The 266,539-nt window shown below is 43.5% G+C and overlaps 2 protein-coding genes and 1 non-coding gene across 4 annotated transcripts; 1 reads left to right on the top strand and 2 right to left on the bottom strand.

The window, feature by feature from the left end:
* The first annotated feature begins 23,242 nt into the window (after positions 1 to 23,242).
* LOC144499144 (excitatory amino acid transporter 2-like) lies at positions 23,243 to 171,933 on the top strand. The gene is made up of 11 exons (XM_078221224.1): positions 23,243 to 23,435; positions 117,343 to 117,485; positions 129,528 to 129,680; positions 133,936 to 134,186; positions 135,554 to 135,722; positions 142,577 to 142,703; positions 151,855 to 152,088; positions 158,705 to 158,899; positions 160,849 to 160,983; positions 166,331 to 166,562; positions 171,809 to 171,933. Exons 1-11 carry the CDS (start codon positions 23,368 to 23,370, stop codon positions 171,881 to 171,883), a joined length of 1,782 nt encoding a protein of 593 aa, XP_078077350.1. The 5' UTR covers positions 23,243 to 23,367; the 3' UTR covers positions 171,884 to 171,933.
* Positions 171,934 to 183,170: 11,237 nt separating this feature from the next.
* On the bottom strand, positions 183,171 to 248,922 carry LOC144498758 (uncharacterized). 2 transcript variants are annotated; one of them, XM_078220385.1, is made up of 8 exons: positions 248,777 to 248,922; positions 238,089 to 238,254; positions 236,471 to 236,610; positions 234,499 to 234,627; positions 210,984 to 212,573; positions 199,643 to 199,753; positions 193,871 to 193,949; positions 183,171 to 187,984 (listed from the first exon to the last, which is right to left on the bottom strand). In XM_078220385.1, exons 1-8 carry the CDS (start codon positions 248,841 to 248,843, stop codon positions 187,708 to 187,710), a joined length of 2,559 nt encoding a protein of 852 aa, XP_078076511.1. In that variant the 5' UTR covers positions 248,844 to 248,922; the 3' UTR covers positions 183,171 to 187,707. The 2 variants fall into 2 exon arrangements, with proteins under 2 accessions (XP_078076511.1, XP_078076512.1); XM_078220386.1 differs by lacking the exons at positions 234,499 to 234,627; positions 236,471 to 236,610; positions 238,089 to 238,254.
* Positions 201,597 to 201,788, bottom strand: LOC144499371 (U2 spliceosomal RNA). The gene has a single exon (XR_013498839.1). It is a non-coding gene; the product is annotated as a U2 spliceosomal RNA (small nuclear RNA).
* Positions 248,923 to 266,539: the final 17,617 nt, after the last annotated feature.

Below are 266,539 nucleotides of genomic sequence, written 5' to 3'. Positions count from 1 at the left end.
AGACACAGTAAGAAGTTTAACAACACCAGGTTAAAGTCCAACAGGTTTATTTGGTAGCAAATGCCACACAAGCTTTCGGAGCCGGCTTAAGGCTCCGAAAGCTTGTGTGGCTTTTGCTACCAAATAAACCTGTTGGACTTTAACCTGGCGTTGTTAAACTTCTTACTGTGTTTACCCCAGTCCAACGCCGGCATCTCCACATCATGATCTCCAGACGCCCAGCTCACAATGATTTTGATTTGATTTATTATTGTCACATTAACATACAGTGAAAAGTATTGTTTCTTGCGCGCTATACAGACGAAACACACCGTTCGTAGAGAAGGAAACGAGAGTGTGCAGAATGTAGTGTTACAGTCATAGCTAGGGTGTAGAGAACGATTAACTTAATGCAAGGTAAGCCCATTCAAAAGCCTGACAGCAGCAAGAAAGAAGCTGTTCTTGAGTCGGTTGGTACGTGACCTCAGACTTTTGTATCTTTTTCCCAAAGGAAGAAGGTGGAAGAGAGATTATGCGGGGTACGTGGGGTCCTTAATTATGCTGGCTGCTTTGCTGAGGCAGCGGGAAGTGTAGACAGAGTCAATGGATGGGAGGCGGGTTTACATGATGGATTGGGCTACATTCACAACCTTTTGTAGTTCCTTGCGGTCTTGGGCAGAGCAGGAGCCATACCAAGCTGTGATACAACCAGAAAGAATGCTTTCTATGGTGCATCTGTAAAAGTTGGTGAGAGTCGTAGCTGACATGCCACATTTCCTTCGTCTTCTTAGAAAGTAGAGGTGTTGGTGGGCTTTCTTAACTATAGTGTCAGCATGGGGGGGGGGGCGAGGACAGGTTGTTGGTGATCTGGACACCTAAAAACCTGAAGCTCTCGACCTTTTCTACTTCATCCCCATTGATGTAGACAGGGGCATGTTCTCCTTTACGCTTCCTGAAGTCGATGACAATCTCCTTTATTTTGTTGACATTGAAGGAGACATTGTTGCCGCACCAGTTCACCAGATTCTCTATCTCACTCCTTGTACTCTGCCGTGTCATTGTTTGAGATCCGACCCACTACGGTGGTGTCGTCAGCAAACTTGAAAATCAAATTGGAGGGGAATTTGGCCGCACAGTCATATGTGTATAAGGAGTATAGCAGGGGGCTGAGAACACAGCCTTGTGGGGCACCGGTGTTGAGGATGATCGTAGAGGAAATGTTGTTGCCTATCCTTACTGAAGGAGAAAAGAATGTCAGGCGGGAGAATCTGGAGCTGTGATCTTATGGCCTCGTCCTGGCATCGATTGGTGTGGCGAGGTGGTAAGATTGTGTGCGAAGTAGAAAATTGGGAAACACAGCCCGTTTCACACTGGTTCTGATCCTATCAGCCACTTTTTCCAGGTGTGAACAGTTTCATGCCCAAAATGGGTGAGACACACATTATCATACATTTGAATGGATTTCAATTTCATTAGTGAGTGCGGCAAAATCGTTCCCCCTCATGTACATTTACCAACTCGTTGGTGAGAAGTCAGGCCAACGAGAGTTACAACTGCTCTATATAAATGTGTTTCAGGAGCAGTAATGACGAAGGCGAACGAGGAGGTGAGTACCAATGAGCACCAACCTCCGCAGTGCGGCGGGGGGGGGGGGGGAGCGGGGGGGTGGTGGGTGGTGGGGAGGGTCTCAGCCAAGGTGCAGGGTGGGGTGGGTGGCTTGCATGGGTGCAGGAGTTTGAGAGGCTCGCGCTGGTCTGGGGGTCCTGCGGTCAGGGTGTGACATTACTGTGCCTTTAAGAAATGTATTTTAATCATGGTTCCCTGCAGTTTTTTCAAGCAGGCCTGGTATTTTTGATTTTTGATGTCATGCTGTCTGTACCGTTATCTTTTCTGTTGCTGCAGCCATATAATGGGCCTTTTGTTTATTTTTAATTTGGACGAATGCAGTGTGCTGGAGTTTTATGATCCTCTTTGAATTGTTGGGGAAAAATGATTGACAGGTCGCATGGTATCTTGGGACATTTTTTTTCACAAGGAAAATTTAAGGGTTAGTTTCAGTTTGTTAGCAGGTGTTTGGACTGCAGACTGGAAGCAGTCTTTCTTGCCTATCTCTCTCTCGAGTGAAAATTCTGCTGTCGGTGGTTTGCTCGCTAGCAGTTAGAGGTAAGCAGTGGCTCTCTCTCTAGCTCGAGGTGTGCTGAAAGCTCCAGGACTGGGAAGTCAGAGGTTTCAATTCTCCATCCAAAGGACTAATTCACAGCAGGTGATGCAAAGCTGCAAAATTCAGCATCACATGAGCATACTTACTTTCTGTGCTAAGCCTAGTGTGTTTGTTGGGTTTTTTGGTTGGAACAGTATATTTAGCTGTTAAGGTTTATAGAATATCATTGGTTTTTTTTTGCTTGTTTGTAATTGGTAAACGTTATTGCTAATTGTCTTGCATGTTAACTGTGTTCTTAAATGTGCAACTGTCACTTGAATCTCACCTGGAGTGAAACATCTTGGGTGGGACGCCCTTCAAAAGATTCTAAGCATTGAATTCACATAAAAACTGGAGTAAATCCCGCTGGATTTTTCAGTGGGATTTTTAAAATGAATCTCCATCCTGCCTGGCCATCTTGATCATCTTGATCTCCCCGGCTGCCCCCCCCCCCCCCCCCCCCCCGTACCCTCTCCTACACCTCCGCCCCTGCCGCACCGGCAGCCCCCACCCCGTACCCCTTCCCTCATCAGCAGCCCCTCCCCCCCGTACCCTCTCCTACCACACCGCCCCATCCGCACTGGCAGTCCCCACCCCGTATCCCTCTCCCACCAGCAGCCTCTCCCACCCCATTGGCAGCCCTGACCCTGTACCCCGATCCCCACCAGTGGGATTTAAAAAATGAATCTCCACCCTGCCTGGCCATCTTGATCCCCCCACCAACCCGGGCTGGCCAACCACCCCCCCACCACCACTGCCATAGCAAGCCCCAAAAGCTGGCCTCCCACCCTCTGTCATCGCCAATGCAGAGTGGTGGCAGGACACCCACCCATCTCACCCCCAGATGTCCTGCCCCCTATAGTGCCCCCTTGGCACTACCTGATGTCCCATGGACATTGCCACTTTCCCCTTAGGCAGTGCCAGTGCCACATTGGCACTGCCATGCTGGCAATGCCCAGGGACACCCCCATTACCCCAGACCGAGGCCCCTTCATTCCAGTGGGATGCCAGCCCCCCGCAAGTAGAGAGCTATTGTAAACCCCGCTGGAGTGAAACACTCCTGGCCGGGGGGTGGGGTGGGGGGGGAAGGAGAGATGCTAGTGGGTCCAGAGACTTCAGCCCTGGGCCTGCGAATGAAATTTAAGTCATCATTATAATAATTTATGCAGCTCCGCGCCGATTTCTAGCACGGAGCTGACGGCACCGAAAATCCAGCAGCCGGAGACTCGCAGAGGCTGTGGTGCTCAGCGGGAAGCCCACTACATGGCCTTGGCTTGAGTCTCCGGGCCACTGCACTGTTGGGAGAATCGCCCTCTTTATGCTTACCCGTGCCAAATTCAAAGTACAAAACGTATGGTCTCGGCTGACTTCATAAAACACCTTGGAGTTTCTAACCTGGCTCATAACAACTGGGGGCTCTTTTGCCTGATCAAAATGTATATTTCTTGATTGCTTTGGGATCATTGGACTCAAAGATAGTAAATGATCACCAGTGGTCATGCCACCCTGGGGAGCGTGCATGATAGCCTCATTTTTCAGAGCTGTGACATACCCGGGGTCTTCGAAGACCAACGCAGGCTGCCAAGGTGGCTTGTGGGGGACAAAGATTAGCCACTAAGGGCTGATGATGCCAATGCAAAGTGGAGACCCATGCTGCCATCTTGTCCATCATTGAGCAGTGCATTGGGCTGCTGAAGATGTGGTTCTGCTACCTGGGCCACTCTGGCCCTGCAGTACAGCCCCTGAGACTGCCCTGCATCATCGTGGTCTGGTGCTGAACAATCTGGCAGAGCAGCAGAGAGACTTCCTGGAGGAGGAGGAGGTTGGCAAACAGGTGGATGCCCCTGAAGCGGAGGGGGCCCAAAGGGATGTGAAGGAAGAGGCCATGGAGGAGCTGGAGGAGAGAAGACAGGTGACGGCAAGGGTCCGGCTGGGCTGGGGGGGTGAGAGAAGCCTCATCGTCACAAGGTTCTCCAGTAAGTGGGTGTGTAGACCATCACCCCATCCCTCCCCTGGGAGCCAGCAAACCCCCCATCCTCAAACTTATCCAAACCCCTGCCATGGGTTCCATTGACCTCACACCAGCATGATGGACCTGGGTTGGCTGTGTTAGCGAGTTACTGGTTCAGGCAGGACAGTAATGATGACTTGCTACGCAGCACACTGTGATATTGCTCTGGTGTCACACAAGTCTAACTCCTACCTGTTCTCTCACCTCAAACTGGCACCGGATCCATGTCTGAGTGAGGGTTGGGGGCACCACCATGCAGTCCAATGCCCCAGGGGTGAAGGTGGTTGGTTGTTTGGGGTGGGGGGGAGGGAGGGCAGTCCTAGGGTTTGGTGGGTGCTGGGAATGCTGCACTAGGCTATGTGACACTGTGAGCCTACAGGGCACCCACCACTGGGACTGCTTATCATGAGTGGTCTGGCACAGGTGCTGGGAAATGGGAATTGCATACTCAGGAGCCAAAGGGCCTTTCCCACGCAGAACGATGCTCTGAGCCCCTCTGGGTACGGTCGGTGTCTGGTCATCCCTGTGGGAGGCGAAACACAGGCAGATTAGTCACAGCTATGGGGTGCAATATCATTTATTCATGACATTTAACAGTGCATATAACCCTCTCCTTAACTAACTTGCAGTCCTTCACTCATGCTGTCTTGGTGATCCGACAACCTCTTAATCTTTTGTGGCCTACCGCTACATCTAGGCATCCCCAGGGTACATAACGGAGGTGGTGGCGGTCCGTGCCCCTTTGATGCCCTTAGCAGGTGTCCCCTGGAGGGCTGAGACCTGAAGGGCCCGGGCCTACTTTCTGGTGTCACAGACGTATCAATGCAATCCTGTTTATCCCGCTGCCCATGAGATGCACTGATGTCAGGAAGGGGGGAAATCAGAAAGCCTACTGATGGCCGGAGACTCCAGGTGGAAAGCCTCGGCACAGATTTCAGCCATTCCACCTCTATTTGGGTGTCCATAGGCCCCTGGGCCACTCCATGGGATGATAGGACATCTAGAGTGAGCTCCAGAAGCCCCTACATCATCTGGCCCTGCCAGTATTGGAGGACCAACTGTGTTCACCCCACGGTGTGCGAGGCCTTGGCGATGGCCCTCTGAGTCTGAGCCAAGCTTTCGAAGCCCGCTGCAAGTGCCCTCTGAGACTCAGCCAATCTCTGCAGCTGCTCAGCGATGGCCCATTGTGACTGGACTATGCTCCCGAACCCCCAAGCCATGGCCCACTGTGACTCGGACATGTCTTGGACCCTACCACCCTTGGCGACCATTTCCTGACCCAGTCTTTCCACAGCGGGAGTCACCCTTGCAGTGTTGGCCTGGGTGCCACGCAATGCTGGCAACATCTCCTGCATCTGAAGGCAGTGGGACTCCTCCCACAGTTGCTGCAGTGTTGCTGACACCCCCCTCTTACATTCCTCGGTTCTGCTGCTGTATCTCCAGCAGCTTAAAGCGAACTAATCGCAGGAGCCCAACACTTGGCCAGGGACCAGCTGATTCCTTGGCTCTGGAAGACCTGTGCCTGCTTGAGCCCTTAGATATTCCCATCTCATCAAAGGCTGTGTTGTGCGCACCAGATTGTGACCCAGAAGCCTCACCACTAGCTTGCTCGACTGAGGTGATTGCATCTGCGGTGGTGGATTGTGTGGTGGAAGCCTTTGTCAAATGGATTGTGCTGGCCTTGGAAGATTACTCGGGACTTTCTCCAAGGTGTCCTCCATACTGTAATGGGGCATTTCAGTAGGAACTGCAGGGTGGGCAGTGACACCAGACAGTCTGAGTGCATCGGGGTCATCTCCTGCAATAAAAGACACATTGTTCATTGCAAGAGATGGACAAGTATCTGGGCAGCATGCCACTTACTTGAGAGCTGTCATATGAATGAAGGACTGGAGGATGCTCACTTCCTGGTCACAGGCTGACCTGGCTGTCAATCACAGTCCTGTCCTCCTCTCCAGCCGGATTAACTGCTCTTTCCTCAAAGGGAGCAAGAGGGAGTGAGGATACGCAGCTCGAGGACCACACCTCCTGTCTTCTCCTGCTCCTGGAGATCATGGGCCATCTTCTGCTGTAGGGACAGAAGGGGGGATTGAAAGCCTGATGGCTGGAAGGGTACAGGGTGTTAGGGGTGGTGTCGGTTGGGTGGGGTCTGTCGAGGCTGTGCCTCGGCAGGCAGGGGTTGTGACATGCAGTGGCAGAGGGGTTGGAGGCAGGCGCTGGGGCCGGGTGCTGGAAGACCACGGGTTGTCAGAGCGTGGATGGACATTACAGGCACGACAAACAGGACTGATGCCAGGATGGAATGAACACTTACTCTTGCTGCCTGAAGGAGGTCATTCATTTCCTTCTGGCACTGGTGGCCGGTATTCCATGCCAGTGCACAGGCACTGATTCTCACCACCATCGCCTCCCAGGCCTCGTTGCTGACCCAACCCCTGGGTCATTGCCCATCCTGGGGGAAGAGACCTTCTCCTCTACTGTGGCCAGCAGACGGCCCAGCTCTCCTTTGGTAAATCACAGGGCTACTCTATAAGGTGCCATCTTCCTGGCGTGAATGCCTGCATGTCCATTGTTAGCACTTATATGCAGCTCTCCCTTGTCAACGCTGTTCAACTGCGGCCACTTTGAGCGGGTCATGTGCCCAGAGAGTCCATGGTGGCGAGAATCATATTGAGGCTCTTTCATTGCACTAAGTCTCATTGTGATTCGTGGCTCGCCAAAAATAACTCCTGTTTTCCTATCCATTTGGCACTTAGAAGTTTTTTTGTAAGATCGCGCCCAGGGAGTGGGACAGTTGGCGAGAGCAAGGATTGATAAGAGGGGGAATCAAAGTCAAAGAGAGAGTCGGCAGCAAGAGGTTGGGTTAGGGAGCAGAAAATGAAATTTTTGCCACTGGGAAATAATACAAGCCCTATTAACTGACTGACGTTAAAGTGAAATACAATACAATGGGGCAACATTAAATGGGGACTTACTGTGTGAATATAAGTCTGCATATATGTACGCATGCATGTATATTCTAATGAAAGATCACAAAGCCTTTGGGCTGAATATTGCACCACCCGACCACCCCTATTGGGGATGATGTCCTGCGTCTGAGAGTTGCTCGTCAATCAAATGATTGGCAGCTCTCTGGTTCAGCAGTCCAATTGGGAATAGCCTTGACTGGGACTGCAGGCAGACCACAAAGTAAAGAAGCCTGCATGAAGGTCTCGCTGGTTTGCCTGCCTGCCAACTGCCCCTTGGGGATACAAAATTTTGACCATGAACTTCGTTTCTCGCACCATTGATGCTGCCAGATTTGCCAAATATTTCCAGCATTTTCTGTTTTTTTAATTTGAGATTTCCAGCATCGTTGTGTTTTGCTTTTTTATACAACTGTATATGTAAGTGTGTGGGATGTGTGTAATTATGTATGCATATATGTAATTATGGATGAAAGTATACATGTACATTCATATCTAAGACCACATCTGGAGTATTGTGTAAAGTTTTGTCACTTGTTTATGAAAGGATATCATTGCATTAGAAGCAGTGCCGAGAAGATTCACTTGGCTGATTTCTAGGATGAAGGGCTTATGAGGAAAGATTAGACAGGTTGGATCTGGATCCATTGGAGTTTATGAGATTGAGAGGTGATCTCATTGAAACTAATAAAATCCTTATGGGACTTGGCAGGGTGGATGTTTCTTGTGGAAGAGGCTGGAACTGTGGGATACTGTTTAAAAATAAGGGATATTGCTTGAGATGAGAATTATTTTCTCTCAGAAAGTGTTGAAATTTTCTTCCCCAGAAAGCAGTAGAGACTGGGTCAATCAATTTATTCAAGGCTGAACTGGACATATTCTTGACTGATAAGGGAGTCAATGATGTAGGGGGTAGACAGGAAAGTAGAGGTCAGAATCAGACTAGACATGATCTTATCAAATGGTGGAGCAGCCACAGGGCCGAATGGCACACTCCTGCTCCGAATTCCTATGTTCGTAAGTAATAACTACAAACACACTTATTGTGCGATATAAAGTTCTGAAGCTTAAATTAAATATTCTTACTTTGCCTTTCTGTCTCTTTTTCCTGCCCATGATTTTCTCTCTTTTTCTGATTTGTACCTTGTTCAGGCTAGTGTTGTATTTATTCTTTCTCAATCCTGAAACCTCACCGGTTTTGCAAAATCCGGTCAGCGCCTACTTGTAGCAACTTGCTGGGCCATTTTCTGCAGAGGGCTAAACTATCTAAGAGTAACAAGGTGTCCTCTCTTCAGCATCTTTGAATTCTGCACCTTTTAAAATGGATTGTGTTTTCAAATTGCGCTCACTTTCGCGATCCACCAGATATTAAACAGGAGTTCACTCCATCTATCTATCCAGTATAAACAGATAGCTCGATAGAGATCAAGATTGTGGAAGAGAATTTGAGTGCTGCCTGATCATGTAAAGAAAGTAAGAAGTCTCACAACACCAGGTTAAAGCCCAACAAGTTTATTTGGTAGCACAAGCTTTCGAAGTGTCACTCCTTCTTCAGGTGAGTGAAGAGTTGTGTTCACAAACAGGGCAAATATAGACACAAACTCAATTTACAAGATAATGGTTGTAAAGACTCACATTCCAACCATTATCTTGTAAATTGAGTTTGTGTCTATATATACTCTGTTTGTGAACACAACTCTTCACTCACCTGAAGGAGTGACACTCCGAAAGCTTGTGCTACCAAATAAACCTGTTGGACTTTAACTTGGTGTTGTGAGACTTCTTGCTGTGCTTACCCCACTCCAACGCCGGCATCTCCACATCATGTGAAGAAACACAGATTTGAGCATCTGGCTGCTAGCGCGGACGAGTGTTTGTAAAACTCGGACGAAGAAACGTGTGAACATAATCAAACATCGGGAAAGAAGGGAAATATATTAAAGCCGGTCAGTAATACAACGGAATAAATAATAAAGTGGGATTCTTAAAGGGTAGAGAGAGGTCGAGGGGAACTCTCAATGCCAAGAACGAGTTTGGCTCCAAACACTGAGCCATTCAGGCAGATGATGAGAGCAGCCTATCCGTCTCGCTGTCTTTCAGAGAGGGATTTACAGAGGAACCAACGATGTGTGTGTGATGTCAAAGAGAGAGTTGTGGCTGTGTAAAGTCCAGCCAGCTCAGACAGGCTTCAACAGTGCCATCCCACCATTCAGCAAGCGCAAAGCCACTCCGAGCCAGGCGGTAGCAGCACACAGTTGATCAGAGCCATCACACTGAGACTCTCAAACACACGGGCAGGGGCGGCAGCAGTGTCTCCACAGGACACCTTTCACTGACGGCAGCCACAGGAATCGGTGCGAGGAGATCCTGAGGCTTTTGTGCCTGTAGGATTATATCCCACTCTATCCGCGCCACACACACAAAGAAAATCTAATCCCAAAGGAGCAGGGATCTGGTGATTTAATCTCAGAAAATTGTTTCAGTTGACACGGAGAAAAAAAGAGAATTGTAAGAAGAGTAAAAGGTGAGTTTTAAAACCATTCTACATTTATCGAATAACAATGTTTTGATGTGTAGTTATATTATAGCTGGAAATGCAAACCAGTTTTATTGCAGACGGGTCTCACTGGTGTACTAATTGATACGAATTCCTTTGAAGTTTGCTCCCGAGCCCGGACGGGCAAGAGCGATGTATTCTTCACCATGGAGCGGAGAGAGATCTCAGTCAATCTTCAGAGGTAGAATCAGAGCAGGGGAGATTGAAAGGGCGCGATTTCTCTCGCTACAGGGGTACCTTACCAGTCCTTTCCTGTCCATTTGTTTCACATTCTGAATCCACACCTCAGCCCCACCGAGCCCAGTGATTTTTTGAAAAAATGCTGCATGTTGCCTTATTATTTCATTGTGTCACGGTAGCAGATATGCCAGGACTGTACTGCTGACATAGCCTAACTGATTGATCCCTGTCCGCCCTGTGTTCAATGGTGGCGAATGGTTTACATGGCTCCGGTTTGCGAACGAAACCTTGCTACTGTTTTCTGGATCTCTTTGCTAAATCAACACATCGTCTCCAATGCTTTGGAAATTCCCTCCTTCTTCATTCACCTCAATTTCACTCCGTTTCTTTACTCCAGGCTGTCCAATACTGACCAGGGTTAGTTTCCTGCTAGATGTCTTTGAGAGCCTGCTCGCCTAGCCTTGCTTTTGTGATGAATCCCCCTCTGCTCACCCCAAGGTGCAAAGACACAGACAAATCTTGAAATCCTCCTTCCCACCCCCAATCCAATGTACATTAATCTCAGCCGGGAATTAGTTTGCGTTCGCTGTGCGCTCCCAAGTAATGTTCAGCTAACACTCGGGGAAAGAGGGTCTTTTTTTAAACTAAAAAATATAATTCTGTCGAGTAAACGTGCGAAGAATGAAAAGCATGCGGCGGGTAAAACTGGGTAGGATAGAAAGATATAGGAAACAGAGTTTTGGGGGAAAGAGACACAGGGAGGCAAGGCAGTCAGCATGGGAGAGGAGAATGTGTACTGAACCTATATGTGAATGCAAGCGTTCACAACCTCGTGGTGACTGTCGGGCTAGCCAGGAGATTGGGATCTGATGTGAGGACTGGACTGGGAAGCAATGTACACCAGTTAGATTCAGCAGATTAATGCCACAAGCTGTCATATTAGCTATTCAGTCCCTCTCCCCATTGTCCCCCGACTGTACTGGTAATGAGGGGGTTAGACAGCTTCATCAGCAGTAGCACTGCCACCTCTCAATGTATTCTTCACTATTTGGGATTTAAAAGAAGAATACTTCTGTTTTTATGCATTCACCACATTAGGGGCACTGTCTCTCCAAAGGTTAGGTATTATCATGGCCTCTGGGTAACACCTTTCATTAAACAATGGGAAAAGGGCATGTAAAAACAATTTAATTGATCACCATAGATCAATGGAAGTATATTTTACTGAATCAGTGTTTGTTTGTATATATGAGAGACAGTAACAAACCTTCACTCTCACACAGGCCAGTTTGCCTAAGATCAGTGGTGCAGAAACTTTTAAAGACAGTTCAGGACAAAATGAATAGGTATATGTGGAGAAGTACGAGCTAATCACAGATTTAAAGGTAAATTGACCAGCTTGATTGGATTCTTGTAAGTACTGGAAAGTGTTGATGAGGGTAGTGTGGTAGATGTTGGGTATATAGACTTTCAAAAGATGATTGCAAAGTACCAAATGATAGACTCGTTAGCAAAATTGAATTCTATGGGATTAAAAGAATAGCAGAGACAAAAGTGACTAAGGGACAGATTGTAGAGGCCAGTGGTGATCAGTTGTTTTTCAGAGATAGCTGTTGGAAGTATTGCTCTCTTTTAATATATGTTAATGAACTAGACTGAACTATGCAGGGCATAATTACAAAATTAACAGACGGCAAGGAACTTAGAGATATAGTTAACATTTAAGAATTAGTATGCACTGTGCAAGAAATGTGGATTTCAGAGAGCTTAAGATTTGAGGAGGACAAAGAAATGTGGCACCTGTGAGGTGAAACATTTTGCTAAGAAGAATGAGGAGATACAGTGTAAATGGAATGGTACAATTTTAAAGAGTGTGTAGGAACAGAGAAGCCAAGGTTGGATGTACAGAAATCTTAGAAAGTGGCAGGGCAAATTGTTAAAAGGCATATGGAATCTTTGGTGGTGTTACTAGAGGCATAAAATGCAAAATCAAGAAACTTATGCAAAACCTTTATATATCACACATTAGGCTACAAATGGATTACTTTGTCCAATTCAGGACACGACAATTTAAGAGAGGTGCAAATGAGATTTACCACAGTGACACCAGGGATGAGTGACTTTAGTTGTATTAAGGACCAGATCAGAAACTCCAAGGTATATTACAAAGTTAGCCTAGACCCCAACTTCTTTTAATTTTGACATTAGGGTGAGTAGAAAGTGTTTTGCTCCAGGTATGATTTGATTGATTCACTAAGAAGCTTTTGTTAAAACAAAATTTATTTATTTAACCACACAGTTAAAACATAACAAAAAGAATTAGCATAACCTTTACCAATTGAAATATTTAAATATGACAAGGTATAATTCTTAACAGTGTAGACACAGACAAAGCCTGAAATCCTCCCACCCTCTCCAATCCAATACACAGATCTCAGCTGGGAACTAGTTTGCATTCACTTGTGCGCTCCCAAGTAATGTTCAGCTAACACTCGGGAAAAGGGGGTCTTTTTTAAATCAGAAAATATAATTCTATTGAGTTGATGTCCAAAGAATGAAAAGCATGCGGCAGGTAAAACTGTGTAGGGCAGAGAGATATAGGAAACTGAGAATATTGGGGGAGAGACAGACATAGAGAGGCTAGGCAGTCAGCAGGGGAGAAGAGAGTGTGTATTGAACCTTTATGTGAATGCAAGCATTCACAGACTCGTGGTGACTGTTGGCTAGCCAGGAGATTGGGATTTGATGAGAGGACTGGACTGGGAAGTGAATATACACTAGTTAGATTCAACAGATTAGAAACTCCAAGATATATTACAAAGTTAGCCTAGACCTCAACTTCTTTTGATTTTGGCATTAAGGTGAGCATTAGGTATTTTGTGCCCGGTATGATTCAATTGACCCACTAGGAAGCTTTTGATAAAACAAAATTTATTGAACAACAGTTAAAATATAACAAGAATTAGCATAACTTTCATGAATTGAAATATTTAATCATGACAAGGTTTAATTCTCAACAGCTAACTATCTCTATAGTTTTAATTTAAGTAATATCCCCACAGCCATAAATCCCCCTTCAGAACAAGTTAGCACAAAACAGATATGCTCACATGGGTGCTATGTTTCCAGCCTTCCAACCGCTTTGAACAGATCCAGAAATGTACCTGTCTTCTGACCGTCATTCAGCAGCCTCCAGAGAAAAACACTTATTTCCTGGCAGATCCCCGTCTCCAGAGAGAAAGTGACACAGAGAGACCTACCCCTCCATAAAGATCCCAAGCAGCAACTGAGCTTATTTTCCGGTGTAAGCTGTGTCCCACCCAGTCATGGGATTTTTTTCATGTCAATCTACCTAATCAAGCCCTACTTTGAAAAACTCCAGGAGAAAACACTAAAAATAACAACTGCATTAGTCCAGATTAAAACAAACATAGCGATTAAGACCAATTATGCTGCTGCAGTATCGACGGGCTGCCGGTCACAGACAAAGCGGCACCGGTAAATAGAACTGACAGCTAAAACAAATCTTGCACAAGAAACATGACATAAGTACATTTCTGAAAGGCACAATATCATTGCTGTTCTCTGGAGCAATTGAAGAAGCTGCGGTGATTCTCCATAGACCAGCGAAGGTTAGGAAGAGATTCAATAGATGTTTTTAAAATCATGAACAGCTTTGATAGAGTATATAAGAAGAAATTGTTTTGCAGGGGCAGAAGAATTGGTGACAAGAGGATAGATGTATAGTGATTGTCAAAAACACTTTTTTTTACACAGTGAGTTGTTGTGATCTGGAAAGTACTGCCTGAAAGGGTACATATGAACATATAAATTAGGAGCAGGAGTAGGCCCCTCAGCCCCTCGAGGCTGCTCCGCCATTCAATAAGTTCACAGTTGATCTGATTGTAACTTCAAACCCACATTCCTGACTACCCTTGAAACCTTTCACTCCCTTGTTAATTAAGAATCTATCAACCTCTGTCTTAAAAATATTCAAAGACTCTGCTTCCTTTTGTTTTGAATTAGAGAGTTCCGGAGACTCACAACCCTCTGAGAGAAAACATTTCTCTTCACCTCCGTCTTAAACAAGTGACCTCTTATTTTTAGATTCTCCAACAAGAGGAAACATCCTCTCCACATCCACCCTGTCAAGACCCCTCAGGATCTTAAAGGTTTCAATCAAGTCGCCTCTTCCTGATGGAAGTAAATCGAACTAGATTCAATATAACATTTAAAAGGGAATTGGATAAATACATAAAGACAAAAAAAAGAGGACAGGGAATTGAGATTAATTGGATATGTGTACTTTGGGGAATTGGGACAGTGAGGAGCACTAAGGGAGTAGTTCCAAGAATTTAAATCAAAGCAAAGCAGCAGCATACTCTGGGAGAGTGAGGAACAACTCCGGAGAGGTCCCAAGGAATTAAACAGGGTGACAACCGATCAGAGAGCAATGAACCAGAGGGGAGAAAAAAAGGCTAAATGATACCACAGCACAAGAAAGGACAGCAGGGCTATGTTTACAGGGAAACATTTATTTTAAAGTAATTCATTTTTTTCCTAAATCTAACAAAAATAAGGTGAGTTAATTAAATACATAAAGTTTAATTAATTTTTTGACCAGATCAGGGCAAGTTTAAATTTATTCCTGGTAAGTTTAAACAGTAGCCTAATAAATAAAGATACGGCAGGGCACCTCAGTCCTATTGAATACAGAGCCTGATGTACATGAGTCGATCTTACTTTCTAACCAGTATTCAGTTCAAAATACTGATGAGGGCATGGTTCCTCTGGGGAGTACAGCCATACTCAAGTTCAAGGTAATATGCATGACTCAACTATACAATGGGGATGAGGGAGGGTGGGGCAGAGGAAGACTTCAGAAGCAATAATGATAGGGGATTTAATAGTTGGGGTACAGACAGGCACTACTGCAGCCAGTGGTGTGATTCCAGGATGCTATGTTACCTCACTGGTGCCATGACTAAGGATCTATAGAGGGGCTGCTGATCTTTCTGGCGGGGGTAGAAAAATGAATCAGAGGTCATGGTTCATATTGTTACCAATGAAAAAGGTGGAAAGAGGGATGAGGTTCTGCAGGCAGACCTTTAGTGAGCTAGGAAATAAATAAATAAGCAGGAATTTGAATGTAGTAATGTCCAGATTACTCCCAGTGCCATGCACTACCAAATACGTAACCAATAAGATAAAGCAGTTAAATGTGTGGCTGGAGAGATTGTATTACAGGGTGAGCTTTAGTTGGCCAAGACATTAGGACTTGTTCTGGAGAAGGTGGGATCTGTATAAACCAAAAGCGTTGAACTTCAATGGGATCAATGTCTTCTGGGGAGGTTTGCTTATCCTATTGGGGGGTTTGGCAGAGAGATGGGAAGAAAATCTTGAAATGAAAGACAACAACTTAGTAAGGCAGAGAAAACAAATACTAGAAAATAGATAACAAGGGAGCTGTAATATACTTCAATGCAAAACGTCTGGTAAATAAGGCAGAGAAGCTGAGGGGACAGATGGGTACTTGGAAGTGTGATATCATTGTATTACTGAAACCAGGTTTTAAGATGGACAGGAATGACAGTTCAACGTTCTTGGTTACCAGGTTTTCAGATGAGATAGAGAGGAGGATAAAAGAAGAAGGGGTTTACACTATTGACTAAATAAATAATTATAGCTGTGAAGAAGAATCATGTGCTAGAAGGATCATCAATGAAACCTTATGGGTTTACGTGAAAAACAAAAATTGGGCAATCACATTTCTGGGAGTGTACTATAAACCCCCAAGTGTAAGAGAGAGATAAAAACACAAATATGTAGGCAGATTTTTGAGATGTGCAAAAACTAAAGGGAAGTAATAGGACTAAATTTCAATAACCTGAATATTAGCTGGAATAGAATCAATATAAACATTACAGAGACTGCAGAATTCTAAAAAAAATTAGCAAGTATGTAGCAAGTCCAACAAGAGAAGGGGCAGTTTTGGATTTAATTTTAGGGAATTAATCTGTGCAGGTGAAAGGACTATCAGTGAGCAAGCAGTTTGGCAGTCGTGATCGTAATTCAGTTCGATTTAGTGTAGTTATGGAAAGGTTCTCAATTGGAGAAAAGCCATTTGTATCAAGCTAAGATGTGATTTAACGAAGGTGGACTGGAATCAGTGCTATTGGAGACATTTAAGGAGACAGTAAGTATTCAGCACAAATATTTTCCCACATGAAATAAATGTTAGATTCTCAAATCTAGAGCACCCTGGATGTCAAAGAGCATAGAGAGCAGAATAATACCAAAAAAAGGAAGATTACACTTGATACCATGAGTTCAATACTGTAAAAAACCTGGAGGAGTATATAAAGTGCAAGGATGAAATTAAACATGGAATTAGGGAAGCAAGCATGGAGCATAAAACATTTGGCAAATAAAATCAAGGAAACTCATGTTTTATAAGTACATAAAGAGCAAGTGGAGAATTTAAGGTAGAGCAAGGTCTATTACAGACCAATTGGTAACCTTTGTGTGGAAGGAGAAGACAAGGGCACAGTTCTAAATGAAGACTTTGCATCTATTTTCACAGAAAAGAGATACAATACAGACATTCAGCAGGAGGAGGAATGTGAAATATTAGATTTAATAAACATAGAGAGGAAATATTAAAGGATTTAGCATCTTTGGAGGTAGATAAATTGCTTCGACTGGTCCAGATGAAAAGTATCCTAGTCTGTTTAGAGAAGTAAAGGAAGAAATAGCAGAGACTCTGACCATCATTTTCCAATCCTCTTTGGTTACAGCTGAGGATTGATGGACTACTAGCATTTAGCTTTTGTTCAAAAAGGGAGAAAGGATTGATCTTGCAATTAAAGACCAGTCTGCCTCACCTCAGTGGAGGTTATTTGAAAAAAAATCTGCAGGTTTGCATTAATTGTCATTTAGAAGGCATGGATTTATTAAGGGAAGGCCCTGTCTGACTAACTTGATTGATTATTTTGAAGAGATAACAATGAGGGTCAATGAGGTTAGCGCGTTTGATGTAGTTTACATGGTTTTCAGCAAGGCTTTTGACCAGGTCCCACATGGCAGACTGGCTTGAAAAGTAAAAGCCCATAAGATCCAAGGGAAAGTGGCAAGTTGGATCCAAAACTGACTCAGAGGCAGCCACAAAGGGTAATGGGCAACAGATGTTTTTGTGACCGGAAGGTTGTACTAGCTCTCTAGCTTTCTGTGGTGTACATCAATGATTTAGACTAAAATATAGAGGACATGATTAAGACGCTTGCAGATGATACAAAAAAAGCTGTCTGTCTGTGAAGTTGATGTGAGTAAAATAGCTGTTGAATGCAGGAAGATATCAATAGATTAGTCAGGTGGGCAGAGAAGTGCCAAATGCAATTCAGTCTGGAGAAGTGTGATATTTATTTGGGAGGGGAAGGAAAATGCAAATAAGAAATATACAATACATGGTAGAATTCTTAACTTCAGAGGAACAAAATGAGCTCTAATTATATACCACAAATACCTGAAGACAGAAGGACTGGCAGATAAGGGGCCCAATTTTACCATCGCGTTGCACCCGTTTTCGGATGTGAAAATTGGGTAAAGTTGGGCATGAGACGAGTAGCACAATCCGCGCCTGCGTCCGCGCCGATTCCTGTTTACCAAGGCCCGAAAATGGCCACGATCGGGACCGCGCCTGAAATGGACATGACGGCCATTTAAATGTATTTACATGTATGTAAATTGACTTAATGGGTTGCATGCCCAACTTTACCGGCACTTCCCCCTTTACCACCGCGTTCGCCCCTTCCAGAATTGGCGCAAATGGACATTCTCTATAGAAGTCCAATTCGTGTGCTCCAGTTAGTGAGGAGGTAAGCGCCAAGCATCCAATGGCTCTCTGCTTGAGATCGGTGGGGGGGGGGCGGATCCGCTGCCACTCTGCCTGAGATCAGTGGGAGGGAAGGAGGGTCCGCTGCCATTCTGCCTGTGATCAATGAGGGGGAAGGGGGGTCCGCTGCCACTCTGCCTGAGATCAGTGGGGGGAAAGGGGGTCCACTGCCACTCTGCCTGAGATCAGTGGAGGGAAGGGGAGGAGGGGTCTGTGATTGGTCTGGGTGGGGAAGGGGTGGGGGGATAAGGGAGTCAGTAATTTGGGGGGGGGGTGGGACAATGTCTGTGGGGGCCAGGGGAGGCATTATCCAGCCCGGGAAAGATGTGGCAAGGGAGCAGCATTCTATCTTTTTATTCTGCGCATGTGCAGTTGGAGGCGCTGATCGGAGCTGCAGGGTTTCGGGTGCATTAAGCCCCGCCCACAGGTTTCAGCAGCATGATTCGGAATCGCTGATATTTTTTCAGGCAGTGTGTTTATGGGGGTGCCTGAGAACGGGTCTAAAAGTCGGACCTGAAATACTCCCAGTTTCAAGTCCGCCCAGCACTTAGAATCAAAATGGTAAAATAGGGCCCATGGTGTTTAAGAAGGCATTGGGATAGCTTATTAGATGGAATAAAAGAGCAGGGAAGTTATCCTAGAACTGTATAAACACATGTTAGGCCACAGCTGGAGTCCTGCACACAGTTCTCATCACCTCATAACAAGAAGGATGTAATTTCACTAGGCGGAGTACAGAGGAGAATTACGAGCATGTTGCTAGCAATGGAGAATTTTAGTTACAAGGAAAGATTGGATAGGCTGAACAAGGGAGACTGACAGAAGATTTAATTGAAATATGTAAAATTATGAGCGGTTTAAATAGAGTGGATAGGAAGGCCTGGCTGTCCTCATCTGTGAAATAGTTGATGAATTCATTAACATGATGGAAGAGAGCATTGGTCACCTCTTTTATTCACCTATATGTGGCAACCTGTTTTATGCCACGTGTGGAGCCCTAGAAAGCGCAGTTGGTGAAAACCACTGCATTCACCTTGAGGGCCTCTAGCATGGGCTTCCCACCAAATCCAGGTGTCCAGCATATTTCAGTGACCACCTCTTGGGACAGCCTCATTCATCTCTGGCATTACCTCTCCAACATCTGCAGGTAGTTAGTTCTTGTTCTAAATATTCAGTGACGTGTCAGTGTCCTTCTACGATGCCTCCTTTGGATGGTTGCATCCTGATCAGACTTCTAGTGCTGTCTATTACTGGCATTGTGACCTCTGTTGTTGGTCGGCAAGAGTCCACCCTTTGTTGCATCCTCTCCTCCTGCTCCTGAGGTTGCAGCAATACTGTGTGTATGAGACCAATAGGTATTCCAGCAATTGAACTGTGAAGAAGGCAAACAGTGAGAACATGTGTGTTCATGGATTTTACTCAGAACTGATAAGTGATTAGAATTTCAACTCCTTTCATTGTTCACAACCACACTCCATCCACCACACAGTGGGCTCCCTCCACTTTGATCTCCAAGGGGACATGTTGACATAGTGCTAATATCACTGGACTGGTAATCTAGAGGCCCAGGCTAATGGCTTTGGGGACATGGGTTCAAATCACTACAGCAGCTGGTGGAATTTAAATTCAATTAATAAATCTGGATTATAAAATTAGTCTCAGTAATGATAGCTGTCATCGATTGACTGGTTCACCAATGTCCTTTACAGAAGAAAATCTGCCATCCTTATCTGGCCTGACCTCCATATGGCTCCAGACTCCCAACAATATGGTTAACTCTTAACTCCCGCCTGCCATAGCTGAGCAAGCCACTCAGTTCAATTAGGTAATTAGGAATGGGCAATAGGGCCTGGCCTTACCAGTAACGCCCAACTCCGATTCAGCGATCCAGCCTCTACTAAAGATTAATGATCTTATAAGAGAAGAAATTTCTCCTCATCATCTTAAATGGGAGACCCCTATTTGAAACTGTGTAACCTAGGTCTACATTTCACCAATCCCAGCATTTACTCTATCAAGCCCCTTAGAATCTTTCATGTTTCAATAATATCACCTCTCATTCTTCTAAACTCGCTCAACCTTTCCTCATAAGTCACTGCATCATCCCAGGATTCAGCTAGTGAACTTGTTCAGCTAGTTCAGCTTGTTTTTTTTAATCCATTCAATCAAATCAAGCCCAATTCAGAGTCTCATCAAGTGAGACATTCCCGATCCAAGCTGACAATACAGGGCTTGATCTACATGGTCCAAGTAGGCATTGCACCTCCTCCAAGGCTTGATCTCATTTGCATCTTAGCCAAAAGGCCGAGATGCCGCTTTTAAAAATTGCTTCAAATGAAGCTAAAATGCAACCTAATGACTTCAACCAAGTACAGCATGTCGATACCACACTTGATCTTAGCCAAAAGGCCGAGAAGCCAGCTTGTTTGAGCAGCCTCCAATGCAAGTATATCCTACCTTAACTGTACACAAATTTCTCGGTGCGGTCTCACCAATTCCCTCCACAGTTCTGGCAAGACTTGCCTACTTTTATATTCCATCCCCTTGCAATAAAGACTAACATTCCATTTGCCTTCCTAATTACTTTATGTACCTGCATGCTAACTTTCTGTGATTCATACACAAGGACACCCAGATTCCATGTACCACAGCATTCTACAGTCTATCTCGATTTGAATAATATTCAATCATATAATAAAAAAAAGAACAATAATGTGGTTGCTCAAGACCCTGGAATTAGAGCAGTGCAGATATGTCACAGGCTTGTGGAGCTGGAGGAGGTTACAGAAGTAGGGAGGGAATAACCATATTGAGATTTAATCACAAGAAATGAGAATTTTAAAATCAAGATATTGCTTAACCAGAAGCCAGAATAGGTCAATATGTGAAAGGGACTTAGTTGAATTAAGGCACAGGCAGCTGAGTTTTGGATGACTTCGAGTTTATGGAGAGTAGAATGTGGAAATCCCAGCCAAGAGTCTGTTGGCATAATCAATTCACGCGGTAACAAAGATACAAATCAAAGTTTCAGCAGCAGATGGGCTGAGACAGAGGTAAAATCAGACAATGTTATGGAGTTCGTAGTGATGGCTTAGTGATGAATGTGATGTTGGATGCTTATTTCAGGATCAAATATGATACCATACTTATGAACAGATGACTTAATCTCAGACTATTGTCAGGGAAAGGGATGGAGTTGATAGATAGGGACAAGGACCAAATACAATGGCTTCAATCTTCCCAATATTTAATTGGTGGAAATTTCTGTTCATCCAGTGCTGAATTTGCATCATGAAAATGAGGAAGAGGCTGGAGAAAGTCACTCCTAGAATAAGGGACACTGTGAAGTGTCCATGGAAACCACTGTTATATTATATTAAGCAAGATGGGAAATGAAGAGTGGAAGAACTGATCATGTTTATTTGGTTGAAGAATGAATGGTACAGCAGTGACTAAAACTGCTAAAATTAATCAAAATCTACAGCAATGCTTTTAACCTCTTGATCGGGAGAATACATGTTACTCAACGTGATATTGTAGAACATCTGAGGATAATATCTTGGTAAAAATATACTGAAGTCTTTAGGCAAAAGACAGTACATTTTCTAACAGGCCATGACAATGCTAGAGTTAGAAATAATAGAGACGTCTCACAGTGAATGGTCAAACCCTATTTAGCTATGATGCCAAATTTCGATGGGTCATGAAGGTTCCGATTTAACAAAAGTAAATGATGCATCCAAGTTTGATGCTTATCTTATGCCCAAGGTTCATAGGCTATTGATAGCTAGGAAATGCCAACTTCTGGGCCTTAACAAAGGGCAGATTTTGTTAACAAATTCTAACAAATATTAAAACCGCATGACCCATACCAGTACCAAGTGATGCCTTCCACCTAATGGGTTAGATTTTGAGTCTTCAAACTAAGTACCCCACTGCATTATCCAAATTATGTTATAATCTACAGTAGCGACCAGGGGTTCCATCAACAGTTGCAGTGCTGGATATTGAAGAAAGACAGGTTTGATGGTCAACCAGGGAAATGCCATTTTGGTTTGTTGGAGTTATATGGGAGTGGTTTAGTTAAGTTCCAAAGTGATAAAGTAGAGGTTATTAATGAAGTGGTCCAGACACTTGGGAAAATGTAAGTAAGAATTGGGTCTCATCAGATATATCAACAATTCATCCCATACTTCATCCCTTTGACAGACCAAATCAAATCTCTGGAGTCAAATATAGCCCAATGGAACTTTCCCAGAAGGGGAAAGCAGCATTTGGGGATGGCTTGTGTTCAGATCATACTGAATTGTTTCTGGGCATTCACCCTTCAGCTGGATGTGTCTGATATTGAGTAGCGGTCAGTATCATTCCAGGATATTGGAGGGACAGAGCATTCCATCATGTGCCTGAATAGAAAGTTGTTTCCTCAGGAATGGAAATATGCTATATTTGAGAAGGAGCGAATCATGATCAAATAGACTGTGGAGCTACTAAATTACTATTTATTCAGGAGAACCACACAGCTGGCAATATATCCAGATGAGCACTTGCTCCTAAGTCTGCTTCAGCCTGCTACAGCAGGCAGGATTATACCCAGACACAGACTGAATTTATATGGAGCCTCTCTGTACTGGGCTGATTGTTTGACTGTAGTGTAGGTCTTTGACAGAAGCTCTGTAGGGAGGTGTAATTTTTCGACAGAGACTCTGTTGGATTGTATTTCTTTGACAGAGACCCTGTGCTGTGGTATGACTGATCTATGGCTGTTTATTTCATGAAACCCTATCACCATCCCTTATTCCCTTCCCCCTTAGTTGTTAATTGAGCTTCCCCTTCAATGCATCTATACGATTCACTTGATCTAGTCCCTGAGGCAGTAAGTTATACATTCTAATTACTCTCTTGGTAAAGATGTTACTCCTGCATTCCTTACTGGATTTATTGGTGATTGTCTTTTATTGATTAAAGCTAGTTTTGGTCCCCCTACAAGTGGAAACATTTTCTCTAGAGAAAAGAAACCTTGACTTTCCTGATAGTTTAACCCAGTGGTTCCCAAACTTTTCACTGGGCCGCACTTTCGGAATAAAAATTTGCTTGCGCCTCACCAAATTTTTTATTGAATAAGAAATACATTCAAAAACAAAAAAAAAACAACTCCTAGCAGTGCTTGATTCATAACATAGAACACAACTACTTTACAATATGATCATGGGACATCCAGAAAGTATAAAACAATGCATCACTTGATGCTCTTGCTCTCACTTTTGGAAAAATATCTATCCATATTTAAATGTTTCTTTGATTGTCCTTGAATCTTCCCGCCACACTTGCCATCCTCTCTCGCCGCACCAGTGTGGCGCGCCGCACCCTTTGGGAACCACTGGTTTAACCCCTCAGTTCTAGTTTCAATTCTGGTATCAGCTTTGTAAATCTTTTTTTCACCATTTTTTTTCTTCAGTGCATCGATACGCCCATTCTTCAAGTTTTTAAAGTCTTGCATTTTGTCGCAATCTTCTTCGATTCGGTGTCCTACGAATATTTAGAATTTTAATTCCAATTCCTGAGTCCAAGTCGTGGATGTAAATGATGAGCAGCAGTGGTCCGAGCATCGATCCCTGTGGAATATCGCTTCACACCTTCGACCAGACTGGGTAAATATATTTTGCCTCTATTTTAACTTTTCTGTGTTGTAGCTAGCTTATTTTCCATTCTGGCTTGTTCTTTCTCTCTATATGCTCCCACCTTAGTCATGAGTCAGCTAGATGGTACCTTATCAAGGGCTTTTGGGAAATTCAAATTTATTACATCTACTTTTTGTGCTACTTCAGATAATCAAATAGGTTTGATCATGCAGTGGTAACTCTTTTGAAACCCATGCTAGCCATACTTTATTGTATCTTTGTCCTTTAGACAGTCTTCTATTGAATATATAAGAAACAATTTCCCAACACCAACATTAAGTCAACTGATATAAAGTTACTTGGATTTGTTTCATCTTTTAAATATAGGAATAGGATTAGCTATCAGCCTGTCCTCTGGCAGTATTCTCCTTTCTGATATTGTTTTGTAAATATATAATAGTGCCTCTACTCTTAATCCCCTTCCTTTAAGCATGCACTGATGCAATCCATTTGAACCAGGTGTTTTATCTTACCTAAGTTTGACTTTTCATCACTTTCTATCTGAAAAGTTTTATATCTTTTAAATTTGCTTCTTCCAATGATGTGTCCACGCTGTTAAGCATCCCAGGCAAATGATAGCACAGTGGTTAGCACTGCTGCCGAACAGCGCCAGGTTTCAATTCCCGCCTTGGGTCACTATCTGTGAGGAGTTTGCACACACTTTCTGCCATTTTGCGATCATTACCTCTGGGTTTACCTTGTGCTTCATTTAGTGAGTCTACTCCAATTCTGATTTTATTAATAATGTGTATAATACTTTACTATTTATTTCTAACTTCCTGGTTAATTTAGTTTTGTTGCTCTCCTTTGCCTTCCTGATTATTTGTCGACTTCTTTCTTGACCTCTTTGTATTCCTTTTTGTCATTCTTTCCTTTATTGTTTGTACAATTGGGATCAGAGGTGAGCTGGCAAGGTGGATACAAAACTGGCTCGGTCAAAGAAGACAGAGGGTAGCAGTGGAAGGGTGCATTTCTGAATGGAGGGCTGTGACAAGTGGTGTTCCTCAGAGATCAGTGCTGGGACCTTTGCTGTTTGTAATATATATAAATGATTTGGAGGAAAATGTAACTGGATTGATTAGTAAGTTTGCGGATGACACAAAGGTTGGTGGATTTGTGGATAGTGATGAGGACCATCAGAGGATACAGCAGGATATAGATCAGTTGGAGACTTGGGCGGAGAGATGGCAGATGGAGTTTAATCCGGACAAATGTGAGGTAATGCATTTTGGAAGGTCTAATACAGATAGGAAATATACAGTAAATGGCAGAACCCTTAGGAGTATTGATAGGCAAAGGGATCTGGGTGTACAGGTACACAGGTCACTGAAAGTGGCAATGCAGGTGGAGAAGGTAGTCAAGAAAGCATACGGCATGCTTGCCTTCATCGGCTGGGGTATTGAGTTTAAAAATTGGCAAAATGGGCAGCACGGTCGGTGCAGGCTTGGAGGGCAGAAGGGCCTGTTCCTGTGCTGTAATTTTCTTTGTTCTTTGTTCTTTGTACACTTAGTGTACAGATGCCTTTTTCTTTAGTTTCAGTTTTAGGATCACTTTATTTGTCCTTAGCGTTTGTTTCATGGCTAGTTTGTTCTTATTTTGTGATGGAATAAATGACTCCTGAACTCTTTTGATTCCTTTTTAAGTATTCCCCACTGCTGTTCAACCTCTCGGTCTGTCAACATTATTTGCCTTTTCCATCCCAACAAAATTAACTTTGTTCCAAATCTATTACTTTAGTCTTAGTTTTATTTATACCATTCATAGTCGTTATTTTAAACCTTATTGTGCTCTGATTGCTTTGTTCCCTTAAGTTTCCTTACACTTGCTTTTCTTATCTGTTCTGATTTATTTCCAATTGTTAGATTGAGCAATAATTCCTCTCTTGGGCTTCCGATGTATTAGCAAAAAATGAGTCCAGTGTACACTGTAAAAATTTCATTCCCTTTACCCTTTTCCTTCCCTCTTGCCAATTTATTTGAAACCTTCCATAATTGCTATTTAATTTCTTTTACTCATTTCATAAATTTGCTTGCATATTTCCACCTCATTTCCCTTCCACTATTAGCTGATACATAGAATATTAATATGATCAATCCATTTGAATCCTTTATCTCAATCTATACCGATTCTCTTTATATCTTAATAACAGTAGAAAACAAAAGGACATATTGTAATCTCTAATTGGTACAGTTAGTTCTCCCAACACTTATTCTTTCAAAATGTCATAAATTGCAATATTTAATTGCTCGTCCTCTTCATCTAGTAGTCATGTAATAGATGTTACTAGATCTAGTTTCCTGCCTCCAGTTCCCCATTTTGTACAAAATGCTGCGCACATTGCTGTACAGGCAATTTAATTTGTTTTTATTATTGTTTTTCTCACTTCAGTTTATTATGTCTACAGGAACGATAGGGAATGTGGTCGAGCGCAAGGAATGCCTCAGTGATTAAGGATTCAATTATTTTATTTAGTGATAAGAAAGAATGCAATAACAACAAAATGTTATCTTTATCCAATGTCTTTAAAATAAAAAAAATGTCCCAAGGCATTTAAAGAGGTAGCAGGAGATGGAGAATACATAGAATTAAGGAATATCAAATAATTTCAGACTGTGGTAAGAGCTGTTGGGCCGATACTTTGAAATGACAGATTGCACAAATGCAGAGATTAGACAAGCATGCAGCAAAGGCAAAATGATTGTATTGAAGAATTTTAACTGTCCAGACATTAGGGTAAGCAGACTAGCACATGTCAGAAGGGAAGCAAAATTCTTGACTGTGTTCAGGAAAGTTTTCCACAATAATATGCCCTCAAACCAGCAAAGGGGCAGGACAATGTTAGATTTAGTCATTGGCAATGAGCCAGATTTAGTTAACAGCCTAAAGGTGCATGAATATTTATCAAATAGTGATCATAAACGAACATTGTGCTTGAAAGGGGGAAACACAGAACGGGTATCAAGGGCAAGATTTTCTGGATGGTGGTGTTTCCCGCCTCACTATGCAATGCACTCCCACCAATCATAGCAGCCCTACAACCATTTAATGTTCCATAGAGTGATAATTGGTTGGTAAAATGGGACTTTCACCTCTCACCCCCACTGGCAGCTCTGTCGTTCCAGCAGCAGTAGTGGCAGCAGAGGCCAGGACTGAAAATACAAACAGTCCACAGATTCTAAATCCCAGAGTCCAGAACACACAGCAGGGAGGGGAGGTGAAGCTCAAGGGGAAGGGAGAGAGAGGTGGGGGGTATTGATGGAGAGGCCAGCAGGGAGTGAGTATCCTCGAGGGACAGACCTTCAGGGCACATCCATTGTGGAAAGAAGCACCTTAAGTAAGGCACGCTTCCCTTCTTGCCTGAGACCCAAGCGGGCTGACCTGCCAGACTTCTTCACTGACCAAGACCTCCTCCCACAAGTCAGGCCGGAAGCTGCCCTTAAGTGGCCAATAAGGGCACCAACTTAAGCGAGGTCAGGCTGCCATATGTCATGTCCACCCCATGGAAAATTGAGGACAGATTGGGGATGGGCAGGAGGCTGGTAGGTAGCACACCTGGGGAATTTTACAAGTCCTCCACCTGCAAACTTGTTGGCAGGGGACTGAAATTCTGCCCACAGTTTCTAGATTTAGGTAGAGTTGACTTTCAACAAGGTGAGACAGACTACCCACAATAAAGTGGAAAAATCTGTTAATCACCGCCACCCTTCCATTTACGTGAGATGATGGACATTTAATAATATTGTCAGTGGAATTTAAGGAAACGGCAGACACATTGAATGATTAATTTCTCTCAGTTTTTATAATGGAAGAAGTGATTAGCATGCCAGCCATTCCAATAACACTAATATTGAATCGAGACAGTGATTCAGCAAAAATAACAGAAACAAAGTAACAGTAATTTAAAAATGAATGGCACTAAAGAGCCCCCAGAACCAGATAGTTTCCTTCCCAAAGTTTTAAAGGAAGTAGATGAGAACATTGCAGATGCTCTAAGTCTAATCTTACAAAGTTCTCCTGATTCAGGGATCATTACTTATGATTAGAAAATTGTGCATGTTATTCTGCTATTTAAGAAAGATGAGAGAAGGAAACCAGGGAATCATAGACTAGTTGGCCTAATATTTGTCACTGGGGAGTTAATGGAATCTGTAATTAAGGATCTCTGAAATTTTTCAGCTAATCAAGAAGAGTCCGTACAGATTTGTTAAAGGCAGATTAAGCTTGACAAACCTGACTGAATATTTTCAAGAAGTGATAGAAGTAGTGGACAGTGGAACATCTATTTATATAGATTTTCAGAAGGTATTCCATAAAGTTGCTTAAAACAGACAGTTAGCCAAAGTTGAAGCTCATGGGATTGAAGGCAAACTATTGATCTGGGAAATTGGCTGAGTGGCAGGAGATAGAGTGTAGTGATAATGAACAAGTACACTAATTGACAGCTTGTGACTAGTCCCGCAAGGTTCTGTGTTGGGGCCTCAACTATTCATCATAGTTGCTAACTAGTTAAATGATGCGATAGAAAGCCACATATTCAAATTTGTCCATGACGCAAAGATTAATGACCACTGCATTTTATCAGTGTCAGTCAAAAAATTGCAGAGCGACTAATAGTTTAAGTGAATGAGGAAAACTGTGTCAGTTGGGTTTCAATGTAGGTATGTGTAAGTTCATCTACTTTGAAAAGGATTAATCAAAAGAGCAAAAAACTAGAAGCAATGGAGATCCAAAGAAGTTTGGGCACTCATCCTAGCAAGTGGAGAGTATTCCATCCCACTCTTGACTTATGCTTTTGTAGATGGTGTAAAGGCTGTTGGAGAGGGGCGGCACGGTAGCACAGTGGTTAGCACTGCTGCTTCACAGCTCCAGGGTCCCGGGTTCGATTCCCGGCTCGGGTCACTGTCTGTGTGGAGTTTGTACATTCTCCTCGTGTCTGCGTGGGTTTCCTCCGGGTGCTCTGGTTTCCTCCCACAGTCCAAAGATGTGTGGGTTAGGTTGATTGGCCAGGTTAAAAATTGCCCCTTAGAGTCCTGAGATGCGTGGATTAGTGGGTAAATATGTGGGGGTAGGGCCTGGGTGGGATTGTGGTCGGTGCCGACTCGATGGGCCAAATGGCCTCCTTCTGCACTGTAGGGTTTCTATGATTTCTATGAGAGTTAAAATGTGAGTTAATTGCCACAGAATTCCTGACCTGTTCTTGAGGTCACAGTATTTATGTGACTTGTCCAGTTAACTTTTGGTGAATGGTAACCCCCAGGATGTTGATGGTACGGGGAACTGGTTATATGCTCTCTTGTTGAATTGGTCATTGCTTTTTGAAATCATTGATTGGCTCTGCTTCCATTACCCTTGTAGGCAGGGAGTCCCAGGTCATTACCAATGGCTGTGTAAAAATACCTTACATCTCCCCAGTATGCTTTATCCAAAATCTTGCATGACGATTTTCCTAAAAAAGAATTTAAGTGCCCAACAGGCGGGAAAACAGGAGATTTTCCTGCCTGTTTTTGGGTGAACTTAGTTGATTGAATTTCTGGTACGCTGTGCTTCACAGAGTCCACGGGGGGATTTACGCTGGTAGTGGGGAGGCCTAATTCCACCTGAGAGGCTGGCATCAGTGTACTAAGCAGGCCACGGTGCATGCGCCGATCTCCCAATAGGGAGATAAGCGCATGCGCATTAGCCCCCCACATTGCCGGCCTCCTGGTCACTGGCCTTCCAATGACAGGGTACCTGGTGGGCAGTGCCAGGGTGCCTGGCGACAAGGGACACTGCCCCCTGTCCCCGACGTCCCAGAGTGGTCTCAATGGCCTCCGGCCCTACCAGCAAGGCCATCACACCTGGTCCCTGATACTGGGGACCAGTTTTAATCCCCGCTGGTGGGAACTTCCCCTGGTGGGGTTGGAAACATTAAGTTCATTTATTAGTGTCATAAGTGGGCTTACATTAACATTGCAATGAAGTTACTGTGAAAATCCCCTCGTCACCAAACTCTGGCTGCTCAGGTACACTGAGGGAGAATTTAGCAAGGCCAATGCACCTAACCAGCAGGTCTTTTGGACTGTGGGAGGAAACTGAAGCAGCTGAAGAAAACCCATGCAGACATGGGGAGAATGTGCAGACTCCAGACAGACAGTGACTCAAGCCAGGAATTGAACCTGGATCCCTGGTGCTGTGAGGCGGCAGTGCTAACCACTGTGGCAAGCCTGGACGATTCTGTCCCGGGCTTGCTAATGAGATTCAAATGTTGATCATAATATTGTAATCAGCCTTGCGCTGTTTTCCGATGTGAGGCTGATCACGCCATAAAAAATGGCCTGGGAAAGTCACAATCGGCTAGATGCCGGTCGCAATTCCCGTTTCAGCCCTTCCGCCGGTATTTCCCGGCCTGCTGAAGACTCTAGGAAGTTATGGCCCTTTCCCTGTCTCCAACCCGACTTCTACTTGGGATACAAGGCTCCAGATCACGGGATTAATCCATTCTAAGCATTTCCACTAGCCTTTCCACTAAATCTTTCCAATCAATTTTCAACCCATCCATTACTTATACTGATATTTTGTCTGCACCCTTTTCTTTAGTGAACACACTTATAAAGTGCTTTATACATATTCTGGCTTTGCCCAGCACCTCTAAGCATATGTCTCCTTCTCTGTCTCTAACAGGCCTCACCTCATCTCTTGCTACCCACTTCCTATTTACATGCTGGCAGAAGATGTTTGGGTTCCCTTTTATGTTAACTGCAATTCTATTCTCATACTCTCTAATTCACCTAACATCATATATTCTCTTTTTTGTGTCATCATATTTTCCAACTCACTCTTCACGCAAGACCTCCGAATTTGGTTCCTCTGCCTTTTCCTCTTGTTGGACTTTACTTGATATGTACCTGAAATGCCTTTTGCTTAAAAACTCATTAATTTTTCTGTTGTAGTTTTTTCTCCTCCAATTTATGAGTTCTACTTTATATTCTTCTTTGTTCTTCTCCATTACTAATTGAAACCTTATGATGTGATATCACTTTTACACAAGTGTCTTCCCACAGATACTTCATTTCACAGTACCTGATCCAGCACTACCTCTTTCTTGTTGGGCCAAGGACATAGTGGTCAAGGAAGTTCTCCTGAACACATTTCAAAACTTCCCCCACTACCTTGCTCTCTATTCTAACATTATCCCAACAGATATTTGGATAATTAAAGTGCCCCAATATCACCACACAATACTGCTTGCATCTCTGTGATTTCCCTGCAGATTTGCTCTGCAGACTATCTCTCTCTCTCACTCACTATTTGTTGGCTTATAGAGTATTCCCAGTAGTGTGACTATACCCTTTTTGCTTTTCAATTCGAACCAAATGGATTCTGTCTTTGTTGCCTCAAGGACATTCTTTTTTTCTAACACTGCAATCTTCTTCCCGAATTAGTACCGTCACACCAACTAACTATTTTCCTTCCCTACCTAACCTGAACACTTTGTTTCCCTGAATATTAAGTGCTCAGTGTTCACCATTTTAAGCCACATTTCCACTATCGCCACCACATCATATTTCCACACAGTTATTTGTATTTGTATCTCGCCAGCCTTATTCAATGCATGTTTTGTAACCACATTTTTATACACATGAATACTAAACCTGTCTTTGTACTCCTTGTTGTCCTTCTTAGGTTTTTTTCCCTTTCTGGTATGGTACTACTTCCTTCTTTGATAATATTTAACACACTCACCTTTTCACTTTTTCTATATTTATTTGTGGCCATTCATCCCCTGCCCAAATTTAGTTTAAACCCTTCACAACTACACTAATGAACATCCCATGAAGGACCTGTTGAGGTGCAATCTTGTGAATAGGTACTTCCTGCCCCAGATCTCAAAGCCCCAAGAACCTGAAGACCTCCTATTTGCACCATGCCTCAAGCCAAGCATTGATCTTCCCATTTTCACTCTTGCTAGCGTGTGGCATAGGAAGTAATCCAGAGGTTCACTTATTTTTTAACTTTTTATTCAGTTTCTGACAATCTGACTAAAGGACCTCAATGCCTAATTCAGGCATTGAGCTATTCACCTGATGTGTACCACAATTTCTGGCTCAGTCTCTTCCCCATGCACAAAGTTCTGCACCCTCTCCATGATATCCTTTACCCTTGCACCAAAGAGGCAATACACCATACATGACTCATGATGATTACAGAAATTCCTGACTATTCCTCTAACTACAGAATCTTCCATAATGACTGCATTTCCCCCTTCTACAGTTCCCTGCCCATGTGGTGGCCTGGACTGCACTCCTTCAGGGTATTGTCACTCCCAGCAGTCTCAAATGCTGAGAGTGGTACAGATCCCAAAGGCTCCTTCATTTCCTGTCTCTTCATACTCTTTTAGATGGACACCTACCTACTAACATGAAGCCTTTCTGCCTATGGAATGGCCACCTTCTGGAATGTAAGATCCAGGAAATTGTCATCCGCCCTGATATTGTCTGAAACCCCGAGCTAGGAGTCAAGCAACTAGAGATATATGTGACCACTGAAGACATGTGAAGCGTCCTGAAATTCCCACATAGCACAAGACATGGAAGCAGCAGATCTCAGCTGCCCATCAATGACCTAAATAAAAATCTCTATTATCTCTTTTGGAATATAGTTAGTACTCTGATTACTTTATTAATTTTAATGATTGGATCTAGACTGCTGCTCTTATGTCACCTGCTTCCTCTCTTGGACCTCTCCTTGTATTTTTAAAATACAAAACAGTACCTCCACCTCTTTGTTCATTGCACTGGATTCCCTATGTTTAGTACCCTGTAGAAGTAGTGCTCCATAGAGCTGAACACCATGCTATTTGCACCATTAGCATTTGCAAAAGCCTCCTCTGTTTATACTAGCAGAAATTCCAAAGACCTGTTACCAATAATTACTAGTTCTTACTATTCACCTAATTATAAACTGTGCAGCTAAGCTAAATTTTAAAATAAATCATTCCTTAAAACGCTTAAAATTCCCTCACTCATCAAATTTCCAAGTTTAGTTTTCCAGAGCAACAGGACTTGGTAGACATGATTTTCCAGCCGTGCTTGCCCCAAAGCCAGAAAATCCCGCCCGAGGTCAACGGACCTTTGCGTGGTCCATGTCCTGCCCGTTACGATTCCTGTGGCGGGTGGGTCAGGAAAATTCCACTGCCTTGAGGGTCACTGTATTGAGGTGATTAGATGGTGGATCTCTGCTAGAAAAAATTGTTTGCAATGTCGCTGTGAGGGGATAAATGTTTTGCAACCCCTCTATATACTGGGATGGATAATTTCAAGGTTGGCTTGGTTATTTAGTCTGTCCCTGTACGTGGGTGCATTATTTGGAGTATATTTACAGGGATGAAAGTTCATATACTGGGATGGAATATGTGGAGAATCCATACTGGGATTGATTATTTGGACTTTCTCTGTAATACGATGGATAATTTGAAAGTTCTATACTGGGGTGGGTTATATGGAGGGTCACTACACTGAAGTGATCATGTGGATGATCAGTGATTATGTGGAAGGTCACTTTACTAAGGTGGATTATGTGGAGGGTCAGTGTACTGAGGTGATTATGTGACGGGTCAGTGTACTAAGGTGGATTATCTGGAGGGTCACTGCACCATGTGCACCACCCCTTTATCTAAGGAAGATTGGAAGATTATGGCCACAATCCCCTCAATTTCCTCTCGTCTCTCAGCATCCTTGGATCCAGTTATGGTGATTTATTAACTTTAAATGCAGCCACCCTTTCTAATCCTACCTTTTGATGGACTGTTAGCCCATCCAGTTTCTCAAATAATGCCTCTTTCACTATGATTTCAGTCTGGAAAAGACGGATGCAAAATACTCATTTAATATCTCAGCCATGCTCTCTGCCTTCATCCATTGATACGCTTTTTGGTCCCTAAATGGTTCCACCTCTCATCTTACTACCCATTTGCTTTACTTGATTTAAAGAAGATGTTTGGATTCCCTTTTATGTTAGCTGCCATTTTCTCCTCATACTCCTCTCAGAACTTGCTGGGTCTGGATTTAAAGGCACATTTTCGCCAAAGAGTCAAGTAAAATATGATGGGTGGCTAGCCCACTGCCTTCCCATCCAGGATGACCTGCTCCTCTTCCTATGTTTCTGTGACAGTGCTTCCCCAGAGTGACTGATCACCTTTGAGGAATCCTCATCCTCCTCCTGCAAAGGCTACTAAGGACCTGTGGTGAGTTGAAAGGCATGGATTAGAGCTGTCAATGTCAGTGGTGCTTAGTCATCATTGTGCTCAAAATATCTAACAGTGACTGCTGACATCAAGCATGAGTGAGTGTTAGGTGCCAGGTGACTGTCTGATAATTAATTTGGTCGTCAGATAGCTGGGAGAACCCTATTTCTTGTTCTCTGATGGCCAGACATGCTGAGAATCGACCTCTCTCCAGTGCACTTTCCTCTGCAGCTGTTAATACGGGGGTAACTGGAAGGGGATCTCTAGTTCTCTGTCTCTAATTGGTATCCTGCACTTGCTTTTCCTGCAAGGGGGGAAAGAAGAGATCTATGAATGAGAGTAATGAAATGCGTTGGGACGGGCAACATTTGTCAAGACTCATTTTGAGGGATAGGTGGACGTTGTGTTAAGCTGAGGGTCAGCCTCAGTGTTGGATTGTCAGATGGGAATGTGAGGATGAATATGTGTGTCTGCAAGGTAAGATGCTAAGAAGAATGATGTGCAGGAGTAGGTATGGGAAAGCAGAGTGAGGAGTTTTAGAGTTGGACTCACATCAGTATATGTGCCAGGATACACATCTTTCTAGACCTCATCCGACAATGTTCATTAAATCTCTTCCAGCTCTGCATCCAGGAGTTGGGGCCACACTCTGCTGCTCACCACCTCAGGTGATTTCCAGCTGCACCTTCTTGTCCTTTGTGGTTTCTGTCCCCTGCCAATGGGGAAGAAAATTTCCCTGTGAACCCATATAGCTATATTGAGCAGGTGCCAGGAGGCTGTTTCCATTTATAGTGGGAGACTAGAACTCGGGGTCACAGTTTCAGAGTAAGAGGTCACCCTTTACAGAGAGAGGTGAGGAGATTTTTTTTTCTTTGAGGGTTGTTAGTCGGTAGAATTCTCTTCCCCAGAAAGCAGTGGAAGCTGTATCATTGAATTTATTGAAGGCAAAGATAGATTTTTGATAGACAATGAAGTTAAGGGCTATGGGAGCAGACAGGACAGTGCAGCTGAGACCACACCAGATCAACCTTGATCTTATTGAATGGTGGAACAGACTCGACGGGCCAAATGGCTTACTCCTGCTCCTATGTCCTATGCTCCAGTATCAGCCCTAGGGAGGCCTCAGTGAAATAAAGCGCTGTCTTGAAATGCTACAATCCATTGCTGTATCTTCTTCCTCTGCTGAAACATCTGGAAATCCTTCTAGTTTCATCCTTATAGGGTCCTTATCAATATTTAGCTGGAATCAACTTATATGGATTGTCAGTGCACTTGATTGCATTATAGTGGTTGTCTTAAAAAGACTTCACTGATAAGCACGCTTACACAGTCAACCACAGACGTTTACATCCCTACAGACAGGCATACACCAAAACCTAGATGGCAGAAAACACATGGAATCACTGCGAACTCCAAATTGTTCTCTAAATCACACCAGCCTGAAATGGTGAATATTTACCACATTTCCTTCATTGTCATTGGATTACTCTCCCTGGCACAGTGCTGGCACCAGGGACCCTAGTTCAATTTCCGGCTTGGGCCAGTGTGTGGAGTTTGCATGTTCTTCTCGTGTCTGCATGAGTTTCCCCCCAAGTGCTCCGGTTTCCTCCCACAACCCCACAGAAAAATGTGCTGGTTAGGTGCATTGCCTATGCTAAATTCTCCCTCCGTGTAACCGAACAGGCGCCAGAGTGTGGTGACTAGGGGATTTTCACCATAATTTAATTGCAGTGTTAATGTAAGCCTACTTATGACACTAATAAATAAACTTAAAAAACTTACCGAACAGCTTCTCCATATGGGCTGCACACGTTCAAGAAGATAGCTCACTACCACTAGCTGAAGGGCAACTAAGGATGGCCTTACCAGCAGTGCCCACATCCCAAGAATGATTTTTTTCAAAAATCAATTTTGCTTCATCTCACTCTATTTTCGATAGCTTCCTCAGACTCCTTTTTGACTAAAAAAGGTAAGACTTACATTTCTATAGAACCTGTCACCAAAGTGTTTTACAACCAATTAACAGTAACCACTTTGTAATGTAGGAAATACAACAACCAATTTATGCATAGCAAGTTCCACAAACAACAATGTGATCATGACCAAATGTCAGGGATGTTGGTTGAGGAATAAGTATTGGTCAGGATACCAGGCAGAACTGCTCACCTTTGAATCGTGGCAAAGAATTTTTTACATTTGCCTGAGAGGGCAGACAGGGTTTTGGCTTAATGTTTGATCTGAATATAGCATCTTCAACTATGCAACACTCTCAGTATTGCACTGGTCACCTTCCTAGCTTTTCTCCATTTTCATGTTCAAGTCTCCCTAGCCAGTGTGAAGTGTCTTGGGATATTTTATTACTCAGCAGGTTCATTGCAGGTTCATATTATTTTTATCTGTTGATAAAGGGCTTGGCAGTTTCCAATCCACCATTAAACCTAAAGTCCTGTGAATATCAGGCAAGCTCAATCTTCAGCCCAATTGGGATTAGCCTCTTCTTAACCTTAACAGTTTTGCTATAAATAGCAATATAAACAGCCTAGGAGTTAAGGTCAGCTGTCTGTCAGGAGTGAATCAGTGGAATTGATTTATTCCTGAATGATCAGTCTATGGATTTGATATATTGATAGTGTTTTAGGCAGCTTTTCATTTCCTATCATTTGTAGGTATGTGTAATACACCAGGAGAAAACAGCCTTATCGAGGTCTTGCATTGTTCCTGGGCAACATAGTGTCTCTGTGTTCATATTAACATGTTCCTTAGATGCAGCACACAACCTGATTACAGAGACAGGGATTGATTACCGCTGCTTCTTGACTCACAAATGAAAGTGAGTGATTGGCCAATAAAACTGTAGTTTAAAGGATTAACAACTGGGATATGCTAATGTTTGACGGAGATGATGATGTATCACTGATAATAGTCAGTTATGTGTTAGACTTTAGAGAAAGGTTGGAATCATACCTGCTTACCCTGTAATCTAGTCAGATGTATTATTAATAAACAAGTGTCAAGCAGATACCAAAGAATGTCCACAGTCTGTCTAAGAATCAAGTCCTATGTCTAGAGTTAAAAGCAGAGGGACCCAATCTCAGGACAAAAACTAGGCAGGTTCATTACCCTGTCAGTATTTGCCCTTTTCTGGCTGAAGCCCAGGCTATAAAGTACCCTGTTCCTCAAAGTTAAGTATTCAAATGCATTTTTCACTCATCCTGTGCCCGGTCCACACAAAACTCGCTGGAGGTTAGAATCATAGAATCCTACAGTGCAGAAGGAGACCATTTGGCCCATTGAGTTTGCATTGGCCACAATTTCACCCAGCCCCTATTCCCATAATCCCATGCATTTATCCTAGCTAATCCTCCTGACACTAAGGGGTAATTTAGCATAGCCAATCCACCTAACCTGCACATCTTTGGACTGGGGGAGGAAACCGGAGCACCCGGAGGAAACTCACACAGACACTGGGTAGAATGTGTAAACTCCACGCAGACAGTGACCCAAGCTGGGAATCGAACCCGGGTCCCCGGCACTGTGAGGCAGCAGTGCCACCGTGCCGCCCCATGAGTTAGGTTGGAGCCTACAGTCTTGTAATTTTAAAAGTTGTTTAATGACATGTGAACAATGTTGGCTAGGCCAACATTTATTGTCCATCCCTTATTGCCTTTGGGAAAATGGAGATGAGCCACCTTCTTGAACCATTGCAGTCTATGTGCTGTAGGTACTCACACAGTGCTGTTCCGAAAGGTGTGCCAGGATTTTCACCCAGCGACAGCGAAGGAACAATGATATAGGTCCAAATCAGGCTGATGTGTATCTTGGAGGGGAACTTGCAGGTGTTGGTGTTCCCATTCATCTGCTGTCCTTAATCCTGGAGGTGGAAGTGGTCAGGTGTTGGAAAGCATTGTCGTAGGAGCCTTAGTGAGTAGTTGCAGTACAAGGTATTCAAGGTATAGTACATAATGTGTTTCAGCAGTGGAGTGAATGACTGTTTTAGGTGGTAAATACGGTGCCAATCAAGTGAAGTGCTTTGACCTGGATAGTTTCAATCTTCTTGAGTGTCGTTGGAGTTGCCTTCATCCAGGCAAGTGGAGAGTATTCCATCAGACTTCTGACTTGTGCCTTGTACATGGTGGACAGGCTTAGGAGAGTCAGGAGATGAGTTACCTGTCGCAGAATTCCCAACGTTTGACCTGTTCCTCTGGCCACAGTATTCATATTGTTGGTCCAGTTCTGTTTCTATTCAGTGGTAACCACCCAGAATATTTATAGCGGGGACTTCAATGATAAGCTGAGATGGTTAAATTTTCTCTTGTCGGAGATGGTCATTTCCTGGCACTTGTGTCACATAAATATTAATTATCCCAAACCTGGATATTGTTTAATTCTTGTTGCATTTGGACATGGACTGCTTCAGTATCTGAGGAGTTGCAAATGGTGCTGAACGTTCTGCAGTCATCACCAAATATCCCCATTTCCGACCTTAGAATGGAGGGAAGGTTGTTAATGAAGCAGCTGAAGGTTTTAATGAGAACAGGAGCTGAGTGGCCTTGGCAGAATCCAAACTGTTGCTGCAAGTGCCACTTGGTAGCATTTTCAACGACCTCTTTCATCGCTCATTTTGCTGATGATCGAGAATATACTAATAGGCTGGTAATTGGCTGGGATAGACTTATCCTGCTTTTTTTTTTGACAAGACACACCTGGGCAATTTTCCACATTGCCGGGTAGATGCCATTGTAACTGTATTGGAATCGCTTGGCTAGGGTTGCAGCAAGCTCTGGAGCACAAGTCCTCAATACTATTGTTGGAATATTGTCAGGGCCCATAGTCTTTGCAGTACCCAGTGCCTTTAGCTGTTTCTTGACATCACTGAGAGTGAATCGAACTGTTTGATGACTGACATCTGTGATGTGGATGTGACAGGACTGCCTATCTTAGTTCTGATCCTCTGGCTGTGGGATTACTTAACTCTGTCAAATGCTGCTTCTGCTTTTTAACATGCAAGTATTCCTGTGTTGTAGCTTCGCCAGGTTGACACCTCATTTTTAGCGATGTCTGATGCTGCCCTTAGCATGCCCTCTTGTTTACTTCATTGAACAAGGTTTGATCCCTTGGCTTGGTGGTAATTGTAGAATGGGGTAAATGTTGGGCCATGAGGTGACAGATTGTGGTTGAGTACAATTCTGCTACTGCTGATGGCCCAAAGCGCCTCATGGATGCTCAGTTTTGAGTTCCTAGGTCTGTTCAAAACCTATCCATTTAGGATGTTGGTCGAATAATACAACACGATGGAGAGTATATTCAATGTGAAGACAGGATTTTGTCTCTATAAGGACTGTGCAGAGTCTTGAAACTGTTATGGACTGATGCATCTGCAACAGGTCAATTGGCAAGGATGAGGTCTCTTGGTGATTGCCTCACCAATTGCCGCAAACCAGTTAATTCATGACTTCTGTCAATCTCATGGGCTACCCTATACAGAAAGGTAGTCCAGATTCAGGGTCCTCCACCTTACAACATCTTAGTCTTAGTAATTAAGACATTCATCAAAACCTAGGTGCCAACAAGCAGCCCATAATGGGTGTGTTGACTGACATGACAACAAGTAGCGACATGGCATTTATTGGGAAATTCCGTGCCTAATGGGCAGGAAATTATGAGCTTTATGAGGAATTATGAGGCAATTATGAGGTTCTACAAGAATGCATAATTCAGGCTGACATTCCAATGCAATACTGAGGGAATGCTGCATTTATAATTATAGTACGATACAGAATAAGAAGAGGTCTTTTGTATCGTTGCATTAGAAAAATCTCCTGATTTTGCTATAGTTTTTCTTTTGTCAATCGTCTTAAAACTGTATCTCCTGTTTACCAACCCTCTGCCACAGGAAAGAGTGCCATATATAATCTATCTAAACCCTTGATTTTGAACACCTTTATTTAGGTCCAGAATTTCGCTCCTGTGTTGGGTGTGCAGTGTTGGGAGAATTCCCATCTTCGCAAACCTGACCTTTAAAAATATCTGCCGAAGCTTGCAACATTTGGTTGGCAATGAGGGGCAAGGGATGATGGTGGTGGGTCATCTCCATGGCTGTGTCTTGAGTATTTTAGTTCAGATTTAAAGTCAGGCCAGGAGACCCCCGAGTAAGAGAAGAGATGGAGGTGGGCCTGGTGTGGTTTGGGTGACTTGAGCCCCTTTTGAAAGGTCTGTTTGAGAAGTTGATCCTCAATGCCACACTTCTTGAGCCTTGGAGAAGATGTCTTTGTGTTTACAGCTGAATGTCAAAATTGTAAAAGTTGTCCAACTGTTAGCTGACCCAGGAATCGATGGCCTATCATGGGTTTTCCGTATGGCAGAATTATCATTTTTGCTGCCTAGTCAAAAAATGTACTGAACTAAAACACTTTGTGGAATCTCAAGACACAGCCATGGAGATGGCATTGACTTGCCAGCACTACCTGGTGCAGATAAGATGTAGTGATGTGGTTAGCTGGCTAGACTCAGTGGATAAATGATTAACATTTCCATGCTCATTACGCCATCCACTTGTCCTCTTGACACCCATCTAACAGGATACACCCACACTGTGGACCCCCGACCAGGTCACTGACATCTGCACACAGTCATGGCATAATAGTTTGACAAAGAGGGAGTAAGTCAGTAGGGCAGTCAGCAGTTGCTGATCACAACATGCCACTTTGGAGTCACAGGCACAACATATATGGCACCAAGAATATGTGTGGAACCATTCTCTCCATCATTAATAAAATGATTAAAATGGTCAGTGCACGTAAGCACACAAAAGTGAATAAGAGCAATGTGATCTGAGTTGCTCATGGCTCTTTACATTCTTATTAATAGAATGTCACACAGAGGAGCCATGGGGCAAACAGTGCCATATATAATCTATCTAAACCCTTGATTTTGAACACCTTTATTTAGGTCCAGAATTTCGCTCCTGTGTTGGGTGTGCAGTGTTGGAAGAATTCCCATCTTCGCAAACCTGACCTTTAAAAATATCTGCCGAAGCTTGCAACATTTGGTTGGCGATGGAGGTAGTGGGTCATCTCCATGGCTGTGTCTTGAGTATTTTAGTTCAGATTTAAAGTCAGGCCAGGAGACCCCCAAATAAGAGAAGAGATGGAGGTGGGCCTGGTGTGGTTTGGGTGACTTGAGCTACTTTTGAAAGGTCTGTTTGAGAAGTTGATCCTCAATGCCACACTTCCTGAGCCTTGGAGAAGACCTGCAGGTCTTAGTTGCACAGGTCCAGAGGGACAAACAGTTATAAACCTTGCTGAGCACTGGAATCCACCTGCCATAGCCCAGAAGGCCTGGGTAGAAATTGTCCCTGTGGTGAGTGTCGCAGCTAGGAGATCACCAGAAATTGTGGATTCAACAAAAGTTTCAGTGGCCTGCTGCATTCTGGAAATGTGAGTAGCTTGGCTCAAAGACACAGTTTCAAAGGAAGAGCCCAATAAGGTATGAGACATAGCTCTCCCTCAGCATTGAGGCTTGTATGTGTAAGCAGATAATGTAGTGCATACAAAACAGTGAATAGACACGCTCTTGCACAGACACAGTGAGGAACAATATCTCTGCAAACATTATATACAAAGTTAGCAGAAATTTTTGTTCTCATTGCAGAGCAAAAGGGCGAAGAATGCAACAGCAATGGCCTTGACTGTTGGGAACCAACCTATCTGAGGCCCATACACATGTGGAACAAATAGCCATGGAGATTAGCAGGGTGTCTGAAGAGCAGTATGTTGGTGATGGTGAATCTCTAGTAGCTGATGATAAAGGAGGCATTGAAATTACCTTAGCACATGGTGGTGATAGTGGAAGTCATGTTGTTGCTTTGCTGGGAAGTTGGAATGAGAGGGAGTTCAAGGATGGAATTGCATCATGAGGGAAACGTCAGCATGGTTAAGGCACAAGCGTGCATCAGACCATGCTTTCACTCGAGTAAGGGCTATAGCACCTTTTTTGCCTCACATGCTTTGCTCTCTGCCACCCTTGACCCCATCCAGGGCAGACCTCTGGGGCATCAAGAGGAGGGTGAGATGTCCAAGGATACAATCTCACATCAGACTAACCCACACTCAACCAACTCAGATACCAGCACATTGGAGGGATGTAGCATACCTTTAGAGTTGTGGCACAGGATATAGGGCACAGCACCAGAGTGCAGGAGGAGGTTGCTGAGTCAGAGGTATCTGTGCACAGTCCTTCTCAGAAGAAAGAGGAAAGTCATAATGATGTTCCAGCGAACAAGAACATGGAGCCTCAGGAATAACTTTTTGGGGAACAGTATTTGCCCAATCAGGAGCAGGGGTGCAGACATCTGGTGGAATTTCTTGAAGCAATGGAATTTTGTGAATGGAGGAGTCCATGAGCTCCATATTGTCCCGGGGTTGAACCCCAGGACAATGTGGAGCTCTGATCATGGAGCTCTGATCATGAGAGATTGGCCAATCACATGGAGAGACACAGGCAGCAACACTCAAAGAGGCTTCAAGAGCAGTGCCTCAGTGAGGATAATGTGCAGGCCTCGTTCAGTAGCCTGTATTAGTCTGCTCAGAGTGCAACATCCAAACGATACATGAGGAGCTGTGTACACTTAACAGGACAATTACTCTGTTTTCCCAACAGTTGCTGGAGTGGACAGGTGGTGAGTTCCAGCTGCCAACCCCAGCAGCTGCACCTGAAGGACATCTGGATATAAATTGTCCCATTGGGAAGACACAGCATGGGTTCATGAAGGGCAGGTCATGTTTGACTAATTTTGCGGAATTCTTTAAGAACATCATGTGCTAAGCCGGACAATGGGGAACCTATGGATGTGGTGTGTCTGGATTTGACAATGTGCCGCACCAAAAGCTGATGCTTAAGATAAAGGTGCACGGTGTTACGGGTAATGTATTAGCATGGTTAGAAGATTGGTTAACTAACAGAAAGCAAAGAATGGGGGTAAATGGGTGTTTTTCTGGTTGGCAATCAGTGACTAGTGGTGTGCCTCAGGGATCAGTGTTGGGACCGCAATTATTCACAATTTACATTGATGATTTGGAGATGGGGACCAAATATAGTGTGTCAAAATTCGCAGATGACACTAAGATGAGTGGCAGAGCAAGGTGTGCAGAGGATACTGAAAGCCTGCAAAGGGATATAGATAGTCTAAGGATCTGGAGTACAATGTTGGTAAATGTGAGGTCATCCATTTTGGTAGAAATAACAGCAAAATTGACTATTATTTAAATGGTAAAAAATTGCAGCATGCTGCTGCGCAGAGGGACCTGGGTGTCTTGTGCAGGAATCACAAAAAGTTGGTTTGCAGGTGCAGCAGATAATTAAGAAGGCAAATGAAATTTTGTCCTTCATTGTTAGAGGGATGGAGTTTAAAAACAGGGAGATTATGTTGCAGCTGTATAAGATGCTGGTGAGGCCACACCTGGAGTTTTGGTCTCCCTACTTGAGAAAAGATATACTAGCACTGGAGGGGGTGCAGAGGAGATTCACTAGGTTGATTCTGGAGTTGAGAGGGTTGGCTTATAAGGAGAGACTGAGTAGACTGAGACTATATTCATTGGAATTCAGAAGAATGAGGGGAGATCTTAGGGAAACATATAACGTTATGAAGGGAATAGATAAGATAGAAGCAGGGAGGTTGTTTCCAATGGCAGGTGAAACTAGAAATATGGGACATGACCTCAAAATAAGGGGGAGCAGGTTTAGGACTGAGTTGAGGAAGAATTTCTTCACCCAAAGGGTTGTGAATCTGTGGAATTCCCTGCCCAGTGAAGCAGTTGAGGCTACCTCATTGAATGTTTTGAAGGCAAGGATAGATAAATTTTTGAACAGTGAAGGAATTAAGGGTTATGCTGAGTGGGCGGGTAAGTGGAACTGAGTCCATGAAAAGATCAGCCATGATTGTATTGAATGCTGGAGCAGGCTTGAGGGGCCAGATGGCCTACTCCTGCTCCTATTTCTTATAATAGGACAATCTAGGGCTGTGGACGTATTTGAGGAGGGTGAAGATGTTGAAAATTTCTCAACACCCTACTCTTCTTCCACCTCCCTAGCCATTCTGCTCCATCTCTGCAAATGACTGAGATGCAGAGGCCACAATCTGAAGTAGGATCTGCACAACGAGGCCAGACACCACACTCCTCTTGCTGTATGGACTGAGAAATGAACAGCCTGGGGAATACATTGTAGGAGTGTGCAAGAGCGAAGGATGGTGTCTCACTAGCAGCACTAATGGTTCACTGTGAACTTGTCACATTGTATCTGTCACATTTGAGCATTTTAAAAGTACTTTTACTTCTACATGACCCAGTGTATGTTTGTACTCTAGGGAGCTCAAAAAGAATAATCAAAATATGAAGGCACATCTTATCAGCAATAATAAGGACACAAACTGATGTCTATCTTGATGTGCCGTCTGTCAACAGAAGCAAGAATTTTGGCTGACTGGTGAAGCCTAGGAGGGCTTCTTTTATCTCTGTTGGATTACATAGGACTCCAGAGGTCAAAGACGTACTGAGATGTTCCTTGCATCTTTCATTTTCCATCAAAGCGTGACATTAATGGAAGTTAATGATCGGACTCCATGACCAGATGCTGCAGTTTGCAGAAGTATATATGGAAGCTAGGAAAATGAATGCCCAGTTCTTAAACAGGACCATTGGCTGGAATAAGTGCTGTGGAAGTTCTTTCAAGTAGCTCCAATGACTCAGTTGTGTCATCATCATGTGCGAAATGCCATATGTGCCTGTATGATACAACATCCACTTGATGGATTTTGGTCTGGTTGCTAATGGACCATGCAACAGTTCAAGTGGACAAGGTTGTAAAGAAAGCATATGGAATGCTCTCCTTCATTGGCAGAGGTATAGAATATAAAAGTAAGGATATAATGTTGGAATTGCATAAAACATTGGCAAGGCCACAACTGGAGTATTGTGTGCAGTTCTGGTCACCATATTACAGGAAGGATGTAATTGCTGTGGAGAGAGTGCAGAGGAGGTTTACAAGAATATTGTCAGGGCTAGAAAAGTGTAGCTATGAGGAGAGATTGGATAGATTGGGGTTATTTTCCTTGGAACAAAGGCTGAGGGGTAACTTGATAGAGATGTACACAATTATGAAGGGAAGAGATAGAGTAGACATGATAAAATTGCTTCCTTGGTGGAGAATTCTGGAACCAGTGGACATAAATTCAAGATAAATGGCAGTAGGTATAGAGGAGACATGAGAAATAGCTTTTTTACATAGAGGGTGATGGGTGTCTGGAATTCGCTGCCTGACTTGATGGTGGAGGCAGAGACCCTAAACTCTTTTAAAAAAGTACCTGGATCTGCACTTTAAGTGCTGTAAACTGCAGGGCTATGGGCTGGGTGCAAGAAGGTGGGATTAGATAGGGTACCTGGGTGTCCTCAGGCTGGCATGGACAAGATGGACCATATGGCCTCCTTTGCTGTAACTTTTCTATGGTTCTATGGACTGATCATGGCACTGGTTTTCTGTCATGTTGAGGTACGATATCCTGAGTCTGTACACCTCCACACAGAGTAGAACCCTCTCCTCCCCCTTCTTCCTGCTGCTCATGCCACAGACTCTTTCTCCTTCACAGAAAGAACAGACCATATCACCATTCACAGAGGCATCCAATTAAATCATCAACTCTCTCCAGTCAACTTAGATTTAGCATTCCTGTGATGTGGAATTTGAGGTATACGGAGCAGGGTGCAAGTCAGAACACGGCAGATCACATCGCAGTTCACAGAGACAACTGGCCAATTAAATCATCAGCTGCCTCCAGTCAAGTTGGATTTGGCATCCCTGTGGTGTGGAACTTAGTATGTGCAGAGCAGGATGCAAGTCAGAACAGGGCAGACCACATCATAGTTCACAGAGACAACTGGCTAATTCAATCATCAACAGTCTCCAGTCAAATTTGATTTTGTATTCCTGTGGTGTGAAACTTGAGGTGTGTAGTTTCCTTGGATACCAGGGTATTCTTTTGAGGAGGTAAGGTACCCTTGTAGAGTTATCTCAAAAGGTGTATTTACGGCCCCAGACTTGTTGAAGAACTTAACTTCAACTGTCTTCTCATCACCCAAGGGAGTGAGAGGTTGGGCTGCAGCTCTCCTAGGGCAATCTTTTGTTGCCCCTATGCAAGGAATAAAGTGGTGCTTTTGAGGAATGTATTAAACTTTGTCTGAGGGAGCATAGAATATTGGCATGATACCCTCTCCCAGAGAGAGTGTTGGAACCAGTCAACATAAGCAACCAGAGCCCAGAGGGAGGGTCAAAAGTTAGGAGGAAAACTCTGTGCCCTCTGACTTCTCTGCAAAGGGAACCAGGTTCACCCTAACTACTCTATCTCGTACTTTCAATTTTGTGCATCTCCATTAAATCTCTCCTCAGTCACCTCTGTTCCAAAGAAAACAGTCACAACCTATCCAATCTTTCCCTTTAATGACCAGGGTGAGGTTAGGGCCGGCCAAGGACAGTAGTGGGAACTTGTGTATGGAGTCAGTAGAGATAGGCGAGATGATGAATGAATACTTTTCTTCAGTGTTCACCAAGGAGAGGGGCCATGTTTTTGAGGAAGAGAAGGTGTTACAGGCTAATAGGCTGGAGGAAATAGATGTTCGGAGGGAGGATGTCCTGGCAGTTTTGAATAAACTGAAGGTCGATAAGTCCCCTGGGCCTGATGAAATATATCCTAGGATTCTTTGGGAGGCAAGGGTTGAGATTGCAGAGCCTTTGGCTTTGATCTTTGGGTCCTCGCTGTCCACGGGGATGGTGCCAGAGGACTGGAGAATGGCGAATGTTGTTCCTCTGTTTAAGAAAGGGAATAGAAATGACCCTGGTAATTATAGACCGGTTAGTCTTACTTCGGTGGTTGGTAAATTGATGGAAAAGGTCCTTTGGGATGGGATTTACGACCATTTAGAAAGATGCGGATTAATCCGGGATAGTCAGCACGGATTCGTGAAGGGCAAGCCGTGCCTCACAAATTTGATTGAATTTTTTGAGGAGGTAACTAAGTGTGTTGATGAAGGTAGGGCAGATGATGTCATATACATGGATTTTAGTAAGGCGTTTGATAAGGTCCCCCATGGTCGGCTTATGATGAAAGTGAGGAGGTGTGGGATAGAGGGAAAGTTGGCCGATTGGATAGGTAACTGGCTGTCTGATCGAAGACAGAGGGTGATGGTGGATGGAAAATTTTCGGACTGGAGGCAGGTTGCTAGCGGAGTGCCGCAGGGATCAGTGCTTGGTCCTCTGCTCTTTGTGATTTTTATTAATGACTTAGAGGAGGGGGCTGAAGGGTGGATCAGTAAATTTGCTGATGACACCAAGATTGGTGGAGTAGTGGATGAGGTGGAGGGCTGTTGTAGGCTGCAAAGAGACATGTGGGCGGCTCGGTAGCACAGTGGTTAGCACTGCTGCTTCACAGCTCCAGGGACCTGGGTTCGATTCCCGGCTTGGGTCACTGTCTGTGTGGAGTTTGCACATTCTCCTCGTGTCTGCGTGGGTTTCCTCCGGGTGCTCCGGTTTCCTCCCACAGTCCAAAGATGTGCTGGTTAGGTTGATTGGCCATGCTAAAATTGCCCTTAGTGTCCTGAGATGCGTAGGTTAGAGGGATTAGTGGGTAAATATGTAGGGATATGGGGGTGGGGCCTGGGTGGGATTGTGGTCGGTGCAGACTCGATGGGCCGAATGGCCTCTTTCTGTGCTGTAGGGTTTCTATGATTCTATGATAGATAGGATGCAAAGCTGGGCTGAAAAATGGCAAATGGAGTTTAACCCTGATAAATGTGAGGTGATTCATTTTGGTAGGACTAATTTAAATATGGATTACAGGGTCAAAGGTAGGGTTCTGAAGACTGTGGAGGAACAGAGAGATCTTGGGGTCCATATCCACAGATCTCTAAATGTTGCCACTCAAGTGGATAGAGCTGTGAAGAAGGCCTATAGTGTGTTAGCTTTTATTAACAGGGGGTTGGAGTTTAAGAGCCGTGGGGTTATGCTGCAACTGTACAGGACCTTGGTGAGACCACATTTGGAATATTGTGTGCAGTTCTGGTCACCTCACTATAAGAAGGATGTGGAAGCGCGGGAAAGAGTGCAGAGGAGATTTACCAGGATGCTGCCTGGTTTGGAGGGTAGGTCTTATGAGGAAAGGTTGAGGGAGCTAGGGCTGTTCTCTCTGGAGCGGAGGAGGCTGAGGGGAGACTTAATAGAGGTTTATAAAATGATGAAGGGGATAGATAGAGTGAACATTCAAAGACTATTTCCTCGGGTGGATGGAGCTATTACAAGGGGGCATAACTATAGGGTTCATGGTGGGAGATATAGGAAGGATATCAGAAGTAGGTTCTTTACACAGAGAGTGGTTGGGGTGTGGAATGGACTGCCTGCAGTGATAGTGGAGTCAGACACTTTAGGAACATTTAAGCGGTTATTGGATAGGCACATGGAGCACACCAGGATGATAGGGATGGGATAGCTTGATCTTGGTTTCAGATAAAGCTTGGCACAACATCGTGGGCCGAAGGGCCTGTTCTGTGCTGTACTGTTCTATGTTCTATGTTCTATTAACTAAAATGTTCCAGCCTTGGCAACATCCTGGTAAATGTCGTCTGTAGGCTCTCCAGTGTGATCACATTCTTTTGGGATGTGCTGACCAGAACTGTATACATTGTCTAGCTTTGTCCCAGTGTTTTATGCAATTCTAGCATAACCTCCCGGCTTTTATATTCTGTGCTTCAGCCAATAAGGGAAGTTATTCCATATGCCTAACCACTTTATCTGTTTTGCTATCTTCGGGGATCTGTGGATATGTATGCCTAGGTTCTTTTCAGTATCCTACCATTTATTGTGTATTCCCTTGCATTTTTGCACTTCCTAAATGCATTACCTTGCACTTCTCCAGAATTAATCCATTTGCTACTTTTCGGCCCACTTAACCAGTCAATTGATAACTTACATTTCGTGGCTTTCTTCCTTGCCTTCAACCACACATCATTTGCAAACTTCTTAGTCATTACTATATATTTAAGTCTGATTCATTCAAAGTCACCAACACATTCTCAATTCCAATACAGCTTTCAAGAAACACACTTTCCAAAGGCTTGATAAATATTTTGTACATTATAAACTAGAACGATAGAAACTCAATGAATGACAACATTAATTAAGGACCCCATGCAACCCGGACATTCTCTCTTCCACCTTCTTCTGTCGGGAAAAAGATACAAAAGTCTGAGGTCATGTACCAACCGACTCAAGAACAGCTTCTTCCCTGCTGCAGTCAGACTTTTGAATGGACCTACCTTGCATTAAGTTGATCTTTCTCTCCACCCTAGCTATGACTGTAACACTACATTCTGCACTGTCTCATTTCCTTCTTTATGAACGGTATGCTCTGTCTGTATAGTGCGCAAGAAACAATACTTTTCACTGTATGCTAATACAAGTGACAATAATAAATCAAATCATTTCCCTACTCAATACTTTCAGAATAAAATTGTGGACTTTACACTTGAGTTAATATCGTCTCGTTCTGGAGAATAAGTAACACATTCTGGAAGATTTTTAGTTTATTTCAATGACATTAAAAGACAAATGATGATATTACTAATATACCACAAAATATAAGCAAGGGATCTTGTAATGGGCGCTGTGGAACTCCACTTGAAACAGCCTTCCATTAAGTATCATCTTTGGATCCAACCTGTCACTTTCCCTTGTGTCCATAGAACATAGAACAGTACAGCACAGAACAGGCCCTTCGGCCCACGATGTTGTGCCGAGCTTTATCTGAAACCAAGATCAAGCTATCCCACTCCCTATCATCCTGGTGTGCTCCATGTGCCTATCCAATAACCGCTTAAATGTTCCTAAAGTGTCTGACTCCACTATCACTGCAGGCAGTCCATTCCACACCCCAACCACTCTCTGCGTAAAGAACCTACCTCGGATATCCTTCCTATATCTCCCACCACGAACCCTATAGTTATGCCCCCTTGTAATAGCTCCATCCACCCGAGGAAATAGCCTTTGAACGTTCACTCTATCTATCCCCTTCATCATTTTATAAACCTCTATTAAGTCTCCCCTCAGCCTCCTCCGCTCCAGAGAGAACAGCCCTAGCTCCCTCAACCTTTCCTCATAAGACCTACCCTCCAAACCAGGCAGCATCCTGGTAAATCTCCTCTGCACTCTTTCCAGCGCTTCCACATCCTTCTTATAGTGAGGTGACCAGAACTGCACACAATATTCCAAATGTGGTCTCACCAAGGTCCTGTACAGTTGCAGCATAACCCCACGGCTCATAAACTCCAACCCCCTGTTAATAAAAGCTAACACACTATAGGCCTTCTTCACAGCTCTATCCACTTGAGTGGCAACCTTTAGAGATCTGTGGATATGGACCCCAAGATCTCTCTGTTCCTCCACAGTCTTCAGAACCCTACCTTTGACCCTGTAATCCACATTTAAATTAGTCCTACCAAAATGAATCACCTCATATTTATCAGGGTTAAACTCCATTTGCCTTTTTTCAGCCCAATGGGCTTTTACTCCCATGTGGACCTGGTCAAAAATCTTGCTAAAATCCATGCAGACTTCTTTGTTACCTCAATCAGTTAGTCAGACATGGGGGTTGGTTAGCTCAGTTGGCTGGGAGGTTTGTTTGTGATGCGGAGCAATGCCAACAGTGTGGGTTTAATTCCTGTACTGGCTGACATTATTCATGAAGTCCTGCCTTCTTAACCTTGCCCCTCGCCTGAGGTGTGGTGATCCTCAGGTTAAATCACCACCAGTCAGCTCTCTCCCTCATGGTCTTCTGGGATTATGGTTACTTTACCTTACCTTTTACCTTAGTTAGATATGACCTCCTCTTAAATCCATGTTCACTGTCTTTGATTAATCTATACCGTTGCCCATCAGTGAGGGCATGACTGGCATCTAATTTGCTTGGTCTATTCCTAATCCTCCTTTTGAACAATGCAGTCCTCTGGTGCCACCCCTGTTATGGTCAGAGCATCCGTTATTGCCTCCCTTGCTTTTTTCTAACTGCCTCAGATACATTTCATCTGGGCCTTGAGATTATTTACTTCCAAAGATGCGAAGCCCCTATATATTTTCCCTATCACTATATTTATCCCATCCAATATTTCATACCATAATGTCTGCTTCACCCCTCTCTTTTGTGAAGAGAGATGCAAATCTTTTGTGAAGAGAGACGCAAAGTAGTCATTCAAAACCATGCTCATGGCTTCCACCTCCATACACAAGATCATTTTACATGTTTGACCTGCAATAAACCTTGCTCTTTCTTTAGTTGTCCTCTTGCTCTTCCTGTACTTATAAAACATCTTTGGGTCCTACTTGATTTTACTTGCCAATGCTTTTTCATGCCCCCTCTTTGCTTTCCTAATTTCTGTCCCAATTTCATCTCAATTTCCGCAGTATTGAGTTATTGGCACCTGACATAAACTTTCCCTTTTTGCCCTTTCCTACCCAATATGTTCCTTGACTTCCAGAGTGTATGTGTATGTGCGTGTGTGCGATGGGGGTGGGGGGGGGGGGGATTTGGGGTCCACCTTTTTTCTTTGTGGAAACATATTTGTTCTAATCCCTCTCTATCTCATCCGTGAATTCCTTCCATTGCTCCACACTGGTTTACCTTCAAGTCACTGTTATCAGTCTATTTTCACTAAATCACATCTCTATTCAGTAAAATTGGATTTTCGCTAAATCAGAACTTTTACTCTTGGTCTATTATTGTGCTTCTCCATAACTTCACTCAATCTAACTGCATTATTGTAATAGATTGAGAGTGATTTGATGTGGCTTGAATTAACAAAGACTTTATTGCCAACAATAAATAATTATATATAACAAAAGATCAGACTGAAGTAACAACGCGACTGAACAACTGTCCTCCCTGGCTCCAACTCCAAGACCTCTTTGACCTGGGATATACGCCCTCGCTCCTAATTGACTCAGCTTCCGCTTTGACAATCCATAGACTCGAGCCTGATCACGTGGCTCTAGGGTAAGGATCCCTTTAGGGGCCACCATGCTCTTTCACTGATGGCCCTCTCATTTGCCTGGATTAATTCCCCAGAACTAAATTCAAAATTGCTCCTTTTCCTGTTTGAGTTTGTTTATTGTTTAAAAACGTTCTCCTGAATGCATGAACAAATTCTCCTTCTCCATACCTTTTAAACAGATTTCATTCCTGTTCATGTTAGATTAGTTGAAGTATCCCACTATTACTGCCTTATTGTTCTCAGAGAATTGCCTCCATATTTGTTCTTCTATCTCCCTTTGACTGTTTGGGATCTATGGTGCATTTCAAGCAGTGTGATCATCTCTTTTTTTGTTCTTGAGTTCAACCCATATGGCCTCATTTGATGCTCCTTCTAACATACCATTCTACCTCACAGCTGTGTTTGTTTGTATACTCGCTTCCTTTTCTGTTCTCAATTCCATTTGAAATTTATGTTTTGGCACAGCTTCCTTGTTTTTGCACTCTATGCCTATTATAAAGCCAAGGATCCCATATCCTTTTTTAATAGTCCTTCTCAACTTGTCAGCTTTGACCAATGCCAACCTTTCTAAAGTACCACCTCTTACAGTGTTTTAATCCTATTCAATTCCTCTACTACTTCCTCCTTTACTGTGACAATATGCCATGGCGCAATTTGAAATCATGTTCTGCAGCTCTCTATTATTAATCCAATATCATTGCCACTACACTATATACAGTGTCAGAAATTCCATCTTTCGGATAAGATACTGAACTGCAACCCTATCTCCCTTCTCAGGTGTCGCAACAAAACCTATGGCACTCATCAAAGAAGAACGGGGTTCTGTTTTCTACCCTGACCAATATAAACCCTTGAACAATATAACAAATACTGATTAGCTTATCAGTATTTTATTGCTGTGTGCAAGTTAGCTGTCGCTTTTCCCATAGGGACCAGTTTTCACATGTGTTTCATTGGCTGTAAAGCACCCTGGAATGTTTTGAACGTTGGAAAAGGTTTTGAATGAGTGAAAGTTCTTTCTTTACCACCAGAATTTAAGAAGCAGAAAGACTTGTGTCCTGCCATTATCCTCGCCAACATTTTTAGATGAACTTATTTCAATACATCCCAAATGAAGCTTGATGGCCTGAATTCGAGACTTTTATCTGCACCTCAACAACAATTTGCCTTTACTTATAGTGTATTTATTGTGATAAAACTCAGTCCACAGTGTCCTGTCCCAATGGCCTGACTTATGTAGATCAATCACGACTGGGAAATCACAACTTTATTAGCGTTTGTGACAGGAAGGGAACGGAAGTCTCACGCCCCGCCCCCTCGCCCAAAGAAAATCCCCTTGAATCCAGTCAAAAGGGAACTTGTCACTATGGTAATACATCCTAGGCACTTTCATCAGGGTAACCAGGGTTTTTCCACGAGAGTTTATAAGATTTTCTCTGACCTCTAAGCACTGTCATGTGCAGAGCCTTCCTGCACCAATTTGCATGAGGCTTGTAGCTCAGTCAGAGCACGGATTTATTCAGTTCCTGGGAAAGTCAGGGCCTCTACTTCCCCATCAGACCTGTCGTTACCATAACTCATTCAGCAAAGCGAGACCATTAATCGCCAGCCTCAGTGCCCATCTGAGCCAGTGCCAAGACAGAGCAACAATACTGGCTTTGAGTCGCATTCAACCATCAGAACAAAAAGGGGATGAGGCGACATTTCCACACAGCCTGTGACTGGCTTGGCTCCACTCACCATTTAGTTCCTGCTGGGCCATGAACAATAAAAGCTGTGTTTTCTCCTCTTCTCATGTTTACTGTTTGTAGCTGCAATTTATTTAAGAAAAGCAACTCACTTGTCCCCTTCGAGGTCCCTGAGGATCTTGTTTTTTTCTCCCCTTTCAATATGTTTTTCCTGTCTTCTCTCACACAGCAGCTATTAACTCCCTGCCGGAATGTGCTCCCTTGCGCACAAGATGGTTTCCTCTCTGCCTTGGCATTGTGGCCAATTGGCATGGTCAGGCCTGATCCAATATGGCAATGAGACATCAGGGTGAGAACTGTAACTGACCCCATCTTTAGCATTCTGTAGCTGGACCCAAGTTCAATAGACAACATGAGTGAAATCCTTGCTGAAGCATTGCAACAGGGCCTCTGACGTAGTTCCTTCAAAGCTACAATGGAAATCTGCCACAGCTTTGAAGAAAGTATGAATGTTAAAGTTTGGCCAGAAAGGAGAGGGAAGCAATTGCAATTGGGCAACTGTTCTTTATGGCCATTGTGATTGACATATAAAAAAATAGTTGAGTGATATACCCACTAGTAACAAGATGACAGAGCAATGCGTGATCTTTCCTGGCAGGTATTCAGGTTTGGAACTTGAAACATACTGCGCAGCGTTTAGCCTGAAGGTCCAAACAGTGAAAGAACAATCAAATGGGAGTTGCCACTGTAATAATGCTATGAGGAATGACAGCTTTTTGGAACACTGAGGGCCTGTACCTGTCTGAAGAGGTGCCATCCTGTGACATGCCAAATATGGGGGTTGTGCTGTTGGGCTGAGTTGAGTGAAATGACAGATTGATTGGTTGCTTCGATGGTGTTAACTGGGAGAGGCTCATTTATGAGCATACAGCAGAGATTCATTAGGATGATTACAGGGTTGGGAAAGGGATTTCAGACACTGGTAAGATTTCCAGTGGAAAAGAGAAACAATAAGAGGAGATTTTTTTTATTTATTCATTTTTACAGGATTGCCTATCCCTAACTGCCCTCCATTTCAGAGGGCAGTTGAGAGTCAACCACATTGCTGTGGCTCTGGAGTCACATGTAGATGAGACCATTAGTGAACGAATAGGTTTTTACGCCAATTGACAATAGTTTCATGGTCATCATTAGACTTTTAATTCCAGAGTTTAATTGAATTCAAATTTCACCATCTGCAGTGGTAGGATTCGAACGCAGATCCCCAAAGCATTACCCTGGATCTTTGGATTGCTAGTCCAGTGATAATTCCACTGTGCCACTGCCTCCTCACCCCCATTTAATAAAGTCTGTTAATGTTATGATAAAGTAAATAAGGAAAGACTATTTCCTCCAGTTGAAGTATCAGTGGAAGGGAAAGGGGGTTTCTTAATATGTCAGTCATGGATTACTGGTAGTATAGTAGCCTCTAAGTCGGACAGTTCTGGGTTCAAGTCTCATTCCAGAGGCTTGAGCTCATATTCAAGGCTGACACTTTAATGCAACACTGAGGGAGTACTGCACTGTTGGAGGTCCTTTGGGACATCTTGAGGTTGTGAAACTATAATAATCTTACCGGGGACAGACTTTCATCAGCATTCACCCTTTATTTATTGCAATATCCGAATGCTGTTCACTGACCACAGAGTGCAAATCGGTCCCCAGTCTATCGATTGCCGGCCTGAGTGGAGCCAACTGGTTTTAACCCCCACCCCCGCTACTTCTTCCCTATTGCATGAGCCTCCATTCGCCTAATAGGGGAGTTCATATTTAACGAGGCCCACAGGGAGATCTATTGATTATCTCTGTGGCCATCATAACATCCCTCCCCCCTCAAATCCACTTTTCCCCCTGCACCCTTGCCACGGCCGGGGTGGGGTGGGGGGGGGGGGGGGGGGGGGGGGTGGGGGGGGGGGTTATTTTTCATCACTTAGCTATTGGCCTGGTGTCAATGGGAGGCAGGATGGGATCTGGTGGTGTGAAGCGGATGGGCGATCTTTGCTTTCAAAGAGAGTGCCTCAAAGCCACGGACTCTGGATCTTCTTGAGGTCTCGCGTCAGTAGGTACACTGGTCTCTTCCGCTTCCATATCATAGTCCATATCTTCATCACCTAGAGGGACCTTCATGGTGTCAACCTCCATTTGTGGCCCGAGTGGCTATCCTCATGGCTAGTAATGAGGCCTGTGCTGGCCCGAACTCCCTATTTAAGAGATGGTCCAGGTATTTTCTGACAATCTTGCCCTGAACTTAGACTTTACATGACATGGGCCCCGTTTTCATAAAATCAGAGACTCCCTACGGTGCAGTAGGCCATTCGGCCCATTGAACCAGCATTGACTCTCTGACCGAGTAGCTTATCCAGGCCCTCTCCTCTGCCCGATCCCCATAACCCCACACACTTACCATGGCTAATTCATCTAACCTACGCAGCTTGGGACACTAAGGTCAATTTTTGTTTCACCATGGTCAGTCCACCTAACGTGTACATCTTTGGACTATGGGAGGAAACTAGAGTACCTGGAGGAAACCGATGTAGACATGGGGAGAATGTGCAAACTCCACACAGTGATCCAAGGCCAGAATTGAACCTGGGTCTGTGACGCCGTGAGGCAGCAGTGCAATTACTGTTTTCTCCAATATAATCCAACTGAGGCTGTCTTCAAAGTTCCTCACGTGGACTGGGTCTTTGGTTTTGAATGTTCTGTCTGTCCTTACAGAATCATGATTCTTCTTCTGGGTCTCTTGTGGAGACTCTGCCCTGCCTGCCAGGTTTGGCAGAAGTAAGCGTAATCTTGTCTAAAGTCTCTGTTCGCTTAACAATTCCACTTGGGCAATTCCTGTCATTGTGTGAGGGGTAGTCCTGTAGCCGAATAAAAATTGCGCCAGTTTTGTCTCTGTGCACATTGCAGATTGCTTCTTCATGCCAAGCTTAAAAGGCTGCATCACTTGTTCAGCCGGGTAATAGATTGCTGTCCTAATGTGCTTGACTCCATCGGAAAACATGAAGACCTGAAACTCATAGAAATCATAGAATAGAATCATAGAATCATAGAAACCCTACAGTGCAGAAAGAGGCCATTTGGCCCATCGAGTCTGCACCGACCACAATCCCACCCAGGCCCTACCCCCATATCCCTACATATTTACCCACTAATTCCTCTAATCTACGCATCTCAGGACACTAAGGGGCAATTTTAGCATGGCCAATCAACCTAACCCGCACATCTTTGGACTGTGGGAGGAAACTGGAGGAAACCCATGCAAACACGGGGAGAATGTGCAAACTCCACACAGACAGTGACCGAAGCCAGGAATCGAACCCAGGTCTCTGGAGCTGTGAAGCAGCAGTGCTAACCACTGTGCTACCGTGCCGCCCACCAATTAGTCCCAATGGTACTAACAGAATGGCAAATATTAGATGTTTGTACGATTTACCACATTTAATCACAAGTAGACTTACATTCACACTGCAATGAAGTTACTGTGAAAATCCCCTAGTTGCCACACTCTGGCACCTGTTTGGGTACACGGAGGGAGAATTTAGCATGGCCAATGCACTTAACCAGCACGTCTTTTGGACGTGTGGAAGGAAACCGGAGCATCTGGAGGAAGTCCACGCAGACATGGGGAGAACGTGCAAACTCTACACAGACAGTCACCCAAGCTGGGAATCAAACCCAGGTCCCTGGCACTGAGGTAACAGTGCTAACCACTGTGCCTCACTGGGTGGCTGTAGCTGGATGATGAACAGATAGAAACCACTCAAGCCTTCAAACTATTACCTAGGTTCACTACATACCTACTTTTGGACCAGAAAGTTCATGTCTTTCATGTGAATTGACCTGAAGCTTTAACCTAAAGGACACACTATTTATTAGAATTAAGTAATTTCAACACCCACTACCCCAATTTACTTCTGTCCCATGAAATGGAAGCATTACCCATTGAGATTAAACATTGTTAAATTTTCAAACTTGAGCCACAATCCCATCTCCTTTTCCGGTATTTGACTTGACAAAAGGCTGTCTGTAATGTAACTCTCCACTCAATGCGCCATTGTCAGAGACCAGAACTTCAGGTATCCCATGTGTGCAGAAACTTTGTCATAGTTTCTCAATGGTAGCATGGGAAGTGGTGGAGCTCATCTGGTGTGCCTCCGAACATTTGGAATGCGTGCCGACCATAATCAGGAGCATGGAGCCCAAAGAAAGACCTGATGAAGTCGACGTGCAATCACAGCTGGGGCCTACCAGGCCTCTCCCATGGGTGTAGGGACGCTGAGGTGGGGAGTTTTTAATTCTCTTGGCATGATTCATACTGTCGAATCAAGTCAGTAATGTCTGCCTCAAGGCTGGGCCATCATACTTAGCCCCTGGCTAGCATGTTCATCTTTGAAATCCTAGGGTGGGCGTGGAATAATTCTATAAATATTGGATGTCGCCCTGAGTGAAGGGCTATTGTATGGGAACCTTAGAGGATGATGCCATCTTCAACACTAAGCTCGTTTTTCTTTGTCTAGAAGTGTTTCATTTCATCTGAGGGCTGTCCTCTGAATCCCCCACACAGTATTATGTTTTTTAATTTAGACAAAACTGCGTCCTTTTGTGTTCAGTCTTTGATTTGCCTTGTAGATACCTGCAAGGTGTTTAAATAATTGAGGGTCATCACAACCTCTTCCACGGTGGTGGCGAAGCCAGACTGCCAGGCAGTGGCAGAAGACTCAGTGCATCAGTGTTAGCCATCTGGGTCCCGGCGTGGTGCTCTAGGAGGTATTCATAAGCTGCCAGTAACAAGGCCCAATGCTGTATCCAGGTGGAGGCAATGGGAGTATTGCCTTGTCTTCTTTAAAAACCTCCAGCAGTGGTTTATGATCACTCGCTATGAAAAAGTGTCTACTGCAGATGTACTGATGGAACATTTTAGCGCCAAAGACAACTGCTAATCCCCCTTTTTCAATCTGGGAGTATCTCCACTCAGGTTCAGCAATGTGCCAATACTGCCCCAACCCCATAGGAGGAGGCATCGCATGTCAAGATAAGGTCCTTTTTGGGGTCAAGACAGTAAGATAGAGGACAGAAGTTGCTGTTTTAGTCTGTTGAAAACCTCCAACTGTGGCACCCCCAAGACCACTTTTGATACTTCCGTCGTAGGTATGCAGGGCGACCAGCAAAAAGACTAAATTAGGAATAAATTTCCTATAATAATTCATCAACCTCAGGAAGGAATTCAATTCTGTTGGGTTCCGTGGAGTCGGTGCCTCCTTAATGGTCCTCACCTTGTCTTCCACTGGATGAAGGCTCTTGCCATCCATCCAATAACCCAAATAGGTCATGGCACTTGCTTGGAAGACACATGTTTCCCTTTTCAGGTGTACCCTGACCTCCAAAAATTGCAATAAGACCTCTTCCAGGTTCGCTAGGTGTTTGGGTTCTGAAGTTCCCTGTGACAAAGCCATCATCCAGGTACACTGCTACCTGAGGTAACACTTGGAGTATGTTCTCCATGAATCGTTGAAAAATGGCGCATGCAAATGAAACCCTAAAGGGTAGGCAAGTGTACTCGTATTGGCCTTTGTGCATAGTATATTTTTTACCTGTTGGACTTTAACCTGGTGTTGTGAGACTTCTTACTGTATTCAACTCCTGAACATAGAAAGCACAAAGGCTAGGCAGGCCACCTACATATACTTTCAGGAAGACTCGTCCAATTCACGTTGGAGATACACATGGCTCATGTCCAACTTTGAAAATGTTTGGCTCCCAGTTATCTTGGTGTACAGGTCTTTGATCTGGGGCATGGGGTATCCATCAAGTTTAGAAATTCTATTGACTGTAAGCTTATAGTCTCCACAAAGTCAGACCAACTTACCCAGTTTAAGGACAGGAACAATAGATGTGGCCCACTTTGCAAACCGTACGGCCAGCTTTTCCAGTTGTACCAGTTCTGACTCTACTTTTTCCAATAGGGCGTATGGAACTGGTCTCACTCTAAAATATTTAGGTGTAACATTGGGGTTGACTTAAATCTTAGCTTTGGCTCCCTTTATTTTCCCAAGCTCTTCTTGGAAGACGTCAGAGTACTTATTAATGATTTTGTACAGTCCTCCCACGCCTAGCCTAAAGATCTCGGTCTGATGCATTGGAGCCAATCTCTCCCCATAAGACTTGGTTCTTGTCCCTGTAAAATGATGAGTGGAAGTCGAGCCAAATGCTACCTGTAAATCACTAGGGTCACCATAGTGCCCTTTGTCAGCAATGGTTCCCCTATGTAGGTGGCCTGCCTGGCCTTTGTGCCTTCTATGTTCAGGAGTTGAATACAGTAAGAAGTCTCACAACACCAGGTTAAAGTCCAACAGGTTTATTTGGTAGCAAACGCCACTAGCTTTCGGAGCGATGCTCCTTTGTCAGGTGAGTGGGAGATCTGTTCACAAACAGGGCACATTAAGACACAAACTCAATTTACAGAATAATGATTGGAATGTGAGTCTTTACAGCTAATAAAGTCTTAAAGGTACAGACAATGTGAGTGGGGAGAGCATTAAGCACAGGTTAAAGAGATGTGTATTGTCTCCAGACAGGACAGTTAGTGAGATTTTGCAAGTCCAGGCAAGTCGTGGGGGTTACAGATAGTGTGACATGAACCCAAGATCCCGGTTGAGGCCGTCCTCATGTGTGCGTAACTAGGCTATCAGTCTCTGCTCAGTGACTCTGCGCTGTCATGTGTCGTGAAGGCCGCCTTGGAGAACGCTTACCCGAAGATCAGAGGCCGAATGCCCGTGACCGCTGAAGTGTTCCCCAACAGGAAGAGAATAGTCTTGCCTGGTGATTGTCGAGCGATGTTCATTCATCCATTGTCATAGCGTCTGCATGGTTTCCCCAATGTACCATGCCTCGGGACATCCTTTCCTGCAGCGTATCAGGTAGACAACGTTGGCCGAGTTACAAGAGTATGTACCGTGTACCTGGTGGATGGTGTTCTCACGTGAGATGATGGTATCCATGTCGATGATCCGGCATGTCTTGCAGAGGTTTCTGTGGCAGGGTTGTGTGGACACCAGCAACCTCTACAAAACATTGTCTACCTGATACGCTGCAGGAAAGGATGTCCCGAGGCATGGTACATTGGGGAAACCATGCAGACGCTATGACAATGGATGAATGAACATCGCTCGACAATCACCAGGCAAGACTGTTCTCTTCCTGTTGGGGAACACTTCAGCGGTCACGGGCATTCGGCCTCTGATCTTCGGGTAAGCGTTCTCCAAGGCGGCCTTCACGACACACGACAGCGCAGAGTCGCTGAGCAGAGACTGATAGCCTAGTTACGCACACATGAGGACGGCCTCAACCGGGATCTTGGGTTCATGTCACACTATCTGTAACCCCCACGACTTGCCTGGACTTGCAAAATCTCACTAACTGTCCTGTCTGGAGACAATACACATCTCTTTAACCTGTGCTTAATGGTCTCCCCACTCACATTGTCTGTACCTTTAAGACTTGATTAGCTGTTAAGACTCGCATTCCAATCATTATTCTGTAAATTGAGTTTGTGTCTTTATATGCCCTGTTTGTGAACAGATCTCCCACTCACCTGACAAAGGAGCAGCGCTCCAAAAGCTAGTGGCATTTGCTACCAAATAAACCTGTTAGACTTTAACCTGGTGTTGTGAGACTTCTTACTGTGTTTACCCCAGTCCAACGCCGGCATCTCCACATCAGGAATTGAATACCAGCCCGGAGGTGGTTGTAAGTCTGCTCCCTGATAACAGAGACCACAGCCCCCATATTGATTTCCTTTTTTAATGTGTGCCCATTTACTAACAGCTCCACCATTATGTGGACAACCTTTGTCGTGGAGATGCAATTTAATTGCATTGTTCCTGTTCCTGGTTGTGGGCATACCAGCAAGGTATAGTCGTCTTGGCCTTTTTTTAAAAGTAGCATGCGTTTTGACTGACCCTATCTCTTAGCCTTTATTATGGTCTTCTGCAGAACTTGCAATTGTCTGCCATCTGGCATCTACAACCTTCTGGAATATGCTTCCTAGGAGTCTGAAGGCTGTCGCTGACTTCCCTAGACTGCCTGGTGATGCGACCCGGGCTCCACCGCTGTAAGGGATTCGAGGATATTTTACTGATACCATTGTTCTCAGTTGAGGGATGGACATTGCTATCTGACTTTCCATGTAATTCCTGAGCTCCCTTCTCTGCATTCTCCAATGATAGAGCTATCTTAATGACCTACTTTAGATCCAAATTGGTTCTGTCAATAGTTTTTTATGGACTGTCACCTCGTTAATTCCATAGACCAGCCTGTGTTGCAACATATCGTTTAGGGGTAGCCTGAATTCACAGTGCTCTGCCAATTTTCGTAGCCTGGTCAGAAATTTGGTGATAGATATCTCAGGGGTTCATGCTGCTGTGTTAAAGTAGTATCACTGGAGTTTTATGGAAGGTTTTGGGTCATAATAGCCTTAAACCAAGTTTACCAATTCATTAAAGGTTTTGAAGTTGGGGACATCCGGATAGGTCAGGTTTTTTATTACACTGAAGGTCAGGACCCCGCATGCTACCAACAGGATCACTTTCTGTCTCTTGTCCCCCTCAATACTGTTTGCCCAAAAAAAAGTAACTCATGCACTCTGCATACTGGGCCCAGTCTTCTATTCTTGCATCGTAGGCTTCAAGTTTCATAAAAAGAGGTATGTTTCTTACCAGAGGATTACTTGTCTCAATGGTAAAGATGGTCTGGAAGGAAGAAAAAAAACTCGCTTTACTCCTCGTCGTCAATGTAATCATCTTACCGAGGCCAATCTTTGTCACCAATCACCCTTAATTTACAGTGAGATCTAAGCACCGTTCAATGGCTGCAGAGTTCAGATTGGTCCCGAGTCTGTCGACTGTCAGCCTGAGCGGAGCCAGCTGGTTTAATCCCGCCCCATCCCTGCTGTTCCTTCCCTATTGGGAAAGCCTCCATTTGCCCAATAGGGGAGCTCTTATTCAGTGAGGCCCACAGGAAGAATGATAATTCCCCGTGGCCATCATAACAGGAAGGCCCTATATAAATGGAAGTCTTTCTTTTTCATTAATTTAAATAAATTAGTACGAAAGTACGGAAATAGTTTGTCAAGGTGCCTTAGTTGGAATATGGAACCCCTTGCCACAAGAAAAAGATGTTACAAATAACATTGCATCCTTCAGTGGGAAGTTGGACAAAGAATTGAAAGAGAAGAAGACACTGGGCTAATGGGAGAGTGGGGTAGTGGGATTAGTTTTAGATTGTTGCAGCAAGGTATCAGATTAGACACAGTTGATAAATGGTGTTCAAGTGCATTCGTGAATGTACTGAACCCACTGAGGAGATCAGGTTCAGAATTCTCCCCAAACATTTGCTTGAAAACTGGACGAATTCACGCTGGTTTATTAAGTGGGAGTTCTGAGAAGAATCTCCCACACTCTGTGCACTGCAGAGGTCACTAGTATGTATATCATTAAAAATCAGTGGGCGGGGCCTATTCCTGCTGGAAAGGCCGGCAGCATAGTGCTGAGTGGGCCACTGTGCATGCACTGATCTGTCAGCACCGAGATCAGCACATGCGCAGTAACTCCGCTCTGCCGGCCTCCCGATTGCTGGCCAACTCGATTGTTGGCCAGCCCCGCGACCCCCGCATTGCTGGCACTCTGACTATTCCCAGGGTTAGCCCCAAGCCGCCCCTCACGCCCAACCCTGCAGTCCCAAACCCCCAAGCAGACTGACCCCAGCCCTCCCGAATCCCTAGCGTTCCTCCTTCCCCCAACGATCCTGTTTGCAGAGTGGCAGCGGGACTCCCCACCCCTGCTGATTGCCCTGCCCCCATTAAGCCCCACCCCCTTGGCACTGCCTGTTGGGCAAAGCCAGGGAGCCTAGGCTGGCACTACCAGGGGGCACCCCCACCTACTGCCCAACCTTCCGGGGTCCCAATTGCCCCCCTTTCACTCCAGCAGGGTCGGGCCGCTAGTTCCCTGTTAGTGGGGAGCTACTGTAATCCCCGCTGGAGTGAACCACTCTGACAAGAGGGGCGGGGAGCAGGAGATGCTAGCAGGCCCAGAAACTTCAGTCCCGGGCCCGCTAATGATATTTAAATGATATTAAAATGATCATTTAAATAGTCTTGGCGTCACCCCGCCGATTCCGGCACAGAGCTGATGCTGCTGGAAATCCAGTATTGGGAGACACCATTGGGACGGTTACGCATGCATGAATCCTGCGAATTGGCTGACGTGAGAATTTCCCGGTCCGCTGCACTAATCTTTTGCGCAGCGGGAGGGAGAACCGCTGCCCAGATGTGTCTGTTACATCCTGCCCCATTTAACTTTCTGCTGGAGTAAAACGTTCATACAGTCTGATCTCAGGCGAGCCCAATTGAAATCACCCCTCAGTTTTAAAATACCATTTGTAGGTTAACAGAGCTACTATCCAGTCAGTCGCTCTATAAAGAAATCAGCAACTTCATGTTGCATTCTCCAATTCACTCTCGGCCCTCCTCAAACTCCAAACATTTGATTTATAACACTCTTATTAGAGACCATGGGTTGATGTATTACCTTCAAGGTACTGCTTGAATAAATTAATGTTAATATGTATATGTTTCTCTAATTCTGGCCCCTTATGCATTCCCAATTATAATTGCTGCACCGTTGGTGGCTGTGCCTTCGGCTGCCTAGGCCCCGAGTTCTGGACTTCTCTCCCTAAATTTTCTGCCTCTCTATCTCTCTTTTCTCCTTTAAGACACTAAAACCTACCTTTTTAATCAAACTTTTGGTCATCTGACTTGACATCTCATTATGTGGCTCAGCTTCCTACTTTGTTTTATATTGCTCCTGTTGAAGTGCTTGAGATATTTCATTATATTAAAGATGCTATATAAATAAAAGTTGTTGTTGATTCTGATATATGAGCAGTATCCTCATGGGTCGGCTTCAGTGTATGCTCTGATTACCTGACTATCTAGAGCAGCTGGATTAGAATAATAAATGCCTTTGTGCAGCCTGCCAGAACAGAGGTGAGCTGGAGATATTAAAGGATAATCTATCTTCATAGTGATGGATAGTTGTCTATATTATTCTGTGGTTGAATTCTCATCAGTCAACATTACAATCACAGTTTCCCATGAGGATGGGCTTTTGGAATTTTGTTTTCCTGTCGATGAGGTTTGTTACATTCTTCTATACTAGTCTGGTGGTCTTCTTTTGGTGAAGCATTTCACTATTTCTTGACACTGTACACAACATGCAGGTAAATGGGAAATCCCAAATATCAACACCACTATATACTCTCCCAATGTACTTGAGGGTTTAGTGGGTAGCCTAATATTTGGTAAATCTGCAAGTGTACCTGACCCTTAATATACTGTGACACTAGGAAGAAGCCTAAGTAACTCCCTGCAGTGCATCTTGTAGATGGTACCCATGCTGCCACTGTGTGTCAGTGATGGAGGAATTAATGTTTAAGGTCGTGGTGCAGTTTTTAAAAATGGGCTGCTTCTTCCGAGATGGCATTGAATTCTTGGGTGTTGTTGTGATGATAAGTGATGCACTTATCCAGGCAAATTGAGAATAATCCATTGTAGATCCTTGTGGAAGGTGAAAAAGCTGGAGCGGGGGGCAGGTGGTCATTCAGTATATCTGAGAGTTCTAGAGTTGGAACAGTAATCTATATTTTTAGATAATACTATACTCTACCAGACGGAGCTTTAATCTCTGCTGTTATATCAGAGAATGTCACAAAGGGAGCTGTATTCTACACTGTTACATAAGAGAGTGTTACAGAGTGAGGTGTAATCTGTACTGTTATTATATCTGAGACTGTTACAAAGGGAGGTACAGTAAGTAGTCTCACAACACCAAGTTAAAGTCCAACAGGTTTATTTGGTAGCACGAGCTTTTGGAGTGTCGCTCCTTCATCAGGTGAGTCACCTGATGAAGGTGACTCACCTGATGAAGGGGCAAAGCTCCGAAAGCTCGTGCTACCAAATAAACCTGTTGGACTTTAACCTGGTGTTGTGAGACTACTTACTGTGCCGACCCCAGTCTAACGCTGGCAACTCCACATCACAAAGAGAGGTGTAATCTATATGTTATATCAGAAGGTGTTACAGAGTGAGGTGTAATCTTTACTTTTAAAGTTTATAAATTTAGCTATTAGTGTCACAAGTAGGCTTACACTAACACTGCAATGAAGTTACTGTGAAAATCCCCGAGTCGCCACACTCCGGCGCCTGTTCGGGTACACTGAGGGAGAATTTAGCATGGCCAAACTAGCATGTCTTTTGGATTGTGAGAGGAAACCGGAGCACCTGAGGAAGCCCACAGACACGGGGAGAACGTGCAAACACCACATAGTGACTCAAGCCAGGAATCAACCCTAGGTCCCTGGCACTATCAGGCAGCAGTGCTAACCACTGTGTCACCCCACAGTTGTTAAATCCAAGAGTGTTACAGAGTGAGGTGGAATCTATACTATTATATCAGAGAGTATTACAAAGGGAGCTGTATGCTATACTGTTATCTCAGTGCTTTTATTCATTCATGGGATGTGAGCGTTGCTGGCTGGGCCTTGTTTTCCATTCCTAATTGTTCTGAATTGAATGGCCCGATAGGACATTTAAGAGTCAACCATGAAATAACTCCTCAGAGGCTGGTGTGCTTTCACCAGATTCCCTTTAATTACATTCATAGGGTGCTCCTGGTACAACATCAGAATCTGGAGTTCTAGAAGGCCTGACACTCCCAGTTTTATATAAATGAGGCTCCCTGATTGGGCAGGCTGTTATGACCTCAATCAGGGACATCTTTTTTGTGATGGCCTCAATCACGGAATTCATACTCCAAGGGGCCAACCTCCAGTGTCTCGTTGAGGTCACTACACCCCTTCCCTCCCTAAGTCCAAGGAATCTCAGTGGTCCATGTGCCTCATGGGTCTCTTTCAACATTTCAGCGCTGGGTCTGGATCCCCATTCCTCCCACATCGGATGCCGATGTGAGAGAAATGTATCGAAAAGGCACCCGTCACTTATGATGCAAACGCCAGAATTCCAGTTCACCCTCTTCATCAGTCAGCAGAGGAGTAGCCGCAGCTTCATTTGCAGTGTCCATTTCAGACTCTGAGGCCCTAACTACGGGTGGAGAGATGGGGCTGGCGGTTGGGGAGGACTCTCCTCGGTTCTTGTCCCGCTGGGCAAGCTTAACCTGGTCAGAGTCGTGTACCCACGAGGAATTCTCCGGGTGCTATTTCTGTAGTGGCATGGGGTGGGGTGGCGGGTGGGAGTTGTTCTATAATTGCATAGCCAGCAGGAGAGTTTGGTGTGGATAGATGCTGCCGGCTGTTTTCTTAACTCAGCTTTTAAAGTCTGGACCGCACTCTCTGCAAGGCTGTTCAATGCTGCATGCTATGGTGCCATCCTGATATGTCGAATCCCATTCATCTTCATGAATCAGATGAACTCCTAGCTGGCAAAAGCTGGTCCATTGTCAGAGACTAGCACCTCTGGGATCCCACGTTTGCAAAAGAGGTGCAAAGTTTCCCCACTGTTATTGTTCTGGTCGCTGAATGCATCCTACGTGCGTCCATCCATTTTGAGTGGGTGTCTACTATGATCAAGCACATTGAGCCCATGAATGGGTTGCACAATCTATGTACAGCCAAATCCATGGTCTACTTGGCCATTCCCATGGGTATAGGGGAGCTGCTGGTGGCAATTTCTGTCCTTGCTGGCATTGCTGGCACAGACCCACAAGTGTCGCTCCAGCAAACATAGCTCCTGGCCAGCACCTTCATTTTGGAACTCATGGGTGGCTGTGATGTAGTTCAGCCAGCATAGCACAGCGGCCCTGACTCAGAACAACCACTTATGCCTCTCATAGCAATATTCTGTCTTCAACCGTGAGCTGCTCTCCTCTACTTCAGTAAGGCTGGAACTGGCCTTTCCGTTTCCCCCATCAGTACTAAGTGTTTAATTTTTGAGTGTACAGGGTCCTTTTGCATCCAAAGACGTATATTATGTGTGGCCACTGGGATTGAATCCAGAAAATTCATAGCCATTACTGTCTCTTCTACTTGGGATACCATCAGTGGGGTGTCTGCTAAAGGTTGCTTACTTAAGGTATCTACATTTGCCACTCACCCTCATGGCCGGTGCTCCAACTGATAATTGTAAGCAGCCAATAATAATGACCACCACTGGATCCGGGGCAATCCTTTCGATGGCACCGCCTTGTCCTCTCTTAGTAGTCCGAGTAACGGTTTGTGTTCTCCATTGTTCTCTGGAAAATCAAGCATGCTTGTGATATCCAAAAAGGTAACCTTGTATTGATAGAGACCCTTTAGAGTATTGATCGTGGAATATTTCTGCAAATCCTCATCCAGCTGCAACTGCAAATAAGCATGACTTATATCTAATTTCAAGAATAAGAGTTCCCTTGCCAACTTTGCATTTCAATCCTCAATCTGGGGAATTGGGTATTTGTTCAGCTATGAATAACGGTTTATTGTTTGTTTAAAGTCCCCACAATGATGGGCTGAACCACCTGACTTCAAATCAGGCACCACTGGTGCTGCCTCTTCCGCGAACTGGACAGGTTTGTAGTAACTCCACAGAGGCGGAGGTCCTGTCACCAAGTTACTTTATTTACACCATACATCTGTACACAGCCAGCTCTCCAGTTGCTCCCTGCTGAATGCAGGCTGGGAGTCTGACACACCTGCTTTAAATAGGGAGCATGAGACTTCCTGATTTAACCATCAATTAGGACTCATCAGATACTTCTTTTCAGGTCAGTGTACTTCTATTCAGGAGGACTCATCAGGTTGTTCATATTCTAGCAAGCCAACCTCATTAGCCTGGCTGAAGTCATCACATGTACCTTCTCAATACCTTCTCGTTCAAATCTTCTAATTTCTGTTTCCACTTTTTCCCTGAAAGCAAATGGTACCGAACGGGCCTTGTAAAATCGCAGGACTGCGTCCTGATCGACATTTAATGTCGCTTTGGCTCTTCTTATGGTTCCTAGCCCTTCTCAGAAAACTTCTGGGTATTTGAGCAGGACTTCACTTGAGCGACCATTTTCTAATTGGAAGATGTTTACCCAACCCAGATGGATTTCTCCAGTTCTGCCTCTTTAGGCTCGTGCTCGAGCCTTCCACTACCATTAATGGTAGCCTATCCAGTTGCCTTTCATAAGAGACAGGAATAAAGATTGTTCCACAGGACCAGGCTGAGGAGAAGGCAGTTGGTGTGTTCACTACATTTATTTATTTATTTTAAGTTAAATTTGTGTTAAAAAATCGGAGGTTTTTTTTCAAAAACAGGAAGTGGGCCCAGCAGGAGTCTGGGAAGGTTTTTGGAGGGTTTAAAAGTAGGCCGCACTTTTGAGCGGGCAGCGTCGTTAGCGGGCAGCAGAGTGAGCAGGAGGCAGAGTGAAAGCTGTAGGGCTTTGGCTCACAGGGCTTGAGTGAGCGGGGGTGAGTTAATTCATTTTTTGCTGTTTCTACCTGGTACTGGCAAGGTATCTAGAGAGGATGGGTGTGAAGGCAGTGCAATGTTCCTCTTGCACTATGTTCGAGGTGAGGGACGACGTCAGTGTCCCTGCTGATTATATCTGTGAGAAGTGCATCCATCTGCAGCTCCTCCAAAACCGTGTAAGGGAACTGGAGCTGGAGTTGGAGGAACTTAGGATCATTAAGGATGCAGAGATGGCCATAGACAGAAGCTTCAGGGATACAGTTACTCCGCGAAATGAAAATAGATGGGTGACGGTGAGAGGGGCTGGGAAGAAGCAGTCGGTGCAGGGATCCCCTGTGGTCGTTCCCCTTAGCAATAAGTATTCCGCTTTGGATACGGTTGAGGGGGACAACATACCAGTGGTGAGCCGCAGTGAGAGGATCTCCGGCACTGAGTCCGTCCCTGTGGCTCAGGAGGGTAAGGAGGAGAGCGGGAGGGCAATAGTTATTGGGGACTCGTTAGTTAGAGGGATAGATAGGAGGTTCTGTGGCAGCAAAAGAGACTCGAGGATGGTTTGTTGCCTACCGGATGCCAGGGTCCGTGACGTCTCGGACCGTGTTTTCCGGATTCTTAAGGGGGAGGGGAAACAGTCACAAGTCGTGGTACACATTGGTACCAACGACATAGGTAGGAGAGGGGACGGGGATTTAAAACAGGAATTTCGGGAGCTGGGCTGGAAGCTGAGAGCAAAGACAAAACATGTGGTCATCTCTGGTACGCTACCGGTGCCACGTGATAGCGAGTTGAGGAACAGGGAGAGAGTGCACTTAAACATGTGGTTGCAGGGATGGTGCAGGAGGGAGGGTTTCAGATACGTGGATAATTGGAACACGTTCTGGGGAAGGTGGGACCTCTACAAACAGGACGGGGTGCACCTGAACCAGAGGGGCACCAATATCCTGGGAGGGAAATTTGCTACGGCTCTTCAGGGGGATTTAAACTAATTTGTCAGGGGAGTGGGAAAAGGAGTTGTAGTCCGGAAGTCAGTGTTGAGGGTGGTGAGGTATTGGGGAAGGTATCAAGGTCAAGGGTGGGTACCGGTAGACAGGAAGGTGGGTTGAAGTGTGTCTACTTCAATGCAAGGAGCATCCGGAACAAGGTGGATGAACTTGGGGCATGGATTGCTACTTGGGACTACGATGTTGTGGCCATTTCGGAGACGTGGGTAGAACAAGGACAGGAATGGTTGTTGGACGTTCCGGGGTATAGATGTTTCAGTAAGTGTAGGGAAGCTGGTAAAAGAGGTGGAGGAGTAGCATTGTTAATCAAGGATAGTTTAACGGCTGCGGAAAAGCACTTTGAGGGGGATATGCACACTGAGGTAATATGGGCTGCAGTTAGAAACAGGAAAGGAGCGGTCACGTTGTTAGGAGTTTACTATAGGCCCCCAAATAGTAATAGAGATGTGGAGGAAGAAATTGCTAAGCAGATTATGGATACGTGTGGGGGTCACAGGGTAGTTGTCATGGGGGACTTTAACTTTCCAAATATTGATTGGAACCTTTGTAGGTCGAATAGTTTGGATGGGGCACTTTTTGTGCAGTGTGTGCAGGAGGGTTTCCTGACACAATATGTGGATAGGCCGACAAGGGGTGAGGCCACATTGGATTTGGTACTGGGAAATGAACCGGGCCAAGTGTTAGATTTGGTTGTGGGAGAGAACTTTGGAGATAGTGACCACAATTCTGTGTCTTTTGTTATTGCAATGGAGAGGGATAGGGCCGGACGGCAGGGCAAGGCTTACAATTGGGGGAGAGGTAATTATGATGCGATTAGGCAAGAATTAGGGGGCATAAGATGGGAACAGAAACTGTCAGGGAAAGGCACTGATGAAAAGTGGAACTTTTTCAAGGAACAAATACTGGGTGTCCTTGATAGGTATGTCCCTGTCAGGCAGGGAGGAAATGGCCGAGTGAGGGAACCGTGGTTCACAAAAGAGGTGGAATGTCTTGTGAAAAGGAAGAGGGAAGCTTATGTAGGGATGAGGAAACAAGGTTCAGATGGCTCGATTGAGGGTTACAAGTTAGCAAGGAATGAGCTGAAAAAGGGGCTGAGGAGAGCTAGGAGGGGACATGAGAAGTCCTTGGCGGGTCGGATCAAGGAAAACCCCAAGGCTTTTTACTCTTATGTGAGGAATAAAAGAATGACCAGGGTGAGGTTAGGGCCGGTCAAGGACAGTGGTGGGAACTTGTGTATGGAATCAGTAGAGATAGGCGAGGTGATGAATGAATACTTTTCTTCAGTGTTCACCAAGGAGAGGGGCCATGTTTTTCAGGAAGAGAAGGTGTTACAGGCTAATAGGCTGGAGGAAATAGATGTTCGGAGGGAGGATGTATTGGCAGTTTTGAATAAACTGAAGGTCGATAAGTCCCCTGGGCCTGATGAAATGTATCCTAGGATTCTTTGGGAGGCGAGGGATGAGATTGCAGAGCCTTTGGCTTTGATCTTTGGGTCCTCGCTGTCCACGGGGATGGTGCCAGAGGACTGGAGAGTGGCAAATGTTGTTCCTCTGTTTAAGAAAGGGAATAGAAATGACCCTGGTAATTATAGACCGGTTAGTCTTACTTCGGTGGTTGGTAAATTGATGGAAAAGATCCTTAGGGATGGGATTTACGACCATTTAGAAAGATGCGGATTAATCCGGGATAGTCAGCACGGATTTGTGAAGGGCAAATCGTGCCTCACAAATTTGATAGAATTTTTTGAGGAGGTAACTAGGTGTGTTGATGAAGGTCGGGCGGTTGATGTCATATACATGGATTTTAGTAAGGCGTTTGATAAGGTCCCCCATGGTCGGCTTATGATGAAAGTAAGGAGGTGTGGGATAGAGGGAAAGTTGGCCGATTGGATAGGTAACTGGCTATCTGATCGAAGACAGAGGGTGGTTTTGGATGGAAAATTTTCGGACTGGAGGCAGGTTGCTAGCGGAGTGCCGCAGGGATCGGTGCTTGGTCCTCTGCTCTTTGTGATTTTTATTAATGACTTAGAGGAGGGGGCTGAAGGGTGGATCAGTAAATTTGCTGATGACACCAAGATTGGTGGAGTAGTGGATGAGGTGGAGGGCTGTTGTAGGCTGCAAAGAGACATAGATAGGATGCAAAGCTGGGCTGAAAAATGGCAAATGGAGTTTAACCCTGATAAATGTGAGGTGATTCATTTTGGTCGGACTAATTTAAATGTGGATTACAGGGTCAAAGGTAGGGTTCTGAAGACTGTGGAGGAACAGAGAGATCTTGGGGTCCATATCCACAGATCTCTAAAGGTTGCCACTCAAGTGGATAGAGCTGTGAAGAAGGCATATAGTGTGTTAGCTTTTATTAACAGGGGGTTGGAGTTTAAGAGCCGTGGGGTTATGCTGCAACTGTACAGGACCTTGGTGAGACCGCATTTGGAATATTGCGTGCAGTTCTGGTCACCTCACTATAAGAAGGATGTGGAAGCGCTGGAGAGAGTGCAGAGGAGATTTACCAGGATGCTGCCTGGTTTGGAGTGTCGGTCTTATGAGGAAAGGTTGAGGGAGCTGGGGCTGTTCTCTCTGGAGCGGAGGAGATTGAGGGGAGACTTAATAGAGGTTTATAAAATGATGAAGGGGATAGATCGAGTGAACGTTCAAAGACTATTTCCTCGGGTGGATGGAGCTATTACAAGGGGGCATAACTATAGGGTTCATGGTGGGAGATATAGGAAGGATATCAGAGGTAGGTTCTTCACGCAGAGAGTGGTTGGGGTGTGGAATGGACTGCCTGCAGTGATAGTGGAGTCAGACACTTTAGGAACATTTAAGCGGTTATTGGATAGGCACATGGAGCACACCAGGATGGTAGGGAGTGGGATAGCTTGATCTTGGTTTCAGATGAAGGTCGGCACAACATCGTGGGCCGAAGGGCCTGTTCTGTGCTGTACTGTTCTATGTTCTATGTTCTATGTACCCACAATTCTCAGAGGTCCCCTGTATAAGTGCTCAGCCTTGCTGAAGTCTTGGTTAGGTTAAGGAGTGGAGTCCAGTATGAATTTTACTGAACATTGATTCTCCTACCACAGATAGGCTGCGCCTGTATCAACCTCTGTTAATACTGGATATCCATTTAATCTTACGTTTATTTTAATTGGTTTGGTCATTGCTATGCAATTTGGTCATTATTTGGTCATTGCTATGCAATTTAATTGTCAGTCGTGAGATGTAGGTAAACCTTCCAGGGTTTGCACTTTCCTAGACACTGGCCTAAGTGTCGTCTTCTTAAATCTACGTCTTGCAAACTTATTTTGCTGCTCCAACGCGGCAGACCGGCAGCAGTTACAATATCTTGCCGGGCAGGATTCTGAAGGGACTGTTGGCTGTCTTTCAAAGCTTGGCTTTGTTTTGCGGCTGTCCTACAGGCAGACCTGGGTTTTCTTGTATCCAGATCCTTCCTGAGGGTGGCTATATAATTGCCTGCACTCAAGTGGTGGTCCCCTAACTCAGTTCAACTGGCATGAGTGTCCTCTTTCATCAGGATACCTTGCAACTCATATGCCCCATTATCATCGCCTTTGACAACAATAGGTCCAGCTGTAGCACCTGTTTATAGTCCAATTGGGCTTCTGTCAACAGGGGTTTTTGGATAGTCACATTATTTATCCCATATACCAAATGGTCCCTTAGGGTTTCATTAAGCATCATCCCAAATTCACAAGCTTCTGCCAGCCGTCTCAGCCTTAAGAAACTCTTGACAGACTCCCCCGACTCCCAGATTGCCGAGTAAAACCGGTACCTTCTCAGGATCAGAGGTGGCATAGGGTCAAAATATTCTTTCATTGGGTCCGCCAATTTCTGGAAGGACCAACCCTGGCTTTGTCATCAACCCGCCAACAAGGGCGGTGCTATTGTTGTCTGGCATAAGGATCTCTACCTTGCAGGGGCTGAGCGCTAATTCTCGGATGCTTCCTCCTACCTCTCCCTGAACCATGACCCATTCTAGGAACATCAAGCCACAGTTTCCAGGACTGTCCACGACCTCATCTCCTCTGGAGATCTTCCCTCCACAGCCTCCAACCTCAGTTTCCTAACCCCGGACAGCCTGCTTCTACCTCCTTCCCAAAATCCACAAACAGGACTGCCCCGGTAGGCCCATCATGTAAGCCTGTTCCTGCCCCACTAAACTCATTTGCTCCTATCTTGACTCCATTCTCGTGCCTCTTGTCCAGTTCCTTCCCACCTACATCCACGATTCCTCCGATGTCCTACACCATGTCAACAACTTCCAGTCCCCCGGCCCAAACACACCACCCCGCTCTCCTGCCCACAGGTCTGTCCTTAGCCCATTGCAATGTTCTAGCGAACCCCAAGGCAAACTGGAGGAACGGCACCTCAGCTTCCGATTAGGCACTTTATAGCCTTCCAGGCTGAACATCGAGTTTCAACAACTTCAGAGCAAGAACTCTCCCCTCCATCCTATTTCCATTTATTTTATTTCATTCTCTATTTTATTGCTCTCTTTCTTTCCACCCTCCCTCCCCCAACCCCCCTTATTCATGCCAACTGCCACATTCCTCAGGCAGTCCTTTACCAAGCTGTACCTTTGTTTTGCCATTCATGCATTCTGATCACTTAATGGACACTTCCAACACTTTCTCAGCCTCCTGCATGCTCATTTACATTCCCTTTGTCCAATTCCACCACCCGTCCTTACCCTCATAATATAAATCTCTGCTGACTCTCTTTCTTCTCAGCTCTGACAAAGGGTCATCCTAACTCGAAACCTTGGCTCTATTCTCTCTCCACAGATGCTGTCAGACCTGCTGAGATTTTCCAGCATTTTTCTGTGTTTGTTTCAGATTCCAGCATCCGCAGTATTTTGCCTTTATCCTGGAAGGTTTTGGTATCTGGTGTCTCAGGGAAGGAAAAACTGTGAATAATGGCAAATGCCACGAGTCCACAAGCGGTCAGAAGAATGACCCATTGCTTTTCATCTGCCACAATGTCATTAGCCCTAAAAAAGTAACACATGCGTTCAACATATTGGGCCCGATCCTCCACAGCAGGGTCAAAAGAGTCCAGTTTCCCCAACAGAGGCATGATGCCTGAAAATGGCTTACCCCCAATGTGAAGCGAACTGTTAGTGAGCAAGTTCTTTGGATCATTCTTTTTCCTTGTCGCCAGTGAAATAACTCATCAGAGGTCAGTGTCCCTTCACTAGATTCCTTTATTTACAAACTCTATTTCATTCATAGAGTACTTCTGGTACAACATCAGAATCCGGAGTACCAGAAGACCTGACACTCACAGTTTTATATACACATGAGACTCTCTGATTGGGCAGGTAATTATGACCTCAGTCAGAGAGTTCATACTCTAAGAGGCCAACTTCATGTGCCTCACTGAAGTAATTACTAACCACATTGTTGTAGATCCGGAGTCATATGTAGGCCAGACCCTGAAGATCATTAGTAAACCCAATGGGTTTTTAGAACAATTCCAGATTTTTATTGAATTCAAATTTCAACAGCTGCCATGGCAGGATTTGAGTTGAGGTCCCCTGGGTCTCCTGATTACTGATCCAGTGACAATACCATTACGCCATTGCCTCCCCACAGTGTTACAGAGGAAGCTATAACCCATTTTGTTGGAAGAGCATTACAAAGGGAGTTGTAATCCCCATTGTAACAGAACAGTGTGACAGAAGAAGGTGTAATCCACACTGTGATATCAGAGAGTGTTACAGAGCGAGCTGTAATCTATACTGTTACATCAGAGATCGTCACAGATGGAGCTGTAATTTATACTGCTGTTTCAGAGAGTGTTCCAGAGGGAGGTGTAAACTGTACTGTTATATCAGAGAGTCTTATAAGAGGGAGGTGTAATCTCTCGTTCTGTGGAACAAAGGGACCTTGGTGTGCTAGTCCATAAAACTCTGAAGGCAGAGAGGCATGTTAGTAGGGTGGTGAATAAGGCATATGGGACACTTGTCTTTATCAATCGGGGGGTAAATTATAAAAGCAGGGGAATCATATTGGAGTTGTGTAGAACTTTGGTGAGACCACAGCTACAGTACTGTGTGCAATTCTGGTCGCCACATTATAGGAAGGGTGTGATTGCACTGGAGGGAGTGCAGAGGAGATTCACCAGGATGCTGCCTGGGTTGGAACATTTAAGTTATGAAGAGAGGTTGGGTAAGCTTGGGTTATTTTCATTGGAGCAGAGAAGACTGAGGGGGTGACCTGATCAACATGTACAAGATTATAAGGGGCATGGACAGAGTGGATATGGAGCAGCTGTTCCCTTTAGTTGAAGGGTTAGTCACGAGGGGACATAGGTTCAAAGTAAGGGGCAGCAGATTTAGGGGGGGTGTGAGGAAAAACATTTTTACCGAGAGGGTGGTGACAGTCTGGAATGTGGTAGAGGCGAGTTGCCTCACATCCTTTAAAAAGTATCTGGATAAGCACCTGGCACGTCATATAACATTCAAGGCTATGGGCAAAATGATGGTAAATGGGATTAGGTGGGGTTCAGTTGTTTCTCATGTGTCAGTGCAGACTTGATGGGCCAAAGGGCCTCTTCTACACTGTATGATTCTATGATACAGTTATATTGAAGAGTGTTCCAGCGGGAGCTGTAATTTATACTGTTATAGCAGAGAGTGTTACCTTGGCAGCTGTAATCTGTACAGTTATATCAGAGATTGTTATAGAGGGGGGTGTAATCTACATTTATATCTGACAGTGATAATGACAGAAGTGTAATCTATGCTGTTATATCAGGCAGTGATATTGACAGAGGTGTAATGTACAATGTCATCTCAGAGTGTTGTACAGAGAGGTGTAATCTATAGTGTTATATCAGAATGTTAGAGAAGGAGTTGTAATCTATATTGCTATAACTGAGATTGTCACAGAGGGACCTATAATCTGTGCTGCTATATCAGAGTGTTACGGAGGGAACTAATCAGTATTGTTTTATCAGATAGTGTTACAGAGGCAGGCAAACTCTATACTGTTAAATCAAAGTATTTCAGAGGAGGTTGTAATCTATGCTGTTATATCTGAGAGTGTTAGAGAGGGTGTTGTAATCTATACTGTTATATCAAAGATTGTCACAGTGGGAGCTATAATCTAAGCTGTTACATCAGGGAGTGTTACAGGGGCAGGTGGAATCAAGAATGTGACATAACAGTATAGATTACACCTCCCTCTAACAATCTCTGATATAACAGCATAGGTTATACCTCCCTCAGTAAGACACTCTGATTCAGATTGATACAGAGGGAATTGTAATCTATACTGTTATATCTGAGAATGTTAGAGAGGGAAGTATAATTGATACTATTTTATCAGAGATTGTCACAGCTATAGTGGGAGCTATAATCTATGCTGTTATATCAGATATTGTTACAGACATGTGTAATTATAGTATTACATCAGAGAGTGTTACAGAGACAGGTGTAATCTATAATGTTATATCAGGTTCTATTACTGGGGGAGGTATAATCCATACTGTTATATCAAAGAGTGTTACAGAAAGTGGTGTAATCTATAATGTTATATCAGAGTCTTACCCAGGGAGGTACAACCTATACTGTTATAGCACAGCTTGTTACAGAGGGAGGTGTTATCTATACTGTCATGTCAGAGTGTTACAGAGGGAGTCACAATCTTTACTGTTATATTAGAGAATGTTAGAGAGGGAGGTATTATTTATAGTTATATCTGTGATTGTCACAGAGGGAGCAATAATCTATGCTGTTATATCAAAATTCATTCAAGAGGGAGGTGTAATCATTAACATTTTATATCATGTTACAGGTGGAAGTGTAATGTATATTGTTATGTCAGGGAGTGTTACAGAGGGAGTGTTACAATCTATACTGTATATCATAAATTTTTACAGACGTAGTTGTAATCTATGCTGTAATATCAGAGAGTGTTACAGAGTGAGATGTAATCTATGCTGTTATATCAGAGAGTGTTACAGAGGGAGTAATCTACCCTGTTATATCTGACAGTGTTAACAAGGTGTAATTTATACTATTATATCAGAGTGTGTTACAGAGAGAGGTATAATCTATACCGTTATATCAGAGGGTGTTACAGAGGAAGGTGTAATCTATACTGTTGTTACCTTTGTAATTGAGCTGCTGCTACATAGTATTCACGTGTCTGGCCCTAAGATGGATATCAAAGGCCTATGGTCTGTCAGAAGTACATCATGCCTCCATATAGGAAGTGACAAAACTTGATGCCAAAGACGATGTCCAAGCCTCCTTTTTCCACTTGAGCATAAGTTTCCTCAACCTTTATCAATGATCTTGAAGTGAATGCGATGGGTCTTTCCTCCCTGTTTGTCATAATATGGAACAGGACAGCCGCACCCCTTAGGGCGAGGCGTCACATACCAGCTGCAGTAGTAAGTTTGGGTTGAAGTGAACGATCTCTTCGAAGCCTGTTTTACTACCAGGTCGGTCTCCTCATATTCTTCGGTCCACATCTATGGCTGACCTTTTCTCAGCAACGAATGCATTGGTTTCAACACTGTCACCAGTAGTGATTAATAGTCCCAAAAATGACATCAATTGGGACACTTTCTGGTCTTGCGGCCTTAATGATGGCCTCCATCTTCTTAGACACCTCGTGTAACTCATCGCCGTCGGTTACATGGCCCAGGTACTCAACTGAGTCCTTAAAGAACGCGCATTTCTCTCCCTTGACTTCTAGGCCATGCTCCTGCAACTGCTTTAAGGTGTTCTCCAGGTTCTTTGAATGCTCCTCCTCTGTTGGACTTGTGACCAAAATATTGTCCACTGGACTCCTGGCAACCCATTCAAGATTTGGTCTGTGGCCCTGTGGAAAAGAGCCATGTCATCAATGTCATCTTCACAGCTTTCAGCTGAGTATTCATATTGACATCCACACCTGTGATAGTTCTGTGTACCTGCATTCCATTTTTCAGGTCAATAGTCACATGGCTCAACTTCATCAAGAATTGGACCAGCTTCATGATGGTGGCAGAGGTGGCATGCCAAAAGGAAGCCACTTATAGTGGAAAAGGTCCCTGTGTCTGACTATCGTTATGTGGAGATGCCGGCGTTGGACTGGGGTAAACACAGTAAGAAGTTTAACAACACCAGGTTAAAGTCCAACAGGTTTATTTGGTAGCAAAAGCCACACAAGCTTTCGGAGCTCCAAGCCCCTTCTTCAGCTATCGTTAGCAGTGGCTATGAATCCTTCACTACCCCCACCGGCAAATAGACCTGCGATAGGTCCATTTTGGAGGATTTCCTTCCCCCTGCCTGGCCACTGAATAGATCCACAATGGGAGGAAGCGGGTATTGGTCTGCACGTAGGGCTGGGTTTACTTTCACTTTAAAATCCCCACAAATTCTCACTGACTTTTCTGATTTCAATGTAACAATTGGGGTAGCCCATTCTCTGATGGTCGCTGGTTCCAACACACCCAGATCCACCAATTGATCCAATTCAGCCTGCACCTTAAGCCTAACAGCGTAACCCCAATAGCGTACGGTACCGGACATGCCTTTAAAGATCTTGGACAAGCATCCCGCCTTAAGCCGTAATTTAACCTTGACACCCTTCATTTCTCCAAGTCTTTAAATTTTTCCAAAATGTTTTGTAACCTCGTGTTCGAGTCCGCCAGCCTATTAACCATGCCCGAGTTCAATTTCAACTTCTGTAACCAGGGAGCATCCATATAATGCAGAGTGTCGCCTCTTACCACACATGGTGGGTAATTCTGCACTTTGATTTGATTTATCATTATCACATGTACTGGGATACAGTGAAAAGTATTGTTTCTTGCGCACTATACAGACAAAGCACACTGTTCTTAGAGTACATAGGAGAGAAGGAAAGGATAGGGTGCAGAATATAAAGTTGGAGTTACAGGTAGGGTGAAGAGAAAGATCAGCTTAATATATGATAGGTCCATTGAAAAGCATATTGACAGCAGGAAGAAGTTGTTCTTGAGTCGGTTGATATGTGGTTTCAGACTTCTGTATCTTTTTCCCGATGGAAGAGAGTGGAAGAGAGTATGTCCGGGGTGCGTGGGGTCCTTGATTATGCTGGCTGCTTTCCCGAAGCAGTGGGAAGGGTAGACGGAGTTAGTGGATGGGAGGCTGGTTTGCACGATGGATCAGGCTATGTTCATAACCCTTTGCAGTTTCTTGCGGTCTTGGTCAGAGCAGGAGCCATACCAAGGTGTGATACATCTGGAAAGGATGCTTCCTGTGGTGCATCTGTAAAAATTGGTGAGAGTCGTGGGCTTTCTTAACCATAATGTGAAGGGACCAGAACAGGTTGTTGGTGATCTGGACACCTAGAAACCTGAAGCTCTTGACCATCTCCACTTCATCATCGTTGATGTAGACAGGAGCATGTCCTCCATTATGTTTCCTGAAGTCGATGACTAGCTCCTTCATTTTACTGACATTGAGGGAGAGTTTATTGTCATTGCACCATTTCAGTAGGTTCTCTATCTCTTTCCTGTACTCCATCTTGTCATTGCTGTAGTAATTAATAAGTCCTAAAAACGACCTCAATTAGGACATATTCTGGTCTTGGGGCCTTAAATTCTGGAGTTGAGAGGGTTGGCTTATGAGGAGAGACTGAGTAGAATGGGGCTATACTGATTGGAATTCAGAAGAATGAGGGGAGATCTTATAGAAACATATAAGATTATGAAGGGAATAGATAAGATAGAAACAGGGAAGTTGTTTCCACTGGTGGGTGAAACTAGAACTAGGGGGCATGGCCCCAAAGTAAGGGGGAGCAGATTTAGGACTGAGTTGAGGAGGAATTTCTTCACACAAAGGGTTATGAATCTGTGGAATTCCCTGCCCAGTGAAGCAGTTGAGGCAAACTCATTGAATGTTTTTAAGGCAAAGATAGATAAATTTTTGAACAGCAAAGGAATTAAGGGTTATGGTGAGCGGACGTTAAGTCCACAAAAGTGGAGTTAAGTCCACAAAAAGATCAGCCATGATCATATTGAATGGCAGAGCAGGCACGAGGGGCCATATGGCCTACTCCTGCTCCTAGTTCTTATGTTCTTAATGATGGCCTCTATCTTCTTAGACACTTGTGTAACCCATCACCATTAATTACATGGCCCAGGTACTCAATTAAGTCTTTAAAGAATGTGCATTTCTCTCTTTTGACTTAGGAACATAGGAATTAGGAGCAGAAGTAGGCAACCCCTTCATCCCTGGAATAAATCTGGTGAACATCCTCGGAATTGCCTCCAATGCCACCACATCCTTCCTCAAAAAAGGACACAATACTCCAGATGTGGTCTCACCAACACCCTATACAATTGCAACAACACTTCTCCTTTTCCAATAAATTCCATTTGCCTTTTTATTGCTTGCTGCACCTGCATACTGACTTTGTGCGATTCATGAACATACACACCCACATCCCTCTGCATTTTGAATCTGCTTTCCATTTAGGTAATTTGTCTTTCTACTTTTTCTGCCAAAATGGATAACCTCACACTTGTAGACCGTGCTCCTGCAACCTGTTTAAGGGTTCTCCAGGTTCTTTAAATGCTCCTCCTTAGTCAAACCCATGACCAAAATATTGTTCAGGTAACACTGGACTCCTGGCAAGCCACTCAACTGTACCTTCACCAGTACATAACCTTTGAGGGGTATACTTGATCTGCACATGTTCACAATGTGATCTTGGCAGGCTTTAATGGCAGGGTTTTTAACTTCTCCTTGTATATTGATTTGGCTAACAAGGACACCGTCGCCCCGTATCAACTTCCATTTTCACGGTTTTCCTTCCAGTTGAGTTCCTTCCAGAAACGATCGGCTTCACCCTGTACCAACAGAATGTTCAGCCTTAACTCTTGTTTCTCTGGACTGTTTGCTTCCCCTGCACACCTGGCTGACTCCCTATCCTCTCCATGGCTGGCAACCTGGACCTTTTGTTTTGCCCTTCTAAAAGTTCCCTTTTAATTTCCCCTCTCTGCGCTACATGCACCCGGCAGTTCTGGGTAATGTGACCAACTTGCTTGCACGTGAGACATTGGGCCTCTTGTGTCTAGAAATTCGACTCCCTGTGGGATGTCCTGCCTCATTGGCGGCATTCCGCTGGCAGCACCAAACTCTGCGGAGCTTCTGTTACTTTGTGCACCTGGGTGCTGACACCCAACTGCTCTGCTTCTCTGGCGGCTAACTCCATGGAAGTTGCGATCTCCAATGTGGACTTAAACTGTAAATTATTTTCAGCCAATAACTTCCGTTGGATGGCTTCATGCCAGAGGTCACAAACCAGTTAATCCTGTAAGGCATCCTGGTGTATGAAATCATAGAAATCATAGAAACCCTACAGTGCAGAAGGAGGCCATTCGGCCCATCGAGTCTGCACCGACCACAATCCCACCCAGGCCCTACCTCCACATACTTACCCGCTAATCCCTCTCACTTACGCATCTTAGGACTCTAAGGGGCAATTTTTAACCTGGCCAATCAACCTAACCCGCACATCTTTGGACTGTGGGAGAAAACCGGAGCACCCGGAGGAAACCCATGCAGACACGAGGAGAATGTGCAAACTCCACACAGACAGTGACCCGAGCCGGGAATCGAACCCGGGACCCTGGAGCTGTGAAGCAGCAGTGCTAACCACTGTGCTACCGTGCCGCCCATGTGTATGTTTCCAAACTCGCAATGCTCTGCCAGCCTTTTCACAGTTGCCACAAATTGAGCAGTGGACTCCCCTTTGAGTTGGTCTCACTTATAAAATCTGAAACGCTCTGCAATCATCATTGGCTTTGGAGTGAAATGATCTTCTAATTGCACAATTCTCACTAAGTCTTCTCAGCAGGTTTTTCAGGTTATACCAAACTTCTTAAATCAGCGAACATCTTGCTCCTCATGATTCTTAAAAACACCAGTATAACCAGTTCATTGCCCACCTTATTTGCCTGCAGATAAGCACTGAAGTACTCTGCATGAGGTTTCCAGCTCTCTGCCTCTTTGTCGAAGGGGCCTATGGATCTGAAACTGGCCACCATTTTGTTTTTCCGCTGACAGGAAGATTTTCCACCAAACAAGTCTGGATCTGAAACCTCCTCCCGCTGCCGCTCGCACCCACCCGCAGCCCGAGTCCCCTCAGGACCTGCTTCCACGACAGCCACTCCCTCGATGACCGTGGTTAGCACACCTTCTCTGCCGTCGAAGGCAGCCCAGATCCCCTTTGCAATCGCTTCCTGCAATGTTTTCAACCAGCTTCCAGGCAAGTACTACCTTCCCCCTGAATGGACTGTTCAAATGAAGCAACAGTGGTCGTTCTACCTGTTCTTCGTAAGGTTGCCATGCTTTGGTTCCTTTCCTGTGCTGTCCTACAAAGTCCGGCATGATGCACAATCCCCTCCCCCCACTTTCCAGAATGGAACACCAGCAGAATGTGTAAGCCATGAAGCAGCCTCGTCACTAGTTGTTACGTATGCACCCATCGACTAATGGTGCCTAAAGAACCATGAGGTAGACTTGGTAACTTGAATACTGGGAGCTCTTTATTGTAGGTGTGCAATGTTCCACAATTAGACCTAAGACTGCACAACCCAGTGCCACAATGGGAGGAGTTAATCCCCCAGGGTCTCCTAATCGCACTCTTAAAGGTGCATTATGTACCCCAACATACATTATATACATAGAGCACATGATCTATACCATTACAACAGAGGTGTAATTAATACTGTTTTATCAGAGAGTGTTACAGAGTGGAATATAATCTATACTATTACATCAGAGTGTAATTGAGGGATGTGTAATCTATACTGTTCTATGAGAGAGTGCAACTGAGGGGAGTATAATCTATACTGTTATATTAGAGAATGTTACAGAAAGAAGTGTAATCCATGATATATTAGATATTGTTACATAGACAGGTATTATCTATAACATTTAACATAGAGACTGTTACAGAGGGAGATGTAATCTATACTGTTGTTTCAAAGTTTTCTACAGAGGGAGGTATAATCTATACTCTTATCAGAGATTTTTACAGAGGTAGTCAAAATCTATCCTGTTTTAACTGAGAGCGTGGGGTGGTATAATCGAGATTTATATCAGGGATTGAAACAGAGAGAGCTATAAACTATGCTGTCATATCAAAGAAAGGTAAAGAGAGAGGAATAATCTGTGCTGTTACATCAGAGATTGTTACAACAGGAATTGTAATTATACTGTTATATCTGAGAGTGTTAAAGAGGGAGGGACGTATTATCTATACTGTTACAACAGAGTGTGGTACCGAGGGTGGTGTACTCTATATTCTTGTATCAGAGAGTGTCACAGTGAGAGGTATAATCTATACTGTTATAACAGAGGTATAATCTATACTGTTATAACAGAGAGAGGTATAATCTATACTGTTATATCAGAGAGTGAAGTGTAATCTATAATGTTATATCACATACTGTTACAGAAGTAAGTATTGTCTATCCTGTTATATCAGAAATTGTTAGAGGTTGTAATCCATACTGTTATATCAGAGACTGTTACAGAAGGAGGTGTATTCTATAATGTTATATCAGATACTGTTACAGAGGTAGATATTAACTATACATTTACATCAGAGTTCTTTTTACAGAGAGGGCTGTACTCCATACTGTTATATCAGAAGGAGTTACAGAGTGAGGAGTAAGCTACACTGTGATATCACAGATTGTTACATACAGAAGAGTAACCTACACTTTTTATTTATCTATTAGGGCAAACCAAATGTAACCTATACTGTTGTATCAGTGTTACAGTGGGAGGTGCAATCTATACTATTATATCAGAGTTACAGAGGGAGGTGCAATCTATACTATTATATCAGACAGTGTTACTGGGCAATGTATAATTAATACTATTATATCAGACAGTGTTACAGTGGGAGGTGTAATCTACACTGTTATATCAGAGAGTTTTACAGAAGGTGTAATCTATACTGTTATATCAGAGAGTGTTACAGAAGGTGTAATCTATGCTGTTATATCAGGCAGTGTTACAGAGGGAGGTATAATCTATACTGTTATATCAGGCAGTGTTACAGAGGGAGGTATAATCTATACTGTTATTTCTGAGGGTGTCACAGAGCAAACTAATCTACAATATATCAGAAGGTGTTACAGAGGGAGGTGTAATCTATATTGTTATCAGACAGCATTACAGAATGAGGTGTCATCTGTACTGTTATATTAGGGAGGTTAATGTATACTGGATATCAGTGAGTGTTGCAGTGGGAGGTGTATATTGTTATATCAGAGTGTTAGAGAGTGCAGTGTCATTTATGCTGTTATATTACTGTTACAGAGAGGGAAGTAAAATATATATACTGTTATATCAGAGAGCATTAAAGGGAGGTCAAATCCATATTGTTATATCAGAGAGAGGTGTAATCTGTAATGTATGAAGTTCAGAGGCTCCTGGGTGCTGGAGGGGGTTTATTACCATCATTCTCCCTCCCATTTTCTAGATTACATCCACCCCACATTCAACATGGCTGCTTGAGTACAGCCATGCCTACCAAGATGGCCACAGGAAGTCACATAACACTGATGAGGAACCAATGCAAGCAAGGATCAATTGTGTAGCCTTATTAGTCTATACAAGTAGATTGCTGAGTCCTGTTAGAAGAGGAAGCTTTAGGGTGCATGCTTGGATTGCGTTGGATTCCTGTGTGCAAATTTAACATATATTTTATGGACATTGAACCTGATTCAGAATTTGACTGAGGGCTGGATCAGATCCCCTTCGGTAACTAGGAACCTTTTCTGTTTTCATAACTATGAAATTTGGCTAGGTGCCTTCATGTGGGTTAATTAATAAATTGTTTATCAGTCCAACGTCTGGGTATCTATGTTGTGTCTTGGAACCCCACCTATATCATTCCTGACCCTGTATGACATCACAACTGTTATATGAGAGTGCTACAGAGTGATGTGTAATCTACACTGTTATATCAGAGATTGGTATTCAGGAAGGTGTAATCTATACCGTTATATCCAAGTGTTAGAGAGAGGTATCCTCTATGCTGTTATATCAGAGAGTGCTATAGAGGGATGTATAATCAAAAATCTGTTCTATCAGAGTGTCACAATGGACAATGCAATCTATGCTATTATATCAGAGAATGTTACAGAGGGAGGTGTAATCTATACTGTGATGTCATAGGGGCCAACATTCTCCCTTCCATTTTCTAGATTACATTATCTCTGCATTTGATGGCCACAGGAAGTCACATGACTGAGGAATCAGTGCAAGCAAGGATCAGCTGTGCAGCCTCATCAGACTATCTTAAGTAGAGTGTTGACTCCTGTTACAAGAGGAAGCTTTAGGATGAAAATTGGGAAGGTGTGGGTTACCTGCTGTGTGCAAATTCACTGTGTTGACTGTCAGAATAGAGTATCAACTGGTGTGCCAGATAAAGAAACATTTGCACAGAATATTTCATTTAACTCAATCTTTAAGGTGGAAAAGACACTTAATGAACATGAACTATTTTTTCCTCAACTTGCTGGAATGCCAATTACCCTCAAACATTTGAACTGCCTTTTTACTCAACACTTGCAAAAATACTGATTATTTGCTACAGCAGAACACACGGCTCAAGGCTTGAACTCCAATACTACCTACGGCAAGGCGAGTTGATCAGGCTCCCTTCTGGTAGGGTTGTCTTCTTCCAAGTCTTGGACTCCGGGTATCTTCCTTCGTGTGTTGGTTGTTCCTTTGGGTTGCCACTGCTGATGCCTCCGATGTTGCTGGCACTGAGTCATGCTACACGTACACACTTGGCCTGCGTTCTATTGTCCTGTTAAGCCTTAAACTCATTATTCGAAATAAACAGGATACTAACCAGGTTAAGTTCATCAAGATCCCATTGTCCTCTGGAATGCTGCTGTCTGACCAGCTATTAGCCAATTATAGTTTGATGGCGTCTTTGTTTATTGTTCTTCTTGTTTTCATGCTTGTGCAAAGCTGACCTCTTTTCCCAACATGCTCTTGCAGACGTAAGTCCACACACTGTGTGTTTTGTGGACAATGAACCCAATTTGGAATATGACTAAGGACTGGATGAGAACCCCTTCGGTAATTAGAATCTTTTCTGTTTTCAACCCAAGAGGACCAGTGTGAAATATTGGATAAAATAATCATCACAAAAGAGGAAGTGTTTCCTTGAAAGTGGATATGTCACCAGGGCTGGATTGATTGTTCCTTAAGATGTTGAAGGAGGTCAGGGAGGAAGTAACATGCTCTGAGGACTATTTTCCAATCTTCACTAGACACAGGTGAGGTTTTGGAGGAATGCAAATTTTGTTCTGTTGTTTAAAAAGGGTACGAAGGAAATGCCAAACAATTATCGGTCTGTTCGTCTTAATTCGATGGTGGGCAAATTGTTAGAATCAATCTTGAGAGATCAGATGAACTGTCATTTAGAAAGGCATGGACTGGTCAGGGAAAGTCAGCATAGCTTTGTTGAAGGAAAGTGAAGTCTTACAAATTTGATTGAATTTGTTGAGGAAGTGACAAGGAGAATTGATGAGAGTAGTGCAATGAATGTTGTCGATGTGGAGTGTAATAAGGCATTTCACAAGGCCCCTCATAGCAAATTGCTCAAAAAAAGTAAAAGCCCATGGGTTACAGGGTAATGAGACAAATTGGATCCAAAGTCGGCTTAGTAACAGGAAACAAAGGTAATAGTTGATGGCTGCCCTTGCGAATGAAAAGCTGTTTCAAGTAGTGTTCCACAGGGCTTGGTGTTGGGACCCCTGCTTTTCTTTTCATATATTAACAACTTGGACTTGAACATGGGGGGCACAATTGGGAAATTTGCAGATGACACACAAACTGACCAGGTAGTGGATAGCGTAGAGGATAGCTGTTAGCTCCAAAATTAAGTAGATGAATTGGTGGAGTGGGCAGGAAAGTGACAGGTGGAGTTCAGTTCTGATAAGCCAGTGGGAGGTAGAGGAACAAATATGTAGGCAGATTAACAGGGTTGTTGTGGTGGGTGATTTTAACTTCCCCTATATTGACTGGGACACTTAGTACTAGGGATGTGGCTGGGGCAGAGTTTGTAAGGAGCATCCAGGAGAGCTTCTTGAAACAGTATGTAGATAGTCCAACTAGGGAAGGGGACGTACTGGACCTGATATTGAGGAATGAACCCGGCCTGGTGGTCGACGTTTCAGTAGAGGAGCAGTTCGGGAACAGTGACCACAATTCAGTAAGCTTTAAGGTACCATGGATAAAGATAGGTGTAGTCCTCAGATGAAGGTGCAAAACTGGGGGAAGGCTAATTACAACAATATTAGGCAGGAACTGAAGAATGTAGATTGGGGGCAGATGTTTGAGGACAAATCAATATCTGGCATATGGGAGGCTTTCAAGTGTAAGTTGATAAGAATTCAGGACTGGCATGTTCCTGGAAGGATGAAAAATAAGTATGGCAAGTTTCGGGAACCTTGGATAACGAGAGACATTGTGAGCCTAGTCAGCAAGAAAAAGGAAGCATTTGTCAAGGTTAGGAGGCTGGGAACACAAAGCAAGTGTGGAATACAAGGGATGTAGAAAGAAACTTAAGCAAGGAGTCAGGAGGGCTAAAAGTAATTGGCTAGGAAGATTAAGGAAAATCCCAAGGCTTTTTATACATATATAAAGAGCAAGAGGGTAGCCAGGGAGAGGGCTGGCCCACTCAAGGACAGGGGAGGGAATCTATGCGTGGAGCCAGAGGAAATGGGCGAGGTATTAAATGAGTACTTTGCATCAGTATGCACCAAAGAGATGGACTTGGTGGATGATTTGGCTGGGGAAGGGTGTGCAGATAGTTTGGGTCATGTTGAGATCAAAAAGGAGGAGGTATTAGGGGTCTTGAAAAACATTAAGGTAGACAAGATCCCAGGAGCCAATGGGATATACCCCAGAATACTGAGAGCGGCAAAGGAGGAAATTGCTGGGGCCTTGATAGAAATATTTGTATCCTCACTGGCCACAGGGGAGGTCCCAGAGGATTGGAGAATAGCCAATGTTGTTTCTTTGTTTAAGAAGGATAGCAAGGATAATCCAGGTAATTACAGGCTGGTGAGCCGTATGTCAGTGGTAGGGAAATTATTGAAGAGGATTCTTTGAGACAGGATTTACTCTCGCTTGGAAATAAGTGGACGTATTAGCGAGAGGCAACATGGTTTTGTGAAGGGGAGGTTGTGTCTCACTAGCTTGATCAAGTTTTTCAAGGAAGTGATGAGGGTATGGCAGTGGATGTTGTCTACATGGTCTTCAGTAAGGCCTTTGACCAGGCCCCTCTTGGCAGACTGGTGCAGAAGGTGAAGTCGCACGGGACCAGAGGTGAGCTGGCAAGATGGATACAGAACTGGCTCGGTCATAGAAGACAGAGGGTAGCAGTGGAGGGGTGTTTTTCTGAATGGAGGGCTGTGACTAGTTGTGTTTCTCAGGGATCAGTGCTGGTACCTTTGCTGTTTGTAATATATATAAATGATTTGGAGGAAAATGTAACTGGTTTGATTAGTAAATTTGCGGACGACACAAATGTTGGTGGAATTGTGGATAGAGATGAGGAACGTCGGAGGATACAGCAGGATATAGATCATTTGGAGGCTTGGCTGGAGAGATGGCAGATGGAGTTTAATCTAGACAAATGTGAGGTAATGCATTTTGGATGGCCTAATACAGATAGGAAATATACAGTAAATGGCAGAACCCTTAAGAGTATTGATAGGCAAAGGGATCTGGGTGTATAGGTACACAGGTCACTGAAAGTGGCAATGCAGGTGGAGAAGGTAGTCAAAAGAAGGCACATGGCATGCTTGCTTTCATCAGCCAGGACATTGAGTTTAAAAATTGGCAAGTCATGTTGCAGCTTTATAGAACCTTAGTTAGGCTGCGCTTGGAATATAGTGTTCAATTCTGGTCGCCTAACTGCCTGAAGGATGTGGAGGCTTTGGAGAGGGTACAGAAAAGATTTACCAGGATGTTGCCTGGTATGGAGGGCATTAGCTGTGAGGAGAGGTTGGAGAAACTTGGTTTGTTCTCCTTGGAACGACTGATGTTGAGGAGCTACTTGACAGAAGTCTACAAGATTATGAGAGGCATGGACAGAGTGGATGGTCAGAAGCTTTTTTCCCAGGATGGAAGAGTCAATTACTAGGGGGCATAGGTTTAAGGTGCGAGGGGCAAGGTTTAAAGGAGATGTACGAGGCAAATTTTTTACACAGAGGGTGGTGGGTGTCTGGAACTTCCTGTGGGGGGAGGTAGTGGGAGCAGATATGACAGTGACTTTTAAGGGGCATCTTGACAAATACATGAATAAAATGGGAATAGAGGGATATGGTCCCTGGAAGGGTAGAGGGTTTTAGTTCAGACGGGCAGCATGGTCGACGCAGGCTTGGAGGGCCGGAGGGTCTGTTCCTGTGCTGTAGTTTCCTTTGTTCCTTGTCCTAAGTGTGAGGTAATGCATTTAGGTAGGTCAAACAGTAAAAGGGAATACACAGTAAACCGGAATAAACTGAGGAGGGTAAATGAGGTGAGAGATCTTGGCATGCAAGTTCACAGGTCCCTTGAAGTAGCAATGCAGGTAGATAAGTTTCTAAAGAATGGTAATGGAATGTTCTCCTTTATTGGCATAGGTATAGAATACAAAAGTAGGAATATAATGATGAAACTGTATAAGGCTGGTGAGGCCACGTAAATGGAGTATTATGTGCAGTTCTGGTCATTGCATTATAGGGAGCTGCTCTGTGGTGCAGAGATCTACTAGAATGTTGTCAGGGCTGGAGAATTGTTGCTACGAGGAGAGATTGGAGAAGTTGGGGTTGTTTTCCTTGGAACAGAGAAGGCTGAGGGGTGACATCACTGAGATATACAAAATTGGGAGGGGTAGAGTTAGAGTAGGTAGGAGGAACCTGATTTGCTGGCAGAGAGTTCATAAACCAGGGGTGATAGATTCACGCTAAGTGGCAAAAGGATTAGAAGAGACATGAAAAACGTTTTAGAAAGATTAGAAAGGGCACCTGAGTGTCTTTGGGTTGGCATGGACAAGATGGGCCAAATGGCCTCTTCTGTGCTGTATCATTTCTATGATTTACGACAATGAACTTGGCTAAAAGCAAAATACTGTGGATGCTGGAATCTGAAACAACAACAGAAAATGCTGGAAAATCTCAGCAGGTCTGACAGTATCTGTGGAGAGAGGATAGAGCCAACATTTCGAGTCTGGATGACCCTCAGAGCTGGAAAATAGGACAAGGTTTATACTGTGAAGTTGAGGGGTGGGGGCTGTTATTGATTGGGATGGCATAGACAAAAAACAAAGGGAATGTAAATGGTGATGATAATGCTAGGAATGATGCTAATAGCATCCATTAAAAGATCGGAATGTGTAAATGGCAGAGCAAAATGTAGGAATGTGGCACAAGGCTGTCATGGCGGGAGTGAGGGAGGTGAAACAAAATGGAAAGCAAGATCTTAGAAGTGGAAAAATAAAAATAAGAATATCAAGTAATAAAAATTGATTAAATAGAAGTGAAGCAAAACAAAATAAATGGGGTGAAGGTGGAGGAGAGATTTCATGCTCTGAAGCTGTTGAATTCAATGTTCAGTCTGCAAAGCTGTAAGGTGTAATCGGAAGATGAGGTACTGTTCCTCCAGTTTACGTTGGGCTTCAGTGGAACATTGCAAAAGACCAAGGATGCAGAAAGGAGAGCAGGGTGGTTTGTTGAAATGGCAAGCGACAGGAAGGTCTGGTTCCTGCTTGCGGATGGACTGAAGGTGTTCTCAAAGCAGTCATCCAGTCTGCAGTTGGTCTCTCTGATGTAGAGTGGACCGCATTGGGAACAGCGAGTGAAATAGACCAGATTGAAGGAGGTGCATGTGAAGCGCTCCTTCACCTGAAAAGAGTATTTGGACCCAGGGATGGTGAACAGGGAGGAGGTGAAGGGGTAGCTGTTGCAATTTCTAAGATTGCATGGGAAGGTGTCTTTAGCAGTGGATGAGGTGTTGGGTGTGATGAAGGAGTGAACCAGGGTGCCCCAGAGGGAACGGTCCCTGCAAAATGCTGACAGAAAGAGTGAGGGGAAGGTATGTTGAGTGGTGGTATCATGCTGGAGTTGACGGAAATAGTGGAGGATGATCCTTTAAATGTGGAGGCTAATGGGGTGAAAAGTGAGGAAAAGGGGGACTCTATGCTGGTTCCAGGAGGGAGGGGAGGGAGTGAGAGGAGTGGCCCGGGAGATGAGTTGGACATAGTTGAGAGCCCTGCCAACCACAGTCAGTGGAAAACCATGATTAAGGAAGACATATCAGCAGTGCCATTTTGGAAAGTGATTTCATCAGAACAGATGCAATTGAGGCGAGGGAACTGAGAGAATGGAATGGAATCCTTACAGGATGTGGGGTATGAAGAGCTGTACTCAAGGTGGTTGTGCGAGTCAGTGGGCTTGTAATGGATATTGATGGACAGTTTTATCATCAGAAATGGAGACAGAGAGGTCAAAGAAGGGAAGAGAACTGTCAGAGAGGGACCATGTGAAGGTGATAAAGGGGTGGAAATTGGAAGCAAAATTGATAAATTTTTCCAGGCCTACACAAACTTGGCTATGTGGCTTCATTTGTGTTAATTTAAAGAAAAATACTTGGACTTCTGGGTATCTATACCATGTCTCAAAACCCCTCCTATATCATGCCTGACCCTGTGTGGCATCACAAGGTTATATCAGAGACTGCCTTGGAGGGAGGTATAATCTATACTGTTATATCAGAGTGTTACAAAGGGAGATATAATCTATACTGTTGTATCAGAGTGCTACAGTGGGAGGTATAATCTATACCGTTATACCAGTGAGTATAACAGAGTAAGGTGCATTCTATGCTGTTTTATGAGAATCATACAATGCTTGCAGCGCAAAAAGTGGCCCTTCAGACTTCAGGTCCTTGCTAGCTCTCTGTGAGAATAATTCAGCTGGTCTTATTCCTTTCCTTTTCATCTCAGTCCTGCAAATGTTTTGTCATCATACAGTTATTCAGTTCCAGTTTTAAAACTGTGATTGAATCTGCCTCCACCATACTCTGAGGGAATACATTTCTGATCCAAACCAGTTGGTGTGAAAACACTTTTCTGCAACCACTTTAAGTTGGTGTCTACTGGTTCTCTATCCTTCCACCAATGGGAACAGTTTCTCCCCATCTACACTGTCCAGTTCCTGCATGATTTTGAACCATTCCAACAAATCTCCTCTAAAACTGCTCTTTTATAAGAACAGCCCCAACTTCGCCAATCTATCTATGTAACTGAAAACTAACATTGTAGGAAGCATTTTTGTGAATCTTCTCTAATGGTCTTCATATCCTTTGGAGGGTGAAGAACTGGATACAGTACTCCAGCTCAGGCTGTTAGTGTTTTATAAATGTTCATCATAACTTCCTTGCTCTTGTGTTTTACTCCTCTATTTATAAAGCCTAGGATCCTGTCTGCCATGTTGACTGATTTATCAACTTACCCTGACATCATCAATGCACATATACCCCCCAACCCAGCCGCTTCTCCCTTCTGCTCCTGCACCCCTCTAGAATTGTATCATGTATTATATGGGTTCTCTTGTTCAAAACGTATCACTTCACACTTCATGTTGTGCGATGGTTTTATTTGGTGTCTCAGTGATGATACCTTGAGACTGTTAAAAAATGAACACTTTATTGGTAATCATTAACTATGTACAGTCCCAGTTACTGCCATACATGGTACTGCTCCCTTTTACACAATTCTCCAAGACTACTACCATGTGCCTCTATACATCATACTGTGGATGGTGTTATTCTCCATTCCTCTGTCATTCAAAAAGTGAGGGAGACAAACAAACAGGTTAGTTAGCTTAACATCTGTCATTAGAAAATTGTTAGAGTCCATTATAAATGACGTGATAGCAGAATATTTACAAATACATATAATAATCGAGCAGAGTTAGCATGGCTTCATGAAGGCAAAATTGTGCCTGACAAATTTATTAGAATTCTGTGAGGTGGTAACTGGAGGGTAGATAAACTGAAGCCAGTGGATGCAATATATTTGGATTTTTAAAAAGCATTTGATAAGGTACCACACAAAAGCCTACTTAAGATAAAAGTCCATTATGTTTGCGGTGGTACATAAGCATGGACAGAGGATTAGCTAACAAATAGAAGACAGTGTTAATTGGGGAATTTTCAAGATGGCAGCCTGGAGTGGAGTGTCACAGGGATCAGTGCTAGGCCACAATTATTTACACTATATATTAGTGACTTGAACAAGGGAAGTGAATGTACTATTGCCATGTTTGCAGATGACAAAAATAGGTGGGAAGATAAGTTGTGAGGATGACAGAGGCCACAGAGGAATATAAACAGGTTAAGTATGTGGACAAAAAACCTGGCAGATGGTATGCACTTTGATAGGAAAAATAAAGGAGCTGAATATTATCTAAATAGAGAAAGGCTGCAGCACAGAGGGACATGGGGCCCTCGTGCATAAATCACAAAAAACTTGCATGCAATTTCAGTGGGTAACAATGAAGTCAAATGGAATGTTAGCCATTATTTCAAAGGGAATGAAGTATAAAAATAGGAAGCTTGTGCTAAAGCTACAAGGCACTAGATAGACTACATCTGGAATACGGCGAACAGTTTTGGTTTCCTTATTTTAGGGAAGATATACTGGCATTGGAGGCAGTCCAGAGAAGGTTCACTCTGCTAATCGCAGGTATGGAGGGATTTTCTTATGAGAATTTCAGTGGGTTGGTTCTGTACTCATTGAAGTTTATAAGAATGAGAGGTGACCTTATTGAGGCATATAGGATTCTCAGGAGGCTTGACAGAGTAGATGCTGAGAGGTTGTTTCCCCTTGTGGGAGAGTCTAGGACCAAAGGATATAATCTCAGAGTAGGGGATCATCCATTTAAGACAGAGTTGAGGGGGAGTCTCTCCTCTGAGGAAAGTGAATTTGTGGAATTCTATATTGTAGAGGCTGGACTGTTAAGTATGTTCAAGGCTGAGATAGACATTTTTAATCAGTAAGGGAATCAAGGGTTATGGGGATAATGTGGGAAAGTGGAGTTGAGTATTATCATATCAAATCAGTCATGATCTCATTGAATGGTGAAGCAGGCTCAGTAGGCTGATTGACCGATTTCTGCTCCTATGTCTTATAGTCTTAACCTTGCTCCACCAAGCACCTTTGCATTACAATGGCACGCAGTCACATACAACAGTTTTCTGCATTGAATGTCATCTACAGCTGTAATTTCTGATGTAAATCCAGAGTTTGTTACTCTGGGAACTGTAACCCAAGCTGTTATCGCAGGGAGTATTAAAGAGGCACTGCCTATCCATGCTGTTATCACAAGGAGTATTAAAGAGGCACTGCCTATCCATGCTGCTATCACAGGCAGTGTTAGAGAGGCACTGCCTATCCATGCTGTTATCACAGGGAGTATTAACGAGGCACTGCCTATCCATGCTGTTATCACAGGGAGTGTTAGAGAGGCACTGCCTATCCATGCTGTTATCACAGGGAGTATTAACGAGGCACTGCCTATCCATGCTGTTATCACAGGGAGTATTAAAGAGGCACTGTCAACCCAAACTATTACCACAGTGGGTGTTAGAGAGTCACTGTCTATCCATTTTGTAACAACAGAGAGTGCTAGAGAGGCACTGTCTATCCATGTTGTTATCACAGGGAGTGTTAGAGAGGCACTGTCTATCTGTGCTGTTATCACAGGGAGTGTTAGAGAGAATGTTAGAGAGTCACTGTCTATCCATGTTGTAACAACAGAGAGCGCTAGAGAGGCACTGTCTATCCATGTTGCTATCACAGGCAGTGTTAGAGAGGCACTGCCTATCCATGCTGCTATCACAGGGAGTGTTAGAGAGGCACTGCCTATCCATGCTGCTATCACAGGCAGTGTTAGAGAGGCACTGCCTATCCATGCTGCTATCACAGGCAGTGTTAGAGAGGCACTGTCTATCCATCTTTCAAAACCGGAAGTCGGGCCAGGAGAGGCCTGGGGAAGTTTTTGGAGGGTTTAAAAGCGCACCAAAGTATACAGCGGGCAGCATCGTAGCGGGCAGCAGAGTGAGTGGGAAGTTGAGTGAGCTGTCAGGGCTTTGGCTCACAGGGCTTGGACGAGCAGGGGTGAGTTTTTGTTTCCTTACACTCTTATTAACTTTTCACTGTCTTACTTGACATAAAGTGTCCAGTATGAGTGTGAAACCAGTGTGTTGTTCCCAGTGTAGGATGTGAGAGGTCCTGGAGGCATCTGGCCTCCCGGACATCCACATCTGTGAGGGGTGTGTCGAGCTGCGGTTCCTGAGGGACCGTGTTAGGGAGCTGGAACTGCAGCTCGAGGATCTTAGGCTGATGAGGGAGAATGAGGAGGTGATAGACAAGAGCTATCATCAGGTGGTCACACCAGGGCAACGGGAGGAGGCCAAGTGGGTGATGGCCAGGAAGGGTAAGGCTAGGGTGGTTGAGAGCACCCCAGTGGATTTGCCCCTGCACAACAAGTACTCCTGCTTGAGTACTGCTGGGGGGGACAGCCCGCCTGGGGGAAGCAGCAGTGGCCGTGTCTCCGCAGTGGAGTCCAGCCCTGTAACTCAGAGGGCTAAGGAAAAGAGGAGGAAGGCGGTATTAATCGGGGACTCGATGGTGAAGGGGACAGACAGGCGTTTCTGCGGAGGTAGGCGGGATTCTCGCATGGTGGTCTGCCTCCCTGGGGCCGGGATCCAGGATGTCGCTAGTCGCGTCCCGGAAATCCTGAGGTGGGAGGGAGAGGAGCCTGAGGTAGCGGTACATATTGGTACCGCTGATGTGGGTAGGAAGGGAGAAGGGGTCATGAAAAGGGAGTACAGGGAATTAGGGAGACAGCTGAGAAAGAGGAAAGCAAAGGTAGTAATCTCAGGATTACTGCCTGTGCCACGGGAAGGTGAGGGCAGGAATGGAGTGAGGTGGAAGATGAATGTGTGGCTGAGGGACTGGTGCAGGGGGCAGGGATTCAGGTTCCTGGACCATTGGGACCTCTTTAGGGGCAGGGGTGATCTGTATACAAAAAACGGGTGGAACTTGAATCACACGGGGACCAATATCCTGGCCGGTAGGTTGGCTAAGGTTACTGGGGAGAATTTAAACTAGATAGGTTGGGGGGAGGGGAGCTAGAAGAGTTGACTAGGATCAAGGAACTAATTGATGGGGTGGAGGATGCAGGGGTAAGGGGAATTACAAAATTAATGGTAGAGGAGAGGGTGCAAGTGAATGAAGGCGGTAATTTAGATAAGGGAGTAGAGGGAGAGGGTGTTCGCGACTCATCAAAGCGGGTCCAGATAAAAGCTGGAATAAGGACACTTTGCCTGAATGCACGAAGCATTCGGAACAAGGTAAATGAGTTGATGGTGCAAATCAGCACGAGTGGGTACGATCTAGTGGCCATTACAGAAACGTGGCTGAAAGGTGACCAGGACTGGGAGATGAATATCCAGGGGTATCAGGCGTTTAGGAAGAATAGACAGGAAGGAAAAGGTGGTGGGGTCGCGCTATTAATAAGAGATAATATCAGGGTAGTACTGAGGGATGACATAGGCTCTGAGGAACAAAACGTGGAATCATTATGGGTAGAGATGAGGAATAGTAGAGGGAGAAAGACACTAGTAGGTGTGGTATATAGGCCCCCAAATAATAATGTTGAGGTAGGGAGGGCTATAAACAAGCAGATAAGGGATGCGTGTAAAAACAGAACGGCAATAATCATGGGGGACTTCAACATGCACATTGACTGGCAGACTCAAGTCGGTAAGGGTGGAATGGAGGAAGAGTTCTTAGAATGCTGTCGGGATAGTTTCCTTGAACAGCATGTTACGGAACCGACGAGGGAACGAGCTATTTTGGATCTGGTATTGTGTAACGAGGTAGGTAGAATTAAGGATCTTATTGTGAAGGACCCTCTTGGGTCTAGTGACCACAATATGGTCGAATTTCTGATTCAGATGGAAGAGGAGAAAGTTTGGTCCCAAACCAGTGTCCTCTGTTTGAACAGAGGGAAATATGATAGGATGAGGGATGAATTGGCTAAGGTAGACTGGGAGAGCAGGCTGGCAGGTAGGATAGCTGAGGAACAGTGGAGGATTTTTAAGGAGATCCTTTTCAGTTCTCAGCAAAAATATATTCCAGCAAAAAACAAGGATTGTAAGAAAAGGGAGAACCAGCCGTGGATAACGAAGGAAATAAAGGAGAGTATTAAAATAAAAACAGCTGCGTACAGAGTGGCCAAAAATAGTGGAGAAACAAGTGATTGGGAAAAATTTAAGAAACAACAAAGAGAGACTAAGAAAGCGATAAAGAAAGGAAGGATAGACTATGAAGCTAGGCTAGCAATTAATATAAAAAATGATAGTAAAAGTTTTTATAAATATATAAAAAGGAATAGAGTGGCTAGAGTGAATGTTGGACCCTTGGAGGACGAGAGGGGGGAGTTAATAGTGGGAAATGAGGATATGGCTGAGTCTTTAAATAAGTTTTATGTGTCGGTCTTCACGGTGGAAGACACAAATAGTTTGCCAAATATTAACGATAGAGGGTTGGCAGCAGGAGAAATACTTAATACAATTAATGTTACCAGAGAGGCAGTGCTGGGTAGACTAATGGGACTGAAGGTGGATAAGTCCCCGGGTCCGGATGGAATGCATCCCAGGGTATTGAAAGAAATGTCAGAGGTAATAGTGGATGCGTTAGTGATTATTTATCAAAACTCGTTGCATTCTGGGGTAGTGCCGGTTGATTGGAAAACGGCTAATGTTACGCCGCTGTTTAAAAAAGGAAGGAGACAAAAGGCGGGTAACTATAGGCCGGTCAGCTTAACGTCTGTAGTAGGGAAAATGCTGGAATCCATTATTAAAGAGGAGATAGCAGGGCATCTGGATAGAAATGGTTCGATCAATCAGACGCAGCATGGATTCATGAGGGGAAAGTCGTGCTTGACGAACATGTTGGATTTTTATGAAGATGTGACTAGGGCGGTTGATGGAGGAGAACCGGTGGATGCGGTGTTTTTGGATTTCCAAAAGGCGTTTGATAAGGTGCCCCATAAAAGGCTGCTGAAGAAGATTAGGGCACACGGAGTTGGGGGTAGTGTGTTAAAGTGGATTGGGGACTGGCTATCCGACAGGAAGCAAAGAGTCGGAATAAATGGGTGTTTTTCCGGTTGGAGGAAGGTAACTAGTGGCGTGCCGCAGGGATCGGTACTCGGGCCGCAACTATTTACCATTTATATAGATGATCTGGAGGAGGGGACGGAGTGTAGGGTAACGAAGTTTGCAGACAACACAAAGATAAGTGGAAAAGTGAATCGTGTGGAGGACGGAGAAGATCTGCAGAGAGATTTGGACAGGCTGAGTGAGTGGGCGAGGATATGGCAAATGGAGTATAACGTTGAGAAATGCGAGGTTATACACTTTGGAGGAAATAATAACAAATGGGATTACTATCTCAATGGAAACAAATTAAAACATGCTACCGTGCAAAGGGACCTGGGGGTCCTTGTGCATGAGACGCAAAAGCCCAGTCTGCAGGTACAACAGGTGATCAAGAAGGCAAATGGGATGTTGGCCTATATTGCGAAGGGGATAGAATATAAAAGCAGGGATGTCTTGATGCACCTGTACAGGGCATTGGTGAGGCCGCAGCTGGAATACTGTGTGCAGTATTGGTCCCCTTATATGAGGAAGGATATATTGGCATTGGAGGGAGTGCAGAGAAGGTTCACCAGGTTGATACCGGAGATGAGGGGTTTGGATTATGAGGAGAGGCTGAGGAGATTGGGTTTGTACTCGTTGGAGTTTAGAAGGATGAGGGGGGATCTTATGGAGACTTATAAGATAATGCGGGGGCTGGATAGGGTGGAGGCGGAGAGATTCTTTCCACTTAGTAAGGAAGTTAAAACTAGAGGACACAGCCTCAAAATAAAGGGGGGTCGGTTTAAGACAGAGTTGAGGAGGAACTTCTTCTCCCAGAGGGTGGTGAATCTCTGGAATTCTCTGCCCACTGAGGTGGTGGAGGCTACCTCGCTGAATATGTTTAAAGCGCGGATGGATGGATTCCTGATCGGTAAGGGAATTAAGGGTTATGGGGATCAGGCGGGTAAGTGGTACTGATCCACGTCAGATCAGCCATGATCTTATTGAATGGCGGGGCAGGCTCGAGGGGCTAGATGGCCTACTCCTGCTCCTATTTCTTTCTTATGTTCTTATGTTGCTATCACAGGCAGTGTTAGAGAGGCACTGCCTATCCATGCTGCTATCACAGGCAGTGTTAGAGAGGCACTGCCTATCCATGCTGCTATCACAGGCAGTGTTAGAGAGGCACTGCCTATCCATGCTGTTATCACAGGCAGTGTTAGAGAGGCACTGTCTATCCATGCTGTTATCACAGGCAGTGTTAGAGAGGCACTGCCTATCCATGCTGTTATCACAGGCAGTGTTAGAGAGGCACTGCCTATCCATGCTGTTATCACAGGCAGTGTTAGAGAGGCACTGCCTATCCATGCTGCTATCACAGGCAGTGTTAGAGAGGCACTGCCTACCCATGCTGTTATCACAGGCAGTGTTAGAGAGGCACTGCCTACCCACGTTGTAACAACAGGCAGTTCAGCAGAGGGTGAAAAATAGAAAACACTGAATGCTCTCAACAGGTTGGGCAGCAGTTTAGAGAGAAAACATGGTCAATGTTTCTGCTCATGGCCTTTCATCAGAATTTGCTTTTCTCCCCCAGATTCTGCTGGACCTGTTGAGTATTTCCAGCATTTCCTGCTGGTATTTCAGCCTTCTAGCATCCACAGAATTGTGCTGTTGTATCAATACGGCAAGAAGAGAGTTGTAATCCCTACTGCAATACCAGAGGGTGCCACAGAGGGTGCTGTAATCCATGTTGTTATGAATCAATGTTAGAGTGACAACAGTAGGAAATCCCTACTGCAATATCCGAATGTGTCACGAAGCGGGATGTAATACATGCTGTTATGTTAGTTGACTGTAATCCTTACTGCAATTCCAGAGAGTGGGACAGTTGTAATCCACACCATTACATCATGCCTTGTTAACAGAAAAAGATATATGAAATGTGTACAAATATATCATAGTGTCTTGCACTATGAGCTAAAACCCATGTTGCTATATCAATGTGTCGCATGAAGGTTACAGTATATGCAGGTTATGTATTATTAGAGTAGAGAATGTTACATAGGGAATGGAAATATGTATTTTTATATCATAGTGTTACACAGAGAGTTGTATTCTAAACGGTCATATCATAATCTGTTACACAAAGAGAGCTGTAACATATACTTTTTGTAGCCTGCTACAGAGAGCTATAAGCCATACTGTTATATCAGTGAATATTAAAAAGGGAGGTGTAATCTATACTGTTATATCTGAGAATGTAAGAGAGAGGTCTGATCTAAACTATTACAGCAGAGATTGTTACAGAGGGAGGTGTAATCTATACTGTTATCAGAGATTGTTACAAAGAAAGTTGTAATCTACACAACATTCAGTGTTACAGAAGGAGGTGTAATCTAAAATGCGTTATCATGCACTGTTTAAACTATGCTGCATTATCAGAGTGTTACAAAGTGTATTGTACTTTATAATGTATTACCTGAAACTGGTACAAAGGGAGGTGTAATCCATACTTTATTATCAGAATGTGTTACGTGGGTGTAATCTATACTGTATCAGGGTATAGAAACAGAAAAACTACAGCACAAACAGGCCCTTCGGCCCCACAAGTTGTGCCGAACGTAACCCTACCTTCTCGGCCTACCTATAACCCTCCATCCGATTAAGTCCCATGTACTCATCCAGGAGTCTCTTAAAAGTCCCTATTGAGTTTGCCTCCACCATCACTGACGGCAGCTGATTCCACTCGCCCACCACCCTCTGTGTGAAAAACTTCCCCCTAACATTTCCCCTGTACCTACCCCCCAGCACCTTAAACCTGTGTCCTCTCGTAGCAGCCATTTCCACCCTGGGAAAAAGCCTCTGAGAGTCCACCCGATCTATGCCTCTCAACATCTTATATACCTCGATTAGGTCTCCTCTCATCCTACGTCTCTCCAAGGAGAAAAGACCACGCTCCCTCAGCCTATCCTCATAAGGCATGCCACTCAATCCAGGCAACATCCTTGTAAATCTCCTCTGCACCCTTTCAATCATTTCCACATCCTTCTCTACTGGATCTCTACTGTATTATCAAGCAGTGTTACACAGGGCGTGTAGTGTAAACTGTATTATCAGGCTGTGTCACAGGGCATGTAATTTATATTGTATCAAACTTTGCATGGCATTTAATCTATACTGCATTATTAGGCTGTGTTACAAGGACTATCAGGCTGTGTAATACAGGATAATACTGTATTATCAGACTGTTTCACATGGTGTGTAATCTATACTGCATTATCAGGATATGTTACATGGGGTGTAATCTATACTGTATTATCAGCGTGCATTACAGAGGGAAGTGTAATCTATGTTACATTATAAGAGGGAGGTGTAACCTATAATGTATACTGTTAGATGGAGTGGTAATCTATAATATTGTCAGAGTGTGAAGACGGATGTATAATTTACACTTGTTAGTGTTACAGAGGGCCATATAATAAATCATCAGACTGAGAGGGACATCAAATATATACTATTATTGGAGGTTGTGTAATTTATAACAGTGCGAGGGAATTGTAATCTACGTGTATTGTCAGAGTTTACAGAGGGAGATGTAATCTATAGGTATTGTCAGAGACTATTACAGATGGCAGTGTAATCAATACTCAATATTCGAGGGTGTTACAGAGTGAAGTATAATCTAAGGCAGTGATGGGCAACCTAGGCTAGTGAGTGAGCCACGAGTGGCCTTCCTTCATTTCAGAGGGCTGTAAGATTGAAATCAGACTTGTTTGCTAACCATGACCCTATGAATAGGATTTAATACACACTGTATATTTAATGAGTTATAGAAAATGTTGAACCATTTATATGTTGTTAGAACTATCATCAACTTCAAATGGTAAAAACAAAGGAAATGCTTGCACTTTGGATACAGAGGGAGCACACAGTTCAGTCAATATTGTGTGCAATCGGCATGCACCTCACTTCCCTTCCCCTTGCTTTACCTTTGTGTTTCACTTCAGTCATAGCAGGAGGAAAAAAATACTCCGAAGGAAATCAGCAGAATGTGAAAACCTTGCATGTGGGCAATGGTCAACAAAATGTCTCCTGGGCAGCACTCACAATCCAGATGAGCCTCTTGTGGCTGCTTGGGCCACAAATAGCTCACCACTGATTATATCAGTGCTGCAGAGCAAGGTGCAATTTATATGTATTCTTGGAAGAAGTAATCTGTTCTGCATTATCAGGGAGTGTCACAGAGGGAGGTATCATCTATATTGTTATATCAGAGTGTTACAGAGGGAGGTATAAACTATATGTATTGTCAGAGACTTTTACAGAGGGAGATCTAATCTATAATGTGTTATCAGCGAGTGTTAGAGGAAGTTGTAATGTATACTGTATTATCAGATAGCGCTGGAGGAAGGTATCTTTCATGCTGTTATACCAGAGTGTGTCACAGAGGGAGCTACAATCCATTCTGCTCTATCAGTGAGTCTTGAATCGGAGGCTGTGATCCAGGTTTCATATCAGTGACAATGATAGACATAGCAATAATCCATATTGTTTCTCCTGTTTAATGTAAATCAACAGCAGGAATCTGAATGGCTTAGATTGGTTTCCTGTATAGTGCCAGCCAGATCTTACTTTACTCTGACGCTAATCAGCAGATCAGAGCTTACTGTGTAGATCAGGTAAAAATTGAACCTTCTTTGGAAATGGGGCCTCCACAGTCTGGAGCCCAACAGCAGCAACTGGTTGATGTGTAGATTGAACAGGAGTGAGGGGAATTAGCTGCTTAATGACCAGCTCAGTGTGTCACAAGCATTCAGGCAGTAAATCATTAATTTTATATACTAGACATTCCAAAATTCTTGTTGCTGTGGGGCAGATGCATAAGTCACAACCTGGTGAATGGGCTTCTTGTACACTACACATATACAATATTTGATTTTCAACATCAGAGGGATTATTCAGCACTAATTATTACTTAGCAAAATAGGCTTAACTTTTCCCAGGCTTTTTACAGTGAAAATATAGCATAAAAAGTGGAAGAGTTAATGCTAATTCAGTGATTTTTAATTCATTGTCAATTACCAGGAATTTAATTATGCATCCTATTGAGGAGTGGAAATCACTGATGGCAACTTCTGGATTTTCACATTTAACTGCATGTGCGGACACTCAAGCTGCTGTCAGTTTCACAGAGTAATGATGGCAAAATGTCAACAGTTTTGCCATCATTACAACTGCAAAACCCATGGCAAAATTGTATGCTGCATGATGCACAATTATGTGCTGAGAGGAGGAGCCACAGGCTAAAGAGGAGGCAGGGGAAACTTGCAAGGTACCCTTAGAATTATTTTACAAACTTGGAGTGTGAACTGGGCAGCTGATTGTGCCTGTCAAAGAATTCCTGCATAGTTGCTTGTCATAGCCCAGTGACTTTCATTGAGAGCAACATTAGATTAATCCACATGAGCCCACTATCATCAAACTACTTCTGTTGCCAACTTAATTTTCAACAGAATAGTTGCCCTCATTAACCTTTCCCAGTTGTTTTAACATCCTGGTTTCCCCCTTCTTCCCTTTTTCCATCCCAAAATTGCTCATCACGACATCCTGTGCATTGCATATTTCAATAAGCTGTTTGTAATGCACCACCTGGCTGACTTTGACTGGCAAATATAAGCAGTTAGACTCCAGCTGAAAACAACTTCTGCACTAACTTGCTGCTGACACGAAGATGTTCACACTTGTTTTCGAGTATTAAATAGAAACATTGAAACTAGGAACAGGAGTAGGCCATTCAGCCCATCAAGACTGCTCCACCCTTCAATGTGACACGACTGATTCTCTATCTCAATGCCATACACACACTCTCTCCGCATACCCCTTGATTTCTTTAATGTCTAGAAATCTATCTGTTTCTTAAATTTATTCAGTGACTTGGCCTCCACAGCCCGATGTGGTAGAGAATTCCATAGGTTCATCAGCCTCTGAATGAAGAAATTTCTCCTCATCTTAGTCCTAAATGTCTTACCCCGTATTCTGAGACTGTGACACCTTGTTCTAGACCCCCTAGCCAGAGGAAACAACATCCCTGCATTCAGTCTGTCCAGTCCTGTCAGAATTTTATACGCTTCAATGAGATCCCCTCTTGTTCTTCTAAATTCCAGTGAATTCAGGCCCAGTCAACCCAATTTCTCCTGGTACAACATTCTTGCCATCCCAGAAATCAGTCTGGTGAACCTACTGTTGTAGGGAAATATCCCTTACCAGTGCAGAATAGAAGTTGAGTCGCAAATCAAGGTTCAAAGCGTGTCTTTATTGTACAATTACTGGGATCCCAGGGAGACCCCCGTAGCCAGCTCAGAAACAGTGGCTTGGCCACGTTGATCTCAATTAAATCACATCAGCTCTGGATCTTTATAGGGATCCAAAATTCACGCGGGAACATTTGATTATGCCTTTTTTTACACAATGTATAAAGTGGTCTGTCAGTTTCAAAAGTCCCTAGGAAGTTTCATGGATTAGCATTTGTATGGTGTGTGTTCGTGTTAATGGGATTACTTGGTCCTGCCCCGGTGTCTAAATGCGTTTCCCATTACTATCTCTATGTGTCCTCTTATTTAAATTGGTCCTATTGTTCCGTGTCTGTGTTTCCTGCTTGTGAGATTGAGTGTTAATGTCCTCCTGTCCTGTTGGGTGTCTGGGGTATTTCATTCTTAACCTTTTATCCTTATCTCTTAGTTTATCAGATTTTTATGTCTGCCTTGGCCGAATTGGTAATATTTCAGTGATAGCTTGGTTTTGATAACCCACTCTCTGTCTCGTTTCATAGGGATCTTGATCTTCCTTGGCCAGTTTAAAATGCAGCTATGCGCTGTTGCTAGGCAGATTAGGGATCTTCCGTAGTTTCTGAAATTCGTGAGTCTCTCAGCTGTGCAGGGGGAGACCCGATCGAATATCCATCCGGGGGTGCCCCTCTGCATTGTTGGCCCGTTATGAGTGGTGCCAATTAGTCCAATAAAAATATGTTTGATGATACAAATATGGTTTTCTGGAAAATTTCCTCCTTCAGTCCCTCCTCTCGTCCAGGGGGTGCCATTCATGGCTGACCCCCCATGGACGACCTTCAGAGGAACAGTGATTTGTACAGCTGTTGTCCTTGCCGTTGTTCCTCCTCTTCTGGGTCGTTGTTAAGTTCTTGCATCTGGATACTGGCAGTGGGTAGCATTCTTGATGTAATATTTGCACATATCACTTTAATACAGGTTAGGCCAAGGCAGAGTGTGAACAGGATGGCTACTACTAGGATTAATCCCTTCATAATATATGCTCCCCAAACTGTGTTAAACAGCCATCCTAACCACCCATCAGTCCCTGTTAACCCCTGTTTAAAGTTATCCAATTGCTTTTGTATCCCGGACATGGCTGCTGTTATGTTTAGTGTCTCGTCGTGTACGTATGTGATGCATTTTTCCTTGATGATGGTGCATACCCCCCCTTGTCTGGCTAGCTGATAGTCCACCGCATATCTCGTTTGTTGTGTGTATAGTCTGAGTTCTGCGAGTTCTTGGTCAATTGCGCCTAATGCTTGTAGGGTGTTGTTTCCTAAAATGGTCAGTCCACATATGAAGAAGTTCCTATTACTGGCACTGATCACCCCTGCGGCGCCTCCCAGGGATAGTGTCCCCAGAAATCCATATCCTAAAGAAGACCCTAGTGTGACAGGGGCCTGCCAGTCGGAGCAAAATTCTGCGCTGATGGCCCTGGTCACTATGCGTTTCTGGACATGCCCTTCACTTGGGCATGGAACCGTGAGAGGTCTGATTGTCCCTACGGAAAAGAACCTTGGAGGCCTGTCTGTGGCCGTCATATATACATTTTTAAATAAAAACACGTACCCGTCTTTAACCCGATAACATGCATTACCCCGGGGTCGTTTGACCGCATGGCCCCATCTTGTGGAACCTTCCCTCCCCCTGGACTGTCCACTTGATTGTACCTCTTGGTGAGAATCAAATGGATATGTCCCTGAGGCTGAGCTTACGTGGGTGCTGTTGCACTTGCCACACATAAGCTGCCTACCCGCGGTGACTGCAATGCATTTTTGTTGCTTGCAGTCACAAGTGAAGTGTCCTTCCCGGACCCGGCACTCCTGGAGAGCACAATGTGCCTCAGCGCACTAATCATTTTTAGGGACAAAGGCATGCACGCACCCCCATCCCTCTCCCTTAAAACATTGTGGGTAGTTCCCAAGTGTCTCCTCCGGTTGGGGTCCCGTCCCCCTTAGAATTCCCGGCTCAGTGAGCTCTACACACCTTCCTTGTATCCCTTGCTTAAAGTACCCAATATGTTCTTTGCAGGGTGCCCCCGATGTGTCAATAGTGAATAACTCTTGTGGGAGCCACCCTGGTGTTGCGATGAATAGGGAGTTTACTGATCGCGCTGAGGGGTAACAAGCGGTCCTATTCCCATAGATCTGGATGTGTGTTTTCAGGAATAGGTTTCCTTCCATGATTGGTGGTTCTGCTCCCCTAACCCCCATATGTTGGAGTGTATTTACAATGGTCAGGGTTATTATCAGATATGTCCCTGTTCCCATATCGCTCTTTTTTTTTCCAACAGTATTTTACAATTACAGTATATACAGAAAATAAACAGGCAATCAAATTAAAAGTAGTTGGTTCCGACGTCTTGATAGTAGATCTGGTCCTGGTTCCTGTGGAAGTTGAATGAGCAAAACGGTATTTTTTAGTTCATTTGTCCTCATATAGTTTTAATTGGGTCCAGTGTTTCCAGACCCCCTGTCCCCTTATATCTATACAGGCACAGGTATCTCCGCTAATAATGACCTCGTAAGGTCCGTGCCATCTTGGGGCAAATCCTGGTTTTGCAGGAAGCACTTTTGTTAATACCCGGCTCCCGGCTTTTGGGACTTCTGGTAATATTTCTGAGTCCCCCTCTGCGTCGACCTGTGCCTGATTAGAAATTACGGACCGGCGCATCCCCTTCAATTGGGTGCTAAGGTCTCGGATGTATTGTCGGATCCTATCTTTTATCGGACCCACATCTGTCCAGCCTGTAATAATGTTTTCGGGTAAGTGCATTGCTCGCCCGGTCATCAGCTCGTATGGAGTCAAGCCGGTAGTTCGATTTGTGGTCGCCCTAAGCCTCATCAGAACTGCAGGTAGGACTTCTGTCCAATTTCTACCTGAGGATTGCATTGCTTTTGCCATTGTTATTTTTAGAGTCCGATTCATCCTCTCCACCATCCCGGAACTTTGTGGGTGATAGGGGATGTGAAATTTTTGTTTTATTCCTAATAGTTGGCAAATGTTTTTCAGAACCTTTCCTGTGAAATGTGTTCCCTGGTCCGAATCAACTTGAATTGGCATCCCCCATCCATAGCAAGCTTAGTGTGAATTAAATAACACTTTGTACTGGCCTTTTTTGGCTGCAATTGGACATCCATTCATTTGTATGTAATCTTATCAAAAGACATCGCTTTCCCCATTAAAATCACATGCCATACAGTTCCGATCTTTATATGAGTACTCTTACACTATCTCTAATTTGATCATTTGTTTGCGTGCAAGCGCTACACCACAGTACTTCACAAAATAATTATGTCTTTATCCATGCCCAATATAGTATATGAATATATCATACAAAGTTGGTTAAGGCTTTTCAGGATTTGATGTTATTCTTGTGTCTATATGGCAGTGCTATACTGTATAATAAAAATAATCAAGCGGCAGTTGTATCATACCACTTTACACATCGTACCCGTGATATCCAAACCCTTTTAATTTAAGCCGTTTCTTTTTTTTTAAACTGAGCTCCAGATCGAAACCCCCGCACTCTAGGAAAAGTAACAGGCGCCGAATCAAAATCAAAGCAGGTACAATACATACCAGTTATTTGATTAGGAACATTTTGGTTTCTTAACTGGCTAGGTTTTAAGCTTTGCAGTGCTTTTATATTTGGCAAACCTTGAACCTTGATGGCTCATGAAATTCCGACGGCAGTACATAATTTTAACTAGTTCAGAATACTAAACTATCTGACGTTCGCAAATCGCGATATTCTGCGATTAATACTGTATTTCACTGACTTGATATACTTTAAACTAATTCATAGACCTCAGTCTTTTGTTCCTGCTTTTCTACCTTTCCACAAAATAACTTATTTTCTTCTCTTAACTCCTCAACTAACTCTTATAATTTCTACTTCAAGACAAAGGAAAGAGCACATGCTTCCTTCCAAGGTTTAAATCCTTTCTTAACATTAAAACAAACAACAACAAAGCATCCACGCAACCACTTTGTTTAAACACACACACATATATACACATGGAAGCTTCCAAAAGTCATTCCACAGTACATCCTTTTTCATTCAAACTTATCATTTCAGACTGGGATGAGTGTAAAACATTCAAAGAGAATACAGAACATTGATTAAGACAATCGCTTTTATTCTTCTTTCTTCCAAACTGTAATTAACTCAAAGCAAAAGTAAATTCAAGAAATCCTATCACTTTAATCTTTAACAGTTTTAACACTCTCCCAGCCCCCTGAGGCTAAACCAAGGTGCAATGTACTGCACCCACTGCCTGTAGCAAACATTCCACAGGAACAAAGAGCTCCCTGCTCTCAATCTAATTACAACAACAACCACCTACATTCGACAAGCTACCAGATCTCACAAACACACTGAAATACAAAAACTAAGATCTCTCCTATCCATCTGCTGCCTTTCCCCTGGCGTAAAAGGCTTATAGGTTGCCTTTGGTTGTGCTAACGTCCCTCCTCTCGTGACTGGCGCTAGATTATAATTGTCTATGTTTTCTTTTGATGCTGGAGTGGCTGTATGTTTCTGCACTGACTCGTATGGGCGCCGAGGGTCCGTTTCCTCTGATCTCTGCGTTATCTCCGCAGTGTGGTTTCTGTATTCTAATTCCCTCACTCTCTCCTGTAATACTTTAATTTGCTCTGTCTCTTTGTGTCTCTCCTCCATAGAGGCATTTACTTCCTCAATTAGTCCAGCTAACTGGGTCACTAATATTACTCCCATTACTTTTGTTTTGTCCCGTTTAACTCCGTCTACCCACTTTCTTTGATCTTCTAAAGTTTGTGATGCGTTCCACCCATTCCGTTTCATCTTTGCAACAATCGCTTCTCTGGCTAACAGATACTTCAAAATGAGAGCTACTGCAGTTTCTCCCTTAACAACGTGGTCTGCCATTTTTCTGTCTAGCAGTCCTGCAACCCCCGTATGCTGGCTGCTACAGTAAAAGTGCCTCAACTCTCTCCCTTATCTCCTGTCACTGATACTGCCCCAGCACCGTCTGTATTGCTGTAGGTTCTCGTAGTGAGGTTCCAGTGGGTCTCTTTCCCCTGGGCTCCCCCAACTATTCCTGACACCTCACGCTTGGACTATTTTGTGTTGTCTTATTGGGATGTGTGCTGGTTGTTTAGTGGGTTTGTCCGCCCCTGTTCCCAGCCCCTCTAAGTACAACGCCTCCCGCTCGGCCACCACCCCCACTAGCAGGGTTGATCCGTTACCCCAAAACCGGGTATCCTGCTATGGGCTGTGGTGTTCCCTACAGACGAACAAGGTTATCAAACTCCGCCCGGGTCCCTAATGGATCCTCCGTCGTCGTGTCTCTTGGTCAGGATGGATCGGGTCCCCTTTTCCTCAACACTTACACACATGTATTCTGTTATCAAAGCCCCTGTTATAGTTAGTAACTGTATCGACTCTGAGGTTGTTCGTCCCTTCAGAGTCAGTGTTGTTACCCGATTTACACTGTCCGTGCCTTGCACCCTGAGTGCCTGTGCCTCTTAGCGCCCGCTTCAAAACCCAACCTTAGCGTGGGAGATTTCTCCTCTTAACGTCCAGTTTAGGGTAGGGCACCTTGAGTCAAGCACTCCCTTGTCCTATTGCCTTGGCACAGACAGCGGTTTCATTTACAATCCTGGGTTAGTTACACCAATTAGTTCTGCATGCGGTACTTATCTTTATATTAGTCTTAATTCCTGTTATCAAATAGCCCAAAACCTGTTATCTTTACCTCTGGTCCTTTACTCCTATTAAAGTTAAAAGTTACTTACCTTTTTCCACGCGGTCGTTCTGACCTGTACCTCTTTAGTGCGGACTTCTGTTTCAATTTAAAAACTTAGGCAAGATTATACAGTTCTACAAGACAACAATACTTAAAACAGACAAACCCTAACCCTTAAAGGTACCTCACTTTGAACGGAGACCTGCACTCGCCTTTGACTGCTCTGGATTTGTATCAGATTCGTTTAAATTTGATCCCGACTTTCAAACTGTGGCCATCAGTCAGAAGTCAGATATCAAATCCTGCCGTGACTACGCCATTTTGTTGTAGGGAAATATCCCTTACCAGTGCAGAATAGAAGTTGAGTCGCAAATCAAGGTTCAAAGCGTGTCTTTATTGTACAATTACTGGGATCCCAGGGAGACCCCCGTAGCCAGCTCAGAAACAGTGGCTTGGCCACGTTGATCTCAATTAAATCACATCAGCTCTGGATCTTTATAGGGATCCAAAATTCGCGCGGGAACATTTGATTATGCCTTTTTTTACACAATGTATAAAGTGGTCTGTCAGTTTCAAAAGTCCCTAGGAAGTTTCATGGATTAGCATTTGTATGGTGTGTGTTCGTGTTAATGGGATTACTTGGTCCTGCCCCGGTGTCTAAATGCGTTTCCCATTACTATCTCTATGTGTCCTCTTATTTAAATTGGTCCTATTGTTCCGTGTCTGTGTTTCCTGCTTGTGAGATTGAGTGTTAATGTCCTCCTGTCCTGTTGGGTGTCTGGGGTATTTCATTCTTAACCTTTTATCCTTATCTCTTAGTTTATCAGATTTTTATGTCTGCCTTGGCCGAATTGGTAATATTTCAGTGATAGCTTGGTTTTGATAACCCACTCTCTGTCTCGTTTCATAGGGATCTTGATCTTCCTTGGCCAGTTTAAAATGCAGCTATGCGCTGTTGCTAGGCAGATTAGGGATCTTCCGTAGTTTCTGAAATTCGTGAGTCTCTCAGCTGTGCAGGGGGAGACCCGATCGAATATCCATCCGGGGGTGCCCCTCTGCATTGTTGGCCCGTTATGAGTGGTGCCAATTAGTCCAATAAAAATATGTTTGATGATACAAATATGGTTTTCTGGAAAATTTCCTCCTTCACTACCGAGCACTCAGTCTCTGTATGTGCTTTTTATTCCAGCTTTGATAATCTTGAACCTATGTGACCAGCTTTTTGCTAGTCCCTTCACACAGTTGAATGTGTAGCTGCTTTTGAACATTTTGAATTAGACACGAGATGTCAAGGAGTTTTGGTCACAAAATATTCTACATTTCCTGCCAGCAGATGTTGGTGATAGGAAATGTTAGTGAGCGCGGCATTAGGAAAAAAGGAGAAAAACAGGACTCTTAAAGTAACTGGGAAATGTTAATAAGGGCAACTAAAATGGGAATGCTGCTGATAAGATGGTAGTAGAAATAGTTTGGTAATATGTAGTTGATGTGGATAGATGCAACAGCATTTTCTAAGTGAATGAATGACATTGAGCAGTTTGTAATGCTGACTGCCGGACATTGCTGGTACAGTATCCCTTTATCGGTGATGGATATGTGGCATGGTGGCACAGTGGTTAGCATTACTGCCTCACAGCACCAGGCACCTGGGTTTGATTCTAGCTCTGGGTGACTGTGTGGAGTTTACACATTCTGCCCGTGTCTGCATGGGTTCCCTCTGGGTGCTCTGGTTTCTTCTCACAATCCAAAGATGTGCAGGTTAAATGGATTGACCATGCTAAATTGCCCTTTAGTTGCCAAGGTGTGCAGGTAAGGGGGATTGGTCATGATTAATGTGTGGGATTATAGGATTAGGGCCTAGGTAGGGTTCTCTTTCGGAGGGTTGGTGCAGACTTGATGGACCGAATGGCCTCTACTGCACTGTAGAGATTCTATGATTAACAGGCCTTCCATTTAATGGGTGTGTGGACATGTGTTCACTCGTGATCTAAGGGTAAGGTGTCATGACTGCCTATTCTATTGCTCAGTGCTTTACTTTACGGTCACAGATTTGTCAAATCTTGGCTTTTACTTGCTCACAGCTGAGTTTAGAAGTTGTAATTCTCATGGATTAATTTGTTTCATGTCTGCGTCTTAGTACAGTTCAGTCTGTTTGTTACAGTACAGTCTGTCTGTGTGGTCTCAGTTCAGTACAGTCTTTCTGGTTTCAATGTACCAGTGAACCGCAAACACAAGGACGGCCTCAACCGGGATATTGGGTTCATGTCACACTATTTGTAACTCCCACAGTTGCGTGGACCTGCAGAGTTTCACTGGCTGTCTTGTCTGGAGACAATACACATCTTTTTAGCCTGTCTTGATGCTCTCTCCACTCCCATTGTTTTGTTTCTTAAAGACTGGATTAGTTGTAAGTATTCGCATTCCAACCATTATTCATGTAAATTGAGTCTGTGTCTTTATAAGTTCTGTTTGTGAACAGAATTCCCACTCACCTGAAGAAGGGGCTTAGAGCCTCGAAAGCTTGTGTGGCTTTTGCTACCAAATAAACCTGTTGGACTTTAACCTGGTGTTGTTAAACTTCTTACTGTGTTCAATGTACCAGTACAGAGCAGTCTCCCTGGCATTGCTTTTTTAGTGCCGATCGTTATGTGGTAAATGATTGTCAATCGTTATTGAAAGTAATTACTTTTCATTGCTGTGAATGCACTGCCACTGGGCAGTGCAATTTCTTTATAATCTGAAGAGCTGCTGAATCCAATATACATGCATCAAATCACCGTAACTGACCAACCCTCCCAGTGTAAAACTGATGGCAGAGAAAATGTGGGCTTTTTTATTGCTTGTTAATAAAATATAATCACCAACATTAAATCAGGAATGTTATGGAAGCAATGCTCCATCATGATTTTCTTTATCTTTTCATGGGTTGTCAGTGTCTCAGGATCAGAATTTATTTTCCCTGACTGCCCTTGAGAAGGTGGTGATGAGCTACCTTTTGAACCACTGCAGTCCATGTGGTGTCAGTACACCCACAGTGCTGTTAGAGAGGGCGTTCCAGGATTTTGACTCCGTGACAGTGAAGGAATGACAATATATTTCGAATCAGGATGGTGTATGACTTGTAAGGGAACTTGCAGGTGGCGGCGTTCCCATGCATCTGTTGCCTTTGTCTGTCTAGGTGCTGGATGTTTGGAAGGTGATGTCGAAGGAATGGGCAGGTGTTTATTGGTTTCTGGTGCTGGGCAGTTCACTGATGACTAGTTTTTCTGTGCACGTACACCACAGACTGGATAAATTATATTCTTACTGTATGATTTTGATTTTTGGAGCCACAGATATCTAAGATTAGGCAATTGAGTATTCATAAGTAACTTTAACGTAGTTTCTTAAGAAGCAACAGCTTAGACCTAATGCATTAGCTAACTGTAGAGGAAAAGTACCCTGTCTAATCCTGTTAGAATTTTATAAGTTTTTATGAGATCCTCTCTCACTCTTCTAAACTCCAATGAATATAATCCTAATTGACTTGGTCTCTTCTCATGTGACAGACCTGCCATCTCAGAAATCAGCCGAGTAAACCTTTGCTGTGCTCCCTCTATAACAAGGACATCCTCAGATAAGGACACCAAAACTGCACACAATACTCCAGGTGTGGCCTCACCAATGCCCTATACATTCGCAGTAAAACATCCCTATACCTATACTCCAATCCTCTTGCTAAGAAGCCATGTACCATTTGCCTTCTTTACTGCCTGCTGTTCTTGTGCGCTTGTTTTCAGTGACTGTGAGGGGAGATTTGATAGAGGTGTATAAGATTTTGATGGGTATAGATAGAGTGAATACAAGCAGGCTTTTTCCGCTGAGGCTAGGGGAGAAAAAAACCAGAGGGCATGGGTTAAGGGTGAAAGGAGAAAAGTTTAAAGGGAACATTAGGGGGGGCTTCTTCACGCAGAGAGTGGTGGGAGTGTGGAATGAGCTGCCGGATAAAGTGGTAAATGCGGGGTCACTTTTAACATTTAAGAAAAACTTGGACGGGTTCATGGATGAGTGGGGTGTCGAGGAAATATGGTCCAAGTGCAGGTCAGTGGGACTAGGCATAAAATGGTTCGGCACAGACAAGAAGGGCCAAAAGGCCTGTTTCTGAGCTGTAATTTTCTATGGTTCTATGGTTCTATGATACATGAGGACACCAAGTCTGCGAAGTATTCACCTCTCTCAATTTACACCCATTTAAATAATAATCTGCCTTCCTATTTTTGCTACTGAAGTGGATAACCTCACATTTATCCATGTTATACTGCATCTGCAATACATATGCCCACTCACTCAGCCTATCTAAATCACACTGAGGCATCTCTGCATCCTCCTCACAGCTCACCCTCCCACCAAACTTTGTATCATCTGCAAATTTGGAAATAATACATTTAATTCCTTTTTCCAAATCTTTAATATATAATGTGAACAGTTGGGGTCCTAACACAGATCCTTGAAGTACTCCACTAGTCACTGACTGCCAATCAGAGAAAAACCCATTTATGCCAACTCTTTGCTTCCTATCTGCTAACCAACTTTTTATCCATCTCAGGACATTGCCCTCAATCCCATGGGCTTTAACTTTACATAGTAGTCTGCTATGTGAGACCTTGTTGAAAGCCTTCTAAAAGTCTAAATAAACCATATCCTTGGTCAACTCTGCTAGTTATATCCTCAAAGAATTCCAATAGATTCGTCAAGCATGATTTTCTCTTTGTAAATCCATGCTGACTTTGTCTGATTATACCACTGCTTTCCAAATGTTGGGCTATGAAATCCTTGATAATGGACTCAAGCAAATTCCCCAGTACTGACGTCAGGCTCACTGATCCATAGTTCCCTGTTTTCCCTCTACCTCCCTTTTTGAGCTATCCTCCAATCTGTAGGGACCTGTCCAGAGTCCAAAAAGTTTTGGAAAATGACCACCAATGGATCTGCCATTTCCAAGGCCAATTTCTTAAGTACTCTGGGAAGAAGATTTATCCATCCTCAATCCAATCAATTTCCCCAAAATAATTTCTCTACTAATACTGATTTCCTTCTGCTCCTCACTAAAACTTGCTTCTCTCAGAACTTCTGACACATTATTCATGTCTTCCTTTGTGAAGATGAATTTAATTCCTCAGCTATTTCTTTGTTCCCTGTTATGAATTCTCCCGTTTCTGACTTTAAGGGACTTACATTCATTTTTGTTAATCTTTTTCTCTTTACATGCCTGTAGAAACTTTTGCAGTCAGTTTTTATATTCCCCGCTAGTATAATTTCATACTCTATTTTCCTCCCTTGGTCCTCCTTTGCTGAATTTTAAACTGCTCCCAATCCTCTGATCTATTGCTTTTTCTTGCCAATTTGTAAGCTTCTTCTTTGAATCTAATACTATCTCTAATTTCCCTTGTAATCCATGATTTGGCCATAGTTCCCTTACCACTCTTGCGCCAAACAGGAATAAACAACTTCTGGAGTTCACCTATCTGTTCCTACATTCTCTGTTGAGAATGCCCGCCATTGCCTGTGTATGGTCCTTCCTTTCAGTAATGTTTCCCAGTACATCATTGCCAATTCATGTCTCATACCATCATAGTTACCTTTGTTGAGATTTACCAGATACTAGTATAGATAAAAGTTTACACAAGGCACCAGAAGAGTCCTTCCTATCAGTACAGGAATTTATGTATCTTTGTTTTGCCTCCAGTCCTGGCTGCAAAGAATGTTTAGACTGAAGAGAGACAGAAGACTTTATAATGCAATGCCTGCTGATTCTATAATATTCTTAAATACACTTTTTTTACATTACTGTGCAAGAGAAATGGTTTTGAAAGAGCAGCAACTGGAGTTTTATTAAGAAACCTTACTCGGAGCATCTTGGCTTACAACAATGCATCACTGGTACATTAAAACCTTTCATGTTCTTGTGTATCCTTGAGCATCTAGACTGAACACTTTATCTGAAGTACCTGAGAATGGGTAGCTTTAGCTGGTGTTTCTTCTAAATGTGACCCAAGTTTCCTTTCTCATTCAGCCTGACCACAATGCCCAAACAAGTGGAAGTGCGGATGGACGAGTGTAACCTGGCTCCCGAAAAACTTAACAGCAAACCCCCATTGTGGAAACGGCTGGGAAAGAGTCTGCGGAAGAACCTGCTGCTGACCCTCACAGTATTTGGTGAGTATAACTCCGACCATTCACCATCCTTCTGCCCTCCAGAAAGGGTTTTGGGAACAGTGGTGGGATTGCAGTATGAGGAGTGTTTTTAAAGAATAACAGGCTTCCTCACTCGTACAATGCATGTTGCAATTGATGAAGTAATGATGTGGTGTTTAACATACATGATCTCAACAGAGTAAAACCATGGATATTTCTAACTGATGAAAATCAGCCCTTATCCTTATGGAAGTTATTTGTCTCCCTAGTTTCATCACTAAATAAAACTCATTATCAGTTGCTTTAGTTCATAAACAACTGATTACTGTTGGTATTAAAATGACAGTAAACTTTGCTTTATAAAGTATTTTATCCTGGATGTTCTCATCCTTTATTTCTGTGTTTATACTCTGAGTACATTACGTTTCAGTTTTCTGCACATTCTCTGCTATTCTGTCCCAATAAACAGCATCCTCCATTGTTCTTTCTCCTAGTATCTGACAGTCGTCTTCCTGTGTTTCCTTTATTACTATTTCTTAGTATTTATTGTCCCTTCTCTTTCTGAGCTTAATTGAGAAAGTGGTGATAATCCTTACATGTTTAACAGCTCCTGGACCCTTGAATCCTGATCCCAACCGGTATAAAATACTCCTCCATGCTCAGACTCCTGATCCTTATATGAAATTCATTCTTCAGTAGCACTCTTCTGAACCATGTTCCATATAAGATACTTGTCCAGACCCCAGGCACAGAACAGCTCATCATTGTACATTTAATTACTAAGTTAGGTTGAGAAGATGAATCGTTGCACTGAAGCATTATATAGCTTGGCACCCTGCATCCACAGGATTTGTCGCTTCTGAACAAATCCTTTAGGCTACAGTGAAATCCACTTTGACATCTGTGGATAGCACTGATCACACTGGTGGGAGGCAGTGCTTCATTCATCTAATTTCTCTCAACAACTTTCAGCCTCAACACCACTTGCAGCATGGTTGTTTTTCCACTTAATGAGCAGTCACGAGGCTTCAAGTGGGTCTGGATACACTGACACTATGATTGCTATCCCTCCGGAGAATCGTCCTCATGTCACTCAGAGCTCTGCTTCTCGTCTATCTCACCAATTCATGTTAACTCTGAAATGTTAATACAACTTTCATTAAAATTCAGCATAGAAATCCAAAAATATCCTGCTCTGTCAAAATGCTGAGGGCTAGAATTTTGCTTTCATAGAGTTGCTGGAGCCAGTGCTTGGAAGCTGGAAGCCCTGAAAATGAGTGGATGGTGCTTCTGGCTGCATCTGGAGAGGACTATGTGCTCCCCCCATGCTGGGTGCACAATGTGTCACAATTGGCCAGATCCTGGTTTCAATTGGCCGTTCTGGCTGATTTGACATGTTTTCGAAAGCTGGACTGCCCACTGAGCATGTGTGTCATTCACACACAGTACAAGATGCGATCAGCTGCAATAGCCATCTGCCACCAAAGAGCTTGCAGGTCAAGTAATTTCGAATAATGTCTGCTAAAGTTTGTGGAAGCATTTTTGGAGATGCTACATTCTCCATGGCAAGATAGAGAATTTGGTAACGTGTCTATGCACATGGGGGCTTTCACTGCAGTACCCTGAGTCTGCAATATGACAGGAAGATGGAGCAGTGGCTGAAGAGAGGATGGAGGAAGAGGAGGTGGCAGGAAGGAAGTGATACCTTTATTGTGGACAGGCTGCCTGTGATCATACACTCAGAAACCATGTCCCTTAAAATGCCGCCCCTACTATCTTCCGTGGGAGTTCCCTCCATTATCCTGATGGTAGTTCACATCCCACCCCATGTGGATGTGAAGATCGTGCTGGATGAAATATACACCACTATGAATAGTCTTGAGACGAAACATCCCGAGGCCTTGTTCATCATGGCCGGGGACTTCAATCAGGTCAAGCTCAAGAGTGTACTACCAAGTTACCACCAACACGTCTCCTGTTCCACCAGAGGCCCAAACATCCTAGACCACTGCTACACAAATATCAAACATGCCTACCGTTCTATCGCCCGCCCACACTTTGGCAAATCAGACCACAAGGCTGTGCTCCTGCTCCCGGCTTACAAGCAAAAACTGAAGCGGGAGAATCCACCAAAGAAAGTCATGCAATGTTGCTCTGAGGAATCAGATGATCTCCTAGTCCTTGGAGTCAGTGGACGAGTCAGTATTTAAAAACTCTGCGACCAGCCTAACGAATACGCCACTACAGTAACTGACTTCATTAGTAAGTGTGTAGAGAAGACTGTGTGCCAAAGAAGCAGATCTGTGTGTTCCCCAACCGGAAACCATGGATGAACAGGGATATCCACTGCTTGTTGAAGTCCAGGTCTGAGGCATTCAAGTCAGGTGACACTGACCTATACAAGAAAGCCAGATACGATCTAAGGAGATCCATCAAAGATGCCAAAAGACATAACTGAACCAAGCTAGCGTCCCAGGCTAGCCACACCGACAAGGTCTGCAAGACATAACAGGCTGCAAGATGAAGGCGTGTAAAATTGCAGGTCAACGCACCCCTCCCTGATGAGCTCAATGCATTCTACGCCCATTTTGAGCAAGAGGTCAGCGAGAGCACACCCTCCACCCTGGAAACCCTGGATGAACCTGTATCTGGGGTCACCATTGACGATGTCAGTGCAGCTTTCTCGAAGGTCAACCCACGGAAAGCGACTGGCCCGGATGGGGTACCCGTATGAGCACTCAGATCCTGTGCGGATCAGCTGGCGGGAGTATTCGCAGACATCTTCACACTCTCTTTACAACAATCTGAGGTCCTTATCTGCTTCAAGAAGATGACCATCATCCCGGTACCTAAGAAAAACCAAGCAGCGTGCCTTAATGACTATTGGCTGGTGGCTCTGACATCCATCATTATAAAGTGCTTCAAAAGGCTAGTCATGGCATGAATCAATCCCAGCCTCCCCGACTACCTGGATCCACTACAGTTTGCCTATCGCTGCAACGGGTCCACAGCAGACGCCATTTCCCTGGCCCTGCACTCAACTCTGGAACATCTAGATAACAAGGACACCTATATCAGACTCCTATTTATTGATGAAACTCATCCCAGACTCCGTGGTCTGGGCCTCGGCTCCTCCCTCTGTGACTGGATCCTGAACTTCCTAACTCACAGACCACAATCAGTAAGGGTAGGCAACAACACCTCCTCCGTGATCATCCTCAACACCGGTGCCCCACAAGGTTGGTTGTCAGCCCCCTACTATACTCCTTATACATCTATGACTGTGTGACCAAATTCCCCTCCAACGCGATTTTCAAGTTTGCTGACAACACCACCGCAGTGGGTCGGATCTCAAACAATGACAAGACGGAGTACAGGAATGAGATGGCGAATCTGATGAACTGGTGCAGCAACAATAATCTCTCGCTCAATGTCAACAAAACAAAGGAGATTGTCATCGACTTCAGGAAGCGTAAAGGAGAACATGCCCCTGTCTACATCAACGGGGACGAAGTAGAAAGGGTTGAGAGCTTCAAGTTTTTAGGTGTCCCGATCACCAACGACCTGTCTTGGTCCCCCCCATGCCGACACTATAGTTAAGAAAGCCCATCAACGCCTCTACTTTCTCAGTAGATGAAGGAAATTTGGTATGTCAGCTACGACTCTCACCAACTTTTACAAATGCACCATAGAAAGCATTCTTTCTGGTTGTATCTCAGCTTGGTATGGCTCCTGCTCTGCCCAAGACCGCAAGGAACTACAAAAGGTCATGAATGTAGCCCAATCCATCAGCCTCCCATTCATTGACTCTGTCTACATGTCCCGCTGCCTCGGCAAAGCAGCCAGCAAAATTAAGGACCCTACGCAGCCCAGACATTTTCTCTTCCACCTTCCTCCGACAGGAAAGAGATACAAAAGTCTGAGGTCACGTACCAACTGACTCAAGAACAGCTTCTTCCCTGCTGCTGTCAGGCTTTTGAATGGACTTGCCTTGTATTAAGTTAATCTTTCTCTACACCCTAGCTATGACTGTAACACTACATTCTCCACTCTCTTGTTTCCTTCTCCATGAATGGTATGCTTTGTCTGTATAATGCGCAAGAAACAATACTTTTCACTGTATGTTAATACATGTGACAGTAAATCAAACCTTAGATCATCCTCCTTTTACTAGCATTAACCCCACCTTTTCATTTGTCTGCAATAAATGTTGGCCTAGCCAGCAATTCTCACCCACCATGAATGAGTCTTTAAAAATTTCACTATTCTCTTAGCCAAAATCCTGAAATAATAGCCAACAGAAGTCTTGCTGTAAAATCTTACTAAGCAACTCCTCAAATTATCCAAGCAAGAACAAACTGTTCACCCTTAAGTGTTCCCTTCATACCTTGTGGATGTCTTTGCCTGCCCTTATGCTCCTAATGTGGAGATGCCAGCATTGGACAGGGGTAAACACAGTAAGAAGTTTAACAACACCAGGTTAAAGTCCAACAGGTTTATTTGGTAGCAAAAGCCACAAGCTTTCGGAGCCTGAAGGAGCTTAAGGCTCCGAAAGCTTGTGGCTTTTGCTACCAAATAAACCTGTTGGACTTTAACCTGGTGTTGTTAAACTTCTTACTTATGCTCCTACACAGTGCTCTCCTAGTCTTGCAGCAAGGCTGCTGATTTTCACTGGGGATGACTGCAGATGGCCTTGCAAAATGTCCTTGTAACAGCAAGGGCAGTGGCAGAGTCACAGTGACGGGAACATGAATGCTTCATCCTAAAATAGGTCAACTGGATCATGCTCTGCACTGCACCCCAGCAACATTCATTATCTTCTGGAGCACAGATTGGTGGACTGCTGTGAGAACTTGAATGACCCTTTGAATTCTCAGATCCACAGCCAGAAACTGCAAAAATCTGATCTACATGGCAGTAAGCACGGATCTCATGACTCCTTATCTGAGTTGGAACTGCAACACAAGTGTCACATCAGCTGCATCACTGCTATGGGTCTGCAATGTTATCATGAAGTTAGCCACCATTTCCACACCAGAAAGGATAGACTGTCGACCTGGCATGAAGCCCTGTGCTTAATTATAGCTAGACTCCACCATGCTGCATGATAGGAGGCTGTCTTGTAGCCCTGACAATACCCCAAGGATTTCAGTGTGTATTCCACCTCCCACCCCCCACCACTCTCCCTACCCACATATCAACCAATTAGTGAACTGGGCATGAGCTATCCATTGCCCCTGGCCTGAGTGAATCCCACACATGTCCTGTGACTCATTTGCAAATTCCTATACTCTAAAGTTCAGGCAGTGCCAGTGGGGGCATGTGTCAGACCAAGTGGGTATCTGAAAGTATGAAATCAGATGGGAGGATTGGGGTGAGGGAGAATGGGGAGATGGGTTCATGATCATACAATCTGCAGCTTGCACATTTTCACAGCATGCAAAATGGCGCCAGTGAGAGCAGGAACCTGCAGCTAGCAATAGTGCCGAAAGTGAAGAAGTAGCCATGAGGTGGGAAACAAGTTCAGCCACAAATAAGATGAGAAGATTTAGAAGAGGCAATCATTAAGCAAGGTTTGAAGCGGAATGTTATCGATGTGGAGGTAACCACTCCCCTGAATCCTGCAGGTGTAGAGGTCATAGGATAAACCAGTTCCGGCATAGGAGCAGAGCCAAGTCAAGTCTACCAAGTAACCGATTAAATAATGTATAATCACCCAATAGGTGATTTAAATATTCACTCATTGTGGTCTAGTGGTTAGGATTTGGTGCTCTCACCGCCGCGGTCCGGGTTCGATTCCCGGTCAGGGAAAACAAATTTATTGGACGGCATGGTGGCACAGTGGTTAGCATTGCTGCCTCACAGCACCAGGGACCCGGGTTCAATTCCCGGCTTGGGTCACTGTCTGTGTGGAGTCTGCATCTTCGCCATAAATGATTTGATTGGCCATGCTAAATTGACCCTAGTGTCGGGGATAAGCAGTGTAAACATGTGGGGTTATGGGAATAGGGTCTGGGTGAGATTGTGGTCGGTGCAGACTCGATGGGCCAAATGGCCTCCTTCTGTACTGTAGGGATTCTATGAAAAGCAGGCACGATAGCCTCATCACTAATGCTCTGGGTAAATGGGAAGCCTCTTAAAATGCAAGCTGATTCAGGGGCATTAGCTACTGTGATAATTGGGCAGACACATCGGTACTTGAGAAAAGGAGTTCAACCATTGAATTTGAAGAATACTGCGGCCAAGTTAATAATTTTTACTGGAGAACTGATTAAAAATAGTGGGCACTGCATTGGTACATGTAAGCTGTGGGTATCACAGCATTGTTTCCAGAGGGCAATGGAGAGATTGCTGCAGGGGCTATCACGAGCCATTGTATACCTTGGTGATGTTCTTACAACTGGATCAACAGAAGCCGAGTATCTAGCAAAGTTAGAGGAGGTGCTGAGAAGATTTCAAGAGGCTGGAGTTCACCTCAAGAAGCAGAAATGTACTTTTCAAGCCGATGAGATAATCTGCCTGAGGCACCATGTAGATGCATAAGGATTACACCCCATAGAAGACAAAATTTTTGGAATGGCAAATTACTATGGGTATTTTTTTAAATCAAACTTCTTGACATTATTGGCTGCATTGCATATTCTGCTAAAAACAGTGTTGGTTTTGGAAGACTTCCCTGAATGAAACTTTTAACAAGAGTATGACAATTGCTGCATTCTTTAAACTTGTTCATACATTTCGACCTGTCTAAGGAACTGGTATTGACCTGCAATACCTCTCCATATGCTGTTGGGTAGGCGATCTGCCTCATAAGTGTGGGTTTCTGTACTCTGAGTCATCTCAGGAGCTGATTGTATGTATAGTTTTAATCTCTAAATAAACGAGTTGTGTTTTCCCTAAACTGGTGAATGAGCATCTTTATATTCATTCCACTATTGGCTTTCAAAATTCTTATTTTTAAAAATGACATCAAATTAGGATGAGGAAACAAACTGCCTGGCTGCCTTTATTGCTTTCTTTGTCCCCTCAATTTCTGGGTCAGTTAGAACTCTCTCTGGGTGGGGTGCGCACTAATATTGTGCTAATATTCCACTTGGAACTTTCTGCATCACCTGCAATTTTAAGCTTTAAGTTTCCTCTTGTTCAAAATTGTTTTAAAATTGCTGAGTTGTATGTGCTGGAAGGTAAAGAAAAATACTTGCATGAACTAACTGGTTCAAGCCTACTGATGTTTCCTGGGCAAGTAGATATGATCTAAATTCCAAGAACAAGGTGTAAACAAGACTTTCAAATAAAAGATTTAACAAAGGCACAGAAGACAATCTGATGAATATTTTATTAAGGATTTTTCATATTTTCATTTTGTTTAAATCTTTGTTTTGGACATTATGGGGGCGATCTTATCAAAAAGATTCTAAGTGCTGAACGAGCATAAAATGGAAGAGTTTCAGATCAGTTTTTCGGGGCAAGTTTGAAAATGCAATCTTATGCCACATTGTGTAAAAATGATGCACGATCTGTTTCCTGTCAGTAGGGTTAGGATACAAGTCCCAAGCACACTGGAATGCAGGCTGTTCACACCTGAGGGCATAATTGCGAAAGTGCAGATCTCTCTACCTCTCCTTGGGCCCTGCTCCCATCATGGCTGCCCCGCTCCATTAGCACTGCCTGACACTCCATGGGGGGTGCCAGGTTGATACTGCCAGGGTGGCTGACTGACACTGCTCAAGGGGCACTGCCTGCCCCTGCAATAAGGGAGCCTTATTGGCCTTTGGTCCTACTGGCGAGGCCATCACATCAAGTCCCCATTGATGGGAACCGTACGTGATCCTTGCTGGTGAGGGCCCTAACTGGCGAGGCCTCTAAGGCAAGTGAGCTTGGATGATAGTGTCCCGGGCTCACTAATTATGTTTAAATTCTATTTAAAATGTGTTTAAATATTGAAATCAGCTTCGTGCCCGTAATCACATCTGATATCTGGGCCTGGTAAGATTGCGAGCTGAGAAATAGGGCGTGAACCCGATTTTTCGCCCCTCACCCAATCTTATCAACTGGCCCCGCCCATTGACTGGTGGGACACGAAGATAAGATAGCCCTGGAGGTAAAAAACATGAGGTGTCTCAAATGGTTGTCCCATCTGCCAACTTTCATTTTATGCCCTTCACAAAAAGTAAAAATTGATTCCTAGAATCTTGTTATTAAGAAAACAATGTGAATCAAAGAAAAACTCATTGAGTTTTGAGCAATCTGAGAACCCAATGGTTGTACAATCACTGGGGGATATAAAGTGCAGCTATGGTGAATTAGGAATTAGCTTGATTCAAAAGTTAAAACATTTTCATCAATCAGAATGCCACCTACAGTAGTAAGAGATAATGTAGGAGGTTCCAGTGAACTTTTAATGGAACGAATATTTAATATACTGAATATATTATGAATTTGGTGTTGCCCATTATGATTCAGAAGTTTGAGAAAAGCCGGATCATTATGAAAGAATGTTACTAGGCATTAAAATAAATATTGAACAGAATTCATTAGGTAATCTTGTCCCTTCACAATCATGAATGTGACTACATTTAGAGTATTGTGTATTGATTTGGTTGTCACTGTATAAAAAGGGCATTGCTGTTTTTGAATGATTGAGGGATGGAGAGATTTGATTCAAGGGGCCTTTTGGCTAAGATCAAGCATCTGATCGAACCCAAGATGGGATGCAATGTCTTATCTTGTCAGCTTGGATCTTGTTTGTCTCTCTCATGGGTACCATGAATTGGAATTTAACTTTGGCTTTCGGAACAAGCAAGGAATGGGTTCAGGTTTACATGGTGCATTCTGAGCATTGGCTTTGTAACTTTAAGAATGGAGTGAAATTTTTTTTTAAAGGAGTAATTATGTAAAAAGATCAAGCGTAGCATCAAGCCTAAGATCAGATGTAATGCCCATTCTTGTCAGCTTGCATCTAGTTTGTCCCTTTTGTGGAAATTATGAATTGGATTCAATTTGAATTTTTATTGATTTTTAGAGCCAGCAGTGAGAGGGATTAGTGGGTTTACCCTGTCTAGTCTGAGCATTAGCTTTGGAACTCTTAGAAATTCACCATTTTTAAAAAAATTATGTAAATTGGGTATAATGTCTGAGTTTAGTACAGGGTTTCATGGTAAGTTCTAGAAAATTTAGAATTTAAGGTGTAATGAGTACTATATACAGTTTTGAGCATCATACTCACATGTATGCATTTCTCCTTTCCCACTCTGTTCTTTCTGATAAACTGTTCCTCTGAAATACCTTCCACTTCTGATGAAAGGCTGTGCCTGAAAAATCAAGTGCAGCATTTTATGGGGTGCATGATACCCGTGCCCCAGCTAAAATGTCAGTAGGGAGCCTGGTCATTGAAAGAACAACTGCCCTGCTCTCATTTAGAAGGCTGGAGTTGGGATTTCTGCTCTCCCACCTGTCCAAGGGACAGGAAATTCCACCTCTGAGATCTGCCAGCCAATCAAATAACCAGCAGCTCTGTAGTCTCAGTAGTACCAGGTGAGAGCAGTGGGCACAGGTAGTATGTATTGGATTAGACCCAATTAAGTAACTGTTAATTGTCTTCAATAGGCCTAAGGTTGGGCAGGCCATCCGGCACCCCACACCCCTATAAAATGTGAGAAGATCGGGGTAGGTATGAAGTTGGCAGATAGGTCCACACGGCATACTACCAGCGCCACAGCCCCCCACCCCTCCCTTTTTGATGAAGGTGTTTAAAATTATCAAGTATTAAGCCAAAGTGGGTAGAAGCAGACTATTTCCAATGATTGAAGCATCCAGAACAACTGGACATAGATACAAGATTAAATGTAAGGGATTATGAAGGAAAACAGGAGAAACCTTTTTGCACAGTGATTAGCGCTGTTGCCTCACAACATCAAGGACCTGGGTTCGATTCCGGCCTTGAGTGACTGTCTGCATGAAGTTTTCACATTCTCCCCGTGTCTTCATGGGTTTCCTCCAGTTTCCTCCCACAGTACAAAGATCTGCATGTTAGATGGATTAGCCATGGTAAATGTGTGGGGTTATAGGGATAAGCCGGGGGTGTGTGTCTGGTTGAGATACTCTTGGTGGAGAGTTGGTACGGACTCGATGGGCCGAATGGCCTCCTTCTGCACTGCAGGAATTCTATGCACAGCATTATCAAGATGTGGAATTTGTAATGAAAGTAGATACCATGGCCCTGGATTTTTGTGTTAATGTTCAGGAAAACATGATTTGCACATTTTTGCAGTGCCCTGACCCATGTGTGGCCTTGCCCGATAATTGAGTTTTTTCACAGCCTGGATTCACAGTGCAGTCTGTGAGCCACAATAGGGTCTGGGAAAAGTATGGGTGAGCAGGCAGGATGGTTAGCAGGCCTGATTTAATTCTCCAGCACAGTCATCCAGCTCTCAAAATCATCACTTAAAAGTTCCCTAAATTTTATCACTTACCCACTCCATATGCCCTTTCCAATCCTCTTTGTCACCTTCATACCCCATCTCATCCCCATGTCTCCTTCATGCCACTTCCAGATCTCCTATGCCACCCATGTCCTGTCTTTTTGCCCATGTCACCTCCATGACCCCCATATATCTTCCATCGTCAGCCTGTATGTACAGTTCATAGGGGCCATGCAATAGCAATAAGAATTATTTTTAATGCAGGTGTAAGAAAATTAAACCTGTAACAATATAAAACTTCTACATTGAAGAAAAAAGATTATATTTTTAGATGGCCTCCAAAGGCTGAGTATTTATGAGCTTGTATAATTGTCAGTCATTCGTTGCACAGCTGTGTCAACAGACTATTGGTTTTTGGAACTCAGCCAAGCATTCATAATTGCTACATCTTTCACTACATTATTGCAGCCCCATGAGTCTGAAATTGAAAGTTTGGCAGCGTATCAATGGACGGGAGCAGTTGCTCAAATTTTTTCTTACTTTTCAAAGCAGGGAATGTGTTTCCATAGTCACTGCTGTCTGCAATTTTGCCAAACTTGACAGGGAGGGTTTGCAGTACATTTTTATGTTCACTTTGAATGTATTATTGCCATTTCTTCAATGGAGGAAGTACTGCAATGCATTGTAACACTTCCACAATAGTGGTCAATGTTATGGTCAACTTATGTTTGCAAGATAGAGCCTGAAAAGCTTTGAATCCCAACTTTCTAACCAAAGTTTGGCCAACTAATAAGAACGAACAAAGAAAATTACAGCACAGGAACAGGCCCTTCGGCCCTCCAAGCCTGCACTCACCATGCTGCCCGACTTAATTAAAACCCCCTACCCTTCCGGGGACCATATCCCTCTATTCCCATCCTATTCACGTACTTGTCAAGACTTACAAATCACTACTGTATCCTCTTCCACTACCTCCCACAGCAACGAGTTCCAGGCACCCACTACTCTGAGTAAAACATTTGCCTCGTACATCTCCTTTAAACCTTGCCCCTCGCACCTTAAACCTATGCCCCCTAGCAATTGACTCTTCCACCCTGGGAAAAAGCTTCTGACTATCCACTCTGTCCATGCCTCTCATAATCTTGTAGACTTCTATCAGGTCTCCCCTCAACCTCCATCGCTCCAGTGAGAACAAACCAAGTTTCTCCAACCTCTCCTCATAGCTAATGCCCTTCATACCAGGCAACATCCTGGTAAATCTTTTCTGTACCCTCTTCAAAGCCTCCGCATCCTTCTGGCAGTGTGGCGACCAGAATTGAACGCTATATTCCAAGTGCGGCCTAACTAAGGTTCTATAAAGCTGCGACATGACTTGCCAATTTTTAAACTCAATACCCCAGCCGATGAAGGCAAGCAAGCCATATGCCTTCTTGACTACCTTCTCCACCTGCATTGCCACTTTCAGTGACCTGTATACCTGTACACCCAGATCCCTTTGCCTCTCTCACTTCACTGAATTGCTGTCACTTCAAAGGTTGCTTTGCATTGGTGAATTATCTTGCCAGGCTCTTTACACAAAGGGGATGTACATAAATATGAATTGTAATTATTGTCCTCTGATCTCCATTTCTTCTGTCTACAGGTGTGATATTTGGAGCAGTGTTTGGAGGATTGCTCCGATATGCGTCTCCCATCCATCCCAATATTGTCATGCTCATAGCGTTTCCAGGCGATATCCTCATGAGGATGTTGAAGATGTTGATTCTCCCTTTGATCATCTCCAGTTTAATCACAGGTGAGCAGTATCTACCACACATCTGGTATCTGTACAAGTGCTCATCCCTGGAAAAGATCACCCAGCACCATCAACCACAGGTTTTGGGTGAAAAATAGCAAGAATCACTTTCACAAATGCAAATCTTTGAAAGTGGCAGGACAAGTTGAGAAGTTAAAAAATATAGGATTCTGGGCATTAGAAGTAGAGTCATAAAGTACAAAACAAAGAAGCTATGCTAAATCTTTATAAATCTTTAGACATTAGCTGGAATGTTGTATTCAATTCTAGGTGTTATACTTCAGGATGGATATCCAGTTCTTCGGGAGGATGTAGGTGACATTTTACTAATCAGGTGGCAGGAAGGAGAGACCCCAGTTACTTGAAGTGACTTCAAAAGCTGGGATTGTTTTCCTTAGAACAGTCAAGATTTATAGGAGATTTGATCGAGGTGCCCAAAATTGGGATCAGTTTTGATAACAAATAAGGAGAAATTGTTTCTAGTGGCAGAACAGTCAGTAACCAGAGGACACGGGCTGACGCTACGGTCAGTACTTTGCTAATTATGAGCAGCTGAAGAGAGGAGTGTTTCATAGAATCTGCAGGTCATTGGGACGCACAGCCTACATCCCTAGCATCACACTGACACTGAAATTCAACTACCACATTATTCATTTATGTGATAGGCAGACTGTCTTTTTACCTTGACACTAGCATCCAAACCAGCCCATGCTTGCAAAATTATCAGTCAGGCTCACAGTGTGTGACTCGCATACTGGAAACGACATATTCACATACAGGGCCCCATCTCTTGCAGGGGATATAACATGTCCACGCATTGTACCCTTTGTAACTAAAGAAAAGCTTGGAGGACAACCATTCTCAGGTTCGTCCTTTAATGAACCAATCAGCACTCTGTTCTCATGTGGTATAAATTATTGTTCTCTTTACGGTTGATATTCTTGCATCTTTTCTGACATAAAACTTCAATAGCATATCTGTTTTTTAAATATAGCACACTTAAAGCTTAAATCCCCTGGCTACCATGTTGTCCCTAAAGGAAGGAATAAAATTGCATTTCTGCAGCGTATTCTGAAATTTAGGACATTCCTCAGTGCTTTACAATCAATGAATTACTTTTAAAATGCCACATTTGCCTTAATGTAGGAAAAGCAGCAACTCACAGCAAATTCCTCAAACAACAAAGTGATAACAATCAGACCACCTTTTTTTGTGATTTGGATGAAAGACAAATATGGGTTTGGACACTAAGGAGAGCAACCGGCTCCTCTTCAAACAGTGCCATGGAATCTGTTATGTTCACCTGAGGGATCTCGGTTAAATGTCTCATTCAAATGATGGCACCTCCCATACTCCTGCACTGGTGTGCCAGTCTAGATTCTGTGCGGAAGTCTCTGGAGAAAGGGCTACCACTGGGCCGCATCTCATACTTTGAATAACTTGTGTGAAGAATTTGAATTCATTTGATCACAGTAAAGTAGGATGGAGTAGATAAATTGGATTGGATAAAAATAGATAAGGAAAATATATTTGAAAGGCTGGCAATGCTCAAAAGAGAAAAGTCACTTGGTCCAGATAAGCGTGCATTTTATTGCAAAAGCAAGATGCCACAGATGCTGGAAGTCTGAAATAAAAACAGAGAATACTGGAAATACTCAGCAGCATCTGTGGAAAGACATTGACATGGTTAAGGTTTCAGGTTGATGACCTTTAAAAGAACTGGAAAAAATTGGAGATGTGACAGCTTTTAAGCAGGTACAGAGACAAGGAAAAGGGGGGAGTGGGGAAAAGAATGAAGTAACAGGTCTGCGACAAAATGGAAAGGCAAGCGAGCTTAAATGGAAAAAGGAATGATTGTGCAAGGTGATGGTAATGGGAGATAATTAACCATAGCCCACAAAGCAAAATAGGCACCTCGTTCCATTGGTTATACAGTTTGATAGGCTACATTTTCCCATTCAATTATGGGGCAAGGGTAAGAGATAGGCCTTAGAATTTGAATTCTCTGTTCTGCTCTCACTTTGACCTCTCTGTCTTCAGTCTCCTACACTGTTCCAATGAAGCTCAACTGAAACTTGAGGAGCAACACTTCATTGTTTAAAGTTTATTTATTAGTGTCACAAGTAGGCTTACATTAACACTGCAATAAAGTTATTGTGAAAATCTTCGAGATGCCACACCCTGGCACCTGCTCTGGTACACTGAGGGAGAATTTAGCATGGCCAATGCACATCTTTGGACTGTGGGAGGAAACTGGAGCATCCAGAGGAAACCCACGCAGACATGGGGAGAACGTGCAAAGTCCACACAGACAGTGACCCGAGCCGGGAATTGAACCCAGGTCACTGGCACTGTGAGGCAGCAGTGCTAACCACTGTGCATTGTTGCTCCATTAGATATTTAGACCACAGCTTTCTGGACTCAACACTGAGTTCAATTTCAATCGTGCCCACACTTCCACTTTCTTTTGGACATCACTTGGTAATGATTTGGCTTTTTCCATTTCACCACCTGACACATTTTTGTTCTTATCCTTGTCCTATTATTATCCCTATTTGACTTGCACCAGCATCCCTCTTGTCATTTGATGTCTCCATCCTATCACCTGTCCTTTTAGCCTCCATCCTTTCCCTCCCTCTGTACTTGTTTAACACCTGTAATATCGCCAACTTTCTCCTGTTTGGATCACTGTTGTGGGGTTTTTGAGGTGGCCGGGTACCTTCAGAAATTTGAGACAATGCAAGACTCAAGAAGCCAGTGTCTTAGCTTAAAGACGTAAACTTTATTTTGACCAGCAGCTGCCAGGAGAAATCATCAAAGGGCCGGGGCAACTCCCGAGATGGAACAGCTAGATCTCTCCAATGAGTTCTCTTGTATACAATTCAAAACAGATCAATTATAGATTTTCTTATCAATTACTCCTGCCTTTCATTCGCTTTAAATCAATTATCTTCAATATACATAAATCAACAATAATACCTGTCATATACTTTAGCCAATCGCATCTTACCCTCTGGCATAATGGTACTTCATTAGTCCTTAGGATCCAGATGCTAACTTCTGTCTTGGCTAACCCCACTTCCTCTGTTTCATAGTAACCTCAGATGCTAGCCACAAAGTTCAAATGAACATTCCCATAAATTCCCCCTGTAGGTCACTGCCAAACCAGATTAACACATGACTCCATGTCTGGGCATGCATCCATTTTACCTGGACAGTGAATAAGCCCTATTCATTAAGTCTGATTAAGTTTCTGAATGTTCTTGCCATTAGAAACTTCTGTTGATAAAACTTGCATATTCCCAAAGTTTTAATATTCCTTTAGAATATGGCTCTGTCCTAATGCCCTTTACTTTGATGCTTTGCAGCAATCTGACTTTTGGTTAAAGTGATCAATGATTCTTATAAATACATTCAAAATATCAGCATAATTGTTTTCAAATCATGATCATGATCATGCATTTCATATGTGTGTGTAAACTGCTTTCTTGTTAGCTTATAAGTATGTTTTAAAATCATTTAACCAAATACTGGTAGTTTTGTCAGTATCTTGATGGTTTAAAAAATCTTTACTAACCGATTAGGATTTTTCCCCTTCCAACCTGAAACATTAACCGTCTCTCTGCACAGATGCTGCTTGATCTGCTGAGCATTTTCAGTTTTAATTTGGGATGCAACTTAAGTTTTTGAGGAAGTAAGGATGAAGATGGCAGAACCAATTTTCCGATGGTCCTTGCATATGTGAGCAGTGACAAAGGACTGGAAAATTGCAAATGTTACACTAGTGTTCAAAAAAAGGAAGATGGGTAAATCCAGCACCTGCAGGCCAGTCAGACTAAAGATGGTGGGGAAAGGGTCAATAAAGTGTAAAGAGTCCTTGTGTATATTTAAGGTTAAGGTAGACAGATTTTTGATCAGTAAGGGAGTCGTGGATTTTGAGCAAAGGGCAGGAAAGTGGATGTAAGGAATGTCGAATCAGCCATGATCCTATTAAATGATGGAGCAGGCTTGAGGGCCCGAGTGGCCTACTCCTGTTCCTATTTCTTATGGTCTTACAAGGATCAGTAACCAGTGAATACAGATTTCAGGGTAACTATCAAAAGTTCTCTTGAGGATTTTCTAATTTTTGTATCTCTGGTTTGGCTGATGATCCCAGATACTAGAAATTGGTATTTGGGAATTTTGCCCAGTATAAATAAACATCTCTACAGTTTTAACCTGTTGTATCAAAATTATGTTTTTTGACATTGATAAGGCCTGTCTGGACTCGATGCCAAGGCCAGTGGACGCCTAGGAACCAGAGCCATGGTGTACTACATGTCTACTACCATCATTGCTGCAGTGCTCGGTGTAATCCTGGTGCTCGCGATTCATCCGGGGAATCCAGCACTGAAGAAGCAGCTGGGAGAAGGGAAGAAGAATGATGAAGTATCAAGCCTGGATGCCTTTCTGGATCTCATCCGAAATCTCTTCCCTGAAAATTTGGTGCAAGCTTGTTTTCAACAGGTATCAAAATGGGTGATGTATTTGAATCAGAGCACAGCTCGTGTCACTGATGCAGCTACACATAACAGGCTGGTAAGGAGTGGTTGGGGGGGTGGGCGTCACAAGGAGCAGCTCAGTGTTCTTTGGAGATGGAAACCTGGGTAGTGGGAAGGTGAAGGCAGGGGGCATCTGGTGAGGGAAGGGGCAAATAGATAATATCAGAGCGAGGAAAGGAGAAGCTGGGGGATGGAGAGTAGAAAGCCACTTGATTTTATTTTTGATGCTGATGTCCTGGGATGATGTAGGATTTAAAAGGATCCTCTAGGCACATTGTCCTTCCCCCATCTTTAACAGTTCCTATCAGCAAGCGCAGAGCACCAGGCATGGATCAAGCAGCATGATTTCCACACCCATGTGCCCCAGAATCCCCACTTTCAACTAAACTGGGGGAAAACTATACTTCATGCTGGGAAATGAGTTATCCCCAAAATCAATACCTGGAGTTGACCTGGTAGAAAGCCTCTTCACACTTACCCACTCTGTAACCTAAAGAAGTTGGTATTCTAGATATGTCCAGACAATAAAATATTAAGTTAATTAACACAACTGTGCAGACAGTTAAACTGCAATGACTCAGTGTTTGCTGTCCAGATTATAGCTGTCCAGCTAACAAAATATTAAGTTAATTAACACAAACAGCAGTAGCAGAATGATACCAGAGATACTATTATGAGGTAAAGTTGCATAAACTTGGTTTTGTATTCTTTGAGTATAGAAGATTGAGGAGTGATTTGTTCGAGCTCTTAAAAATTATGAAGGGATTTGATAGGGTGGATGCAGAGGAACTATTTTTTCTGGGAAGTTCAGAACAACATATTCCTTTGAAATATAAGGGAAGTGCGAAAGCTCTTTGTTACACAAAGTGGAGTAAGAATCTGAAAACCTCTCCCCTGGAAGGTCCTGCTTTCTGAATCAATTGGAGCTTTCAGACTAAGCTTTTTGTTGGACAGCATTATCAAGGATTATGGAGCTAAGGAAGTTAAATGAAGTTGAGGTACAGATCAGCCACTACCTGATTGAATGGCAGAACTAGCTCTAGAGGCTGGGATGGTTTATTCCTGTTCCAATGATCTGAAGGAGAACATGTCAAATCTGACCATGGTACAGTGCAACTCTAGCAGTCAAAATGGTTGGTTGTCTGAGGAATGAAAGGTGCTAGCCAGACATTGTTCCTCTGCCACCACTTATTATATCAATGTTCTGTAGCTTTGTAAATCCAATAGGATTTGCTGAATAGACACCTGGCCCCTGAACATTAATCCTGGCAGTTATATGATCTGGAATACAATCATTTGCTTCACCACCTAACTGTTATACTCATCCAACAGATACAAACGGTTACCAAGAAAGTGGAGAATCCCCCTGAGGATAAAAGCATTTCCAACAATCTCACTGGGCTCGTGCTGGAAGTAGTGAATGAAACACTGGCAGAGTCAGAGGGACCCAGTTTCACTGTGACAAAAACGTTGCAGTTCAAGGATGGAATGAATGTGTTGGGTAGGATCATCCTTCTCTGTTCATCCTTCTCTGTTATAGCTGAGGAAAAATAAATTTGTCTTATCCTGCAGTTCTGTAGAGTCCAGGCCTCTGTGTGCTTTCCTCCACTTCTCCCTCTTAGTATCATTCGGGTTTTGTCCTGCAAACACTGAGTCATGTATCTCCTGGAAAGAGATTAAGAGACAGCAGTATACTTACACCCCTTTTTAGCCTTGCTCACTCACATATATCTGAGGGAGAAACTTCTGTTAGAAATATTAATACACATACATGTATCTGAGGGTAACTGAGAGATACATGGAAGTACTATCCTGAGAGGACTGAGTCACGGTGACAAACATAGCAATACCTTCCTGAGTGGGAAAGGGAGAATATGAGACATAAATAAGTATCTTTGTGTATGGGAAGGCTGGAGAGACATTGATTTACTCAACTGCAGTACAAATTAATGTGGTTCTCCATTTTTGCTGCCAGTTTACGCCACGTTCTCTGGAAAATATAAGATTTTGTGGCTTAATTTTCCTATCGCTTCTGTCTTGCCCTGATGCTGGAATATTATAGAACAGTGCCTTGGGCTTAGGCAGAAAGGGTAAGGCAGGGTAAGTTTAATTCGTTTTGTTGTCTCTTCAATTGCAAATCTTAAGTTCAGTCCGTGTGGATTCCGAGGAAAAGGGGGGGGGAAATAGCTCATTGTTCCATTGGAGCAACTCTATCTGCTAGTGGTATTGGCAAGGTATCTAGAGGGGATGGGTGTGAAGGCAGTGCAATGTTCCTCTTGCAGTATGTTTGAGGTGAGGGACGCCGTCAGTGTCCCTGCTGATTACACCTGTGGGAAGTGCACCCATCTGCAGCTCCTCCAAAACCGTGTTAGGGAACTGGAGCTGGAGCTGGATGAACTTAGGATCATTAGGGCGGCAGAGGTGACCATAGGCAGAAGCTTCATGGATATAGTTACTCCAGGAAAGGAAAATAGATAGGTGACAGTGAGAGGGGCTGGGAGGAAGCAGTCAGTGCAGGGATCCCCTGTGGTCGCTCCCCTTAGCAACAAGTATTCCGCTTTGGATGCAGTTGAGGGGGACGACATACCAGTGGTGAGCTGCAGTGAGCAGATCTCCAGCACTGAGTCCGTCCCTGTGGCTCGGGAGGGTAAGGGGGAGAGCGGGAGGGCAATAGTTATTGGGGACTCGTTAGTTAGAGGGATAGATAGGAGGTTCTGTGGCAGCAAAAGAGACTCACGGATGGTATGTTGCCTACCGGATGCCAGGATCCGTGACGTCTTGGACCGTGTTTTCCGGATTCTTAAGGGGGAGGGGGAACAGTCACAAGTCGTGGTACACATTGGTACCAACGACATAGGTAAGAGAAGGGACGGGGATTTAAAACAGGAATTTAGGGAGCTGGGCCGGAAGCTGAGATCCAAGACAAAACATGTGGTGATCTCTGGTACGTTGCCGGTGCCACATGATAGCGAGTTGAGGAACAGGGAGAGAGTGCAGTTAAACATGTGGTTGCAGGGATGGTGTAGGAGGGAGGGTTTCAGCGTGGATAATTGGAACACATTCTGGGGAAGGTGGGACCTGTACAAACAGGAGGGGGTGCACCTGAACCAGAGGGGCACCAATATCCTGGGAGGGAAATTTGCCATGGCTCTTCAGGGGGGTTTAAACTAATTTGTCAGGGGGGTGGGTAAAGGAGTTGTAGTCTGGAAGTCAGTGTTGAGGGTAGTGAGGTATTGGGGAAGGTATCAAGGTCAAGGGTGGGTACCAGTAGACAGGAAGGTGGGGTGAAGTGTGTCTACTTCAATGCAAGGAGCATCCGGAACAAGGTAGATGAACTTGGGGCGTGGATTGGTACTTGGGACTACGATGTTGTGGCCATTACGGAGACATGGATAGAACAAGGACAGGAATGGTTGTTGGACGTTCTGGGGTATAGATGTTTCAGTAAGTGTAGGGAAGCTGGTAAAAGAGGTGGAGGAGCAGCATTGTTAATCAAGGATAGTTTAACGGCTGCGGAAAGGCACTTCAGGGGGGATCTGCATACTGAGGTAATATGGGTTGAAGTTAGAAATAGGAACAGAGTGGTCACATTGTTAGGAGTTTACTATAGGTCCCCAAATAGTAATAGAGATGTGGAGGAAAAAATTGCTAAGCAGATTATGGATAGGTGTGAGGGTCACAGGGTAGTTGTCATGGGGGACTTTAACTTTCCAAATATTGATTGGAACCTTTGTAGGTCAAATAGTGCAGATGGGGCGGTTTTTGTGCAGTGTGTGCAGGAGGGTTTCCTGACACAATATGTGGATAGGCCGACAAGAGGTGGGGCCACATTGGATTTGGGACTGGGAAATGAACCGGGCCAAGTGTTAGATTTGGTTGTGGGAGAGCACTTTGGAGATAGTGACCACAATTCGGTGTCTTTTGTTATTGCAATGGAGAGGGATAGGGCCGTACGGCAGGGCAAGGTTTATAATTGGGGGAGATGTAATTATGATGCGATTAGGCAAGAATTAGGGGGCATAAGATGGGAACAGAAACTGTCATGGAAAGGCACTAATGAAAAGTGGAACTTTTTCAAGGAACAAATACTCTGTGTCCTTGATAGGTATGCCCCTGTCAGGCAGGGAGGAAATGGCCGAGTGAGGGAACCATGGTTCACAAAAGAGGTGGAATGTCTTGTGAAAAGGAAGAGGGAAGCTTATGTAGGGATGAGGAAACAAGGTTCAGATGGCTCGATTGAGGGTGACAAGTTAGCAAGGAATGAGCTGAAAAAGGGGCTTAGGAGAGCTAGGAGGGAGCATGAGAAGTCCTTGGCGGGTCGGATCAAGGAAAACCCCAAGGCTTTTTACTCTTATGTGAGGAATAAAAGAATGACCAGGGTGAGGTTAGGGCCGGTCAAGGACAGTAGTGGGAACTTGTGTATGGAGTCAGTAGAGATAGGAGAGGTGATGAATGAATACTTTTCTTCAGTGTTCACCAAAGAGAGGGGCCATGTTTTTGAGGAAGAGAAGGTGTTACAGGCTAATAGGCTGGAGGAAGTAGATGTTCAGAGGGAGGATGTACTAGCAGTTTTGAATAAACTGATGGTCGATAAGTCCCCTGGGTCTGATTAAATATATCCTGGGATTCTTTGGGAGGCAAGGGATGAGATTGCAGAGCCTTTGGCTTTGATCTTTGGGTCCTCACTGTCCATGGGGATGGTGCCAGAGAACTGGAGAGTGGCGAATGTTGTTCCTCTGTTTAAGAAAGGGAATAGAAATGACCCTGGTAATTATAGCCCAGTTAGTCTTACTTCGGTGGTTGGTCAGTTGATGGAAAAGGTCCTTTGGGATGGGATTTACGACCATTTAGAAAGATGCGGATTAATCCGGGATAGTCAGCACGGATTTGTGAAGGGCAAGTCATGCCTCACAAATTTGATAGAATTTTTTGAGGAGGTAACTAAGTGTGTTGATGAAGGTAGGGCAGTTGATGTCATATACATGGATTTTAGTAAGGCTTTGATAAGGTCCCCCATGGTCGGCTTATGATGAAAGTGAGGAGGTGTGGGATAGAGGGAAAGTTGGCCGATTAGATAGGTAACTGGCTATCTGATCGAAGACAGAGGGTGGTGGTGGATGGAAAATTTTCGGACTGGAGGCAGGTTGCTAGCGGAGTGCCACAGGGATCAGTGCTTGGTCCTCTGCTCTTTGTGATTTTTATTAATGACTTCGAGGAGGGGGCTGAAGGGTGGATCAGTAAATTTGCTGATGACACCAAGATTGGTGGAGTAGTGGATGAGGTGGAGTAGTGGATGAGGTGGAGGGCTGTTGTAGACTGCAAAGAGACATAGATAGGATGCAAAGCTGGGCTGAAAAATGGCAGATGTAGTTGAACCCTGATAAATGTGAGGTGATTCATTTTGGTGGGACTAATTTAAATGTGGATTACAGGGTCAAAGGTAGGGTTCTGAAGACTGTGGAGGAACAGAGAGATCTTGGGGTCCATATCCACAGATCTCTAAAGGTTGCCACTCAAGTGGATAGGGCTGTGAAGAAGGCCTATAGTGTGTTAGCTTTTATTAACAGGGGGTTGGAGTTTAAGAGCCGTGGGGTTATGCTGCAACTGTACAGGACCTTGGTGAGACCACATTTGGAATATTGTGTGCAGTTCTGGTCACCTCACTATAAGAAGGATGTGGAAGCGCTGGAAAGAGTGCAAAGGAGATTTACCAGGATGCTGCCTGGTTTGGAGGGTAGGTCTTATGAGGAAAGGTTGAGGGAGCTAGGGCTGTTCTCTCTGGAGCGGAGGAGGTTGAAGGGAGACTTAATAGAGGTTTATAAAATGATGAAGGGGATAGATAGAGTGAACGTTCAAAGACTATTTCCTCGGGTGGATGGAGCTATTACAAGGGGGCATAACTATAGGGTTCATGGTGGGAGATATAGGAAGGATGTCCGAGGTAGGTTCTTTACTCAGAGAGTGGTTGGGGTGTGGAATGGACTGCCTGCTCGATAACAGTGATAGTGGAGTCAGACACTTTAGGAACATTTAAGCGGTTATTGGATAGGCACCAGGATGATAGGGAGTGGGATAGCTTGATCTTAGTTTCAGATAAAGCTCGGCACAACATCGTGGGCTGAAGGGCCTGTACTGTTCTAAGTCTAAGTGCCGTGGCTATGCCTAATGGTTCTCTGAGCAGCAGCTGCAAGCCTGCACTCTGCAACAAGAATCAAGAGAAGTGGGAACATTAGCTCTTTCTCTTCTATCATTAGTTCAATTATAGGTGAATTTTCTCTTTAAGAGTCAGTGTACATCGTGTTGCTGCAGATAGAACACAAGAACTAGGAGAAGGGGTGAACCATATGGTGGCTTGAGCCTGGACCACCATTGAATATGATCATGGTAGATCTCAACTCCATTTTCCTGCTTGATTCCCAAATCCTTGATACCCATAAAAATAGTAAATGGCTTGGATTTTCCAGCTCTTGCCACAGGTGGGATCTTCTGGTTCCACTGAAGGTGACCTCATGCCCACCTCCCAACAATGGGTAACCTAGCAGTATTGCCAGTAAGCAATGTTAATGGCCACGGACTTTGGAAGGACTGGAAAATCCTGCTGGCAGCCAATGGTGAACCACTTCTGCCTCTGAAAAACCCACCGTGTGGTAGTGGGGTGGAGGAAATTCTTGGCCAATATCTCAGCATTCACAATCTTCTGAAATAGAGAATTCCAAAGATTCACATTCTCCTGAATAAAGAAACTTATCTTCATTTTGATCTTTTTATCCTGAGCTAATGCTCCCTTAACGATGGACTCTCCATTCAAGAGAAACAGCTTTTCACCAGCTACCCTGTTAAATCCTCTCACTATCTGATATGTTTCAATAAGATCATCCCTTATTCTTCCAAACTCCAAAGAGATCCATTCTACTCTATCTCTCCCTCCATTGAACAACTCTCTCATCCCAGGAATCAATTGCATGAACTCTCATTGCACCCCCTCTGAGGCAAGTATATCCTTTCTTAGGCATGGGGACTTAAACTGTGCACAGTACTCCAATTGTGGTCTCACCAAAGCCCTGTATAATGCAATGCTTGGAGATGTTTCATTCTCCTACAGACATGAATAGTAGATTCTTTCATGTGTTAGTGAGCCACATTGCGAGACTGACTGCTAATCTTAAATTAGTTGTTGGTGTAATTCCTAGCACACTTGGGATTGTTCATCTAGTGCTGCCCACTCAGGGAATCATGTCTAACATTCGACATTAGATATTGAGTTTTGTAAGCGCAGACTAATTGAATATGGCCAATACACTGCTTATCACGAACAGCCAAAGGGATGTGTCATTTGACAGTAATTGGGGCATGCCACATATACATCTGGCATCACCAACAATGAAATTCAAATTCCACAATACCCAATTATGAAGAAGACAGAAATTCTTGTTAGTGGAAAATAACACTCCTCTTGCTACTGCATAGTAGTGGTTTGAAACTGCTAGCTTCGCCTGTTGCTCAATTTTTTGAGATACCTTGCCCTTGCACACTACAGAATCTCCCATTAGAAACATCCCCAGTAGAAACTTCCCCATTAGTGAATCTCCCACTAGATGGGCGGCATGGTGGCACAATGGTTAGCGCTGCTGCCTCACAGCTCCGGGGACCTGGGTTTGATTCCCTGCTTGGGTCACTGTGTGGAGTTTGCACATTCTCCCCATGTCTGCATGGGTTTCCTCCCACAGTCCAAAGATGTGCGGGTCAGGTTGATTGGCCATGCTAAGTTGCCCTTTAGTGACTCAGGATGCGTAGGTTTGAGGGACTAGCGGGGTAAATATGTGGGGTTACGGGAATAGAGCCTGGGTCGGATTGTTGTCAGTGCAGACTTGATGGGCCGAATGACCTCCTTCTGCATTGTAGGGATTCTATGAGTCTCCCACTAGGGAGTCCTCCGATAAAGGAACTTTCCATTAGCGAGGCCGTCCAGTTTTAATTTTCACTAATTTCAATGGGTGGCATCTGCATGAGTAGTTTTATATAGTGAGTAATTTATATATCAGGGAGTTTGCATATGGAGTGGTTAATATAATGGACAGTTTATAAATTGAGAGGTTTGAGAAAGAGTGATTTATATAATTGGCTAATTAATACAAACTTTATTTAAGAAGCCCTTTACATAACACCTTGTATAACAGGGTGGATCATTTACAATGTGCTGAAACCTCAATCCCAGCTTTAGTCTGGAGCTGCAGTTTATATATCTAACTCAGTTGTCCAGATGTTTGGTTGGGTTATTTATTTGCAGCCAGTTATGCTTATTTGGAGATGGCAATTTTTCAGAGTCTCACCATACTTGTGCTTTATCCCTTGCAGGTCTGATTGGATTTTTCATTGCCTTTGGTATCGCTATGGGGAAAATGGGGGAGAAAGCAAAGATGATGGTAGATTTCTTCAACATCCTCAATGAGATTGTTATGAAGCTGGTGATAATGATTATGTGGTAAGTGCTGCAGCATCACTCATTGTTCAACAGTCATTCAATCTGTAAGATAAAAGCAAAATACTGTGGATGCTGGAATCTGAAACAAAAACAGAAAATACTGGAAAATCTCAGCAGGCTTGATAGCATCTGTGGAGAGAGAATAGAGCCAATGTTTCGAGTTTGGATGGCCTTTCATCAGAACCCCCAATTTTCCCAGCTCTGATGATCATCCAGAGTCGAAACGTTGGCTCTATTCGCTCTCCACAGATGCTGTCAGACCTGCTGAGATTTTCCAACATTTTCTGTTTTTGATTCAATCTATAATCTCCACGACTCTCTGTAGGATGCCCTCCCCCACAATGTCAGAAGACCATCAAAATCTGCCTAATCTGAAACCTTTTGATCCAATTATAGCTACTCATTCACTTTTAAAGATGAGCTTTTCAACCAACATTCACCCCATGAAACTTTTCTTCCAGCTAGAAGGGTTTACTCAGCCAGTACAAAGGGGGCTTTGAATCACTGGCTATTAGTTGATAGCTTTGATTGAAATCATAAATGCATTTCTTAAAAACATGGGCCAAACCGGGGAGGTGATAGCCTGGTGGCATTGCTAGACTATTAACCCAGAAACTCAGCTAATGTTCTGGGATCCAGGTTCGAATCCCACCACGGCAGATGATGGAATTTGAATTCAATAAAATAAAAGCAAAATACTGCAGATGCTGGAATTGGAAACAAAAACAGAAAATGCTGAAAAGTCTCAGCAGGTCTCTCCGCATCTGTGGAAAGAGAATAGAGCTGGATTATCCTTTGTCAAAGCTAAAAACAAAGAAAATCAGGAGAGATTTATACTATGAGGGTGGGGGGGATACTGTAATTGAACAAAGGGAATGTCAATGAGGGTGAAAAAGGCTGAAAAAGGTGCTAAAAGTATCTATTAAGTGATCCGAATGTATGAATGGCAGAACAAAGGTTAAGGCAGTTGCTCTGAAAAGTTGGGGAGGGGGGTTGGGGGTAGATTTGGAATGGAGAAGTGGAAAAATGGAAGTGAGAAAGAAGGATGTTAAAAATGGATGAATGAGATGAAAAGATGAACCAAAATGAAATAAAATAAATGAAATGTAGTGAAGGTGGAGGAGAATTCATGCCGTGAAGTTGTTGAACTCAGTGTTCAGTCCAAAAGGGTGTAAAATGCCCAATCAGGTGATGAGGTGCTGTTTCTCCAGTTTTTGTTGGGGTTCACTAGAACATTGTAAAAGGCCAAGGATGGACATGTGGACAGGAGAGCAGGGTGCTGTGTTGAATTGGCAACTAACCGGAAGGTCTGGGTCCAGTTGCAGTCCGTCTGGCCAGAAAGCTCCAGCCTTTATGAATTTAATTAATGAAATTATAAATTAAAATAATCATTGCTAACTGGGAGGTCAGGTAGGTCAGTGAACACCTGCATGAATAGGGCTTGGTGTGAGTTAAGGCACAAGGAGCCAAGTTTTCGAAAACTGCAAGTTTATGAAAATTTCAACCGGAAGAATGTTGTCCAGAGGTAACAAAGGCATGGATGAGAGTTTCAGCAGCTTGTAGAAAAGACAGTGGTGGAGTAAGCTAGGACAGGTCATAAGGAAAGGAGAAGGAAGGATGACATTTGTGAAATTGCTAAGAGCTGTCTGGACAATGTAGCTGAAACCTGATTGGAGTGATTCAAACATGGAATTACAGGAAAGATGGGTAGTGTACCTTCTGGGCCTGAAGGTTTGTGTTCAAGTTCCACTCTAGACTTGAATGCCACGGAAGGTGTGTTCATTATAAAGCTAGACAGGTTAATTATCAACCTGTAAATCTTTCCTATATGCCTAAAGGCAGGCAGAAAGAGTAAATAGGTTCCTGGTCAGCCACACAGATGTCAATGGAAAACCACTTCAATATATTGCCAGCACAATCATGGGCCAATCCAATGAAAGTCCATGCTTGCCAATGCCCTCTTAGGGCATGATATCTGAAGGTGGAGGTGTGTACACGGGGAGATGGCAAGATTTCTTTTTTGGGAGAGGGGTGATTATATCAAAAGAGAAGGGTGGAGCAACAGTATTTGAGGAAAGGAAATCATTGACAATATCAGCTAATATGAGAGCCAGAAATGGAAGCTGGATAGTCAATACTGGAAATAGAGGAGGTAGGAGTTGGATTTTGTGCACAAGATGGGTTCAGAGGAGTTAGGGGAAGTAGGAGAAAAAGTAGGGGACCAATGCTATTAAGAAACTAACAGAGTTAGTTTCTGGCAGCATTCCATATATGCAATTAGTTCAACAATTTAAGTGTCAACAAAACCCAATGAACATTTTCTGAGAAACTTCTTTATCCAGAGAGTGGTTAGAATGTGGAATTTGCTGTTGTATAGACTAATTGCGGTGGATCGCATAGCCGCATTTAAAGGGAGACTCGATAAACACAAAAGGGAGAAAAGAATAGAAGATATGTTGAGTTAGATGTGGTCTCCTCTATATCGGAAACTGGGTGATCGCTTTGCTGAGCACCTTCGGTCTGTGCGCAATCAGGACCCTGACCTTCCCGTTGCTTGCAATTTTAACACACAATCCTGCTCCCATGCCTTCATGTCTGTCCTTGGTCTGCTGTAATGTTCCAGTGAAGCTCAACGCAAACTGGAGGAGCAACATCTCACCTTCTAGTTAGGCATGTTACAGCCTTCTGGTCTCAACATCGAATTTAACAACTTCAGATAATTAGCTCTACTCCACCTCGACCCCTTTGTTTTCATCTTATTTAATTTTTAACTGTTCTCTACTTTTTACTTTTTACTTGCCTTTATTTTTCTTCCTCCTCACTCTTTCCCCCATTTTATCCCCCCCATTTCTTACCTTTTCTTCCCCCTTTGCTGCCCCTTTCCCCCTTTTTCTCAATTTTACCTCTCCCATCCATCTCCCCCCCTCTCCCTACATCTTCACCTGTCACAGCCTACTGTCTGATTTCAGTTTCTCTGCCATTCGGCCATTCACACCTTCTAGTCTCTCTCTGGACTGCCATTAGCAGCCTTTCCCCTTGTTTCTGTGGCTCTGACTCATCTTTCATTCCCTCACCCTGCAGTATAAATATCTCCCACTTTCTGTGCCTTTTAGCTTTGACAAAGGATCATCTGGACTCGAAACATCAGCTCTTTTCTCTCTTTACAGATGCTGCCAGATCTGCTGAGATTTTCTAGCACTTTCTCTTTTGGTTTCAGATTCCAGATCCACAGTAACTTGCTTTTATTGAGTTCGATGTAGTAGGCTAAGAGATTTGAGATGAGCATTGACTAGTTGGGCTGAATGGCTTGTTTTGGTGCTGTATATTGTTAATCTATGCAATAATCAGCCATAGTCCTAACATTAAAGCTAGTTCATTTAAGCCCTTTGTGGGAAGATGGTAGCATAGTGGTAACATCACTGTGCCAATGCTCTGGGGACATGGATTCAAATCCTGCCATGGCAGCTGGTGGAATTTAAATTCAATTAATCAATCTGGAATATAAAGCTAATCTTAGTAATGGTGACCATGAAACCATCATTGGTTGTTATAAAAATCCATCTGGTTCACTAACGTCTTTTAGGGAAGGAAATCTGCTGTCCTTCCCTGACCTGGTCTGCCTGAGACCCTCAGAACCTCAACAATGTGGTTGACTCTGAACTGCCCTCTGAAGTGGCCTAGGAAACTACTCAGTTCAATGATAAATAGGGATGGGCAACAAATACTAGCCAGGCCAGTGATGCCCTCATACCATGAAAGAATAAAACAAGTGAATATTTTGTTGGTAAGGTTAACAAAGGAAATTGAGCAAAGGTTGGTTAATGGAACTGAAGTGTAGATGGCGCAGGTTGTAGAGGCTGAATGGCCTATATCTGATCCTATATTCACACCATGCAGGTGCCAGGCAATGACCATCTCCAGCAAGAGGGAATCTATCTGCCTCACTTTGAGATTCAATGGCATTAGCTTCACTGAATTCTCCACTATCAACATCCTGGGGGTTACCATTGAACAAAAACTGAACTGGACTAGCCATGCAAATACTGTGGCTACAAGAGCAGGTTAGGGGCTAGGAATCATGAGCAGAGTAACTCACCTGCTGATTCCCCAAAGCCTATCCACAGTCTATAAGTCAGAAATGTGATGGAATATTCTCCACTTGCCTGGATGAGTGCTACTCCAACAATACTGAAGAAGTTGAACATCATGAAGGACAAGGCTGCCCACTTGATTGGCACCTCATCTGCTGCCTCCAACATCCACTCCCTTCACAACTAATGCACAGTGCCAGCAGTGTGTATCATCTACAAGATGCACTGCAGCAACTCATCATGTCTCCTTTGATAGCACCTGCCAAACCTGCGACTTCTACCACCTAGGAGGACAAGGGCAGCAGATGCATGGGAAGACCACTGCGTTCAAGTTTTTCTTCAAGCCACACAATTTCCCGACCTGGAATCACATCACTGTTCCCTCTCTTGTGACTGGGTCACACCCCTGGACTTCCTAACAGCGCTACGGGTTGGGATGGTTCAAGAAGGTTGCTCACCACCAGCCTCTCTAGGGCAATTGGGGAGCAGCAATAAAAATGCTGTCTTAGTCAGCACTACCAACATCCCGTGAAAGAATAAAAACATTTCCTAACTGAATTCAACTGTGTTGTGATCACTAGTCGATTTGACACAGCCCAAATCTTCTTTGAGTCTCATAAAACTTCATTGTTTGCTTCACAATACTTCAGCCATAGCATATGGTAATTTAAAGACTAACCTCAGTGATTGTTCCAAGCTGCTTGATTAAATTATGAGCTCTGTTATTCTTTTTTTAAAACTTTCATCAGATGTTTCTTTCCGCTCAGTAAGACAACTCTTGTATGGAACCCTTGTGCAGTATGAACCAGAGTGTGTCTTTATACACGCAGCACATCCAGGGGATGACCAAGAATCCTCAATCCTGCAATGAATTCATTGAATTGACAGTTGCCTTCTTGTGATCTGACTTTAGATATTGGAATAATATGAGCCTTTATAAATTATAAATCAGTTTTATTAAGAATAAATGGTTGATACTAATGGGAAGAATCTGCAAAGCAAACTTTACTTCATTGCAAAGCATTTGGCTTGTATCTCTTGGATAACAAAATTAAAATCCTGAACACCTTTCTAGCTCTGTATATATTACAAACCCTGGCTAAGCATCTTAACTTAAAGAAAAACTTGCCTTTATAATAGTGCTTTTCACAATCACCAGACATCTCAAAATACTTGACAACAAATAAAGTACTTCTGAAATGTAGGCTTTAATGTAATGGAGGAAATGTTTCAATTTCACACAACAAGCTTCCACAAACCTGTTCATGACCAGCTGATTTTTTTTGTGATAATATAATGATTTGGGGTTAAATATTCAGGACACTGGACATTACTTCTATTCTCCCGGATGGAATGCATCCCCGGGCCCGGATGGAATGCATCCCAGGGTACTGAAAGAAATGTCAGAGGTAATAGCGGATGCGTTAGTGGTTATTTATGAAAATTCGTTGGATTCTGGGGTAGTGCCGGCGGATTGGAAAACGGCTAATGTTACGCGGCTGTTTAAAAAAGGAAATAGACAAAAGGCGGGTAACTACAGGCCGGTTAGCTTAACGTCTGTAGTTGGGAAAATGCTGGAATCCATCATTAAAGAAGAAATAGCAGGCCATCTGGATAAGAATGGTTCGATTAAGCAGACGCAGCATGGATTCATGAGGGGAAAGTCGTGCTTGACGAACTTGTTGGATTTTTATGAAGATGTGACTAGTGCGGTTGACGGAGGGGAACTGGTGGATGCGGTGTTTTTGGATTTCCAAAAGGCATTTGATAAGGTGCCTCACAAAAGGTTGCTGAAGAAGAATGGGTCAGACGGAGTTGGGGGTAGGGTGTTAGCGTGGATTGGGGATTGGCTATCCGACAGGAAGCAGAGAGTCGGAATAAATGGATGCTTTTCTGGTTGGCGGATGATAACTAGTGGCGTGCCGCAGGGATCGGTACTGGGGCCTCAACTATTTACCATTTATATAGACGATCTGGAGGAGGGGATTGAGTGTAGGGTAACAAAGTTTGCAGACGACACAAAGATAAGTGGAAAAGTGAATCGTGTGGAGGGCGTAGAAGGTCTGCAGAGAGATTTGGACAGGCTGAGTGAGTGGGCGAGGATCTGGCAGATGGAGTATAACGTTAACAAATGTGAGGTTATTCACTTTGGAGAAATAATAGCAAATTGGATTATTATCTAAATGGAAAGAAATTACAACACGCTGCTGTGCAGAGGGACCTGGGGGTCCTTGTGCATGAGACGCAAAAATCCAGTCTGCAGGTGCAACAGGTGATCAAGAAGGCAAATGGGATGTTGGCATATATTGCAAGGGGGATAGAATATAAAAGCAGAGATGTCTTGCTGCATCTGTGCAGGGCATTGGTGAGGCCGCAGCTGGAATACTGTGTGCAGTATTGGTCCCCTTATTTGCGGAAGGATATATTGGCCTTGGAGGGAGTGCAGAGAAGGTTCACCAGGTTGATACCGGAGATGAGGGGTGTTGATTATGAGGAGAGACTGAGCAGATTGGGTTTGTATTCGTTGGAATTTAGAAGGCTGAGGGGGGATCTTATAGAGACCTATAAGATAATGAAGGGGCTGGATAGGGTAGAGATGGAGAGATTCTTTCCACTTAGAAAGGAAACTAGAACTAGAGGGCACAACCTCAAAATAAAAGGGGGTCAGTTTAGGACAGAGTTGAGGAGGAACTTCTTCTCTCAGAGGGTGGTGAATCTCTGGAATTCTCTGCCCACTGAAGTGGTGGAGGCTACCTCGTTGAATATGTTTAAATCACGGATAGATGGATTCCTGATCGGTAAGGGAATTAGGGGTTATAGGGATCAGGCGGGTAAGTGGAACTGATCCACTTCAGATCAGCCATGATCTTATTGAATGGCGGGGCAGGCTCGAGGGGCTAGATGGCCTACTCCTGCTCCTATTTCTTATGTTCTTATGTTCAGCTTCACATAGTCCACAAGGTCTTTTATATCTACCTAGAACCATAGAAAATTACAGCTCAGAAACAGGCCCTTTGGCCCTTCTTGTCTGTGCCGAACCATTCTTTGCCTAGTCCCACTGACCTGCACTTGGACCATATCCCTCCACACCCCTCTCATCCATGAACCCGTCCAAGTTTTTCTTAAATGTTAAAAGTGACCCCGCATTTACCACTTTATCCAGCAGCTCATTCCACACTCCCACCACTCTCTGCGTGAAGAAGCCCCCACTAATATTCCCTTTAAACTTTTCTCCTTTCACCCTTAACCCATGCCCTCTGGTTTTTTTCTCCCCTAGCCTCAGCGGAAAAAGCCTGCTTGCATTCACTCTATCTATACCCATCAAAATCTTATACACCTCTATCAAATCTCCCCTCAATCTTCTACGCTCCAGGGAATAAAGTCCCAACCTATTCAATCTCTCTCTGTAACTCAGCTTCTCAAGTCCCGGCAACATCCTTGTGAACCTTCTCTGCACTCTTTCAACCTTATTTACATCCTTCCTGTAACTAGGTGACCAAAACTGTACACAATACTCCAAATTCGGCCTCACCAATGCCTTATATAACCTTGATGTGGAGATTCTTATTATATAACCTTACCATAACACTCCAACTTTTATACTCGATACTCCGATTTATAAAGGCCAATGTACCAAAGGCACTCTTTACGACCCTATCCACCTGTGACGTCACTTTTAGGGAATTCTGTACCTGTATTCCCAGATCCCTCTGTTCAACTGCACTCTTCAGAGTCCTACCATTTACCCTGTACGTTCTACTTTGGTTTGTCCTTCCAATGTGCAATATCTCACACTTGTCTGCGTTAAATTCCATTTGCCATTTTTCAGCCCATTTTTCTAGTTGGTCCAAATCCCTCTGCAAGCTTTGAAAACCTTCCTCACTGTCCACTACACCTCCAATCTTTGTATCATCAGCAAACTTGCTGATCCAATTGACCACATTATCATCCAGATCATTGATATAGATGACAAACAACAATGGACCCAACACCGATCCTTGCGGCACACCACTAGTCACAGGCCTCCACTCAGAGAAGCAATCCTCCACAACCACTCTCTGGCTTCTTCCTTTGAGCCAATGTCTAATCCAATTTACTACCTCCCCATGTATACCTAGCGACTGAACCTTCCTAACTAACCTCCCATGAGGGACCTTGTCAAAGGCCTTGCTGAAATCCAGGTAGACAACATCCACCGCCTTCCCTTCATCCACTTTCCTGGTAACCTCCTCGAAAAACTCTAATAGATTGGTCAAACATGATCTACCACCTGAGATCATAGATTGTGCCTTGCTCTAACATCTTATCCAAAGAACGCAGCTTTTACACTGCACTTCTTACTCAGTACTGAACTGGAGGGTCAAACTAGATTTTTGCACTCAAGTTATGCAACCCAGAACCTTGTGCCTCAGAGCAAGAATGCTACCATTGAACCATGGCCTACACTTGAATCTGAGATTTAATTTAACCTTCATGAAGGCTTTAGATATTAATCATTACCTCAATGAACCAAAAGGGCTGAAGAACTGGAAAAAGTGTGAGAACTTCATGTGCAGACATCCAGTGGGACATCTTCCTGTTATGCCAACTGGTCTCCAGGTATGACAATTTTTTGTCAGAGGAATATTCCAAAAGTACTGGCTGGCTTTAACTGGACCATCTAAAAATGGGTGATGGACACATATCCATTCAAACCTGTGGTAAATGCACTAGCTGTTTTAATATTAGTCCAGATGAGCCATGCCAACGAAAAATTCCATCAAACAACAATTAATTAAGGAGCAGATGTTTTTGATGGGGATAACTCCTCTGCTCTCTTTGACACACCTGAGATGGTAGACAGGACTTCAATTTAAAATCTCACCAGAAAGATGGCAATTCTGACAGTGCAACATTTCATCAGTACGAGATATTTGATACTCAAGTCCTTCAGTTGAAACTTGAACCCATGGGTCAGAATACTGTATGCCACTGAGCCATGACAGGCAGGCAGGCCAAGTGCTAATCTTTGAAGTTGCTTTCTGAGTTCTCACCTTTGATGTTTCCTTTACATTATGAAGGTATTCTCCCTTCGGTATTGCCTGTCTGATTTGTGGAAAGATTGTGGCCATTAAAGACTTGGAGGTCGTTGCTAGACAACTGGGAATGTACATGGTGACAGTAATCACTGGGCTCATCATCCATGGAGGAATCATTTTGCCACTGATGTATTTTGTGATTACCAGAAAAAATCCATTTTCATTCTTAGCAGGAATCTTCCAAGCCTGGATAACGGCTTTAGGAACAGCATCAAGGTAAGAAATAAAAAATTGCTGCATGGGGTCTTAAGGCAGAAGGGCAAATCGTTGCAAAAAAAGAGGTGTTTAAGGAACTTTGTCTGAGCTGCCACCCCTATTAGAAATAGCACCAATGTCCTCAGCTTGTTTTGTTCTGCTTGGTTATGAAGCTGATGGTCTGGTTTGTTGTGTGTTTGGTTATGAAGCTGATGGTGTGGTTTGTTGTATTTGGTTATGAAGCTGATGGTGCGGTTTGTTGTGTTTGGTTATGAAGCCGATGGTGTGGTTTGTTGTATTTGGTTATGAAGCTGATGGTGTGGTTTGTTGTATTTGGTTATGAAGCTGATGGTGTGGTTTGTTGTGTTTGGTTATGAAGCTGATGGTGTGGTTTGTTGTGTTTGGTTATGAAGCCGATGGTGCGGTTTGTTGTGTTTGGTTATGAAGCCGATGGTGTGGTTTGTTGTGTTTGGTTATGAAGCCGATGGTGTGGTTTGTTGTGTTTGGTTATGAAGCCGATGGTGTGGTTTGTTGTGTTTGGTTATGAAGCCGATGGTGTGGTTTGTTGTGTTTGGTTATGAAGCCGATGGTGCGGTTTGTTGTGTTTGGTTATGAAGCCGATGGTGTGGTTTGTTGTGTTTGGTTATGAAGCCGATGGTGTGGTTTGTTGTGTTTGGTTATGAAGCCGATGGTGTGGTTTGTTGTGTTTGGTTATGAAGCCGATGGTGTGGTTTGTTGTGTTTGGTTATGAAGCTGATGGTGTGGTTTGTTGTGTTTGGTTATGAAGCTGATGGTGCGGTTTGTTGTGTTTCTGGTTATGAAGCTGATGGTGTGGTTTGTTGTATTTGGTTATGAAGCTGATGGTGTGGTTTGTTGTGTTTGGTTATGAAGCTGATGGTGTGGTTTGTTGTGTTTCTGGTTATGAAGCTGATGGTGTGGTTTGTTGTGTTTCTGGTTATGAAGCTGATGGTGTGGTTTGTTGTGTTTCTGGTTATGAAGCTGATGGTGTGGTTTGTTGTATTTGGTTATGAAGCTGATGGTGCGGTTTGTTGTGTTTGGTTATGAAGCTGATGGTGTGGTTTGTTGTGTTTGTTTATGAAGCTGATGGTGCGGTTTGTTGTGTTTTTGTTTATGAAGCTGATGGTGCGGTTTGTTGTGTTTTTGTTTATGAAGCTGATGGTGCGGTTTGTTGTGTTTCTGGTTATGAAGCCGATGGTGCGGTTTGTTGTGTTTCTGGTTATGAAGCCGAAGGTGTGGTTTGTTGTGTTTCTGGTTATGAAGCCGATGGTGCGGTTTGTTGTGTTTCTGGTTATGAAGCTGATGGTGCGGTTTGTTGTGTTTGGTTATGAAGCTGATGGTGCGGTTTGTTGTGTTTTTGTTTATGAAGCTGATGGTGTGGTTTGTTGTGTTTCTGGTTATGAAGCTGATGGTGCGGTTTGTTGTGTTTCTGGTTATGAAGCTGATGGTGTGGTTTGTTGTGTTTCTGGTTATGAAGCTGATGGTGCGGTTTGTTGTGTTTGGTTATGAAGCTGATGGTGCGGTTTGTTGTGTTTTTGTTTATGAAGCTGATGGTGTGGTTTGTTGTGTTTCTGGTTATGAAGCTGATGGTGTGGTTTGTTGTGTTTTTGTTTATGAAGCTGATGGTGTGGTTTGTTGTGTTTGGTGATGAAGCCGATGGTGCGGTTTGTTGTGTTTGGTTATGAAGCTGATGGTGCGGTTTGTTGTGTTTCTGGTTATGAAGCTGATGGTGTGGTTTGTTGTGTTTGTTTATGAAGCTGATGGTGTGGTTTGTTGTGTTTCTGGTTATGAAGCTGATGGTGTGGTTTGTTGTGTTTCTGGTTATGAAGCTGATGGTGCGGTTTGTTGTGTTTCTGGTTATGAAGCCGATGGTGCGGTTTGTTGTGTTTCTGGTTATGAAGCTGATGGTGCGGTTTGTTGTGTTTCTGGTTATGAAGCTGATGGTGTGGTTTGTTGTGTTTCTGGTTATGAAGCTGATGGTGCGGTTTGTTGTGTTTCTGGTTATGAAGCCGATGGTGCGGTTTGTTGTGTTTCTGGTTATGAAGCTGATGGTGCGGTTTGTTGTGTTTCTGGTTATGAAGCTGATGGTGTGGTTTGTTGTGTTTTTGTTTATGAAGCTGATGGTGTGGTTTGTTGTATTTGGTTATGAAGCTGATGGTGCGGTTTGTTGTGTTTGGTTATGAAGCTGATGGTGCGGTTTGTTGTGTTTCTGGTTATGAATCTGATGGTGCGGTTTGTTGTGTTTCTGGTTATGAAGCTGATGGTGTGGTTTGTTGTATTTGGTTATGAAGCTGATGGTGCGGTTTGTTGTGTTTTTGTTTATGAAGCTGATGGTGCGGTTTGTTGTGTTTGTTTATGAAGCTGATGGTGTGGTTTGTTGTGTTTTTGTTTATGAAGCTGATGGTGTGGTTTGTTGTGTTTCTGGTTATGAAGCTGATGGTGTGGTTTGTTGTATTTGGTTATGAAGCTGATGGTGCGGTTTGTTGTGTTTGGTTATGAAGCTGATGGTGCGGTTTGTTGTGTTTGTTTATGAAGCTGATGGTGCGGTTTGTTGTGTTTTTGTGTATGAAGCTGATGGTGCGGTTTGTTGTGTTTGGTTATGAAGCTGATGGTGTGGTTTGTTGTGTTTGTTTATGAAGCTGATGGTGCGGTTTGTTGTGTTTTTGTTTATGAAGCTGATGGTGCGGTTTGTTGTGTTTGGTTATGAAGCTGATGGTGCGGTTTGTTGTGTTTGGTTATGAATCTGATGGTGTGGTTTGTTGTGTTTCGTTATGAAGCTGATGGTGCAGTTTGTTGTGTTTGGTTATGAAGCTGATGGTGTGGTTTGTTGTGTTTGGTTATGAAGCTGATGGTGCGGTTTGTTGTGTTTGTTTATGAAGCTGATGGTGCGGTTTGTTGTGTTTCTGGTTATGAAGCTGATGGTGCGCTTTGTTGTGTTTCTGGTTATGAAGCTGATGGTGTGGTTTGTTGTGTTTCTGGTCATGAAGCTGATGGTGCGGTTTGTTGTGTTTCTGGTTATGAAGCTGATGGTGCGGTTTGTTGTGTTTGGTTATGAAGCTGATGGTGCGGTTTGTTGTGTTTGGTTATGAAGCTGATGGTGCGGTTTGTTGTGTTTCTGGTTATGAAGCTGATGGTGCGGTTTGTTGTGTTTCTGGTTATGAAGCTGATGGTGCGGTTTGTTGTGTTTCTGGTTATGAAGCTGATGGTGTGGTTTGTTGTGTTTGGTTATGAAGCCGATGGTGCGGTTTGTTGTGTTTGGTTATGAAGCTGATGGTGTGCTTTGTTGTGTTTCTGGTTATGAAGCTGATGGTGCGGTTTGATGTGTTTCTGGTTATGAAGCTGATGGTGTGGTTTGTTGTGTTTGGTTATGAAGCCGAAGGTGTGGTTTGTTGTGTTTCTGGTTATGAAGCTGATGGTGTGGTTTGTTGTGTTTCTGGTTATGAAGCTGATGGTGCGGTTTGTTGTGTTTTTGTTTATGAAGCTGATGGTGCGGTTTGTTGTGTTTGGTTATGAAGCTGATGGTGCGGTTTGTTGTGTTTCTGGTTATGAAGCTGATGGTGCGGTTTGTTGTGTTTCTGGTTATGAAGCTGATGGTGCGGTTTGTTGTGTTTGGTTATGAAGCCGATGGTGCGGTTTGTTGTGTTTCTGGTTATGAAGCTGATGGTGCGGTTTGTTGTGTTTTCACTTATGCGGCTGATGGTGTGGTTTGTTTCTAGTTATGAATCTGATGGTGTGGTTTGTTTCTAGTTATGAATCTGATGGTGCGGTTTGTTGGATTTCTGTTTATGACGTTGGTGGTGTGGTTTGTTGTGTTTGATGATGAATCTGATGGTGTGGTTTGTTGTGTTTGATGATGAATCTGATGGTGTGGTTTGTTGTATTTCTGGTGTTGAAGCTGATGGTGTGGTTCATGTTTCGGGTCATGAAGCTGATGTTGTGCTTTGTTGTGTTTGATTATTTAGCTGATGGTGTGGTGTGTTGTGTTTCTGGTTTTGAAGCTGATGGTGTGGTTTGTTGTGTTTGATGATGAATCTGATGGTGTGGTTTGTTGGGCTTGGTCAGGAAGCTGCTGGTTTGGTTTATTGTGTTTCTGGTTAGAAAGCTGATGTTGAGGTTTGTTTTCTTTCTGGTTCTGAAGCTGATGGTATGGTTTGTTGTGTTTCTGGTTATGAAGCTGTTGGTGGTTTGTTGGATTTCTGGTTATGACGGTGATGGTGTAGTTTGCTGTGTTTCTGTTTATGAAGCTGATGGTGTGGTTTTTTTTTCTGGTTATGATGCTTATGGTGTGAGTTGTTGTGTTTCTAGTTATGAATCTGATGGTGCGGTTTGTTGTGTTTGGTTCTGAAGCTGATGGTGTGGTTTGTTGTGTTTCTGGTGATGAAGGTGTTGGTGGTTTGTTGGATTTCTGTTTCTGATGTTGATGGTGTGGTTTGTTGTGTTTGATGATGAATCTGATGGTGTGGTTTGTTGTGTTTGATGATGAATCTGATGGTGTGGTTTGTTGGGCTTGGTCAGGAAGCTGCTGGTGTGGTTTGTTGTATTTCTGGTGTTGAAGCTGATGGTGTGGTTCATGTTTCTGGTCATGAAGCTGATGTTGTGCTTTGTTGTGTTTGATTATTTAGCTGATGGTGTGGGTTGTGTGGTGAACCATTGTTGGTTCCCACCAGGTAGTACTGAGCCAGGGTCTGGCCAGTACTATGAGTCTGTATATATGTTACTGTTGGGGTTAGGGTTGGGCTGTTCTAGATGTTACTGTTGGGGTTAGGGTTGGGCTGTTCTACCTGTAATATAGTTCTTATGGTACATCCCAGTCGGGCTCCGCCTCCTGGGAGAGGTATAAAGGTCACTGCTCTGTCTGGGACCCTTTAGTCTGGGATCGTGTATTATATATGGTAGCTCTATTGTTGTAGTCAATAAAAGCCTTTATTTCCCCGAGTACCTCTAGCCTCGTGAGTTATATCGCGCATCAGGTTGTTGTGTTTGGTTATGAAGCTGATGGTGTGGATTGTAGTGTTTCTGGTTATGAAGCTCATCTTGTAGTTTGTTGTGTTTCTGTTTATAGAAACATAGAAATACTACAGGACAAAACAGGCCGTTCGGCCCCACAAGTTGTGCCGAACATATCCCTCCCTTCTAGGCCTACCTATAACCCTCCATCCTATTAAGGCCCATGTACTCATCCAGGAGTCTCTTAAAAGACCCTACTGAGTTTGCCTCCACCACCACTGATGGCAGCCGATTCCACTCGTCCACCACCCTCTGTGTGAAAAACTTCCCCCTAACATTTCCCCTGTACCGACCCCCCAGCACCTTAAACCTGTGTCCTCTCATAGCAGCCATTTCCACCCTGGGAAAAAGCCTCTGAGAGTCCACCCGATCTATGCCTCTCAACATCTTATTTACCTCAATTAGGTCTCCTCTCATCCTACGTCTCTCCAAGGAGAAAAGAACGAGCTCCCTCAGCCTATCCCCATAAGGCATGCCACTCAATCCAGGCAACATCCTTGTAAATCTCCTGTGCACCCTTTCAATCTTTTCCACATCCTTCCTGTAATGAGGCGACCAGAACTGAGCACAGTACTCCAAGTGGGGTCTGACGAGTGTCTTATATAGCTGCATCATTATTCCCGGACTCCTAAACTCAATCCCTCGATTGATAAAGGCCAGCACACCATACGCCTTCTTAACCACCTCCTCCACCTGCGGGGCCGATTTTAGAGTCCTATGGACCTGGACCCCAAGGTCCTTCTGATCCTCTAGTTATGAATCTAATGGTGTGGTTTTTTGTGTTTGATGATGAAGCTGATGGTGTGGTTTGTTGTGTTTCTGCTTATGACGCTGATGGTGTGGTTTGTTGGGCTTGGTCAGGAAGCTGATGGTGTGGTTTTTTTATGTTTGGTTATGAAGCTGATGGTGTGGTTTGTGTTTCTGGTTATGAATCTGATGGTGTGGTTTGTTGTGTTTGGTTATGAAGCTGATGGTGTGGTTTGTTGTGTTTGGTTATGAAGCTGATGGTGTGGTTTGTTGTGTTTCTGGTTAAGAAGCTGATGGTGTGGTTTGTTGTATTTGGTTATGAAGCTGATGGTGTGGTTTGTGTTTCTGGTTATGTAGTTGATGGTGTGGTTCATGTTTCTGGTTTTGAAGCTGATGGTGTGGTTTGTGTTTCTGGTTATGAATCTGATGGTGCGGTTTGTTGTGTTTGGTTATGAAGCTGATGGTGCGGTTTGTTGTGTTTGGTTATGAAGCTGATGGTGTGGTTTGTTGTGTTTGGTTATGAAGCTGATGGTGCGGTTTGTTGTGTTTCTGGTTATGAAGCTGATGGTGTGGTTTGTTGTATTTGGTTATGAAGCTTATGGTGTGGTTTGTTGTGTTTCTGGTTGAGAAGCTGATGGTGTGGTTTGTTGTATTTGGTTATGAAGCTTATGGTGTGGTTTGTTGTGTTTCTGGTTATGAAGCTGATGGTGTGGTTTGTTGTGTTTCTGGTTAAGAAGCTGATGGTGTGGTTTGTTGTATTTGTTTATGAAGCTGATGGTGTGGTTTGTTGTATTTGGTTATGAAGCTGGTGGTGTAGTTTGTTGTCTGAAGTTTGATTGATCTGATGGTTCCTTTATTTTTTCAGTGCTGGGACTCTGCCAGTTACATTTCGCTGCCTTGAAGAAAACCTGGGCATTGACAAGCGAGTGACTCGTTTTGTTCTTCCTGTTGGAGCGACTATCAACATGGATGGAACAGCTCTTTATGAGGCTGTGGCTGCCATATTTATTGCACAGATGAACAATGTGCATTTGGATGCTGGGCAAATCGTTACAGTGAGGTGCGTTCTTTACTTCTTTCCAGTGTAAAATAGCGAAACATCAATTCAGTCAATTAGATTCATCCCTCCATTAGCTTGTGCATCAGTTGACCAGAACTATGTATTTTATTCACATTGAATTCCCAAGTCTGGTTCAGGTTTTCAACAATCTCTGCTTTTTAGCCCCTACTTTCAAATCTACCCTTAGATCCTTGCCACCACCTTTGAATTAATCTTTGTTGATGGTGACAAGGCATTCATAGAAGGGGCATCCCTTTCCAGAAGCATTTCAACATTGAATGTAACCATGTTTGCTTTTCAATGAATACGTCAGACGTAACTTTGAAATCTTGTTTGTTTAAGCTCTAACTATTGCCAGGGCACCTGTTCACCAGCCTTTGGATTTGTGTCCCGCTGGAGGCACCCAATTTGTTATGATCCTCGTGGAGATTGATAGCTTTCACCAAGAGATGATTTTTCCAATGGCCGTCTTAAAGGATTATTAGACAACAAGGTTTCACATTTTATGGCTTTGACTGTAATAAACTAAAATGAAAAGTGACTATACATTATGTAATAGACAACTAATACACTAAACTACTGAAAAGTTATTTCCCTAATAACCCTTTAAAACAGCGTATAACCTGATGCCATGTTTATACATTACATTGCGCTCTCCTTCGGCATGTAGTTGTGAGTTTAACGTCCAATACACCTCCCAGTTTGAACAGAATCCCTTCTCCTTGCTTCACCAGGATAAATCTTCCAGTGTCCTTTTAAACAAAATTCCTTGCACTCAACCCTCTGAGCATAATCTAATGGGCTTCCCATTGTAACATACCTTCTGGAGATTCTGTGGCCTACTGTTTACAATCCTTGTTTCTTTCAACAGGGATTCCATCCTTACCAAAAACAGTCCTTTTATCCTGTCTTGTATCACTGCACCTGTTTTGAGTCTTCTTCCTAAAACCCTCAGTCTGACTGACCCTCAGAGTCTGGTAGCAGTTAGGACAGCTCCAACTTCCTTGGTGTCCAAGTGTTAGGATTCACAGCTGGATTTAAATAAGTTTCAATTGAGTTTCAGTCTCCATAATAAACAGATCGCACTGGTTTGTCTCTGGGCAGATTTAGTATGAAATCACATGGGCTTGTCTTCAGGCAGATCCTGTGAGAGGCAGGCAGTTTTAAACATAACTATCATATAAATTTTGCACTCATGGCAATTACACTTGAGTCTCATTTCATCTAACTCTATCCAAATAACCTTGCTCCTTCACATGTTTATGTAGTTTCCCTTTATATGTAACAAAGATGTGTGTTTTAGGTTGATTGGCCATGCCACATTGTCCATTAGTGTCAGGGTTATGAAGGTCAGTATGTGGGTTTATGGGGAAAGAGGCTGGGTGGGGTTGTTGTCGTTGCAGGCTTGATGGGCCAGATGGCCTCCTTCTGCAATGTAGGGATTCTATTCTATCATTATTTTAAACACTGAGGGAAACATGACCTGTGAACTGGGGGAATGTTCATGAGTCTAATCCAAAAACAGAATTTAGAACTGGGGGAATTTTGATATGTCTAATTCAAATACAGAACTGGGGGAATAAATAATAAAATGATTTGGCTGGATAGGAGTGAGGTAGTTAGGGCAGATCTGGCTGTGGACTGCTAGATCACTTTTACACCAAGTGCACTCCAGCCTTTGGCCTTCACAGGATGTTGAAATGGGAATTACACCCTGGAGCAGAGGCAACAATTTCATCCTTGGATAGGCCATGCCTAAAAAGCAAACCAACAGATTAGACCAGAACCTTCCAGCTGACAAAATAGTCAACAAGATAGCTGAAACTCAGGTGACAATGAGGGCAATCACAGAAACAAAATGATTTAAAACAAGAGATAGAGATTCCCTGGTCCTACAGTGGCCCACTTTCCAATCTCTCCAATAAAGAGACTCTCTGTTTGTTTCACAGTTTGACTGCAACCCTGGCCAGCGTTGGAGCTGCGAGTATACCGAGTGCAGGCCTGGTCACCATGCTGCTGATTCTCACCGCTGTTGGCCTTCCCACACAAGACATCAGTCTCCTTGTTGCTGTTGATTGGCTCCTGTAAGTAAAAATGCTTCTGTTGAAAATTTCATTCAGATCCTTTGGGTTGATTTATTTTTCTCCTAATTTTTTTCTCCAAAACTTGAAGTCCTATTCTTGTGCCTTTTATTATGGGCTGAGCTGCTTTTAAAGCCAATACCAGTTGTCCCAGAGGAATGCATCCGATCACTAATGGACTGGATGTAGCTGCTGTGGATATACGGCCCCATTAGCTCAGAGTGCAGTGTTATCTTGTGTGGTATAATAAGATTGCTGAACTAGTGGTACGTGGAGTCTACTGCAACATGTTTGTGCCTTTGTGCTTGTTAATGATGACAACTGAACAATATTGTCCCAAGAATTCTCAGACTTTCTATGTAGCTGCATGGAAATGTGTTGACCACAGCAATCAACTTTCACTGTTTATTGGCATACTTTGACAATGTTCCAAGTGATGACCTAGGAGCAGCAGAAGCGGGAGGCTGGAACACTCCAGAGCCATTATTCTTAAAAAGCTGTTGGCTAACATCAGAGCTACACTTTAACTGGAATTCAGATGTCCCACTCTGAGGACTGAAAGCAAAGTGTTTCTTCCAGTGGCAGAGTTAATTGTGAGGAGGGAGTGGAAGGTGTCCATGAATACACCCTCAAACGTTTTGAGGTCGATTACAGTAAATTTGGCAGAGCTGGCTGCATTTCAGTCCAAGGAATTCAGTCAGCTGTCCTAGGCATACAAGTTTGACCTGAACAAGTCTGCATAGTTCCCAACTTAGTATTCAGATCAGGTAAATCAAAATTCCCCCAGTTCCCAGTCCAGTTTTTGCATTAGACACATCTACATTCCCAGTTCTGTATTTGGATCAGACACATCCACATTCCCCTAGTTCTATTTCACAACTCTGTTCAGTTCCTTTCAAATTTCAAGTTTCATGCTTCTGAAATCATAAGATGCATGATGTCCTGCTTTTACTTGCTGAAATAAATGTTGAGACTATAATAAGTCATCTCCTGATCCTCCATGAACACATTAAGTCATGTCAGTATTGCCTCAGTGATGGCATTTTCACCTATGAAAGGAGATGTGGATTCAATCCCAACTCCCAAGATCTTGAATACATAAACTAGGCAGGAAATACTAGGTGCTTGTAAGAAAATATGACAATAATCATGGGTTATTTTAATGTCCTTAGAGGCTGGATTAATGAAATTGTCAAGGATAGCCTCAAGGGAGAGTTCATAGAGTGTTTTTGAAATTGTTTCTTGGAGCAACATGTTGACGAACCAAACAGGAAGCAGGCTATTTTGGATTTAGTATTATGTAATGAGATGGGGTTAATTAATGATTTTATAGTAAAGGATCATCTACAGAAAAGTGTTCATTGCATGATTGAATTTCAAATTCAGCTTAAGGACAATAACTTTGAATTCCACGTTAGTGTTCTGATGTTAAACAGAAGTAATTACATAGGCATGAGGACAGATTGGATCTTAGTGGACTGGGCAAAAAGAATAAAGGTGGATGAACAATGGCAGATATTTAAGGAAATATTCAATTGTTCTCAACTAAAAAAATTCCAGAGAGGAAGAACATTTGTAAGAGGGAGAGAATATATCTGTGGTTAAGTAAGGAGGTTAAAGGGAAGATAAAGGCAAAAACTAAGGCATGCCACATTGCAAAGATCAGTGGCAGGCTGGAGGATTGGAATACTTTCAAACACCAAAAAGGGTTACTGGAGAAGCAATACAAAGAGCAAAGGTAAATTATGAAAGAAATTTAGCACAAAATATAAAAACGGATATGAAGAAAGAGAATAGCTAACATAGATGTTGGTCCCTTAGAGAATGAAACTGGGGGAGTTAATAATGGGGAACACAAATGGCAGAGACACTAAATCAATATTTTGTCTTGGTTTGCAAGGTGGAGGACACTAGAAGCATTCAATAGTAATAGAAAATTGCAGAGGCTGCTGAAAAGGAGGAACTTAAAAAATCGCCATCACAAAAGAAAAAGTACTGAGCAAACCTATGGAATTAAAGGCTGACAAGTCCCCAATGCCTGATGGCCTACATTCTAGGATCTTAAAGGAATTGGCAGCCAAAATAGTGGATTTCAGGCCGAGATGAGATCTGCCATGACTGTATTGACTGGCAGAGCAGGCTCGAGGGGCTGGATTTCCTACTCCTGCTCCTAGTCCTTATGTTCATTTTGAAGAAACACAGTGGTGTCATAGACATAAGATATAGGAGCAGAATTAAGCCATTTGGCCCATCGAGTCTGCTCTGCCATTCATTCATGGTTGATACGTTTCTCAACCTCATTCTCCCACTTTTTCCCCGTAACCTTTCATCCCTTTACCAATCAAGAACCAATCTATCTCTGTCGTAAATATACTCAATGACTTGGCCTCCACATCCTTCTGTGGCAATGAATTCCACATATTCACCACCCTCTGGATGAAGAAATTCCTCCTCATCTCAGTTCTAAAGGGTCGTCCCTTTACTCTGAGACTGTGCCCTCGGATCCTAGTCTCCTACTAATGGTAACATCTTCCCCACGTCCACTCTATCCAGGCCTTTCATTATTCTGTAAGTTTTAATGAGATCCCCTCATCCTTCTAAACTCCATTGAGTACAGGCCCAGAGTCCTCAGATGCTCCTCATATGCCAAGCTTTTCTTTCCCGGGATCATTCTCATAAACCTCCTCTGGACCCTCTCCAAACCCAGCACCTCCTTCCTTAGGTATGGGGCCCAAAATTGCAATATTCTAAATGTCGTCTCACCAGAGCCTTATAAAGCCTCAGCAGTACATGCCTGGTTTTGTATTCTAGTCGTCTCGAAATGAATGCTAACATTGCATTTGCTTTCCTAACTACCAAGTCAACCTGCGAGTCAACCTTGAGAATTCTGAATTAGGCCTCCCCAGTCCCTTTGCACTTTCGATTTCTAATTTCTCTCCCATCTAGAAAATAGTCTATGCCTCTTTTCTTTCTACCAAAGTGCAGAATCTCACATTCTCCTACGTTGTATTCCATCTGCCACTTCTTTGCCTACTCTCCTAACCTGTCCTTCTGCAGCCTCCCTGCCTCTTCAATGCTACCTGTCCCACTGCCTACATGGTATCGTCTGCAAACCTAGCCACAATGCCATCAATTCCTTCATCTAGATCATTTATGTATAAAGTGAAAAGTTGTGGTCCCAACACTGACCACTGCAGAACTCCACTAGTCACTGGTTGCCATCCTGAAAGGGACCCTTTTATCCCCACTCTCTGCCTTCTACCAGTCGACCAATCTTCTATCCATGCTAGTACATTGCCTCTAACACTATCTCTTATCTTACTAAGAAGTCTCACAACACCAGGTTAAAGTCCAACAGGTTTATTTGGTAGCACAAGCCACTAGCTTTCGGAGCGCTGCCCCTACTCACCTGATGAAGGGGCAGCGCTCCGAAAGCTTGTGGCTTGTGCTACCAAATAAACCTGTTGGACTTTAACCTGGTGTTGTGAGACTTCTTACTGTGTTTATCCCAGTCCAACGCCGGCATCTCCACATCTTATCTTACCAGCAGCCTCGTCAAAGGCCTTCTGGAAATCCAAGTAGATAACATCCACTGGTTCTCCTTTGTCTAACTTGCTCATTACCTCCTCAAAGAATTCTAACAGATTTGTCAGGCATGACCTCCCCTTGATGAAACCATGCTCTCTTTGCCCTATTTTACGATGCATTTCCAAGTATTCTGAAATCTCTTCCTTAATAATGTACTCTAAATTTCTCACCAATTATGCCCAAGTATCCTGTCTAATGTTCATCTCTCAACCATAATCGAAATGCACATTATCTGTTGTGACGATACTGGGCCTTTAAGAAATGTATTTGTGTCCTGTTTCTTGTGAGAGAGAGAGAGACGGTGACCGAGAGCGAGAGAGAGAGAGACGGTGACCGTGAATAATTAGCGCAGGATTTTTTGCTGGTGGTGAATTTAAGGAACTCTCTGAAAACTGAGGCAAGCACCTGGAGATGCTCATGCAATCTACTTGGTGAACACTGGAATCCATTGGAAGCTAGGAGCAACAGCTGGACAGTTTGCTACAATAACTAATTCTGTGGAGAGTGCGATGTGTGATAACTAATGAGCGTTCAGTCAATTTTCAAGTCATTTGTTACAGTAAAATGTGAAATCATGTTGCGTCATTGTTTCAGCTGGAAATTTATTATCGATGTCATTTTGTCTGTACCAGCAGCCCTGTATTGTTACTGCAGCAGCATAATTTCTCCTAATTATTTGTGTTAATCTTGTCTAATACTGTTATGTTGTTTTTAGTGTTTTCCCCTGGGATTTTGTAGAGTAGAATTTGATTGAATTGATTGACAGTAATGTCAGGTAACTGGATGGAGCTAGGCTTACACAGAGAAATCAGGCTCAGTTGCTTTTGTGAGCTGTGGAAAGAAGAAGCAGCTCTGAGTCTCTGAAGTCTGGAGACTGGGATCTGCCAGAGACTAGGCTTATTTCTCTGAAGTTCTATGTATCCTTCTCTGGAAACTGCTGTCTGGATCTCTGTGTGGAGGTGTTAAAAGGCTGGAAACCCAGGCATTCCACATGAGCATATTGGTTTTTGGTGCTAACTGGTTCTGAAGAAGGCATTTATGTCTATGAACTGCCGCCTTCAGTTGGAAATATATAGATAGCTAGCTGTTAAGAATTATACTTTGTTGTACTTTGTCATGTTTAAGTATTTTAATTGGTGAAAGTTATGCTAATTCTTTTTGTTATATTTTAACTGTGTTCTTAAGTAAGGTTTATTTTGAGAAAAGCTTCCTAGTGGGTCAATGAAATCATGCCTGGAGCAAAACACCTAAAGTTAGGGTCTAGGCTAACTCCATAATATACCTAGGAGTTTCTGATCTGGCCCCTAACACTGGTAATTATCATATTGCTGTTTGTGGGAACTTGCTGTGTGCAAATTGGCTGCCACATTTTTTACCACAGTGATTACACTTCAAAATGACTCTATTTGTTGCGAAGCATTATTCAATGTCCTGAGGTGGTGAAATGCAGGTCATTATTTTTAAATGCTCACAGTACCCCTGTAGAACACTATGCATACACTAGGGAAATTTCACAGTAAATTCATTGCAGTGTTAATGTAAGCCTTACTTGTGATTAATAAATAAACTTTAACTTTAACATAGTGATGTCTCATCTGTCTGATAACATGGGGAGCTTCAGCCTGATCCATTCCACTGTATCAGGTGCCTGCCTCTGTGTGTCTGTGTGTGTGAATGCAGCAACCTGAGGTGGCTGGGTTAACTCAGGCCTGGTTGTTATGGGAACCTGAAGTAGCTGACTTTGTCTTTTGCCTGCCTGCAGAGATCGGATGAGGACCTCTGTGAACGTGGTCGGTGACTCATTTGGAGCTGGCATTGTCTACCATCTATCGAAGGAGGAACTGGCTAACCTCGACGCCCAGCATGTACGGGGTGATAATGAAAAATATATCAAGTCAGTCTTGACGCAGGATGGCACAAAAACCTTCCAGGAAAATAACTCAAACCCGAACAATTACTCAGGCAACAACTCCATGCAAGTGGAAGATGGCAAGGTACAGTTCACATATACTGACATTGAGACCTGCATTTAACACCGCCTCTCTCCATCCCACTGTCTCCATTTCCAACTGTTTGTCATAGCAGTCAACATATACCCCAACTCTCACAGTGGCTAGAACATTCAGAAAATCCATAAAGCAACAAGGGAGCAGCAGTTTCCATGTGGTGTCTGACACTCAGACACTGAATTTAATGTCACATCCCAAACAACTTTCTGAGAAAGAATTGTGTAGATTTATAGGTGAAATACATTTATTATAAAGTATTTTTGCACTGATTGATGATAAACTGCATGCTTAACTTATCCAAATGTTTTATACCCTTAATGCCAGGGCCTTTGCCTAATAGTCCCTTGGCAATGAAAGGAGAAGGCATATTGCAATGGATTTGCAACAGGAACTTTTAATAATGGTCTCCTAGCCTCTGGATCAACTTAGTACAATGGCAGTAGTTACTCACTGCTTTTCACCCCTAGTCCCACAGAGTTTTGTAAACGGAAATAGTCAGTCTTCTCCTGAGCTTGAGGGCATTCGTGTACTGAGCTACAAAAACTGGAACATTCTGAAAGGCATTGGCAATTTACAGTCTTTGAACATCTATTTAAAGCAGTTTAGGAAGCCTCACCTGGCCCCTAAACAGTATTGACTGCCTGCATTATACCTGCCTCTGCCATCCTGGAACCCTGTTGGTTATTTTTTAAGAGAAAGACTTTAGATGCAGCATGGTTGTCTCCTGGATGTCTGGCAGGATGCTGATTGACAGATTTCCTTTCCATTTAGAGTTGAAATAGAAAGGAAGGGGAAGGTTTTGAAGATAAGGGACGGATGTGTACCTTTCAGGATAAACCAAAGAACAACAATAGACTAGCAAAAGGGTAATTCTCACATCTAGACATCAGGGGCTGTGCTCAACATCATTAAACACTGAGTTTGAGGAACCAAGAGTCTAAACTCACTTTGTAATCAATTACTTGGTGAACGTTTCTAATGTTGCAACTCATCCAGCACGAAAACTGGGACTAAAGCAGCAGTCATATAGTGCAGACCTGTTTAAATCACTGAGTATGGGGGGTGTGGTAGTGGTGGTGGCTGTCAGGGGAGTGGGGGGGCATGCAGGGAAGGTGATTTCCACAGGAACCCAATACCTGAAGGAGGGTGATGGGAAGTGAAAATTGCTGAAGATTCTGACGGAGTTTGTGAAGTCCAGTTGAGCCAAATTTCAAGACACTGTCTCATTATCAGTCTACTCCTGGCAGGTTGATAACCTGACCTATTGGCGGCACGGTAGCACAGTGGTTAGCACTGCTGCTTCACAGCTCCAGGGTCCCGGGTTCGATTCCCGGCTCGGGTCACTGTCTGTGTGGAGTTTGCACATTCTTCTCGTGTCTGCGTGGGTTTCCTCCGGGTGCTCCGGTTTCCTCCCACAGTCCAAAGATGTGCGGGTTAGGTTAATTGGCCAGGTTAAAAAAATTGCTCCTTAGAGTCCTGGGATGCGTAGGTTAGAGGGATTAGTGGGTAAAATATGGGAGGTAAGGCCTGGGTGGGATTGTGGTCGGTGCAGACTCGATGGGCCGAATGGCCTCCTTCTGCACTGTAGGGTTTCTATGATTTCTATGAGGACCAGCCCAAACCATAGAGGAACAGTCCAACAATCAGGAGGTCACTGGTTGGGAAAGGGAATGGTTATTGGTCAGTGATTGAGTAGGGGTGGATCAGAAAAAGCAACTGAGGGGTCAGTGATGAAGACTGAGGGAGTCCAAAGCTGGGGGGGGGGGCAGGAGGGGAGAGGGTGTCAGTTAATGAGAGGGATTATTGGTTAGGAATGGAGGAATGGTGATTGGGGTAGGTTGTCAGTGCTCTTGGATGGGGATCTGTAATCAGGTTAAGGTGACGGGGGTTGGGGGGGTCAGTTTTTTAAGGGGGTAAGTGAACGGGGCAGGGATTTTTTCTATATTGAGGGATAGCAGGTGTTTGTAGGAATCAATCATCAGGAGAAAGGGGGCTCAATGATTGGTAGTGAAGGGGGTCAATGATTGAGGGTGGGAGAATTGACGATAAGGGTTTTGGCACATTGGGGAAGGGGGTCTTTGATTAGTGAAAGAGGCCATAGTCAGACGTTTGGGTGCTGAAGCGTTCCTTGATGGGCCCAGGGGAATATTTCTGCTCCTCCCTACCTCCCTATCCCCCATGATGGTGAAGCAAGGCATTTAGCTTGTGAAGTTGGAAGCTTTCCCATTCCCATGTGATGCGGGAACTCGATTTACAAATTATATTTGGGTGTCCTGCTTCTTGTGGGCATCCTGATATCCACCACAGTATAAATAGCAAGTTTATGCTTGTGTGTTGTGTTGGGCCATGTTTCCCATTTTAAGTCTTTAAATCCTTACCCCCACTAACCCCCTACCTCCCACAACCCTCTCCCATCCAATTTGATAGGGGAGTTATATGGCAGCCCTTGTGTTAACAAGATTTCCACCAGACAGTAATTCTAGTGAAAACAAATACTTTTATATTTTTTTACAAATAGGGAAGGTGAGAATTTTCTGAGTTTTTGTCACTCACAGTAACCTGACGAAATCTTTCCCTCTTGTGTTCTGAAAGTGAAGGATTTGCATCTTACATTTCACTCGGCTCTGATTGTGACCAATACGGGTGCAATCTGGATTGTTTTCTAGAAATCAGCACACAGCTTGAATAAACTTGAACATTGTGCAATTGTAAAGACTCAGACATGTTAGGAATGATTAGCAAATCCCCGAGGAAAGTCAGGAAAGCATTTACCAAAATCAATGAAGCTGAGCGACATGAACTCTGCAGTCCTGAAACACTCAGTGCAAATAGCTGCATGTAGGGATCTCATTTGTAAAACATTCCACCTAATTTAGTGTAAATGAGACAAGCACAGCCACCAGAGGTGAGAGCCGGTGATTCTGCTTCCTAACCATAATGAAGTCCTGTTGGACAGACTGGTGTTTTGGGGTATAGGGACTGTTGTTGCAAAGATTATGTTCATCACAAGCATTTGTCGTGTTAATATGTCTGTGAGGTAAATGGTTGTATTCCTACAGTCTGTCCTTGTCTATTCATTTCATCCGCTGGCTTCTTCTGTGTACTGATGAATGTGTTTTCCCGTGATATCTTTGCTATTTCTGTCTCTTGGGAGTCGTGTGCATGTGCTGAGGAGAGAGAGGATCGAGCATCCCAGCATCTTTGCTAGACCTCCTTCACTAGACTGTAAGCTTCAGAGCTTTGTGAAGAAGGAACAGGATGAGACTTTAAGCCTCACATTCAGCCAAAAGGAACTAAAACCATTTTTTATTTTACAAAATAAACTCAAATTCACTTCAGCTCAATTTCTCCTTGCAAGCAATCAATTTTATGGTGCCTGAGGGGATGTAGGTTCCCCACATCCTACACCCCCCCACCCCCACCCATCTCCAAAATAGTGGATTGATATTAATATGTGGAACCCACCCTGATAAGAATAATTCCAATGACAAATCTCGATATGGGGTTGGGATCATTTTGTGTTGTAATTTTACTGCATTGCTGAATGCACTTGGAGTTAAAGATTTATTTTCTTATAAAAGTGTCAGTGGTGGCTCAGCTGTCAGGAGGTTGTGGATTCAAATCCAAGTCCAGAGACATGAGTGCATAATCTAGGCTGACACTCCAGTGCTGTACTGAGGGAGGGTTGCACTATCGGAGGTACTGTCTTTCAAGTGAGATGTTCAAACAAGGCTCTGATTTTCCTCTTAAGTGATATTAAAAAGCCTACAGCACTGTAGAAAAAAGAACGGGAATCCCAAACACTGTATAACATTTTGGGATGTCTTGAGTCATAAAGGTGCTACATAAATACAATGATCTACTTCATTCAGGCAGCAAGTCCTCTAGAACATAAACATTTAACTTCACCTTCTCTGGGAGAATTTTGATTTTCAGGAGATCCAATCAGCCTATTTTCAGTCCCTCACTTCCTCAATGACTTCGCATTGGATTACAAGGAGACCACCTAATGTCTTCCAGTCCCCCATTAACCCCCAATTGAAACAAAATTGATACACAACAGAAGAAACCAAACCTTTTTATATACACAGTCAACAATATATAACACATCTGGACAGTGTTCCTCCCACCACTGGGCTTGTGGTAGTTTCACTACTTTAGCAGTGACTAGCAGACTGCAATACCACCAGAGCTATACAGATCTTTCTGTCACTGTTAACATCAAACCTAGCTGACCATGGTCCAATAGAAGGGAGCTACAATTTAACAAATAGCTACATAGTTTTCAGCAAACATTCAACAAAGGCAGCAACCACTGTACAGTTGGGACTGTAATATGACCTGACATATTTGGTCTTGACAATGTATAGATGTTACTGACATGAATAATACCTGAGCTGAAATGAGTTCATGAAATAAGTTTTGTTTGGCATGGGGCTGGAATCAGGGGTGTGCAACCTTATTTAGGGAAATTAGTCAAATTTATGTTTTTGAATTTTTAACATGCTCAAAGAAAATGCTTCACAGTTTCAGGTGCAGTACTCTAAGTAGAGTTTGAGAGAGAGAGAAAGAGAAGGCAAGGCACAGTTTGATGTCCCCTGTTCTTTGTCTTGCTTGCACCAGCTGGAGAGTGCAACTTGCAAGGAAGCAAGAGAAATCAACAGGGCTGTTCTGACTGTGCTGTAGGCCCCACTGTCTGATGATGGACCTAGGCAAGTATCATTCGAAGTTAGGCATGTGTGCCTGACAGCAGAGGCCTGAATCCAGGCCTCAAAAGAAACATGGGGTTAACAAACAGAAGTGACAAGGTGACACTGTGAAGTGGATTTGAGTTTTTTTTGAAGCTTTGAAAGATTGAATAACGGAGAGATGACCTCAAGATGTGAGGATATTGTTGATATAAATTCAACCACTAGTTATGCATCATTCCCAAATTTTAGTCTGAACTAAAAACTGGGAAAGATGTTTAATGTGTGACTGATCCACAATCACCAGTGTTACACTGTTACCCATAGATTAAATTACTCCCCATAGGTTTTGTACTGAGGTGTTTTGTGTCCTCTTTGTGACAATTCTAGTTTAGCAAACCCCAATTCTGGTTGAATGTACAACAGGAAATGGGGTGTCAGCATGCATCTTGAGTTTGTTTTCACTCTCTTGATTCCTATGTATCTTTTTTTTATCAAGTGCCTTGCTCCCTTGAGTTAGATTTCCCTCCTAATTACTTCCAGGTGACCAAAGCCAACAATGGCACAGCTGCCGAGTACACAATTGTCGAGGAAGAACCATGGAACCAGGAGAGCTGAGGAGAGAGGGATACCTAATCCCTTCACCCATGAGCCCCCCCACTCCCGAAACTCAGTTCCGCTGAAATCATTCATCCGACAGGCAACAAAACAATAACGCATCAAAATCCATTTTTTTTTCTTTTATCTAAATGTGGTTAGCGTAAGGTCCGAATAGTAAATACTGGCGCTGGGAAAGTGGATTTAGCTCGGGGTTTACCAGTTACTGTACTTTCAGATTTCCAAACAGTCAAGTGGGAAAGAGGAGGGAGTGCGTGTGGAGCCCCATTGGTAAAACCAAATCCATCAATCAAAGCACAAGAATTGCAGCCAATGCACATCCAGTTTGTAAAACATTCCCTTTCCCTGTTATCCCCAGTCTTTGACCTGATTGAGAATTGCGTGGGCTGTTCAGTTCATGCTCATGTCACAGGGCAGGCCTTGACTGCACATCCTGGACTTTGAGCTCTCTATCTACCATGTTGGATTTTACAAAATCGCACAGTTAGTATTACTATTAAGCACAGTTTTTGGCCTAACTACTTGGGATTGGCCATTCTCAGGGACATGGTCTGGCTTTATGCACGTTACTGCCATTAGTAAAATCCACAAGTGCATTAGTCCAGCAATGATGTCATGTACTACCCCTCATCCCAACTCTCTTGAAGTCAGAAATGACCTCTGAGCAGAACCTGCCACATAATGTGATGGGTAGTGCTGGGAAATGTGCTGCAAACTATCAGCATTGACCAACAGGCAAGGCTAACAAGCAATGCCAACCAGCAAGGTCAACAGGCAAGGCTGTGGAGGTACCTCACAGACCAAGGCCTCATTTCGGCACAGTAGCTCCCCTAGTTGATTGCTTGTCAATGGAGTGGTGGGGGGCATAATAACGGTGCTAGCCCAATACCAGTCCAGTTCCACGTGACTCCCCCTGCAAATTTTGAATGGAAGGTGTCCTCTTGCCATTTCAGCTTGTTAGAAGGTTGTGGACATTTTTTTTGAATATTCAACACCAGCATGGCTTCTTTCAGAGATCTAGGTGAGGGGGGAGTGGATAGAATTAAACATTCCAGCAGGGGGAGCAAGCATAAAGGTTGTTCCTGACTCAGATATTTAAAAAGCCTTCCTCTGCACCAGACCTTTCTTTTCTATATTGACCCATTTATGCTCTACGACCGCCTAGATAATGCTGAGAACAGAGCCCAGGCACCAGGCTGATGGGGCCAATCATGTGGCCAAATAGACTTATTCCAAGAGGATGAAGCTGAGATATGACAACAGACTCCAGATCACTGGAGCAGTGCTGAGGTTAAAAGCTACCTTTGAATATCAGCAAACTATTTCAGCATTAAGATATCATCCAAAATTTGCAATGAGATGATAGCTCTCAGATGAGCCAAAATACCGCTCCTTTAATAAAACAGTGCCTCTTGCAGGATTAAGAATGTTTTGGTGCCAGATCTTTACTGAGCCAATATTAGGTTACATAATCCCATTAAAATACATAGATAATTCATGTTATATACATAGCCTGGCTGGAATCAGCAAAGCTGCCCTGCTACTGGAACACTGGAAGCGCTGTGATCCTATTCAGCTAAGGAATGAGTTAACTACCAAGTCTTTAGAGCTAGTGAAAGAGGTGAATCTTTTGCCTTGTCCCACTCGACCACTGATCCCTTGTAATTACATGGCAACCAATCTGGCATTGGATCCAGTGGGTGGTTAAGGCGCCACTACTGTTGGAACCTATCAGTCACATGCATCTGCTACTGGCTAAAAGCATTAAATAAATAATGTCTCTGCGTGATCCATTCCTCAGACATTGCCTTTCGCTTCAGCGCAATGGACGACCACAACCTTATGTCCAAGTTTTTGCAAAATTCACTACATTGCCACATGATGCACTATGTCCTGGGAGAGGGCAGGGAACTATTTAAATATGAAGCAATGAGAGAGGGTGTATGTCTCTAGAATGTCTTCCCCTGATATCTTTGGCAAATATAAATGCAAGGATCACATAACCCAACACACACTGTCCTGGTTAACTGAAAGGTATCCTCATGCGCTGGGGGTGGGTTGTGATTTTTTTTTTAAAGCAGTATTGTTCATCATGTGTGACAGGTAAGAATATATTACAATCTGTACAATCAGTGTTAAAATCCTTTGCTGAGAGATTTCACAGATGAAATGAGTCATTGGAATAAGTTTCCAGGTATCAATCCTTGAAGCAAATGGCTTTTTAAGGATCCAGTTGGGTCTTTGTTGTTTGGTGTTAACTGGTTTTCTATTTTCTCAGAATGTCTCCTTGAGCTGTTGTATTACTTGTGGACTGTTATTTAATCTTGTACACTTGTGTTTAATGTAAACCTTGCATGAAAAGTAGTGCACATTGAAACAATCGGGCAACACTGGGTGTTAATTGTTCTTACATTTTGACATAACTTTTGTATGCTCACATAACTCTTAACATCAGCTTTCCAAACCCCTAAGAGAGCTTTATATGTATTTTGATAGCAAAACGTCGCAGGTGTAGTTTTTTTTTGTGACTAAAAACCAATAACTGACTGAGAAATGCAGTGCATTGGGGATCCAGAGGAGCTGACCGTGTGGGTTGTGAGGTGATTGGAATGACTGCTGACCAGGACTCGAGAGAATGGAGAAAGACAGGATCATCAGCTCACGCCGGGTGTTATCTTCACTTTGCATCCACCTCCAGCGATTGAAAAGTGTTGCCATCTCTGTGGGCAGTTAGAATATGACACTGCTGCCACGCACTCAGCGGTTAAACAGGCTGGTGCCAACCACCAGCTGGTCTTGAACAGTGTTGTCAGCTAGGGATAGCTGTCAGGTGGGTGATTGGTGCAGCCCGGCCAGGAGTTAATTGATGTTCATTTGTATTCCCATTCGGGGCAGAGGGAGAATATTGGGAGATCTGTAAGAACCTGGCAGGCAGGGTAATACCACCCTGTAAAGATGGGGCATGTAGCACTCGGGGAACCACCCACTCTGAGGCACTGGCCTCAGTGATGTCTCACTGTCTTTTAGAAAAGAGGTACAAGTTTGGAAAGATTCTCTACAAATGATTGGAATGCTGATCTGGGCTCTTGTGGGGTGGACATGGCGATCTAAATCTCTAGCTGCAGATCCTTCTACTTCAGTGTTGAAGTGCACGCAGCTTACTACTTGGTTTGCAGGCCTGGATTTTCCTTAATTAACAAAGAGATGATCAGGGAGATTCTCCCTACAGAATCAAATCTACAGAAAAGGGTAGCAGGGCAGTGCTACCTCAGTTACTATGCATATGTTGCATTCCATAACCTTTGAGAGCAGAATACATCTTTCCCTAATTTTCTTCACCAAATAAACTGGAAGCTGATAATTGTTGCTGCCAATTCTTCTAAAGGCATTAACTTTTCTTTATACTCTCCATAAGTGATAAGGCTTAGAAAGATGCCTCAGTGCTGGGTGGCAGTGGAGTTCTAATGTACAGTCTCAGTTGGCTGCACTGCTGGTTTGTGATGTAGAGCGACACCAACAGCGTGGGTACAATTCCCGTACCCGCTGAGGTTATTCGCTTTCTCAACCTTGCCAATCGCCTGAGGTGTGGTGATCCTCAGATTAAATCAGCACCCATCAACTCTCCCCCTTAAAGGGAAGAGCAACCTATGGTCGTCTGGGACTATGGCAACTTTACTTTTACAGTACAAGTCTAATGTTGATTTTAAAATAAACTTGATTTGTAATGCCTTTAGACACCATTAGCACCCTTGATCAGATGGCATGGTGAAACATTGCTATTCAAAGTAGCTTCCGAGGTCCTTCGTTCAGATTTGAATCTATAAACGACATATTCTCTCAGATCACATCCCCGAGTGGATTTATGCCTCTCTGCTGCTGTGACCAGCCTGTAGGAGATAGAACGATGTGACTCAGTGTTATTGTATCGAGGTTAACTTAGTCTCTCTCTTTCTTCAATCTCCTTCTTAACTTTAAGTGCTTAGTGAAAAGCCACCCATTTTGTTTGGCCTCCGTACTGATGTATCCCAATCAAAGGGGCATTTACGTGGCAGCATTAGGTATTGCTACAGTGAAGAATTCACTAATATCATCAGACAATTCTGATGCTTTGACCCCAACTGACTCTGGGGAATTGAAGTGTGGGATTCACTGGAGGAGGGAAGCTCAGACTGTTTGACATTGCTTGGGGTGCAATGCAACACCAGAGTAGACTGGAGATAAAACTGCTTGGGGAGAGTGGGAAGCCCAAGATCACCAGATCTCCCATTTAAGTGTTTCCATAGCATTAAGATCAATGACTCTGGTGAGACAGATTCCTGAAAGCTTTATCACAGAACTACCAGCCTCCAACTATCCAACACCAGCTCTCTCATATACATCCACCCTTGGAAAGCAAACAAGCTCTCTGACTGGTGGATGAGTCCTGTTTGTTGGTCAATCTGCCTATTCACTCCTTCTCACAACTAGCAACCCGCAATGCCCCCCCCCCCCCCCCCCCCCGGCCCCTTCAGCCACCACCTCTTAAATGTTGATGAGAAGAGACATGGCCAGCGCTCAAAGGCTTAACAGGACAAGCTGGGCAGTCCTGTCACAGTGACCTCACTCGCAGCAGCATAGACAGACTCCATCCTCCCCTGAACCCAGCTCAGACCAGTAACTACAGGATAGACAGGTTCCAGACTCTCCTGAACCCAGCTCAGACCAGTAACTACAGGATAGACAGGTTCCAGACTCCCCTGAACCCAGCTCAGACCAGTAACTACAGGATAGACGGGTTCCAGCCTCTCCTGAACCCAGCTCAGGCCAGTAACTACAAGATAGACGGGTTCCAACCTCTCCTGAACCCAGCTCAGGCCAGTAACTACAAGTTAGACAGACTCCAGCATTCCCTGAACCCAGCTTAGATATCTACATTACGTCAGTGAGTGCACTTTGAAAGTACTTCATTGGCTGTAAAGAGCTTTGAGACGTCCAGTGGCTGTGGCAAGTGCTGTGTAAATGCAATTTCTTTCAGACCAGTATAAACGCAGTATGAGTTAGGAAAGAGGTCAAGGGTTAACACACAGTGGCTATTCTAATGAATTTTGTCCTCTGTAGAAGGAAAGTGCCCTTGATGGAGAAATTTCTGTAGGGAGAAGGTGGAGGTGGATGTCTATTCCTTGCAATTGTCACATTTTTCCTTTACAGCTGTTGCAATGTAAATACTTTGCTGTTTTGTTTGCAAATCAAACCTGATTTACTGGTGTGTGTTTGTGTGCGGCCCAACTTGGTTGTGTGGGACAGCCGGGCAAATCTGTAAGTTTACAGTTGGTATGTAACCATGGTGAGTGTTGTGCACGTAAGTGACATGGTAATACCTTAAACAGAAAGCGCGGTATTTTCAGAGGAAGTCAGCTCTAAGTGTAACATGTATCTCATCCCATTAAAAGAATAGGCAGCTTTTTAATGCCCTCAGCTTGCCAGTAAATCAGTCACACTGCCTGGGGTCACACCATGATGTGGAGATGCCAGCATTGGACTGAGGTGAATGCCTATATATGCTGTGGGTTTGTGAACCAACCTCTTCTCTCACCTGATGAAGGAGCAGCGCTCTGAAAGCTGGAGATTTCAAATAAACCTTTGGTTTTTAACCTGGTGTTGTGAGACTTCTTACTGGGATCACACCAACAGACCATTCAGTGACTTTCTTTTGGATAGCCAATTTTGGATTTTATCCATATGTGCAAACCATTCTTCATAGTGTCACTTACACTTGCATTGGATTTCTCGATTCTACAGGAAAGAAGCAATAGATACCAGTGAATTTCTGCTCCTACCTGAAGCACAGATCACGGGACTTCCATTGGCTAAAAGTACAATGAAAGCAATCACGCAACAAGAGTGATGTGGAGTCACCATAACCAGAAACATCAGGGTTAGATTCATTTCCCCAACCCAAGGATTAAAATGTCAGAATCTCGAATGAGAGTAATTCACCCTCTTGAGGTATAAATTCAGGGGGAAAAAAAGGATCATTAAGACATTCCACTCTCCAATAGGTATCAAAATTAAAAGTAGGATGAGTAATCCACCTTCTCTGGGTGAATACAATGGGGTGGATGGTGCAATTAATACTGCAATAAACAAGACTTCCTGTAACCTACCATTCTGACAGTTAATACAATGATATCAATATCCTAATAAATATCCTGAAGAATAACATCACTGTTACAATGAACTGCATCTGAGGGGTAAATATGACAATAAGCAGTGCTACGTTAAACACTGAGGGGTAAATAGGATGATAATCAATGTTACAGTAAAAACCTTTCGAGGTAAATATGCTTAAAGGTAATCCACCTTACTTAGGGGCAAATTCACTAAAGACCAAAAGTTGGCTAATCCACTTTCTAAAAGGCACATCCACTGTAAAATATTTGCATCATCTTCTCATGGGACTGTATTCGTTGGAGTTTAGAAGAATAAGAAGTGACCTTATTAATACATATAGGATCTCAGAGTAAGGGGATTGCCCATTTAAGACAGATGAGAAGACATTTCTTCTCTCCAAGGATAGTGAATCTGTGGAATTCTTTACTGCAGAAGGCTCTGGAGGGTGGGTCGTTACGTAGGTTCAAGGCTGAGAAAGACAGATTTGTAATCAGTGAGGGAATCGAGGGTTATGGGGATAAGACAAGAAAGTGAAGTTGAGGATGATCATATCAGATAAGTCATGATCTCATCGAATGACAGAGTAGACTTGATGGGCCAAATAACCTACTTCTGCTCCTATGTTCTGGTCTTACAGCTGCTAGCAATATTCCAGCACAATCTCACAGAATCTCAGTCCCATCCATTTCCTTTCTCCCCTCCTCCACCTTCTCTTCGCCCATCCCTTCTGTTACCAGTCTTCCTTCATCTACAATCTCCATGTTGCCCCATTACCAATAAGTGGACTCCCATTTTCTGTGACTGCTATGTCTCAGCATTGGCTAACTGATGGCCAAATTGGTTTACTTCATTTTCTGCATACAGAATTGGTCAGTACAGGGTGCACTGAATGGGATTGCGAGTTACACATATGGTTATAGCTGACTTCCTGTGTCAAGACCCACGTGCAGATAAACATCTCTATCTTCACCATTTTATATAGAAGATTTTCTGATCTTTTGTATACTGTCATACTTTGTGAAATTGCTGTTGGGTCCTCGTGTACAAACTTACATTCTTTGTATAATTGAAGGAAAGTGACACACAATGGGATTATTTCACTTTGTGCTGTATTTTTGGTGTTATATAAATTTACAGAAAAAATCTAATAAATGTTTATTGGTACCTCATTTCAAGTATGCAATTCATTGCTTGGTGTTTCCCTATTGTTATTTCTCCAACTGCACTGTTTTTGGTTCTTAAAATGTGTTGCTGAAGAAACCGTTTCCTCACAGGAGTGGGGAAAATAAATGAGCAGGGTTTTGGGACAGAGCTGAGCTTCACATTCTCAGCGTGTCACACTTTAGTTCATTGGTTAATGTGCCAAATGTACACGTGGAAGCCAGCTCCCACATAGCTGCCACATATTATTTCATGGGATTACCATTTCCCTGGCATCTCTGGTGTAGTATATATCATTTGACCCATCATACTTTCCTTTGGACCAAAGTATTTTTCAAGAGCTCTTACTATCATATCAAACCTAGACATGTCTTCTGAGAGCTGTTTAAATATTCACTGCCCTGCTCCAGGACAATGAGTGATACGTGAATGTGAATGATTCAGTATCTGAGGAGTTGCAAATTGTACTGAACATTGTGCAATCATCAGTGAACTCTGACCATTTGATGGAAGGAAGGTCATTGTTGAAGCAGCACAAGATGGTTGGACTCAGGGCACTTCCCTGAGGAACCCCTGCAGTGATGTCCTGGGATTGAGATGATTGACCTCCAACAATGACAGGCATTTTTCTTTGTGTTAGGTGTGGCTCTAGTCAATGAGGAGTTTTTCCCCTGATTCTCACTGAGTTCAGTTATATTCGTTCTCCTTGATGCCACATTCAGTAAAGTTCTACTTTAATGTCAAGGAAAGTCACTTTTAACTCTCCTCTAGATTATGGTTCATGTTTAGACCAAGACTGTAATAAGGCCTGAAACCGAGTCACCCTGGCAGAATCCAAACTGAGCATCAGTGAGCCGTTTGATAGCCCTGTCTGCAATGCCTTCCATCATTTTGCTGACACAGAGTGGAGGTGGCGATTGGCAGGTTGGAATTGTCTGCTTCTTGTGGACAGACCAAAATTGGGCAATCTTCCACATTGTTGGGTAGATGTCAGTGTTCTATCTACCCTCCTTTAATAATCTTAAACAGCTCAATTAGATCACCCTTTAATCTTCTGTACTCAAGAGAACATAAAATTAGTCAATGCAGCCAGTCCTCATAATCTCTCTTAGCCAACTCCACTGCTCCTGTGTCGTCAGATTTGGATGATGCAATTTCCTTCAGCAGAACTTTGTGAATGGATTTTGGTTTCTACACAAGCTCTGATGTCGTGTCAATAATTTCTTCTCCCACTTGGTCATTATGTCAGGTGAACGATCAACTATTTGTAACCTTATACCTTTCATACTTTTTGATCCGAAGTTGAATTTCGTATCTCACATCCTCTCTATTAGCAACATCGATGACATCTATCTCTATAAGGTTGTCCTCACTCCCCCCTTGGCCCTGCCTTAGTCCATCTACTGAAACCTTCAACCATCTGGGCTTTGGTATCTTCAGACAACTATTCCAATGCTTCTGCTGGCCTCCCACCTTCCACCCTACATAAGCTTCAGCTCAATTAAAATTCTGCTGCATGTGTCTTATCCCACACTAAGGGCAAAATCTTACCAAAAATTAGAGTGTTGTTTCTGGCTGGAAAACTGGTGTGTTTCTCTCCAGAGAATCCAGTCAGTTTTCTCTGCAGATTCTGCCACACTCTGCCAAAGAACATCAAGGGGTCATGATTCACACCGTCATAGAGGGGAACGGGGCTTAAACACGCCAGCAAAATTCAGCTGCTCAGAGATCTGGGAACCATCTTTAAAGGGCGCCCTGATCAGATCTTCGGATCTACAATAAACACCCCCCCCCCCCCCACCCCACCACTGAGGTCTCAGGGGTACCTCTTCCCACTCCTGATCAGAACAAGCATACTCTCCACCCTCATGATCAGCAGTCACTTCTTCCCCTCCCAGCGATCACCAGCCCTTTCTCCATCCCCCCGCCCACCATCCCATAGTCAGAGCTGGCACACCCCTACCCTCACAATGCACACTGCCAGCATCCAGCACCCCTGCTTGTTGGAGTGCTTTCAGCCCACAACCACAGCTGCATTAACCCCCTCCACCATCCCCCAATTGGAGCTCCCACTGGGGAATGCCCCTTGGCACAGGTTGATACTGTGAGGCTGGCACTGCCTGGCTATGTCCTCCATGCCCCTTTGCACCCCTGGGGAGACCCCCATCACAGATTTACGTCTGTGTGAACCTGTTGTAAACCACGCCCACGTGACGTCAAGTCAACGTGGTTTAAAGATATGGCAAGGGGTCAAGTTATGGTGAGAGGACAGGTTAATATTGAAAATGCATGTGGGCCTGAACCTGATGAAGTCACCGGCGAGGGATGGGGAAGATCCAAAGTCGCATTCTCGCTGGCAAGAACTGCAACTCCTGGATCTTGAGCTCCTACCAGCAATCTTGAAGATGGCGAACGCAGGCTCAGGATTTCGCCCTATTTAAAATTTAGAATTCTCACTTCCCTAGCCTTGCCCTGCCCAACTGTGTAACTTTCTTTATTGCAACAATCCTCCCCTCCAAATGCTCCACTCCTCTCACTCCAATATTCTGTGTAGAAATCCCTTTCCTCCCCAACTGTGCCTGGTTAACTCCCCACAGAAAGGCAAACAGCAGAGGAAAGATGTTTCTCTCTCCACCAAAGTGGAGCATGAAGCCACCTGCCCTTCCAAGGACATACCGTCCCACTGACACTGCCAGCTCTGGCAGGGTCAGGGGCCAGGGGACTTGATCCCAGGATCACCACCCAAGCTCACTGAATCAGCCACAAAACCACTGGCAGTTCCATGCAGGCCAATGAAAAAGATAAGCTATGCAATGAACAGTCAAGAGGGATGATTATGAAAGTTACTTACTTGCTAAATCAGAGCATTGAACATCTTATTAAAGGTCCATCCTAGACCCCTCTTATGTGGAACATCAGGAGATGTTGGACATCAGCACTCTGTTAGAATTTGAAATTGGATAAATCGATGATCCAAGTTGCAAACTCTTGGGTATTATGTGACCTTTCTTCATTCCCTCCTTTGTTCTCCCAATTCCTTGCAGCTGTAGATTTAACAAATAAAGGAGATGGGGTTTCATCTCCACAAATCAGAATACTACAAGAGACCTTCACTTCCACCTTTTGGTTCCTAATAGCTCTACATCAGAACTGAGCCAGTTCCTAAGGCAGATCCAGCACAGATCAGTGCAGTAATCCCATCACATTCAGTCTACTGATCATTTCTGACTTTCCCCAGATACAGAATTCTTAGATATTAGAATTTCTTCCACATTATTTCTTTGGGTTGATATTGAGTGAAATATTAGATTGTATTATATTGAGCCTACAGCACTGAAACAAGCCATTTCACCCAACTGCCTTCCATGAAAGTCTCCTCCCACTGCTCTTCATCTAACCATTTCATCTAGTTGATATTCCAGCTGATATTAGTGTCAATCACACATAGGCACACACACATCCAGGCAGAAACACAATAGAGACATAAGCACATAGATACAAACAGAAACATGTGCATGCATGGGCCCACAGAAACATACACCCACAGAAGCACATACTGAGAACACAGAGACCATAATGCATGGACTTGGACAGAAAAACACAGACTCATACACATGCATGGGTTCTCTCATGGGGCCAGCGAGGCATTGAAATCTCTGTTCACATCGGCAAGACCGGAAGATCCCACTGGCATTAAGGGCTTAATAACACTGGCCACACAGTTACACAAACACACAGAGACACACACAGACACACACACAAACAGAAACACAGAGGAGCACTAAAGAAACTGAAACACAGAGACAGACACACAAGAATACACAAAAATGTATGCACGCACACACACACACAGACTAACACCGAGACACGTTATGGTGTGAATTCTGTCATTCAGGCATCACAAAGAAAAAAATGTCAGAAGCACATTTTTATAATAAGTGTTTTTAATATAAATACAGAAGACTATTTACTCCATTGGAGTTTGAAATACATGTTAATAGCCATATGACGTGGAGGTTTATCATTGACCTTTACAGCATCCAATTATAATACAGAACAACCCAAAATAAATATCTTTGTATCTCGTAACCACAGCCTTTACATTAACTTGCAACTTACCCATTAAAAAATAAAAGTAGTAGTTTTGGTAAGTAACACCTGGCAATGACTGTTGCCCATGATCATGAAGATGCTCAACATATATGTACCCAACTCCTTTCTCCAGTATTTCAGTGCAGTGCTAACCCACTTACCGCTCTTTGACTCTATGCCTATGTTAAGCTGATGAGAGAGGAATTTGATACAAGTTTATTAAGGGTCAACACAATTACACTGACAACAGGCCCTTTCCTGCTTTAAGTCATTTCAAACATATCTTAATTTACAAAGCTGGGCTGGGAGATTGCGAGTCCCCAGCCTGAACTACGAGCCTGACACACTGCACTGGGTCAGTTTCTTATCATTTCACTAACACACGTTGGTGCTGTATCCAGGGATCTCAGGAGTGGAGGGAAGTGGAGGCAGATTCAGAATCCCTCTGATATGGGTCCTGGAACATTCTGTATTAAATTGCATGAAAATGTCAAAAATCTACCCCAGAATCTCTTCAGCCTTCTGGATGAAATTTCTGCTATTGGATCCAAGGACCAAAGTAGGAAAAAGGTTAGTCTAGTTGTGATATTGTATTGTGATATATTAGTAGCACACTGTGGAAAGCCGATGTGACCCAGTGTTGGAATGGTATTGATTCAGTGTGCTGCACAGGAATGGAGCTATAACACTGCTTCAAGCTGAGTACCTGAGACCAACTGCAGTCTTCAAGGATGACACATCAGCCTTTCCCTCTCCAATTCAAACAGTGTTTGTCCACTAGATTGTGTCCCCATCTTGATGCTTTTCCTCCCATGTTGTTTGCAGCAGAGTCCCAGAGATTAATCTTTTAATTTGTGGAGACCAGGGCAATTACAGAGAAATTAATAACCCAATGCTAATCTACCCAATATACCAAACCGGGAACTAGAGCTTAGGGCTCATCATTCAACCCAGGCAAAGAGTATAAATAAGATATTCACAAGTCTCGATAAAGATTTCAATGTCATTTTCTCTTTGCAGTCCTCCTTATGTGTGAGTCTTCTGTCCAGCTATGTCAACAGACTAAGGTAATGAGATTGGGTTGGGGGGGGCAATTATTATCTGTTTGAAGAGAGGGGGAAATCTCCGAGCACATACATTTGAGCTGGTGAACTCGCACTATACCATTCTTCATTGTGGATGGGTGGGGAAGGCACACATCTGAAGGTCACAAGTATTCAGTTCTTCCTTACACGTCCACAGTGACTAAAGGATCTTTTGTGGTGACCAAATATCTCCAAGACCAACAATAGCTTAAGAAAATCTGCCAGGATCACCAGCAGAAAGCAGAGAATGAAACAGCTCAATTGGAGGGGATGGGGTGTCCAGCTATTTCTATGCATCAAACACTGTATAGGGCATGATTGCTCCTGAGTAAATCTGCTTTTAAAACAATGATCCCATGTAAGTGGGATGAGCTAAATAATATGTACAATGCAGGAAGTAAGACACACATCTTTCTTATAAAAGTAATTTTTACAACACTATTCTACCAGCCAGATCACCAATAACCTTGCACCCGCTTTCATTGCATTAGTAATTTGCACTCACAGTGCAAGTAAATCTGATGAAGGTGATGTCCTATGAAACCAATTCAGTGAGGACAACAATGGGGAGAGGAATAGTATTAATCCTTCAGGCCAGTAACTTTTCAATCCAAACTGAGCCATTAAACTCTTGTTTCTGGCTCTATAGGAGTCCAATAACCTGCTGAATATTTCCAGATTTCTCTATTTTTAATTTCAGATTTTCAGCATTTGCAATGTTTTATTTTGCTCAGTAAAGTCAAACAGGCCATTCACATGGAAAATAGGGTCGCCAACCCTCCTGGATTGGCCTGGAGTCTCCAGGAATTGAAGATCAATCTCCAGGACACTGCTGTGTGCAACCCTGGAGAAAAACCATCAGGACATTAATAACGATCGCTTAATTTGGTCATTTTCTTTACCAGACATAAAAATATTGCAAATAGGAGGAGAAAAAGCTGTTTGACTGATAGTCAAGCATCATCCAATTGGCTAATGAGTCTTCTTGCTTTCCATTAAGGAGGCAGTGTGTCACAAGGATAGATGTGTTGTCTGAATAATGGCTGGAGCAAAGGCGGGGTGGGAAGTCATGTGATAAACATCCAGGAATATACTTCCTCACAGTTGGCAACCCTAATGACAAATGACAGAAAGACTCCATTAATGAGTGGGGGAAGGGAAAGGTGGGAGGATCTTTGGTGGGCGAGAGGGGGTCAGGTGGAGAGGGAGGGTGGGCAGTTTGGGATTGGGGAAAGGGGAAGCCAGCAGAAGGGAAGGGAGAGAGTGGGAAGGCCTGGAATGGGGCAGGGAAAAGTGGGAAGGCCAGAATGCTGTGAGTACTGATACTGACATCACCTAGGCCATCCTTGACTAAGTGATGCCTCTCACTAGCAGGTTTACTCATGATTAAATATGAACTGTTGCAGACTGGAAATACCAATCCCTGTAGCTCAATGAATCAGCAAAGATCATGAGCTATACCCTCCTGCAGTCTGCAATACTGACACAATGATATTTAACAGCCAATCCCCACATTACTCTGAAGGTGTAGCCCATCACATCGCAGCCTAGATTGGCATTGAACAACATTACATGTGGTTATTAAAACTAGTTTAAAAATATTAACATACAATTCCTTCACACACACACAACTCTTGAATATTTTCTTACATTTGTGAATAGATTTTGTGTTCTACAGTTTGATGGGAATGGGATATTTTTCCAATCGGCTGTGGAGGTCTAACACTTTACTGATTGGCTATGGGAATGGAAATCTTTGCCATTTTAGTCAGCAAATCAGAATTTTAATCAGACACAGTTAACATAAGATCCAGAGTAAAGTTCCCCTGTACTGGCCCCAAACATTCCCAGTTTTGGTATAATACAGGTCAAGTTGTGAACTGAACTTCCTCTCCACCATTCTGACAATGTTCTACCAGGCTGTGTGTAGAGGGGCCCTCGTGCTATGTCCACACTGCTGTGCTCACAACTTACCGAGGATATTGCCAATTTGTTCAAAAACATGGAGCCCATGGTGCTGTGAATTTAGCACCAAAACTGGAATAAAGTTTATCAGACTCATTCCATTGTGTATTTGCAGATAGTATAATCTTGGTTCAAGGGTAGAGGTGAAAGAACAATCTGTAACTCTCAGTACCGGCCAATCCCTATTAAAACTGTTTTAATGCTCTCGTAAGTGATTTTCTGGAATGAACACAGAAGTGAGCTTTTCAGAAGCAAGAGAAAATGTTGTTGGATAAATGGATGAGATGTAATGAAATGGCAGGAATCATTCACAGAGACTCCAGTCTGAGTCAGATGTGATGGGGATCGTGTATCGAGCTGGTCTCTGATTGAAATCTGGGTTCTTTCATTGGCCACAGGCCGATGGAGAAGCTGCCATGTCCTGTACCCTCCCCAGCTGTCACTCAGAGCTCAGATCATCTCAACCCACCACCTGAATGGGAAAGTGAACTATTGAAGGGGAGGCTAATGCCCACATTCACTTTCACATAGCTCCCCTCAGCCAGTTTAACAGACTCCTCATCCCTTCAGTCCCAATGCGATGAATACTAGGAGCAAGCCTGAAGCAAGGAGGAAAGCTTGCTAATGGGTAAGGGGAAGCACTTCACATTAAACCATCACACAGAGAAACCATACAGCAAGAGACCACCACTAGAGTGAAACAGCTTGACATGAGAGTGACACGGGCTGACATGAAACTGAAATGATCCAATACTCGACTGACATGATCCAACAAGAGAGCATCACAGTTCAACACAAGAAAATGTTCTGACATGAGAACAACACAAGAGAAAAATGGTTTGTTACCAGGCCGACAAAGTCCAACACAAGAACATCATGGGCTGACATGAGAATGACACCGACTGACACAAGAATGACACAGACTGATACGAGAATGACATGTGAATGATACAGACTGACATGGGAATGACATGGGCTGACAAGAGAATGATACGGACTGACATGAGAACAAAGCAGTCTGCCCCGAAGGTGACACATTCAACAGAAAATAACAATCTAAGACAAGAGTGACATGTTGAACATGAGAACAACATAGTTCAACACTAGAAAGAAATGTTTTGATATGAGAGTAGAACGATCAGACACGGGCGACATTTTCGACAGGAATGTGAAATAGCCTCTGTTGATGAAGCTTACAATGGTGCTGAAAGCAGGCATCGTAAATATGGATCTTTGAAGAATTTTAGAGGATGTAACACAAAGCTTATCAAAGTGCTGACAGACGCATTTAGTAGATTTGCATTCAGTGAGTGACATGTGAAGAATGTGGAGATGAGAGGGGGAGAGCTTCATCACCATCTCGTACTCCACCTAGCTCCTGTTCTCTTGCTCCTGTGTAGCTGTCATCATCTCTGTGTTGGACACTTCCCCCGCCTCCTCACCACTCATTAACCGGGCAGCTTCAGCTGATTCAGACACAACCTCCACATCATCTTTCTTCATCAGCTGGATCCATTCATCAGATCTCTTTATATCGGCTTTCAGGCCACCTTCATCCACCAAGTCTCTCCCATTTCCATTCTCCATGATTGCTGCATTATCCTCTCTTGGTCTGGTGATAGCCAGAGTTTTCTTGCGTCCACACAATCTAAGAATAAAAGTGATGGGTTACTGCCTTTCAGTTATTAGAAGCCATTTCAATCACGCATTTATTATAACAGAAAAGTCAATTAATGATCAAGTTCATAATTAATCAGAACATAAGACAAGTCAATAATAAACAAAGATTAGTCATTCCCAACAAAGGCACAGAGCACACAGACAGAGCGCTCAGACAGAGCACTGAAACAGAGCACCCAGACAGAGCACACAAACAGAGCGCACAGACAGAGCGCTCAGACAGAGCGCTCAGACAGAGCGCTCAGACAGAGCACTGAAACAGAGCACCCAGACAGAGCACACAAACAGAGCGCACAGACAGAGCGTCCAGACAGAGCGCCCAGACAGAGCGACCAGACAGAATGACCACACAGAGCACACAGACAGAGCGCCCAGACAGAGCGCCTGGACAGAGCACCCAGAAAGAGCACACAGACAGAGCGCACAGACAGAGCGCACAGACAGAGCACTGAAACAGAGCACCCAGACAGAGCACACAAACAGAGCGCACAGACAGAGCGTACAGACAGAGCGTCCAGACAGAGCGCCCAGACAGAGCGACCAGACAGAATGACCACACAGAGCACACAGACAGAGCGCCCAGACAGAGCGCCTGGACAGAGCACCCAGAAAGAGCACCCAGACTGAGCACACTGGCAGAGTGCCCAGACAGTGCACACAGACAGAGCACCCAGATAGAGCACCCAGACAGAGCGTCCAGACAACGCACACCGACAAAGCACCCACACAGCGCACCCAGTCAGAGCACCCAGGCAGCATGCTCGGACAGCTCCAAGAAAGAGCACCCAGACAGCGTACCCAGACACAGCGCCCAGACAATGCACACACAGCGCACCCAGTCAGAGCATCCAGACAAAGCACTCAGTAAGAGCACCCAGAGAGTGCACCCAGACAGTGTGCCCAGACAGTGCACCCAGACAGCACATCCAGACAGAGCACCCAGATAGCGGACCCAGACAGAGCACCCAGACAGCATACCCAGACAGAGCACCCAGACAGCATGCCCAAACAGAACATCCCAGACAGCACGCCCAGACAGAGCACCCAGACAGTGCACAAAGACATTGCACCCAGACAGAGCATCCAGACAGCACACCCAGACAGCGCACCCAGACAGAAGGCCCAGAGAGTACACCCAGACAGAGCACCAGACAGAGCACCCAGACAAAGCACCCAGACAACTCACCCAGACAGCACACCCAGACAGCACACCCAGATAAAAGGCCCAGAGAGTGCACCCAGACAGAGCACCCAGACAGCGCACCCAGACAACTCACCCAGACAGCACACCCAGACAGCATACCCAGATAGAAGGCCCAGAGAGTGCACCCAGACAAGGCACCCAGACAAAGCACCCAGACAGCACACCCAGACAGAGCACTCAGACAGCATGCCCAGACAGCATACCCAGACAGAGCACCCAGACAGCACACCCAGACAGGGCACCCAGACAGCACACCCAGACAGAGCACTCAGACAGCATGCCCAGACAGAGTACCCAGACAGCATACCCAGACAGAGCACCTAGACAGAGCACCCAGACAGCACACCCAGACAGGGCACCCAGACAAAGCACCGAGACAGCACGCTCAGATAGCGCACTCAGACAGCACACTCAGACAGCACACCCAGACAGAGCACCCAGACAGAAAGCCCAGACAACACACCCAGACAGTGCACCCAGACAGAGCATGCAGACAGCGCACCCAGACAGCACACCCAGACAAAGCACCCAGACAGCACGCCCAGACAGCGTGTCCTGACAGCACACCCAGAGAGAGTACCCAGATATTGGGCCTAGATAGAGCACCCAGACAGTGCAGCCATAAAGAGCACCCAGACAGAGTTTCCAGACAGTGCTCCCTGGTAGTGCAGGCAGACAGGGGACCCAGATATCATACCCAGGCAGCATTACCAGACAGCGCACCAAGACAGAGCACCGCAACAGAGAGCCCAGCAGTAGCATTCAGAAATTAATCCCAGACATGCAGAATGTGCATGCAGACAAAGCACCCAGACAGTGCTCCCAGATAGGCCACCCAAACAGACCACCCAGACAGACAAGCTAGACGGTGCACCTTGACAGACCATTCAGACCACCTTGAGAAAGCATCCAGACAGAACTTCCAGACAGGGCACCCAGACAGTGCACTCAGACAGTGCTCCCAGACAGTGCACCCAAACAATCCAACCAGACAGTGCAACCAGACAGCATGACCAGACAAAGTACCCAGACAGATCGCCTGACAGCGAGCCCAGACAGACTACCCAGGCAGACCACACAAACTAAGCACTCAGACAGAGCATTCAGACAGATCACCAGCGTGCCCAGACAGCGTGTTGAGACAGACCACCCAGAAAGCCCACACAGACAGTGAACCCAGACAGTGCACCCAGAGAGACCACCCAGAGAGACCACCCAGGCAGGCCACACAGACAGTGCACTCAGACAGAGCATTCAGTCAGATCACCAGTGTGCCCACACAGCGTGCTGAGACAGACCACCCAGAAAGTGCACCCAGACACACTATGCAGACAGTGCACCCAGACAGATCACCTAGACAGTGCACCCAGACAATGCACTCAGATGGAGCACCCAGACGGAGCACCCAGACAGTGCACCCAGGCAGTGCACCTACACAGTGCACCTACACACACCACCCAGACAGACCACCCAGACAGTGCACTCAGATGGAGCACCCAGACAGAGCACCTAGACAGTGCACCCAGACAGTGCACCCAGACAGTGCACCCAGACAGTGCACCCAGACAGTGCACCTAGGTGGAGCACACAGACAGTGCACCCAGACAGTACACCCAGACAGAGCACCCAGACAGTGTACCCAGACAATGCACCCAGATGGAGCACCCAGACGGAGGAGCCAGGCAGTGCACTCAAACAATGCACCCAGACGGAGCACCCAGGCAGAGCATCCAGACAGATCTATTCCATGTGCTCTAACTGTGTTTCCCAACCACTTGTGTGGAGATCGTTTCAAAAGCTTTCTGAAAATCTAAGTATACCACATCTAGCGGGTTCCCATTATTGACTCTGCTAATTCTATTTTCAAAAATCTCCAGCAGGTTTATTGAACATGATTTGCTTTTTAAAGATCCAATCTACCATTATTCTCTAACTGCCCTGTTGTCACACCCTTTATAATAAATTCTAGCATTTTCTCCATGACTGAAGAAAGTCTAACAGCTCCAAAGTTCCCTGTTTTCTCTCTCCCTCCTTTCTTTAATAGTGAGGTTACATTTTCCAATCTGCAGGAACCATTCTAGAGTCTGCCAAATTTTGAAAGATGATCAGCAACGCATCCACGATCTGTACAGCCACCTCCATCAGCAGAAAGAGCCAGTGGCAATTCAGATATCACAATAAAAATGCCTGGAGGAGCGGAGAGAAAGTGAGAGGATGTCTGCATAGAGGGAACAAAACATACACTCCTCACAATCCAGTTACACAGGAAATGGGTGAAGGGGAACCATAATGGTTACACATTCTCCAAATACACAGGAAATGGGGATTGAAGGTGAACCAGCTGGCATTGGTCCATATCCCTCTTGCATATTCATTTGTTTAACCAAAAGCCCATTAAACGCCTCCATCGTAGCTGCCTGCACCACCACTCCTGACACTGACCACTCTCTGTGTAAAACACTTGCCCCTCACATCTCCTTTGGATTTTCTCCCTCTTACCTTAAGTGCATGACCCCTAGTATTAGACATTTCAACTCTACTATACTCCTTATACACCGATGACTGTGCGGCCAAATTCCCCTCCAATTCGATTTTCAAGTTTGTTAACAACACCACCGTCGTGGGTTGGATCTCAAACAATGACGAGACAGAGTACAGGAATGAGATAGAGAATCTGGTGAACTGGTGCAGCGACAATAATCTCTCCCTCAATGTCAACAAAATGAAAGAGACTGTCATCAACTTCAGGAAGCGTAAAGGAGAACATGCCCCTGTCAACATCAATGGGGACGAAGTAGAAAGGGTCGAGAGCTTCAAGATTTTAGGTGTCCAGATCACCTGTCCTGGTCCCCCCATGCCGACACTATAGTTAAGAAAGCCCACCAACGCCTCTACTTTCTCAGAAGACTAAGGAAATTTGGCATGTCAGCTACGACTCTCACCAACTTTTACAGATGCACCCTAGAAAGCATTCTTTCCGGTTGTATCACAGCTTGGTATGGCTCCTGCTCTGTCCAAGACCGCAAGGAACTACAAAAGGTCATGAATGTAGCCCAATCCATCACGCCAACCAGCCTCCCATCCATTGACTCTGTTTACACTTTCTGCTGTCTCGGCAAAACAGCCAGCATAACTAAAGACCCCACGCATGCCGGACATTCTCTCTTCCACCTTCTTCCTTCGGGAAAAAGATATAAAAGTCTGAGGTCACGTACCAACCGACTCAAGAACAGCTTCTTCCCTGCTGCTGTCAGACTTTTGAATGGACCTATCTTATATTAAGTTGATCTTTCTCTACACCCTAGCTATGACTGTAACACTACATTCTGCACTCTCTCCTTTCCTTCTCTATGAACGGTATGGTTTGGCTGTATAGCGTGCAAGAAACAATACTTTTCACTGTATGTTAATACATGTGACAATAATAAATCAAATCAAATCAAAATCTGGGAAAAAGATTCTGACTGTCAACTCTATCTATGCCTCTCATAATTTTATAGACTTCAATCAGGTCTCCCCTCAGCCTCCGCCACTCCAGAGAAAACAATCTTCGTTTGTCCAGCCTCTCCTTATAGCTCATACCCTTGAATCCAAGCAGCATCCTGGATTAAACCTCTTCCACACCCTGCCCAAAGCCTCCACATCATCCAAATACACAGGAAACAGAGGTGGGGGTGGCGTGGTCCTGTGGAGGATGGGGGTGGGGGGAGAGGTCATGTGGGGGGGGGGATCGGGGTGTGTGGGATTGTGCAGGGGGGCTGGGTGGGGTGGGGGTGGAGAGTGTGTGGGGCTGTGAGGGATGGTGGGAGGTGAGGTGTGTAGGAGGGAGGGGATAGGCGTTGGGGTTGGATGGGTGTGGGTGGGGATTGGGTGGAGGTGTGAGAGGGTGGCGGGGGGGTGAGGGTTGGCAGGTGTGGGGGGTGGGAGTTGGTGGGGGGGTGGGGGGTATGGGGTGGTTTGGCGGATGGGAGTGGCAAAGGGGCAGGCACACAATACATACACGCAGGAGATGGGGTTGAATGGGGAAACAAGACGGGGGCACAATCCACAATCCAAATACACGGCACCTTCAGGGAGGCTAAAATTCTTAAGTGAAAATGTAACTGCCTGAGCCATGAATGGGACTGAAATCTAAAAAGGGGAAAAAAGCAAAGTGAAAGGATTGGGCCTGGATTTCCAAACCTGGAGCAGGAATCTCCGCACTGACACCCAGCAAGTGTTGAACAACAATGTCCTTTATCGGGATTGAACCAAATAAACTGCCACATTTTCTCCGATAGGATCAGAGTGGGTTATATGAACAATACTGTCCCTTTCTGCCTGTGTGTGGGCAGTGTTACCTCTAGACCTGAATCCAATGTTCAAATCATCTTTTAGAGTTAGCCAGTGCCTACGGCAGATTTCCATTTCACACATCGGAACTCCCAGCTCTTCAGCTGAGGAGGAACATATGGCACCGTCACCATCTCTCCTTCCTTCCCTCAGTGCCATACTCCTAGAGCCATCCTCACGCCCAATCAATACAGTTACAGGGTGTGTGCCCCGTATAAGTAGCACACTGAACTTCGCTGTTGCCTGCCTGGGCACACCCTGGCTACCTGAGAGAAGGTTACCAACTGTTTGGCGTTGCAGTGGTTGGAATTGGCCTACCTTTTGCTGTATATGATCACCAGGCCGCCAATTACAATGATGAGGAGTGATGCAATGATTCCAACCACAATCAGCCAGTCTGAAAAACAGAGAAAATCATCACATGAGAAAAGCTGTACCCTGGAAAATGCCTAACTCTTGAATCAGTGACAATAGACATCCCAGCGCCCATTTGCCTCTTCAGGTGCTAACTGTGAATGAATGGCGGCTCCTTGTCGCCAAGAAAGAATGTGAATAAAAGTCCAAGTGACTGCCCCCTGCTGGATTCCCATCAGTAAGAGTTTTAACAAGACCAGGTTAAAGTCCAACAGGTTTATTTGGTAGCAAATGCCATTAGCTTTCGGAGCACTGCTCCTTCGTCAGATGGAGTGGAAATCTGCTCTCACACAGGGCATACAGAGACACAAAATCAAGTTACAGAATACTGATTAGAATGCGAATCTTTACAGTTGATCAGGTCTTAAAGATACAGACAATGTGAGTGGAGGGAGCATTAAGTACAGGTTAAAGAGATGTGTATTGTCTCTAGACAGGACAGCCAGTGAGATTCTGCAAGTCCAGGAGGCAAGCTGTGGGGGTCACCGATAGTGTGACATGAACCCAAGATCCCGGTTAGGCCACCTGAACTTGCAGAATATCACTGGCTGTCCTGTCTAGAGACAATACACATTTCTTTCACCTGTGCCTAATGCTCCCTCCACTCACATTGTCTGTATCTTTAAGACCTGATCAACTGTAAAGATTTGCATTCTAATCAGTATTCTGTAACTTGATTTTGTGTCTCTGTGCCCTGTTTGAGAGCAGATATCCACTCCATCTGACGATGGAGCAGCGCTCCAAAAGCAAATGGCATTTGCTACCAAATAAATCTGTTGGACTTTAACCTGGCCTTGTTAAAACTCTTACTGTGTTTACCCCAGTCTAACACTGGCATCTCCATATCAGGAATCCCATCACCCAGTGACTGCCCCCTGCTGGATTCCCATCATGTGGAGATGCTGGTGTTGGACTGAGGTAAACACAGTAAGATGTCTCACAACACCAGGTTAAAGTCCAACAGGTTTATTTGGTAGCAAAATCCACTAGCTTTCGGAGCGCTGCTCCTTCGTCAGGTGAGTGGGAGTTCTGTTCACAAACAGGGCATATAAAGACACAAACTCAATTTACAAAATAATGGTTGGAATGTTAGTCTTTACAGGGAATCAAGTCTTAAAGGTACAGAAAATGTGAGTGGAGAGAGTGTGAAGCACAGGTTAAAGAGATGTGTATTGTCTCCAGCCAGGACAGTTAGTGAGATTTTGCAAGCCCAGACAAGTCGTGGGGGTTACAGATAGTGTGACATGAACCCAAGATCCTGGTTGAGGCCGTCCTCATGTGTGTGGAACTTGGCTATCAGTCTCTGCTCAGCGACCCTGCGTTGTCATGTGTCGTGAAGGCCGCCTTGGAGAACGTTTACCCAAAATCATAGAAATCATAGAAACCCTACAGTGCAGAAAGAGGCCATTCGGCCCATCGAGTCTGCACCAACCACAATCCCACCTAGGCCCTACCCCCATATCCCTACATATTTTACCCGCTAATTCCTCTAATCTACGCATCTCAGGACACTAAGGAGCAATTTTAGCATGGCCAATCAACCTAACCCGCACATCTTTGTACTGTGGGAGGAAACCGGAGCACCCGGAGAAAACCCACACAGACATGAGGAGAATGTGCAAACTCCACACAGACAGTGACCGAAGCCGGGAATCGAACCCAGGTCCCTGAAGCTGTGAAGCAGCAGTGCTAACCACTGTGCTACCGTGCCGAAGATCAGGGGCCGAATGCCCGTGACCGCTGAAGTGTTCCCCAACAGGACGAGAACACTCTTGCCTGGTGATTGTCGAGTGGTGTTCATTCATCCATTTTCGTAGCGTCTGCATGGTCTCCCCAATGTACCGTGCCTCGGGCCATCCTTTCCTGCAGCGTATCAGGTAGACAACGTTGGCCGGGTTGCAAGTGTATGTACCGTGTACAAAGTGGATGGCGTTCTCACGTGAGATGATGGCATCCTTGTCGATGATCCGGCACGTCTTGCAGAGGTTGCTGTGGCAGTGTTGTGTGGTGTCATGGTCACTGTTCTCCTGAAGGCTGGGTAGTTTGCTGCGGACAATGGTCTGTTTGAGGTTGCGTGGTTGTTTGAAGGCAAGAAGTGTGGGTGTGGGGATGGCCTTGGCGAGATGTTCGTCTTCATCAATGACATGTTGAATGCTCCGGAGAAGATGTCGTAGCTTCTCCGCTCCGGGGAAGTACTGGACGACGAAGGGTACTCTGTCCACCGTGTCCCGTGTTTGCCTTCTGAGGAGGTCGGTGCGGTTTCTCGCGATGGCGCGTCGGAACTGTCGATCGATGAGTCGAGCGCCGTATCCTGTTCTTATGAAGTCATCTTTCAGCGTCTGGAGGTGTCTGTTGCGATCCTCCTCATCTGAGCAGATCCTGTGTATACGGAGGGCGTGTCCGTAGGGGATGGCTTCTTTAACGTGTTTAGGGTGGAAGCTGGAGAAGTGGAGCATCGTGAGGTTATCCGTGGGCTTGCGGTACAGTGAAGTGCTGAGGTGACCGTCCTTGATGGAGATGCGTGTGTCCAAGAATGCAACCGATTCCGGAGAGTAGTCCATGGTGAGTCTGATGGTGGGATGGAACTTGTTGATGTCATCATATAGTTGTTTCAGTGATTGTTCACCATGAGTCCAAAGGAAGAAAATGTCATCGATGTATCTAGTGTATAGCATCGGTTGAAGGTCCTGTGCGGTGAAGAGGTCTTGTTTGAACCTGTGCATGAAGATGTTGGCATATTGAGGTGCGAATTTGGTCCCCATGGCTGTTCCGTGTGTCTGGATGAAGAACTGGTTGTTGAAGGTGAAGACATTGTGGTCCAGGATGAAGCGGATGAGTTGTAAAATTGCATCTGGAGACTGGCAGTTGTTGGCGTTGAGTACTGAGGCAGTTCAGCAATGCCATCATTGTGGGGGATGCTGGTGTAGAGCGCCGAGACATCCATTGTGACGAGGAGTGCTCCTGGTTCAACTGCTCCATGTGTGCTGAGTTTCTGGAGGAAGTCCGTAGTGTCGCGACAAAAGCTGGGGGTTCTTTGTACAATGGGTTTCAGGATGCCCTTGACGTAGCCAGAGAGGTTCTCGCACAGGGTCCCATTGCCTGATACGATGAGACGGCCGGGTGTGTTTGCCTTGTGTATCTTCGGGAGGCAGTAGAGATCTCCAACGCGGGGAGTATGTGGGATGAGAGCACGGAGGATGCCCTGAAGGTCCGGATCAAAGGTCTTGATCAGTCTGTTGAGTCTGTTGAGCATCCCCACACCCCCACTTCTTGCCTTCAAACAACCGCACAACCTCAAACAGATCATTGTCCGCAGCAAACTACCCAGCCTTCAGGAGAACAGTGACCACAACACCACACAACCCTGCCACAGCAACCTCTGCAAAACGTGCCGGATCATCGACACGGATGCCATCATCTCACGTGAGAACACGATCCACCAGGTACATGATACATACACTTGCAACTCGGCCAACGTTGTCTACCTGATACGCTGCAGGAAAGGATGTCCCGAGGCATGGTACATTGGGGAGACCATGCAGACGCTATGACAACGGATGAATAAACACCGCTCGACAATCACCAGGCAAGTGTGTTCTCTTCCTGTTGGGGAACACTTCAGCCGTCACGGGCATTCGGCTTCTGATCTTCGGGTAAGCGTTCTCCAAGGCGGCCTTCATGACACACGACAATGCAGAGTCGCTGAGCAGAGACTGATAGCCAAGTTCCGCACACATGAGGACGGCCTCAACCGGGATCTTGGATTTATGTCACACTATCTGTAACCCCCATGACTTGCCTGTGCTTGCAAAATCTCACTAACTGTCCTGGCTGGAGACAATACACATCTCTTTAAACTGTGCTTAACCCTCTCTCCACTCACATTGTCTGTACCTTTAAGACTTGATTACCTGTAAAGACTCACATTCCAACCATTATTTTATAAATTGAGTTTGTGTCTTTATATGCCCTGTTTGTGAACAGAACTCCCACTTACCTGATGAAGGGGCAGCGCTCCGAAAGCTAGTGGCTTGTGCTACCAAATAAACCTGTTGGACTTTAACCTGGTGTTGTGAGACTTCTTACTAGGATTCCCATCACCCAGTGACTGCCCCCTGCTGGGATTCCCATCACCCAACGACTGCCCACTTCCTATTCATTTTGTTTCTGCTGGCACCTGTATTCTTTTAGCTGCCCCATTCTCATTTGATTCTTTATTGTGTTCTCTGACACTGGCAGCTCATAGCCACCCTCTGAAGGGCAATTAGGGATGGGCAATAAATGCTGACCCAGCCAGTGACACCCTCAGTCTGCGAAATAATTTTTCATAGAATCATAGAAACCCTACAGTGCAGAAAGAGGCCATTCGGCCCATCGAGTCTGCACCGACCACAATCCCACCCAGGCCCTACCCCCATATCCCTACATATTTTACCCGCTAATCCCTCTAACCTACGCATCTCAGGACTCTAAGGGACAATTTTTAGCATGGCCAATCAACCTAACCCGCACATCCTTTGGACTGTGGGAGGAAACCGGAGCACCCGGAGGAAACCCACGCAGACACGAGGAGAATGTGCAAACTCCACACACACAGTGACCCAAGCTGGGAATCGAACCCAGGTCCCTGGAGCTGTGAAGCAGCAGTGCTAACCACTGTGCTACCGTGCCACTCATTTTACAAATCCTTTGATTGGCTAATAGCTCTCAAGGGTGGGAAGTTCCTGCTGAAATGGCAATGACTCCGACTTTAACCAGGTAAGTACCTGAGTGGCACCAAATCAGATCACGTGGACACGGAATGGCCATAGCGGAGTTTCTACCAGTTGTCCTGCACTGGACATTAAACTCCACCCATTTTCAGCGCTCTGTCCTAGCCTTAAACTCACCCTAGAGTGATGAACTGATGGTTCCTTCTTTCTGGTGAGGCAGAGTAATGACAGGAAGAACCTACATTGCCCTTATTTCTCTGGGACACGTGCTGGATTCACAACCCAGGCTAATGAGGTGAAGGGCTTCCTCCCGCCACCTGTTGCGATGATACAGTGTAAATGGAGACTGTGTCGGACTATGTCCAAGTCAGAGGGTCTCCCGCGCATTGGCAACGTAGATGGGCAAGCCAAGGTTCAAATATGGGGCAAAGCTTTGTCTTGATAATAACTCATGTGGTATGCAGCATAGGAAAGCTTCATAACAGCCACAGAGTAGCAAAAATAGATCATTCTTCAGCCAGCTAAAATGATATATTTTGGCCTATGTTTAAAATAATAAATGACAAATGATGAAGTATGAGATAGTTGGTAGGATATTTCTTTGAAATACAGACTTCATTGAATCCAAAGTCTCTTAGTTCAAATGATCTAATTGTACTTTGCACTAAATTCCTACTTTGTGGTGCTATTAACATTGTTTGATTTAAATTGTTAGATCATTCTAATCTTTGAGCACAAGAAACACTGAGGACTGTACATAGACCATTAACACAGGGTCAACTTGACATCAATTTCTGTTGAAATTTTCTACACCAGGGCAATGCTGTCACCAAGCATAATATTAGCCAACATTCAGCAGATTAACAGTTTACAAATTGCCCGCACATTTGAAAAGGTTTTACATTGTGTGACTGGTATGAGTAAACATCTAGGAAGAGAGTTTACAAAGGTTCAGGTGTCCTACCCAAGCTGACTTCCAGAGGCTTCTCCCCGACAGCTGTTGTTGGCTGAAACTTTAGATTGGGCTCATTGTCCACGATAAAAAGATCTGATGTTTCGGTGCTTGTTGGTTCAGCTTGAGATGGTAGAAATAAAGACCAATAAATTCCAAGTTTAGGCATGGATTCGGACACACATTTTACATAGAGAGAGCATACTCCAGTCCCCATGGCAACCAATCAAGTTACACCCAACAGAAATCAATGGACGGCCTAGCAGTTGGAGGAAGATGCCCAGTCTGACACATCTTCTTTGACATTCAGGAATTAGCCATTTTGCAAAACTGCATGCAGAATTTTCCATCAGCATTTATTTACAAAGTACTTACGTCGACCTTACTTCCCTTTGGTTTCAAATCCATTTCTTTATTTGGATTTGAATCAGTATATTTTTAAAAGCCTTTGTTTCTGCGCTTCTACATTCCTCTGTTTCAGCCAGGAGTGAGGCCAGTGTGGGCCTGGGCCTGCATAGTCTCCATAGCAACCTCAATATTGGACTTCACTCTGTGTGAATGGGCAGGTCTTCTGCCTCTTGGCAACTTCTCCCGACACTGTGCAATGTTTCATTTGACACCAGCAAAGTCACATTCTCCTGAGACAGGGGGCAAACACTACAAGAGTTGGTGAGCTTTTCCAGAAGATTGTTAAAGACCATCAGATGGATCTTTGTATGTCATGGCAGAGGGGACGAGAGAAGACAAGCAAGGCTGTCCATTGCATGTCCTCCTGCATACTACAGAACTCTATTAGCAAAGTAGCTGGGCTATTTGCTTTAATGTCACATGTGTGTATTCGCTGGACACACTCAGCAATTCAGGCTGGAGCCTACGTGTCTGCATTTCCAAGTTAATGCTGAACCAGGACCCACTGTCCATTAGCCTTTCCTGAGCTCCCACACATGGTGGTGCTGCTTCAAGTGTTTGGAAAATTAAACATACCAGCTAGAGACCAACGAGTGTCAGTATACTAACAGAGAGTGAAAGAATTAACAACAATGAAGCTTGTTAGAAAAACAAAGAGGTTATAATGAAAAATAAGAATAATAATTTCACATAGACTTAATGCAGAACAACTTGAGTCTCAAATGCAGTAAATCTCTTGAGTGTATTGGGCAGTTTTCTGGAATAATCTTTTCTTGAATCAAGAAAACAGGTCATTCTATTAATATTAATGAGTATAAAAGCAAATTACTATGAACAAACCAAAAGAGAAAATGCTGGAAACTCTCTTCAAGGGTCATCCAGACTCGAAACGTTCACTCTATTCTCTCTCCACAGATGCTGTCAGACCTGCTGAGATTTTCCAGCATTTTGTGTTTTTGTATTAATGAGTAATCAGCCTGACGTAGTCAGCATTCTAACAGCGAGGGGACACCCAGCTAACAGTGATCATACGCGGTCAAGTTTGTTATTAGGTTGGAGTAGAAGACGAATGAGCCGTGAGTTATGATATTAAATTCAGAGAAAGCTGGGAGGAATAGGCAGGAATTGACCACAAATATTAACTGAGAAAACTATGGATGAACATTGGGAGCTTTTCAAATAAGCATTTGTTACAAAACAGGACCTGTTCATAAGAGCAGCAAACTGAGAGAGCAGTTGCCACATGGGTGTGGAAAAGATGTCTAAAATTAGACAGTGTCTGCTGATGCAGGTTATAAAAGGACAATGTGTAAACATTTGCAATTTGGTGAGAAGAGAAATTCTGTGCAGAGGGGCTGCTTTTTGCTTCAATGCTTGTGTAATGTTACAGTTTTGCCAGATGTTTATGACTTTGTGTAGGCTGAAGGATATATTAACTCTATTTCTTTTTTTAATCCAATTCAATCAAATCAAATCCAATTCAGAGTCTCAACAAATGAGACATTCCCGATCCAAGCTGACAAGACAGGGCTCTCACCGCCTGGCTTGGGCTTGATCTACATGATCCAAGCTGATTGGAGTAGGCATTGCTTCTCCTCCAAGGCTTGATCGCATTTGCATCTTAGCCAAAAGGCCGAGATGCCACTTTTAAAAATTGCTTCAAATGAAGCTAAAATGTAACCGAGTGACTTCAACCAAGCACAGCATGTCGATACTACACTTGATCTTAGCCAAAAGGCCGAGAAGCGATTTCTTTTTCCACAGATGCTGCCTGACCTGATGAGTATTTCCAGCAGTTTTTGTTTTTATTACTGTGGACAGTCTCTTTCACATCACATTGAAATCAGCCTTACCTAAATTGAAAATTTTAGTTGCTGTTTTGCTTTTCTCAATTTTGAACACCCAATCATATTATTACCACTATTATATAGATATTCAATAACTGTTAACTTTGCTCACTACTATATCCATTATGAGATGGCCCCTTGTTTTTCTAGGATATATTGTTGCAGAAAACTCTATCTTTTTATATATTCTGTTTTGGGATTTGAGCATTGCTGGCTAGGCCAGCATCTGTTGCCCACTCTAGTTGCCCTTGAGAAGGTAGTGATGAGCTGCCTTTTTGGACTGATGCAATCCCTGTGTTGTAGGTATACCTGTGCCTTTTGCTACCAAATAAACTTGTTGGACTTTAACCTGGTGTTGTTAGACTTCTTACTGTGTTTACCCCAGTCCAACGCCGGCATCTCCACATCTTGTAGGTATACCCACATTGCTGTTAGGGAGGGAGTTCCAGGTTTTGACCCAGCAACTGTGAAGGAACAGCGATATATTTCCAAGTCAGGATGATGAATGACTTAGAGGAGAACCTGTAGGTTCTTGAGTGGGTTCAACATGCTCAAGAAATTTACTAATTTTCTGATATGTGCTAAACTTTTTATCCCAAACTGTTTGAAGGCTAAAATCCCCCATAACACGCTATCTGCTTGATTGATCTCTGTATTGATATAACCTGATGTGGAGATGCCGGCGTTGGACTGGGGTAAACACAGTAAGAAGTTTAACAACACCAGGTTAAAGTCCAACAGGTTTATTTGGTAGCAAAAGCCACACAAGCTTTCGGAGCTCTTAGCCCCTTCTTCAGGTGAGTGGCTAAGAGCTCCGAAAGCTTGTGTGGCTTTTGCTACCAAATAAACCTGTTGGACTTTAACCTGGTGTTGTTAAACTTCTTACTTGATATAACCTACCACTTTATAACTGCCACCAGAAAGCCTGCGCATAATTCCTATTATACCCAATCTTAATTCCTTTTCTAGTTTTTAATTCTATAAGTAAAGTCTCCATTGATCTCCACTCCATGCCTTACCTTTCATTGAATCAATTGGATGATTTTGTCCTTAATCACTATAGGCTACTCCATCCCACTTAGCATTTTCTCTTTGCTGTAGACCTTATGGTATATTTAGTTCCCAATCTTGTCCATCTTACAGCCAGGTCTCAGTAACAGTCACTATATCATACCCTCCGAGTTAAATTTATGCCTGCAATTCTTTTAGTTTATTCCTTACATTCTGTAGGTGGAATTTTCCCAATGCTATTTCGAGGGCTGGCGTGAATCAGATCGCAATCTTCCTGCACTTAGTACATTTTTGGGAAAGGGGTGAGTTTTGCACCAGTTCTGAAAGGGACTGGGTGTAAAGACACCGGCAAGCCCTGCTTCACGGGGATTGGGTGCCGTTTTAAAGGGCGCCCCAATCTCAAAGTGAAATTGAAGACCCCTCTCCCACCCACATAGATATTAGGACACAAACCTTCATTGAAGGTATGTTTCTCCCCGCCCTACCCAACTTAGATCTCTGGCCTGAACTCCCCATCCCTGCCCGAACATAGATCACCAGCATTGGGGTATTAGGGCCCTCCCAATCAGGCCCCAACCCTAGGCATTGCCCCGACACCCATTGGCACTGCCAGGTTGATACTGCCAGGGGTCTATGCCAGGTTGGCAATGCCAGGATACCCAGTGGCCATGTCAGGTGGGTGCTGCCAGGATGTCAGGGAACAGTGCCAGGTGGGCACTGGCCAGACACGTCCATGACTACCCGGGTGCTTCAGTGACCTCTGAGCTCCCTGGCATGAAAATCACACCTGGTTTCTGTTGTGCCAGGTTCCTACTGCACCCGAGGGTCGGCAAATCCCAGGAGAAGGAGAATCCAGTTTGAAACTGACTCAACATATTTAGCCTTGCTGAGTGGGAACCAGATTATGGCTGGGTGCGGGGTCTGGGAGAATCCCAAAAGGGATGCTTGCCAGTGCAATATGTGCTATTCCCCTCCCCATGATTTTCTGAACCCACGCAGCCCCAGCGCGATCTATGTTGGGCGTGACGCAGCCGGAAAATGCCCCCCTGTGTGTTCATACAAAGAGTGCTTGTTTGAGCATGGGCTCTATCTAATCTGTCTCTCTGCTCTCATGTTCTGCACATGTTTCTCATTTCTCTTTCCTGGTTTAATGGCTTTATCATATTCAGTTTTCCATTAATCTGTATTGCCTAAAACACATTTTCTGACTGTTATTCTATTCTTTCCCCTTTGGTTGGTTTTAAAATTATTATCAATACCAGCTTTCCCACCTGAGCCCTCCACTCCTGTTGCTAACCCAAAATCCTCGTGGTTACCCTATTTATCCTTTGTGTTAGGGTAGGAGCTGGGCTCAGTCTAGTTTAAGTGAAGCTTATCCCAGTTGTACAGTCCCTTCTGTCCCAGTACTGATATCAGTCCCCTCTTTCCCACATCACCTCTCCAACCACTTGGGGATATAATCACCTCACTAATTTGCTGTCCTCACACCAATTTTGATGTGTTTCAAGTAATAATTTAGAGATTATAACCCTTGAGGTCCCATTCTTTCCTTTACTCCATAGATCCTGATGCTCTCCAAACAGGTACTCTTGTGTACTCTTCCCATTGTTCTTGATCCCAACATGATCTTAATGATTGGATCCCACTCCCCTCCCCCCTTCCCTCATCCTTTCAAGCTAGTTTGAGATACCCCTCACCCTGGCTCCTTGTAGGCAACATATCATGTGGGACTCTCAATCCTGCTCATAAAGAAAGTTATTTGTCCCCAGCTTTTGAATTCCCTCCAACTACAACATTGCATTTCTTCTCCTATTCTTCTCTGCCTGCTCCAAGGTGCCATGCTCTTCATTTTGACTGTCCTTCTGACAGTTTTTACCTTTACCCTCAGAAGTAGCAAGTACATTATATCTGTGAGGATAGAGTTAGTTTCTTTGAATATTGTCTCTCTATTTCACCTGTGTTCCTTTACTCTGTACAGCATCAGTGACACCAACCCCATTCTGAACCTACATTCTGAACTATAGATGTGTGAGTGAGGTCTGGAGCAAATTATCCAAGTATTTCGCCCCCTCCCGTAGGTGTCCAACCTGCACTCCCACTCAATGGCTCGGAGCTGGAATGATTCAAGGCGGAGATATCGACTGCCAATGTGCGAGCCCTGGACACAGTTGTTATCAAAAACCTCCCATACACTGCAGTCCAGATAGACACACAACCCACTCTTCCACATCTGAGTTTATATTATTTATATCTACTTTTTGTTTGTTGTAAATTGATGGGTTTTTTTGTCACTCTAACCTGCACAAAGTAATAAAACACCAGCCAACATTGCAAATGCTGTTTCAACACAAAACATATTACAAGCATTGAAGTGAAAACTAGCACCACCTCCCCCCACCCCACCCTTCACCCAGCACCGAATTTCCCTTCACACCAAATTGCCAATGTTTATACACTGATGCACTGATGCACCGTCCACGACCTACAAAGCATAAGTCAGGGGTGTAATGGAACACTCCCCACTTGCCAGGATGGGTGCAGCTCCAACAACACTCATGAAGCTTGACACCATCCAGGACAAGGCAGCCTGCTTGATTGCTACCCCTTCCACAAACTTTCAATCCCTCCAACACCAACGAACAATGGTAGCGATATGTACCATCGACAAGATGCACTGCAAGAACTCACCGAGTTCCTTAGGCAGCACCTTCCAAAGCCCTGACCACCACCATCCAGAAGAACAAGGGCAGTAGATACTTGGGAGCACCTCCAGCTGGAGGTTCCTCTCCAAGTCACTCACCATCCTGTCTTGGAAATATATCGCTGTTCCTCCACTGTCACTGGGTCAAAATCCTGGAACTCACTTCCTAACAGCACGGTGTGTGTACCTACACCTCAGGGCCTGCAGCGGTTCAGGAAGGCAGCTCACCACCACCTTCGAAAGGGCAGCTAGGGATGGGCAATAAACGCTGGTCTAGCCAGTGATGCCCATATCCCGTAAAATGAGTATTAAAAAAACTCCTTTTATAACCATTCTGCATCAGCAGACACTGTCTAATTTTAGACATCTTTTCCACACCCATGTGGCAATTTCTCTCTCAGTTTGCTGCTCTTATGCACAGGTCCTGTTTTGTAACAAATGCTTATTTGAAATGACCCTAATGTTCATCCATAGTTTTCTCGGTTAACATTTGTGTCCTGTTTGCTGTGGTCAATTCCTGCCTATCCCTCCCAGCTTTCTCCAAATATAAAATCATAACTCATGGCTCATTCGTCGTCTATCCAACCTAACATCAATCTTGACCATGAATGATCACTGTTATCTGGGTGTTCCCTCACTGCTGACTAAGTGAGGCTGATTACTCATTAATACATCTAGAATGACTTGTTGTCCTGTTGATTCAAGAAAAGATTGTTTCAGAAAACTGCCAAATACACTCAAGAGATTTGCTGTATTTGTGACTCCAGTTGTTCTGCATCAAGTCTAAGTGAAAATCAAACTTGCTCATCACAACCTCTTTTTTTTGTACAAGCTCCATTGTTGTTTGTGCTGACAGTCTCCTCATTCTGTCACTCTCCGTTAATGTACTGACACTCACTGGTCCCTTCAGGGAAGGAAATCTACCATCCTTACCTGGCCTGGCCTACACGTGACTCCAGACCCACGGCAATGTGGTTGATTCTTAATTGCCCTCTGAAATGGCCTAGTAAATCATTCAGTTCAGGGGCAACTAGGGATGGGCAATAAATCCTGGCTCAGCCAGCGTTATGCACATCCCATAAAAGAAAATATTTTTTTAAAAGTGAGAAGCTTGAAACAGTAAAAAGAGACTTGGGGATCCATGTACAGAAATCATTAAAATATTATGAAGAGATAAAGGAAATAATCTAAAAGGCTAATGGAGTGTAGACCTCTCCATCTAGAAGAGTAGAACACATGGGGTGGAAATCATGTTGTACAAAGTCCTGGCAGCATGGGCAGCACTTTGAGCAGTCTGGGCACCACACATTGAGGAGGATCTAGTGGCCTTGGATGCAGTGATTTATTTGAATGATATCTGGACATCAATGGTTACAGGGATAGAGTGCCTTGATCAGAGTTTTCAGGATATTAAAGATGAACAGACAGTGTGGATAGAGAGATACTGGCACAATGAGTCAGCACCAGGGGACATAGTCTAAAAATTAGAGCCAGCCCTTTCAGAAATGAAATTAGGAGTCAATTCTACCATTGCTATTAATGGTGATAGGAGTTCAGAACTTTCTTCCACAAATAGCAATCGAAGCTTGGTTAATTGATGCTTGTTCATTTTAAATCTGAGATTAAAAGATTTGTGGTAATTGAATGGGTTAAGGAATATGGAACACAATTTGGTATATGGAGTTAGGTCACAGATCAGCTCTGATTTCATGGTGGAACATACTCACTGGGCTCAATGGTCTACTCCTGTTCCTCTGTTCCTACATAGAATCATAGAATCCCTACAGTGCAGGAGGAGACCATTCGGCCCATTGAGCCTGCACAGAAAACAATCCCACCAAGGCCCTATCCCTAACCCCATGTATTTACCTACTATACCCCCCTGACACTGAGGGGCAATTTGGCATGGCCAATCAACATAATCCACACATCTTTGGCCATCTATCTACGTACTCCAAAAGGGAAGGGGCTCTACATGTGTACAACTTGGTCAACAAGGAGAATGAGAGGTTGCATAAAACTAAAGAACAGGACTCTAAGAATGCAAAGAGCAGGAGTGATCTCTCAAAGAGATATAAAGAACAGCAAAGGGGGTTGGTATGAAGAAAGTGGCAAGAGCTGAAGAAGGGGATTATGAGGAAAACTTTGCAAAGAACATCAAGGACAACACAAAAATTTTTTTCCAGCCCCAGCCATGCTGCGACGGGGTGTTACTTTCCAAGATAGAGATCTGGATAGAGTTGATAGAGGGACATAGTTCCTATTGGTAGAAGGACACAGATTTAAGGGGAGTGGCAAAAGAACCAAAGATGACATGAGAAAACATTTTTAATCTGAGTGGTGAGGATCTAGAATGCATTGTAAGACTGCTGGAAGTGAATTCAAAAGAAGTTTTCAAAAGGAAATTTCATAGGCACCAGAACAGAAATGAAATTCAGAGCTACAGGGAATGGAGAGGGAAGTGTAACTAACTAAAATGATCTTCTGAAGAGCCGGTACTGGTTAAACAGGCAGAATGGCCTCCTTCCGTGCTGCAACCATTCTATAATTCTAAAGTTAAAGTGGGTTCCTTAATCACAAACACAGATTATATTACATTTGGAAGTCAAGAAATGTAAGACTGAATAGTTACATTATATCAGTCTGCAGTTAAGGAGAGGAATTAAGAATCAGGGACACAAGGAAACTGAAAATAAGTTAGGAGGTGGAACGATCTAGATTCAACATAAGTTGAAAAAAAGGTGACAAAAAGTGATGAGCTAAAGATTGACAAAATCTCCAGCAGCATTCACTCCAACATGGTAATAGAAGTAGGAGAGAAGATTATTGATGCATTGGCTCAATTTAGAAATCGTCCACTTTGAGTGGAAAATTGCCAATGTCACTCCAATACCTCAGGAAGTTTTAGGAGAGATTAACGAGGAAACTGAGACCTGTTCATCAGTTGTGGGACGGTTACTGGCATCCACTATTTGAAACAGTAAAAGAGATGGCGAGGGAAATAACAAATGCACTAGTGGTAATTTACCAAAATTCGCTGGACTCTGGGGTGGTTCCCGCAGATTGGAAAATAGCAAATGTGATGCCACCGTTTAAAAAAGGAGGTAGACAAAAGGCAGGTAATTATAGGCCAGTTAGCTTAACTTCTGTAGTAGGGAAAATGCTTGAGTCTATCATCAAGGAAGAAATAGCGAGACATCTGGATATAAATTGTCCCATTGGTAAGATGCAGCATGGGTTCATGAAGGGCAGGTCATGTTTGACTAATTTGGTGGAATTCTTTGAGAACATTACATGCGCAGTGGACAATGTGGATGTGATGTATCTGGATTTCCAGAAGGCATTTGACAAGGTGCCGCACCAAAGGTTGCTGCATAAGATAAAGGCGCACGGTATTACGGGTAATGTATTAGCATGGATAGAGGATTGGTTAACTAACAGAAAGCAAAGAGTGGGGGTAAATGGGTGTTTTTCTGGTTGGTGATCAGTGGCAAGTGGTGTGCCTCAGGGATCAGTGTTGGGACTGCAATTGTCTATGATTTACATAGATGATTTGGAGTTGGGGACCAAGTGTAGTGTGTCAAAATTCACAGATGACACTAAGATGAGTGACAGAGCAAAGTGTGCAGAGGAAGCTGAAAGTCTGCAAAGGGATATAGATAGTCTAAGTGAGTAGGTAATGGTCTGGCAGACAGAGTACAATGTTGGTAAATGTGAGTTTATCCATTTTGGCAGGAATAACAGCAAAATGGACTGTTATTTAAATGGTAAAAAATTGCAACATGCTGCTATGCAGAGGGACCTGGGTGTCCTTGTGCAAGAATTACAAGGAGTTGGTTTGCAGGTGCAGCAGGTAATTAAGAAGATCCTTCATTGCTAGAGGGATGGAATTTAAAAACAGTGAGGTTATGTTGCAGCTGTATAAGGTGCTGGTGAGGCCACATCTAGAGTATTGTGTACAGTTTTGGTCTCATAACTTGAGAAAGGATGTACTGGCACTGGAGGGAGTGCAGGGGAGATTCACCAGGTTGATTCCGGAGTTGAGAGGTTGGCTTATGAGGAGAGACTGAGTAGACTGGGGCTATACTCATTGGAATTCAGAAGAATGAGGGGAGATCTTATAGAAACATATAAGATTATGAAGGGAATAGATAAGATAGAAGCAGGGAAGTTATTTCCACTGGCAGGTGAAACTAGAACTAGGGGGCATGGCCTCAAAATAAGGGGGAGCAGATTTAGGACTGAGTTGAGCAGGAACTTCTTCACACAAAGGGTTGTGAATCTGTGGAATTCCTGCCCAGTGAAGCAGTTGAGGCTACCTCATTGAATGTTTTTAAGGCAAGGATAGATAAATGTTTGAACAGTAAAGGAATTAAGGGTTATGGTGAGCGGGCGGGTAAGTGGAGCCGAGTGCATGAAAAGATCAGCCATGATCTTATTGAATGGCGGAGCAGGCTCGAGGGGCCAGATGGCCTACTCCTGCTCCTAGTTCTTATGTTCTTTTATCTCAGAGGACTGGATTATAAAAGGGACAAAAGTAATATTGTACAAAACACTAGTTAAATCCCATTGAAAGTACTCTGTTCAGTTCTAGTACCACATCTCAGGTAGGATATTTAGCTTGGGAGGAAATGCAGATTCACTAGAACGATGCAGGGACTATGAGGACAGATTGCATAGACTAAGCCTGCTTTTTTTGTATTGAAGATTGAGTGGTGATTTAATTAAGGTGTTTAAGATGATCAAATGAGTTGAAGGGTAGATAGAAACCATTTCCTCTGGGAGAGTCTCGAAGGTTGTTCGGAAGTGATATCATCAAACATACTTTCCAGAAAAGTGTAGTGCTAACCTGGAACTTTCTCCACCAAAAAGCTATTTCCATTGAAAATGTGAATATTAAGATTTTTGTTAGCCAGGGGCATTAAGGGTTACTGAACCAAAGTGAGTTGATAGAGTTAAGATACACATCATAGATGGTCTAAATGAATAGAAGAACAGGTTCAAGGGGCTGAATGGCCTGCTCTTGTCCCCAAGATGGTCTAAATGAGGAAGGAGATGGTCAGTTTTAATCAAGGAGGAGTGTCAGTTGCTGAATCTCAGGAAGGATGTATTGGTTTTGGAGAAGAATACGACAATGGGTAGTTTCAGGATGAAGTAATTGGAGGTTTAGTTAAAGAGGTATCATTGCATATTGAAAGTAACTGAGCTCAGTTTCTTTCTATGTGCAATGATACCTCAGTAGCATCATTGTTCCAGAACGAAGTCTGTGACAATGGAAATACCGAGATCTCAATCAGAATATTAACAGTAATTGAGGGACAATGAACAGGGAAACATGCAAATCAGGTGGAAAAGAGCCAATCACAATACTAGAACCCATCCATACCGTAATGTGGCATGCCTTCTGTGAACAACGGCATTTGAGTGACCTGATTAGTTGTCACACGCGTTGTAGCAATCCATCCAAAGTTAGAAGTGGAGTAAATTCTTGTGGCGTGTTTTGTTCCAGGAGTCATGAACTTTAATTGACCTGTAGACTGTTTGGAGGAAGTGGTAGGGGGGTTTATTTCTCGCTTTTCATTAGCATTTATTGGGTCATTGATGGAGGACGCTTCAGGTGAATGAAACAAAGAGGCAGTCAGCCGGTCTGGTACGGTGGAAGAAGACATGGCAGTTGTCGATGAATAGACAGGAAGCCTTTCAGTTGGGGTCTGTTTAATCTCAACATCTTGCAGAGTTGTGCTGGCTGGAAGATCACTCTCTTCTCCTGAATTTGGGCCAGTTTGTTGGCTGGTGGACACTCTTGCAGCATCCGTCGTTGCTGTAAAATCTGGAGGAAAATTTACAAGACCCGGTGGCTCAGACCTCAAAATCTCAGGGGTACTCCCACTTTCTACAAACAGGATAGCTGGCTCTGGAGATACTGAGATCGAGAACCTTCGATTATCACCCAAGGCTGTACTATATTCTGAGAGAGTGGGTTCCGAGCTCAGTATTTCAGAAGTACTCCCACTTTCCACAGTCAAACTACTTGGGTCAGGAGATGATGCTTTAGAAGGCATCCATTTTGTATCGAATACTGTGGCCGTCATTAGATCCAAGTGCACTTTGGCAGATGCTGAACTCGGTATTTCAGGAGTGCTCTCCCTTTCCACAGTCTGCTCAGCAGATGCTGTGACGGTGAATGTTTCTCTCCCATCTGATGTTTTAACTGATCTATGGTCCAAAAGGGGTCTGGAACTAAAGATTCTGAGATGAGTTGTCATTCCCTCAGGTAGCTCAGTGGGATTTGGGGTCATTGGGATTGCGGATGTCCCACCCTGACGATCAAACTTTGTGGGCGTTTGTGTGGTTTCAGAAGACCAGGTGGAAGTTACACCAGACATATTTTCATGTTCACTTTTAGTATTTGTTTGCAACATTGACAAACCTTCCAGGGTGGGTGAGAAATCAGACTTGTCTATGTTGACCTTGTTGGTGCCTATTGTTGCATTCATTCTTGTGGCATTGCCTGAGATCACTGCAGAAGGGGAAGGCTGCACAATGCTGCCTAGAGTAGTCAAGTCTCTATCTGAATGATGCTCCAGTTTGGCTTCTGTAACTTGGTTCTCCATGTTTAATGGTATTTTCCGACTTGACCCAATGTATGGCGTCCTATCACCAGCAGACCGAGAGACATGCATTGCCAACGTTGTTTTACTGAGGCTGTTTGTTACGTATTCTAGCATTGTAGGTAGTGGACCTCGCTTCACCGTAAAGACTGGAGTCACACTGGATTTAGGTCTGGTTGTCTGCTCTTCAAGAAGACTTGAATTCTCAACTGAAGGTGGCTCTGTTGAGTGGATGCCTGACGGTGATGAACTGTGGGGTGGCGATTCAGCAGGCTCCGGTGATAGAGATGGTGATTTACTTCCTTCTGACATCACGTCACCGGTAATAATGTCATGATTCTTTGCTGAAGTGACCAGTGGGTGTCCTACATGTATTAAAAAAGAAGAAATACAATAATTAACTTCTATTACTCAGAATGCTCACTGTAACTTCACAGGGAGATTACTCCGAAATACTTCATTGAAATATCAGTGAATACATTTTCCACACATACTGAAGATCAAACTAAATCTGCAGTGATAATGACTGTTTCACACACTGTACATCAAAGTGAGTCTATATTGAACATTACTGTTTCACACTGTACATCAATGTGAGTCAATAGTGAACATTACTGTTTCACACACTGTACATCAATGTGAGTCTATAGTGAACATTACTGTTTCACACACTGTACATCAATGTGAGTCTATAGTGAACATTACTGTTTCACACACTGTACATCAATGTGAGTCTATAGTGAAAATTACTGTTTCACACACTGTACATCAATGTGTGTCGAAAGTGACTGTTACTGTTTCACACACTGGACAGCAATATGAGTCTATAGTGAACATTACTGTTTCACACACTGTACATCAATGTGTGTCGAAAGTGACTGTTACTGTTTCACACACTGTACAGCAATATGAGTCTATAGTGAACATTACAATTTCACACACTGTACATCAATGTGACTCTGTAGTGAACATTACCGTTTCACACACTGTACATCAATGTGAGTCTATAGTGAACATTACTGTTTCACAAACTGTACATCAATGTGAGTCTATAGTGAGCATTACTGTTTCACACGGTGTACACCAATGCGAGTCTATAGTGAACGTTTCTGTTTCTCACACTGTACATCAATGTTAGTCCAAAGTGAATATTACTGTTTCACACTCTGTACATCAATGTGAGTCGATAGTGAACATTACAATTTCACACACTGTACATCAATGTGAGTATATGGTGAACATTACTGTTTCACACACTGTACATCAATGTGAGTCAATAGTGAACGTTTCTGTTTCTCACACTGTACATCAATGTGAGTCTATAGTGAACATTACTGTTTCACACACTGTGCATCAATGTGAGTCTATAGTGAAGATTACTGTTTTACACACTGTACATCAATGTGAGTCTATCGTGAACATTACTGTTTCACACACTGTACACCAATGTGAGCCTATAGTGAACATTTCTGTTTTCACACACTGTACATCAATGTGAGTCTATAGTGATCATTATTGTTATACGCACTGTACATCAATGTGAGTCTATAGTGAACATTACTGTTTCACACATTGTACATCAATGTGAGTCTATCGTGAAGATTACTGTTTCACACACTGTACATCAATGTGAGTCTATAGTGAACATTACTGTTTCACACAATGTACATCAATGTGAGTCTATAGTGAACATTACTGTTTCACACACTGTACATCAATGTGAGTCTCTAGTGAACGTTACTGTTTCACACACTGTACATCAATGTGGGTCTATAGTGAATATTACTGTTTCACAGACTGTACATCAATGTGAGTCTATAGTGAACATTTCTGTTTCTCACACTGAACATCAATGTTAGTCCAAAGCGAATATTACTGTTTCACACTCTGTACATCAATGTGAGTCGATAGTGAACATTACTATTTCACACACTGTACATCAATGTGAGTCTAAAGTGACTGTTAGCTTTCACACACTGTATATCAATGTGAGTCTCTAGTGAACATTACTGTTTCACACACTGTACATCAATGTGACTCTGTAGTGAACATTACGGTTTCACACACTGTACACCAATGTGACTCTGTAGTGAACATTATTGTTTCACACACTGTACATCAATGTGAGTCTATAGTGAACATTACTGTTTCACACACTGTACATCAATGTGAGTCTATAGTGAACATTACTGTTTTACACACTGTACATCAATGTGAGTTTATCGTGAACATTACTGTTTCACACACTGTACATCAATGTGAGTCTATAGTGAACATTACTGTTTTACACACTGTACATCAATGTGAGTCTATCGTGAACATTACTGTTTCACACACTGTACACCAATGTGAGCCTATAGTGAACATTACTGTTTTCACACACTGTACATCAATGTGAGTCTATAGTGATCATTATTGTTATACGCACTGTACATCAATGTGTCTATAGTGAACATTACTGTTTCACACATTGTACATCGATGTGAGTCTATAGTGAACATTACTGTTTCACACACTGTACATCAATGTGAGTCTATAGTGAACATTACTGTTTCACATACTGTACATCAATGTGAGTCTAGAGTGAACATTACTGTTTCACACACTGTACATCAATGTGAGTCTATAGTGATCATTACTGTTTCACACACTGTACATCAATGTGAGTCTAAAGTGACTTACGCTTTCACACACTGTGCATCAATGTGAGTCTATAGTGAACATTACTGTTTCACACACTGCACATCAAAGTGAGTATATGGTGAACATTACAATTTCACACACTGTACATCAATGTGAGTCTATAGTGAACATTACTGTTTCACACACTGTGCATCAATGTGAGTCTATAGTGAACATTACTGTTTCACACACTGTACATCAAAGTGAGTATATGGTGAACATTACTGTTTCACACACTGTACATCAATGTGAGTCTACAGTGAACATTACTGTTTCACACACTGCACATCAAAGTGAGTATATGGTGAACATTACTGTTTCACACACTGCACATCAATGTGAGTCTATAGTGAACATTACTGTTTCACACACTGTACATCAATGTGAGTCTCTAGTGAACATTACTGTTTCACACACTGTACATCAATGTGAGTCTATAGTGAATATTACTGTTTCACACACTGCACATCAATGTGAGTCTATAGTGAACATTACTGTTTCACAAACTGTACATCAATGTGAGTCTAAAGTGACTGTTACGCTTTCACACACTGTACCTCAAAGTGAGTCTATAGTGAACATTACTGTTTCACACACTGTACACCAATGTGACTCTGTAGTGAACATTACTGTTTCACACACTGTACATCAATATGAGTCGAAAGAGACTTACTGTTTCACACACTGTACATCAATGTGAGTCTATAGTGAACATTTCTGTTTCACACACTGTACGTCAATGTGAGTCTAAAGTGACTGTTACGCTTTCACACACTGTACCTCAAAGTGAGTCTACAGTGAACATTACTGTTTCACACACTGTACACCAATGTGACTCTGTAGTGAACATTACTGTTTCACACACTGTACATCAATATGAGTCGATAGAGACTGTTACTGTTTCACACACTGTACATCAATATGAGTCGAAAGAGACTGTTACTGTTTCACACACTGTACATCAATGTGAGTCTAAAGTTACTGTTACTTTTTCACACACTTTGCAGCAATATGTTTCTATGGTGAACTTTTCTGTTCACACACTGTACATCAATGTGACTCTGTAGTGAACATTACTTTTTCACACACTGCACATCAAAGTGAGTTTATGGTGAACATTACTGTTTCACACACTGTACATTAATGTGAGTCTATAGTGAACATTACTGTTTCACACACTACACATCAAAGTGAGTATATGGTGAACATTACTGTTTCACACACTGTACATCAATGTGAGTCTATAGTGAACATTACTGTTTCACACACTGTACATCAAAGTGAGTATATGGTGAACATTACAATTTCACACACTGTACATCAATGTGAGTCTATAGTGAACATTACTGTTTCACACACTGCACATCAAAGTGAGTATATGGTGAACATTACAATTTCACACACTGTACATCAATGTGAGTCTATAGTGAACATTACAATTTCACACACTGTACATCAATGTGAGTCTATACTGAACATTACTGTTTCACACACTGTGCATCAATGTGAGTCTATAGTGAACATTACTGTTTCACACACTGTACATCAAAGTGAGTATATGGTGAACATTACTGTTTCACACACTGTACATCAAAGTGAGTATATGGTGAACATTACTGTTTCACACACTGTACATCAATGTGAGTCTACAGTGAACATTACTGTTTCACACACTGCACATCAAAGTGAGTATATGGTGAACATTACTGTTTCACATACTGTACATCAATGTGAGTCTATCATGAACATTACTGTTTCACACACTGTACATCAATGTGAGTCTATAGTGAACTTTACTGTTTCACACACTGTACATCAAAGTGAGTCTATAGTGAACATTACTGTTTCACACACTGTACATCAATGTGAGTCTATAGTGAACATTACTGTTTCACACACTGTACATCAATGTGAGTCTAAAGTGACTTACGCTTTCACACACTGTGCATCAATGTGAGTCTATAGTGAACATTACTGTTTCACACACTGCACATCAAAGTGAGTATATGGTGAACATTACAATTTCACACACTGTACATCAATGTGAGTCTATAGTGAACATTACTGTTTCACACACTGCACATCAAAGTGAGTATATGGTGAACATTACTGTTTCACACACTGTACATCAGTGTGAGTCTATAGTGAACATTCCTGTTTCACACACTGTACATCAATGTGAGTCTATAGTGAACATTACTGTTTCACACACTGTACATCAATGTGAGTCTATAGTGAACATTACTGTTTCACACACTGTACATCAATGTGAGTCTATAGTGAACTTTACTGTTTCACACACTGTACATCAAAGTGAGTCTATAGTGAACATTACTGTTTCACACACTGTACATCAATGTGAGTCTATAGTGAACATTACTGTTTCACACACTGTACATCAATGTGAGTCTAAAGTGACTTACGCTTTCACACACTGTGCATCAATGTGAGTCTATAGTGAACATTACTGTTTCACACACTGTACATCAAAGTGAGTATATGGTGAACATTACTGTTTCACACACTGTACATCAATGTGAGTCTACAGTGAACATTACTGTTTCACACACTGCACATCAAAGTGAGTATATGGTGAACATTACTGTTTCACACACTGTACATCAGTGTGAGTCTATAGTGAACATTCCTGTTTCACACACTGTACATCAATGTGAGTCTATAGTGAACATTACTGTTTCACACACTGTACATCAATGTGAGTCTATAGTGAACATTACTGTTTCACACACTGTACATCAAAGTGAGTATATGGTGAACATTACTGTTTCACACACTGTACATCAATGTGAGTCTACAGTGAACATTACTGTTTCACACACTGCACATCAAAGTGAGTATATGGTGAACATTACTGTTTCACATACTGTACATCAATGTGAGTCTATCATGAACATTACTGTTTCACACACTGTACATCAATGTGAGTCTATAGTGAACTTTACTGTTTCACACACTGTACATCAAAGTGAGTCTATAGTGAACATTACTGTTTCACACACTGTACATCAATGTGAGTCTATAGTGAACATTACTGTTTCACACACTGTACATCAATGTGAGTCTAAAGTGACTTACGCTTTCACACACTGTGCATCAATGTGAGTCTATAGTGAACATTACTGTTTCACACACTGCACATCAAAGTGAGTATATGGTGAACATTACAATTTCACACACTGTACATCAATGTGAGTCTATAGTGAACATTACTGTTTCACACACTGCACATCAAAGTGAGTATATGGTGAACATTACTGTTTCACACACTGTACATCAGTGTGAGTCTATAGTGAACATTCCTGTTTCACACACTGTACATCAATGTGAGTCTATAGTGAACATTACTGTTTCACACACTGTACATCAATGTGAGTCTATAGTGAACATTACTGTTTCACACACTGTACATCAATGTGAGTCTATAGTGAACTTTACTGTTTCACACACTGTACATCAAAGTGAGTCTATAGTGAACATTACTGTTTCACACACTGTACATCAATGTGAGTCTATAGTGAACATTACTGTTTCACACACTGTACATCAATGTGAGTCTAAAGTGACTTACGCTTTCACACACTGTGCATCAATGTGAGTCTATAGTGAACATTACTGTTTCACACACTGTACATCAAAGTGAGTATATGGTGAACATTACTGTTTCACACACTGTACATCAATGTGAGTCTACAGTGAACATTACTGTTTCACACACTGCACATCAAAGTGAGTATATGGTGAACATTACTGTTTCACACACTGTACATCAGTGTGAGTCTATAGTGAACATTCCTGTTTCACACACTGTACATCAATGTGAGTCTATAGTGAACATTACTGTTTCACACACTGTACATCAATGTGAGTCTATAGTGAACATTACTGTTTCACACACTGTACATCAATGTGAGTCTAAAGTTACTGTTACGTTTTCACACACTTTGCAGCAATATGTGTCTATGGTGAACATTACTGTTCACACACTATGCATCAATCTGAGTCTATAATGAATATTACTGTTTCACACACTGTACATCAATGTGAGTCTATAGTGAACATTACTGTTTCACACACTGTACATAAAAGTGAGTCTATAGTGAACATTACTGTTTCACACACTGTACATCAATGTGAGTCTATAGTGAACATTACTGTTTCACACACTGTACATCAATGTGAGTCTAAAGTTACTGTTACGTTTTCACACACTTTGCAGCAATATGTGTCTATGGTGAACATTACTGTTCACACACTATGCATCAATGTGAGTCTATAATGAATATTACTGTTTCACACACTGTACATCAATGTGAGTCTATAGTGAACATTACTGTTTCACACACTGTACATCACTGTGAGTCTAAAGTGACTTACGCTTTCACACACTGTGCATCAATGTGAGTCTATAGTGAACATTACTGTTTCACACACTGTACATCAATGTGAGTCTCTAGTGAACATTACTGTTTCACACACTGTACATCAATGTGAGTCTATAGTGACTGTTACTGCTTCACACATTGTACATCAATGTGAGTCTATTGTGAACATTACTGTTTTCACACACTGTACACCAATGTGAGTCTATAGTGATCATTATTGTTATACGCACTGTACATCAATGTGAGTCTCTAGTGAACGTTACTGTTTCACACACTGTACATCAATGTGAGTCGATAGTGAATATTACTGTTTCACACACTGTACACCAATGTGAGCCTATAGTGAACATTACTGTTTTCACACACTGTACATCAATGTGAGTCTATAGTGAACATTTCTGTTTCTCACACTGAACATCAATGTTAGTCCAAAGCGAATATTACTGTTTCACACACTGTACACCAATGTGAGCCTATAGTGAACATTACTGTTTCACACACTTTGCAGCAATATGTTTCTATGGTGAACTTTTCTGTTCACACACTGTACATCAATGTGACTCTGTAGTGAACATTACTGTTCACACACTGTGCATCAATGTGAGTCTATAGTGAACATTACTGTTTCACACACTGTACATCAATGTGAGTCTATAGTGAACATTACTGTTTCACACACTGTACATCAATGTGAGTCTATAGTGAACATTACTGTTTCACACACTGTACATCAATGTGAGTCTCTAGTGAACATTACTGTTTCACACACTGTACATCAATGTGAGTCTATAGTGAATATTACTGTTTCACACACTGCACATCAATGTGAGTCTATAGTGAACATTTCTGTTTCACACACTGTACATCAATGTGAGTCTATAGTGAATATTACTGTTTCACACACTGCACATCAATGTGAGTCTCTGGTGAACATTACTGTTTCACACACTGTACATCAATGTGAGTCTCTAGTGAACATTACTGTTTCACACACTGTACATCAATGTGAGTCTATAGTGAATATTACTGTTTCACACACTGTACATCAATGTGAGTCTCTAGTGAATATTACTGTTTCACACACTGTACATCAATGTGAGTCTCTAGTGAACATTACTGTTTCACACACTGTACATCAATGTGAGTCTATAGTGAATATTACTGTTTCACACACTGCACATCAATGTGAGTCTATAGTGAACATTACTGTTTCACACACTGTACATCAATGTGAGTCTATAGTGAACATTACTGTTTCACACACTGTACATCAAAGTGAGTATCTGGTGAACATTACAATTTCACACACTGTACATCAATGTGAGTCTATAGTGAACATTACTGTTTCACACACTGCACATCAAAGTGAGTATATGGTGAACATTACAATTTCACACACAGTACATCAATGTGAGTATATGGTGAACATTACTGTTTCACACACTGTACATCAGTGTGAGTCTATAGTGAACATTACTGTTTCACACACTGTACATCAATGTGAGTCTATAGTGAACTTTACTGTTTCACACACTGGACATCAAAGTGAGTCTATAGTGAACATTACTGTTTCACACACTGTACATCAATGTGAGTCTATAGTGAACATTACTGTTTCACACACTGTACATCAATGTGAGTCTAAAGTGACCGTTACTGTTTCACACACTGTACATCAATGTGAGTCTATCGTGAACATTACTGTTTCACACACTGTACACCAATGTTAGTCTATAGTGAACATTACTGTTTCACACACTGTACACCAATGTTAGTCGATAGTGAACATTACTGTTTCACACACTGTACATCAATGTGAGTCTATCGTGAACATTACTGTTTCACACACTGTACATCAATGTGAGTCTAAAGTGAACATTACTGTTTCACACACTGTACATCAATGTGAGTCTATCATGAACATTACTGTTTCACACACTGTACATCAATGTGAGTCTAAAGTGAACATTACTGTTTCACACACTGTACATCAATGTGAGTCTAAAGTGAACATTACTGTTTCACACACTGTACATCAATGTGAGTCTATAGTGAACATTACTGTTTCACATACTGTACATCAATGTGAGTCTATAGTGAACATTACTGTTTCACACACTGTACATCAATGTGAGTCTATTGTGAACATTACTGTTTTCACACACTGTACGCCAATGTGAGTCTATAGTGATCATTATTGTAATACGCACTGTACATCAATGTGAGTCTCTAGTGAACGTTACTGTTTCACACACTGTACATCAATGTGAGTCGATAGTGAATATTACTGTTTCACACACTGTGCACCAATGTGAGCCTATAGTGAACATTACTGTTTTCACACACTGTACATCAATGTGAGTCTATAGTGAACATTTCTGTTTCTCACACTGAACATCAATGTTAGTCCAAAGCGAATATTACTGTTTCACACACTGTACACCAATGTGAGCCTATAGTGAACATTACTGTTTCACACACTTTGCAGCAATATGTTTCTATGGTGAACTTTTCTGTTCACACACTGTACATCAATGTGACTCTGTAGTGAACATTACTGTTCACACACTGTGCATCAATGTGAGTCTATAGTGAACATTACTGTTTCACACACTGTACATCAATGTGAGTCTATAGTGAACATTACTGTTTCACACACTGTACATCAATGTGACTCTGTAGTGAACATTACTGTTCACACACTGTGCATCAATGTGAGTCTATAGTGAACATTACTGTTTCACACACTGTACATCAATGTGAGTCTATAGTGAACATTACTGTTTCACACACTGTACATCAATGTGAGTCTATAGTGAACATTACTGTTTCACACACTGTACATCAATGTGAGTCTCTAGTGAACATTACTGTTTCACACACTGTACACCAATGTGAGTCTATAGTGAATATTACTGTTTCACACACTGCACATCAATGTGAGTCTATAGTGAACATTTCTGTTTCACACACTGTACATCAATGTGAGTCTATAGTGAATATTACTGTTTCACACACTGCACATCAATGTGAGTCTCTAGTGAACATTACTGTTTCACACACTGTACATCAATGTGAGTCTCTAGTGAACATTACTGTTTCACACACTGTACATCAATGTGAGTCTATAGTGAATATTACTGTTTCACACACTGTACATCAATGTGAGTCTCTAGTGAATATTACTGTTTCACACACTGTACATCAATGTGAGTCTCTAGTGAACATTACTGTTTCACACACTGTACATCAATGTGAGTCTATAGTGAATATTACTGTTTCACACACTGCACATCAATGTGAGTCTATAGTGAACATTACTGTTTCACACACTGTACATCAATGTGAGTCTAAAGTGAACATTACTGTTTCACACACTGTACATCAAAGTGAGTATCTGGTGAACATTACAATTTCACACACTGTACATCAATGTGAGTCTATAGTGAACATTACTGTTTCACACACTGCACATCAAAGTGAGTATATGGTGAACATTACAATTTCACACACAGTACATCAATGTGAGTATATGGTGAACATTACTGTTTCACACACTGTACATCAGTGTGAGTCTATAGTGAACATTACTGTTTCACACACTGTACATCAATGTGAGTCTATAGTGAACTTTACTGTTTCACACACTGTACATCAAAGTGAGTCTATAGTGAACATTACTGTTTCACACACTGTACATCAATGTGAGTCTATAGTGAACATTACTGTTTCACACACTGTACATCAATGTGAGTCTAAAGTGACCGTTACTGTTTCACACACTGTACATCAATGTGAGTCTATCATGAACATTACTGTTTCACACACTGTACACCAATGTTAGTCTATAGTGAACATTACTGTTTCACACACTGTACACCAATGTTAGTCGATAGTGAACATTACTGTTTCACACACTGTACATCAATGTGAGTCTATCGTGAACATTACTGTTTCACACACTGTACATCAATGTGAGTCTAAAGTGAACATTACTGTTTCACACACTGTACATCAATGTGAGTCTATCATGAACATTACTGTTTCACACACTGTACATCAATGTGAGTCTAAAGTGAACATTACTGTTTCACACACTGTACATCAATGTGAGTCTAAAGTGAACATTACTGTTTCACACACTGTACATCAATGTGAGTCTAAAGTGAACATTACTGTTTCACACACTGTACATCAATGTGAGTCTATCGTGAACATTACTGTTTCACACACTGTACATCAATGTGAGTCTAAAGTGAACATTACTGTTTCACACACTGTACATCAATGTGAGTCTAAAGTGAACATTACTGTTTCACACACTGTACATCAATGTGAGTCTAAAGTGAACATTACTGTTTCACACACTGTACACCAATGTTAGTCTATAGTGAACATTACTGTTTCACACACTGTACACCAATGTTAGTCTATAGTGAACATTACTGTTTCACACACTGTACATCAATGTGAGTCTATAGTGAACATTACTGTTTCACACACTTTGCAGCAATGTGAGTCGATGGTGAACTTTTCTGTTCACACACTGTACATCAATGTGAGTCTAAAGTGACTGTTACTGTTTCACACATTGTACATCAATGTGAGTCTATAGTGAACATTTCTGTTTCACACACTGTATATCAATGTGAGTCTATGGTGAACATTACTGTTTCACACACTGTACATGAATGTGAGTCGATAGTGAACATTACTGTTTCACACACTGTACATCAATGTGAATCGATGGTGAACATTACTGTTTCACACACTGTACATCAATATGAGTCTAAAGAGACTGTTACTGTTTCACACGTTTTGCACACTGTACATCAATGTGAGTCTATAGTGACCATTACTGTTTCACACACTGAACATCAGTGTGAGTCTATCGTGAACATTACTGTTTCACACACTTTGCAGCAATATGTTTCTATGGTGAACTTTTCTGTTCACACACTGTACATCAATGTGACTCTGTAGTGAACATTACTGTTCACACACTGTGCATCAATGTGAGTCTATAGTGAACATTACTGTTTCACACACTGTACATCAATGTGAGTCTATAGTGAACATTACTGTTTCACACACTGTACATCAATGTGAGTCTATAGTGAACATTACTGTTTCACACACTGTACATCAATGTGAGTCTCTAGTGAACATTACTGTTTCACACACTGTACATCAATGTGAGTCTATAGTGAATATTACTGTTTCACACACTGCACATCAATGTGAGTCTATAGTGAACATTTCTGTTTCACACACTGTACATCAATGTGAGTCTATAGTGAATATTACTGTTTCACACACTGCACATCAATGTGAGTCTCTCGTGAACATTACTGTTTCACACACTGTACATCAATGTGAGTCTCTAGTGAACATTACTGTTTCACACACTGTACATCAATGTGAGTCTATAGTGAATATTACTGTTTCACACACTGTACATCAATGTGAGTCTCTAGTGAATATTACTGTTTCACACACTGTACATCAATGTGAGTCTCTAGTGAACATTACTGTTTCACACACTGTACATCAATGTGAGTCTATAGTGAATATTACTGTTTCACACACTGCACATCAATGTGAGTCTATAGTGAACATTACTGTTTCACACACTGTACATCAATGTGAGTCTATAGTGAACATTACTGTTTCACACACTGTACATCAAAGTGAGTATCTGGTGAACATTACAATTTCACACACTGTACATCAATGTGAGTCGATAGTGAATATTACTGTTTCACACACTGTGCACCAATGTGAGCCTATAGTGAACATTACTGTTTTCACACACTGTACATCAATGTGAGTCTATAGTGAACATTTCTGTTTCTCACACTGAACATCAATGTTAGTCCAAAGCGAATATTACTGTTTCACACACTGTACACCAATGTGAGCCTATAGTGAACATTACTGTTTCACACACTTTGCAGCAATATGTTTCTATGGTGAACTTTTCTGTTCACACACTGTACATCAATGTGACTCTGTAGTGAACATTACTGTTCACACACTGTGCATCAATGTGAGTCTATAGTGAACATTACTGTTTCACACACTGTACATCAATGTGAGTCTATAGTGAACATTACTGTTTCACACACTGTACATCAATGTGAGTCTATAGTGAACATTACTGTTTCACACACTGTACATCAATGTGAGTCTCTAGTGAACATTACTGTTTCACACACTGTACACCAATGTGAGTCTATAGTGAATATTACTGTTTCACACACTGCACATCAATGTGAGTCTATAGTGAACATTTCTGTTTCACACACTGTACATCAATGTGAGTCTATAGTGAATATTACTGTTTCACACACTGCACATCAATGTGAGTCTCTAGTGAACATTACTGTTTCACACACTGTACATCAATGTGAGTCTCTAGTGAACATTACTGTTTCACACACTGTACATCAATGTGAGTCTATAGTGAATATTACTGTTTCACACACTGTACATCAATGTGAGTCTCTAGTGAATATTACTGTTTCACACACTGTACATCAATGTGAGTCTCTAGTGAACATTACTGTTTCACACACTGTACATCAATGTGAGTCTATAGTGAATATTACTGTTTCACACACTGCACATCAATGTGAGTCTATAGTGAACATTACTGTTTCACACACTGTACATCAATGTGAGTCTAAAGTGAACATTACTGTTTCACACACTGTACATCAAAGTGAGTATCTGGTGAACATTACAATTTCACACACTGTACATCAATGTGAGTCTATAGTGAACATTACTGTTTCACACACTGCACATCAAAGTGAGTATATGGTGAACATTACAATTTCACACACAGTACATCAATGTGAGTATATGGTGAACATTACTGTTTCACACACTGTACATCAGTGTGAGTCTATAGTGAACATTACTGTTTCACACACTGTACATCAATGTGAGTCTATAGTGAACTTTACTGTTTCACACACTGTACATCAAAGTGAGTCTATAGTGAACATTACTGTTTCACACACTGTACATCAATGTGAGTCTATAGTGAACATTACTGTTTCACACACTGTACATCAATGTGAGTCTAAAGTGACCGTTACTGTTTCACACACTGTACATCAAAGTGAGTCTATCATGAACATTACTGTTTCACACACTGTACACCAATGTTAGTCTATAGTGAACATTACTGTTTCACACACTGTACACCAATGTTAGTCGATAGTGAACATTACTGTTTCACACACTGTACATCAATGTGAGTCTATCGTGAACATTACTGTTTCACACACTGTACATCAATGTGAGTCTAAAGTGAACATTACTGTTTCACACACTGTACATCAATGTGAGTCTATCATGAACATTACTGTTTCACACACTGTACATCAATGTGAGTCTAAAGTGAACATTACTGTTTCACACACTGTACATCAATGTGAGTCTAAAGTGAACATTACTGTTTCACACACTGTACATCAATGTGAGTCTAAAGTGAACATTACTGTTTCACACACTGTACATCAATGTGAGTCTATCGTGAACATTACTGTTTCACACACTGTACATCAATGTGAGTCTAAAGTGAACATTACTGTTTCACACACTGTACATCAATGTGAGTCTAAAGTGAACATTACTGTTTCACACACTGTACATCAATGTGAGTCTAAAGTGAACATTACTGTTTCACACACTGTACATCAATGTGAGTCTAAAGTGAACATTACTGTTTCACACACTGTACACCAATGTTAGTCTATAGTGAACATTACTGTTTCACACACTGTACACCAATGTTAGTCTATAGTGAACATTACTGTTTCACACACTGTACATCAATGTGAGTCTATAGTGAACATTACTGTTTCACACACTTTGCAGCAATGTGAGTCGATGGTGAACTTTTCTGTTCACACACTGTACATCAATGTGAGTCTAAAGTGACTGTTACTGTTTCACACATTGTACATCAATGTGAGTCTATAGTGAACATTTCTGTTTCACACACTGTATATCAATGTGAGTCTATGGTGAACATTACTGTTTCACACACTGTACATGAATGTGAGTCGATAGTGAACATTACTGTTTCACACACTGTACATCAATGTGAATCGATGGTGAACATTACTGTTTCACACACTGTACATCAATATGAGTCTAAAGAGACTGTTACTGTTTCACACGTTTTGCACACTGTACATCAATGTGAGTCTATAGTGACCATTACTGTTTCACACACTGAACATCAGTGTGAGTCTATCGTGAACATTACTGTTTCACACACTTTGCAGCAATATGTTTCTATGGTGAACTTTTCTGTTCACACACTGTACATCAATGTGACTCTGTAGTGAACATTACTGTTCACACACTGTGCATCAATGTGAGTCTATAGTGAACATTACTGTTTCACACACTGTACATCAATGTGAGTCTATAGTGAACATTACTGTTTCACACACTGTACATCAATGTGAGTCTATAGTGAACATTACTGTTTCACACACTGTACATCAATGTGAGTCTCTAGTGAACATTACTGTTTCACACACTGTACATCAATGTGAGTCTATAGTGAATATTACTGTTTCACACACTGCACATCAATGTGAGTCTATAGTGAACATTTCTGTTTCACACACTGTACATCAATGTGAGTCTATAGTGAATATTACTGTTTCACACACTGCACATCAATGTGAGTCTCTCGTGAACATTACTGTTTCACACACTGTACATCAATGTGAGTCTCTAGTGAACATTACTGTTTCACACACTGTACATCAATGTGAGTCTATAGTGAATATTACTGTTTCACACACTGTACATCAATGTGAGTCTCTAGTGAATATTACTGTTTCACACACTGTACATCAATGTGAGTCTCTAGTGAACATTACTGTTTCACACACTGTACATCAATGTGAGTCTATAGTGAATATTACTGTTTCACACACTGCACATCAATGTGAGTCTATAGTGAACATTACTGTTTCACACACTGTACATCAATGTGAGTCTATAGTGAACATTACTGTTTCACACACTGTACATCAAAGTGAGTATCTGGTGAACATTACAATTTCACACACTGTACATCAATGTGAGTCGATAGTGAATATTACTGTTTCACACACTGTGCACCAATGTGAGCCTATAGTGAACATTACTGTTTTCACACACTGTACATCAATGTGAGTCTATAGTGAACATTTCTGTTTCTCACACTGAACATCAATGTTAGTCCAAAGCGAATATTACTGTTTCACACACTGTACACCAATGTGAGCCTATAGTGAACATTACTGTTTCACACACTTTGCAGCAATATGTTTCTATGGTGAACTTTTCTGTTCACACACTGTACATCAATGTGACTCTGTAGTGAACATTACTGTTCACACACTGTGCATCAATGTGAGTCTATAGTGAACATTACTGTTTCACACACTGTACATCAATGTGAGTCTATAGTGAACTTTACTGTTTCACACACTGTACATCAATGTGAGTCTATAGTGAACATTACTGTTTCACACACTGTACATCAATGTGAGTCTCTAGTGAACATTACTGTTTCACACACTGTACACCAATGTGAGTCTATAGTGAATATTACTGTTTCACACACTGCACATCAATGTGAGTCTATAGTGAACATTTCTGTTTCACACACTGTACATCAATGTGAGTCTATAGTGAATATTACTGTTTCACACACTGCACATCAATGTGAGTCTCTAGTGAACATTACTGTTTCACACACTGTACATCAATGTGAGTCTCTAGTGAACATTACTGTTTCACACACTGTACATCAATGTGAGTCTATAGTGAATATTACTGTTTCACACACTGTACATCAATGTGAGTCTCTAGTGAATATTACTGTTTCACACACTGTACATCAATGTGAGTCTCTAGTGAACATTACTGTTTCACACACTGTACATCAATGTGAGTCTATAGTGAATATTACTGTTTCACACACTGCACATCAATGTGAGTCTATAGTGAACATTACTGTTTCACACACTGTACATCAATGTGAGTCTATAGTGAATATTACTGTTTCACACACTGCACATCAATGTGAGTCTATAGTGAACATTACTGTTTCACACACTGTACATCAATGTGAGTCTATAGTGAATATTACTGTTTCACACACTGCACATCAATGTGAGTCTATAGTGAACATTACTGTTTCACACACTGTACATCAATGTGAGTCTAAAGTGAACATTACTGTTTCACACACTGTACATCAAAGTGAGTATCTGGTGAACATTACAATTTCACACACTGTACATCAATGTGAGTCTATAGTGAACATTACTGTTTCACACACTGCACATCAAAGTGAGTATATGGTGAACATTACAATTTCACACACAGTACATCAATGTGAGTATATGGTGAACATTACTGTTTCACACACTGTACATCAGTGTGAGTCTATAGTGAACATTACTGTTTCACACACTGTACATCAATGTGAGTCTATAGTGAACTTTACTGTTTCACACACTGTACATCAAAGTGAGTCTATAGTGAACATTACTGTTTCACACACTGTACATCAATGTGAGTCTATAGTGAACATTACTGTTTCACACACTGTACATCAATGTGAGTCTAAAGTGACCGTTACTGTTTCACACACTGTACATCAAAGTGAGTCTATCATGAACATTACTGTTTCACACACTGTACACCAATGTTAGTCTATAGTGAACATTACTGTTTCACACACTGTACACCAATGTTAGTCGATAGTGAACATTACTGTTTCACACACTGTACATCAATGTGAGTCTATCGTGAACATTACTGTTTCACACACTGTACATCAATGTGAGTCTAAAGTGAACATTACTGTTTCACACACTGTACATCAATGTGAGTCTATCATGAACATTACTGTTTCACACACTGTACATCAATGTGAGTCTAAAGTGAACATTACTGTTTCACACACTGTACATCAATGTGAGTCTAAAGTGAACATTACTGTTTCACACACTGTACATCAATGTGAGTCTAAAGTGAACATTACTGTTTCACACACTGTACATCAATGTGAGTCTATCGTGAACATTACTGTTTCACACACTGTACATCAATGTGAGTCTAAAGTGAACATTACTGTTTCACACACTGTACATCAATGTGAGTCTAAAGTGAACATTACTGTTTCACACACTGTACATCAATGTGAGTCTAAAGTGAACATTACTGTTTCACACACTGTACACCAATGTTAGTCTATAGTGAACATTACTGTTTCACACACTGTACACCAATGTTAGTCTATAGTGAACATTACTGTTTCACACACTGTACATCAATGTGAGTCTATAGTGAACATTACTGTTTCACACACTTTGCAGCAATGTGAGTCGATGGTGAACTTTTCTGTTCACACACTGTACATCAATGTGAGTCTAAAGTGACTGTTACTGTTTCACACATTGTACATCAATGTGAGTCTATAGTGAACATTTCTGTTTCACACACTGTATATCAATGTGAGTCTATGGTGAACATTACTGTTTCACACACTGTACATGAATGTGAGTCGATAGTGAACATTACTGTTTCACACACTGTACATCAATGTGAATCGATGGTGAACATTACTGTTTCACACACTGTACATCAATATGAGTCTAAAGAGACTGTTACTGTTTCACACGTTTTGCACACTGTACATCAATGTGAGTCTATAGTGACCATTACTGTTTCACACACTGAACATCAGTGTGAGTCTATCGTGAACATTACTGTTTCACACACTTTGCAGCAATATGTTTCTATGGTGAACTTTTCTGTTCACACACTGTACATCAATGTGACTCTGTAGTGAACATTACTGTTCACACACTGTGCATCAATGTGAGTCTATAGTGAACATTACTGTTTCACACACTGTACATCAATGTGAGTCTATAGTGAACATTACTGTTTCACACACTGTACATCAATGTGAGTCTATAGTGAACATTACTGTTTCACACACTGTACATCAATGTGAGTCTCTAGTGAACATTACTGTTTCACACACTGTACATCAATGTGAGTCTATAGTGAATATTACTGTTTCACACACTGCACATCAATGTGAGTCTATAGTGAACATTTCTGTTTCACACACTGTACATCAATGTGAGTCTATAGTGAATATTACTGTTTCACACACTGCACATCAATGTGAGTCTCTAGTGAACATTACTGTTTCACACACTGTACATCAATGTGAGTCTCTAGTGAACATTACTGTTTCACACACTGTACATCAATGTGAGTCTATAGTGAATATTACTGTTTCACACACTGTACATCAATGTGAGTCTCTAGTGAATATTACTGTTTCACACACTGTACATCAATGTGAGTCTCTAGTGAACATTACTGTTTCACACACTGTACATCAATGTGAGTCTATAGTGAATATTACTGTTTCACACACTGCACATCAATGTGAGTCTATAGTGAACATTACTGTTTCACACACTGTACATCAATGTGAGTCTATAGTGAACATTACTGTTTCACACACTGTACATCAAAGTGAGTATCTGGTGAACATTACAATTTCACACACTGTACATCAATGTGAGTCTATAGTGAACATTACTGTTTCACACACTGCACATCAAAGTGAGTATATGGTGAACATTACAATTTCACACACTGTACATCAATGTGAGTATATGGTGAACATTACTGTTTCACACACTGTACATCAGTGTGAGTCTATAGTGAACATTACTGTTTCACACACTGTACATCAATGTGAGTCTATAGTGAACTTTACTGTTTCACACACTGTACATCAAAGTGAGTCTATAGTGAACATTACTGTTTCACACACTGTACATCAATGTGAGTCTATAGTGAACATTACTGTTTCACACACTGTACATCAATGTGAGTCTAAAGTGACTGTTACTGTTTCGCACACTGTACATCAATGTGAGTCTATCGTGAACATTACTGTTTCACACACTGTACACCAATGTTAGTCTATAGTGAACATTACTGTTTCACACACTGTACACCAATGTTAGTCTATAGTGAACATTACTGTTTCACACACTGTACATCAATGTGAGTCTATCGTGAACATTACTGTTTCACACACTGTACATCAATCTGAGTCTAAATTGAACATTACTGTTTCACACACTGTACATCAATGTGAGTCTATCATGAACATTACTGTTTCACACACTGTACATCAATGTGAGTCTAAAGTGAACATTACTGTTTCACACACTGTACATCAATGTGAGTCTAAAGTGAACATTACTGTTTCACACACTGTACATCAATGTGAGTCTATCGTGAACATTACTGTTTCACACACTGTACATCAATGTGAGTCTAAAGTGAACATTACTGTTTCACACACTGTACATCAATGTGAGTCTATCATGAACATTACTGTTTCACACACTGTACATCAATGTGAGTCTAAAGTGAACATTACTGTTTCACACACTGTACATCAATGTGAGTCTATCGTGAACATTACTGTTTCACACACTGTACATCAATGTGAGTCTAAAGTGAACATTACTGTTTCACACACTGTACATCAATGTGAGTCTATCATGAACATTACTGTTTCACACACTGTACATCAATGTGAGTCTATCATGAACATTACTGTTTCACACACTGTACATCAATGTGAGTCTAAAGTGAACATTACTGTTTCACACACTGTACATTAATGTGAGTCTAAAGTGAACATTACTGTTTCACACACTGTACATCAATGTGAGTCTAAAGTGAACATTACTGTTTCACACACTGTACATCAATGTGAGTCTGAAGTGAACATTACTGTTTCACACACTGTACACCAATGTTAGTCTATAGTGAACATTACTGTTTCACACACTGTACACCAATGTTAGTCTATAGTGAACATTACTGTTTCACACACTGTACATCAATGTGAGTCTATAGTGAACATTACTGTTTCACACACTGTACATCAATGTGAGTCTATAGTGAACATTACTGTTTTACACACTTTGCAGCAATGTGAGTCGATGGTGAACTTTTCTGTTCACACACTGTACATCAATGTGAGTCTAAAGTGACTGTTACTGTTTCACACATTGTACATCAATGTGAGTCTATGGTGAACATTTCTGTTTCACACACTGTATATCAATGTGAGTCTATAGTGAACATTACTGTTTCACACACTGTACATGAATGTGAGTCGATAGTGAACATTACTGTTTCACACACTGTACATCAATGTGAATCGATGGTGAACATTACTGTTTCACACACTGTACATCAATATGAGTCTAAAGAGACTGTTACTGTTTCACACGTTTTGCACACTGTACATCAATGTGAGTCTATAGTGACCATTACTGTTTCACACACTGAACATCAGTGTGAGTCTATCGTGAACATTACTGTTTCACACACTGTACATCAATGTGAGTCTATAGTGACCATTACTGTTTCACACACTGAACATCAGTGTGAGTCTATCGTGAACATTACTGTTTCACACACTGTACATCAATGTGAGTCTATAGTGACCATTACTGTTTCACACACTGAACATCAGTGTGAGTCTATCGTGAACATTACTGTTTCACACACTGTACATCAATGTGAGTCTAAAGTGAACATTACTGTTTCACACACTGTACATCAATGTGAGTCTATCGTGACTGTTACCTTTTTGCACATTGTACAGCAATTTGAGTCTATGGTGAACTTTTCTGTTTCCCACACTATATACCAATGTGAGTCTATAGTGAACAATACTGTTTCACACATTGTACTTCAAAGTGACTCTTTCATGAACATTACTGTTTCACACTCTGTACATCAATGTGAGTCTAAAGTTACTGTTACTTTTTCACACACTTTGCAGCAATGTGAGTCTATGGTGAACTTTTCTGTTCACACACTGTTCATCAATGTGATTCTTTTTGATGTGTTCTTGTACAATTTACATCAGTCTGAATGTATATTCAGTCATTCGATGTATTAGAATATTGCAAGAAATTCTATGATCCAAATTAAATTTCCAGTAATCTACTGCTGTCTTGCTTTCTAATTGAGGACGGATTGCTATGAAAACAGGCACAGTTACAGGTACATTGAATTGAGGAAAAGCTGAGATAGGAACAGTGAACTGAAGAAGTACCTCTGGTAATCTGCACACTGCTGGTTATATGTTCCCCTGAGGTGTTGGAGATGCTGTTGGCTCTTGTCATTGCTGGCTCAGCAGGAGACGGTGTTGATGATGAAATCTGAGAACCACAATTTTCATATTCTGAATGTTAGAAAAAACATCAATCAATTAATAATATTTGAAAATAACCATGCGCACCCACTCAAGAACAGTTATGGACATATGCACGTGGGGACAAACACATGCAAAGGCACATCCATATAATCTGTCACACATGTACATGAACGCACATGCACACACATTCACACACCCACATACACACAACTCACACCCACATACACACACCCACACCCACCCGTGCACATGCACACACATTCACACACCCACATACACACAACCCACACACACATGCACACACACACCCACACCCACCTGTGCACATGCACACACACTCACACACCCACATACACATGACTCACACACACATACACACACACACCCACACCCACCCACGCACATGCACACACACTCACACACCCACATACACACACACTCACACACACACAGCCACACCCACTCACGCACATGCACACACACCCACATACACATGACTCACACACACATACACACACACACCCACACCCACCCACGCACATGCACACACACTCACACACCCACATACACACACACTCACACACACACAGCCACACCCACTCACGCACATGCACACACACCCACATACACACAACTCACACACACACACACCTACGCACATGCACACACACTCACACACCCCACCCACCCATGCACATGCGCACACACTCACACACCCACATACACACAACTCACACACACCTACGCACATGCACACACACTCACACACCCACACCCACCCATGCACATGCGCACACACTCACACACCCACATACACACAACTCACACGCACACATATCCACCCACTCCCACGTACACACACCCAGACACGCACACACCCACACCCACCCACGCACATTCACACACACTCACACACCCACATATACACAACTCACACACACACACATATATCCCACCCACTCCCACGTACACACACACACACACAGACACAGATCCCCACATACACACACACACACACAACTCTCCACATACGCACACATATTCACAGACACAGACGCACACACACCTCCCCACATACACACACATATTCACAGACACAGACACACACACACCTCCCCACATACACAGACATTGACACAGACACACACACCTATACACACATATACCTACATACGCATGTACACACACACACACATTCACCTACATATATACACACCTACACACACCTACATACACATGGACACACACACATTCACCTACATGCACACATATACACACACACATTCCCACATACACACATCCCCACATACACACACACGTCCTCACATACACACACAGACACAGATACACACACATACACCTACACGCACACACACATCCGCCTACATATACACATAACTACACACATACTTCCCCATACATACAGACACACATACACCCACCTACATACGCACATACATACCTACACACACACACAGACACACAGACACACAAAAGGCAGAAACATGCAATAATATTCGAAACAGAGGCAACTATTCGATTAACTTCCAGGTTTCTGCCAATGATATGGTCTCGAGACAAAGATTGGCATAAGCCATCCATCACACACCAGATCCAGATCCCCACTTCCCTATCAGTAAATACATGGCCTGCCTGTGATGGCATGAAACTGTCAGTGAGAATAGCATTCCCCCACAAAACATAACAGTCCTTGAACTCTACCATCTTGTCCAGGGCTCATTCAAAAAGAGGTAGTCTCCCAATCAGATCCCTTTAAGATGAGGAAGGTTCCCATCAGATCCCTTTATAAATAGGGAATTTCCCATTAGGATAGATTTATTTATCAGTTGTGGATAGAAATGTCACACACCTGTCGCATTGAAGCAGAAAACATCAAACTTTTTGGTCTCTGGTTTGTAACTTGTGTAGACCCCGGAATTGTTTTGGGCACAATGGGGGTGTGCATATACTCGAGGAATGGCAATCAGAGGACCCTGGATCCACCCGTATCTGTGGAGCAATGCAGAACAGAGCACAGAGCATGATTGAGAGCAGGGGAGGCGATGGCACTAGACTATTAATCCAGAAATTCAGCTATTGTTCTGGGGGGGACCCAGCTTCGAATCCCACCATGGCAGATGGTGGAATTTGAATTCAATAAAAAATATCTGGAATTGAGAATCGATTGATGACCACAAAGCCATTGTCGATTGTCGGAAAACTCATCTGATTCACTAATATCCTTCAGGGAATGAAATCTGCTGTCCTTACCTGGTCTGGCCTACATGTGACTCCAGAGCCACACAGTGTGGTTGACTTTCAACTGCCCTCCGAAATGGCCTAGCAAGCCACTCAGTTTCAAGGGCAATTAGGGATGGGCAATAAATGCTGGTCCAGCCAGCAACACCCATGTCCCACGAATGAATAAAAAAATACTATATTTGTGAAACCAAAATGCTTGAAGTCTCCACCAGTCTGCGTTCAAACCTGTGTCTCGACTGTGGTATTTCGTGCAAGCCTTGCCTCTTTACTTTGCTCTGCACTTGTGGAGGGTGCATTTCAAGCTGCGAGTTGCCAAAATGTTTTCTCTCTAATGAGGAGAGAATGCCTATGGTCCTTTGGAACTATGACTAGCTGATGATGATGTCAATGAAGACAGTGTTAACCTTGATCTGAGTCTGTGAATCATCTGCCATTGCCCAGAACCAGCCTGAAAACTCTCTCCCTTTCACTTCCAGTACTTCTTCATCCTTTTGCTATGCTCCTGGCGTGCTTGGAACTTATCAAAGAGGTCTCAACTGTTCTACTTCCAGCCAGACTTTGGAAATTCCTTTTTCACTTGGTTGGTTTTAGCTATAAACAGCTCAGAACCAGAGGAAATCAGCAAAAGAATTCTCCCCCTTCTACTGCCCAAAGTGAGCTCAAATGGGGAGATAACTTTTTACCCAATGAAATGGAATCCTGATTGGAAAGGAGATGTAAGGAAATGCAACCTCTTTAAAAAGAATTCCGGTTTGGGAGGGGAAGGTCCCTTTTAAAAAGAAACCTGATGGGGAATGAATCCCCAGTTTGAAAGGGTGGGGCCTAGTGACTAGTAATGGAGGGGGGAGATCCCTCTTTTTTTTAATCCTTCATATAAAGGGCTCCTGACAAAAGTTAGTTTGTATTTGTCTGACTGGATGAAACAACCAACAGTGGGAGGGGTAATGACATTTCTCACACCGAGAGGGGAAGATATAAAAACCAACTTCTAGAATATTCTGCTGATGAATCCCCCCGAGGTTGATGCACCATATCGTGATTTGGCCAAAAGCCTCCTACATTGCTCTGGAAATATATTTTTCTTTTTCATTTTATGTGAACATTTAATTGGTGGCAGTGTCTTTCTCAGCCACCAGGGGGTAGACAAACTATTCCGCTCTGTGGATCTGAACTAACCATCCCACTTCAGATGAAGAGGGGGGGCTTTCATCCTGAAAGGTCCTTACCTGCAGGTTTCATAGCCTGCTTCCTGGGCCCTCTTCAATTGTTCCAGTGTTGCTAGGGTGCTCCCAAGGGACTGGCACAGCTCTGCTGCAGCCATGAAGTCCAGTTGGTAGCGTCCACCTGACTCCATATGAAAGACACCATGGTGCCTGCAATCTGCATTCACATCTGAAAACATAGAACAAAGGCCCCAAGCCTTACTGATCTGATCATTCTCATTTCACACAAACACATGCACTTAACACAGGCAACTGAGCCATACACGTTTACAGGGACACGTTTACAGTTCTTGCTTATCTTACTGTTCCTGTTTTCAGCTATAGAGCATTTTTATTGTACACTCCTCCATCCTCAGTAATAGTCTTCGGGGTAACAGAAAATTGTCTCTCACTATAACTACTTTGCTGCTTCTTTCTTCTAAACACGATACTACAAAGGTAATTGACCCTGACTAGATCCCAGCTGTATTGCTAAAGACTTGTGCTCCAGGACTAGGCACACCCCTAGCCAGCATTCTCAGTACAGCTACAACACTGGCAGATCTCCAACAAGGTGGCAAATTGCCAAGTAATGTCCGGTCCACAGAAACAGGACAAATCCAATCTGTCTCCGTCAGTCCACCCTCAATCATCGGCAAAGTGATGGAAGGTGTCCTTTACAATGAAATCAAGGTTTATTTACTTATACCTGCCTCGCTGGTGCTCAGTTTGGGGTCTGGCAGGAACATTCAGCTCCAGACTTCATTATAACTTTAGTCCAAACATGAGCAAAAGAAGGGAACTTCAGAGGTTATATGGGATTATAAAGGGTGTACGGCAGAGAAACAGGCCATTCAGCCTAACCAGTTCATACCAGTGTTTATGTTCCACTCAATCTACCATTCTAACCCTTCACCCTCATATACCTGTCCAATTGACCTTTAAATGCACTATTCACTTCAATTATTCCACATTCTCACCACTCTTTGGGTAAAGAAGTTTCTTCTGATTTCCCTATTGGATTTCTTGGTGACTATCTTTTATTGAAGGCCTCCAGTTATAGCCTTCCCCGAACAGGAAACTTTCTCTCTGTATCCACTCTGTCAAAACCTTTCACAATTTTATAGCTCTCTATGAGCTCACCCATCGGCCTTTTTCAAAGGAGAAGAGACCCAACCTGTCAATCCTTTGCTGACATGTGTACCCATGCATTTCTAGTATTTTCCTTGCACCCTCTCCAGTACCTCTACATCCTTTTTATAATATGGCAACTAGAACTGAACATATATTCCAAGTGTGACCTAACCAATGTCCAACTCAGATTTAGCATAGCACTTTACGATTCTATCCCTCTACAAAAAAAACCCAGTGCCTGCTTTACTTTTTTTAATGGCCTTACTAATGTTCCTCAGAGCCCCTCTTCTAGCACCCTCCCCTCAAGGACCGGACACCTGCAGACCGCCCCCCCCACCCCCTCCCAGCCTGGCTCTGGAGTACCAAGGTGTGGGCTGGGATCAATGTAGCTCTTGACCTTGGCTCCTTCTATTTTCCACAGGCCTTCCTGAAAACCTCCAGGCTATCCACTGATAACATTGTACGGTCCCCACATACCTAGCATGAAGATCTCCAACCAGTTGAGCTGAATCTGCTGAAGTTAATCTCTCCCCATAAGGCTTGGTCCATGGGCCCCGTAAAACAATGAGTGGAAGACAAGCTGATTGCTGTCTATACATCATTGGGCCACTGTGGAACCTTTTATTTGTAAAGGTTCCTCTGTGTAGGCCTAGCCTGGTCTTCGTATCTTCCAATCTCAGGAGTTGGATCCTCAATTGGAGATGTTTTTAAGTCTGTTGTCTGATAATGGAGGCTGCAGCTCCTATGTCCACCTCCATCTTCAAGGGATGACCATTAATTGGTAATTCCACCACTACTGGGGCTACTTTCATTATTACAATATGATTCAGTTGTAATGTCGATGTCTCTGGAAGAGGGGTTATCTGCATGCTACACTTTGGTACCAGCCTCAGCTTTCTTCCTAGGCAGCACGCATTTTCCTGTTCCTGAAACATCGCCATGATTGTGTCCTTTGAGAGCGCTTGCAGCAATCCGTCATCTACCAATTGCACCTTTATAGACTATGTTCTCTAATACTATTGAGGTCATCACTGTGTTTGCTTAACTATCTGGTGATGACCTTATATCGAAAGGGGCCCTTTAACACCTGAGTGACACAAGCGTTCTCCATTGAGGACTGGTTGCTTGAGGCCCCTCGCCCTAGTTGGAGGACATTGTTGCCTGCTGCCCCTTGTAGCTCCTGAGCCCCTTTTTCTGCATTCTCAAGTAACAACGCTATTTCAATGGCTTTTTAAAAATCCAAATTGGGTTCAGCCAATAGTTGCTTTGGGATGGTTAGGTCATTTATGCCACATACCAAACTGTCCCGCAACATTCCATTAAGAGTGGGGGCACGGTGACACAGTAGTTAGCACTGTTGCCTCACAGCACCAGGAACCCGGGTTCGATTCCCAGCTTGGGTCACTGCCCGTGTGAAGTCTGCATGGGTTTCCTCTGGGAGCTCCGGTTTCCTCCCACAGTCCAAAAGACGTGCTGGCTAGGTGCATTGGCCATGATAAATTTTCCCTCTGTGTACCTGAACAGATGCTGGAGTTTGGCGACTAGGAGACTTTCACAATAACTTCATTGCAGTGTTAATGTAAGCTCACTTGTGACAATAATAAATAAACTTTAAATTGTATTGGGCCTAGTCTTCTCCAGTGGGCTTGAGTTTCCTAAAAAGAGGTATAATGGTTTTCTTACCGGAGAATTCTTGACTTTCAGGGGTTGTCCGGAAGGAGAGATGGAGGAAAGAAATGTTCAGTCACACACCAGTTTCCTGTTACCAACACCTTTTATTATGCACCAAAGGAAAAGGCCACTCCCTTGACTTACAGTCAGGTAGTCTTCACCCCAGGCCCAAAATTCTAGTCTGGATAAAGTTACAGGCTTGAAAACCCCGCTGCCTGCTTCCTATTGGGCGAGCCTCCACTTGCTCAATAAGACAGCTCATAATCCATTAAGGTAGATCTATTGATGGTCCCCCGTGGCCTTCGAGGTTTTCATAACAAGACGCTTAGAGAAAGGAAGAGAGAAGCAGCTCCAAGAATTGGAAATGGCGTTAGAACCCTAGAACTCTACAGTGCAAAAGAGGCCATTCAGCCTATCGAGTCTGCACCAACTCTCTGAAAGAGTATCCCACCCAGGCCTTCCCTGCCACCTACCCCATAAACCCACTCATTTACCATGGCTAATCCACCTAACCCACACATCTTTGGACACTAAGGGCAATTTAGCATGTCCAACCACCTAATCTGCACATCTTTGGAGTGTGGGAGGAAACTGGAGCACCCAGAGGAAACCTGCTCAGACATGAGGAGAGCTTGCAGCCTCCACACAATCATCCAAGGCCAGAATTGAACCCAGGTCAGAAGTTTGGAGGAACCAGCAGGAAATGACTAAAAAAGTAATAAAGAGGGAGAAATTGGTGTACAAGAGAAAGTTATCTAGAAATATAAAAATAGGTAGAGTTGCTGCAAGTAATTAAAAATAGAGAGTAATTAAAATGTACGCGGGACCTTTAGAGAGTGAGTCACAGGAATTAATAATGGGGAAAAAAGGAACTGGCAGGAATGTTGAACAAACATTTTGGGTAGAATTTTCTGTTCTTTTTCTAAGTGCTGGTTCAGGTGAGAAAAATTATGTACAACTCACTGTACAGCTGACTTTTCTCACCATATTTTCCAGCACTTAGATAACGAACTGCTGAAAGAACTAGCTCCGCTGGCAACGCCAGCTTTCCAGTGTTTAGGGTGCCCAGGTCTCCAGCACTAAAAACCCACTCATGGACACGGGGAATCCCCCCACAGGAAACCCTGCACCACAAATGCAGGGAACACCCCCAAAGGCACAAGCACCCCTCCCTTCATGATGCACATGGGGAGCCCCTCCCCCACGGGCATGGGGAACCACCCCCCAACATGGACAAAGAGAAAGCCCCCCCATCCCACAGACATGGGGAACCCCCCACAGACAGAGGGCGCCCCTCACCCACGGACATGGAGAACACCTCCCACACCCACAGACATGGGAAATCGCCTCCCTCCCCCTCCCCCACGGACATGAGGAACCCCTTCTAAGGACAGGGGGAACCACCTCCATGTGGACATGGGACCGCCCCCCCCATTACAGACAAGGGGAACCCCTACCTCACAGACAAGGGGACCCATCCCACAGATATGGGGAACCCCCCCTCACTCATGGACATGGGGAACCTCCCCATGGACACAGGGCAGCACCCTCACATTACATGGGGAACACCTCCCAACCCCCCCCCAGATGAAGTCATGGGGAACACCCCCCACTTCCCCCCCCCCCCAACTACCCCCCAACTACCCCCCCCCCACACACACAACATGAGGACATAGGGAACAACCCTCTTCATGAACACAGGGAACCCAGTTCACCCATTGAGGTCCCCAGAGGAAACCCCTTGGCCCTGGCACTGCTTTTCAGCACCTTAGCCTCTCTCTTTGGTATAGCTTCTTGGCAATGTCAGGACGCAGAGCCAGGGTACATGCCCAGGCTTGTCTCTTTCCCCTCTGATGGCTGTAGTTAACTGTGTTCCCTGGCACGGTCGCTTTGATGGGTTCACGTTGCTACAGACCTGTTGTAAACTTGGGCAACGTGATGTAATGTCAACAAGGGTTGTAAATCTCAATGTTGGGCAGGGCGGGGCGGGGGGGGGGGGGGGGGGTGGGGGGGTGGGCAGGATCCAGCAGTGAACCCAGCTAATGAGATTTAAATGTATTTAAATGAGATTCCTGATCTTCCTCATTATGTCAGTGGTGTGGGAGCGGGAATGATCATGTCACGAGATTTCGCCAGCGAGATTCACCTTTTTGCCACTGGTGGGATTTTGTACCCTGTGACCATCTGTGCCTGCAGCCTTTGTGTCTGTCTTCACTGTAAAGGATACAAATAACATCCCTGAAACACTTGGGAATGAAGAGGTGAAAGGGAGGGACAATTAAACAATTACAATCATCACAAAGAGGGCACTGAGAAAATTGTTAGAGCTAAAGGTGACAAGTCACCAAGGGTCTGATGCATTTTATCATAAGATCCTAATGTAAATGGCTGTGAAGAAAATAGATGCGTTTGTTTTAATTTTCCAAAATTCTCTTGATTTTGAAAAGGTCTCATCAGCTTGGAAAACAGCGAATATAAATCTATTGAATAAAGGAAGAAGAGAGAAAGCAAATAATTAGAGACCAGTTAGCCTAACATCTGTCATGGGGAAGATGGTGGAACTTATTATTAAGGAGGTTATAGCAGGGCACTTAGAAAATCTTAATGCAATTAGGCAGAGTCAGCATATCATTGTGAAAGGGAGATCATGATTGCCTAATTTATTGGGACTCTTTGAGGAAGTAAGTAAATGTTTAAAGTTTATTTATTAGTGTCACAAGTAGGCTTACATTAATAATGCAATGAAGTTACTGTGAGAATCCCCGAATCACCACACTCCGGCACCTGTTTGGATATACTGAGGGAGAATTTAGCATGGCCAATTTTGGACCGTGGGATGAAACCGGAGCACCCGGAGGAAATTGACGCAGACAAGGGGAGATAGTGCAGACTCCGCACAGACACTAACCCAAGCTGGGAATTGAACCCGGGTCCCTAGCATTGTGAGGCAGCAGTGCTAACCATTGGGGGAACTTGAAGTTATTGTGGTCTTTGATTTCCCAAAGGCATTTGATAACCTGCCATATCAAAGGTTACTGAACAAAATAAGAGCTCATGGCATAGAGGGAAACATATTCCTCAGGATAGAGGATTCGTTGGCTAAAGGAAGGAAAAGTATAGATAAATAGGTCATTTTTATGGTGGCAAGCTATAATTAGTGCCATGCAACAAGGGCCTCAACTATTTATAATCTACATCAATGACTTGGATGAAGGGATCAAATGTACAGTTGCTAAAATTGCTGATATCAAAAAGGTAGGTCGGAAAGTAAATTGTGAGAAGATATAAAGGGTCTTGAAAGGAATTTAGACAGGTCAAGGAAGTGGTCAAAAAACTGGAAGATGGAGGACAATGTAGACAATGTAGGAAAGTGTAAACTCAACACTCTGGCAGGAAGAACAGAAGGGCAATGTATTCTTAAAATTGTGAAAGATTGCAAAACTCTGCAGGATCTGCATGTCCTGGTACATGAATCACAAGACATTTATATGCTAGGCCAGCCAGTGATTCGGAAGGCAAATGGAATGCTGGTGTTTATTGCAAGGGAGTTGGAATAAAGAAATAGGAACATTTTGCTACAATTGTATGAGGCGTTGGTGACACCACATCTGGAATACTGTGTACAGATTTGATTTCCTCACTTGAGAAAGGATATAATTGCATTCAAAGCAGTTCAGTGAATGTTCAGGTGATTGATTCCCGTATGAAGGGGTTATCTTATGAGGAAAGGTTGCACATGTTGGACCTGCATCCATTGGAGTTTAGAAGAATGGGAGGCAATCTTATTGAAACATATAAGAACCTGAGGGGACTTGACACGGTGGATCCCTGATCAATAGATCAATATATTCATTGATAATTCCCAGATAAGAAACCATGTGCAGTGCTTGTCTGATTATCAACAGGCAGATGGTGAGTTGCGGCATTATTTACCTGATCAATAGACTGCCTGGGCAGAATTTATTCCAGATCAAAGCTCTGGGAAACATGGCGCCTGGGGACATCACAGGAAAACCCTCGGGTCAGGCTGCTGCTGGACGCAAGACATCCCACAAATAAGTTGGAGGCAGGAAGTACTTGCTGAAAGCCACCCACCATCCACTTTCCGCAAACCCTGCATCATGAATCCCACTCGCCTCCCTCACCCCACTCACCCTTGTCCAGGGATCCAGCAATGATCTTAATAAAATTCTTAGTGCCTTAGTGACCCAGTGGCGGTGTCAACAGTGGAAAGTTGCACTTCTGTGATCGGCTGAGGTGGAGAGGGTGGGAAATGGGTGGGGTTGGGGGGAAGGGTGGGTGGTGGTCTGAGATTGTTGCCCCTTAGATCCCTAAATCCTGGTAAGGCCTAATACCGACTAAGGAAGTGAAGCAGATCTCCATCCGGTTTTCCAAACAGTGAAACTCTCAAAACACACAATAAATTCAAACAATGACTCTGAGATATATAATGTTCTGATCCAAGTGAGACTGGAGGCATTGGGTCCCTGATCAATAGACTGGAGTCTTGAGACACTAGAACTTGATCAATAGACTGAAGCCTTGAGGCACTAGATCCCTGATCAATAGACTGAAGGCTTGAGGCACTGGATCCCTGATCAATAGACTGGAGCCTTGAGGCACTAGATCCCTGATCAATAGACTGAAGCCTTGAGGTATTGGATCCCTGATCAATAGACTGAAACCTTGAGGCGCTAGATCCCTGATCAATAGACTGAAGCCTTGAGGTATTGGATCCCTGATCAATAGACTGAAGCCTTGAGGCACTGGATCCCTGATCAATAGACTGGAGCCTTGAGGTATTGGATCCCTGATCAATAGACTGAAGCCTTGAGGCAATGGATCCTGATCAATAGACTGGAGCCTTGAGGCGTTGGATCCCTGATCAATAGACTGGAGCCTTGAGGCATTGGATCACTGATTAATAGACTGAAGACTTGAGGCACTGGATCCCTGATCAATAGACTGGAGCCTTGAGGCATTGGATCCCTGATCAATAGACTGGAGCCTTGAGGCATTGGATCACTGATCAATAGACTGAAGCCTTGAGGCACTGGATCCTGATCAATAGACTGGAGCCTTGAGGCATTGGATCCCTGATCATTAGACTGAAGGTATCTGGGGGCACTGGATTGCTGATACATTTTCTGAGGCCCTGGTTTTTACTGCTGAGTTGGAGTCACAGAGGCTGGACATTTTCCAGTTCCGCCAACCCAACCTGGGCAAAGAGGCCCAGAAAGTCAGAGTTATGTATGATATGTGGTGGCAGCCTGGATTAGAAGTTGGGCCCGCCACCCCACAGAACGAGTGCAGAGGCTGTTGGGTCTGTTCTCTGGCATTTAGTTGACATTATTTTTAAAAAAACAGCCCCCACTGTTCACATCCCCTCACACCTCCAGATGCTCCCCATGCCCTATCCATGCCAACCTGTGCCACCTCATGCCCCATCACCCCTCATGGCCCCTCATCCTCCATGCCACTTTATGCCCCTCTATCCACTTCATATGGCCCTCATACCCCTCATGCTACCCGAGGCCTCTCTAAACAACCCTTCCCATGGCCATCACATACCCTAGTCACGATGTCAAGTTTGTGCCTACTGATGTCAATCCATGTCACCCATCCACCATCCTTTGCTCTTACCCCATCCTTGCCAGCTCACCCACTATCTAGCATAGGAAAACTATGCTGACATAAGATAACGTTATGCTTCTATTGATGATGTTCACTATTTAAAAATGTCTCATTGATAAAATCATTAAGTTCATTGAGATTCAAACATTTCTAATCTATAACCATTTGGAACTGTCAATCAAACTGTTCATTTAAAAAGCACCCACTGTGATAATGTTAGGTTGTAAAATCGATCGTTCAGCAGTAATAATAATAACTCACAGGTTTATGTCAACAGAATGGGCGGAGTTTTATGGTCCCATTGTGGAGGGGGTGGGCTGGAAAATATAGTGAACCATTTAAAAATCTATTGAGTTCAGTGGAAGTGAAAAATTCCACCAGTGTTAAATTCCACCCACTGAAATATCAAACTTCTTTTTAAGCTTCACACTTTGTTCAACTTAAAGCCCAGCAGAGTCAAACCCATTGATGCTTTGGCAGCTCCAATAGGTTTTCATAGGTTGGGCCAGTATTTTGACAGTATTTTGATAGCTTTGAGAGTTCTTTGACCTCTTGAGAGTTCCAGTAAGTATATGTATTTTTATGCTGCCTCTGAGAGCCACAGATACGTAATTTATAACCCATTCCCGTTCTCTGCTGTCCATGAAACTGGTGGAGTCGGGTTCGGGGGCAGGATGTTCTGATTCATGCTTCTGCTGGCATTGCCGAATCCCTCCATCAGTGTAAAAATTCTCACTGGACTGGCACATGTTGGTACGCAGGAGATTGCCACAGAATGGGGGTATTCAATCCAACCCCGCCATTGTACTGGGGGTATTCAGTCCAACCTCTCCATTGTACTGGGGGTATTCAATCCAACCCCATCATTGTACTGGGGGTATTCAGTCCAACCCCATCATTGTACTGGGGGTATTCAATCCAACCCCATCATTGTACTGGGGGTATTCAATTCTACCCCTCCATGGTTAGGGGGATATTCAGTCCTTCCTCTCCATGTTAATGGGGCTATTTACTCTGACCCCTCCATGGTTAAGGGAGTATTCAGTCCTTCACCTCCATGGTAAGGGGGGTATTTACTCCGACCCCTCCATGGTAAGGGGAGTATTTACTCTGACCCCATGGTAATGGGGGTATTTACTCTGACCCCATGGTAATGGGGGTATTTACTCTGACCCCATGGTAATGGGGGTATTTACTCCGACCCCTCCATGGTAATGGGGGTATTTACTCCGACCCCTCCATGGTAATGGGGGTATTTACTCCGACCCCTCCATGGTAATGGGGGTATTTACTCCGACCCCTCCATGGTAATGGGGGTATTTACTCCGACCCCTCCATGGTAATGGGGGTATTTACTCCGACCCCTCCATGGTAATGGGGGTATTTACTCCGACCCCTCCATGGTAATGGGGGTATTTACTCCGACCCCTCCATGGTAAGGGGAGTATTTACTCTGACCCCATAGTAATGAGGGTATTTACTCCGACCCCTCCATGGCAATGGGGGTATTTACTCCGACCCCTCCATGGTAATGGGAGTATTTACTCCGACCCCTCCATGGTAATGGGGGTATTTACTCCGACCCCTCCATTGTTAGGGGGGTATTCAGTCTTTCCCCTCCATGGTAAGGGGGGTATTTACTTCGACCCCTCCATAGTGTGGTGGAGTGTGACTGCTATTCAATCCTCCCCCCCACTCCATGCTCCTGTGCGGGCTAGTAGTAGCTGGGTGGGGGTTGTTGTTATTTCTCTCTCTCTCTCCACTCAGAATTGCATCCTGGATTTTCATCAAGAATTTACCAAAATTATCTGCAGCTTCTTTGGTAACATTTTCTCAAACATCCATTTTTCACAGCGCACACAATGAACATCCTTTAAATCACTACATTCTCCCTTGATGTGTCCTCCCCTTTTGCACAACAAAATCTAAAAGATCAAACATTCAGTTTGACTACGTTTAGCAGTGTTGTCAGATTAACACGCAGCCAATCTCCGAGTACCAGTGACTGGGTGGGATTTGCAACTCGATGCACAGAAATCAGCTTTTAGAATGTGTAAAAGAAACAGTGAGATGAGCTAATTAAACAGTGCGTCTGCCAGTGACCAAGAAAGTGTTAAAATACTGGAGGCAATCCAAGCTGTCAATTAAAGTTTGTCCATCATCAGTCATAGTACTATAGAGCACTATGTAACATTGCCTTTTACAGTAAGCACATTCATTACTACACATTCTGGAAGAAAGGTAAAGGTTTTTATTTCAGGTAAGTCACCTACCTTGAACACACAAGGAATTTGCCACCAGTATTGATCCCAAAGCTCCAATAAACAGCCTGTGGAACATGTTTCCCTTGTGTAGACCCTTGTCAGCTGCTCCTACTCGCTCCTGGCTGAGGAGTTAGAAAGTGAGTGACTGCTCCTCTTCTCTGTCCCCTAGTGAGCTCAGTTTTTTTTTTAACTTGGTTTTATTCTTATTGAATAGGTTGAGGAGGGGGAGGGAACAGAGGGAGAGTGACGTGAGATTCCAGCCTTTAAACTAAGAACTCTCTCTCTCGCACACAGGCACACACCCTTCTCTCTGTGAGTTCAGTCACTCAGCGGCCAAATACACTTTCAGCACCATTTACCCAGCAGAGAATATCCAGGAGAAATATTCCAGCCACACTTCTTTGTGGCAATTACACACTTACCAACTGTGCAAACAAAGAGACCACAACTCAACAACCAAACAAAGAGACCACAACTCAACAACCAGTGTGCACCCATGAATATAGTGGCTTAAACATCAAATTGACTTTTGTTTTATTACATTGGACTGCAGGATTATTGTAAGTGCTTTGGGTTCACGGACTACAATTTAATTTATTTTTCTCCCAATGAAAACTGATACCAAAAATGGCCTCGTGTGTGATCTACGAGGAGATATTTCTGCTCCAGTGGATTTCCTGACAGCTGTAGTAAAGATAACCAACACAGACACAATAATGAACTGTTTATGGGGGAGCGGGGTGTGAGGTTGTGGAGTTGTTGATAGGGGTGAAATCCGGTTGGGAAAAATTCCCTCCCTGGAGCATCTGAGGGTCTTTCAACTCTTAGTTCAACCCCCCTTTAGGAAATTGGATTTTTAAAAAACACTTCTTTGTGATCATTTAATGAAATTTAATGCTGTCTTGAAATGAAAGGTGATGGCGAGGGGAGCAGAGGAGATATGCAGGTGAGCTGGCAAGATCACAATACCTCCTGTGAGTAGGTGCACCCTCTCAAAATATCCCGAGACCACAAACTGTGATGACCCTTACACCACCAATGAAGATATGAATTGTGACTGTGGGAAACATAGCCTTAGTCCTCGTTCCAGAATGGCTATCTTACTAAACTGGCAATCCAGAGACTTGGCCAAATAACTCCGAGAACCCGAGTTAGAATCCCACCTTGTCAATCGGCAAATTTGAATTTATTTTCAAGTTAATTTTGAAATTCAAAGCTGGATGAGTAAAAGTGACTTGAAGCTGTCAGATTCTCATTATGAAAAGATCCATCCGGTTCACTGATGTCCTTTTGGGAAGGAACCCTGTTGTCCTTACCTGGTCAGGCCTATATGTGACTCCAGTCCCACACCAATGTGGTTGATCCTGATGCATCCTCTGAAGTGGTGGCATGAGCAAACCATTCAATTGTAACAAATTGAGTAACACTGCAGAGAATATTGAGCAATGACGGGAGGGCAATCAGTGCTGGCCTTGCAGGCAACACCCACACCCGAAGAATGAACAAGATGGGACTCACTCCCAGTGAGTCAGGCATTTCCTTTCTCACCCAGGCACTGGTTAAATGTTAACATTTTGCCATGTATATGTTTCACCGTGCCGGCACATAGGATAAAAGTAACAACCCTCAGAGGTAGCCAGTAGGCTTTGAGTTCTCGAAGGTGCTACTTTGAGGAAGGACAAAAAAGCAGTCTTGCTTTTCAAATCAGTGGGCAATATAAAAAAAAAGCACAGGCTGTTAACACTCCATGTTGTGACCATGTAGATCTCAGGACCACACTACTGTGCTGCATGAACCAAAAGTTGAGACACTAACCATGAACTACACTCTCGAACAAAAAGAACAAAGAACAAAGAAAATTACATCACAGGAACAGGCCTCCAAGCCTGCACCAACCATGCTGCCCATCTGAACTAAAACCCTCTGCCCTTCCAGAGACCATATCCCTCTATTCCCATCCTATTCATGTATTTGTCCAGATATCCCTTAAAGGTCACTATTGTATCTGCTTCCACTACCTCCCCCGGCAGCGAGTTCCAGGCACCCACCACCCTCTGTGTTAAAAACTTGCCTCGTACATCTCCTTTAAACTTGCCCCTCGCACCTTAAACCTATGCCCCCTGGTAATTGGCTCTTCCACCCTGGGAAAAAGCATCCGGCTATCCAATCTGTCCATGTCCCTCATAATCTTGTAGATTTCTATCAGGTCACCCCTCAACTTCCGTCGTTCCAGTGAGAACAAACCAGGTTTCTCTAATCTCTCCTCATAGCTGATGCCCTCCATACCAGCAAAACCTCACGATGTGCTAGCAGTGTTCTCATACTGTTTAACCCAGTCTCCATCAGACTGTCATCAGCTCTCTCAAACCATATTTTCCGTAGCTTCCTGGCGGATTTATGCACATTCATAATGACATTGCAATGTATTCAAGAGGACAATGCGTACAAAGGAGGTTCAGGCAACCAAACAACAACATTCGTGTAACACCTTTTGCACAGGATGAACTTCCCAAAGAAACAGCAAAGCAAAGCCTGGAGGCTGGTCCAGCCAGGGAAAGAGGGGCACTTCGTGGATATTGAGAATGGAGTTGGGATGAGCTGAATATCATGAAGGATTGATGCTGGATGACCAGCTATGAGAACATTGACATGGATAAGTCTGGAGGTGACACAGGCATGCATGAGGGTGTTCAACAGGGCGTGGTTTGGGGATAGGGCGGAGCTCACATTGCAAAGTTATGGCGGGCAGTCTGCATGGTGGAAAGGTGAGAGGGTCAGAAGGTCATTTTGGACTCACAAGAGAGGAAGAACTTATAAACAGTTTTTGTCTGTGGTGGTGTTCAGGGAGGGAGTGCCAGGTTAATGGCTAAGGTTGAAAGATTTTAACAATGATTTTGGTCATGTTCTTCCAGGACTGGAGATTGGGGAATCCAATAATGCAGAGGCAATGGAAGGGTTGTCAGAGATGATGGAGAGGTAGAGCTGGGATTTGGTTGGAAACTGGCCAGCTTGACTATAGATGGAATCATGAAGGAGCAGCCTGTAGCTGAGAAGGAGGAGGGTAAGTGAGGAGCTCTGGAGGCAGACCAGCAGACTTGACAGTGGAACATTCCCTCTTTGAGTTCCACTTGTCATGCATTTACAGTTTGGGTCCAGGGTAATACTCCCATTACAACCCCATCAACCCTCTTGGGCCAGATACAACACGGGCTAGATGGAGGTTAAAGCTTCTCCCCAACTGTCTGCACACATCAGGATTTATGACTATTTTTCTACAGATAGATCTTACTACAATTTATATTTAATTTTCTTTCTTCCTTGCTGGTTCTCTCCTCTGTCTAATGGGACAGGAGGCAGACAAAGCATGTATTTAAGTCTGATTCCATTACTTTTTTTTTCCAGAACAGCCCACCAGCCTGTAGCCAGATGCTATAGCTTGTGTAGCACTATTCCACATTGAGTATGGCTGACCACTCTCGGTGCTTGCCATTGGCATACTGGAAAGATTTATAGGTTGATGCTCAACATTTCTGGCCATGTAATGAACACATTTGGCTACAGTACTGGAGTGGGACTTGAACCCAGAGCTTGGAACCCCAAGGCATCTAGTACACCACAGGACATCAATTTTGCTCACAACGGGCTCAATTGTCTTAACAGGAGAGGTTGGATCATCTGTATTCAAATCAGATGGACCAATTTGTGAAATGGTATACCAGCTAAACTCTTAGAATAAAAGAGATTAGCAGCCTGTTCTGCTGTTGGGCCAAACTGACAATGTTGCCCAAGAAGTGAATAATTGACGCCCAACCAAAATTTGTAACATAGCTGATTCAGATCAGATAGGACACTGATTAGAAACAGTGAGGGAGCTCCCTTTGGTCATGAAGCACTCCCAGGTCTGCTATGGAATGAGTCAGATGTTAGTCCAACTCCCACTAACACTGCCAGCCTTTGTTGGGTTCTCAGCAAATTATTACTTTCTTACACTCGGGAAATTTCTCAGTTTTTACCTGTCAGAAATATGTACAAAAGTTTCCTTCCTTTAAGCTGCCAAACTGACAGGCATCGTGTGTGGCTGCAACCTTTGATCCCAGTGTAATGTTGACCTCAATTCTTTATTTGTGGTTGAGTGTAGGTGAGTCAAGGCTTAGGAGTTTGTTCTGAGATTACTTTTATTTGAATGGTGCCGGGCAGTAACAATAACTAATATATTTCCAGGAAGTTGCCCAATCAGATTTGTCAAAGACATCCAGATACTTCCTGTGTGATGGACTGGCTATTCACCATCCTTAACTCAGTGGCACTATGAACTGTTCCTGCACTGAAACACATGTTACTGTGAGGGGGAAGGAGGCAGAGTAAGCCCTTGCTCCGTGAAGCGAGCTACCTGGAAGCTCCAAACATGGCACTCAGACAACGACGCCTGTCCTGACTGCTTGCTCAAGGCATAAGGAATTCCCTCCTGCTCTGACCCTCAGCCACCCTACTTCCACAGAATCTCTGTAGGAGACAGCAAACGGTTGTGATTTGCTGCCAGGACTCAATCAATGTTACAAAGAACAAATTACTGTTAGTAACTAACTACCTCTGATGTTTTAATAAAAAATTAAATGGAGATCTGAGAACAGAAAATGCTGGTAAGCCTCAGCAGGCCTGGCAGTATTTGTGAAGAGAAAGAGAGTTAACTCTCAGATAGAAGAATCATTTAGATCAAAAACGTTAACTCTCTTTCTCTTCACCGTTTCTGCCAGATCTGCTGAGTTTATCCAGCATTTTCAACTTTTGATGTTATGAGGTAAAATATGACATATTTGGAGACACTGGGTGGAATTTTCCGGCCGTGCTCACCCAAATCCCGGAAAATCCTGCCTGAGGCCAACAGATCTTTGCATGGTCCTATCCCGCCCGCTACAATTCCAGTGGCGGGCGGGAAGGGAAAATGCCACCAATTAAGTCAACAGCTGGGTCAAGGAAGTAGGTTTTAAGGAATGCCTTCAGGAGGAGAGAGAGAGATAGGGAGGTGGGGAGGGTTACGGAAGCGATTCCAGCGGGGCGCAGGCACTTTGGTGGAAAACTTCAAATCAGGGACACAAAAGAGGCAAGGATCAAAAGACCAGAGATACCTCGGAAGTTTGTGGAACTAGAGGAGATTACTGAGGTAGGAAGGGGACAAGGACATGGAGGGATTTGAAAACAAGGATGAGAGTTTTAAAATCAAGATGTTGCTTGACTGGGAGCCAATGTGAAGGTCAGTGAGCACAGAGGTGAAGACAGGAATTTAAAAATGAGCAGTAGATTTTAGGATGAGCTCATGTTTACAAAGGGTAGAATGAGAGAGGCCAACCAGGCATATGTCAGAGTAGTCAACTCTGGAGCCATGAACAAGGGGTTGAGCAACAGATGAACTGAGATGGGGTGAAATTGGGTGATGTTTCGGAGGTGGAAATAGGCAGTTTTAGTGATTGCAGACATCATAGAAGAGTGTCTTATCCACACTCAACACAGAAGGACCAGAAGAAACTGCTTGGCTTAGGCACTTTGCAATCCCTAAATAAAACAGTGATGGCACAGAGATCTGGTCAGAAACTCATCTCAGGGTCAAATATACACCAAGCTTGTGAACACTCTGATTTAGTCTCAGGTTGCTGTCAGGACAAGGGATGAAGTTGGTAACTAGGGAACGGGGTTTGTGGCAGGGTCCAAAGACAGTTGTTTCAGTTTTCCCAATGTTTAATTGGAGGAAATTTCTCCTTATCCAGTACTGGGTGTGGGATCAGCAGCTTGATCATTTAGTAGCAGTGGAGGAATCGAGAGAGGTGATGGGGAGGTCGAGCTGGGTGTTGTCAGTGTGCGTGTGAAAATTCACACCGTGCTTTCGGGTGGTGCCGCTGGGGGCACCACATTGACAGGAAATGGAGAGGCCCCAGGATCGATTCTTGGGAGACACCAGAGATAATAGAACATAGAAAAACTACAGCACAAACAGGCCCTTCAGCCCACAAGTTGTGCCGAACACATCCCTACCTTCTAGACCTACCTATAACCCTCCATCCTATTAAGCTCCATGTACTCATCCAAGAGTCTCTTAAAAGACCCTATTGAGTTTGCCTCCACCACCACTGACGGCAGCCGATTCCACTCGCCCACCACCCTCTGTGTGAAAAACTTACCCCAACATCTCCCCTGTACCTACCCCCCAGCACCCTAAACCTGTGTCCTCTCGTAGCAGACATTTCCACACTGGGAAAAAGCCTCTGAGAGTCCACCCGATCTATGCCTCTCAACATCTTATACACCTCTATTAGGTCTCCTCTCATCCTTCGTCTCTCCAAGGAGAAAAGACCGAGCTCCCTCAGCCTATCCTCATAAGGCATGCCACTCAATCCAGGCAACATCCTTGTAAATCTCCTCTGCACCCTTTCAATCTTTTCCACATCCTTCCTATAGTGAGGTGACCAGAACTGAGCACAGTACTCCAAGTGGGGTCTGACGAGGGTCTTATATAGCTGCATCATTATCCCCGGACTCCTAAACTCAATCCCTTGATTGATAAAGGCCAGCACACCATGCGCCTTCTTAACCACCTCCTCTACCTGCGGGGTCGATTTTAGAGTCCTATGGACCCGGACCCCAAGGTCCTTCTGATCCTCTACAGTACTAAGAGTCTTTCCCTTTATATTGTACTCCTCCATCCCATTTGACCTACCAAAATGGACCACGACGCATTTATCTGGGTTGAAGTCCATCTGCCACTTGTCCGCCCAGTCTTGCATCCTATCTATGTCCCTCTGTAACTTCTGACATCCCTCCAGACTATCCACAACCCCACCAACCTTCGTGTCGTCGGCAAACTTACAACCCATCCCTCCGCTTCCTCATCCAGGTCATTTATGAAAATGGCAAACAGCAAGGGTCCCAGAACAGATCCCTGGGGCACACCACTGGTGACCGACCTCCATTTAGAAAAAGACCCATCTATATCCACTCTCTGCCTCCTTTGGGCAAGCCAGTTCTGGATCCACTGGGCAGCAGCCCCTTGGATCCCACGCCCTCTCACTTTTTCTAGAAGCCTTGCATAGGGGACCTTATCGAACGCCTTGCTAAAATCCATATAAACCACATCTACCGCCTTCCCTTCGTCAATGTGTTTAGTCACATTTTCGAAGAACTCCACCAGGCTCGTAAGGCACGATCTGCCCTTGACAAAGCCATGCTGAGTATCATTGAGCATACTAAATCTCTCTAAATGCTCATATATCCTGTCCCTCAGGATCTTCTCCATCAGTTTACCGATGGTGGGAGGGCAGGAAAATAGCTACTGCAACTGGCTCTCTGGTTATGATGAGATTGATAAGAATGAAAGTAGGCTAATGCAATCCCAAACAGCTTGCTGACAGGAGGGAGGTGTTGGAGGAGGACATTGTGCTCATTTGTGTGAGAGAATGCAGTCAGATCAAGAAGGATGAGGAGAGAGAGGTTACCTTTGTCACATAGAATGTCATTGGTGACCGTGATAAGAGCTGTTTTGATACTGTGGGTCATGCAAAAACCTGATAGAGTTCTAAGAAAGATGAGCATGAATTTGGGAGTAGACAATTCGTTCAAGGACTTTGGAGAGGAAAAGAAGGTTGGAGATGGGACAGTAGTTTGCAAGGATAGAGGAGTGAAGGATTGTTCTGTTTTGAGGAGATGACCAATGCTCCCTACAAAGCAGCCCAAAGGTTCCCAGGCAGTTCCTGTAAGCTAGTGTGTGCATGTGTGTGCATGTATGTGTGCATGTGTGTGTGTGTGCATGTATGTACGTGTGTGTACATGCGTGCGCATGTGTGCATGTGTGTCTGTGTGCGTCTGTGTGTGTGTGTGCAAAAATATTCAAAAAAAATAGCCAGTGCAGTCTTGGCAAAACTGAGAAGGAACTTGGTGATGATGGAAGACTTAAGGGAAAGAGTCAGGAAAAAAGTGATCCATTAACAATATTATCCACACGAGCACCAAGAGGAGAAGTTTTGTGTGAAGAGGGTCTAGTCATTACAGTACAGAAGGAGACCATTTTGCAAATGGAGTACAGGGCAGTTCCTGACAGCAATCCAATCAATCCCATTTTCCCTCCCTATCACTGTTGCTCTCTAAGCTTTTCTGACTTGATAGTTGGTATTTGGTCAGTTTTTCCTTTGTAGTCTTCTACTAGGAATTTTTTTGCAAGAGCTGCACAATGAGTAAATTCCACGGAGACATTCATTAAAAAAGTTCAACAGATTTTTCTTAAATTAATTCTTACAGGGCACGGAGATTATGTTTTATGGAAGGTTGCTCCAGTCTTTAATCGTTCTTGGAATAAAGGAGTTAACAAAGGAAACTCTTTGAGGTGTGTCCAGTTGTAGCTGTTGTTATGAACTCTTTGAGCTTGGTCACTCCCTCAATTTCCTGTTGAAATCATATATCATCTTTCTTTCCACCACCCTCATTGGCAGCGAGGTCCAAGTCATCAAATCTCTACTCGCGCCGTTTCTCCTGTCCGAAACATTTAATCTCTGACCCTCATCATGTTAACATTGGTAAATTGAACAGATTTTCCTTGTCTATCTTATCTAAATTGATCACTATTTTGTACAGCTCTATCAAATATCCCCTCAATCCTCTTAGCTCCAAGGAGAACAAACCCAACTTCTCCAACCCTATGATCCCTCATCCCAGGAAGTATTCTGGTAAACCTCCTCTGCACCCTCTCAAGAACCATCACATCCTTCCTAAAGTGTGGTGACTAGAACTGGCTGTCGACAAAAACAGAAAAATGCTGGAATTCTCGGCAAGTCTGGCAGCATCTGCAGAGAGAGAGTAGAGCCAACGTTTCGAGTCAAGATGACTTTTCAGATGAAAGGTCATCTAGACTCGAAACGTTAGCTCTGTTCGCTCTCCACAGATGCTGTCAGACTTGCTGAGATTTTCCAGCATTTTTCTGTTTTTGTTTCAGATTCCAGCATCCGCAGTTATTTGTATTACTCTAGCTTAGAATCTTAGGAACCCTACAGCACAGAAAGAGGCCATTCGGCCCATCGAGTCTGCACCGACCACAATCCCACCCAGGCCCTACCCCCATATCCCTATATATATTTTACCCACTAATTCCTCTAACCTACGCATCCCAGGACACTAAGGACAATTTTAGCATGGCCAATCAATCTAAGCCGCACATCTTTGGACTGTGGGAGGAAACCGGAGCACCTGGAGCTGTAGAGTTTTATAACTAACTTGAGATTTATAAAGGTTCAGCATAACTTCTTTGCTTGTATATTCAATAATGTCAGTACATAGCTTGGTTGTTGAAATTGCTATGAGGCTATACCCCTCTATTTCTGAAATGTTGATTTTTCAATTTTGAACCAACTGGAAACTTTGCAATTTGAACTGAGACAGAGCAAGCGGCTTACGAGTGAAAGGGAAGATTATGAGTTGAAGGTGAAGAACCAACAAATCATCCTTAGGGGAGAGTGAAGAGAGAGATATTTCATATAATCCAGACACTCAACAAAACACGTAGCTATCCTGGGAAGGGACATTAAAAATGCAAAATACTAGATATTCAAACAATGGCTGCCACAGACAAAGCCACCCAAACCTCCTGGAAATACACGATGAATGAAATATTTCAAGGCAAGGCTGCCAGTCACTAGAAGGAGATTGCAAGTGACACAGGCAGTGTCAAGAAAGTCTTCAGTAGAGGGAACTGGCTAAAGATTGCTCTTTCTCTCTCTCTCTCACTTTTGGAATAACTGTGTTGCCCAGTTCGAGAAACCAACTCTACCTGAAAGCCTCCAGCAAGCTGAGGTCCTGTAATAATTGCATCATCTTCTACATCTGACCATATCCAAGATTCCAGCTATTGGAGCATTTAAAATCTACATCTTAAGGACAATCAGAGGATGCTTAACCCATATATTCTATACACTATTTTATTGGACTCTAACTCCCCTTATTTTGTATACCTGTGTATGTGTACATATGTGTGTGTTTGTGCGTGTGTGTGTACATGAGTGTGTGTTTGTGTGCACGCATGTGTGTGTGAGTTTGTGTGTGCATGTGACTGTATGTGTGTACGTGCATGTGTGTGTGTGTGTGTTTATGTGAGTGTGTGCATGTGACTGTGTCTGTATATGTGTGTGCATGTGGGTCTGTGTACGTGAGAGTGTGTATGTGTGTGTGTGTGTGGGTGGTGTCCATGTGTAAATGTGTGCACGTGTGTGTGTTTATGTAAGTGTACGCATGTGGGCATGTGAATGGGCAGAATTTTACCGGCACGTTCGCCTGAGTTCTGTACGATCCCGCCCAAGGCCAATGGAGAATGCCATTCTCCAAACCTCGCTCGCCCCCAGAATTGGGGCGGGTGTGCCAGTAAAATTCCGGCTAATGTGTGTGAGTGTGTGTATGCATGACTGTGAGTGTCTGTGTGCGTGTGAGTATGTGTGCTTGTGTGTGCAGATGTCTGAGTGGGCTTGTGTGTGCATGTGTGAGTATATATGTGTGTGTGTGTGAGTATATGTGTGTGTAAGCATGTGTGTATGTGAGTATATGTGTGTATGTGAGTATATGTGTGTGTGTGAGTATATGTGTGTGTGTGAGTATATGTGTGTGTGAGTATATGTGTGTGTGAGTATATGTGTGCGTGAGTGTATGTGTGCGTAAGCATGTGTGTGTGTATATGTGTGTGTGAGAGTATATGTGTGTGTGTGAGTATATGTGTGTGTAAGCATGTGTGTGTGTGTAAGCATGTGTGTATGTGTGTGTAAGCATGTGTGTGTGTGAGTATGTGTGTGTAAGCATGTGTGTGTGTGAGTATATGTGTGTGTAAGCATGTGTGTGTGTGTGTGTCAGTATATGCGTTGTGTGTACGTGTGTGTAAGCATGTGTGTGTGTGTGAGTATATGTGTGTGTGAGTATGTGTGTGTGAGTATGTGTGTGTAAGTGTGTGTGTGAGTATATGTGTGTGTGTGTATGTGTGTGTAAGCATGTGTGTCTAAGCATGTGTGTGTGTGTGAGTATATGTGTGTGTGAGTATGTGTGTGTGAGTATGTGTGTAAGTGTGTGTGTGAGTATATGTGTGTGTGTGTATGTGTGTGTAAGCATGTGTGTGTAAGCATGTGTGTGTGTGTGAGTGAGTATATGTGTGTGTGAGTATATGTGTTTGTTTCTTTGTTTTTTGTTTTTAGACAGTGTTATTCACAGCACCTCCTGGCACATCTTTCATTTCTTGTCACATTATCCTTCACTTTGGTCTTGCACTAACAACTGTTGGTTTTATGTCTCCTGTCTGAATACACAACATCCATTTTGCTCCTTTTTCACCCTCCCCCAGGTAACTAACTAAATCCGAGTACTTTTCAAACTTTTCCCAGCCCTGATGAAAGTTGATCAATTTGAAACATTGAGCGGTATTTAACGTAGGTGGCTGGGATCTTGCCCACTGGCTGCAGATGCCTGTATCACCCCCTTTAGGGAAGACCCACCGTATTAAGAGCCGTACAGCACTTAAGTGGACAGCGGCCGGCTTTCCCTGGGATCAAGGACCCACGAGGCGGAAATCCTGCCCACCAAAAGCTGCTGGCCAGAGACCACCGGCCTGCATTGCTCGGCGGTGCCACCAGGGAGACAGTGGCTGCTGCTGGTACTACACCCATCAGGATCGCCGATGGGCCCAGGTGCAGGTGAGCTATGGTGGGAAGGTCACAGGGTGGGTGTTGCAGGGCCAGGCAGTCTGCAGTAAAGCCAAGGAGTGACAGTATTAAATACCATTTAGATGGAAAGCTCTTTAACCTCAGTCAACTCCATGCCAAAACTAAACTACCACATAGACATGATCTGCTGTTTGTGAATTTCATTGTCCAGATTTGTGAGCCCCTCTTGACCGCTTTGATTCTGTGTGTAAGATACTCAGCCTGCCCTTGAATATTACCAAAACAAAACTCAGAGATCGACCCACACCTGGTCAGCCAAATATTCCATCCCCCATACGTAAGAGAATCTGGAATAAGTTGAGCATTTCCTTGGCAGCCACCTCTCTGAAAAGACCGGCATTGACAAGGATGAACGCTGGATTAACTGTCAGCTACAAACGTATGGCAGCGAGTGTTTGACAGCAAAGAATTCCGCACATCACAACAGTACCATTGTGCAGAACAGTTGGCGTCACCACACTCACATATACTCCTGTACTGCTGTGAGACTCTAAACTGTAGTCAGCAACATGTAACAAACAGAGAAATTCCATCTTAGATGCTTCTACTGCATCCCCTGGATTCAATGGAAGGAATGTTAAACAAATACCATTCTGCTATGTCCGTACCAGCAGCCTGCAAGAACAACCCGTCTAGCCCCACTCTCCCTGCCTTTCTCCTGTGGTTCAGCAACTTATTTCTCTTCTGATAATTGATCCAATTCTCTTTTGAAAGGCATAATTGAATCTGCTTCCACTGCGCTCTCAGTCAGTGCATTCCTGATCCTAACCACTCGCTGTGTCAGTTTTGCCTCATATCGCCATTGCTTCTTTAGCGAATCACCTGAAACCGGTTTCCTCGGGTTTTCAATCCCTCCCAGCAATGGGAACAGTTTCTCCCTGTCTGCTCTGTCCTGAACCCACATGATTTTGAACACTTCTATCAAATTTTCTTTAATATTCTCCAACAGGAACAGCCCCAGCTTCTGCAGTCTGCCAACAGAACTGAGAGTTCCTCGTCCCTGGAACCTCTCTGTAACACCTTCACATTCTTCCTAAAGTGTGGTGTCCAGAGCTGGACAGGAACGTGGTGATGCCAACTGTTCTGCACAATAGTACTGTTGTGATGTACGGAATTCTTTGCAGTCAAACACTCGCTGCCATACGTTTGTAGCTGACAGTTAATCCAGCGTTCATCCTTGTCAATGCCGGTCTTTTCAGAGAGGTGGCTGCCAAGGAAATGCTCAATTTATTCCAGATTCTCTTACGTATGGGGGGTGGAATATTTGGCTGACCAGGTAAGGACAAACTCAATGTTTTATACTGATTTATCATGATTTCCTTTCTTTTGAACCCTATGCTCCTTTCTATAAATTCGGCCTCTGATATTCGGGTAAGCGTTCTCCAAGGCGGCCTTCGCGACACACGACAGCGCAGAGTCGCTGAGCAGAAACTGATAGCCAAGTTCCGCACACACGAGGACGGCCTCAACCGGGATATTGGGTTCATGTCACACTATTTGTAACCCCCACAGTTGCGTGGACCTCCAGAGTTTCACTGGCTGTCTTGTCTGGAGACAATACACATCTTTTTAGCCTGTCTTGATGCTCTCTCCACTCACATTGTTTTGTTTCTTAAAGACTTGATTAGTTGTAAGTATTCGCTTCCAACCATTATTCATGTAAATTGGGTCTGTGTCTTTATATGCTCTGTTTGTGAACAGAATTCCCACTCACCTGAAGAAGGGGCTTAGAGCTCCGAAAGCTTGTGTGGCTTTTGCTACCAAATAAACCTGTTGGACTTCAACCTGGTGTTGTTAAACTTCTTACTGTGGTTACGCCCTTTCTATAAAGCCCAGTATCCTTTATTAATTACTTTACAGCCCTGAGCTGCCACCTGCGATAATCTGTGTGCATCTACCTCCAGGTCGCCCTGCTCTTAATTTCCCTTTTAGAATTGTATCCTTTATTCCATCTTGTGTCCCCTCATTCTTCCTACCAAAATGTATCAATTTCATCTGCAACATGTGGGTACATTTCACCAGCCTGACTACATCTGCTTCACGTTTATCTGTATCCTCCTCAATACTTGCCGGTTTTGTGCTATTGAAATTCTGCCTAATATGCTCAAGTCTAGATCATTAATATATACCAGGAAGAGCAGGGCTCTGAACACTAATGCCTGGGGAGGTCCATTCCTCGCGTCTGAAAAACCGATTCACCACTCCTCTCTGCTCTCTGTCACTCGATCCATTTTGTATCCATGTGGCAACTGTTCCATTGACTCTAACTTTGCTGACCTCTGGGCAGAGGTGAGGCTGGGAGGTTAACATTGTGACAGTTTCAAGAGGGGAAGGGGAAAAAATCTTTCCACTTTTATCAGTCAATTGATCCTATTTGATCTTTGGGCTGTTTCCGGGTACCCCACTGAGTGATATACCCCAAACACAATGAAGAGGAAAACTACCTTCCTATTGTTAAAGTTGTGTAGTTCTTTGATGGTCAGGGTGGGACGTATTCCGTAGCAATTCATCAAGAAGGTCCAAGAGGAACATTACTGGTCGGACCCGCATTTGTTACCCATAATTAATTGCTTTTGAGGGGGTGGTGGTGACCCAACCTCTTGAACCGCTGCAATCCATGTGGTGTAGGTACACCTACAATGCTGTTAGGGAGAGAGTTGCAGGATTTTGACCTCGCGAAAGTGAAGCAACAGCAATATGTTTCCAAGTCAGGATGGTGGGTTTCCTGAAGGGGAACTTGCGGGTGATGGTGTCCCCAGACATCGGCTGCCCTTGTCCCAGGCGGTAGAGGTTGTGGGTTTGGGAGGTGCTGTTGAAGAATGTTTAGCAAGTTGCTGCAGTGCATTTTGCACATGGTACACACCGCTGCCACCATACACTGGTGGTGAAAGAAGAGAATATTCTCTTAATTCTGATCTTAAATATTAATAGGTGTTAGAACAAGATTACTTTTACACACAGAAAGACAAGCTTTCAATTAAGTTTGATTTCCTCCATTTTTCACATAAACATCGCCACTTGGCTGTGTTACATCAGTGCATGCAGTTGTGGTTGGAGACATTGTTGTGGTCAAGAGTAGTGAACTCCATCTGTTGTTACTGGAACTTTTGCAGAAATATTCAGTGGAAACATTTTCTTTCAGCTGCTGTGATACTAGAGCCTTTAGAAGAGGTAACAGGACTGTTTAATATTGTATTGTACATTATGCATTACTCAGTACACTGACATCTTTGCAAATGATTCCTTGTAAAAAGAAAATCACTTCATTCGAGATCAAAAAGAACCCAGAGCCTGATCCATGTGAAAGGGTCAGTGTGGCTCCTTCAGGGCTGCCCAAAGCTCTCCTTTGAGGTTTCCTGCACGAGCACACAAAAATACAAAGAAATTATATCACTGAGCACTCAGTCCAACCACTGTCTTGGTGATAATCCAATTTGATTTGATTTGATTTATTGTTGTCACATGTATATTTCACAATATACAGTGAAAAGTCTTGTTTCTTGCGTGCTATACAGATAAAGCATACTGTTCATAGAGAAGGAGAGGAGAGAGAGCAGAATGTAGTGTTACACTCATAGCTAGGGTGTAGAGAAAGATCAGTTTAGTGCGTTGTCCGTGCTAAATTGCCCCTTAGTGTATTTAAGACGGGCTCGATGGGCCAGCTGGTCTGTGGCTGTCACTCTTTGCATAGGTTTCATTGTTCAGTGCACAAACCACAAAATTACAAGGTATTTACAGATGCAGAAGACCATTCAGCTCATCTTAATTGATCCACCCTAAAATAACCAGTCTTCCCATTGCAGCATCCGCTCATTTCTAAAGTAATTCCAGGATTTTCAATATTTGGTCTAACAGTCCATTCCAAATGTTGCTCAATTATTGAGGTCAAACTGCATCGACTGATATCAGCCCTAAAGTTGTTTTTTCACTCGTTCAAATCTGTGGCCCTTTGTATTTCTCCCACTGTTTAATTGAAATAATTTTTCCACAGGAACCAAGTCAATTATTGAATCGACTTTAAATACCTTTATAAGATCAAATCTAAGGCAGAATAAGTCAAATCTCTCAAGTCTCCCTTCACAATCCAAACCCTAACAGTAAAGGTAAGTGACTTTGCACAGTCTACAACACTTAAACTTCTCCCTTGTGTCTTGGCAACTAGAATTAGGCTGAGTAAACCACAGTGTTGTTTTATCATAATTTTCTATGCTTTATATTCATCTTGTTTAGGATTTGTAGTTCAACATTCCATCGCCTTCCTCGATTGCTGTTTTGTGCTGAGGAGCCTTGGCTCAGTCACTGAGTCGGAGGCCGAGCTGCAGGCACAGTGACACATAAGGGAGGGGGAACCTTACCCAGACACTCTGTTCCAGGAGGTGGTCACACTTCTTAGGATAGGGTGGCCTGGTCAGGGACAGGAGGGTGTGACTGTGTGTGAGGCAAGTATGGGGATTCAGAAGGTAGAGGCGTCTCAGCAGCCTTGCAGTTGTCCAGCAGGTTTGAGGTTGTTGCAGCCTTTATGAACAAAAGCAGGAGCTGCAGAAAGGATGACCATGGCACCCGTGGCAACCTTACAAGCAGGGGCCGTTAATACGAATGTAGGAGTAGTGTGGGACAGTATAGTCAGGGGATAGACACAGTTCTCTGTAGCCAAGAGCTGGCATCCAGTTGGCTGTGCTGTCTGCTCGGTGCCAGGATTTGGGACAACTAGTCTGAGTTGGACAGAAACTCGCAGTGTGAGGAGGAGGATCCAATTATTATGTAGGTATCAACAACATAATTAAGACTAGGAAAGAGGGAGTATGAGCAGCTAGGGGCTAAATTAAAAAGCTGAATCTCAAAGGTAATAATCTCTGGATTATTATTTGAGCTGCAGGGAAAATGGTAGAGGGTCAATAAAATTAGAGAATTAAAATTGTGGTGTAAAGATTTGTGTGGGAGAAATGGGTTTTGATTCATGAGACACTGTTATTAGTACTTGGGAAAGTGGGAGCTGTACAGTTAGGACAGTCTTCATCTGAATCGTGCTGGGACCAGTGTCATATAACTAGGGTGGTCGCAAGGCTTCAAACTAAATAGTGGAGTCAAGGGATCAAGTGAGGCAATTAAAGAGAGAGGTCAAGGTAATAGAGGAAGGTAATAATGAGCGTAACTGGAAGGGACAAGTTTTACAAACTTCAGAGTGTAAGAGTAGGTAAGCCTAAAAGTTGCAAAAATCATGAAAAGACAGAAGGAAAGGTATTCTACCTGAATGTACACAACATTCTCAGTAAGGTTGATCAACTGATACAGAGAGAAACAGGTATGATCCAATTGCCATGAAGGCGATGTGTCTGTAGGAATTGGGAACCAGCTGTTGACAATCTTCTTCCTCTTCGAACTTTGGTTTTTATGATGTCTTGATGCTCGGTGGATGTTTGCCACTGATTGAACAAGTCTATGATCTGTCCGGCAGGTCCCTGCATATCCCCTGCATGGATTGTGTGATTCAGACATCACTTAGATCTTTGACCCAAACAGTGACATAATCCAGGAGATGCCAATGCTTTGATCAAGGATGGAATGTGGTTTTCTATTTTTCTTCTGGTGAAGGCGGGTGTTTGTTATAATGAGGCCATGCATTATGAGCACACTTTCTAAACAGGAGGACATCATTTGCGTTGTTCTTTTCCTACCCCATCTTTCCTCATTGTTCCGCTGCAGACATCGGAATCACAACCAATCCTGGTATTAAAGTCTCCCGGAGGAATGGTCATTTCTTTGTTTGGAATCGTGGTTGTTAATGGTTGATTAATTATTTTGTTAAAGATACAAAGGTGAAGGGCATTGTTTGAATAAATACCAGGACCACATATAGAGAAACTGGGGGGTGGGGTATATCATCACCCCTGGGAATGATATTCTGCTTTAGTTAGTTAAGATTCCTTTGAAGTTTTGTTTTAGTTACAATGTTCCATCAGAGACTGTCACCTCCTCTCATTTTTGTTTAGTTTATTGATCACTTGTTTAATTAATAAGACTATAAACAGGGGATTCCCCC

The sequence above is a fragment of the Mustelus asterias genome, chromosome 9, assembly GCF_964213995.1.
Source record: "Mustelus asterias chromosome 9, sMusAst1.hap1.1, whole genome shotgun sequence".
Lineage (NCBI taxonomy): Eukaryota > Metazoa > Chordata > Chondrichthyes > Carcharhiniformes > Triakidae > Mustelus > Mustelus asterias.
Note: the sequence above shows the minus strand (reverse complement) of the source record. Positions and strands in the feature narration are given on the sequence as shown.

Bases quoted from the DNA above. Each gene is read 5' to 3' on its own strand.
- LOC144499144 (XM_078221224.1), top strand. From the start codon at position 23,368: ATGATGAGCAGCAGTGGTCCGAGCATCGATCCCTGTGGAATATCGCTT. The intron at 135,723-142,576 runs GTAGGATCATCC...TATCCCTTGCAG, and splicing joins GGATGGAATGAATGTGTTGG to GTCTGATTGGATTTTTCATT. The intron at 152,089-158,704 runs GTAAGAAATAAA...TTATTTTTTCAG, and splicing joins GCTTTAGGAACAGCATCAAG to TGCTGGGACTCTGCCAGTTA.
- LOC144498758 (XM_078220385.1), bottom strand. From the start codon at position 248,843: ATGTTCCACAGGCTGTTTATTGGAGCTTTGGGATCAATACTGGTGGCA. The intron at 234,628-236,470 runs GTGTGTGACATT...TCTAACATTCAG, and splicing joins TTTCTGCTTCAATGCGACAG to AATATGAAAATTGTGGTTCT. The intron at 187,985-193,870 runs GTAGGCCAATTC...TTTTATTCTTAG, and splicing joins GTGATCATATACAGCAAAAG to ATTGTGTGGACGCAAGAAAA.